The 231,083-nt window shown below is 49.5% G+C and overlaps 5 protein-coding genes and 1 non-coding gene across 9 annotated transcripts; 3 read left to right on the top strand and 3 right to left on the bottom strand.

Moving 5' to 3' along the window:
• Positions 1–15,265: 15,265 nt before the first annotated feature.
• On the top strand, positions 15,266–97,204 carry CMTM4 (CKLF like MARVEL transmembrane domain containing 4). The gene is made up of 4 exons (XM_029050754.2): positions 15,266–15,657; positions 78,748–78,924; positions 89,899–89,997; positions 90,610–97,204. Exons 1-4 carry the CDS (start codon positions 15,472–15,474, stop codon positions 90,772–90,774), a joined length of 627 nt encoding a protein of 208 aa, XP_028906587.1. The 5' UTR covers positions 15,266–15,471; the 3' UTR covers positions 90,775–97,204.
• A 1,657-nt stretch (positions 97,205–98,861) lies between these two features.
• On the bottom strand, positions 98,862–121,532 carry CMTM3 (CKLF like MARVEL transmembrane domain containing 3). Its single transcript, XM_029051158.1, has 5 exons — positions 121,407–121,532; positions 110,156–110,311; positions 103,386–103,481; positions 101,566–101,686; positions 98,862–100,124 (listed from the first exon to the last, which is right to left on the bottom strand). Exons 1-5 carry the CDS (start codon positions 121,530–121,532, stop codon positions 100,102–100,104), a joined length of 522 nt encoding a protein of 173 aa, XP_028906991.1. The 3' UTR covers positions 98,862–100,101.
• A 1,847-nt stretch (positions 121,533–123,379) lies between these two features.
• Positions 123,380–123,517, top strand: LOC114807119. The gene has a single exon (XR_003755172.1). It is a non-coding gene; the product is annotated as a small nucleolar RNA SNORA7 (small nucleolar RNA).
• Positions 123,518–142,033: 18,516 nt separating this feature from the next.
• CKLF (chemokine like factor) lies at positions 142,034–149,572 on the bottom strand. The gene is made up of 4 exons (XM_029049960.2): positions 149,260–149,572; positions 148,071–148,229; positions 146,660–146,746; positions 142,034–142,404 (listed from the first exon to the last, which is right to left on the bottom strand). The coding sequence occupies exons 1-4, from the start codon at positions 149,473–149,475 to the stop codon at positions 142,309–142,311; spliced, it is 558 nt and encodes a 185-aa protein (XP_028905793.1). The 5' UTR covers positions 149,476–149,572; the 3' UTR covers positions 142,034–142,308.
• A 15,125-nt stretch (positions 149,573–164,697) lies between these two features.
• TK2 (thymidine kinase 2) lies at positions 164,698–196,970 on the top strand. 4 transcript variants are annotated; one of them, XM_029051434.1, is made up of 10 exons: positions 164,698–164,980; positions 169,873–169,910; positions 172,004–172,078; positions 176,196–176,249; positions 180,928–181,017; positions 182,232–182,305; positions 189,818–189,906; positions 191,943–192,022; positions 195,040–195,120; positions 195,612–196,970. In XM_029051434.1, exons 1-10 carry the CDS (start codon positions 164,812–164,814, stop codon positions 195,696–195,698), a joined length of 837 nt encoding a protein of 278 aa, XP_028907267.1. In that variant the 5' UTR covers positions 164,698–164,811; the 3' UTR covers positions 195,699–196,970. The 4 variants fall into 4 exon arrangements, with proteins under 4 accessions (XP_028907267.1, XP_028907268.1, XP_028907269.1 ...); XM_029051435.1 differs by having other exon boundaries at positions 195,040–195,124; XM_029051436.1 differs by lacking the exon at positions 195,040–195,120.
• Positions 196,971–214,021: 17,051 nt separating this feature from the next.
• Positions 214,022–221,688, bottom strand: LOC114806319. The gene is made up of 2 exons (XM_029049796.2): positions 221,286–221,688; positions 214,022–216,180 (listed from the first exon to the last, which is right to left on the bottom strand). The coding sequence occupies exons 1-2, from the start codon at positions 221,646–221,648 to the stop codon at positions 214,813–214,815; spliced, it is 1,731 nt and encodes a 576-aa protein (XP_028905629.1). The 5' UTR covers positions 221,649–221,688; the 3' UTR covers positions 214,022–214,812.
• Positions 221,689–231,083: the final 9,395 nt, after the last annotated feature.

Genomic DNA, 231,083 nt, shown 5'->3' with positions numbered 1-231,083 from the left:
GATGGAGGAGAGAGAAGCAGTTAGTGTTACTCAAGCCTATGGAGGTCCATATTAAGTCTAGTAGGGATTGATGACAACTTTAAAAGAATGAGCAAGTTTCCAAACTAAACACACAGCCTTTTGGGGATTGCACCTTGAGTTTGGTGTATGAAGCATAAGATCTGGGATTCCCCTTAATGGGAAACTGCAACTTGTAAAGATCCAAATGCCTGGCACCTAGAAATAGAGTGTCTCTAGAAGGTGCTTGAATGTGATGTGTGTGGGCTGCAGTCCGCTGTTACTGTTGAGTTTAAGAGCCAAGTACCTGGCACCTAGAAATAGAGCGTCTCTAGGAGGTGCTTGAATGTAATGTGTGTGGGCTGCAGTCCACTGTTACTTTTGGGTTAAGATCCAAGTGCCTGGCACCTGGAAACAGAGTGTCTCTAGGCGGTGCTTGAATTTAATGTGTGGGCTACAGTCCACTTTTACTGTTACTGTTGGTTTTGTTTTTAAGTTAGTTGTTTTAGCTGTTCTTTCACTTACAGGTTTTTGCTCTGGTCTCTCTGGCCTGGGTTTTAGGTTTTTTTGTTGTTTCTAAATGCCAGTAGACTGGCCTTTTGGTAGAGTAGTAATTGATGTATATCCTCTTCCCAAAATCTATTGCACTACAGAACAGTTGAAAATGTTGTTAGATTTGCACTCATGCCACCAAGCAAAAATGGATCTCTACCTCATGGCTAACAGAAGCTTATTTCAAATATTTTCAACTCAAAAGGCTCTCGTTCCGACTATAGAGTCTGATCTGGAGCCATTTCAGGCCAAACACTGTGAATGTTTGCTATGGAGAATGGAATAGAAAGGTTTTTCCTTAAAACTGAGCATTTTAAAAGGGAAAGGTAAGTTTGTCACCTCTTGTACAACTCAGGTTAGTGTCCATAATGACTTCACACCTCCTACCGTTCTGGGCAAGACTCTGGCACTTCTGTATGTTATGAAACTTTCAATGCAAAACACTACCATTAATATTGTGAGGTAAGCATATTCTGTTGGTCAAACTGAAAGGGGGGAAAAACATCATTTAAATTTTACAGAGTTTTATAGAGTTTTTACTGCTTGTGACTGTTTGTTGTACTGCATCTGAGCATAACTTCCCCAGTATGTGTCAGTACATACACCAGATTTGACTGACCACTAAGCTCAGTGCCAGGCATAATTTCAAGTATTCTGTTACTTTAGGAGATGGTGTTTTTTCCTCTTGCTAACTAGAAAGTGATTACCTTTCTCTTGTTTCCTCTTTGATTAGTATTACCATAGGTGCATTTTCTTATTCCAGTTTTATTGTTGAAAATGCTCTATTCCATTTTTTACCCCTTTTGGGGGTTGAAATGACTATGTTTACAATGATAAGAATATAGTTTCAAAACTTAATGTGAGTTACATTTTTGGTGTTAATGTTATTTGAACTGATAAGCACTTTTTCCTCTATTGTTATAGCTCTACTTTTTCTTGTATTTTTGATCATTTTCATGTCAAGTTGACTAAAATACTAAGAAGCCAGTAATGTGCCATTGCCCATCCCTGGGGGGAAACCAAGCCCGCCAGCCTTCGGAGCCACTTGGTGGTCTTCCTGGTGCTTCCGCGTCATGGAGCTGAAAGCCAAACGACAACAACCTTTTCCTTTTAAAGTAGTTGAATTTTATCTGTATGGTTGGCTGTTGAGACTCTTCCATGCCTATCTGTGAGCCTTAGGAATAAATGCAGTTGCTGTTTGTGTTTCAAACGCAAATCAGCCTGTCCCCTTCGGCCTGAATGGGAGCCAAAGACCAAGGCCACCGAGTGGCTGCCGTCCATAAAGATGTTCTGGCTGCGCTGCTTGATTTCTCCAAGTTTGCACTTTTTAACTTGACATTTTGAAAAGCTAGGCTTCGACTGAATCCACAGCACCATCCTCTTTCATTTGAGTAGGCTGAAAGGGACTGCTTTTGTGTCTCACGAACTTAACGAAAGACACACCGGCTGTAAGTGCAAATGCACCATCCTGCGTTCTCATTTGCGGTTGTTTTTTAAACTCCCAGATAGGGGTGTAGATTATCTGACACCAAGCTTAGTCCATCTTGAATGTCTTTAACTTGGTTACAGACTCAGCCTGTCCCCTCAGCACTGCTCTCCAGCGCTCGTGAAGGAAAAGGTGGTGTTCCTCGTTTCAATAAATACGGATTCAGATTGCTTTCGGTGCTTTGTGAATTTGTTCATTAAGTGTTCCCAAACATCTGATTTAGGACAGAAGCTCCTTTGTGTCCCATGTCCCCTGGTTTAATTAACTTGTAGAGGACATGACCAAAAATTCATACTTTCATCTAATGAACAAATAAAAACTAGATTTATAAATTTAAACCTTCCGACTGTCTCTAAGTTAACTTGGAGAGTTGTAAAAATAATAAAAAAAAAACCACCAGCATTTCCTGCACAGAACCCTGAATGCTCAACAGTCCTGTGATCTTGGACTGGTGGTGGTGGACTGGTTGTGGCAGAGAGTATTGTTCTATTACCTTGGACTTTTACTGCTCCACTCCAGTCCTAAAGCAGCGTGGCTCAGTGGAAAGAGCACGGGCTTGGGAGTCAGAGGTCATGAGTTCGAATCGCGGCTCGGCCACTTGTCAGCTGTGTGACTGTGGGCAAGTCACTTCACTTCCCTGTGCCTCAGTTACCTCATCTGTAAAATGGGGATTAACTGTGAGCCTCATGTGGGACAACCTGATTACCCTGTATCTACCCCAGCGCTTAGAACAGTGCTCTGCACATAGTAAGCGCTTAACAACTATCAACATTATTATTTCCCTGTCTGCCACCTTTTGAGGCTAGCTTCAAAAAACATGGAAATGAGCTAGAATTTTACACCGCCCCTTGGGAGAGAGAAGTGTGAATAGAAATTTGAGTATTGTGGGGGTGGTGGGGTTGGCTTCTGGTGGAAACCACCAAATCCACTTTTTATTTTTTCACAACATCCCTCACCTTGCAATCCACAGTAATCAATGAGGCTTGAAAACCAAATATCTTTGTCAGGGGAGCAGGTTTTTGAATGACGTTAGATTCATTAGTCTTCCACCTGAACAAGTTAATTGTCCCATTCCTCATTGCCATGCTTTCGAAAGCAAATTTTCAGAGTGCTTTTGAAACTTTCAAAACCACTTTTGCTCTGTAGAAATTACTGAAAATGGCCCTAACCAGTTTGTCATCTTACTGCAACCCCGGGGTGGAGGGGATTGATGTCAAGCACCTTTGGGCCATACACTGACATTACTGCTGCTATAACTACCTGGGGTCTGACATTTTTGCTAGACTATTGGATCCGTTTTGAGCGACAGAACATTCCCCACAAATTTCTGGTTGCGGAAGTAGATTGTGGCAGTTACACGGCCTGAGGTAGGCACAATTGCAGGTATTACAGGTACAAAGACACATCCACCAGTGTTGGGGAGGGAGATTGGAGGGGCTGAGTGGGCCCTGGGAAGAGGATATTTGGGGGGGTCTTGGAGGAAAAGTGCTGTGGGTGCTCAGCGGGGAGGTGGAAATGGGGTCTGGGAGTCCTGGAGAGGGACTGGAGTCCTAAGTGCCCAGCAGAAGGGCTGGTGGTGCCCAATTCTGAGGGGAAGGGGATTGTGGTGCCCGGTGTGCAGGGAAGAGAGGAGGCAACCCAAATTGGTGAAGGGCTAAAGGGGAATGGGGGCAGGCTCTCCAAGAAGAGAGGGGGAAGACATGGAGATTTATCTCTGTGGCTCCTCCAGATGACCAAGATGATCATCAAAAGTGAAAGTGGGCCTTTGTGCCTGTAGTGACATAATGAACTTCAGTGCTGTGGGCTTTGCCCCAACCCCTCCCAAACAGCACCATTAGAGAGACATCTGGGCTATGCTCCTCAGCCTGTAACCTTTAAAATCAGTCAGAGCCAGGGACCGGTTTGGCGGGGGGAGAGAGGGTGCAAGAGCAACTGGGTGGCAGAAACCACACAGGAACAAGTGCCCTGGTGGTATCTACTTCCAGTTAGTGACAGGTCTGTTGTAGCATCTATGAATGGTCCTTCAGTCAGTCGTATTTACCGAGCGCTTACTGTGCACAGCACTCTACTAAGCGCTTGGGAGAGTGCAATACAACAGTAAACAGACACATTTCCTGCCCACAACGAGCTGAGAGCCCAGAGGGGGAGACAGACATTACTGTAAATTCATTCAATCGTATTTACTGAACACTTACTGTTTGCAGATCATGGTACTAAACGCTGGGGAAAGTAAAATATAACAGTAAACAGACACATTCCCTGTCCACAATGAGCTTACAGTCTAGAGGGGGAGACAGACATTAATATAAATAAATAAATAAATGACAGATATGTACATAAGTGCTGTGGGCCTGGGAGAGGGGATGAATGAAGAGCAATTCAGGGTGATGCACAAAAGGGACGGGGGGAGAAGAGGAAAGGAGGGCTTAGGGAAGAGATGGGGCCAACCAGTAGTGAGGGAACAGCCTAGCCCTGTGTACCCTCTCAGCAGTAGACTACTGTGTCCCCATTTGGCTTGTTTGGAGTAGAGGAGACCAGTGGGTACAGGCAGTACCTTCCTAATGCTGATCGTAAAACTTTCAAGCGACCTTCGGTTCCATGAAGAAAAGTTTGCCTGCAGAAAGAGTTAGAGTATAGTGGATAGAGCACAGGCCTGGAAATCAGAAGGACCTGGGTTCCAATCCCAGCTCTGTCACTTGTCTTCTGGGTAACCTTGGGCAAGTCATTTAACTTCTCTGTGCCTCAGTTATCTCACCTGTAAAATGGGGATTAAGGCTGTGAGCCCCATGTGGAACATGGACTGTATCCAACCTGATTAGCTTGGATCTACCTTAGTGCTTACTATAGTGCCTTGCACTTAGTAAGCACTTAACAAATACCATTAAAAAAGTTTTTTAAAAAAGTTCAGCTGTAAATTAAAATTAAAAACATTTTCATTTGGAGCTTTGGGAAACATTCAAAAATTTCAGACTGTTTTTCCGAGCAGTAGTTCATTTTCAAATACAAGTTACTTTTGTACGTCCGTCAGCAGTCTGTGGCATGATACATCTGTCCTTGATATTTGAAATATTTGGCATCATTTTACAGAAGGCTTCTCATTTTTTGACCAACTTTGAATCAACCAGACACCAGCGTGGAATCCAACTGTAGAATGATGGGCCCTTTCTTGTCTAATGCTGTCGAGTTGCCTCCGACCCATAGCGACGCCGTGGACGCATCTCTCCCAGAACACCCCATTCTCCATCTGCAATTGTTCTAGTAGTGGATCAGAGAGTTTTCTTGGTAAAAATGCCGCCTTCCGCACAGTAAACGCGAATCTCCGCCCTTGGCTCTCTCCCATGCCGCTGCTGCCCAACACAGGTGAGTTTGACTTGTAGCAGATTGCCTGCCACTCGCTAGCCACTGCTCAAGCTAGGAATGGAAATGCCTCTGCTTGACTCTCCCGCCCGTGGTCTAGACTGGAAGGGTAATGGAAACCCTGAGAGGGGAGATGGGCCCTTTACCTCAATTTAAATTTGGTGGTACAGAGAGGGTCTAGATGTTACATAATAATAGTAATAACACTAAATATCATTTGTAAAATGCTTACCTTGTGCCGAGCTTGGATAATTAGGTCACCCAAAGTCTAAATAAGAGGGAAAACAGGTATAGGATACCCATTGTAGAGGAGGAAACTGAGGCACAGAGAAGGTAAACGATTTGCCCAAAGTCACACAGCAGGCAAGTAGAGCCAGAATTAGAATCCAGGTTCTCTGACTCCCAGGCTGGTGCTCTTTCCACTGGGCCATGCTGCTTTCTCAGCATCAGGGACTGGCACTGATGTGAGTTTCTCTTCCTGGGGAAGGTTACCAGGATACTGAATCAGACTAACCATACTCACAGTCTAAAAAGGTGAGTGGGGTGGGGGCAGACTGAGAACGGGCACCCATCAATTAGGTAATAAGCTCCTTGAGGGTAGGGAATGTGTTCATGTTTCCCAGGTTGCCCCCACTGATTGCCCCATAAGTAATTACAGTATCAAGCTCGCCCACTGTGCTAAACACTGACACAGGTCCCTGCCCCCATTTGGTCCCACGGTCTGAGTCAGGGAGAACAGCTTTCTTATCTCCATTTTGTATATGAGGAAACTGAGGCCCCAAGAGACTCAACAACTTGCTCAAGGCCCTGCAACAGGCCAGGGGTAGAGTTGGCACTAGAATCTGGGTCGCCTGACTCTCCGTCTCTGCTCTTTCCGCTAGTCCACAGCTCCACTTCCAGCCCTCCAGCCTCCAAATATCCAGCCTGCCAGCCCTCTGACTCCCAATTCTCCAGCCTCCAGCCCTTCAACTCTCTAGTCCTCCAGCCCACTTCCAGTATGCCACCCTCCACCCTTCCAGCCCATCACCCCTCTACTCCTGCAGTTTCAAGCCCTCCCAACACCTAGTCTTCCAGCCTCCAATCTCCCGTCCTCAGCCCTCCTGACTTCCAGTCATCCAGGCTCTAAGTCTCCAGCTGGTCAGCCGTCTAGTCCTCCAGACTTTGCTCACAATGAGCTTACAGTCTAGAGGGGGAGACAGACATTAATATAAATAAATAATTTACACATATGTACACAGGTTATGTGGGGCTGAGGATGGGGTGAATACCAAATGCCCAAAGGGTAGAGCTCCAAAATGCATAGTCAGTTCAGAAGAGAGCGGGAGTTGGGAAAAGAGGGCTTCAACAGAGAAAGTCTCTTGGAGGAGATGAAATCTTAATAAGGCTTTGGAGGTGGGGAGAGTGGTGGTCTGGCATATGCCGAGGAAGAGGGAATTCCAAGTCGGAAGAAAGATATGGGAAAGGGGTCAGCGATGAGATTGGGTCACAGTGAGCAGGCTGGGCCAGAGCTAACACCAACCTACTCACTGTCCCCTTGAACTTATCACTGTCCCCTTGCCTCTTTCCTGGAACTCTTTCCCCCTTCATGTGCCCCTTATGTATTATAAATTATTTACATTACTGTCTATTTCCTTCTCTAGACTGTAAACTCATCATGGGCAGGGAACATGTCTGCCAACTCTGTTGTGTTGTACCCTCCCAGGCGCTGAGTACAGTCCTCTGCACATAGAGCTTAATAAATACCTTTGATGGTGATGATGCTATCTGGCAGACCTCCACTCTCCTCACCTTCAAAGCCTTATTCAATTGTATTTATTGAGAGCTTACTGTGTACAAAGCACTGTTCTAAGCACTTGCACAGTTAATAAAACCACATCTCCTCCAAGAGGCCTTCCCCGACCAAGGTCTTATTCCCTCTTCCCAACTTCCAGTCCACCAGCCTCCAACCTCTAGTCATTCAACTTTCTAGCCCTCCAGCCCTTCTGATGTCCGGTTCTCCAGCCTCCAGTTCTCTCATCCAATTCTCCAGTCTCCAACCCTTCCAACTTCTAGTCTTCCAGTCCTCTATCTAGTCTTCCAGCCTCAAGTCATCCACCTCTCTCTTTCTATAGTCCTCCAGTCCTCTATCTCTCTAGTCCTCCAGGCCTCCAACTCTGCAGCCCTCTACCTCATCAGCCCTCTAATCTTCTGGCCTCCAGGCCTCCATCTCTCCAGTCCTCCAGCCATCCATCTCTCTCTCTCTCTCTTTTGTCATCCACCATCCAGTTCTCTATCTCTCTAGTCCTCCAACCTCCAGTCATCCATCTCTCTCTAGTCCTCCAGCCCTCCTGACTCCTCCAGCCCTCCTGACTTCCAGTCCTTTAACTCTGCAGCCTTCTACCTCAACAGCCCCCTAATCCTCCAGCCTCCAATCCTCCAAATCTCCCATCCTCCAGCCCTCCCCGCTTCACACCTTCTACCCTCCAATCTTCAATCAGCGATATTTATTTAGTGTTTATCAGAGTGCTTGAGAAATGACAGTAGAGAAAGTAAACATGATCCTTGCCCTCAAGGAGCTCAGTCTAGTTGGGGAGATAGATATTAAAATAAATTACAGATAGGAGAGGCAATCAACCAAAAGGATAGGTATAAAATATTGTGTGTGATGGGGTTAAATACCTAAGTGCTTGGTGTGTTGAAGACTCAGGGGCATGGATGATGCAGAAGGGAGGAAAAATAGGATAGGAAGATGAGACATTAGTCAGAGAAGGCTTGTTAGAGGAGATATGATTTTAGTAGTTTTGAAGATGGAAAGAGTGGCGCTCTCCCAAAAGTGAAGGGGGAGAGAGTTCCATGCCAGAGGAAACTCAGTCAATCATATTTATTGAGCACTTACTGTGCGCAAAGCACTGTACTGACTGCTTCGGATAGTATAATGTAACAATAAACAGACACATTCCCTGCCCACAACTAGCTTACAGTCTACAGGGGGAGATGGATGTTAATATAAATAAATAAATCATTCATTCTATCATATTTGAGTGCTTACTGTGTCCAGAGCACTGTACTAAGCGCTTAGAAAGTACAATACAGCAAATAGAGACATTTCCTGCCCACAACGGGCTCACAGTCTAGAGACGGGGAGGCAGACATCAATATAAGTAAACGGGCTTCAATATAAATAGAATTATAGACATATAAATATATACATAAGTGCTGTGGGGTGGGAAGAGGTGGGGAAGAGCAAAGGGAGTGAGTCAGGGTGACGCAGAAAGGAGGGGGAGTTGATGGGGCTTAGTCTGGGAAGGTCTCCTGGAGGAGGTGTACCTTCAGTAGGGATCTGAAGGTGGGGAAAGTGATTGGCAGATTTGAAGAGGGAGGGCATTCCAGGCCAGAGGCAGGATGTGGGCCAGGGGTTGGCAGCGAAAAAGGCGAAATGGAGGCACAGTGAGAAGGTTAGCACCAAAGGAGTGGAGTGTGCAGGCTGGGAGGGAGGATGAATAAAGGGAGCAAGTCAAGGTGATGCTGAAGGGAGTGAGAGAAGAGGAAAGGGGGACTTAGGGAAGGCCTCTTAGACGAGAGGTGCCGTTAATAGGACTTTGAAAGAGGGGAGAATAATTGTCTGTTGGATTTGAGGAGGGAGGATGTTCCAGGCCAGAGGCAGGATGAGGGTGAGAGGTTGGCAGCGAGATAGATGAGATCAAGGTGCAGTGAGTAGGTTAGCATTAGAGGAGCAAAGTGTGCAGTCTGGGTTGTTGTAGTAAAGAGGTGAGGTAGGAGGGCAAGGTGATCGAGTGCTTTGAAGCCAAGGGTGAGGAGTTTCTGTTTGATATGGAGGTGGAGGTCTCTGGCCCTCTTGCCCTTCAGTCCTCCGGCTCTCTGTCCCTCTCTCTCCAGTCCTCCAACTCTCTGCCTCTCCTCCTCTTCAGTCCTCCAGCCCTCCAGATCTCTGCCCTTCTTGAACCTCAGTCCTCCAACTCCCTGCCCCTCTTGCCCTTCAGTCTTCCAGCCCTCCAGCTCTCTGCCCTTCCTGAACTTCAGTCCCCCAACTCCCTGCCTCTCTTGCCCTTCAGTCCTCCAACTCCCTGCCCCTCTCTCTCCAGTCCTCCAACTCCCTGCCCCTCTTGCCCAGCTCTCCATCTCTCCTGCCCTTCAGTCCTCCAGCTCTCGGTCCATTCCGTCCTTCAGGTCTCCCTCTCTCCATCCTTCTTAATAATGTTGGTATTTGTATTTGTTAAGCGCTTACTATGTGCAGAGCACTGTTCTAAGCACTGGGGGAGATACGAGGTGATCAGGTTGTCTCACGTGAGGCTCACAGTCTTCATCCCCGTTTTACAGATGAGGTAACTGAGGCACAGAGAAGTGAAGTGACTTGCCCACAGTCACACAGCTGACAAGCGGCAGAGCTGGGATTCGAACCCATGACCTCTGACTCCCAAGCCCAGGCTCTTGCTTCTCTTACTCTTCAGTCCTCCAGTTCTCCATCCCCCCTGCCCTTTCAGTCCTCTAGCTGTCTGTCCCTACTGCCTTTCAGTCTTCCAGCTCTCTGCTCCTCTGTCCTTCAGTCCTCCATCCCTTCTCCTCTCCAGATCTCCAGATTGCTGTCCATCCTGCCCTTCAATCATTCATTCCTTCAATCATATTTATTGAGCACTTATTGTGTGCAGAGCACTGTACTAAGTGCTTGGGAAGTACAATTCAGCAACAAATAGAGACAATCCCTGCCCACAACAGGCTCACAGTCTAGAAGGGGGGCAACAGACATCAAAACAAGTAATCAGACATCAGTAGCATTATTATAAATAAAAATAAGTATAGATATATACACATCATTAATAAACATAAGTAGAATTATAATTATAAATATGTACAAATGTACACAAGTGCTGTGGGGCAGGGAAGAGGGTAGAGCAAAGAAGAGAATTGGGGCAATGGGGAGGGGAGGGGAAGCAGAGTAAAAGTAATAGTAATGATGGCATTTGTTAAGTGCTTACTATGTGCAAGGCACTGTTCTAAGTGCTGGGGGAGATACAGAGTGATCAGGTTGTCCCACTTGAGGCTCGCAGTCTCAATCCCCATTTTACAGATGAGGGAACTGAGGCCTGGGGAAGCGAAGTGACTTGCCCAAAGTCACACAGCTGACAAGCGGCAGAGCTGGGATAAGAATCCAGGGACCTCTGACTCCCAAGCCCGGGCTCTTTCCACTGAGCCAAAATAACAGACACATTCCCTGCCCACAACAAGCTTACAGTCTAGAAGGGAGACAGGCATAAATATAGAAAATAAATTACAGATATGTACATAAGTGGTGTGGGGGTGGGGGTGGAGTGATGAGTAAAGGGAAGAAGTCAGGGTGATGCAGAAGGGAATGGAAGAAATTCATTCATTCAATAGTATTTATTGACGCTTACTATGTGCAGAGCACTGTACTAAGTGCTTGGAATGTACAAGTCGGCAACAGATAGAGACAGTCCCTGCCCTTTGACGGGCTTACAGTCTAATCAGGGGAGACAGGCAGACAAGAACAATGGCAATAAATAGAGTCAAGGGGAAGAACATCTCATAAAAACAATGGCAAATAAATAGAATCAGGGTAATGTACATCTCATTAAACAAAATAAACAAAATAAATAGGGTGATGAAGATATATACAGTTGAGCGGACGAGTACAGTGCTGAGGGGGTGGGACGGGAGAGGGGGAGGAGGAGAGGGAAAGGGGGGAGAAGAGGGTTTAGCTGCGGAGAGGTGAAGGGGGGTAGAGGGAGCAGAGGGAAAAAGGGGGGAGCTCAGTCTGGGAAGGCCTCTTGGAGGAGGTGAGCTTTAAGAAGGGATTTGAAGAAAAATCAAAAAGAGGTCTCATTTAGGGAAGACTTCATGAAGGAGATGTGCCTTCAGTGAGGCTTTGGAGCAGGGGAGAGTAATTATCTGTTGGATATGAAGAGGGAAGGGATTCCAGGCCAGAGTCAGGATGTGGGCGAGAGGTTAGTGGCAAGATAGACGAGGTTGAGGTATAGTGAGAAGCTTAGCCTCGGAGGAGTGAGTGGGTTGGGTTGTAGTAGAACAGTGAGATAGGAGGGGGCAAGGTGATCGACTGCTTTAAAGCTGATAGTGAGAAGTTTCCGTTTGATGTGGAGGTGGATGGACAACCACTGGAGTATCTTGAGGTGTGGGGAAATGTGAACTGAACGTTTTTGTAGAAAAATGATCCAGGCAGTAGAGTGAAGTATGGGCTGGAGTGGGGACAGACAGGAGGCAGCAAGGAGGCTGATACAATAATCAAGGTGGGGTAGGATAAGTGTTTGGATTAACGTGGTAACAATTTAGATGGAGAGGAAAGGGAAGATTTTAACAATGTTCTGAAGGTTGAACTGACAGGATTTAGCGATAGATTGACTCTGTGGGTTGAATGAGAGAGAGGAGTCAAGGATAATGCCAACCTTATGAGCATGTGAAAGGTGGTAGTGCTATCTAGAGTGAGGGGAGAGTCAGGGGAATGACAGTGTTTGGCTAGAAAGATAAGTAATTCTTTTAAGTTCGAGGTGGGGGGCAGGACATCCAAGAAGAGATATCTTGAAGGCAGGAAGAAATGCAAAACTGCAGAGAGGGAGAGAGATCAGGGCTGGAGATGTAGATTTAGGAGTCATCCACATAGGGTGGTAGTTGAAGCCAGGTGAGCTAATGAGTTTTCCAAGGGAGTAGGTGTAGATGGAGAATAGGAGACAAAGAACTGAATCTTGAGGGACCCCCACAGTTAGGAGGTGGGAGGCAGAGGAGGATCCCGCAAATGAGTCTGAGAATGAGCAGCCAGAGAGATCGGAGGAGAACCAGGAGAGGACAGTGTCAGTGAAGCTGAGGTTGGATAATGTTTCATTCATTCATTCATTCAGTCGTATTTATTGAGTGCTTACTGTGTGCACAGCACTGTACTGAGCACTTGGGAGAGTACAATGCAACAATAAACAGACACATTCCCGGTCCACAATGAGTTTACGGTCTAGAGCGGGGAGACAGACATTAATATAAATAAATAAATTACACATAGGTACATTAATGCTGTGGAGCTGGGAGGGGGGAAGAGCAAAGAGAGCAAGTCAGAGTGATGCAGAAGGGAGTGAGAGAAGAGGAAAGGGCCGCTTAATCAGGGAAGGCCTCCTGGAGGAGATGTGAGGCTTTGAAGTAGGAGAGAGTAATTGTCTGCCAGAGTTGAGGAGGGAGGGCGTTCCAGACCAGACGCAGGATGTGGGCGAGGGGTCGGCAGTGAGATAGGCAGAAGGGGATGGCCGACAGTGTTGAAAGCAGCTGAGAGGTCGAGGAGGATTAGGATGGAGTAGAGGCTGTTGGATTTGGCAAGAAGGAGATCATTGGTGACCTCTGAGAGGGCGGTTTCTGTGGAGTGAAAGGGACAGAAGCCAGATTGAAGGGAGTCAACAAGATAATTGGAGGAGAAGAACTTGAGGCAGCAGATGTAGACAACTCGCTCAAGGAGTTTGAGAAGGAATGGTAGGAGGGAGATGGGGCGATAACTGCAGGAAGCTGTGGGGTCCAGGGAGGAGTTTTTTAGGACAGGGGAGACATGGGCATGTTTGAAAGCAGTAGGGGAGAACCCATCCCCTACTGCTTTCAGTAGGGGAATTGGAGAAGCAGCGTGGCTCAGTGGAAAGAGCACGGGCTTTGGAGTCAGGGCTCATGAGTTCGAATCCCAGCTCTGCCACTTGTCGGCTGTGTGACTGTGGGCAAGTCACTTAACTTCTCCGTGCCTCAGTTCCCTCATCTGTAAAATGGGGATTAAGACTGTGAGCCCCACGTGGGACAACCTGATTCCCCTATGTCTACCCCAGCGCTTAGAACAGTGCTCGGCACATAGTAAGCGCTTAACAAATACCAACATTATTATTATTATCCGAGAGCAAACAGTTCAAGATGGCAGCTAGGGAAGGAAGAAGGGAGGGGCAAGTACTTTGGTAAGGTGCGAAGGGATGGGATAAAATGTGCAGGTGGAAGGGGTGGATTTTGAGAGAAGGCTGGAGATATTCTCTAGAGATACTGCTGGGAAAGATGGGAGAGTCGAAGAAGGTTCAGGAGGAGGGAGGGACTGGGGAGGGCCCTGGGAGATTTTAGGGAGATCATGCCCAATAGTGTCAATTTTCTCCATACATTAAGCAACCAGATCATTAGGGACAAGAGATGGGGGAGGGTGGGGGGTAGGGAGTTTGCGGAGGGTGTTAAACCTCTGGAACAACTAGTGAGGGCAGTGGGCGTGGGTGTCAATAAGGATGGAGAAATAAATTTGCCAGGTAGGGCAGAGTTTAAGCACACAAGAAATAAAGTCAGAGATGAGGTCAGCCTGCCATCTAGATTTCAGTCTGCAGAGCTCTTCTTCCCTCCTGCCCTTCAGTCCTCCAGTTCTAGAAGGATTTAGGCCGGGGTGCCTTAGGGAAGCAGCAGTTTCCCATTTACGGTAGCCCAATGTCTGAAGCCAGCCAGGAGATGGAGTTTCTGCGCCGGAGATCCCTTTGCCCCCGGGGGAGCAGAAGCCAAATGGGTCAGGGCCCGAAACCTTGATAGTTGGCTTTGGGTGAGGATGGTGGGGCACAGTGCCCAGCTCCCTCGCTGCCTTTAATAATGTTGGTATTTGTTAAGTGCTTACTATGTGCAGAGCACTGTTCTAAGCGCTGGGGTAGATACAGGGTAATCAGGGTGTCCCATGTGAGGTTCACAGTTTTCATCCCCATTTTCCAGATGAGGTCACCGAGGCACAGAGAAGTGAAGTGACTTGCCCTTAGTCACACAGCTAAGTGGCAGAGCTAGGATTCGAACCCATGACCTCTGACTCCCAAGCCCGTGCTCTTTCCACTGAGCCATGCTGCTTTAATAATGATAATAATAATAATAATGTTGGTATTTGTTAGGCACTTACTATGTGCAGAGCACTGTTCTAAGCGTTGGGTACAGGGTAATCAGGGTGTCCCACGTGAGGCTCACAGTCTTCATCCCCTTTTGCCAGATGAGGTAACTGAGGCCCAGAGAAGTGAAGTGACTTGCCCACAGTCACACAGCTGACAAGTGGCAGAGGGGGGAATGTCCCAGCTTCGTTCATTCATTCCATCGCATTTCTTGAGTGCTAGCTGTGTACAGAGCACTGTGCTAAGCGGTTGGAAAGGGGGGGGACTGCAGGCGCCCAGCCCCCAAGTTCTCAGGGGGAGGAATGGGGGGAAGAGGCTGGCGCCAAACTAACTCTCTTCCCCTCTTCAAAGCCCTACTGAGAGCTCACCTCCTCCAAGAGGCCTTCCCAGACTGAGCTTCCCCTTTTCCCTCTGCTCCCTCTGCCCCCGCTTCCCCTCCCCTCAGCTAAGCCCCCTTTCCCTCTGCTCCTCCCCCTCCCCTCCGCACTGTGCTCATTTGTAGATATTTTTATTACCCTATTGATTTTGTTAATGAGGTGCCCATCCCCTTGATCCTATTTATGGTGATGAAGCTGTCTTGTTTTTGTCCGTCTCTCCCCATTAGACTGTGAGCCCGTCAGTGGGCAGGGACGGTCTCTATCTGTTGCCGAATTGTCCATTCCAAGCGCTTAGTACAGTGCTCTGCACCTAGTAAGCGCTCAATAAATACTACTGAATGAATGAAATGGAGAGGGTAAAATCATTAACCCTAATCCTCCCGGCTGTCGGGCCTGCCTTTCCCGCCCCGGGGAGCATTTTGCTGGGGCCCCTCGGGAGCGGACGGGGCCGCCGCGGGGAGTGAGGGAGGGGAAGGTGGGAGGGGAGGGAGGCTGTCGCTCTGCAGCCGGCGGCGGCTCGGAGCGCAGTGTGGCCCGCCCTCGGCCCGCCCCCCGCTCCGCCCCTCTCCCGGCCCTCCGCCCCCCGGCCCTCGCTCCTCCCCCTCCCTTTCCGCAGCCCAGAGCGCGGTGAGCCGGCTACAGCCCCAGCGGGCCGAGCCCCAGAGCCGACCGATCTCCCCGGCGCCCCGTCCGGCGCCGGGCCCCCCCCCGCGATGCCCCGGGCCTGGGCCAGCTGAGCGCTGTCGGGGCCAGGAGCCGGAGGAGGAGGAGGAGTTGGGGGGGGCGGACCGGCCGCGGGGCTTGCGGCGGCAACGACAACATGCGGGCGGGCGAGGAGCTGGACGGCTTCGAGGGCGAGGCCTCGAGCACCTCCATGATCTCCGGGGCCAGCAGCCCTTACCAGCCCACCACCGAGCCCGTCTCCCAGCTCCGCGGGCTGGCCGGCCTCCGCTGCGACCTGGACTACCTGCGCGGCGCGTTCGGCCGCCTCAAGGTCGCCCAAGTGGTAGGTGTTGCCCGGGTTGGAGTGTGTGTTTGCGGGGGGGAGGTTCCCGCCAGGAAGCGACACCTCCCCCCTTCCCCAGCCAGGGCCCCCCGGACCCTCCCACCCAAACGCGTGGTCCACACTTGGGCCCGGAGGTGCCAGGCCGCCCCTCTTCGCAGGCACCCAGCCTGGGGAGGAGGGGACCTGGATGTGTGTGTCCCCCTCCCACCCCTCTCCCCCTCCCCTTCAGGGGGCGAAGACTTGCCCCCCCACCAAGCAAGCCCCGGTGGGGAGAATGTGTTTGCAGGAGCTCGGCTGGGCCCCGGACCTGGACACTTGCTGTCATCACATTTTTCGCAACCCTAGGGCTCCAGCCCCCTGCCAGAGGATCAGAATATTAGTAGCAGTAATAATAATAATACTCCGAATCCTAACAATAATACTTGCGGTACTCGTTAAAGGCTTACTGTGTATCGGGCCCTGGGGTAGAGGGTCAGTCGGTCAGTCGCATTTGTTGAGTGCTTACTGAATGCAGATCGCCCTACCGAGCGCTTGGAAGAGGACCATGTGATAGCCCCATTCTCTGCCCACAACGAGCTTACATTCTAGATTCAGGATCATCAGGGAGGGCTCACAGTCTTGAGGGAGGGAGAACAGGTCTTGAATCCCCATTCTTCCAGACGAGGTCACGGAGGCGCAGAGAAGTAAATCGATCGATGGTATTGAGTGCTGACTGTGTCCCGAGCACTGTACTAAGCTCTTAGGAGAGTACAGTACGACAGAGTCGGTGGATGTGTTCCCTGCCCACCGGGAATTTACAGTCTAGAAGAGGAGATGTAGACTTCAGAGCTCCTAATTAATAATAATGGTATTTGTTCATTCAATCATATTTATTGAGCACTTTCTGTGCGCAGAGTACTGTACTGAGTGCTTGGAATGTACAATTTGGCAACAGATAGAGACAATCCCTGCCCGACAACGGGCTCAATTTGTTAAGCGCTTACTGTGCACCAAGCACTGTTCTAGGTGCAGGAGGGGATACCAGGTAATCAGGTTGTCCCATGTGGGGCTCACAGTCTTAATCCCCATTTTACAGATGAGGCAACTGAGGCCCAGAGAAGTTAAGTGACTTGCCCAAAGTCACACAGCTGACAAGTGGAGGTTCCGGGATTAGAACCCAGAAACTCTGACTCCTAAACCCGTGCTCTTTCCACTGAGCCATGCTGCTTCTCTAAAAGAATGATTGCCCCTTTCACTGCTCCTGGGGAGACTGCAGCCTTCTCCTTCTGCTTGATTGTGGGATTTTCTTGGTCTTCCCCTTTCTCCTTCCACTAATGCTTCTCTAGGTGGCTTCGATCATCTGTTTTTCTTCTCACTCATCAACACGGTCCAGAGCAGGCCAGTTTTGTTCAGTCTGTCCAGCAAGTGTTCAATGCGAGAAGCCCGTTTTCCAGGGAGCCTCCTAGGCAGGTTTAGTTTTTCAGAGTTGACTTATTCTATCTTATCTGCTGATTCCAAGCCCTACCTACCTTCTCTGTGGCCAACAGTCTAACAATTTCACAACCGGAGTTTATTCGTTCAGTGGTACTGGCCAGAACAGATCTTTTGTTTGAGATAAACATGGCCACAGATATTTCTCAGAGAAGTAATGTGGCCTAGTTCATTCATTCATTCAATAGTATTTATTGAGCGCTTACTATGTGCAGAGCACTGTACTAAACACTTGGAATGAACAAGTCGGCAACAGATACAGTCCCTGCCGTTTGATGGGCTTACGGTCTAATCGGGGGAGACAGACAAGAACAATGGCAATAAATAGAGTCAGGGGAAGAACATCTCGTAAAAACAATGGTGACTAAATAGAATCAAAGCGATGTACATTTCATTAACAAAATAAATAGGGTAATGAAAATATATACAGTTGAGCAGACGAGTACAGTGCTGAGGGGATGGGAAGGGGGCGGGGAAGAGGGTTAAGCTGCGGAGAGGTGAAGGGGGGGTGGTAGAGGGAGTAGAGGGAGAAGGGGAGCTCAGTCTGGGAAGACCTCTTGGAGGAGGTGACTTTTAAGTAGGGTTTTGAAGAGGGGAAGAGAATTAGTTTGTTGGAGGTGAGGAGGGAGGGCGTTCCGGGACCGCGGGAGGACGTGGCCCAGGGGTCGACGGCGGGACAGGCGAAACCGAGGGACGGCGAGGAGGTGGGCGGCGGAGGAGCGGAGCGTGCGGGGTGGACGGTAGAAAGAGAGAAGGGAGGAGAGGTAGGAAGGGGTGAGGTGATGGAGAGACTTGAAGCCTAGAGTGAGGAGTTTTTGTTTGGAGCGGAGGTCGATAGGCAACCACTGGAGGTGTTTAAGAAGGGGAGTGACATGCCCAGATCGTTTCTGCGGGAAGATGAGCCGGGCAGCGGAGTCAAGAATAGACCGGAGTGGGGCGAGAGAGGAGGAAGGGAGATCAGAGAGAAGGCTGACACAGTAATCTAGCCGGGATATAACGAGAGCCCATAGCAGTACGATAGCCGTTTGGGTGGAGAGGAAAGGGCGGATCTTGGCGATATTGTAAAGGTGAAACCGTCAGGTCTCGGTAACGGATAGGATGTGTGGGGTGAACGAGAGAGATGAGTCAAAGATGACACCGAGATCGCGGGCCTGAGAGACGGGAAGGATGGTCGTGCCATCCACGGTAATAGGGAAGTCTGAGAGAGGACTGGGCTTGGGAGGGAAGATGAGGAGCTCAGTAGAGCCCAGGACTGGGAGTCAGAGGACCCGCGTTCTAATACCAGCTCCGCTACTTGCCGCCTATGTGATCCTGAGCAAGTCACTTAACTTCTCTGTGCCACCGTTTCCTCATCTGTAAAATGGGGATTCGATACCTGTTTTCTCTCATACTTAAAATATGAACCGTGGTTGGGGTAAGGACCGTGTCTGACCTGAATATCTTGTATTCACCTCAGCGCTTAACAAATACCACAATTATTATTAGTATTATTATCATTAGCCATATCAAAAAGGTTTCACTCTTTCAAATTTGCTGTGGTGGTACTTAAAAGAGTACTCTGAGCTTGTATTGCTTTTTCCTCTGTGGTAACAGGACTCGGTCACCTGTGTGCGTTCAGTCCCCTCAATAAACTTAGAAGATGATAGGGGTATTGTCTTCCAGTTGAGAAGTATTGGAAAAATGATACTCTGAAGCAGAGTTGCCAGCTCAAGGAGGGCAAGAGGGACGTTGGTCCCCCACGGCTGGGTAAGCTGGACTCTCAGCTGCGTTCTTCCCAGCTCACCCGACTACAGCTGGGAGTTTTTGGTCAGTCAAGAGCACCTACTCTGGACAGAGCCCTGTATTGAGGACAGTAGAGTTAGTAGACAGGATCCCTGCCCTCAAGGAGCTGACAATCTAGTAGGAGAGACTGGCAGTAAAATAGTTTACAGACAGGAGGAAGAAGGGAAAGGGGATGAGTTCGTGAGTTAATCAGTGGTATTGACTGAGCACTTACTGCATGCAGAGAGCACTCTACTAAACAGTTGGGAGAATACAACAGAGTCGGTAGACATGTTCCCTGCCCACATGGAGCTTACAGTCTATGATGTGTTTGTGTGGGGGCAGACATTAAAGTAAAGTTCAACACAGAGTGTTTGGAGGATGAGAGTGTGGTGAATGGCCAGTGCCGAAAGGGTTCAGATCCAAGTGCAAAGGCAAGTTAGTGCTTAAGTAATATAATATGTAAAATATGTGCCTAAGTGCTAGAGGAGATTGTGAGTACTTAAATATTTAGGAGGCACAGAAGTGCTGAAGGGGCATTTGGTGGAGGGAGGATATAAGCAGGGGAGAATTAGAAAATAATCTGCCTGATAAGACTCAAAATGGTGGCTCCCTGGCCTGTTCGCTTGTTGAAGCCTGACCCCCTTTTGCCCCAGCAGGCCGACCAAAAGTGGACACGTCTCTGAAAGGTTGTGACTTGACCAGTGTCCCAGAGTAAGGCAAAAACCACAGTTTCAATTTCAGGTTCAGTGCTCCAACCAGATCATCCTATGTCAGAGGAGAATCCCCACAGCTCAACTTGTATTGCCAAGTTGTACAGTGTTCTAGACGTGATTCAAGACCCGACCTTTCTTTTGTGGGTAATAAAATCGCAGCTTGAAAAAAACAGTAATTTTATTTTAAGTGGTATTTTTTAAGTGCTTACTATGTGCCAGACACTGTACTCAGCGCTGGGGTAGATACAAGGTAATCGGGTTGGACTAATCCCCATTTGACAGATGACGTAACTGAGGCACCGAGAAGCGAAGTGATTTGCCCAAGGTGTCACCACAGAGACGTGGCGGAGCCAGGATTAGAATCCACGTCCTTCTGACATCCAGGCCTGTGCTCTATCCACTAGGCCACATTACTTCTCGTCATGGGCCCCTGGGCCAAAATAAAATATCTAGAGGGTAATCTAGACTTCTGGAATAGGAATGCAACTTTGGCAGCGCCCGGCGAAGCATGTAGTGGAACCCAGGGTTCTTAGAGAACACAATAAAGTACACGATGTGTTGACACGTTTAAGAAGTGGAAGAGCTGATGAGTCAGTCAGTTGTATTTATTGAATGCTTATTGTGGGCAGAGCACTGTACTCAGCGCTTGGGAGAGAGTACAATACAACAATATAACAGACACATTCCCTTCCCACAGTGAGCTTTTTCACCTTCCCTTTGTGAGAGACCATCTTGTAGAAACGCTGAAAGGCTTAAGGAACAAAATGAGATCAGCTGTACTTCATTTTGTGAGAAGGAGCCTTATCTGGTTAAGACAGGGAAGTGTTTGCTAATGTACTAGGTTGGTGGTTGGAAGATACTGTCTACTAGCTTCCCAGTGGGCGTGGAAGGCGTGATTTGGAGCAGTGGAGCCAGTATTTGTAAGACATGCTGTGAGTCTGGAGTTATCATCAAAAAATGCCAAGCTGGACCATTTAGGCAGCGCTGGGCTACATGGCCGCAGTTGAACAGCTTGTGTTATTTACCCTGTGGATTTTGGAAAGTAAACAATCTGCAACTGGGAGACTTGAAATAACCATCTGATGAAAGTACTGAAATAGCTTGCTCACCGTGGCATTCATCAACACCACCTCCTTATTTCCGAGTGCCTTGGCAGACACATGATTGGCCGACTAGCTAATCACTTCAGGCCTAAAGCTAGGAATTGTCTCAAAGAATAATATTTATTACCTCCGTCCCCTAAGAAACCCTCCCCCCAAAACACACACACACACTCTCTCTCTCTCTCTCTCTCTCTTTCTATGCCTAGAGGGCATCTGATGCTGTCATGCCTTAGACTTTTTTGGCCTGGTCAGTGAGAATATTATCCTTCCCACACGTCGCTCCGAATTTAGGTTGTTTGAGGTCAAAAGAATCGGGAATTGTGACAGAGGGAAGATGTGGGTGGAAAGCAGAGAAACCTAGCCTGACAAGAATAGGAACTCTGTCTCGAGAGAGAGAGAGTTTGGGAAATCTTAGCCTGTAGAGGATATTATTGAAGTCCAATGTTTGCATTCTGTTCTATCACCAGCATCTAGGGCCTAGAGTTGACATATGCCCGAGGGTCCCAGCGTCAGAGCATGGGTCACTTCTCATGCTGCTGCTTCCGAGTCCCTGCACCTGTCTCTCCTTCTCTTCCCTTCCCCCCTCTTGGGCATGCCTGTGACTCCAAGAATCAGCTGGGCTGGCCCCAGGTTAGTGGCCTGGTCATCTCAGAAAGGTGACCACAGAGCCTTACTGGTGCCGACCCCAAATTGGGCTCGAGATGGCCTCCCTTCTGGCTACTGGGTCGTTAGAGTGTCGGGATCAGACATTTTGACCCTGGGGCAAATGCCGAATTCTCATAGTCGGGTGGACTTGGGATTGGGCTACTAAAGCAGAGTCTCAAAATGGCTTCTCTTCATTCTTAATGAAGGCAGGAGGAGGATTAAAGAAGCTAAGATGCTTCATTTAGCTAGGAGATGCACACACATAAAGAGCTGTTCTTCTTGAAATAATAATTGTGGTATTTGTTAAGCACTTACTATGTGCCAGGCTGTACTAAGAGCTGGGGTAAATTCAAGATAATTGGTTTGGACACAGTTCCTGTCCCACATGGGGCTCACAGTCTTAATCCACATTTTACAGTTGAGGGAACTGAGGGATAGGGAAGTTGTGACTTGCCCAAGGTCACACAGCAGACAAGTGGCAGAGTCGGGATTAGAACCCAGATCCTCTGACTCCCGGGCCCATGCTCTTTCCACTAGACCACGCTGCTTCTCATGAAAGTGGGCTGTGGGTCTAACTTCAATATGAATACAGGAGGAATTTGCAGAAGAAGCCAAGGAGAAATCAGGCTATTGAAGTCTAAAACTTTGAAGTGGTCCCCATTTCAATCAATCAGTCACTACTATTTTTTGAGTACTTACTGTGTGCAGAGCACTGTACTAAGTGCTTGGGAGAGTGCAGTATAATGGAGTTGATAGACATGATTTCTGCCCTCAAGTAGCTTACAGTCTAGTGGGGGAGGCAGACAGTGAAATAAATTACCGGTCATCAGTCAATCAATCGGTGGCATTCAAAACTGTCCCCCCTTCCCTCCTCCCCTCCTTAACTTCCATCTTTAACCACTCACTCTCCAACGGCTTCTTCCTCTCTGCCTTCAAACGTGCCCATGTCTCCCCCATCCTAAAAAAAACCCCTCCTCTCTTGACCCCACTTCCCCTTCCTGTTATTGTCCTATCTCCCTCCTACCCTTCCTTTTCAAACTCCTAGAACAAGTCATCTACACTCGCTGCCCTGAATTCCTCAACTCCAACTATCTCCTGGCCCCCCTCCAATCTGGCTTCGGTCCCCTCCACTCCACCGAAACAGCCCTCTCACAGGTCACCAATGACCTCCTTCTTTCCAAATCCAATGGCTCCTACTCTATCCTAATCCTCCTCAACCTCTCAGCTGCCTTTGACACTGTCGACCATCCCCTTGTCCTCAACACTTTATCCAACCTTGGCTTCATGGACTCCGTCCTCTTCTGATTCTCCTCTTATCTCTCTGGCCATTCATTCTCGGTCTCCTTCGTGGGCTCCTCCTCCCTCTCCAATCCCCTAACTGTAGGGGTTCCTCAAGGGTCAGTTCTTGGTCTCCTTCTGTTCTCCATCTATACTCACTCCCTTGGTGAACTCATTCGCTTTGGCTTCAACTATCATCTCTACGCAGATGTCACCCAAATCTACATCTCCTCCCCTGTTCTCTCCCCCCGCCATCTCCAGGCTCGTATCTCTTCCTGCCTTCAGGACATCTCCACCTGGATGTCCACCCGCCACCTAAAACTCAACATGTCCAAGATGGAGCTCCTTATCTTCCCTCCCAAACCCTGTCCTCTCCTTGCCTTTCCCATCACTGTGGATGGCACTACCATCCTTTCCATCTCACAAGCCCGCAACCTTGGTGTCATCCTTGACTCTGCTCTCTCATTCACCCCTCACATCCAATCCATCACCAAAACCTGCCAGTCTCACCTTCACAACATCGCCAAGGTCCGCCCTTTCTTCTCCATCCAAACCGCTACCTTGTTGGTACAATCTCTCATCATATCCCGACTGGAGCTTAATGACATAACCTGGGAGTCATGTGACCAGAGCTTAGCCCAAGAAGGTAGCAGTCTGGGTGGAGAGGAAGGGATGGATGTGGGAGATGTTGTGACAGAAGGATTTAGCCGTAGATTGAATATGAAAGTTGGAAGACAGGCGTTGCTGATGACACCAACGTTGTGGGCTTTGGGGTGGGGAGGCTGGTGATGTCGTCAACTAAAATGGGAAAGTTAGGAGAAGGGGTGTGTTTCGGAGGGAAGATGGGAAGTTCATTTTGAGTTTGAAGTGCTCATAGGACATCCCAAGTGGAGAAGTCCTGGAGGCAAGAAGATTTTGGGGATGGTAAATTGGAAGAGGTCGGGACTAGAGAGGTAGATTTGGGAGTCAGTCATCCACATGGAGGTGGTAGCTGAAGCCACATGAGCTGCTGAGCTCCCTAAGAGAGGGGTGTAGAGCAAGAAGAGGATGGGACCCAGAACTGAGCCTTTGGACGACACCCTCAGTTAGAGGTTGCAAGGAGGAGGGGGAGCCAACAAATTAGTTTGAGAAGGAGCTGTCAGGTAGTAATAGTAGTAGTAGAAATAGGTAGGTAGGGAAAGAACCAGATTAATACAATGTCCACAAAATTCAGGCCTGATTATGTCTGAAGGAGGACAGAGCGGTCAGGGGTGTCAAAAGTGGCTGAGAGGTCAAGGAGGATTAGGATAGAATGGAGCTCTTTGGACTCAGCTGAAAGAACTTTCCCATCACTGTAGATGGCACCATCATCCTTCCTGTCTCACAAGCCCATAACCTTGGCATTATCCTTGACTCCTCTGTCTCATTCAACCCACATATTCAATCCATCACTAAATCCTGTTGTTCCCACCTTCACAGCACTGCTAAAATACATCCTTTCCTCTCCATCCAGAATGTTACCACATTAATACAATCACTCATACTATCTCGCCTGGATTATTGCATCAGCCTCCTTGCTGACCTTGCAGCCTCCTGTCTTTCACCATTCTAGTCCAATCTTCACTCTGCTGCCAGGATCATTTTTCTACAGAAACGCTCAGGACGTGTCTCTCCACTCCTCAAAGAACTCCAGCGGTTGCTATCCACCTGGGATCAAACAAAAACTCCTCACCATTGGTTTTGAAGCACTCAATCACCTTGCCCCCTCCTACCTCACCTCGCTACTCTGCTACTACAACCCAGCCCACGTACTTCGCTCCTCTAATGCTAAACTTCTCACTGTGCCTAGATCTTGTCTATCTTGCCGCCGACCCCTAGCCCACATCCTGCTTCTGTCCTGGAATGCCCACTCTAAAATCTGACAGGCAATTGCTCTCCCCACCTTCAAAGCCGAATTGAAGGCACATCTCATCCAAGAGGCCTTCCCTGACTAAGCCCCCCTTTCCTCTTTTCTCACTCCCAACTGTGTCACCCTGACTTGCTCCTTTTGTTCTTCCCCCCTCCCAGCCCCACAGCACTTATGTACATATCGGTAATTTATTTATTTATAGTAATATCTGTCTCTCCCCGCCCCCCTCAGACTGTGAGCTTCTTGTGGGCAGGGAATGTGTTTATTGTTGTACTCTCCCAAGCCCTTAGTACAGCGCTCTGCACACAGTAAGCTCTCAGTAAATACAATTGAATGAAAGGCACTGGTGATTTAGAGAGTGCAATCTTTGGCATGAAGGGGTTGTGAACCAGGTTGTAGTGGGCTGAGAAAGTTGTTGGAGAAATGGAGGCAATGAGGGCAGAACCACCCATTCCAACAGTTTGGACAGGAGGAAGAGCAGGGAGGTGGGGAGAGAGCTGGTGTGGAAGGGCGAGAGAAGGGTTTTTTTAGAATGGGGGAGACATGAGCGGGTTTGAAGGGAGAAGGGAGGGCTCCAGCGGAGACTGTGAAGTGAAAGATCCCTATGAGGAGGGGAGGAGAGTTGGGAGCAAGGGCTTTTAGGAGGTGAGAGAGGAGAGTCGGAGGCACAGGCGGAGAGGAGTGGATGGAGAGAGCAGGCAGGGGACCTCCTTGAGAAGCAGCGGGGAAGCAGGAGAAAGGCAAGGAAAGGGGTAATGGACTAGGAAGAACTTTGTAGAGTTCACTCCTGATGATTTTAAATTTGCCAAAAAAGGAGTTTGACAAGGTCATCAAGGGTCAGGGAGAGAGATGGTGAGGGAGCTGGGTGGCAGGAGGTGCTTTAGGTGGAATTTCAAAGCTTGGAGAAGCTGGTGGGGTGCTGGGCGCGGGAGTCGATGAAGGAGGAATTGATGAGTGGTCTAATGGAAGAGAGAGCTGAGTCATAGCAGAGTGGAGGGAATTTGAAGTGGCAGAAGTTGGCTCAGTGCCTGGATTTTGGCCACTTGCGTTGCGCTTTGCGGGGCCAGGGGCAGAGGGACCGGACCGTGGTCTTTGTAGTAGGGTTGTCTGTCAATTCGAAGGCGACGCTGCTGATGGTGAGATGGCGTCTGTGGGCATCGCTGAGCGACTGTCCCTTGCATATCCCAATCTTGTGTCCGTCTACTGAGATTCAGCTGGGCACCTTTTCTGGCCCCAGATTATTCAGGTGAGTGTTGCTTGGGCACCGATGGAGAAAAGGGGGAAGTCATACCCTACCTCCTGGACGGGATGGGGTCTTCTCCGGCGTGGTATTTACAGCAGCAGCAGTGATGGGAATGGTTTGTTTCCACTGCTCTGTGATTGACTGATCTGTCAACTGCCCGGGAGCCGCTGGGTTCTGCCAAGCTGTGGCATCGCCGAACCAGGCTTGCCTGGGCCCAAATTGGGGACCAAGATGGCAGGCTACCCGGTGCTTTCTCCAACTTTTATAAAATGGAAAGATGGGGTTCCCAAGACAGCCCCTACTGCAGCTTGATCAGCCCACCCCCACCCCGAGGTCCCGGTGAAGGAGCCCATGGTGAGGTTGGAGCCATTTGATGATGATGATATTTGTTAAGCACGTACTATGTGTCAAGCACTGTTCTGAGCGCCAGGGTAGATAGAGGCTAATCAGGTTGGCCACCTTCCCTGTCCCACATGGGACTCAGTTTTCATCCCCATTTTGCAGATGAGGTAACTGAGGCCCAGACAAATGAAGTGACTTGCCCAAGGTCACACAGCAGACAAGTGGCAGAGCTGGAATTAAAACTCAGTTCTCTCTGACTCCCAGGCCCGTGCTCTATCCACTAGGCCACGCTGCTTCCTTTCTAGGCCATGCTGCTTTTCTGGACAGAGCTGCTGGGCCCAGACCACAAGAGAAACCAACTGTGATTTACAGTTATCGCAATGCTCTTTCCCTCCTCCCAACATCGCCCCACGCCCGGGGCTCGAGGGTTGGGCATCTGGAGATCCTCAGCCTGGACAGGGGAGCCCCAGGGAACGAGGCGGGCGAGCTGAGGGCTCCAGGTGGCTCCGCCTCTCAGCGCCCATCTTCCTTCCCCAGGCAGGTTTACTGTGTCTCTCAGCAACCGTGGGGATCAGCGAAGTACTGTTGGTAAGAGGCTTATGGTCCGTTTCACAGTGTTTGCTGCTGGGGGTTGGCTTCCTGCTGTCACTGGGATTCCCTGGATTCCTTGCCGGCGACTTCTGGTCATTTTATTCCCTGGTGTTCGCTAATCTCCAGGGCAGAGATCCTGGCTTCTACTGTATTATCATACTCTCCCTAGTAATAGTAATTGTGGTATTTGTTAAATACTATATGTCAAGCACTGTACTGTACCCCTGGAGTAGAGACAGTGCAATCCGATCTGACACAGTCCCCACCCCACAAAGGGCTCACAGTCTATGTAGGAGGAAGAACGGGTATTAAATCCCCATTTTACTGGGTGCTGGGGTAGATGCCAGGTAATCAGGTTGGACATAGACCCTGTCCCACCTGGAGCTCCCAGTCTGTTGGAAGGAGGAGACCTTAATGCCTGTTTTACAGATGAGGAAATGGAGGCCCAGAGAAGTCAAGGGACTTGCCCAGGGTCACACAGCAGGCCAATGGCAGAGCAGGATTAGAACCCAGATCTTTGGTCTCCCAAACCCAGGCTCCTTCCACTAGGCTATTTACAGCACTCTGCATCCCGAAGAAACTCGGTGAATCAATCATTGATAAGTAGTGATCACTTAGAGTGTGCAGAGCACTATGCTCAGCTCTTGGGCATAGAATAGAGTTGGTAGACATGTTCCCTGCCCTCAAGGGCAAGGGAGCAACATGGCCTAGTGGAAAGGGCATGGACCTGGGACTCAGAAGGACGTGAGTCTGCTGGGTGACCTTGAACAAGTCACTTTGCTTCTCTGTGCCTCAGTTTCCTCATCTGTAAAATAGGGATTAAAGTCTCCTCCCTCCAGTTTAGACTGTGAGCCCCATGTGGGACAGGGATTATGTCCAATCTGATTATCTTGGGTCTACCCCGGCACTCAGTAGAGTGCCTGGCACATAGTTAAGTGCTAAGCAGTGTGGCTTAGTGGAAAGAACCCGGGCTTGGGAGTCGGAGGTCGTGGGTTCTAATCCCGGCTCTGCCACTTGTCAGCTGTGTGACCTTGGGCAAGTCACTTAACTTCTGTGCCTCAGTTACCTCATCTGTAAAATGGGGATGAAGTCTGTGAGCCCCACATGGGACAACCTGATTACCTTGTATCTACCCCAGTGCTTAGATTAGTGCTCGCACATAGTAAGCGCTTAACAAATACCAGCATTATTACTATTGAAAAGTACCATAAAAAAAGGGGTTTACAGTCTTGAGATGGACTACTTGACTGATTGCAGATTGTAATTCAGTTAGGGTAGTGATTCTTTGGGTAGCACACAGGAGTGACAAAACGAAGAGGCTAGAAAGGAAGGGGGAGTGAGACAGAAATGCTCCTCAATGCCTTTGACTCTTCCAAAGTCCTCCCAACCTAATAAAAGATTCCTGTTCCCCAAAGATGTCAGGTTTTAGTGTCAAAACTCTTTGTTTGACTCATGGGTGCGAGAGTCTGATCAGTCACTCAATCAATGATATTTATTGAGTGCTTGTATTCTCCCAAGCACCTAGGACAGTGGTCTGCACCAATAAGTACGTTATCAATAAGTCAGTCAGTGGTGTTTATTGGAGCACGGTTCTGTACGGAGCACTGTACTGAGCATTTGGGAGAGTATACTGTAACAGAGTTGGTAGATGTGCTCCCTGACTAACTGAAACACAGAACTCTGGGGAGATGGCTTCCCAACTCTACGAAGATGGCAGTGTGCTAAATCTTTTATTTTAGGAGGACTTCGTGTAAACACCTCAGCAGTTGCCAGAACCCTGCCCTCCAAATCACTGAATGATCCCTCTAAAATGGTGGACAGATAGAATTAAAGGGTTCCTTCAATTGTGCGATGTTGCCTATTGCCTATGTTACTATGCTGAGAGCCGCACTATAATGCAACCTTAATATGACTGATTGATTTATTCGTTGCTTACTGCCTGCAGAGCACTGTATTAAGCGCTTGGGAGATTACTATACGCTAAAACTGGTAGACACGAGCCCTGCCTTCCAGGAGTTTAGTCTAGTGACTGAATGGGTCATCAGCAGCAGTGCCAGGGAAGGATCCGGTTTGGCTCGTTAAAATTGGGTTCTTCACAGATGCTCCCCCGAGTTCAGCGGGAACCCTTCTTCTTGCCTAGTGAGAAACTCAGCAGCTGCAAGGCTTACATTTCTGACAAAGAAAATTCTGCTTTGGGCAGCAAAGTGAGATTCTTTCTGCTTCTCCACGCCAGCTCCAGTGAGAAGCGGGAGGGTGGAAGGTGGGGAGGGGCGGGGGGGAACATGAAATAATGGTTTCCTCTCACACCTTCCCACTGCTGGCTGAAAGAAGGTGTGGGATCTCAGTGCATCATTAGTAAACTCCTACCAACTCGGGACTTGATCACAATGAAGAGCTTTAATGGTATTTACCGTTTCTCCGGTTTGATGACTGCGGCACTGGAAGGCCTTTCATTTCTGTGGTTTCTCCTTTATTCCAACTGAGCCATGAAAAGCATTTTCGAGCTAGGAGGTTTTGTTCCAGAAAAAGAAAAAAAAAAAAAGTCCAAACCGTGAATCTTCGAACTTCAGTGGCTTCTGCCACTTGTTTAGCTTCTCATCAACCACTTTCACGCTAAAACTCACAAATGCAGTTAATCTGGCATTTAGAGTGTCTTTTAATACATTTAACTTTGTAGGGATAAAGTTGAAATGTAATTTTGGAGCTCCTGACTAGATTCCAGGAAAAATTTCAACACCTCCCCTTAGTTGAGTTCTATTGTTTGACTTGGGGTAGATATGCTTCAGACGTATTCCTTTATAAGCGAAGATATTAATCTTCTTTGTGTGGCTGGCGGGGACCAAGATGAGTGTCTGGGCCTGAGACAGCCACACTCTCTACTGTGCAACACATGCCTTGACTGTAGAGGAACTGGGACCGTCACGTGTGTGTTTCTGGGATGTGTTCTAGGGCTGCCAGATTTATACTTTGCTTTGCGTCACATGAAGCTGTTGACCTAGCCAGGTGCCCTAGGAGTCAAGGGGCAAAAGTGAAACCAGAGCCAGACACTGCAAACATCAAACTTGACAGCACAACCAGGGACGGCCCGTGTCTGTTTGGGAGTGCGCAGTGCAGCTGGGACCGTGGGTCCTGCGTTGGCCTTTTCGGTCCCACCCGGGTCCACGAGTAAATTTTACCACCAGTGGCATCTTCTTCAAGTACAAATGCCAGCTAGATACATATATAATTGTGGTATTTGTTAAGCACTTACTGTGCGCCAGGCACTGAACTTAGTGCTGGGGGGAATACGAGCGAATTGGGTTGGCCACAGTCCCTGTCCCACATCGGGCTCACAGTCTTAATCTCCATTTTGCAGATGAGGTAACTGAGACTCAGAGAAGTGAAGTGATTTGCCCAAGGCCACACAGCAGACAAGTGGCAGAACAGGATTAGAACCCATGGCCTTCTCACTCCCAGGCCCAGGCTCTATCCACTACGCCATGCTGCATGCGTGCGTGCATTTACATAATAGTAGTAATAATAACAAGAGCGACATATATTAGAGAAGCAGTGTGACCTAGTGGACAGACCATGGGTCTGGGAGTCAGAAGGACTTGGGTTCTAATCCCAACTCTGCCACTTGTCTGCTGTGTAACCTTAAGCAAGTCACTTAGCTTCTCTGCCTCAGAGAATGGGGAAAATGGGGATGAGGCCTGGGAGCCCTCTGTAGGACAGGAACTGTGTCCAACCCACTTATGTTGTTACTACTTCAGTGTTTATTTCAGTGCCTAGCACATAGTAAGTGACTGACCCAGTCAGGCAGCAGGCCAGTGACAGAGCTGGAATTAGACACCAGGTCCTCTGACTCTAAAGCCCAGGCTCTTTCCACTAAGCCGCCATGCTGTTTCATGCTTCCTTTCTCCCCCGCGCCCCCCCACCCCGCCGAATGATGGGTTGATGCTGTTAACCAGAGTGACTGACATCAATCAGCAAGATCTATCACTTGGCCCCTGTGCCCAGTGGCTGAGCAGGAAGGGATGCCAGAGGAGAGATGTTGGATGTCCTGGCAGGGGAGGCACAGAGGACCCCAAATCCATAGCTCACCAAACAAGGCCGTGCGGCTGCTGGAGTGAAAAAACAGAGACCTTGAGTCTGAGGGATGAGGCAGGGGAGGTGCTAGACAAGGGGCTGTTTGCTTGAGTTGACCTGAAGTAGCCCAGGGCTGGCTAGACTAGATGGGGAGGGGTCAGTTGGAAAGCGGTGCAAGGAGGATGAAGTAATAATAATAATGTTGGTATTTGTTAAGCGCTTACTATGTGCCGAGCACTGTTCTAAGCGCTGGGGTAGACACGGGAATGAGGTTGTCCCACGTGGGGCTCACAGTCTTCACCCCCATTTTACAGATGAGGGAACTGAGGCACCGAGAAGTGAAGTGACTCGCCCAAAGTCACACAGCTGACAAGTGGCCGAGCTGGGATTCGAACCCATGACCTCTGACTCCAAAGCCCGTGCTCCTTCCACTGAGCCACGCTGCTTCTCTATTTAATGCACGTCATCATCGTCGGTATTTGCCGAGCACTTGCTACATGCCGAGGACCGTACTAAGCGCTCGGGATAGTGCAATACAAAAGAGTTGGTAATAATAAATTCGTAATTATGGTATTCGTTAAGCGCTTACTATGTGCCAGGCACTGTACTAGCCCATGAGCTAGGGCAGTGCAAGTGAGTTGGAAATAATAAACAATTATGATGTTTGTTAAGGGCTTACTATGTGCCAGGCACTGTGCTGGCCCATGCTGAGCTAATGCAATGCAACCAAGTTGGTAATAATAATTAATAATTATGGTATCTGTGTGAAATGCAACAGAGTTAGTAATAACAATGAATAATTATGGTATTTAAGTGCTTACGACGTGCCGGGTGCTGTACTAGCCCACAATCAGCGTGACTCAGTGGAAAGAGCACGGGCTTTGGAGTCAGAGGTCATGAGTTCGAATCCCAGCTCTGCCACTTGTCAGCTGTGTGACTGTGGGCAAGTCACTTAACTTCTCTGGGCCTCAGTTACCTCATCTGTAAAATGGGGATTAAGACTGTGAGCCCCATGTGGGACAACCTGATTCCCCTATGTCTACCCCAGCGCTTAGAACAGTGCTCTGCACATAGTAAGCGCTTAACAAATACCAACATTATTATTATTATTAGTGCAGTGCAACAGGGTTGGTAATGATAATTAATGACTTTGGTATTTGCTAAGCCCTATGTGCCAAGTACTGTTCTAAGCGCTGAGGTAGATACAAGGTCATCAGGTTGTCCCGGGTGGGGCTCTCAGTCTTAACCCCCATTTTACAGATGATTTAACTGAGGCGCAGAGGAAGTGAAACGACTTCCCCAAGGTTGCACAGCAGACAACAACGGTTGTCTACAATCGATGCTTAGAATTCCTTAACTCCCATTCTCTCCTAGACCCCCTCCAATCTGGCTTCCGTCCCCTTTACTCTACCGAGACTGCTCTCTCTAAGGTAACCCATGACCTCCTTCTTGCCAGATCCAATGGCTCCTACTCCATTCTGATCCTCCTTGCCCTCTCTGCTGCCTTTGACACTGTCGACCATCCCCTCCTCCTCCATACCTTATCTCACCTTGGCTTCACGGACTCCTTCCTCTCCTGGTTCTCCTCTTATCTCTCTGGCCGGTCATTCTCGGTCTCCTTCGCTGGCGCCTCCTCCCCCTCCCATCCTTTAACTGTTGGAGTTCCTCAAGGGTCAGTTCTCGGCCCTCTTCTGTTCTCCATTTACACTCACTCCCTCGGTGAACTCATTCGCTCTCACGGCTTTGACTACCATCTCTACGCAGATGACACGCAGATCTACATCTCCGCCCCTGTCCTCTCCCCCTTCCATCGGGCTCGCATCTCCTCCTGCCTCCGGGATGTCTCCACCTGGATGTCGGCCCGCCACCTAAAACTCAACATGAGCAAGACTGAGCTCCTCATCTTCCCTCCCAAACCCGGTCCTCTCCCAGACTTCTCTATCACCGTGGATGGCACGACTGTCCTTCCCGTCTCTCAGGCCCGCAATCTCGGTGTCGTCCTTGACTCGTCTCTCTTGTTCACCCCACACATCCTATCCGATACCGAGACCTGCCGGTTTCACCTTTACAATATCGCCAAGATCCGCCCTTTCCGCTCCACCCAAACGGCTACCTTACTGCTATGGGCTCTCGTTATATCCCGGCTAGACTACTGTGTCAGCCTTCTCTCTGACCTCCCTTCCTCCTCTCTCGCCCCGCTCCAGTCTATTCTTCACTCTGTTGCCTGGCTCATCTTCCTGCAGAAACGATCTGGGCATGTCACTCCCCTTCTTAAACACCTCCAGTGGTTGCCTATCAACCTCCGCTCCAAACAAAAACTCCTCACTCTAGGCTTCGAGGCTCTCCATCACCTTGCCCCTTCCTACCTCTCCTCCCTTCTCTCTTTCTACCGCCCACCCCGCACGCTCCGCTCCTCTGCCGCCCACCTCCTCGCCGTCCCTCGGTCTCGCCTATCCCGCCGTCGACCCCTGGGTCACGTCCTCCCGCGGTCCTGGAACGCCCTCCCTCCTCACCTCCGCCAAACTGATTCTCTTTCCCTCTTCAAAACCTTACTTAAAAATCACCTCCTCCAAGAGGCGTTCCCAGACTGAGCTCCTCTTCCCCCTCTACTCCCTCTGCCATCCCCCCTTCACCTCTCCGCAGCTAAATCCTCTTTTCCCCCTTTCCCTCTGCTCCTCCCCCTCTCCCTTCCCATCCCCTCAGCACTGTACTCGTCCGCTCAACTGTATATATTTCCATTGCCCTATTCATTTTGTTAATGAAATGTACATCGCCTCCATTCTATTTAGTTGCCATTGTTTTTACAAGATGTTCTTCCCCTCGACTCTATTTATTGCCATTGTTCTCGTCTGTCCATCTCCCCCGATTAGACCGTAAGCCCGTCAAACGGCAGGGACCGTCTCTATCTGTTGCCGACTTGTTCATTCCAAGCGCTTAGTACAGTGCTCTGCACATAGTAAGCGCTCAATAAATACTATTGAATGAATGAATGAATGAATGACAAGTGAATAACTTGTCTACATCTCCGCCCCTGTCCTCTCCCCCTCCCTTCAGGCTCGCATCTCCTCCTGCCTCCGGGACGTCTCCACCTGGATGTCGGCCCGCCACCTAAAACTCAACATGAGCAAGACTGAGCTCCTTATCTTCCCTCCCAAGCCCGGTCCGCTCCCAGACTTCTCCGTCACCGTGGATGGCACGACCATCCTTCCCGTCCCGCAGGCCTGCGATCTCGGTGTCATCCTTGACTCGTCCCTCTCGTTCACCCCACACATCCTATCCGTTACCAAGACCTGCCGGTTTCACCTCTACAATATCGCCAAGATCCGCCCTTTCCTCTCCACCCAAACGGCTACCTTACTATTACGGGCTCTCGTTATATCCCGGCTAGACTACTGTGTCAGCCTTCTCTCTGACCTCCCTTCCTCCTCTCTCGCCCCGCTCCGGTCTATTCTTCACTCCGCTGCCCGGCTCATCTTCCTGCAGAAACGATCTGGGCATGTCACTCCCCTTCTTAAACAACTCCAGTGGTTGCCTATCGACCTCCGCTCCAAACAAAAACTCCTCACTCTAGGCTTCAAGGCTCTCCATCACCTTGCCCCTTCCTACCTCTCCTCCCTTCTCTCTTTCTACCGCCCACCCCGCACGCTCCGCTCCTCTGCCGCCCACCTCCTCGCCGTCCCTCGGTCTCGCCTATCCCGCCGTCGACCCCTGGGTCACGTCCTCCCGCGGTCCTGGAACGCCCTCCCTCCTCACCTCCGCCAAACTGATTCTCTTTCCCTCTTCAAAACCTTACTTAAAAATCACCTCCTCCGAGAGGCCTTCCCAGACTGAGCTCCTCTTCCCCCTCTACTCCCTCTGCCATCCCCCCTTTACCTCTCCGCAGCTAAAGCCTCATTTTCCCCTTTTCCCTCTGCTCCTCCACCTCTCCCTTCCCATCCCCACAGCACCATACTCGTCCGCTCAACTGTATATATTTTCGTTACCCTATTTATTTTGTTAATGAATTGTACATCGCCTCGATTCTATTTAGTTGCCATCGGTTTTTACGAGATGTTCTTCCCCTTGACGCTGTTTAGTGCCATTGTTCTTGTCTGTCCGTATCCCCCGATTAGACTGTAAGCCCGTCAAACGGCAGGGACTGCCTCTATCTGTTGCCGACTTGTTCATCCCAAGCGCTTAGTACAGTGCTCTGCACATAGTAAGCGCTCAATAAATACTATTGAATGAATGAATGAAAGTGCCGAGGTGGGGGTAAGAACTCACGTCCTCTGACTCCCAAGCCCGGGCTTCTGACACTAGGTCCTGCAGTTTATGCGTTCCTCACTCTTTCCTTCAAAGCTGTCCATCCCCTTGCCCCCTCCTACCTCACCTCCCTTCTCTCCTTCTCCAGCCCAGCCCGCAGGCTCCGCTCCTCTGCCGCCCACCTCCTCACTGTCCCCTGTTCTCCCCATCCCGCCATCGACGCCTGGCCCACGTCCTCCGGCTGTCCTACGTCCTCCCGCTGTCCCGGAATGCCCTCCCTCCTCACTTCCGCCAAACTCTCTTCCCCTCTTCAAAGCCCTCCTGAGAGCTCACCTCCTTCAGGAGGCCTTCCCAGACTGAGCCCCCCCCCCCCCCACCGCTTTTTCCTCTGCCTCTCTTCCCCTTCCCATTCCCCCTACTCGCTCCTTCTGCTTCACCCTCTGCAGCCCTTGTGTGTGTATATGCACATATTAATTGCTCTATTTTGCTAATGAAGTGCATTTATCTATGGTTCAGCGGGGCTCAGTGGAAGGAGCCCAGGCTTGGGAGTCGGAGATCATGGGTTCCAATCCCCGCTCCGCCGCTTATCAGCTGTGTGACCCTGGGCAAGCCGCTTCCTTTCTCTATGCCTCTGTTACATCATCTGCAAAATGGGGATCAAGACTGTGAGCCCCATGTGGGACAACCTGATGATGCTGTATCAACTCCAGCGCTTAGAACAGTGCTTTCCACATAGTAAGCACTTAAATACCATTATTATTATTATTATTATTAAAAGGGGATCACGACTGTGAGTCCCACGTGGAACAACCCGATGATGCTGTATCAACCCCAGCGCCTAGAACAGTGCTTGGCACATGGTAAGCGCTTAACAAATACCATCATTATGATGATTTTGATGGTATTGAGGCCTGCTTGCTCTGCTGTCTCTCTCCTCTTCTAGACTGTTAGCCCGTTGTTGGGTGGGGATGATCTCTGTTGCCAAACTGTCCTTTCCAAGCGCTTAGTACAGTGCGCTGCACCCCGTAAGTGCTCAATCAATACTTATTCATTCAATAGTAATAATAATAATGATGGCATTTGTTAAGCGCTTCCTATGTGCAAAGCACTGCTCTAAGCGCTGGGGTGATACAAGGGGATCAGGTTGTCCCACGTGGGACTCACAGTCTTCAGCATTCTACAGATGAGGTCACTGAGGCCCAGAGAAGTGACATGTCACACAGCTGACAAGTGGTGGGGCTGGGATGCGAACCCATGACCTCTAACTCCCAAGCCCGGGCTCTTTCCACTGAGCCACGCTGCTTCTCTGAGAGCTATAATAATGTTGGTATTTGTTAAGCGCTTACTATGTGCAGAGCACTGTTGTAAGCGCTGGGGTAGATACAGGGTAATCAGGTTGTCCCACGTGAGGCTCCCAGTTAATCCCCATTTTCCAGATGAGGTAACTGAGGCACAGAGAAGTGAAGTGACTAGCTATGTGCAGAGCACTGTGCTAAGCGCTGGGAATGGACAATTTGACACTAATATGACTGAATGAATGAGTCAATGAACATGTGCACTGGGCTGGTGATAGCAATGGATAAGTGGACGATGTTGGTATTTGTTAAGCGCTTACTATGTGCAGAACACTGTTGTAAGTTCTGGGGTAGACCCAGGGGAATGAGGTTGTCCCACGTGGGGCTCACAGTCTCCATCCCCATTTTCCAGATGAGGTAACTGAGGCCCAGTGAAGTGACTTGCCCACAGTCACAGAGCTGCCAAGTGGCAGAGCCGGGATCCGAACCCATGACCTCTGACTCCAAAGCCCGGGCTCTTTCCACTGAGCCACGCTGCTTACTACGGGCCGGGCACTGTAGTAGCCGCCCAGGAAGGAGGCTGCCGTCTGGAGGCCCCACTGGGCGGGGTTCGGAAGAGAACCGAGAGGGGGCGCTGGCGAGCCCCGGCGCGGCCACGTGCGCGGTCACGTGCTAGAGGAGGCAGGACAATGAGGGGAGTCATAGGAAGCCACAGGGAGGGACTTGGGGGACTGTGTGTCAACATGGGTGCTTGGAGAAGGTTTAGGGTCGGGGTCCACTCACGGAGCCTGGTTAAGCATGCAGGCCCTCCCGCCGAACTCCGATCGGATGTGTGTCTCCTCCAGCCACCGTGGCCGCCCCAGGGGGATTGGTAAAGCCTTGGTTCTGAGAGCTCTGTAGCCCCTGGATCAACGTTGGAGGTGGGGAGATCACTATGCTTAAGCGCTTGGAAGAGGTCAGTAGAGTTAGTAGACACGATCCCTGCCCTCAAGTAGCTTACAGTCTACTCTGTGCAGAGCACTATACTAAGCACTTCAGCGAGTACAGTAAAGTCACTATTGGCTTCAAAACTCTCCATCCCCTTGCCCCTTCTTACCTCACCTCCCTTCTCTCCTACATCCCAGCCCACACACACTGCTCCTCTGGTGCTAACCTTTTCACTGTGCCTTGATCTCACCTGTCCTGCTTTGACCCCTGGCCCACTGCCTACCTCTGACTTGGAACACCCATCTTCCTCAAATCTGCCAAACAATTACTCTTCCCCCCCTTCAAAGCCCTACTGAAGGCTCACCTCCTCCAGGAGGCCATCCCAGACTAAGCCCCCCCTTTTCCTCAGCTCCCCCTCCCTTCCATGTCACCTCGACTCTCTCCCTTTGCTCTCCCCACCTCCAAGCACTTATGTATATATGTATATATCTATAATTCTATTTATTTACATTAGTGCCTGTTTACTTGTTTTGTTGATATATATATATCAATAATTCTATTTATATCGATGCCTGTTTACTTGTTTTGATGTGTAGATATCTATAATTCTATTTATACTGATGCCTGATTATTTGTTTTGATGTCTGTCTTCCCCCTTCTAGACTGTAAGCCCGGTGTGGGCAGGGATTGTCTCTATTTATTGCTGAATTGTACTTTCCAAGTGTTCTGCACAAAGTAAGCGCTTGATAAATGCGATTGAATGAATGAATGAATGAATGAGTTAGTAGACACGATCCCTTCCCTCAAGGAGCTTACAGTCTAACGTAGCATTCATTAAAGTGAACAGACCGTAAAACTGGCTACTGGCCCCAAATTCACATAGTTAATAATAATAATAATAATCATGGTATTTTTTAAGCGCTTACATGGAAGTGTGAATCATGCTATGCGTTGTCACCTGCAGCATCTGGATTTTCTCAGATTGTGGGGTTGTTCCAGTGAGAGTGTACACCTGGAACTGCTACATGTTGGGCTCTCCCAGGCGACTTTAAGCTTGGTCCTGCCCATCCCCCTATCAAATTGGAGGCACACGTAAGGAATCTGACAATCTGCATTGAACTTGCCTTGCCATGTTGTGGTTAGGCTGTGGACATGTTTTTGTAATGTTCTGTGTCTGTAATCTTAGACTGTGGAGATTTTAGTCCATATTGAACTAGATTGATCTCAAACCAAGATCGCTAACCATGTTTTCTTGATTTTTTCTTTTGTTGTTTAAGGTTATTTGTAAGGAATGTAGTGATTCCTTTCTAAAGGGTCTGAATACTTTGTAAAGCACCCTTTCTTCCCAACTCCTCCCTGATGAATAATAATAAGAATAATGATAATTGTGGTACTTGAGGAGATTTGTCAGGGATTCTCACTTCGCAGAAGGTTACAATAAGTGGCTGATGGCCCCAGATGATGGAAATGAAAACTTCTAGTTTAAACTTTTTGACAATCTTCTCCAGTGCTTAAAACAGTGCTTGGCACATAGTAAGCGCTTAACAAATGCCATCATTATTATTATTATGTGATCTTCATCAAAAAATTTACCTGGAATCCAGGGAGAGCAAGCAGGCAGTTGTATGGGGAATACATGGTCATTCTTCTTTCTGTAAAGTCTCTTTTTAAAATCGTGGTATTTGTTAATCAATCAGTGGTATTTTATTGAGCACATACTAAGCACGTGGGAGAGTACAATTCAACAGAATTAGCAGGCATGTTCCCTGTTATGTGCTTACTATGTTGTAAGTGCTGGGGTTGGTGCAAGATAATCAGGTCAGACACAGTCCCCATCTCACAGAAGGCTCACGGTATAGGAGGTAGGTAGAACCGGTATTTAAATTTAAATGTTGTTTTTACAGATGGGAAAACTGAGGCCCAGAGAAGTGAGGTGACTTGCCCAAGGTCACACAGCAAGCAAATGGTGGAGTTTGGATTAGACCCCAGGATCTCTCACTCCCAGATCAGGGTTCTTTCCACGAGGCCATACTGCTTTTCATGTTTCTTCACCTTTTCATCCAGCTCTCTGAACATGAGAGGGCTCCGTTTGGGAAGACTCACATCTTAGTTCACGCCGTATGCGACGCCCTATGCGTGCGCACAGACCGTTTCCTCCGACCCTGCGGAGGCTGGATACTGGCAGGCGCGCAAGATCGGATGAACATTCCCGAGTGCCCGGCAGTGTTCCAGCCTCAACAAGGAAAGTAAAGTCTCGTTACGGAAAAACTGAGTGTGCTCTTATTTTTTCTGGGATTTTCCCCAAAATTCAAAGAGCAAACCTACTTTATGGGGAAAATGGATTGTCAATGGCCCGACTCCCAAGAATGGCAAGTTGTCTCAAGCTAGCACAAAGGCCAAACCAAATGATGGCTTTAGTTTCTGCTCCCAGAGGTCTGGCTGAGCAGAGCTGGAGAGACTGAACAGTGGCTTTACCAGGAGAGACGAACAGCAGCCCGTTCCCTTCCCAGCTTCCACCAGGCGAGAACTTTGGCCTTTTCTCAGGGCATCAGGAGGAAGTAAAGAAGCTGGCCTGGCTTAGCCATTGGGAAAACGATCGATCTGGTCCATTCGGGGTTCCCTTAGGGCAATCCCAGCCCTATTCTCCCTGCCCGTTTGCAGAGCCAAGTCTTTGTCATGTGACTTGTCAGTCACGCAGTAAGAACAGCATTGCATCATTTCATGCCCCACTTCCTTCCCCCAAAGTTGGCACTGAGTTCCTTGGGCAGAGTGGGCTGCCCTCACCTACATGTCTTGCCCTTTGGAGCCGGGAAAGGAGCCAAAGATGGAGCTGAGGTGTTGGCTCTCCTTGTCTTACTCCCACCAGTGGGCCCCAGTTCAGCCCTGGCACCTGGGAGCTTCCTCTCACTCCTGGCTCTCTGACAGCCTCGGGGGGTGAGCGGACCAAAGGGGATCAGGATCCTGGAGCCATGGCACTCTCCTCCCATCCCCATTTCTCTTCTCCCCAAGTGCCTCACCCCATGTTTGCCCCAGGCTCTGGAGGAGAAATTGAGATCTCTGGAGGTCAAGCCCACCCTAAACCAAATCCTAGAATTTTTGTGTCATGGTTTTTCCTCTGCCTCTTCCATGCCTTTCCTTTCCATTCACAGGCTCTTCCTTTTCTCATTTATTTTCCAGGCTTCTAGCCACTCAGCCTGCCCTTTCCTATTCAATCAATCAATGAATGGTATTTATTGAGCACTTACTGTGTGCAGAGTAATAATTGTGGTATTTTTTAAGTGCTTGCAATGTGCCAGGCACTCTATTAAGCATTCATTTATTCATTCAGTCATTTATTGAGTGCTTACTGTGTGCAGAGCACTGTACACAGAGCTTGGAAAGTACAATTCAGCAACAAATAAAGACAATCCCTGCCCACAATGGGCTCACAGTCTAGAACTGGGGAGACAAACATCAGAACAAGTAAACAGGCATCAGTAGCATAATTATAAATAAATAGAATTATAGATAGATAAACAACAAAATAAGTAAACATGCATTAATATAAATAAATAGAATAAAATATATGTACATATATACACAAGTGCTGTGGGGCAGGGGATAGAGCAAAGGGAGAAAGTTGGGGTGATGGAGAGGGGAGGGGGAGATGAGGAAAAGGGGGGCTTAGTCTGGGAGGGCCTCCTGGAGGAGGTGAGCCTTCAGTAGGGCTTTGAGGGGGAGAAGTGTGATTGTTTCACAGATTTGAGGAGGGAAGGCATTCCAGGCCAGAGGTAGGACGTGTGCCTGGGGTCTATGGCAGGACAGGCAAGAATGAGGCACAGTGAGAAGGTTAGCATCTGAAGAGCGGAATGTGTGGGCTGGGCCATAGAAGGAGAGAAGGGAGGTAAGGTAGGAGGCGGCAAGATGATGGAGAGCTTTGAAGCCAATAGTGAGGAGTTTTTGCTTGATTTGAAGGTTGATAGGCAACCACTGGAGATTTTTGAGGAGGGGCGTGACATGCCCAGAGCGTTTCTATAGAAAGATAATCCAGGCAGCAGAGTGAAGTATAGACTGAAGTGGGTTTACTGAAGCACTGAGGTGGATATAGGCAAATTGGGTTGGACATGGTCCCTGTTGATTCATTCATTCAATAGTATTTATTGAGTGCTTACTATGTGCAGAGCACTGTACTAAGTGCTTGGAATGTACAATTTGGCAACAGATAGAGACCATCCCTGCCCAGTGATGGGCTCACAGTCTAATCGGGAAAGATGGACAAAAACAAGACAACATAATCACGATAAATAGAATTGAGGGGATGGACACCTCATTAACAAAATTAATAGGGTAATAAAAATATATACAAATGAGCAGAGTGCTGAGGGGAGGAGAAGGGAGGGGGGAGGAGCAGAGGGAAAGGGGGTTTAGCTGAGGGGAGGTGAAGGGGAAGGGAGCAGAGGGAAAAGGGGAAGCTCAGTCTGGGAAGGCTTCTTGGAGGAGGTGAGCTCTGTCCCATATGAGACACCCAGTCTTAATCCCCATTTTACAGATGAAGTAACTGAGGCACAGAGAAGTTAAGTGGCTTGCCCTTGATCATACAGCAGACTAATAATAATAATAATGTTGGTATTTGTTAAGCACTTACTATGTGCAGAGCACTGTTCTAAGCGCTGGGGTAGATACAGGGTAATCAGGCTGTCCCACATGAGGCTCACAATCTTAATCCCCATTTTCCAGATGAGGTAACTGAGGCACAGAGAAATTAAGTGACTTGCCCAGAGTCACACAGCTGACAAGTGGCAGAGCGGGGATTTGAACCCATGACCTCCGACTCCCAAGCCCGGGCTCTTTCCACTGAGCCATGCTGCTTCTCATTAGTGGTGGAGCCGGGATTAGAACCCAGGTCCTTCAGACTCCTAGGTTCATGATCTATCCACTAGGTCACACTGCTTCTCTAAGTGTTCTGGAGAGTGTAGTATAACAGAGTTGGTAAAAGAGAAGCAGCGTGGCTCACTGCTGAAGGTGGTAGTTTAATCTGTGGGAGCAAATGAGTTCCCTGAGGGAGTGGGTGTAGCTGGAGAAAAAAGGGGACCCAGAATTGAGCCCTGAGGGACTCTCACAAAGAGTGGAAGGCAGAGGAGGAGCCTGTGAAAGAGAATAAACAGCCAGAGAGATTGGAGGAGAACCAGGAGAGGACAGTGTCAGTGAAGAAATCAGTGTTAGATAATGTTTCATTCATTCAGTCAGTCATATTTATTGAGCGCTTACTGTGTGCAGAGCACTGTACTAAACGCTTGGAATGTACAATTCGGCAACAGATAGAGATAATCCCTGCCCAACAATGGACTCACAGTCTAAACAGTCTAGTTTCCTAATGGCCTTGACCATGACCTCCTGGCTGCCCAGCTGCCTATGACCATCTTTGGACCACTAGCTATCTGACTTTCCCTCTAACTTGGTGGTACCGAATACTTGATTCGAAGGGGTACAAGGATCGGCGGGGTGTGCTTCTTATATTTTTCTCTTTCCCTGGGCGTGCCTGAGTCCCTGCTGGTACAAATCAATCCATCGGTGGTATTTACTGAGTGCTTATTGTGTGCAGAGCACTGTACTAAGTACAGTAGAGGTGGAAGACATGATCCCCGCCCTCAGAGGTCAGTGTATGTTTGAATATCTTTTTACGTTTCCCAGCATATGGATTTCTGGGTCATTGTGTATGTGTGTTTCCATGGGGATGCTAAGTGTTTGCGTCGTGTGCCTGTGTATGTGAGTTGGGAAGGAGGAGGAGACTGCAACAGCTCAAAGCAGGGGCTGCAGTGGAGGAGAAGAACCCCTCTACTGAGCAACACCATGACTTAGTGGAAGGAGCATGGGCTTGGGAGTCAGAGGATGTGGGTTCTAATCCTGGCTCTGCCACTTGTCTGCAGTGAGACCTTGGGCAAGCCACTTCACTTCTCTATGCCTCCGTTACCTCATCTGTAAAATGAGGATTAAGACTGTAAGCCCCATGTGGGACAACCTGATTACCTTGTATCTACCGCAGAGCTTAGAACAGGCACGTAATAAATGCATAACAAATAGCGTTATTATTATTATTATTGTTAACAACCCCATGCCAGGCAGTAACTATGAGCCCTTGCTGACTGGAGGGAAATTCTCCCAACCTCTGCTACCTCCCAGCACCCAGCCAAAACCGTCAAGTGACTAAACATTGACCTATCATCACACTAGGCGTGGAGACAGTTGCTGGGAATTGAAAGTGGCTTTGTGTCATGTTGAGTTGAAGAGGAAAGCTTGGGTTCACTGAAACCTAGAGTTTAGAGTCAAACCTTTATTGCTTTGTTGAGCTTTTAATAATAGGAGAATAGGGCTTGGGGGAATCCAAAGTAGTGGCAAGAGGCTCTCTCACATTTTGAGGTCTCGCCTTTAAAGTGCTATGGAGCTGGGAATCCTCCCTCATTCCAGGCCAGGCTGCCAGTGTTCTGACCGAAACACGCCCTGGAAGCATTAGGATTCATGGAGGATGTTTCTTGATGACCGGCTCTTAATGAGTATCTGTGAAAAACTCTTTCCTTCCCATGATGAAGCAAACCTCCAGCGGAGGAGTTGTTTTGGAAAGCAACGGCAGTGTGAATGGAAAGTCCAAATTGAAGAAAAGACTCCCAAGCACAGGCCTGGGAGTCAGAAGGCCCTGGATTCTAATCCTGGCTCTGCCGCTTGTCTGCTGTTTAAACTTGGGCAAGTCACTTAACTTTTTGGTGCCTTAGTTCCCCCATCTGTAAAATGGGGATTAAGACTGAACTCTATGTGGGACAGGGACTGTGTTCAATCTGATTTGTTTGTATTCACCCCAGTGCTTAATACAGTGCCTGGCTCATAGTAAGGGCTTAACAAATGCTACATTTATTATTATTATTATTATCACCAAGGGTGACTTTGGGTGATGCCTGCTTGTGACGGGCTCCTGGTCTCTGAGCCCTTCCAACATGTCTGGCGGGATTGCTGAGAGCTGGCAGACTTGGGTCGCAAACCCTGTGAACATCTTGTATGGCACTGCTGTATCCTGGCCCCTTGAGACAGTGTGGCTTAGTGGATAGAGCAAGAGCCTGAGGGTCAGAAGGACCTGAGTTCTCATCCCAGCTCTGCCACTTGTCTGCTGTGTGATCTTGGGTAAATCACTTCACTTCTCAGTGCCTCAGTTACCTCTTCTGTAAAATGGGGATGAAGATGGTGAGCCCTATGTGGGACAGGGGCTGTGTCCAACCTGATTAGCTTGTATCTACCCCAGCACTTAATACGGTGTCCGGCAGGCACATAGTAAGCCCATAACTACGATAAAAAAAAAATATGGAGAGGCCAAGCTGTGTTGGCATCTGGCTCAGACTTGAGGGGACTGCCTAGTGGGCCTTCTTCTGCCTCAAGTTAGTCTGCAGCTCCTCTTTCTTCCAGAAAAAGGGTGGCCACGGCAGAAAGCTGTCCCTGCACTTGTGCCTTTTTCATGATGATATGCAGCGGGTCAGAGTGGTGAAGGCTTCCGGCTTGCCCTATGCCTCCAGCATTTAGTGACTCATTTTAATTGGGATGTGTTTCTAAGGCAGCTGCACCTCGCTCCCTGGGCGCCTGGGAGGTATAGTGATAGAAGACCCCTGGGAGTGCAGCCTCTGAGCAACCAGCTCGGGTGCTAGGGCAAACAGGATTCTGGCCTTTCTTAAGCAAGTGCCCACGGGTCTGGGCCAGGATCCCCACTTTCCTCTGGTTGCTCGATGAGCCCCTCTGAGTTCTGGAGATAGTAAATTGGTGTGAAGTCAATGAAGATTGGTGACAGGGTAGGACAGTAAAAAGAAATTCACTGTAAACTCTGGGGTCATCTCTATTTTAAGCAAGGATAATGGGCATGTGTGTGTGTGAGTGAGCACATTTGATCATTCTCCTTCTGTAGGTGATCAGTGCTTGTTCCCTTCTTCCTGTGTCTAGTTGGCTCTGGGTTACCAGGTCCACAGGACACCACTTCCCCTGGACAGGTGTTAGGGCTTAGCCCAAGCAGAGTAAAGCCCTCTTTTTAGCCAAGTCAGAATGCTGGGAGTTATTCCCATGAAAGCTGCTGCTAAAGGAGGCAATCCTGTTGACTTCTTAAATGACCTTGAAACGAAGAAACCACACACCACACATGCATAGAAAGTAGGGCCAGCTATTAGCCTTTTTATCTGTAATCTGTTTATGTTAATGCCTGCATCCCCCTCTAGACTGTAAATTCCTTGTTGGTTGGAAATGTGTCTACCAACTCTCTTACATTGTACTCTCCCAAGTGCTTAGTACAGTGCTCTGCACACAGTAAACCCTCAATGAACAGGATGGATTAATGGAGCCTTTGGTAGTGATCTAGCATTTGACTGACCTTGTCGATGTAATAGGAATGATAATGACTGTGGTCTTTGTTAAGGACTTACTATGTGCCATGCACTGTGTTAAGTGCAGGGTTGATAAAGTGCAATCAGATTGAACACAGTTTCTGCCCCCTTAGGGCTCGCAGTCAAAGTGAGAGGGTTTTAGACTGTGTGCTGCTGTGGAATTGGACTAAATTTGTCTCTCTCTAATTGAAATGGAAATTGGTAGCCTCCAGGAGGCTGGAGAGCAGAGCTGGTGAAATCAGATGTCAGCATTGGTCTCGAGTTTCGGATGAGAAAACTTAAAGGTAAAAACTTTCATTCATTCGTTGTCATATTTATTGAGCGCTTACTGTGTGCAGAGAAATGTACTAAGTGCTTGGAAAGTACAATTCAGCAACAAAGAGAGACAATCCCTGCCCACACAGGGCTCACAGTCTAGAAGGGGGGAGACAGACATAAAAACAAGTAAAGAGGCATCAGTAGCATCAATATAAATAAATAGAATTATAGATACATACACATCAAAACAGGTAAAGAGGCATCAGTAGCAGCAATATAAATAAATAGAATTATAGATACACATCAAAACAAGTAAAGGCATTAATATAAATAAATAGAATTATAGATAGGTATATATATATATATACAAGTGTTGTGGGATGGGGAGGGGGGTAGAGCAAAGGGAGCGAGTCAGGGCAATGGGGAGGGGAGGGGGATCTGAGGAAAAAGGGGCTTAATCTGGGAAGGCCTCTTAGAGGAGGTGAGCCTTCAGTAGGGCTTTGAAGGGGAGAAGTGTGATTGTTTGGTGGATTTGAGGAGGGAGGGCATTCCAGGCCAGAGGTAGGATGTGGGCCAGGGGTCCACAGCGGGACAGGTGAGAACGAGGCACAATGAGAAGGTTAGCACCAGAGGAGTGGAGTGTGCGGGCTTGAATGAACTATTAGCAGTGAGGCCTAGTGGGAAGAGCATGGTTCTGGAAGTCAGAGGACCTGGATTTTAATCCCGGCTCCACCACTTGTCTGCTGTGTGACCTTGGCTTGGGCAAGTCCGTACTTCTCTTGGCCTCAGTTTGCTCAACTGTAAAATGGGGATTCAATACCTGTTCTCCCTTCTCCTTAGACTGTGGGACCCGTGTGGGACCTAATTATCTTGTATTCACCTCGTGTTTAGGAGCATGGCTTAGTGGATAGAGCACAGGTCTAGGAGTCAGAAGGACCTGGGTTCTAATTTTGGCTATGCCACCTGTCTGTGTGACCTTGGGTAAGTCACTTAACTTAATAATAATAATAATTATGTTGGTATTTGTTAAGCGCTTACTATGTACCGAGCACTGTTCTAAGCGCTGGAGTAGACACAGGGGAATCAGGTTGTCCCATGTGGGGCTCACAGTCTTAATCCCCATTTTACAGATGAGGTAACTGAGGCACAGAGAAGTGAAGTGACTTGCCCAGTCACACAGCTGACAAGTGGCCGAGCAGGGATTCGAACCCATGACCTCTGACTCCAAAGCCCGTGCTCTTTCCACTGAGCCACGCTGCTTCAACTTCAACTTCTCTGTGCCTCAGTGACCCCATCTCTAAAATGGAGATTAAGAATGTGATACCCATGTGGGACAGGGACTGTGTCCAACCTGATTAACTTGCATCTACCCCAGCGCTTAGAGCAGTGCTTGGCACCTAGCGCTTAACAAGTACCATAATTATTATTATTACTACATGCTTGGCCCATAGCGTGTAACAGATACCATAATTATTCATTGAGAACCCTCTTGAATTGTAGATGTTGATTCCAAGTTCTCTGAACCTCTGGTCAGACATCTGACTCTTCCCGGCCAAGGAAGCTCTGGCTCACGGAGCAGCTGCTGAGTCTCCTTTGGCCCCAGAATTGTGTGGGTGGCTTTTTTCAAGCGAAAGAGTTGATGCTGAATATTTTTTGGGGGGCGGGGGAGGGCGGGGGGTGGTGGGAAAGGCAGGGCAGGGAGCTGGAATGCATGGCCACAAGTTAGGAAGCTCGTTGGCTATTAACTCTGCTAACTGTGTTGAAAAGAGATGGGGGCCCTGACTGGTTTCTTAGGTGGCCTCTTAATGTGCCAGCTCTGAGGAAAATCGTTTGAACTGAGGCCATTTGTTCACCAAAAATGGAAGTTAAAACAGCTTCATGAGGAAAAGTGGAATGGATGCTGTCTGACCACAACAACAAGCTCCTTTTACAGTTTGGGCCATTTTGCGATGGGTGGAATGATTTTCTCGAGTCAGTGTAAGTTCTTGGTGACTGTAGCAGGCGGGTTTATGCTTTCATTCCTGCTTTGCAGTGTAGAGGCTTAGAGGGTTGTGCCACACTCTTTGGAAAAAATTTGGTCTTCCCATCTCCTTTGCTGATGGAAAGCATGTGGGAATCTTCTCTTAGACTTGGAAAGCTCCAGCAGATTAAATTAGTAACTGAGGAAGTTAAAGCTGGTCTTTTGTGGTGCGTTGGAAAATAGCAGGTTTAGGTCACTTTTATATTTGGAGTTCATGCCTAATCTCGATGACTAGAAAATTTGTACTGTATGTCATTTTTGGTAGGGTGGCTCAAAAGTCAACTCTGGCCACTTGAAAATGTAGCTGTACAGTGTCTCTAACTGACCCACGTGCAGATGTGAGAGGACAGGAATGAGTTTTATTTTGAGGGCCCTGAAGAGAAAGCTAAAGTAGTCTGATTGACCCAACTCGTAGGTGAAACATCTCAATTTATGTCATCAGTGGTATGTATTGAGCGCTTACTATGTGAAAAGCACTGTACTAAGTGTTTAGGAGAGTACAATGCAACAGAGTTGGCAGACCTGTTCCCTGCCCACAGTGAGCTTACAGTCTAGAGGGGGAGATGGACATTAATATAAATAAATGATTTATAATATATAATTTATAGATATGTACGTAAGTGCCTAAGCGGGTGGGGCAAATATCAAATGCCCAAAGGTGCATAAGTACATAGACAACTCAAGAGGGAGATGGAGCCGGGGAAAAAAGGCCTTAATCGGGGAAGACCTCTTCAAGGAGATGTAACCTTAATAAGGCTCTGAAGGTCGGGAGAGTGTTGGTCTGGTGCATATGGATGGAAAGGGAGCTGAAGGCCAGAGGGAAAGGAGTTGGCAGCAATATAAACAAGATCAGGGCACAGTAAGTAAGCTGGCCCTAGAGGAACGAAGTGTGTGGGCTGGGCTGTAGTAGATCAGTGAGGTGAGGTAGGAGGGGACAAGGTGATTGAGTGCTTTAAAGCTAATCATAAGGAGTTTTTGTTTGTCTGCAGGATGGGCAGCCATTGGAGGTTCTTGAGGAGTGGGGAGACATGGACTGCATGGTTTTTGGGTTGTTTTTTTTTTTTTTTGAAGAAAAATGGCTTGTGCAGCCCAGTGAAGTACGAACAGGAGTTGGGAGAGACAAGAGGCGTGACACAGTAGAGTGCCTGGCATGTAGATAGCGCTTAACAAATACCATAATTACTATTAAGAGGCAGGGAGGTCAGCGAGGAGGCAGATGCAGTAGTCAAGGCAGGATAGGATAAGTGCTTGGATCAGCCTGGTAGCAGTTTGGATGGAGAAAAGGGTGGATTTTAGAAGTGTTGTGAAGGTAGAACTGACAGGATTTGGTGACATTAAATGAGTTGAATGAGAGTGATGAGTCGAGGAGAATGCCATGGTTATGGTCTTATGAGATAGGAAGGATAGTGTTATTGTCTATAGTGGAGGGAAAAACACGGGGAGGACAGGGTTTGGGTGGGAAGATAAGGAGTTCTGTTGTGGACATGTTAAGTTTTAAGTGTCTGCGGGACATCCAGGTAGAGATGTCCTGAAATTAGGAGGAAATGTGAGACTGGAGAGAAGTCAGGGCTGGAGATGTAGATTTGGAATCATCCACACAGATGGTAACAGAAGCCATGGGAACGAATGATTTCTTCAAGGAAGTGGGTGTCGTGGGAGAATAGAGGAGGACCAGAACTGATTTTTGAGGGACCTCCACTGTCAGAGGGTGGGAGTCTGAGGAGGAACCTGCAAAAGAAACTGAAAAGTAGCAGTTAGAGAGATAAGAAAGAGAACCAACAGAGGACAGAGTCAGTCAAGCCAAGGTTGGATAAAGTTTCAAAGAGAAGGGGGTGATCTACAGGGTTGAAGGCAGCTGAGAGGTCTAGGAGGATTAAAATAAAGTTGAGGCTGTCAGATTTGGTGAAAAGAAGGTCTTTGGTTACCTAAGAGGGTAGTTTCTCAGGTCTGAGTTCTTTCCATTCTTTCCACTAAGGCATGGTTGGAAAGAGAAGCAGCATGGCCTAGTGGATAGAGCATGGACCTGGGGGTCAGAAGGACCTGGATTCTAATCTCAGCTCTGCCACTTGTCTGCTATGTGGCCTGGAACAATTCACTTCATTTCTCTGTGCCTCAGTTACCTCATCTCTAAAATGGGGATACTGTGAGGGCCATGTAATAATGTCGGTATTTGTTAAGTGCTTACTATGTGCCGAGCACTGTTCTAAGTGCTGGGGAAGACACGGGGGAATCAGGTTGTCCCACGTGGGGCTCACAGTCTTAATCCCCATTTTACAGATGAGGTAACTGAGGCACCGAGAAGTTAAGTGACTTGCCCAAAGTCACACAGCTGACAAGTGGCCGAGCTGCGATTTGAACCCATGACCTCTGACTCCAAAGCCCTTGCTCTTACCACTGAGCCACGCTGAGCCACTGAGCCACGCTGCTTCTCTGGTACATGGTCTGTGTCCAACCTGATTAGCTTGTACCCACTCCAGCACTAATTATGATGCCTGGCACATGGTAAACCCTTAACAAATGCTATAAAAAGAGATGGCAGTCAAGGAGGGAAGAAGGGAGGGGACAAGTGTGTCAGTAAAGGGATGGGGTCAGAAGCAGGTGGAGGGGATAGATTTTGAAGGAATGGAATAGATTTTTTTACGTGGTCAAGTAGCCAGGGTTAGGTTGGACACCACCACCAATATCAACAGCATTTATTGAGCATTTATTGCTCATGAGCAGAACACTGTAGTAGGTACTTGGGAACATTCAGACTCAGAGTTTACAGGTTAACATCCATTAGGTAAGAGAGTACAGTTACCCAGGCTAAACACAAAAGTGAGCAATGAGATAGTAGTTGCAGCATTTATTGAGCACCCATTTGATGTGTGAACTTTATTAGGTGCTTGAGCACTACAGAATAACCAAGTGACACGTTACCTGCCAAAAGAAGCTTACACTAAGGGAGAAGAACATAAAAATATTTGCAATGCTGTCAAAATAAATAGAGTAACCGTATATAGATGAGTGCTAAGGAGGGTGTACATAAGTTTGTACGTGCTGTAGTTGGTTGAAGGGATGACGTGGCTTAGGGTGCTGCAAAATTAATTGGGGAAAGCTTGTTGGAGGAGGAGGAGGTGGGATTTAAGAAGGGATTTGGATAAGGGGAAAGCTGTGGTCTGTCTGATGTGGCAGAGGAAGGAATTCCAAGCTGGGAGAACAGCTTGAGCGAGGGGGTGGGGGTGGGAGAGTTGTGAGCGAAGTTCAGGTAGTAGGTTGGCTGGAGAGGAATGAGGAGAACAAGGTGGAGAACAGTCGGTAGAGAGAGCAGGTAGGTCAGGCGGGGCCAGGTGGTGGAGAGCCTGGAAGCCGGCTGTGCGGGCCTCTATGCCTGATGGGGAGAGATGCAGGGACCCAGGGGAGGGTTTGGAGGACAGGAGAGATAATAATAATATTTAAGTACTTACTATGTGCCAAGCACTGTTCTAAGTGCTGGGGTAGATACAAGCAAGTCGGGTTGGACACAGTGCCAGTCCCATGTGGGGCTCCCTGTCTGAATCCCCATTTTCCAGATGAAGTCACTGAGGCCCAGAGAAATGAAGTGACTTACCCAAGGTCACACAGCAGACAAGTGGCAGAGAGATGTGGGCCGAGCCATGATGCTCCAGGAAGATGATCTGTACAGCAGTTTGTAGTAGGAGGAATAGTATTTATTAAGTGCTTACTGTGTGCAGAACACTGTACTAAGTGCTGAGAAAGAATGCACAAGTGGGAATTAGGCACAATCCCTGACCTGGTAATTGCTCAGTAATGATGATGATGATGGTGATGGCTTTGTTTTCCCACTCCATCCCTGACTATTTGTTTGATCCTGGATGCTGTACTGAGCATCCCTTGCCTGCCTCCTCTCAGTCTGGAGGTTCCCAGGGTGGAGAGTCCAAAGGAGGTGACAGGATTTTTCTGCTCCAGTCTGGGTGGGTCCTGAGCATCCTTACAGGCACTGTGATGTTCACATCATCAGCCAAAGCCACTGAGGGCTTCTAATCCCCTGTCGCTATTCTGGTGTCACTTTTCTCCTCTGTGGTCTTCCTGATGCTCTGTCTTGAGATGAGATTCCTTTCTGTTTGTCACAGTCCAGATTGGTGTGCCTGCCACCACCCACCATTCCCCAGCTGGGCTACATTATAGAGTCAAGAATGGGGCTCCTCGTGGGGCCCTATGGGTTTGAATGAGCCCCGAATCTGCAGGCCTTTGGGGGTTCCTGTCCCCAAGGGTCATGGATGGATTTCTGACTCACCAATAATATGCCCAGAACCCCGGATCTCCCAATTTGGGGCTCTGAGCCTGCACTTTGGGGCCCGCCCACCCCACTCTCCCCTTTTATGCTGCTGTCCTCCCATCACTCCCTCCCCGGTGGTCACAAGGCCAACAGGGAATCTGCTGCACCCCTGCTGTCGGAGCTGGCCTCTCCTGGTTTCTCCCAGCCACCGCATCAATTCACCCGTTGGAGTCCCCACTGTGGTACCCCACTGCCGAGCCCTTGACGAGCCCCGCTGGCCAACCCCATCAAGCACCACCGCGGCCAACTTGGCTGGGGGCTGGCAGATCGGCAAGGTTCCCAGGCTTCATTGTTGGCGATCTGTCTCGCCACTTAGTGCTCAGTGTGATGAATGGGATGTCTGTGGCCGTTCCAAGCTTCCCGGCCTGGAAGAGAAAGCTCGGCCGGACCGACTCCGTAAATCTGTAGCTGGGTCTGGAGCTTGATGTTCTCTTGGCCGCCCCTCTGTGTCTGCCAGCTTCCCAGAGGCCGCGTTGGGCTTCGTGATTTGGATTTTTATCTGCAGGCAATTGGGGGACTGAGAGAGAAGTCAGCAGAACCCTTTGAGCAACTGGGAAGGGGGCCTAGATAAGTGGGGGCACAGGAGAGGGGACCTTCAGAAAGCTTTTTCAGAAAATGAGCTGAGATTCCAGTTAGGGGAGGCTGGCCAAACGGAAAGGATTCTTAGCAGAGAGGCATTCATTCATTCAATTGTATTGAGCGCTTACTATGCGCAGAGCACTGTATGCTTGGCCTAGTGGGAAGAGCACAAGCTTGGGAGTCAGAGGATGTGGGTTATAATCCCGCTTCCACCACTCATTTGCTGCGTGACCTTGGGCAAGTCATTTAACCTTTTTGTGTCTCAGTTACCTCATCGGTAAAATGGGGATTAAGACTGTGAGCCCTATGTGGGACAGGGACTGTGTCCAATCTGATTACTTTGTAACTACCCCAAAGCTTCGCACGGTGCCTGGCAAGTACCATAACAACAACATAAAAGAATTTGCCTTGGAAACAAAACCTCTAAGTGCTATTTGACAAAAAAATCATTTTCAATATAATTGTCAGCCCTCACCAAGGATCTCGAAGCCCCATCAAGTTTCTCAGTGGAAGCAGCGTGGCTCAGTGGAAAGAGCACGGGCTTTGGAGTCAGCGGTCATGGGTTCGAATCCCTGCTCGGCCACATGTCAGCTGGGTGACTTTGGGCAAGTCACTTAACTTCTCGGTGCCTCAGTTACCTCATCTGTAAAATGGGGATGAAGACTGTGAGCCCCACGTGGGACAACCTGATTCCCCTGTGTCTACCCCAGCGCTTAGAACAGTGCTTGGCACATAGTAAGCGCTTAACAAATACCAACATCATCATCATCATCGATTCCCAAGTGAGGAGTTACAGTGGGTGGGGCCGGTGAAGCCAGGGTCCTTGTGGTGAGCCCACTGAGAAGTATTTGCTCCTGATGTTCTTCGTTTGTGTGCTTGCTTGTGTTGAAACCAAAGACATCCAGTCTCTACTGGATTGGAACAGTGTTGCCCAGTGAAAGAACTTGGGGGTCAGAGGACCTGGGGTCTCATTCTGGCTCTGCCAGTTGCCTGCTTTGTGACCTTGGGCAAGTCACTTCAATTCTCTGTGTCTCAGTTTCCTCATCTGTAAAATGGCGTTTCAGTACCTGTTCTCCCTCCTACTTAGACTGTGAGCCCCATGAAGGATGAGGACTGTGAACCCGTCATTGGGCAGGGATTGTCTCTATCTGTTGCCGAATTGTACATTCCAAGTGCTTAGTACAGGGCTCTGCACTGCACATAGTAAGGGCTCAATAAATACTATTGAATGAATGAATGACTGTGTCTGACCTAACTATTCTGTTTCCACCCCAGCACTTAGAAACGGTGCTTTGCGCATAGTAAGTGCTTAACAAATACCATAATGATAATTATTACTGTTCATTCATTCATTCAATAGTATTTATTGAGCGCTTACTATGTGCAGAGCACTGTACTAAGCGCTTGGGATGAACAAGTCGGCAACAGATAGAGACAGTCCCTGCCGTTTGACGGGCTTACGGTCTAATCGGGGGAGACGGACAGACAAGAACAATGGCACTAAACAGCGTCAAGGGGAAGAACATCTCGTAAAAACAATGGCAACTAAATAGAATCGAGGCGATGTACAATTCATTAACAAAATAAATAGGGTAACGAAAATATATACAGTTGAGCGGATGAGTACGGTGCTGTGGGGATGGGAAGGGAGAGGTGGAGGAGCAGAGGGAAAAGGGGAAAATGAGGCTTTAGCTGCGGAGAGGTGAAGGGGGGGTGGTAGAGGGAGTAGAGGGGGAAGAGGAGCTCAGTCTGGGAACGCCTCTTGGAGGAGGTGATTTTTAAGTAAGGTTTTGAAGAGGGAAAGAGAATCAGTTTGGCGGAGGTGAGGAGGGAGGGCGTTCCAGGACCGCGGGAGGACGTGACCCAGGGGTCGACGGCGGGATAGGCGAGACCGAGGGACGGCGAGGAGGTGGGCGGCAGAGGAGCGGAGCGTGCGGGGTGGGCGGTAGAAAGAGAGAAGGGAGGAGAGGTAGGAAGGGGCAAGGTGACGGAGAGCCTCGAAGCCTAGAGTGAGGAGTTTTTGTTTGGAGCGGAGGTTGATAGGCAACCACTGGAGTTGTTTAAGAAGGGGAGTGACATGCCCAGATCGTTTCTGCAGGAAGATGAGCCGGGCAGCGGAGTGAAGAATAGACCGGAGCGGGGCGAGAGAGGAGGAAGGGAGGTCAGAGAGAAGGCCGACACAGTAGTCTAGCCGGGATATAACGAGAGCCCGTAACAGTAAGGTAGCCGTTTGGGTGGAGAGGAAAGGGCGGATCTTGGCGATATTGTAGAGGTGAAACCGGCAGGTCTTGGTAACGGATAGGATGTGTGGGGTGAACGAGAGGGACGAGTCAAGGATGACACCGAGATTGCGGGCCTGCGGGACGGGAAGGATGGTCGTGCCATCCACGGTGATGGAGAAGTCTGGGAGCGGACCGGGCTTGGGAGGGAAGATGAGGAGCTCAGTCTTGCTCATGTTGAGTTTTAGGTGGCGGGCCGACATCCAGGTGGAGACGTCCCGGAGGCAGGAGGAGATGCGAGCCCGAAGGGAGGGGGAGAGGACAGGGGCGGAGATGTAGATCTGCGTGTCATCTGCGTAGAGATGGTAGTCAAAGCCGTGAGAGCGGATGAGTTCACCGAGGGAGTGAGTGTAAATGGAGAACAGAAGAGGGCCAAGAACTGACCCTTGAGGAACTCCAACAGTTAAAGGATGGGAGGGGGAGGAGGCTCCGGCGTAGGAGACCGAGAATGATCGGCCAGAGAGGTAAGAGGAGAACCGGGAGAGGACAGAGTCCGTGAAGCCAAGGTGAGATAAGGTATGGAGGAGGAGGGGATGGTCGACAGTGTCAAAGGCAGCAGAGAGGTCAAGGAGGATCAGAATGGAGTAGGAGCCATTGGATTTGGCAAGAAGGAGGTCACGGGTGACCTTAGAGAGAGCAGTCTCGGTAGAGTGGAGGGGACGGAAGCCAGATTGGAGGGGGTCTAGGAGAGAATGGGAGTTAAGGAATTCTAGGCATCGATTGTAGACGACTCGTTCTAAGATTTTGGAAAGGAAGGGTAGTAGGGAGATAGGACGATAACTGGAGGGGGAAGTGGGGTCTATTGGCTGGCTGGGGGTGGGGTGGGGGATCTTGGTTTAGTGGAAAGAACACGGGTTTGGGAGTCAGAGGGTGTGGGTTCTAATCCCAGCTCCACCACTTGTCTGCTCTGTGACCTTGGGCAAGCCACTTAACTTCTCTGTGCCTCAGTAACCTCATCTGTAAAATGGGGATTGAGACTGTGAACCCCATGTGGGACAACCTGATTACCTTGCATCTACCCCAGCACTTAGAACGGTGTTCAGCACATAGTAAGCACTTAACAAATAGTACAGTGCTCTGCACAGAGTAAGCACTCAATAAATACGATTGAATGAATGAATGAACAAATACCATAATTATTATGATTATTTTTACCATCCAGGAGATTGGGTAGAGGGTAAGATTAAAGCTTGTCCAGCTCAGGCTAGAGTGGCCCCAAGCCCCCTTGGTGTTAAACCTGCTTTGCTCTCTTTTGGTGGGTCCAGGATGGAGAGGACCCAGAGATGGGAGTTGGTGATAATGATGATGGTATTTGTTAAGCGCTTCCTATGTGCCAAACACTGTTCTAAGCATTGGGTAGATACAAGGTAATCAGGTTGTCCCACATGGGGCTCACAGTCTTAATCCTCATTTTACAGATGAGGTAACTGAGGAACAGAGAAGTTGAGTGGCTTGCCTAAGGTCACACAGCAGACAAGTGAAGGAGCCGGGATTAGAACCCACATCCTCTGACTCCCAAGCCCGTGCTCTTCCCACTAAACCATGCCTCTCCACAGCAGACAGGGACATCCGTGCAAGCAGGGGGCAGGATGAGAGGTGATTGCTTTTCCCTGGCCACTTTCATTCATTCATTCATTCATTCATTCATTCATTCAATCGTATCTATTAAGCATTTACTGTGTGCAGAGCACTATACTAAGCACTTGGAAAGTACAATTCAACAATAGAGACAATCCCTGCCCATACTGGGCTTACAGTCTAGAAGTGGGGAGACAGACATCAAAACAAGTGAACAAGCATCAATATAAATAAAAAGAATTATAGACATATACATATATACATAAGTGCTGTGGGGCAGGGACGTGGGGGTTAGAGCAAAGGGAGAGAGTCGAGGTGACATGGAAGTCAGGGGAGCTGAGGAGAAGGGGCACTTAGTCTGGGAAGGCCTCTTGGAGGAAGTGAGCCGTCAGTAGGGCTTTGAAGGAAGGAAGAGTGATTGGCAGATTTGAAGAGGGAGGGCATTCCAGGCCAGAGGTAGGATATGGGCCAGGGGTCAACAGTGGGACGGGTGAGAACAAGGCCCAGTGAGAAGGTTAGCACCAGAGGACTGGTGTGTGGGCTGGAATGTAGAAGAAGAGAAGGGAGGTGAGGTAAGAAGGGGCAAGGTGTTGGAGAGCTTTGAAGCCAGTAGTAAGGAGTTTTGTTTGATACCGAGGTTGATAGGCAACCACTGGAGATTTTTGAGGAGGGTGGTGGCATGCCCTGAGCGTTTCTGTAGAAAGATAATCCGGGCAGTTTAGTGAAGTATGGACTGAAGTGGGGAGACGCAGGATGTTGGGAGGTCAGAAAGGAGGCTGATGCAGTCATCCAGTCGGGATATGATGAAAGATTGTACTAACGTGGTAGTGGTTTGGATGGAGAGGAAAGGGCGGGTGTTGGTGATGTTGTGAAGGTGAAACTGGCAGGATTTGGTGAGGTATTGGATATGTGGGGTGAATGAGGGAGCGGAGTCAAGGATAACACCAGGATTGTGGGCTTGTGAGACAGGAAGGATAGTCATACCGTCCATAGTGACGGGAAAGTTCGGGAGAGGACAGGGTTTGGGAGGGAAGATAAGGAGCTCTGTCTTGGACATGTTGAGCTTTAGGTGGTGGAAGGACATAATAAATAATAATAATGATGGCATTTGTTAAGCACTTACTATGTGCAAAGCACTGTTCTAAGTGCTGGGGAGGATACAGGGTGATCAGGTTGTCCCACGTGGGGCTCTCAGTCTTAATCCCCAATTTCCAGATAAGGTAACTGAGGCTCAGAAAAGTTAAGCAACTTGCCCAAAGTCACACAGCTGACAAGTGACGGAGCCGGGATTAGAACCCATGACCTCCAACTTCCAAACCCGGGCTCTTTCCACTGAGCCACGCTGCTTCTATGCCCTGAAGGCAGGAGGAGATGTGAGCCTGGAGGGCACTTCTCCCCGCCGCATAGCCCCCACTGGTCAGGCCCTGCCTGGCCAAAAACAAAATAGGGAGCTGGCTGGGTTCAGGGTTCAGGGTTTGGGTGCCGTGCTTCCACCTCAGCCTGGGCCCCAATCCCCCAATTCCAGCCTGTACAGGCCTCAAGCTCTCGTGGACTCCAAGCAGACCAGGGCAGCAGTTTCTTGCCTTTCTAAGCTATCATAGAAGCAGTCAGAGGCCCTTGAGAAAGTGTCTTTTTTTAATGGATTTTTTTTAAGCGCTTTCTATGTGCCAGGCACTGTATTAAGTGCTGCTTGGTATAGTGAATAGAAAGGGTGGGTCTGGGAGTCAGAAGGTCCTGGGTTCTAGACCAGATTTGCCATTTGTCTGCTGTGTGACCTTGGACAAGTTATTTGACTTCTCTGTGCCTCAGTTATCTCATCTTTAAAATGGGGATTAAGACTGGGAGCCCCATGTGGGACATGGACTGTGTCAAAACTGATTAGCATGCATCTACCCCAGTGCTTAGAGCTTAGAACAGTGCCTGGCACATAGTAAGCACTTAAGAAATACCACAACTATTATTAATATTATTGTTATTCAAGCTAATCAGGTTGGACACAAGTCCTGTCCCACATGGGGCTCACTCACTCTCACTCTCTCTCTCTCTCTCTCTCTCTCTCTCTCTCCCTTTCCCTCTCCCTTTCCCTCTCCTTCTCCTTCTCCCTCTCTCTCTCTCTGGCATTTATTAAACACTTACCATGTGGTAGATATAAATGATCAGATTAAACCCACTCCCTGTTCCATATGGGGCCCACAATCTAAGGGAAGCAGAGCAGATACCTTATCTGCACTTTCCAGAGGCAGAAACTGAAGCCCTGTGAGATTACCCAAGGTCACACAGCAGACCAGGGACGGAGCTGGGATTAGAACCCAAGTTGCCTGATTCCCAGACTTGAGCTTTTTCTAACAGGCCATTCGGCTTCCTCTGATGCACTCAAAGCCACCCACAGCACTTCTTGAACCTGTTGCTTTACACACTGCACTTCTTTAGCTCTCATTTTTTCACCTACCCGTCATTCCGTTCTCTTTTTCCTTCTGTAGTGTGTTTGGCATCTGTGTCTCCCATTTGACTGTAAGCTCCCTGAGGGCAGGGACCTTGTCTTTTACCCCTGTTATGTTTTCCCAAGTGCTTAATATAATGCTCTGCACACATGTATGTGTGGACACACCCACAGACCAAGCCAAGTATCCAAGAATACAGAGACCTTCCTCTTTTTTTTTTTTTAATAGAGACGAGTTCGAGGTACAACGAGTAGGTTGGCATTAGTGTAGTGAAGTGTGCGGGCTGCATTGTAGGAGGAGAGTAGTGAGGTGAGAGAGGAGGGGGCAAGGTGATTGAGTGCTTTAAAGCCAATGGTGAAGAGTTTTAGTTTGATATGGCATTCGATGGGCAACCACTTGAGGTTCTTGAGGAGTGGGGAAACATGGACTGAATGTTTCTGTAGAAAAGTGATCCAGGCAGCAGAGTGAAGTTTGGACTGGAGTGGGGAGAGACAGGAGGCAGGGAGCAAGGAGACTGATAGAGTAATCAAGGCAGGAAAGGATAAATGCTTGGATTCTTGCCCATAAGATGTTATGGGCTGTCTAGCAGGGGAAAGGGACACTAAGATAAATTAAAGATAGGAGGAAGAAGGAAAAGGGAATCATCATACCAGGAGAATTTAAGTGATTAATATGTGCCAAGAACCATATTAAGCACTGTGGTGGAAATCAACAGGTGATACACAGTACCTGGCCCTCACTGGACTCACACTGAGAGGGAGGACAGACACTGAATCCCCCTTTTACAGATGGTGAGGAAACTGAGGCACAGAGAAGTCAAGTGACTTGCCTAAGGTCATACAGCAGGTAAATGGCGGACCCAGGGTGAGTACCCAGGTCTCTTGGCTCTCAGTTCTCTTTGTCACGCTGTTTCTCCTTGCAGGGACATAACCATGGGGGAAATCCCCAAGAGCCTCAAAACGGAACCAGGTTTGGAGAGTGGGAGAATGGGGTGATTCTATCTAACTTTTTGGGACTCCATTTACACTGGAAACTGACTCTCTCCCCACTAACCAAGGGCCTTTCCCTCCTCTCTGCAGACGAGGGATCCCCTGGTTGATATTTTCAAGAGCAAGTGGGTGCCCAGTCCCTGCTTTGGTAAAAATCTGGTAGCAGCATTTAGAACAGTGTTTGACACAAAGTAAGAATTTAACAAAAACCATTAAAAGAAAAGTCTGGGAGACTTCACTAACTTGGTTTCTGAGTTCTTCAGGCTCAGTGATGAAGCTCAGGGATGGTCTTTGTGATTAAAACAGCAAGTGAGTTTTCTGCTAGGGAAACAGTGGAGCAACTCTACCATCTGAGCCTTTTCTAACTCTCCTTTTATGTGGGAAACTACTGTGCTTCTCAAGGAATGCAAAGTACCAGGTGAGAGAGCGTCACCCACTGAGCTGAGATTGGCCAACTGACCGACCGAGTGAAACGAAAAAGGCATTGGCAGCAGCTTCAGCTGCCTGCCGCTCCAAAGCAGTTTCCTGCCTGGATATTGTACCTGGATATTATTTGTTCTGAAATTCAAAATTCAGCCCAAATCTGCAAATCCAAGCATTTTGGTAGGATGCCCTAGGAACAATACTGACTATTTTGGGATTTACTACAGTTATGTTGTGGTGGCTCCCTGTGGTGCCTCTGAAGAGAAACAGGTAAACAATTTCCATTAATTAACTGAATAACTTCTGGACTCAAGCTGCTTGATATTCCACAGTAAATCTGATTGAGAAGCAGCATGGCTCAGTGGGAAGAGCACGGGCCTGGGAGTCAGAGGTCGTGGGTTCTAATCCCATCTCTGGCACTTATCAGCTGTGTGAATTTGGGCAAGCCACTTAATTTCTCCATGTCTCAGTTACCTCATCCGGAAAATGGGGATTAAGACTGTGAGCCCCATGTGGGACAACCTGATCATCTTGCATCCCTCCCACCCCGTGCACTTAGAACAGTACTTTACACATAGTAAGTGCTTAACAAATACCATTATTATTATTATTATTATTATTAAGTGGCAGAGCTGGGATTAGAACCCAGATCCTTCTGAATTTCAGGCCCGTGCGCTATTCTCTATGACATGCTGCTTCTTGTCATCTCATCATCTCTCCTCCAAGAGGCCTTACCCAGCTAAGCAGCATGGCGCAGTGGAAAGAGCACGGGCTTTGGAGTCAGGGCTCATGAGTTTGAATCCCAGCTCTGCCACTTGTCAGCTGTGTGACTGTGGGCAAGTCACTTAACTTCCCTGTGCCTCAGTTCCCTCATCTGTAAAATGGGGATTAAGACTGTGAGCCCCACGTGGGACAACCTGATTCCCCTGTCTTTACCCCAGCGCTTAGAACAGTGCTCTACACATAGTAAGCGCTTAACAAATACCAACATTATTATTATTATTATTATTATTATTAAGCCCTCATTTCTTCTACTCTCTCTCTTTTCTGCATCACCCTTGCTCTTTCATTTATTGTCATATTTATTGAGCACTTACTGTGTGGAGAGCACTGTACTAAGCGCTTGGGAGAGTACAGTACAACAGTAAATGATCACATTCCCTGCCCACACAAGCTTACAGTCTAGAGGGAGGGAGACAAACATCAATACAAATATATAAAATTACATATATGTACATAAGAGCTGTAGGGCTGGGAAGGGGGAATAGCAAAGGGAGGAAGCCAGGGTGATGGAGAAGTGGGTGGGAGATGAGGAAAAGTGGGGCTTAGTCTGAGAAGGTCTCTTGGATGAGATGTGCCTTCAATAAGGCTTTGAAGGAGTGGATAGTAATTGTCTGTCGGATTTGAGGAGGGAGGGCATTCCAGGCCAGAGGCAGGAGGTGGGCCAGAGGTTGGCGACAAGATAGGCAAGATCAAGACACAGTGAGAAGGTTAGCACAAGAGCAGTGGAGTGGGCAGGCCGGTTTGTAGAAAGAGGGAAGTGAGGTGAGGTATTCATTCCTTCCTTCCTTCATTAATTAATTCAATCATATTTATTGAATGAATGAATTAATTTATTGAACACTTACTGATTTGTTTTGTTGTCCATCTCCCCCGTTTAGACTGTGAGCCCGTTGTTGGGCAGGGATTGTCTCTATCTGTTGCCGAATTGTACATTCCGAGGGCTTAGTACAGTGCTCTGCACATAGTAAGCGCTCAAATCGGATTGAATGAATGAATGAATGAGCACTGTACTAAGTGCTTGGAGAGTACAGTGCGGCAAAAGATAGAGACAATCCCTACCCAACAACGGGCTCACAGTCTAGAAGGGGGAGACAGACAACAAAACAAAAAGACAGGCATCAATATCATCAAAATAGATAAATAGAATTACAGATATATACACATCATCAATACAATAAATAGAATAATAAATATGTACAAATATACACAAGTGCTGTGGGGCGGGAGAGGAGTAAAGCAGAGGGAGTCAGGGCGATGGGGAGGGGAGGAGGAGCAGAGAAAAAGGGGGGCTCAGTCATGCCTCCAGGACATCTCTACCTGGATGTTCTCCCGCCACCTAAAACTCAACATGTCCAAGACTGAGCTCCTTATCTTCCCTCCCAAACCCTGTCCTCTCTCTGACTTTCCCATCACTGTGGACGGCACAACCGTCCTTCCCGTCTCACAAGCCCGCAACCTTGGTATCATCCTTGACTCCTCTCTCTCATTCACCCCACACATCCAATCCGTCACCAAAACCTGCCGGTCTCACCTTCACTGCATCGCCAAGATCTGCCCTTTCCTCTCCATCCAAACCGCTATGTTGTTGGTACAATCTCTCATCGTATTCCGAGTGGATGACTGCATCAGCCTCCTTTCTGATCTCCCATCTTACTGTCTCTCCCTGCTTCAGTCTATACTTCACTCTGCTGCCTGGATTATCTTTCTACAGAAATGCTCTGGGCATGTTACCCCCTTCCTCAAAAATCTCCAGTAGTTGCCTATCAACCTTCACATGAAGCAAAAACTCCTCACTCTTGGCTTCAGAGCTCTCCATCCCCTTACCCCTCCTACCTCACCTCCCTTCTCTCCTTCTACAGCCCACCCTGTACACTCCGCTCCTCTGCTGCTAACCTCCTCACTGTGCCTCGTTCTCGCCTGTCCCGCCGTCGACCCCTGGCCCACGTCCTACCTCAGGCCTGCAATGCCCTCCCTCCTCACATCCACCAAACTAGTTCTCTTACCCCCTTCAAAGCCCTACTGACAGGAGACCTTCCCAGACTGAGCCCCCCTTTTTCCTCTACTCCTCCTCCCCTCCCCATCACCCCTACTCCCTCCCTCTGCTCTACCACTTTCCCTGCCCCACAGCACTTGTGTATATTTGTAATAGTTATTATTCTACTTTATTAATGATGTGTATATATCTATAATTCTATTTATCTATTTTGATGGCATTGATGCCTGTCTACTTGTTTTGTTTTGTTGTCTTTCTCCCTCTTCTAGACTGTGAGCCCGCTGTTGAGTAGGGATCGTCTCTATCTGTTGCCGAATTGTACATTTCAAGTGCCTAGTACAGTGCTCTGCAAACAGTAAGCGCTCAATAATTACGATTGAATGAATGAATGACATTCAATTTTAGGCCCATCTTTTTGCTCTGTTCCTTAACTTTTAAGGAAAACTCTATGGATACACATACCAGAACGGCTCAATAAATGAGATTGATTAATTGGTCAGAGTTGGAAATGTCACCAAGAGGTCACTGTAATAATAATCGGGAAGCAGTGTGGCCTAATGGAAAGAACATAGGCGTGGAAGTTAGAGGACCTGGGTTCCAGGCCTGTTTCCACCATTTATCTGCTGTATTACCTTGGACAAGTCACTTAACTTCTTTGTGCCTCACTTACCTTATCTGTAAAATAATAATAATAATAATAATGTTGGTATTTGTTAAGCGCTTACTATGTGCCGAGCACTGTTCTAAGCGCTGGGGTAGACATAGGGGAATCAGGTTGTCCCACGTGGGGCTCACAGTCTTAATCCCCATTTTACAGATGAGGGAACTGAGGCACAGAGAAGTTAAGTGACTTGCCCACAGTCACACAGCCGACAAGTGGCAGAGCTGGGATTCGAACTCATGAGCCCTGACTCCAAAGCCCGTGCTCTTTCCACTGAGCCACGCTGCTTCTCTATGGGGATTAAGCCTTCCTCCTCTGACTTAGATTGTGAGCCCTCTTTGGGACAGGGTCGTGTCCAACCTAATTGTCTTGTATCTACCCCAGCTGGAAGGTGCTTGACACATAGTGTTTAACAAATGCCATAAAATATGCAAGTCATTTATGTATCTTGGCTCTTGGCTTCACTTATTGGGCAATTGAGGAGACTTGGGATAGAGTATTTATTGAACCCTTACTGTATGCAGAGCACTGTACTAAGTCCTTGGGAGAGTACAATACAAAAGAGTTGGTAGAAACTTTTACCTGCCCATAAGGAATGTACAGGTCAGAGGGGGAGACAGACATTAAAATAAATTATGGATTTGCAACCAAGTGCTGTGGGTCTGAGGCTGGGTGAATATCAAGTGCTTAAAGGATACAGATCCAAGTGGAGGACAACACAGAGGAGAGGGAGGGAAGGGGAAATGAGGGCTTAGAAAAGACCTCTTAGTGGAGATATGATTTTATTAGGATTTTGAAGATGGAGAGAGCAGTGGATTGTCGACTATAAAGGGGGAGGGAGTTTCAGGCCAGAGGGAGAATGTGGGCAAGGGGTCAGCGACGAGATTGACAAGATCAAAGTACAGTGAGTAGGTGGGTGTTAGAGGGACAGAGTGCACAGGTTGGGTTTTAGTAGATCAGCAAATTCAGGGAGGAGTGAGGGAGCTGATTGAGAGCATTAAAGCAAATGGGAAGGAGTTCTGCTTGATGCAGAGGTCGATGGGAAACCGTTGGACATTATTGAGTGGGAAGATATGGACTGAAAAGTTTTTCCGAAAAATGATCCAGGCACCAGAATGAATTATGGACTGGTGAGGGTAGAGATAGGATGCAGGGAGGTCACCTAGGAGGCTGATGTAGAAGTCAAGGTGGGATATTTAAGTGCTTGGATCTGCATAGGAGCAGTTTGGATGGAGAGGAAAGAGTGGATTGTAGAGAGGTTGTGAAAGCAGAACCGACAGGATTTTTTTTAACACCGATTGTGTGGACTGAATGATGATGATAGCATTTGTTAAGTGCTTACTATGTGCGAAGTATCTACCCCTGAGGGGGGATACAAGGTGATCAGGTTGTCCCACGTGGGATTCACAGTCTTAATCCCCATTTAACAGATGAGGTAACTGAGGCACAGAGAAGTGAAATGACTTGCCCAAAGTCACACAGCTGACAAGTGAAGCAGCGTGGCTCAGTGGAAAGAGCACGGGTTTGGGAGTCAGCGGTCATGGGTTCGAATCCCGGCTCTGCCACTTGTCAGCTATGTGACTGTGGGCAAGTCACTTAACTCCTCTGTGCCTCAGTTACCTCATCTGTAAAATGGGGATTAAAAAACTGTGAGCCCTACGGGGGACAACCTGATCACCCTGTATCTACCCCAGCGCTTAGAACAGTGCTCTGCACATAGTAAGCGCTTAACAAATACCAACATTATTAAGTGGCGGAGCTGGGATTAGGACACATGACCTCTGACTCCCAAGCCCAGGCTCTTTACACTGAGCCACACTGCTTCTCCATAATGAATTAGAGAGATGAGTCAGGGATAATGCCAAGGTTACAGGCTTGTGCGAGGGGAGGATGGTGATATTGTCTGTGGTGATAGCAAAGTTGGAGGAGGACAAGGTTTGGGTTGAAAGATGAGGCGTTCTCTTTTGGACATGGTACATTTGAGACGTCCACAGGACATCCAAGTTAAGATGTCCTGAAGGCAGGAGGAAATATCAGACTGCGGAGGAGGGAGATCAGGGCTGGAGATGTAGATTTGGGAATCATCCGCATAGAGGTGATAGTTGAAGCCATGGGAGCTAATGAGTTCTCCAAAGGAGTGGGTGCAGATAGAGAATAAGAAGGGGATGTAGAATTGAGCCTTGAGGTACCTCCACTGTCAGGGAGTGGGAGGCAGAGGAGGAGCCTGTGGAAGACTGAGCAGGATCACTCGGAGAGATAGGAGAACCAGGAGAGGACAGTGTCAGTGAAGCCAAGGTTAGAAATGTGGTCCACAGAGTCAAAGGCAGCAGGAAAGTCATGAATAGGCCTTGAATGGGCCTTGAGCAGGCTGTGAACGGGTCAGGAACAGGTCATCAGCAGGTCTTGAGCTGGTTATCAGCAGGTCATCAGGTGGTAATTAATAATGTTAATAATAATTATCATATTTGTTAAGTGCTTACTATATGCCAAGCACTGTTCTAAGTGCTGGTGATTAAGACGAGCCCCTGTGGGACAACCTCATTGCCTGGGGTAGATACAAGGAAAGTAGGTTGTCCCACATGGGGCTCATAGTCTTAATCACCATTTTACAGATGAGGTAACCGAGGTACAGAGATGTTAAGTGGCTTGCCCAAGGTCACACAGCGGACAAGTAGCAGAGTTGGGATTAGAACCCACGTCTTCTGACTCCCAAGCCCATGCTCTTTCCTCTAAGCCACGCTGCTTCTCTTGTTTACCAGGAGGTGAGCAGGGTGTCAGTGGGTCATTAATAGGTCATGAGCTGGTGGTCACCTGGTAGTGAGAGCAGATTGTGAGCTGGCATTCAGCAGCTCCTGAGCAGGGAGTGACCTGGTCAATCAGTCAATCAATTGGATTTATTGAGTGCTTACTGTGTGCAGGGCTTTATGCTAACTGCTTGGGAAAATACAATTTAATAGAGGTGGTAGATGAGGTCTCTGCCCACAAGGAGCTTACAGTCTATAGGGAGAGTCAGGCATTTAAATAAATGGTAGATAGGGGAAATAGTAGATAGAGTATACAGATATGTACATAAGTGCTGTGGGGCTGGGGTAAGTGCTTTAGGGGGGTACACAGCCAAGTATATTGGTGATGGGGAGGGGAGAGCAGATAGGGGAAATGAGGGTTTAATAATAATAATAATGATAATTATGGTATTTGTTAAGCATTTATTATGTGCAGAGCACTGTTCTAAGCGCTGGGGTAGATACAGACAGGATAATCAGATTGTCCCATGTGGGGCTCACATTTTTTTTTAAACCCCATTTTTACAGATGAGGTAACTGAGGCACAGAGAAGTGAAGTGACTTGCCCAAGGTCATACAGCTGACAAGTGGCAGATCCTGGAGTAGAACCCATGATCTCTGACTCCCAAGCCCAGGCTCTTGCCACTGAGCCATGCTGCTTGACTAAGTCAGCAAAGTTTAGTCAGCAAAGGCCTCTTGGAGATGTGATTTTAGGAGGGCTTTGAAGGTGGAGAGAGTGATGGACTGTTGGATGTGAAAGAGGACGGACTTCCGGGCCAGAGACTGGATGTGGGCGAGAGGTTGGCAGCAAGACAGATGAGATTAAGGCACAGTGAATAGTTTGCTGTTAGAGGAGCTATGGGTGTGGGCTGGGCTATAGTAGGAGAGAAGTTAGATTAGATAGGAGGAGCTGAACTGATTAATGCTTTTAATGCTAATGGAAAGGAGTATGGATGGGCCACCAATAATAATAATGTTGGTATTTGTTAAGCACTTACTATGTGTAGAGCACTGTTGTAAGCACTGGGGTAGATACAGGGTCATCAGGTTGTCCCACATGAGGCTCACAGTTAATCCCCATTTTACAGATGAGGTAACTGAGGCACAGGGAAGTTAAGTGACTTGCCTACAGCCACACAGCTGACAAATGGCAGAGCTGGGATTCGAATCCATGACCTCAGACTCCCAAGCCCGGGCTCTTTCCACTAAGCCACGCTGCTTCTCCTAATGGGGCACTCCAACAGAAATGTGTGTGCCGGTGAAGCAGTGGACTCAGCCTCAGGTCTGCCCAGACACTTCTCGGGTCCAGATTCATTCATTCATTCAATCGTATTTCTTGAGCGCTTACTGGGTGAGCGCAGGGCTCCTTAGGGCAAGGGGGACCAGGCCCGCTGAGAATGCATTGCTTGGCCTTGGAGCCCTCTGGCAAGGGCAGTTACATGGATGACCACACCTCCCCATTCCATGCTCATCCTTGGGCTTGTTTTGGGGGTGGTCTTGGTCTTCTTCCATGCAAAGTGCAAAATCTCTTCAGCTTCAGCACCATTACTGCATTTATCATTATTAGTAGTATTATTATTAATAACAAAAGTGGCATTTTAAGCACTTACTGTGTTCCATGCACTGTCCTAAGCATTTATTTAATTGTATTTAATGAGCGCTTACTGTGTGCTGAGCACTGTCCTAAGCACTGGGGTAGATACAAGATAATCAGATTGGCCACAGTCCCTGTACCACGTGGCACTGCCAGTATGAAAAGGAGGGAGACCAGGTATTGAATTGCCATTAGTTGAGTCTCTGTTGACTCTAACTCAGCCTGCCCTCTCTCCCTCTGCCCCATCTTCTTTCGTTTCTCCCTCCATTTCTCCCTCCATCTTTCCCTCCGCCTTCCCTGTCATATTCTCCAGCTCTGCCACTTGTCAGCTGTGTGACTGTGGGCAAGTCACTTAACTTCTCTGTGCCTCAGTGACCTAATCTGTAAAATGGGGATTAAGACTGTGAGCCCCACGTGGGACAACCTGATTCCCCTGTGTCTACCCCAGCGCTTAAAACAGTGCTCTGCACATAGTAAGCGCTTAACAAATACCAACATTTTTGTTATTATTATTATTCCTCCCACCACCCCTCCTCCTTTCGTTTCCCCTGACGGTCCATCCCTCCCTCCGTCTCCTTCTATTCTTACCTCCCTCCCCCCGTCATTTCTTCTCTCCCTTCGCTCCTCCATTCCTTCCTCTTTCCACGCCTCCCTCCATTTCTCCCTCCCCAATTATCCTTCCATCCTTTCTTCTCTCTCCTGTCTGTCTCTGCATCCAATCAATTACTTTTCCTCCTCCTACCTCACCTCACTACTCTCCTACTACAACCCAGCCTGTATACTTCACTTCTTTACTGCCAAACCTACTCACTGTACCTCATTCTCATCTATCTCGCCGCTGGCCTCTTGCCCCTATCCTGCCTGTGGCCTGGAATGCCCTCCCTCCTCAAATCTGACAATTATCCCACAGGCACTTTTCCTCCAAAAAGACTTCCCTGATTAAGCCCTCCTTTCCTCTTCTCCCACTCCCTTCTGCATCACCCTGACTTGCTCCCTTTATTCATTCCCCCTCCCAACCCCACAGCACTTATGTACATATCTCTAAATGTATTTATTCATAGCATTGTCTGTCTCCCCCTCTAGACTTTAAGCTTGTTGTGGGCAGGGGATGTTTCTGTTATATTGTTATACCATATTCTCCCAAGCACTTAGTACAGTGCTCTGCACACGGTAAGTGCTCAATAAACATGATTGATTGATTGTTTACCCCCACCTCCCTTGATTCGTGTGCCTCCTCTTCGTCCATTTCTTCCTCAGCCCCTCTGTCCATCCCTCTTCTTTCTTGGGCTCCATTTTCATTCTAACTCCCTTCCTTGCGCAGACTGTGATAATATAAAATCATTTTCTATTCCAATTCTCTGGGCCCTGCACTCAGATTTATAGCTCTTTAGCCCAACTGACTCTTAGCATGGAAAAAACACAGAAAGAAAACACTGAGCTAAGAAAGCAAGGAAGAAAAGTAGTGACTATGTGGCCACGCTGAGAAGCAATGTGGTCTAGTGGACAGAGCACAGGCCTGGGAGTCAGAAGGACCTGGGCTCTAATCCCGGCTCCACCGTGTGTCTGCTTTGTGACCTTGGGCAAGTCACTTCACTGCTCTATGCCTCAGTTACCTCATCTGTAAAATAGGGATTAGTTCTGTGAGCCCCATGTGGGACATGGACTGTGCCCAACCTGATTAGCTTATATCTACCCCAGTGCTTAGTACAGTGCCTAGCACATAGTAAGAGCTTAATAAATACCATAAAAAGTCCTTCTTGGGCTCTTCTTATTAAGCTCAGGAATGACAAGATTGAATTTGTCAATATTTAGGGCACCCAGGTGGCCTGGAAAATGGCTGCCCCAGTGAAAGCTGGGCCCTCCCACCAAAGGCACAATCCTAGACCTCTTTCCTTGGGCTGGGCTTGACCACTTCCAGAAAACCTCCCTCTCCTACCAGTCCCAGCTGGAAACAACCATAGTTTGGCATCATGAGGCACTGCAGGTTCATTCAATCAATCATATTTATTGAGTGCTTACTGTGTGCAGAGCACTGTACTAAGCACGTGGGAGAGTATGATACAACAATTCTCCCCTGATTAAACTGTTCTCCGATTAGACTGTGAGCCCATCATTGGGCAGGGATTGTCTCTATCTGTTGCTGAATTATACATTCCAAGCACTTAGTACAGTGCTCTGCACATAGTAAGCACTCAATAAATACTATTGAATGAATGAATGAACAATAAACAGGCACATTCACTGCCTACAACAAGCTTGCAGTCTAGAAAGTTTTTAGTCTGGGGGCTGTTCAGATAGAATACAGTACCTGAGCTCTGAGCCTTTCGGCATACGCACCACAGTAATAATCGGGGTGTTTTCCATCAAATGATTTTTTGAAGGGTTGGATTCAGTGTTATCACCCTTATGTTAGTCTAGGGAGGAAACCATGGTGCATGGGTGATATGCCAAGAAAGGCACAACCTGTGGTTCTTGGTTAGTGCTGACTGAGCCACAAAATGGCCAGGTGCTTCACGCATCACTGGATCCAACTCTTGAAGTTGAATCAATTGATCAATAGCATTTTTTGAGCTCTGACTGCACAGAGCATTGTCCTAAGCATCCCCTCTTCAGTCCCCTACTGAGAGCTCACCTCCTCCAGAAAGCCTTCCCAGACTGAGCCCTCCCTTCCCCTCTTCCCCTCCTCCCCTCCCCATCGCCCCAACTCCCTCCCTCTGCTCTACCCCCTTCCCCTCCCCACAGAACTTGTGTATATTTGTATATATTATTTATTACTCTATTTTATTAATGATGTGTATATATTTATGATTCTGTTTATCTATTTTGATGGCACTGATGCCTGACTACTTGGTTTTTTTGCTGTCTCCCCCTTTTATTCATTCATTTTTTAGTATTTATTGAGCGCTTACTATGTGCAGAGCACTGTACTAAGCACCTGGAATGTTCAATTCAGCAACAGATAGAGACAATCCCTGCCCAATGAAGGGCTCACAATCTAATCGGGGGAGACAGACAGCAGAGCAAAACGGAATGAAACAAAAACAAGACAACATTATCACGATAAGTAGAATCAAGGGGATGCACACCTCATTAACAAAATAAATAGGGTAATAAATAATATATACAAATGAGCACAGTGCTGAGGGGAAGGGAAGGGGGGAAGGGGAGGAGCAGAGGGTGGGGTGGGGAGGGGAAGGGAAAGGGGAGCAGAGGGAAAGGGGATGGAGGGGAAGGGGACTGTGACTTTTAGACTGAGCCCATTGTTGGGTAGGGATTGTCTCTATCTGTTGCCGAATTGTACATTCCAATCACTTAGTACAGTGCTCTGCACACAGTAAGTGCTCAATAAATACGATTGAATGAATGAATCCATGAATACAGTAGGGTTAGGAGTTCAGTCTCTCAGGGGAGACACACCAACATCGTATAGTGTTCTCAAGAAGTGGGTGGCTCTTTCTGAGCAAAAGCTTCATGAGGAATGAGAGACAAGGTGTAAAAAAAGTAAACAGCCCCAGGAGAACACAAGAAAGTACAGCTTTTTTTTTTTTGGTTGGCACTGTGGGTCGCACGTTGGCCTTTCCAGCTGCACAAACACATACAGGTGAATTCCATCATCATTGGTGTCTTCGTCAAATGTGGACAACTGTAAATGCAGAAGTAATGTGGCTTAGTGGAAAGAGCAGGGGCCTGGGAGTCAGAAGAACCTGGGTTTTAATCCCAACTCTGCCACTTGTCTGCTGTGTGACCTTGGACAAGTCACTTCACTTCTCTGTACTTCAGTTCCCTCATCTACAAAATGGGAATTCAATACCAGTTCTCCCTCCTACTTAGACTGTGAGTGCCAGGTGGGACCTGATTATCTTGTATCTACCCCAGTGCTTGACACACAGGAAGTGCTTAATAGATACCATAATATATGATTATATGCTTTGCACACAGCAAGTGCTCAATAAATATGATTGAATAAATGAATGAATATATGATGTATTCTGTTTTATATAATCTAGTAATATATATACTGTATGTTGATTATATAACCACTATAGGACACACATATATATAATAATGATTATAATGATGGTATTAGTTAAGTGCTTACTATGTACCAAGCACTGGTCTAAGCGCTGGGGTAGATACAGGGTAATCAGATTGTCCCACGTGGGTTTACAGTCTTAATCCCCATTTTACAGATGAGGTAACTGGGGCCCAATGAAGTTAAGTGATTTGCCCCAAGTCACACCGCTGACAAGTGGCAGAGCTGGGATTAAAACCCACGACCTCTGACTCCAAAGCCCGTGCTCTTTTCCACTAAGCCCGCTGTTTGATTATGTATAAAACCAAAAGGCCAAGACTTCTGTTAAGTGTTTAAATTTTGCCTTGTCAGTACCTTTGCTAGGCAGTAGTTCTAACAAGAGCACCTGGCATCATTTTTTTGTCCCTCCAGATACTGCTGGGCTGTGAGGCCTGTGGAGGCCTTGTCTCCTGGGTCTGAGTCTTGGCCTTGAGTGGGACCTCATACTTGTTTTTAGGGGTGGGCAGGTGTCGTGTCTACCAACTCTATTGTGTTATCCTCTGCCAAGCATTAAGTACCATGCTCTACACACAGTAAGTGCTCAGTAAATAACATTGATTGATTGGTGGTTCGTTAAATTGGCAGATTGCTGGGAGATGAGGGACTCCTCCCAGACAGAGTAAAGGACAGGAGCTAGCTTGCGCAGTGTGAGTTTTCCGCAAAAGGCTTTGATTTCATCCTGAAATATTCATGAGTTGTTTCAAAGTGGAAAAAGCATCAGTTCTTAACTGTTGCTGTTAATTAGTTTGGAGAAATCCAGGAAGATGGAAAAGCATTTTGAATGGTGGCTATAGTTTTGTATATCAGTGAGTCACCAGCAAGCCACTTCACTTCTCTGTGCCTCAGTTACCTCATCTGTAAAATGGGAATTAAGACTGTGAGCTCCACTAAGGACAAGCTGATTACCTTGTGTCTACCCCAGCGCTTAGAACAGTGCTTGGCACATAATAAGCGCTTAACAAATACCATTATTATTGTTATTATTATTATTATCATCAGTATATTGCCATTTTTGCTTAATCGTCGATATTTCCCTGGGCAAGAAGTAGAGAAGAGCAAAGGTTGTTTGGTCCTTAAAGATAAAAGTACTCCCTCCACACTTCCAATTCTGCCCTTCTTCCTTGGCTAATAAAAGGTCAGTATCAAGCACCTGGCAGAGATATAACGGCTACCTTACTGCTACAGGCTCTTGTTATATCCCGGCTAGACTACTGTGTCAGCCTTCTCTCTGATCTCCCTTCCTCCTCTCTGGCCCCGCTCTGGTCTATTCTTCACTCTGCTGCCCAGCTCATCGTGCTGCAGAAACGATCTGGGCATGTCACTCCCCTTCTTAAATGCCTCCAGTGGTTGCCTATCAACCTCCGCTCCAAACAAAAACTCCTCACTCTAGGCTTCAAGGCTCTACATCACCTTGCCCCTTCCTACCTCTCCTCCCTTCTCTCTTTCTACCGCTCACCCTGCACCCTCCGCTCCTCTGCCGCCTGCCTCCTCACCGTCCCTCGGTTTCGCCTGTCCCGCCGTCGACCCCTGGGCCCCGTCCTCCCGCGGTCCCGGAATGCCCTCCCTTGCCCTCCCTCCTCACCTCCGACAATCTAATTCTCTTCCCCTCTTCGAATCCCAACTTAAAACTCACCTCCTCCAAGAGGCCTTCCCAGACTGAGCTCCCCCCTTTTTCCCTCTGCTCCCTCTACCCCCCCTTCACCTTTCCGCAGCTAAACCCTCTTCTCCCCCCTTTCCCTCTCCTCCTCCCCCTCTCCCATCCCACCCCCTCGGCACTGTACTCATCCGCTCGACTGTATATATCTTTATCACCCTATTTGTTTTGTTTATTTTGTTTAATGAGATGTACATCACCCTGATTCTATTTAGTTGCCATTGTTTTTATGAGATGTTCTTCCCCTTGACTCTATTTATTGCCATTGTTCTTGTCTGCCTGTCTTCCCCAATTAGACTGTAAACCCGTCAAACGGCAGGGACTGTCTCTATCTGTTGCCTACTTGTTCATTCCAAGCGCTTAGTACAGTGCTCTGCACATAGTAAGCGCTCAATAAATACTATTGAATGAATGAATGAATATATTCAACTCACTTTTTGAAGTGAACATAACCAAACGTATTAGGAGTAATTTTGGCTGTGACCCACATCTTCAGGTAGAGTAATGCACAAATGATTAGAAAAGTGTTTTCAGGTCTTGTGTACCCACGAATGAAGTGAATGGACTTTGCCTTCTATTGTAATGAGAGCCAAATTTTGCAGTGTGCTTTCTTGGGACATATGGGGCCAGGAGGGACAGGTGTTTGTAGCTGAGGGCTCTGAACCTCTTTGGTGACTTGAAAACTGACACCTAGGACTGAACCAGTCATTGAACCTTCCTGCCTCAGTAGACCCGGGCAGTGAAAATGGAGATGAGGAGGGATACGCAATTCCAAAGCAGTGTGGGTCCGAAGCAGTGTGGGGAAGCCTATTCAAATTGTTTGCAAAGTGCTTTGGAGATCCTTATGCAAAATGGTTCGTGTAAGCCAAGGCCAAAAATTCAGTTAAGGCTCCCTGCTCAATCCACCCAGATGACTCTGTCAGTGAATTCAGTAAGACCCAGATTGGCATTGCTTCATTCATAAGTAATTCAGTAATTTCCATGCAGTGCAGTGACTTTCTATTTTAGTTTCAATTCATCAATGGGGTTTATGCAGGCTGACTTTATGCAGGCTGACTGTGTGCAGAGCACTGTATTACTTGGGAAAGTACAATACAACAGAGTTGGTAGACACGATCTCCACCCTTAAGAAGTTTACAGTTCATCCATCTCAGTTTGAGGCTGGAAGCTCCCAGTGTCACATTGTCCTGAGGTAACTGATGGTCCAAGCTGGGCTAGGTCTCACACATATTAGAGAGACAGGACCAAGCCTTTTTCAAAAGCTTCAGATCTGGAATTGACCCTTTCCTTGGGTGGGAAACCTCTCCTATGGGATAGCAGTCACTCACCTGGTGACATCAGCTGGGGCCTGGCCAATTCCAGGGGAAAATTTGGGCAAGGAGGCGGGGGGTGGGAAAGAGAAAGGAAACCCCAGAGCCACCAGTCAGTTAGCCAGTCAGTCGAATCAACCAGTGGTATGTATTGAGTACCTACCTTGTGCCCAGAACTGTGCTAAGTGCTGGGAAGAGTACCACAGAGGTTGATATTAGGGACTTGTGGGCCAGAAGGGGTGCAAACTCCCCATTAGGGTTTGCAGGGAGGCGGTGCGTGGGACTGGTGTTAGCCCGCAAGGCTAGGGTGCACTCCAGAGTAGGACTGGTGGATGGCAGGCCCACTCTGGAGTGGCCCAGGGCAGCAGAACCCTGGGTTCTGAGAGCCAGGGGCCCCTTGGAGTTAAGCTAGGTACCAGTTCCAGAGCGGGGAGGGGCAGTTTCTCCTGGCTCTAGTGGAAGATTATCTTGAACAACTGCTGTTGTGGTGGGAGCCTTTAACCAAGCCAATGCTGGATCTTTGGCCATAACCCACAACTGTGCCTGAATGAGCTGTGTGGGGAACCTGCACTATTGGAAACTCACTATCACAGGGGCTCGGTTAGGAAAAGGTGGGGGGAGGTGGTAGAGGAGGGTTGGCAGCCCCCAAGCCTCAGTAATCACAGCAGCAACACGTCCTTCGAGTGCAGGACTGGCTAGCTGAACTCCGAAGACTTCCTGCACCGTGCCGGAGTTGGGGGGGACCAGATAGAAGAGTCTGGGGTTGGCGGTGGCCTGTGGCCGAGGCCTCCAGGCGTGTTTGCCCAGAGCCCCAAGGAGGTTCCCAGCTACAAAGTGCTTAGGATGCTCCAAACAGTGACTGGAAACAATGCAGATTGTCTTAGGCAAACATCCTCTGGCAGCTGGGCTGTTGTACAAGGTAAGAATTGCTGTCTGCTCGTAAATCTGTCTGGATGAGAAGGTAACTGACATGTGACCAAGCAGCAGCCATAGGCCTCTTGGGGAAAAGAAGGTTAGCTGGAGCAGAAGAAAAAGACTCCATTTGCTGTAGAATAATTGCAAGGTATAAAGAGCAGTCTGTCAAGGTATTCAGTTCCTCTTGGATCACTCTGGTAGATGAAAATAAGTTTGTAGGAGTTTCAGTCGATCGGTGGTATTTTTTGAGCATTTACTGTGTGCAGAGCACGATATTAAGCACTTGTACTAAGAGTTTGGGGAAGTGGAGAAAGGCAGATATAATTATTCCCATCTTACAGAGGAAGAAAATGAGGCCCAGAGAGGGGCAATGCCTTGTCTAAGGTCACACAGCAGGCCAGGCCAGTGATTCCCAGTCCTGTGCACTTTCCACTAGCCAATTGGGCTTCCATTATGCAGAGGAGATCAGGGTTGGCTGGGTTGTTTTGTATTGTGCCGTACTTTCCAAGCGCTGAGAACAGTGCTCTGTGCACAGTAAGTGCTCAATAAATGCAATTGAATGAATGATAAAATTCACCTGTTGTAGTGTTTTGGCATACTATCTTAGGTACTTGGGGACTGCAAATGGATAATCGGTCAGTCTGGTTGAGGTGCCTGAATGAAGTGGAACCATTTTTTAAGACATTGAGCTCAGGTTAATGAACAAATCAGCCACGCTTCTGGCCACCCTCCTTCCCTCCCATCAGGGTACAGGGAGTCAAGCGTTCCTGCCGACCCCTCATTCAGGGAAACTCATGCAAAAAGGGCGTGCCACCACCTTACATCTGCATTCAAGCCACTTCCTACCAACTCTGTAAGATTGTACTCTCCCAAGCACTTAGTAGAGTGTTCTGCATGCAGTAAGCTCTCCATAAATACCATTGACTCATTGATTTGATCGATTCCTCCCAACATAGCTGCATGCGTGCACACAGTCACCGCCTCTGACACCGTCGTGCACCTTTGCACGGTCACTGTGGTTGACACTCCGACGCTGCTGCATCCTGGATCTGGACAGACAAGCAGGATTGGATGAACGTGCCCAGATTGTGCCATTGGGTTCTAGCCAGAGGGTGGAATGAAGCAGCGTGAAAACCCATGCGTTGAGGGAGTGTTTTGCCTTAGCCGCGGGTCCCGCGGGTCCTGAGCTTGTGAGCCAGGTTAGAGCAGGCCGAGACCTATCAATCAGCCAGTCGGTGGTATTTATTGAGTGCTTACTGTGTGCAGAGCACTGTACTAAGCGCTTGGGAAAGAACAGTACAATAGAGTTGGTAGACATGATCCCTGCCCACCAGGAGTTTACAAGAAGCAGTATTGCCTAGTGGAAAGATCACAGGCCTGAAGGTCAGAGGACTTGGATTCTAATCCCGGCCCCACCACTTGTCTGCCATGTGACCTTGAGCAATTCACTTCACTGTGCCTCAGTTCCCTCATCTGCAGAATGGGGATTATGACTGTAATCCCCCCACATCTAGACTGTAAACTTGTTGTGGACAGGAAATATCTGTTTATTGTGTTGTATTCTCCTAAGCGTTTAGTACAGTGCTCCGCACACAGTAAGTGCTCAATAAATACAATTGAATGAATGAATGACTGTGAACCCCGTGTGGGACAGGGACTCTGTCCAACCTGATTATCTTGTATCTATCCCAGCACTTAGTACGGCGTCTGGCACATAGTAAGCTCTTAAATACTGCAGTTGTTATTACGGTCTAGAGGGGACCTGGTGGGATTAGGGCTAGGCTCAGACACCCCTTCCTTAGGTTCTCCCCTCCCCTCCCTCGTTTAGGACACTGGCAGCTAGAGCTTGGTAGCCGGGACCCCCTGGGTGTGCCCAAATGTGCTCCCTGAAGAGCAGCATTTCCTCTGGAAGAGCAGGCTGGCCTGCAGCTGGCCCAGACTCAGCTCCAGGCCAGGCTTCGGTTAGTTGGTGGGGGCTGGGCCGAAGAATGTCAGCCTGCCCAGGCTCCTTCTAAGCATGACATTGACACTTTTTGAGTAAGATGGGACCGTAAATAGAGTAGTGCCTTTTGGGGTTCTCACTTGTCTAAAATGGGTCATGAAATTAATTGTTTGCTATGGTTCCCCCTTTATTTTCTTCTGCCTCTTCTCTTCCCCCTATTATGCCCACCTCCCCAGCCCCTCACCACCACCCACCTCCTGGACGGAGTATTGACTCCCACAGTGATTATTATCCCGAAGGCATGGTTTTCATCTCTGCACTATGAGGTGAAGGTAACCTAGAAAGCTATTGTTTGAGGTGGTTGTTGTGTTGGGTAGTTTGCAGAAATCGGGGACTGGAATGGGGAGTGTCACCTGGGGTCCAGTGACCCCAGCAATCAGTGTTAATTGCCTTTGGATTGGGCGGTTGCAGAAACATCTCTAGATATTGTGGAAATGTGGCCCTCTACCTAGATCTGTGCTTCCCTTTGTTTCTCTTCTCAGGTTTTGGCACTGATGGCATTTGTCTGCATAGAGACCATCATGGCGTGTTCCCCTTGCGAAGGCCTCTATTTCTTTGAGTTTGTGAGCTGCAGTGCGTTTGTAGTTACTGGACTTTTGCTCCTCATGTTCAGTCTCAATCTGCACACAAGGATACCCCAGATCAACTGGAACCTGACAGTGAGTACAAGAACGTGGCTTGCATGTTGCCACGGCGTCGCCTGCCTCCTACGGAAACTGTTAAGAGGCCAGTTTGATGTGATTTCTGACGTATATCCGGGTGACTCTTTTTTTAATAACTGATCATTTCAAGTAGAATTGATGAACCGTTGCCTAATTACACCAGGCGTTTTAATCTTTTCTAAGAAACCTGTCCTCCTGTAGTCACAAGGTTTCATCTGAAGTACGCCCCTCCTCCCCACCTTTAAGAAAATCCCCCAGCGCCGAGGGAATGGAACAGCTGAGCCGGTGCCGAAGCACTGTCGCCGCCGGCTTCCCAGAGAGCGTGTCTGCTGTTCAGCTTGTCACAGCCACCCTGGCCCCAGGGAGCCGGTGGCGGCAGCAGTAGGACTCGTGTCTGTTTGCAATAAGGTGTAACTTTGCTTATGTCATGTGAGCAACTCTACTCAGCAGAGCGGCTGATAATTTAAAGTTTTCTGGGGAGGGATAGACAACAGAATCAGTGTCTCTGCTTCCTATCTGAGTGGCTCATGCCAACGGCATTTACAACAAGGGGGTTGTGGGACCCGGGCACTCCGGGGCCACCGGGCAGAGGGACTTTGCGGTCGTGGTCGTCGCGGCATATGTATTAACTGGAACAATTCTGAGTGGAATAATTTCTCCTACTTCTTCCTACCCCAAGTGGTCTTTATTGGTTTTTGGTTCGGTTTTTCATTTCCCGGAACGATGTGGGATAGACTCTGCCTCTCCTTGCTGGTCCCATTTCCTGGCTCGACACGGCTCCTCTCTGCTCCTTTGGTAGGCGCTTGCCCATGTCTCGCTGTCTGGGGCCTCTGAAGTAAATGCTTGCCATCTTCCTGCCGAGTCTTGCGGTTTCACCAGGCTCCCTGGAACTCGGCCGGGAGTCCAGGTGGAAAACCTCGTTGCCCATCTCGCTTAGGGGAAATTCTGTGATATTTCCAAGGCCCCAGCAATCAAGGTGAAGCAGAAGCAGCAGCCGCAGCAGTAGCCACAGCAGCAAAAGGGACTCAACTGCTCGACAGATGTATCATGCTTGATGCTAGGCCCCACTCCTGCCTTTGCCCCAAACTCTGCCCTTGTTCCCAAGCTTAATTTCCCCCCAACTTGGTCCTGTGATCCTTCCCTCCTGCCTCTGGACCTTTCCTGAGCTTTTCTGCCTCCAGGGGAGTCTGTTGTTTCACATCCCATTCCGGAGATCATGGGGCAAATCCTATCTTTTCAGAACAGTTTTCCCTAAATCCACCCACTCTCCAAGCCACAGCATAAGCTGTGCCCCCATCCCCCAACTGTGCTATTTATGCAAATTTGGATGCTCTTTCTGGTAAAGACTGGTTAAGGATTATTATTATTACATTCATTGAATACTTACCCTGTGCCAAACACTTTGCTCAGTGCTGGAGGAGATTATCAAATCAGACACAGTCCCCATCCCACACAGAGCTAAGAGGGAGGGAGAGCAGGGATTTTATCTATATTATACAGATGGGGAAACTGAAGCCCAGAGAGGTTCAGTGATTTGCCCAAGGTCACACTGTAAGCCAGGGACGGAGCTGGGACTAGAACACAGGTCTCCACTGGGCCACACTGCTTCCCCAGCGTAGACTTCAGGGCTCTCTTAAAGTGAGGCTTTCAGGGGCCACTTTCCTGGAGACCTGCCTCTGGGCTCCTTTCACTGAACTTAGATGCAACTCCCTCTCTTCTTGCCACCTTCCACCTCTCTAGCAGAGCTGAGAGGGGGTTGCCTGGGGCTGGGCCCCAATTTTCACCACTACCTCTTTCCCAAGAAAGCCCCACTCATGTAATAATAATAATCATAGTATTTGTTCAGCGCTTACCATACTAAACACGGGGTAGATTAAAGATGATCAGGTTGGACACAGTCCCTGTCCCACATGGGGCTCATAGTCACAGGGATTGAATCGCCATTTTCTAGATGTGGAAACTGAGGCACCAAGAAGTGATTTGCCCAAGATCCCCCACAGCAGGTAAGTGGCAGAGCCAGAATTAGAACCCAGGTCAGTCAGTCGATCGTATTTATTGAGCACTTACTGTGTACAGAACACTGTACTAAGCGCTTAGGTAAGTACAATATAACAATAAACTGGACACATTCCTTGCCCACAAAGAACTTACAGTCTAGAGGGGGAGACAGACATTAATATAAATAAATTGCAGATATGTACATAACTGCTTTGGAGGGAGGGAGGATGAGTAAAGGGAGCAAGTCCGGGTGATGCAGAAGGGAGTTAAAGAAAAGGAAAAGAGGACTTAGGGAAGGCCTCTTGGAGGAGATGTGCCTTCAGTAAGGCTTTGAAGTGGGATATAAAGAGGGAGGGCATTCCAGGGCAGAGGCAGAACGTGGGCGAGGGGTCAGTGGCAAGATATACCAAATTGAGGTACAGTGAGAAGGTTAGCTATAGAGGAGCTAAGTGTGCGGGCTGAGTTGTAGGAGAGTAGCAAGATGAGGTAGGAAGGGGCAAGGTGATTGGTTCTTTAAAGCCAATGGTATGGAATTTCTGTTTGTTGAGGAGGTGGGTGGGCAACCAATCACTGGAGGTTCTTGAGGAATAGAGAAACATGTCCTGAGCATCTTTGTAGGAAAATAATCTGGGCAGCAGTGAAGTCTGGATTGGAGTGGGGAGAGACAGGAGGTTGGAAGGTCATTGAGGAGGCTGATACAGTAATCAAGGTGGGATAGGAGAAGAGATTGATGTTCTAAGTGCTGGAGAGGATACAAGGTGATCAGGTTGTCCCACATGGGGCTCACAGTCTTAATCCCCATTTTACAGATGAGGTAACTGAGGCACAGAGAAGTGAAGTGACTTGCCCAAAGTCACACAGCTGACAAGCGGCTCAGTTGGGATTTGAATCCATGACCTCTGACTCCCAAGCCCGGGCTCTTTCCACTGAGCCACGGGACATGGTAGCAGTTTGGATGGCGAGGAAGGGGTAGATTTTAGTGATGTCGTGAAGATCGAACCTACAGTGTTTAGGGATGGATTGAGTTTGTGGGTTGAATGAGAGAGAGGTCCTCCAACTCCCAGGCCTGGGTTCTTTCCACTAGGTTGCCACACTGCTGGGGGATGTGGTCAGGAAGGGATTGGGAAAAGCAACAAGGAGCACGTGGACCCCTCCACCGCGTGCCCCCTCCTCTTTCCACAGACCCAGTCACTCTCCATCACAGCCATCCCTTCCTTCATATCAGTTCTCCCTTTCCCCTTCCACCGAGGCTGAAGGAGGAAGGAGAAGGTGGCAGTGATGGTTGGGTCCATCTCCCTAGGCCACCCTGCAGTCCTCTCCCCTCCTCTACCCGCCTACCTGCTGAGGCCAGCCCCACTGTAGGGGCCGGGGGAGCGGCTCCAGCTCCTCCTTGGGCCCCATCATCAGGAGGCAGAAAGAATAGTAATGATGCTATTTGTTAAGCTCTTACTATGTGCCAACCTCTGTTCTAAGCGTTGTTCTATAGTGATGCTCTCCATATCCTGGACCAGGTCAGGTTTGAGATCTTGTCTGGGCACGGCTCTAATATTTATGCATTCAAGGAACATGTATCCACCAGCAGCTGGGCTGCCAGTTTTTCATTTTGAGCGTAAAGGTGGGTCTTTGAGCAGGGAGGAAGAGGAAGGGGAAATCGGGAGGGAAGGAAGAGGAAGACAGAGGTTCAGGTGCTGTGCTATTCCTTCTTTTCCTGCACTGCTGCTTTCAGGTCTTTGGGTGCAGGCAGCTTGGGAGAGAAGCCGGGGAAGGCAATGCTTGGGGACTGTCCCATGCAGAAGGGCCTGAAGAGCCGGTTCCCCTTACCCTAGCCCTGAATTCTTGCTGAGATGGGTCATCCACCTGCTTTGCCCCATCCTGAGAAGCCAAGGATGCTACCTCATGAGTGCTGTGTGTGGTTTGCAGTCATTAGGCCACAGCCATTGTAGACATAGGTCCTTGCTCAGATGGGTGATCCGGCCTCCTGGGACTCTGGACGGGCCAGGGCAGGGGAAGCTGCCTGCTCTCGGCCCCAGTGAAAACCCAAGACATGGCGGCGGCATCCCTCTCCTCCCATCCCCCTCTCCTCACCATCCTCAATCAATCCATCAATCAGTGGTATTTATTTAGTGCTTACCATATGCAGAGGACTTAAAAAAAATGGTATTTGTTAAGCACTTACTGTGTTTCAAGCTCTTTTCTAAGCACCGGGGTAGATACAAGTTAATCAAGCCAGACACATTCCCTGTGCCATATGGGACTCACAATCTAAGTGGGACAGAGGAGAGGAATTGAATCCCCATTTTACAGTTGAGGATCCTTGCTCACAAGGAGCTTAGAGTTTATAGAGGAAGACAGATATTGAAATAAATTATAGCTAGGGCAAGTGGCAGAGTGTGAGGATATATAAGCTCATTTTGGGCAGGGAACGTTTTTAACTACTCTGTTATATTGTATTCTCCCATGTGCTTAGTAAAGTGCTCTGTACTCAGTAAATGCTCAATTAAATATGATTGATTGACTGATGCGTACATAAGTGCTGTAAGGCTGGGATAAGTATCAAAATCTACCCTTACGGTACACAGCCAAGTACCTAGGTGACACAGGGTAAGGCAGGTGGGGGAAGTGACAGGGAAGGCCTATTGGAGAAGGTGTGATTTTAGGAAGGTTTTGAAGGTGAGGAGAGTGGTGGACTGTCAGATGTGAAGCAGGAGGGAGTTGGCGGCCCAAGGAAGAATATGAACAATAGAGCACAGACCTGGGAGTCAGAAGGTTCTGGGTAATCCTGGCTCCGCCACTTGTCTGCTGTGTGACCTTGAGTTAGTTAATGTACTTCCCTGTACCTTAGTTACCTCATCTATAAAATGGGGATTAAGACGGTGAGCCCCATTGGGACAGGGACCGTGTCCAACCCGATTTGCTTGTATTCACCACAACGTTTAGTACAGTGCCTGACACATAGTAGGCACTTAAATACCATAGTTATTATTAATTATTAAGATTGAGGCACAGAGGGTAGGTTGATGCCGGAGGAGCTGGGTTGTAGTAGGAGATCAGTGAGGTGAGGTAGGAGGGTGAGAGCTGATTGAGTGCCTTAAAACTGTTGGTAAGGAGTTTCTGTTTGATGTGGAGGTGGGAGGGCAACCATTAGAGGTTTCTGAGGAATAGGAAGATATGGACTGAGCGGTTTTTCAGAAAAATGATCTGGGCAGCAAAGTGAAGTTTATACTGGAGCGGAGAGAGACAGGAGGTCGGGAGGTAGCAAAGTGAAGTTTATACTGGAGTGGAGAGAGACAGGAGGTCGGGAGGTCAGCCAGGAAGTTGATGCAGTAGTCAAGGTAGGATATAAGAGTAATGTTGGTATTTGTTAAGCGCTTACTATGTGCCGAGTACAGTTCTAAGCACTGGGGTAGATACAGGGTAATCAGGTTGTCCTGTGTGAGGCTCACAGTCTGAATCCCCATTTTACAGATGTAACTGAGGCACCGAGAAATTAAATGACTTGCCCAAGGTCACACAGCTGACAGGTGGCGCAGCCGGGATTAGAACCCATGACGTCTGACTCCTAAGCCTGGGCTCTTTCCACTGAGCCAATGTTATGGTGTGGAATATGGTAGCAATTTGGATGGAGAAGAAAGGGGGGATTTTAGTGATCCTGTGAAGGTAGAACTGAAAGGATTTTGTGGCAGGTTGAATGAAGGAAATGAGTTGAGGATAATGCCAAGGTTAGGGGTTTGTGAGACAGGGAAGATGGTGGTGCTGTCTACACTGTTGGGAACGTCACGGGGAGGACAGCTTTTCGCTGAGAATATGAGGAATTCTGTTTTGGACATATTCATTTGAAGGTGTTGGCTGGACATCCAAGTAGAGCTGTCTTGAGGCAAGAGAAAATGTGAGACTGAAGAGAAGGGGAGAGAGCAAGGCTGGAAGGGAAGATTTGGGAATCATCCACTTTTTTAGGAGGTAGTTGAAACTTGACTCTATTGCCATTGTTCCTGTCTGCCTGTCTCCCCCAGTTAGACTGTAAGCCCGTCAAAGGGCAGGGACTGTCTCTATCTGTTACCGATTTGTACATTCCAAGTGCTTAGTCCAGTGCTCTGCACATAGTAAGCGCTCAATAAATACTATTGAATGAATGAATGAATGAACTGTGGAAGCAAATGATTTCTCCAAGGTAGCAGGCGTAGATGGCAGTACTTATTTAAATATTCTTTCACTCTACAATTTCCCCTATCTGTAATCTACGTATTGCCTGTCTCCCCCTGTAGAGAGTGGGCAGGGAGGAATCCTGTCAACTACCTCAGTTGAATTATACTTTCCCAAGCACATAATACAGTGCTCAGCACACAGTAAGTGTTCAATAAATACCATTGATTGATAAAGTTCATGTGTTTTACTTGTATTGCATGTTTCCCTATTGTACAGCCCAGTGCTCTGCATCCCATAGGTACTCAATAAATGATGTGAATATGTTTGTTGAATCTTCCTCCTTCTAGTTTTCTCCTTTCTTTGCCCTTTTTTTAATCAACTCACATTTGATTTTTGCCCAATTGTCTTTTCTCTCCATCCTGTGTTTCTTGTTCTTATTCTTTACTCCCTTCACCTTCCCTTATCTTGAGTTTTTCCTTTCCCGTCCCCATACCTGATGAAATTGTACTCTGCTGTCAAGTGAGAAACTGGCACCAGTCTTGGGATCTCCCATTCCCGAGGGGGCGGGGGTTATGGAGGGGGCTTGGGGAAAGGACAGCAGCTGCCCTTTTTTGAACTCCGTTGTCCTGCCCCTGGGGTTTTGGCAGGGGGAGAATTCAGGACTTGAACACCTTGCTTGGAGGTGATTTTTCCCATGAGAATGATAAATTGAGAAGCAGTGTGCAGGACAGGGAGTCAGGAGACCTGGATACTAATCCTCACTCCTCCACTCACCTGTGGTGTGACCTCGGGCAAATCGCTTCACTTCTCTGGGCCTCAGTTTCCTCTTCTTAAAATGGGGATGAAATCAAGCACTCAGTACAGTGCTCTGCACACAGTAAGCGCTCAATAAGTATAATTGAATGAATGAATCCCTGTTCTCCCTCCCGCTTTGACTGTGAGCCCCATGTGGGACAGGGACTGTATCTGATAGATTATCCTGGATCTACCCTAGGATTTCATTCATTCAATCATATTTATTGAGCGCTTACTGTGTGCAGAGCACTGTACTAAGCACTTGGAATGTACAATTCGGCAACAGATAGAGACGATCCCTGCCCAACAACGGGCTCACAGTCTGAAAGGGGGAGACAGCAAAACAAAACAACTTGTCAAGCATCAATGCCATCAAAAAGATAAATAGAATCATAGACATATACACATCATTAACACAGTGTTGGGCACATAATAAGTGTTGAACAAATACCACCATTATTATTCTTGTTAATAACTATTTACTGTCCTTAGATTGCAAACACCTCCAGGGCAGGTCTGTGTCTTTTTCTTGCATGTCTTCTAGGAGCTGGTATAGCACTCTGCACCCAGTAGCCACTCAGTTGCTGCTGTGGCGACGACTACTGCTGCTGCTGCTGTTGATCATGGCGATACAGGAGGCAGGACAAGATGTACTCTCTTTGAAGAGCCAATTTCGATTCTACTTTTCTGTAATTTGGGTCTTGTTGCATGTGGGCCATGGCTGAGTGACCATGAACCACATTCCCTGGGTCTTGCCTGATGGAAAGATATTTTTAAAGCAGATTAGTCACTCGGCACGTCAGTTGCCAGTGGGGTCAGGCAAGCTGCAAATGGAAAATTTGCCACCTCTGTCATCGTCGTTGCGTACACAGGCAGTAGCCCATCTGTGTGTGAATTTTAAGCCCTGCCTTGTCTGTCCGTCTGCACTTTTGAGAGAGCTTGGGCCCCTGAGGGGCTTGTGTGGCGAGGTGTGCCTGGCGCCTCATGGCCCTTAGCTTAGGGATTGTGGAGGGGGAGTGGGTCCGGACGATCGCCATGCAGTTGTGCCACACACCTCTGCTCCAGGTGCAGCCATGCATCGTTCCCGGTCTGCATCCCGCTTCAGTTTTCAGGGTGAACATTTCAGTGTCTCTCATTTTTATTTCCTCCCGTTCCCCAGCAATCGGTGCCTGTCGCTCTAATTAGAGGCAGGGGAGGGACTGCGATTGATGGGGGGCCTGTGGAGGAAAGGGAAAAGAAGATTGCATCAGCAAAGAGATGAGAAGCATTCCATTTGTTTGCCCCAGAGACCCTCTGGGAGGAAAGGAAAGTTCCCCTGGCCTTTTGTCAGGTCGGTGTTGCAGAGTGGCAGGTGGGGCGAGGGCCCTGGGGAAAGTGTACCAGAGGAATGACCCTTCCCTCTGACCGGGCCGGCAAGGGATGAGTCCGACTGGGAATGCTCGGAGAGCTGGGCTTGAGACCTTGGGATGCGCAACCTGACAGGCGTCTGTCTGACTGAGAGACTCTTCTAGGAAGTGACATCACCCCCAGACTCCTGGGACCTTCTACTGTTTGGCTGGGCCAGAGTGATCAGATCTGCTCTGGGCAAACCGAGCGGAAATTTGAAAAGATGGCCCAGCCCCGGAGTTTTAACCGCAGGCATGAGAGCCATAGGGGACTTGCTTTATCAGTCCATCAGTCGGTCAGCAGTGCCTCCGAAGCGCAAAGTACTTGGGAGATTACATCGTTCAGCTAGTGGTATTGGATTGAGCACTTCTTGTGTGCAGAGCACTGGACTAAGTACTTGGGAGAGGACAATAAAATAGAAACAAAACACATGTTGCTTGCTCTCAAGGAGCTCAAAATTGAATGTGGAGGCAAACCCATAATCAGTTATGGGAAAGCAGAGTGGTCTAGTGGATAGAGCACGGGCCTGAGAGTCAGAAGGACCTGGGTTCTGATCCTGGCAGCTCCACCACTCGTGGACTCTGTGACCTCGAGCAAGTCACTTGACTTCTCTGTGCCTCAGTGACCTCATCTGGAAAATGGAGATTAAGACTGTGAGCCCCATGTGGGATAGGGACTGTGTCCAACCTGATTACTCTGTATCTGTCCCAGCACTTAGAACAGTGCCTGCCACATAGTAAGCAAATTCCATAAAAATACCAAATGCCATAAAAAAACCCCAAAATTGGACTGAAGTAGTAGTAGAGTATGTTCAATGAACAGAAGTGGTGAGTTGGCAGATGGGAGGCTGGAACCTGGCAGAGGAGGGATTTCAGGAGGGTGCTGGAGTTGGGGAGAGCGGTGCTCTAGCAGATGCCAGTGGAGAGGGGAGAACAAGGCACAGTGAGGGCTTGGAAACGAGGAGAGTATGAGCTGGGGCGGAGTGGAAGATGAGTGAGGTAAGATAGGAGGGGGAGAGGAGCTGATTGAGAGCTTTAAAGCTGACGGTCAGGTGTTTCCGCTTGATTCAGAGAGAAAGGGGCAACAAACCAGGGCATTTGTTGAACTCTTTGTGGTGACTTCCTGGCTCTGCGTACCAGGAATGAGAAGGAATTTTCCAGGAGAAAAGGGTCTCCCACCACTGCTGGGGAGAAACCCTGTCGAGGGGGGCAGGATCCCCGGAAGCAATGGTCAGAACGTGGGGGCCGGCTGTCACTGTTCTGCCCGGGGCCAGTCCCGGTGGCGCAGGGAGGAGCCCGAGGACTGTTCCTCCGACGGGGCTAGATGCTGATTTGGTCGTGACTGAATTGTAGTTTTGCTGTACTCTCCCCCACCTACCCTCTTTTAGACTGGGAGCCCCAATGTCTGGCTCGGTGTCCTTGTATCATCCCCCAGCATTTAGTACACAACCTGGCACAGAGTCAGGGTGTAGCAGCTATGAGAAATACTACTAATTAAGGCTTAAGTCTGCATGGGACCAGTGAGCCTAATGTTAGCCACTTATTGTGCCATTCTGGGGACAGTCTCTGCCCCAGCTCCATCTCAGAGTCACTTCTCTTGCTTCAGTTCTCTCATCTGCAAAATGGGGGTTTTCTCCCTCCTACTTAATCTCTGAGCCCCATGTGGGACCTGATTATCCTCTATCTATCCCAGAACTTATTCCAATGCTCATCACCTAGTAAGCACTTAAGAAATACCACAGTTATATCTGGCTGGGGGCAGGTGGGAACTGGTGGAAGCGGGGTAAATGTACTCCTTTCCTCCCTTCCCAGCTTGGCTTCAGATCCTCCTTTCACATCCTCTACCCTCCTGAGCTCTTATCACTTGCCATGATCAATGCTTTGCATTTTGAATTGTGTTCAGAGTTGCACTGCAGAAGGCTCAAAAGGTTCTCCTCTCTCTGATCATACCTGCCTTTCATCCCCATTTACTGCCCATCCCTGTCGCAGGCTATGAACCCTTGGGTTTGGTGAGCAGAATGAGACCTTTCCCCAGGGGAGCCTCCTGCCCGCAGCGTCCCCACCCACCTCTAGCTCGGCCAGTCTCTGAGCTGTTAACCCCAGCTTCTTAACCATGTATAGGCTCTTTATACCCTCCACCCCCGGCCCAACTGCTGCCAAGGGCAGGGGCTGGGTCTCTCTGACTGACTCAAAGTAGTGGATAACTTTGTCAGCTGGTGAACTGCTGACACTTTTTAAAACAGTCGCATGTTCATTGTCCATCCGTTGGCCCTTGGGCCGAAGCAGCAAGCCTCGGAAGAGCGGCCGAGCGCGCTGATGGGGCTCAGTTGGGAGTCCCGGCTGGTGGGCCTCCGTTTCTCTGAGGCCCGCCACTGCCAGCAGCAGTCCTCCCTTGCTCTGCCGCTCCAGGACCGGTTACATTAAATCCTGGTGAAACCCATTGCCAGTTGAGTTCACCTGGCACCACAAGCTGCTGCTGATGCTGCTGCGGTGGCCTTCTCTGGGGCAACAGTCGCCACCGTGGCAGAAAGGCGAAGATAGGTCATAGGCGAATTGGATACTGTGTGTGGTTCTTGTTCGGAGTGTTCTCCGTTGGAGAGCAGAAGCGGGATGGCTCTTTCAAGTTCCTCCCATTTTTATTTTTCCATAGGATTTGGTCAACACTGGACTCAGCACCTTCTTCTTCTTCATTGCTTCTATAGTGCTGGCTGCTTTAAACCATAAAGCCGGAGCAGAGATTGCTGCTGTGGTAAGGATGTTTCCGGACCCGAGAGAGCAGAATGCCAAGGGGGCTGTTCCGGCCCCCTCCGCCCCTGCCCCCCGCCCGCTCCCCGCCCCATCCCCCTCCACCTCGGCTCATTTCTCCTTCCTCTTTGGAAGGCAAGGGACACCTTTGCTGACGGTTTCCCCATCGGGACCTCCTGCAGTCCACTCCGGGCTATAGCCACCACCGCTATGTCGAGCTGAGGGCCAGGGGACAGAGTAGTCAATCAGCTCTTCTGGGAGGCTGAGTCTTCGGTCAGGGGCGAGGGGGGACCAACAGCGGCTGCTGAGAATTGGCTCTGGTCGACGAAATGCTTATTCGGAAGACCATCTCCTTCCCTTGGGATTTTTAATCCTGACACATCCGAGCCCCTAAGTGAGAGGGAGACAAGACCCCTGTGCTGTAAGGTGTGTGGAGATGATTGAATGAGGAGCCCGTCACCCTGCATTGGACAGATGCCCCCACATTTCTACAGTTGTGGGGAACCCAGCTTTAGCCACCGAGGCTGCTGGGAGGGGTTGGGCTAGCCCTGCCCAGACACTGGTAGGAGGAAGGGTGTGATATGCCTGGGGAACTGACTCTGAATGTTTTCTTTAGATATTTGGCTTCTTGGCGACAGCAGTGTATGCCGTGAATACATTCTTAGCTGTGCAAAAGTGGAGAATGAGCATCCGTCAGCAGAACACCAATGATTACATTCGTGCGCGAACAGAGTCAAGAGACGTGGACCCCCGTCCCGAGATACAGCGTTTGGATGCGTGAGAGGGAGCGTTCAAACAGGGCGGCCACAAAGGAGAGAAGTCCTCTTCCTCCTCCCCTCCACCACCTCCTCCTCCTCCTCCTTTTCTTCCTCTGTCTCGCCTCCTCATCCTCCTCCTCTCCTCGTCCTCCCCTTCCTCTCCCTCCTCTCCCTCCTCCTCCTCCTCTTTCTTCCCCCTTTGCCTTCTGCCGTCTCCTGATGTCATTGCTCCCATTCTTTCATCAAGCCAGATCCATATCACCGAGTAAAGTGTCATCCTCTGGAAAAGAGCAACTCTCCATGCCATGGGCTGTTCAAAAAAACCCGGGCCCTGTCGCCCGAGGCCCCAGGCTGTGGAAGCCGCTGCTCTGGAGCAGTCCCATGTGGTTCTGGGGCATTTGGTCAGTTGCCCGCTGGCAGGCCATTCACTGCTGCTTTGGGGGTTTTCCCGCCCTGCTCTCGACAGCAAATGGCTTTCCCCTGAAACTACCTGGTGCTTCAGTGTTCACTGGGAAGGTGGGTGGAGAACTGCATTCTGTTGGTCGATGGGTTGGTTGGGGTAGGAAGCAAGGAGCTAAGTGGTACCGAGGGCAGCCCGTTGGGACCCATTCCCCAGTGTTCCCCAGGCCAACCTGCAGCCCCTCCCCAGACTGCACATGTCTTTCAACCCTGGGCATTGTGGCAGAAGCCAGAGGCTGAAATTGAGGGTCTTGGCAACCTGAGCTGAAGTGTCAGCCAAGACTTGAGGTGGGTAGTGGAGGGGGGCCTCTGCAGAGCTGAAGGCCTGATGCTTTCTAGAGAAGAAGCACAGTGTGAATCTGTTGTCCTTCCCAGGCCTTTAGTTCAGCGCAGCGTGTTCAGGAGGCGCTCAATAGGCAGCCCTGCTACTGCTGCCATGGGCTGGTCAAAGCAGTAAACTGAGAGGCAAGAGGGCTGTTCTCATCCCTGGCTCCAGCAGGAAATCACCAAGTCACCTTGAGCAAATGACTTCTCGTTCTTGGTCCCAGGGCCTCCCCTTGGTATAATGAGATTGAACGATCATTTTCACATTCCTACCTCTCCTGGGTATTGTGAGGATATATGGGAAAGCATCTGGAAAGCAACCTCCTCTCTTTAGGCAAGAGGAATTCCTAAAGTCCAAAACACAAATGAGCGTTGCTAAGCTATGACCCCCGCTGACAACGGAGTAGCATTTTGTGTGTGTGGTGTGTGCACGTGTGTGCATGCACACGCCTGCACATGAGCCTTTAAATGCCCAAAAAGTCCAATGCCCAAATTCACAGAATTTGGTTGAAGTTTGAGAAGATTTGAGAATTGGCATAGCCCCCGAAGTTGATCCTTGTGTGCTTTCCAAGGAGATGTTTTAGATTCCAGAAGTACATGAGAGGACGCGCATGGTATGTGTGGACGGATGTATGTTTGGGGGGGGTGGGGGGCGTTTTTCCTTCTGCTTCATGCCAGTTGATGGGAAACCAAATCTAGTCATTTGGTGACTGACAACCGGACGGTCATATACCACACTACTCTCTTCCCCTGTACTGAAGATGGAGGGGGAAGGACATGCAATTTGTCTTCTTAGGTTTTGCTTTTTGCAGTGTTTTAATGTTTACAAACAGCTATTTAGTTAGAAAATTCTGAGATAGCCCGCATCGAGGGAACAGCCCTGCCGGGCGGAGGGGAACTTGAATTTTGCAATAACCTGCGCAGAGCCCCTGGGATCATGGTAGTACGTGTATGTATGTGTATATATATATATATATATATATATGTATATATATATATATATGTGTGTGTGTGCATGTGTGCGTGTGTGTGTGTATTCCAACATACATGTATCTAAAATGTGGCATTTAGTTTTTTGCAGATTTTATTGAATGTGTAGTAGTTCACACCATGGGGTTCCCAAATACCACCATCAGTGTGCTGGATTTTAAATGAAATGTGTGGCTATACTGTATTTGAAAATGAAATCTGAGCTATGCTGTGCTGCCTTCAGAGTTATAGAAGACAGTCTTGTTCCAGTGTCTATTAGAGCTGTGAGTTGTTCTGATCGAATGAGTAAGGACCAAGTAGCCGCCCAAATGGGGTGGTGGAATCTGCGAGACCCAGTTTCTCTTTCTACTGGAGGGGCACGAATTCCTTGCAAGAGGAGGTGGGGCCTTAGTGGACAACAGCCAGGACTGGTAACCAGAGCAGCCCCGGTTCCCAATCCTGGCCCGGGATGTGGGTGATGCTGAAAGAGGAGTTGGCCATTGAGAGTCGGTGGTCGGGGGAATGGGAGGGAGGAGGTAGAAGACCTTAGACCTGTAGCCTTGGTCACAGCGCGTTCGGTTTCAAACGGGATGCTTCAGCGTTTGCTGTGTGAATTCTGAGACTGTGGCAAGGGAAGGTGGGGGTGGGTGGAGGGGGCAGGTCTTTGATCCATGGCTTTGGGCACGGAATGAGCTGCCTCAAATGGGACTGCTAGGTGGGGGAGTTTGTGGTCAATAGAGCTGAGGTTAATGCCCCCCCACCCCCACCCCCCTTCATACCCGGACTTTGCATCTCAGAGCATATATTGCATCCTGGCCAGGTCTTGAGCAGAAAACATGGCTGGGGATGAGGGGAGAAGGGAGGAGGGGAAATAGAGTCAGGCAAGTGAGTCAAAATGTGTGTCATGTGGTCGAGATATTGGATTGGTAAAAGGAAGGCCTGTAAGCCTTGATGGACCATTGCCTCCAGGCTGGCCCAGGCTCATTCAGCTCATTGCAAATTCGAGGCCATAAAAGGCCAAATAATCGGCCATTTTGAGGGGTCATAGAGTAACCAGGGAGATACATTAGCTTGTACCCACCTGACATTCCCTAGTGGGTTCAGTTTGGCTTTGTAATTGGCTGGTTAAGAGGCAGAAAGGCTAGTGTGGCCATCTCCCCTTGGGATCCAGCCTGGTACTTTGGTGTAGAGTGGCCTGCACTTGTGCACGACCCACAGAAGTTCTTCACGAGAGAGGTGACCACCTTCTGTGCCCAGGATTGGTGCTGGGGCTGGGGCTTCACTTGGATTGGAAAATCATCTGAAGTTCAGAGCAGCATATGAGCATCGTGCATGCTGAAACTCATTTTCCGAAAAAAGCGATATAGCTTAAAATAACGTGTCTCCCTTTTGTAATGTTTCCATGTCATTTCTGGACCAAAGATCATTTAAATTTTTTTATATGATCAAGAGGCCTTTGAATTGCTTTTTTTTTTGTGACCACCCCCGCAGTCCCTTGAAGGGGTAGATTTGGCTTTAGGGTGCTGGAATTTCAGAATCAATGTGGACCGTGGTCAGCTGGCCACTGCATTTTGAAGAAAGAGCTCGCACTCCCCCTCTTGGATATTTTCAAAACAAAGTGGCCCCGGAGGATAATTTTCCTTCCCCTTATCCCTATCCATTTCCTGCCTCAATAGCCATTCTTTCTTCATCTTCAGTCACGCTTCCTCATGGAGGATACGGGAAGCAGAAACAGGCAGGACTCGGTTTTTTTAATGGTATTTGTTAAGCGCTTACTATGTGTCAAGCAGTGTTCTAAGCGCTGAGGGAGATTCTAGTTAATCAGGTTGGACACAATCCCTGTCCCACATGGGGCTTGCAGTTTGAGGAGGAGAAAGGTGCAAGAGGACACTGATGCAAACCCCTTCAGTGGGACTGGTTTGAAAGTGAATCCGGTGTCCAGGGACGCTGAGGGAATGAGCCCCCCTGCTGGGCACTCAGCCACTCACTCACGCGTCCTCCCCGCCCCTGGCCCCCCCACCGCCCACTTTGGCGCGGCCAAGGCGTCCAGCTCTCTGCCCATCACATCAGCTGGACTAGAAACCCACCCAGGTGTACCGTGCCCTTCCCAAATGCTTTCCTGAGGCGAGAGCACAGCTGGCCGCAACTGAGAAACAAAGAAAGCAGAAACGTGAGGGCCATGCCATTTGCAGTCAACCAGCCACCTGCTGGGATTGGAAACTCCCTCAAAGTCACCAGCTCCTTCACTGCCTCGAGCCTGGGCTCTTATGCCATCTGACAGTTGGCCCCCATCTTTTCTAGGATACTAGAGGGGGTCCCGCCTTTACTCCTTAGCCCAGCCACAGCTGGCGGCTGTAGGGACTGCCTGAGAAGAAATGGGAGGCCTGGGGAGAAACGCCCTGAGAGGAGGTATAAACCCCTTGTGAGCCCATCTCAGACTGTTTGGTGTCTGGGCCCCCTTTGCGATCTTACGTAAGACTAGCGAGCGGGAACTTCACTCAACCTCCCTCCACTGAACCTTCGAGGTGGCTGTGATGGATGAATGAGTGGATGGATGAATGGAAAGAATTTCAGCTTTATAGCTTCTCTTCTTCCTCCTCCTTCACATCTTCCTTTTCCTCTCCTTTTTAGAAACAGACCTGCTGAAATGTTCCATTGTCTTTTTTGCCTGATTTACAGCTGGTCGGTCCAAGTCTGTCCTCCCAATAGCCAAGCCTGTTAGAGGGGAGCGGGGAGGAGAGAGATAGTTGCCTCTCACAGATTGAAGACATAACTCTTTTGCAGGAAGGTCAGAACTTGAGCATTTGAGAGGGTGAGGCCCCTGTTTCGATCCATCTGTTGGTGAGAAAACCCCCTCGGATTGCAAGGCAGCTCAGGAGGGTGTGGCTCACGGCAGGCTTGGACTCTGGCTGGACCGCGAACCCTGTCTGACCTCCCATTTTCCATCCCCTTTCTCACAGCCCTTCCCGGGGCCCCTGGGCTTCTCTGGGGAGATGATGCAGGCGAATGATCGGGGCTGAGACTGTTCACTGGCCGGGACCACCCATGGTGGGGATGGGACGGGGGCAGGCCTAGGCCAGGGGCCGAGGTGGCGTCCTGCCGATCCAACTCGCTCGGCTCAGATCAGCCAAAGTTCAGCCCTGTGACTGCTGCTTCCCTGTGGGATGCTTCTTGCCTTGGGTCACTCAGGATGACCGTTCCAGGCCAGAGGAATGAGGCTGCGGTCCCACTCTGCAGTAGCACCGTGAGCCATTCGGCAACTCTTCCGTGTTGGACTCTGGGGAGGGCGAGGGAGGCCCAGTCTGGCCACCGGTCTCCGGGGTCGAAACTGTACCTGTTCAAGGGCACCCCCAGGAGAAGCAGTGAAACTATTTATTAGTCCGTGTATTGCTCTGTGTGTGTGTGTGTGTATGTATCTGTTTTGAATCATTGGTGATTCATCTGTATTTTGAGCAAATATCAAGTAACTACTTCACCTTTGGTGCCTTCCATGTGTCTTAGAAGCACTTGTCACTCGTGCAGATTGAAAAAAAGTGACAACATATTGTTCCAGTGACACTATTTTTGTAGCGTGGTGGTTGTAGCTTGCCTACTGCTTTCAGTGATGCCTGCTTAAACATTCAGTGCTTTCTGGTCTGAGCACGAAGGAGTGTGTGTGAGGAGTTGATGAGGAAGGCCCACCTCACTCTCTCCGGTTCAGCAGTCGGACTGCTTGAGGAGGTTCCTGGGCAAACGGCTCGGGCCGTTAGAGTCCATCGGACATTTGGGGGCATTTGAGGACCCACCCGGGCAAGTCCCTCCAGCTAAGAATGGGGCTACCCTTTAGGGGTCAGATGTCTTGTTCTTCTGTCAGCTTTTTCACTCTCGTTATTTCCCCCTTCCCCACTGACACCCCCACCACTTGAAATTCCATGTTCACCATTCTTCCGACTTCTCCTTTCCCAGCTCTTTCCAGGTTTCTGGACCAGACGAAACAGAGCTTGACTTTACTTGGACAGCACCGTAGGTTCCGCTTTTATTTTTCCTTCCTGCAATGGAGCTGGGCTGTTTTGCCAAGGAATAACCTTGCTTCCTGTAGGCAGGAATGTATCTTGTGTGTGTGTGGTCCTGTCCCGAGCACTTAGTCTAGTGTGCAGGTCCCCCAGTGGGCACTCAATAAATACCTTCATTTCTACTGCTAGTGACTAACATGTTAAATGCAGAGGTGGAAGGAAGGCAGAATGGTCTGGAATAGCCTGGAACTTTCCAGACAGGGTGCCGTAAAACAGAAAGTGCCCATGACCCTGTTCCACCTGGAACTGTTTTTACAGCAAATGTGGTATTTTTGGTGAGAGTGAGGGGGCGGGGGTTTCGGGGCTGAACTGAACTGCCTGGACCGGGCACTCCACGATGACCTAGGGGCAAGTCTGCCCCTCACTGGCGTGAGTCAAGAAGCATACACGGGCCTGGTGTGGCACCGGCCCGAGTCTGGAGCCCGGCTGCAAGGTCCCAGGCGGCCAGTTGACAGCCAGCGGCCTGTCTGTGCCCATGGTGACCTGCACAGGGCGGGGCTGGAAGTGCCACTCCTGGATGGGGGTGGGGGTGGTCAGGAAGGCCAGCCTAAACTCTTGCTGCTCCCGTCCTGCCCGAAGGACGGGGTCTCTGTCATTCATTCGTTCAATAGTATTTATTGAGCGCTTACTATGTGCAGAGCACTGTACTAAGCGCTTGGAATGTACAATTCAGCAACAGATAGCGACAATCCCTGCCCAGTGACAGGCTCACAGTCTAATCGGAGGTATAATAATAATAATAATAATAATGGCATTTGTTGAGCGCTTACTATGTGCAAATCACTGTTCTAAGTGCTGGGGGGGAATACAAGGTGATCAGGTTGTCCCACGTGGGGCTCACAGTCTTAATCCCCATTTTAGGATGAGGTAACTGAGGCACAGAGAAGTTAAGTGACTTGCCCAAAGTCACATGGCCCCAGGACCCGTGGGTTCCCCCAACCCACCCTCACCGAGCTGCAGCTCCCTGTTGTAAAGATGTTTTGGGAAAGTTTTATATTTGTTTAAAATTTTGCATTCAAACCTGGATTCTTTTTATCAATCCAAGTCTTGTTGAGAAGGAAGTGGAAGTGCGGGGAGAGAGGACGTGGTTAAGGCAGGAAAGAGACAATAGATGAAATTCCAAGGAAGGGACCAATGAAAAGCATTGAAGCCCTAGCCCTGCTCCATCTCCGGTCACCCTTTTAGAAGTGCAGAGGACCAGGTTCAGTTCAGATGGGAACAAACTGAGCCTTCCGTTCCTTTGAAATGAAATCTTTCTTTTGATGCTTCGACCATGATAGAGACACAATCACTTCTTAAACTTAATTTTCTAAATACAATTAATGTTCTTTCACACATATGGATCATATGGATCCTTCAAGCCGAGGATGAAGGATGCTAACTTGGGGGTGATGCTAATTTTCTTTTTCTTTTTGCCTGCCTTAAAAGGTATTTCTAAAGTAAGGCTTTTAACTTGTTTTGCATGTCAAATATTTTGTATTTGGGCACGATGAAGGGTGTTTTTGGTAATTTCTCGATTTTTTTTTTTAAATGAAGTATTCTGTCCTCTTTAATGTTTTTCCTCTTGATATACCAAAATACTGTGCCCTGCAAGGTTCTGTGTACATGATTGTCTTCATGGTGGGAAAATCTGTATTTTTGTAAGTAAGGAAAATCATTTTCTGGACACTAATCTCTGACCAATGTTGTCTGACTTGATTGTGAAAGATTTCTTTAATAAATGGTCATGTTTAAAGTGTTGCCACTTTCAGCTCGTGTTGTTCCTTTGCACTTTACTGAAGCCCAGTGGTTGTCAACAGCCAAAGCAGACCCAGTAGCTGCGGGTGCCACGCGGGGCCTTCCTGGCACTGTCCTGGCTAGCCAGCAGGCAGCTCTGCAAACAGTGAGTTGGAGCAGTCATGGTTGCCAGCACTGCTGATCTGGCTAACTGCTGGGGAACATGGGAGGGGGGCCTTTGACCAGAAGGGAGTGTTGGTAGGGGGGCCCAAGAAGGGAGCAGACACGCTTCATCCACGAAGTCTACAATTTCGGGGAGGACGTGGAACAGTTACATGGCGTTTCCTTTCCTGGGCTACTTATCTAAGAAGGTAGGAGTGTGGGGAAATGGGGTGAGTCTGGGCCCTCATCATTCAAGGGAGGGGCTTGGTCTGGGAACTGCTCAAGAACAGTGTCCTGGAGGGGGACAGCACTGGTTAACCCACAAACCGTCACTAGTCCCAGATGCCAAATACCTGGAATCTGACTTATGTCTGGGGAACGGGGTGTGGTGGGAGGGGGGAAGGTGATAAATGACACAGACACAGAGGCAGTGGCCAGTCAGATTTTTATCCAGTAGAGAGGTGGCATGCAGTACATAAAGGGGTCTATAAAGTGATAGAACAAGGCACTTAACCTGGACATTCACACGTCTACTACTGTCACAGTAAAGGCTCTCTGCCTAAAGGTAAAGGACTAGTTTAGGATTTACGCCTGCCTTCCCCTTTAAAAACAAAACAAAAAAATTCCCTCTTGAGCCCCAGAAAGTGGTCCCTGGACATTGTATGTGGTCTTTCTCCGGCCTGCCTGGGTGCTGCTATTCATTCATTGAATCGTATTTACTGAGCGCCTGCTGTGTGCAGAGCACTGTACTAAGCACTTGGAATGTACAATTCGGCAACAGACAATCCCTGCCCAACAAGGGGCTAGCCTGCTAACAGACACATGGCAGAAACAGCTGGCTCTGCTTGTACCACCTGGCACTCAGACTTGAGCCCTACTGGCAAGTGATTCGCCATGAGAGCCACCAACTTGTCACCTGACTGGATTTCTTGGCAACAGATACGAAGTTGTCACCTTACTCTCTGTGAATGAGCAAGGCTTTAGCGGGGCCTCCGATTCTCTCCTCACCTGACCGACTGTCAAAATTCTCTTCAAGCACCAAGGAAGCAGAGGGAAGAGACAGTTGCATAATGGACTCCCAGAAGATTGCTATCCTCTGAAAAAAGGACAGTGAAGCCCGGAGAGTGCTCTTCCTCTGGGTCCCGTGGTCAGTTTCCAATGGGTAGGCAGGGAGGAGGTTACTTACATGTGCGCACAAACACAGACATGCAACAGTGAGAGAAATGTCTCCCATCTCTAGCCTATGATGTACATTGCCCTGGATAATAGAGGTAGTGTGACTTTCTCTGGATACTAAGATCCGAGGCTAAGGCTGTAATTTGTTTCTTTCATCTCTGGCCAAGGAGAAAGATTTTAGGTGAAATGGCTGAAGGCACTTCTGAGCGAGAAACAATTTCTGGCTAAAATTCAACAAGATCTTATTTGCAGAGTGAATTATGCTAGGAAATTTTTTTTTGTTTTGCATCAGTTAAGGCACTAAGAAATCTAAACTGCACAAAGCAGCTTTTCCCTATCTTGTCCTTAGAAAATGTTAATGGAGAGGAGGAGGAGGAGGGAGGAAAAAGACCAGTATAAAGTTAGAAAAATCTTATTTCAGCTGGTACTATTCAGAGCAGGAGGAAGGAAAGTGAGGAATTTGCCGCCGGGCTGGGTGCTGGGCTGTCAGCTTCAGTCAGAGTCGGAGTCCTCGTCTGAAAACGGAAGAGGCGATCAGACCCAGCGAGTGGGCAGTGTTCCATCTGGCTCACAACTGGATGGGAATGATCCCTTTGATGACCCCACCAGCCCCTGGTCTTCCTGAATTGGCTCTTTGCTGCCCTAGTTCCCTCTGTGTGGCTGTGCACGTGGCCATTTGCTGCCCCTCCCCCCACCTCTCTCTCTTCACCCCCCTCCCCTTCCCTTTCCCCTCCTCCGTGGCGAGGGCGATGAGCAGGAAGAGGTCAAAGGAGAAGCCGCAAGCAGGCCTGAGTGTCCAGTCAGTGGCCTGCATCACCAGTCACCAAATGGTTCCAGAAGCTGCGTGATCCATCCCGCTCCATTTGGCGGCTGGAGCGCTGGATATGAGGACGATTTGGTCCCCGGAGAATCAACTTGAACCAGTGCAGACTGAGCCCCCTGTGCAGGCCTCCAGACTGACCTGGGATTCGCCCACCTGACAGCTGTCCAGCATGCTGGAGGCGCTGCCTGGAGACTCCCCTCTCCCCACTCCCTTCCCCCTGGGGACAGCAAGCTGAGGACAGCGGGGCCTGAAGGCTCCAGTGCTCCCTGACACCTGCTGCATATGGGTGAGGGTGCTGACAGGCTGGATCCCTGCCAAAAAGGGGCCAGGCAACCCGGGGCAGGGCGGAAGGCTGGCCCCAAGGCCTGGTGGGGGATAGAGAAGTTTCTAACCCAGACATCAGGAGTATCCGGTGGTTGCAGGGGAGGGATGCAGGGTGTCACCTCCCTGACCCTGGAGCTGTTGGGGCTCGTGGGGCAGGGCCCATCAAAAGACGAAAGGAGCTTGCCGGTGCAGGGTCAGGCTGGGGGGCTGTGGCCTGCCAGCGGGGGGGCAACAAGCAGACTCCCCCCAGCCCCCGACCTCTGGCCTCTATCCTGCTCCAAAGGGCAGGTGAGGCAGTGAACTCCAGCACCCCGCCCTGCCCAAAGAGCCCTTCCGATGCCATGGGGACATCAGAGGAGCTGCCATCCCAGCTTGCCAACATCAGCTTGGGACCTGGCGCTAAGCTTGTCTCCCACAGACCCGGCCAGGCACCAGTTGAGAGTTGTCTGGATATGCCGTCTCTGAGTTCAGAGAGCAGGACAGAGAGCCCTGACCTGGCTTAAGGCCCAAGAAGGGGAACTCTCAGCTCAAGGGTGTCAGCCGCCAAACTCAGAGCAGCGTTCCAAAGACCGTCAGGCAGACTGACTGACTGACTTGTCTCTTCACCCTGTGGCTGCCATTTCTGGGTGACCCCAGATAGCAGGACCCCTGCGAGTGTTTTCCACTTTTTGAGCCAAAAGAGAGATTGCTACGAAAACTTCCAAAGTAGAGCTAGAGATCCTCTCTCTAAGCCAGCCAGCCCCCTCAGGCCCTCGTTTGAAGGCCGGGAGTTTGGACCCGAAGAAAAGGAGGGAGCGGCCGCCACCTACCTTCTGACTTGTGGACTTCTGGGTCATTGTTGGCGTCCCCTTGTTTGAGAAATTTGGCCAAGTCATTAAAAATAATGTAGAAATCCAAGGCGTACACGATTGTGGCCACGAAGCCAAACACCTAAACGGCATAACAAGGAGGGGTGGATTCAGGACTCCAGCCGGAGAGCCTCCAGGCCGCCAAGCTGCCCCGTTGAAGAAGCCCAGTTTGGGGGTGGAATGACGGCTGGAAAGGTAAGGGACATGGACCTTTCCAATGGCCAGAAGGATCGTGCTCAGATCTTACAATGAAGAACCATTTCCTGCAGCTTCTTGCGACTTCTTGATTGCAAGAGCTGCCTGGGCTCAAGGAACAGGAGAGACCCTGGGGACCCATGCTGTGTGGCCTAGGGCAAATCCCTGAGTCTCTCTGGGCCTCTTTTCCTTCCTCCCTAGGCAAAAGTACTCCCGGATGAGTGTGGCCTGTCAGCACCTTGAGGATAGGGATTGTGTCTAATAACTCTACTGTAGTCCCCCAAGTGCTTAGCACAGTGCTCTGCCCCGAGTAGACTGTGAGCTCCTTGAGGGCAGGGATAGTGTCTGCCAAATCTGTTTTGCTCTCCCAAGTGCTTAGCTCAGTGCTCTGCATACAGCAGATGCTCAGTCCATATTATTGTTTGACTGTGATGGATTCTGAGTTAGTTGGGCAAGCACTAAGTACTTAGTAGTGCTAGACAAGTATCAGGTTGTGTGCTGTGAACAAATCCTTAGGCATCTTGGAGGCAGAGCTAAGAGACAATGGGGAAGTAAGAACAGGAAGTAGGAAAATCCTCTCTAGGAAATGATGCCTCCCAGAAGGCAAAAGGCCCTGGACTTCCAGCACCCCCAGATGAAGCTGGGTGCTCTGCCTACTGCTCTTGTCCTCGACTTCGCAATCTGTCTCCTGGGGGCAGGATTTCTCTGGGCTGTGACTAAACCTTTTTAGAAGTTTGTTGAGCTGACCACCCTGTTGATTTTCCCAGAGAAATTGTTTCTAAGGTGCTTAGGCCACAGTCCGTATGCTCAGGGTTTTCCGTAGGTTCTCCCTTTTTCCTCTGGGATGAAATCCTAAGGTGCATTTCATCCCAAAGTAACGTGGCCTAGTGGAAAGAGCACATAGGCCTGGGAATCAGAGGGCCTGGGTTCTAATCTTGGCTCTGCCACTTGCCTGCTGTGGACAAGCAACTTCACTTTTCTATGCCTCAATCTCCGAATCTGTAAAATGGGGATTCAACCTCTGTTCTCCTATCCTATTTAGACTGTTAGCCCCATATGGGACTATGTTTGACCTGACTATCCTGTATCTACCTCAGGGCCTACTACAGTGGCACATCGTAAGCACTTAACAAATTTCACAATTATTTTGTCGGGGGCTCTGCTCTGGGCAAGGCTCCCAACAGAGTCTGGGATTGAGGGAGGGGAGGGAAAGGGAGGGGAGGTCAGGCTGCATGAGGAAGAGTCTCTGATCAGCAGCAGCCTGGCATTATTCCTGGACTCTAGAGATCTGCTCTCCTAGACCCTTGGGGAGGGAAGGCTCTTTCTGCAGGGGCCATCATGGCATGAAGAAGCACACTATCTAGCTACCCACGCCAGGAACCAGAGTAAGAAACTCTTTCAGGGAACCAGTCGGGGAGGCAGGTTGGATCTGAGCAAGAAATGATTGGACCAACCCGCTGAGAACTAGAAGTCTCCTGGCAGCTCTCTGCTGGCAGAGCAGAAGAGGGCGAGCCAGAATGGGTGGAGCAGGCGGCCCAAATGCCTGCGGCTGGGGAAGGGAAAGGGGTGCTGGGTTTGGTACTCACTCCAGCGGCTTTGGAGGCTCCGTCCGTGTACTTGGAGACCGCGGTGATCGAGATGGCAAAGTAGATGATGGCGGCAGTGACACAACGCAGAAAGTCCTGTAAGAGAGTACGCCACAGAGGTGTGTTTGCCAGGGGACATATCATACGGTGTACCCAACAGAATCACCTCCCCTCCCCACCCCTGAGCACCTTCAGAGCCTTACTGTAGGCACATCTCCTCCAAGAGGCCCTCCCTGACTAAGCCCTCATTTTCTCTTCTCCCACTCCCTTCTGCTGCATCACCCCCTTGCACTTGGATTTCCTCTCTTTATTTACACCTCCCTCAGCCCCACAGCACCTACGTACATGTCCGTAATCTATTTATATTAATGTCCGACTCCCCCTCTAGACTGTGAGCTCGTTGTGGGCAGGGAACATGTTTAGCAGCTCTATTATTCCCAAGCACAGAGTACAGTGTTGTTTACACAATAAGCACTCAATATACAAAATTGATTGATTGTTAGGGGAGGTAAGGGGCTGGTGGTGGCTAAACAGAGGGTGAGGCTGGAGGAAAGGCCCTCGTGGGAGTGTTAGGCCAGCCGTGATAAATGATCAGGCTGGGCCTGGGGCTGCAGCAGGGCCCCCAGGCAGCCTCTCTTGCTGAGGGGGACGCCACATGGCCAGAGTTCCTGGCGTCTCCCTTAAGCGATTAGTAAATACTATTGAATGAAATATGATTGAATGAAATACGATTGAATCGTGGCTCAGTGGAAAGAGCCCAGGTTTAGAAGTCAGAGGTCATGGGTTCTAATCCCGGATCCTCCACCTGTCAGCTGTGTGACTTTGGGCAAGTCACTACACTTCTCTGGGCCTCAGTTACTTCATCTGTAAAATGGGCATTAAGATGGTGAGCCTCAGGTGGGACAACCTGATTGTCCTGTATCTACCCCAGCGCTTAGAACAGTGCTCGGCACATAATAAGCGCTTAATAAATACTAACACTATTATTATTATTATGAATCTTCTCAGGCAGCCCTACTCTCAGCATGCACCCAGGGAAGTTGATGCGATTCAATAGCCAGAAACTTGGCTGCAGACTATTTACCCCAGCGATTAGTTCAGTGCTTGGCATGTAAGCTCGTTATGGGCAAGGAATATGTCTGTTTATTGTTGTGTTGTACTCTCCCAAGAGCTTAGGATAGTGCTCTGCACACAGTAAGTGCTCAATAAATGCAAGTGACTAAACATTATCACAATTATCATCATTATTGTTATTATTATGACAGATGGCATTCCCTCCTATGGACAGAACCAGGATCATGCCCAAGGGATCTTCCCTACCTCGGTCCACTGCAGGGAATATAACCTGGGTGTGTCGGCAAATGAAAGAGGGACCCCTTCAGCAGGGCCCTGAGTGACGCTGAAGCTAAATATAGGGGTTCCTCAAGGGTCAGTTCTTGGTCCCTTCTATTCTCCATCTATACTCACTCCCTTAGTGAACTCCTTCGCTCCCACAGCTTCAACTATCAGCTCTATATGGATGATACCCAAATCTATATCTCCTTCCCTGTTCTCTCTCCTTCCCTCCAGGCTTGCATCTCCTCCTGCCTTCAGGACATTTCCATCTGGATGTCCTCCCGCCACCTAAAACTCACCATGTCCAAGACTGAGCTCCTTATCTTCCCTCCCAAACCCTGTCCTTTCCCTGACTTTCCTGTCACTGTTTCCAGCAGCTCAAGAATTGGAAGACCAAAAGCTACTGCTGGGCATATGGAGTGGCTAATAATAATGTTGGTATTTGTTAAGCGCTTACTATGTGCCGAGCACTGTTCTAAGCGCTGGGGTAGACATAGGGGAATCAGGTTGTCCCACGTGGGGCTCACAGTCTTGATCCCCATTTTACAGATGAGGGAACTGAGGCACAGAGAAGTTAAGTGACTTGCCCACAGTCACACAGCCGACAAGTGGCAGAGCTGGGATTCGAACTCGTGAGCCCTGACTCCAAAGCCCATGCTCTTTCCACTGAGCCACGCTGCTTCTCCAGGCTAGGGGAATTGGGGTGAGGGGGAGGCCGAAGGCAGAATGGCCAGCCGGGGGGAGATCATTCAATTCATTCAAGAGTATTTATTGAGCGCTTACTATGTGCAGAGCACTGTACTAAGCGACTGGAATGTACAAATCGGTAACAGATAGAGACAGTCCCTGCCCTTTGATGGGCTTACACTCTAATCGGGGGAGACAGACAAAAACAGATCAACGCCCTGACTGTGCCACTTCTGGCTCTGGGGAACAGTGGGTATCCAGGAAGCATTAATCCTGCAGGAGGTGATCAGGAGAGCTTCAACAATGTCATCATCGTCATCTCTGGGCCCATCTTGCCTCCCTTACCCGGGCCTTGAAGCCCCCAAGGCAACCACATTGCTGGGATTCCTGGGGCTGCTTCAATGGAGATATGCATCCCCTTGATTCTATTTATCGTGATTAAGTTGTCTTGTTTTTGTCCGCCTGTCTCCCCCGATTAGACTGTAAGCCCGTCAGTGGGCAGGGATTGTCTCTATCTGTTGCCGAATTGTCCATTCCAAGCGCTTAGTACAGTGCTCTGCACCTAGTAAGCGCTCAATAAATACTTTTGAATGAATGAATGAATGGTCCCTCGAGAGTCCGCGGCGACCACGACTCCTAGTGGCCACAGGTGGTACGACCCAAACTGCCCTGGAAATTCCGAGTTATACACAATACACGTTATTAAAAATGTAAAAAATTAAATAATGATGGCATTTGTTAAGCGCTTCCTATGTGCCAAGCACTGTTCTAAGCTCTGGGGGGATACAAGGTGATCAGGTTGTCCCGCGTGGGGCTCACGGTCTTAATCCCCATTTTAAGGATGAGGGAACTGAGGCCCAGAGAAGTCAAGTGATTTGCCCAAAGTCACACAGCTGACAAGTGGCAGAGGTGGGATTAGAACCCATGGCCTCTGACTCCCAAGTCCGTGCTCTTTCCACTGAGCCACGCTGCTTCTCCACATTCTCCATTATACACACCGGAGCCTTTTTAATTATTTTTTTATGGAATTTGTTGAGCTCTTATTATATACCAAGCACTGTACTAAATTCTGGGGTAAATATAAGTTAATCAGGGTGGACACAGTCCATCGTTTAGACTGTGAGCCCGTTATTGGACAGGGATTGTCTCTATCTGTTGCTAAATTGTACATTCCAAGCGCTTAGTACAGTGCTCTGCACATAGTAAGTGCTCAATAAATACTATTGAATTGAATAAATACTATTAAACAAATACTAGGGAAGCAGCGTGGCTCAGTGGAAAGAGCACGGGCTTGGGAGTCAGAGGTCATGGGTTCGATTCCCGGATCTGCCACTTGTCAGCTGTGTGACTGTGGGAGAGTTACTTCACTTCTCTGTGCCTCAGTGACCTCATCTGTAAAATGGGGATGAAGACTGTGAGCCTCACGTGGGACAACCTGATTACCCTGTATCTACCCCAGTGCTTAGAACAGTGCTCTGCACATAGTAAGCGCCTTAACAAATACCAACATTATTATTATTAAGATTGAATGAATGAATGTCCCGTACGGGGCTCACAGCCTTAATCCTTTGCATTTGGATTTGCACCCTTTACTCACCTTTCCCTCACTCCCACAGCAATTATGTGCATATCCATAATTTATTTATTTTAATGTCTGTTGCCCCCCCCGCCCAAGTCTCTAAGCTTGTTGTGGGCAAGGAACGTGTCTATCAACTCTGTTATACTGTACTCTCCCAAGCATTCACCCATTCATTCAATCGTATTGATTGAGCACTGACTGTGTGCAGAGCACTGTACTAAGTGCTTGGGCATGTACAATACAATATTAAACAGTGACATCCCCTGACCACAACGAGCTTACGGTCCAGCACTTAGTAAAGTGCTCTGGACACAGTAAGAGCTCAATAAATTTGATTAATTGATTAATCCCCTTTTTACAGACAAGGTAACAGTCACAAAGAAGTTAAGTGACTTGGCCAAGGTCCCACAGAAGACAACTGGAAGGGTCGGGAGTAGAACCCAGGTCTTTCTGACTCCCAGGCCTGTGCTCTATCTAGTCAGTCAAACAATCATATTTATTGAGCACTTGCTGTGTGCAGAGCACCATACTGAAGACTTGGTAGAGTATGATATAACATTATAACAGACACATTCCCTGCCCACGAGTCCACACTGCTTCTCTTGCCCGGGCCGGGCCCTTAGAAGTCTGAACGGCTCAGCCAGGGGTCTCAGTGGGGAAGTGTTCATTCATTCATTCATTCATTCATTCATTCAATAGTATTTATTGAGCGCTTACTATGTGCAGAGCACTGTACTAAGCGCTTGGGATGAACAAGTCGGCAACAGATAGAGACAGTCCCTGCCGTTTGACGGGCTTACAGTCTAATCGGGGGAGACGGACAGACAAGAACAATGGCAATAAATAGAGTCAAGGGGAAGAACATCTCGTAAAAACAATGGCAACTAAATAGAATCAAGGCGATGTACAATTCATTAACAAAATAAATAGGGTAACGAAAATATATACAGTTGAGCGGACGAGTACAGTGCTGTGGGGATGGGAAGGGAGAGGTGGAGAAGCAGAGGGAAAAGGGGAAAAAGAGGCTTTAGCTGCGGAGAGGTAAAGGGGGGATGGCAGAGGGAGTAGAGGGGGAAGAGGAGCTCAGTCTGGGAACGCCTCTTGGAGGAGGTGAGTTTTAAGTAGGGTTTTGAAGAGGGAAAGAGAATCAGTTTGGCGGAGGTGAGGAGGGAGGGCGTTCCGGGACCGCGGGAGGACGTGACCCAGGGGTCGACGGCGGGATAGGCGAGACCGAGGGACGGTGAGGAGGTGGGCGGCAGAGGAGCGGAGCGTGCGGGGTGGGCGGTAGAAAGAGAGAAGGGAGGAGAGGTAGGAAGGGGCAAGGTGATGGAGAGCCTCGAAGCCTAGAGTGAGGAGTTTTTGTTTGGAGCGGAGGTTGATAGGCAACCACTGGAGTTGTTTAAGAAGGGGAGTGACATGCCCAGATCGTTTCTGCGGGAAGATGAGCCGGGCAGCGGAGTGAAGAATAGACCGGAGCGGGGCGAGAGAGGAGGAAGGGAGGTCAGAGAGAAGGCTGACACAGTAGTCTAGCCGGGATATAATGAGAGCCCGTAACAGTAAGGTAGCCGTCTGGGTGGAGAGGAAAGGGTGGATCTTGGCGATATTGTAGAGGTGAAACCGGCAGGTCTTGGTAACGGATAGGATGTGTGGGGTGAACAAGAGAGACGAGTCAAGGACGACACCGAGATTGCGGGCCTGAGAGACGGGAAGGATGGTCGTGCCATCCACGGTGATAGGGAAGTCTGGGAGAGGACCGGGTTCAGGAGGGAAGATGAGGAGCTCAGTCTCGCTCATGTTGAGTTTTAGGTGGCGGGCCGACATCCAGGTGGAGACGTCCCGGAGGCAGGAGGAGATGCGAGCCTGAAGGGAGGGGGAGAGGACAGGGGCGGAGATGTAGATCTGCGTGTCATCTGCGTAGAGATGGTAGTCAAAGCCGTGAGAGCGAATGAGTTCACCGAGGGAGTGAGTGTAAATGGAGAACAGAAGAGGGCCAAGAACTGACCCTTGAGGAACTCCAACAGTTAAAGGATGGGAGGGGGAGGAGGCTCGGGCGAAGGAGACCGAGAATGACCAGCCAGAGAGGTAAGAGGAGAACCGGGAGAGGACAGAGTCCGTGAAGCCAAGGTGAGATAAGGTATGGAGGAGGAGGGGATGGTCGACAGTGTCAAAGGCAGCAGAGAGGTCAAGGAGGATTAGAATGGAGTAGGAGCCATTGGATTTGGCAAGAAGGAGGTCACGGGTGACCTTAGAGAGAGCAGTCTCGGTAGAGTGGAGGGGACGGAAGCCAGATTGGAGGGGGTCTAGGAGAGAATGGGAGTTAAGGAATTCTAAGCATCGATTGTAGACGACTCATTCTAGGATTTGGGAAAGGAAGGGTAGTAGGGAGATAGGGCGATAACTGGAGGGGGAAGTGGGGTCAAGAGCGGGTTTTTTTAGGATGGGGGAGACGTGGGCATGTTTGAAGGCAGAGGGGAAGGAGCCCTTGGAGATTGAGTGGTTAAAAATAGAAGTTAAGGAAGGTAGGAGGGCAGGGGCGATGGTTTTAATAAGGTGAGAGGGAATGGGGTCCGAGGCGCAGGTGGAGGGGGTGGCACTTGCGAGGAGGGAGGAGATCTCCTCTGAGGATACAGCAGGGAAGGATGGGAAAGTAGGGGAGGGGGTCGGTGGGGGGGAGGGGAGAGGCGGAGGGGTGACTTTGGGGAGCTCAGACCTGATCGTGTTGATTTTCGTGAGGAAATAGGTGGCCAGATCATTGGGGGTGAGAGATGGGGGAGGGGGAGGAACAGGGGGCCTAAGGAGAGAGTTAAAGGTCCGGAACAGTCGGCGGGGGTGACGGGCATGGGTGTCGATGAGGGAGGAGAAGAAGCTTTGCCCGGCGGAGGAGAGGGCAGAGTTAAGGCAGGAAAGGATAAATTTGAAGTGTGTGAGGTCGGCTTGGTGCTTGGACTTTCGCCAGCAGCGCTCAGCAGCTCGAGCATAGGAGCGTAGGAGGCGGACGGAGGAGGTGATCCAGGGCTGTGGGTTAGTGGAGCGAGAGCGGCGGAGGGAGCAAGTGGAGCAAGGAAGATGCCAATCCATGCCAGCATCCAGGTTCTGGCCTGGAAACCAAGGTCTCTCTCCCGTCCTCCTGCCCTCCCCCCACCCCTGCACCAGGTCCCTGCCCACTCACCATCAGAGGCCAGTAGATTCCCCTGAACTTCTCATTGAGCTTTGTGGAATAGGCAAAGAAGTAGCAGAGGGCCAGCAGGAAGGCCAGGAGTGGGGCGGTCATGAATGCGGCTGCGTTGGAGGCGATGTAGCAAATAAAGATGATGAATGACAGCCCCTGTGGACGGAGAGAGAGAGAGAGGGATGCTTCAGTTCAGCCATCTGAGGGCCTGGCCTGAACCTACAGTGGCTGTCTGGAGGAGAGGGGACCTGGGCTAGTGGCCATTCCCTGCCCAAGAAGACAAATCATTCATTCATTCATTCATTCATTCATTCAATAGTATTTATTGAGCGCTTACTATGTGCAGAGCACTGTACTAAGCGCTTGGGATGAACAAGTCGGCAACAGATAGAGACAGTCCCTGCCGTTTGACGGGCTTACAGTCTAATCGGGGGAGACGGACAGACAAGAACAATGGCACTAAACAGCGTCAACTAAATAGAATCAAGGCGATGTACAATTCATTAACAAAATAAATAGGGTAACGAAAATATATACAGTTGAGCGGACGAGTACAGTGCTGTGGGGATGGGAAGGGAGAGGTGGAGGAGCAGAGGGAAAAGGGGAAAATGAGGCTTTAGCTGCGGAGAGGTAAAGGGGGGATGGCAGAGGGAGTAGAGGGGGAAGAGGAGCTCAGTCTGGGAACGCCTCTTGGAGGAGGTGATTTTTAAGTAAGGTTTTGAAGAGGGAAAGAGAATCAGTTTGGCGGAGGTGAGGAGGGAGGAGGGAGGGCGTTCCAGGACCGCGGGAGGACGTGACCCGGGGGTCGACGGCGGGATAGGCGAGACCGAGGGACGGCGAGGAGGTGGGCGGCGGAGGAGCGGAGCGTGCGGGGTGGGCGGTAGAAAGAGAGAAGGGAGGAGAGGTAGGAAGGGGCGAGGTGATGGAGAGCCTTGAAGCCTAGAGTGAGGAGTTTTTGTTTGGAGCGGAGGTCGATAGGCAACCACTGGAGTTGTTTAAGAAGGGGAGTGACATGCCCAGATCGTTTCTGCAGGAAGATGAGCCGGGCAGCGGAGTGAAGAATAGACCGGAGCGGGGCGAGAGAGGAGGAAGGGAGGTCAGAGAGAAGGCTGACACAGTAGTCTAGCCGGGATATAACGAGAGCCCGTAATAGTAAGGTAGCCGTTTGGGTGGAGAGGAAAGGGCGGATCTTGGCGATATTGTAGAGGTGAAACCGGCAGGTCTCGGTAACGGATAGGATGTGTGGGGTGAACGAGAGGGACGAGTCAAGGATGACACCGAGATTGCGGGCCTGCGGGACGGGAAGGATGGTCGTGCCATCCACGGTGATGGAGAAGTCTGGGAGCGGACCGGGCTTGGGAGGGAAGATGAGGAGCTCAGTCTTGCTCATGTTGAGTTTTAGGTGGCGGGCCGACATCCAGGTGGAGACGTCCCGGAGGCAGGAGGAGATGCGAGCCTGAAGGGAGGGGGAGAGGACAGGGGCGGAGATGTAGATCTGCGTGTCATCTGCGTAGAGATGGTAGTCAAAGCCGTGAGAGCGGATGAGTTCACCGAGGGAGTGAGTGTAAATGGAGAACAGAAGAGGGCCAAGAACTGACCCTTGAGGAACTCCAACAGTTAAAGGATGGGAGGGGGAGGAGGCTCCGGCGTAGGAGACCGAGAATGATCGGCCAGAGAGGTAAGAGGAGAACCAGGAGAGGACAGAGTCCATGAAGCCAAGGTGAGATAAGGTATGGAGGAGGAGGGGATGGTCGACAGTGTCAAAGGCAGCAGAGAGGTCAAGGAGGATCAGAATGGAGTAGGAGCCATTGGATTTGGCAAGAAGGAGGTCATGGGTGACCTTAGAGAGAGCAGTCTCGGTAGAGTGGAGGGGACGGAAGCCAGATTGGAGGGGGTCTAGGAGAGAATGGGAATGGGAGAATGGGAGCAAGACTCCATCCTCTCCTGGTTCTCCTCCTCTCTCTGGCCATTCATTCTCGGTCTCCTTCGCGGGCTCCTCCTCCCCCTCCCATCCCCTAAATATTGGGATTCCTCAAGGGTCAGTTCTCGATCCCTTCTATTCTCCATGTATACTCACCTCCTTAGTGAACTCCTTCGCTCCCACAGCTTCCACTATCATCTCTATGAGGATGATACCCAAATCTATATCTCCTCCCCCGTTCTCTCTCCTTCCCTCCAGGCTCGCATCTCCTCCTGTCTTCAGGAGGCCTCCACCTGGATGTCCTCCTCCTGCCACCTAAAACTCAACATGTCCAAGACTGAGCTCCTTATCTTCCCTCCCAAACCCTGTCCTCTCCCTGACCTTCCCGTCACTATGGACGGCAGGACCATCCTTCCCGTCTCACAAGCCCACAACGTTGGTGTCATCCTTGACTCGGCTCTCATTCACTCCACACATCCAATCCGTCACCAAATCCTGCCTCTCTCACCTTCACAACAGCGCCAAGATCCACCCTTTCCTCTCCATCCAAAACGCTACCACATTAGTACAATCACTTGTCCTATCCTGACTGGATTACTGCATCAGCATCTTTTCTGATCTCCCAATCTCCTGTTTTTCCCCGCTTCAGTCTTTACTTCACTCTGCTGCCCGGATTATCTTTCTACAGAAATGTTCTGGGCATGTCACCCCATCCTCAAAAATCCCCAGGGGTTGCCTATCAACCTCTGTATCAAGCAAAAACTCCTCACTATTGGCTTCAAAGCTCTCCATTCCCTTACCCCCTCCAACCTCACCTCTCTTCTCTCCTTCTGCAGCCCAGTCCGCACACTCCGCTCCTCTGGTGCCAACATTCTCACTGTGCCTCATTCTTGCCTGTCCCACCGTCGGCCCCTGTCCCACGTCCTACCTCTGGCCTAGAATGCCCTCCCTCCTCAAATCTGCCAAACAACCACACTTCCCCCCCTTCAAAGCCTTACTGAAGGCTCACCTCCTCCAGGAGGCCTTCCCAGACTAAGCCCCCCTTTTCCTCAGCTCCCCCTCCCCATCACCCTGACTCGATCCCTTTGCTCTAACCCCCTCCCCGCCCCACAGCACTTGTGTATATATGTACATATCTTTAATTCTATTTATATTAATGCCTGGTTTTCTTTTGATGTGTATATATCTATAATTCTCTTTATTTATATCGATGCTATTGATGCCTCTTTACTTGTGTTGATGTCTGTCTCCCCTCTTCTAGACTGCAAGCCGGTTATGGGCAGGGATTGTCTCTCTTTGTTGTTGAATTGTACTTTCTGAGCGCTTAATGCAGTGCTCTGCACAAAGTAAGTGCTCAATAACTATGATTGAATGAATGCATTAATTAATTAATGATCTCTGGGGCAGGAAGGGAAGCCGGAGGAGAAAGGACTGAGAGTCCAAGCCAGTTGGATGTAACGGGCTGGGCTGCAGCAAGAAAGTGCCCAGGGAATCTAGTTTGTGGTGCGAGTTTGAAACCCACAGTCAGCAGGAGTATTTGATTCAGGAAATTTGATCTCTACAGCTATTTTAAAACCATAGCAGATGCCATTACTGGGTCAAACGGGGTCCACCTTACCCAGAACTGTCTCTGACAGGGGCACTGGAAAGCTTGGAGGAGCGTGTGCTTGTGACTGCCCTCCTGGACACCCACTCAACACTGTTGACTCTCCCCCATTGACCCAGCACAGATTATTCAACTCCCCTGACTCTCCCCTCTCCGACCCTGACTCTCCCCAGTGACCCAGTGTGGACCATCCAACACTGCTGTCTCCTCTCTCCATCCCAGCCTCTTCCCACTTTAGTGACACAGCACAGACCATCCAACACCTCAACTCTTTTCTCCATCCCTGACTCTTCTGTCCTCCACCGGTCCCTCCGAGTGACCCAGCATGATCCGCGGGCAGGGGCTGAGGTGGGGTCTGAAACGAGGGAGGGGGCTGCTCCGTTTTCCCTTCTTCGGGCAACTGACCTCCCCAGAAGGAAATGGTGGTAGCGGGAGGAGTGGAGGAGGGTCTCTCCTCAGCGACCTCTGCCCCCTGCAGTCTTTGTTTCTCCCCCTGCTCCTCCCTGGGCCCCATCCCAGCTCTCTTGGCAGGATCCCAGCCATGAGCATCAGCTCCAGATGTGGGCAGGAGTGAGCTTGGCGGAAGTGGCTGCAGCTCCAGGGGGAGACACCCCTCCCCCCGACTCTTCACCGCTACCCCATCCTTCCTGAGACCCAGGCCCAAACTCCGTGTGGCGCTCCACCTGGCCGCCCCCAATGCGACCACCTCGCTCACGTGTTGCCAAAGGCTCCAGCTGGAGCCTGACTGGAAGGAGCCTAGGCTCTCACTTCCGGGCCTGGGCCCTGCTCAGCCAACTGCGATCTCATCCCCTCGGAGGGGAAGAGAAACTGCTGTCGTCTGGAGTGGGCGGGGGCGGGGGCGGGGGCGGCGAAGCTTTTTCTGGCCTGGCCGGTCCCGACCCCAGCCCCTCCCTCAGCTGGCTGCTGAACTCAGAAACGCAGAGGCCAAGCTGGGCGAGAAGCCCTGACCCCCACCCACCTCAGTCCCCCTGCTGCGGCACATCTGGCAGCGAGAACACCAGTGTCCACCCACAGCCCACACGAGGCCCGCAACGGCAGCGGCAACCAGCCAGAGGAGGGCCGCAAACAGAACTGAGGGTTTGGAGAGAGGGGAGGGAGGCAGAAGAAGGTCAGAGGGAAGGGCTTTTTCAACTGAACCAGAACCTCCTTATTCTGGTCAGAAAACCCAGGGCTTTGGCTGCTGGAACAGCAGTGACATAATGGAGGGGAGGCCTCAACAGATATGGATGCTGTAATGTTACACCCGCATTCTGCTGGCTCCTCGCCCCCTCCTTCTCATCTCCCTCCCCCCCAACTCCTCCTCTCCCCTCCCCCCTTCCTCCCTCCTTCCCTCTCTTCCTCCCCCTTTTCCTTTCCCCTGCTTCCAGCTTCTGTTTTTTTTCCTTCCCTGCTTCTCCACCCCTCTTCCTCCTTCCTCTCTTCTTCCCCTTCTGCCCCTCACACCCTAGACCTCTGGAAATCCTGGACTCCACATCAGCCCTACGTTCATTCTGTGGATGGGGGAATACCCGGGGCGAAAAAAAAATCTCCAGGAGAACCTGTTTGGGTTGCCCTGGGGAAGAGAGCCTTCATGGGGGATAATAATAATAATAATTATGGTATTTGTTAGTGCTTACTATGTGGCAAGCACTGTTTTAAGCACTAGGGTAGATACAGGGTAATCAGGTTGTCCCACGTGGGGCTCATACTTTTAATCTCCATTTTACAGATGAGGTAACTGAGGCACAGAGAAGTTAAGTGACTTGCCCAAGGTCACACAGCAGACACGTGGCAGATGAGGGATTAGAACCCACGTCCTCTGACTCCCAAGCCCATGCTCTTTCCACTAAGCCACGCTGCGTCACCAGCCTTGGCCCCCTCGGACCCGCTGTGGACCCCGGCGTAGACGTTCCCTAGACAACCCAGTTAGATTGTAAGATCGATGAAGGCAGGGATCACGTCCATTTCTGTAGGCTTCCGAATCGCTTTGTACAGCGCTGGGCACAGACTAATCACTCAGTTAATGTTACTGAGTGTATGAGCCTCTTTCAGAGAAGCAGCGTGGCTCAGTTGAAAGAGCCCGGGCTTGGGAGTCCGAGGTCATGGGTTCAAATCCCGGCTCTGCCACTTGGCAGCTGTGTGACTGTGGGCAAGTCACATCACTTCTCTGTGCCTCAGTTACCTCATCTGTAAAATGGGGATTAACTCTGAGCCTCACATGGAACAACCTGATGACCCTGTATCTAACCCAGCCCTTAGAACAGTGCTCTGCACATAGTAAGCGCTTAACAAATACCAACATTATTATTATTATTAGCCAAGCAATACCTTGAGGAAGGCCAGACTGGAGCTGGGTCAGTGGGTTAGTGGGGCCAGGAGACAGCGCCTCTCTCCAGCCCCTGTTCCTGTGGTCCTGACTTCAGAGGAGGAGAAGATGCCCTCAGCCTCTACCAGAACCCCAGTAATAATTATGTTTGTGGTATTAAGGTGCTTATGGAATGCCAGGCACTGTACTCAGCGCTGGGGTGGATACAAGCAAATTGGGTTGGACACACACACAGTCTAAGCTCCTCTAAGGTCCTTGGCCCTTCAGCCTCTTCCTTCCCAGCCCCCATTTCAGGAACAGAGGCAGCCATTTTCCATCACATCCCCCAGGAAGTAGGGAGCAAAGGATGTGAAGGGAAGACAGGGGACGTGGCAGGAGGGGGGAAGGCAAGATGGGAGTGGAGGGGCCAGGCTTCCTCTCCCTGTCTTACTGAAATAAACCTCAGCCCCTACTTCTGTCATCTTCCCATCTGGTGCCACAGCTCATGCTACCCCAGGATTTCCATTTAATAATAATGATGGCATTTGTTAAGTGCTTACTATGTGCCAAGCACTGTTCTAAGCACTGGAGTAGACACAAGGTAATCAGGTTGTCCCATGTGGGGCTCACAGTCTTCGTCCCCATTTTCCAGATGAGGTAACTGAGGCCCAGAGGAGTGAAGTGACTTGCCCAAAGTCACACAGCTGACAAGTGGTGGAGCGGGGATGAGAACCCACGCCCTCTGACTCCCAAGCCCGGGCTCTATCCACTAAGCCACGCTGCTTCTCTAATTTAGCCAACCCAAACCATATGTGCCAAGAAAGAGGAATCTGACTAAATCCAAAACCCAAGGAAAGGGGTAGGAGGGGAGAGGTGGCAACCCCTGATGTCATCTAAGAAATACCTTCAGCAATTCAGCAAACTTACAAAACTGAAGGAGAAAGCACTGGGTGGGCAAGAGTGTGAAGCCAGAGACCTAGAGAGGCAGAGAATTCTCCTCTCAGCCCAAACAGATACCACCATGAGCTGTAAATATCCCTCCCCCTCATCCACTCTCTCATCTTTCCCACTCATCTCTCAAGAAATCTCCCCTTTTTTTCAATCTATCCCTTCTAACTGTGCCTCTGACCCCATACTCTCTCACTTTCAATAAACACTTGCACCCACTCTCCTTCCCTCCCTGACCGCAGTCTCCAACTGCTCCCTCTCAGATGCTTCCTTTTCTACACCTCCCCTATCCTCAAAAACAAAGGAAAACAAAAACAAAAACCTTCTCTGGACCCCACTGCCCCATCCCACTTTCTACCCATCCCACTCTCGCCCCAACCAGCCTCCTCCCCTTCGGGCCAAACTCCTAGAATGGACTGTCTACACACACTGTTTCCTCCAACTCCCTCCTTGATCCTCTACAGTCTGGTTTCCGCCCCCTTCACTCCACAAAAGTAGCCGCTCTTTCCAATGTCACCAGTGACCTCATCCACAAAAGTAGCCGCTCTTTCCAATGTCACCAGTGACCTCATCCTTGTCGAATGTATCCGTCATTATCCCAATCCTCGACCTCTCCGCTGCCTTCAACACCCTGGACCACACCCTCCTCTTGGACACAACATCTAATCCTGGTTTCACCGATAGTTCTGTCCTGGTTCTCCTCCCGCTGCAATCAGTCAATCGATCAATGGTATTTATTTGAACTCTTAGCATGTGCAGGATGCTTAATATGTACTAAGTACTTGGGAGAGTACAGTACAAAAGATGACCCTGCTGGCTCCTCTTCTGCCCCTCACTCCCTAAATGTAGGAGTCCCTCAAGTCTTGTTCCGGATCCCTTTCTCATAATAATAATAATAATTATGATGTTGGTATTTGTTAAGTGCTTACTATGTGCAGAGCACTGTTCTAAGCGCTGGGGTAGGTACAGGGTAATCAGGTTGACCCACATGAGGCTCACAGTCTTAATCCCCATTTTACAGTTGAGGTAACTGAGGTACAGAGAAGTTCAGTGACTTGCCCACAGTCACACAGCTGACAAGTTGCAGAGCCGGGATTTGAACCCATGACCTCTGACTCCCAAGCCCGGGCTCTTTCCACTGAGCCACGCTCCTTCTTATCTCATCTGCTCTCATGACTTATGCTACCACCTCAATCAATGGTATTTATTGAGCACTTACTGTGTGCAGAGCACTGTACTAAGTGCTTGGGAGAGTACAATACAACAGAGTTGGTAGAAACGTTCCTTGCCCACAGCAAGCTTATACTCCAGATTGGGAGAAAGACATTAATTTATTTATATTAATGTCTGTCTCCCCCCATCTAGACTGCAAGCTCGTTGTGGGTGGGGAACATGCTTGTTTACTGTAATATTGTACTCTCCCTAGCATTTAGTGCAGTGTTCTGCACACAGTAAGTGCTCAATAAATATGATTGAATGAATGAATAAATAAACAAATTATGGATATGTACGTGTACGTAAATGATGGTGGGGGGGGGGGTGAATAAAGGGTGCAAATTCAAGTGCAAGGATGACCCAGAAAGGAGTGGGAGAAGAGGAAATGAGGGCTTAGTCTATGCAGATGATTTTCCTCCCTTCTGCATCACCTTTCACTTAGATCTGTACCTTTGAAGCCCTTGATCTTCACTCTACCCTCAGCCCCACAGCATTTATGTACATGTCTGAAATTTATTTTAATGTCTGTCTCCCCCTCTAGACTTTAAATAATGTTGGTATTTGTTAAGCGCTTACTATGTGCCGAGCACTGTTCTAAGCGCTGCGGTAGACACAGGGGAATCAGGTTGTCCCACGTGGGGCTCACAGTCTTAATCCCCATTTTACAGATGAGGTAACTGAGGCACTGAGAAGTTAAGTGACTTGCCCAAAGTCACACAGCTGACAAGTGGTAGAGCCGGGGTTCGAACCCATGACCTCTGACTCCAAAGCCCGTGCTCTTTCCAGTGAACCACACTGCTTCCCAGTGGGCAAACTCCTTGTGGGCAGGGAACACCTCTACTAACTGTGATATTGTACTCCCCACGAGCTTAGTATCAATCAGTAGCATTTATTGAGCACTTACTCTGTGTAGAGCACCGTTCTAAGCGCTTAGGAGAGTACACTGCTCTGCACACAGTAAGGGCTCAACAAAGCACTTATAAATCAGTGATTTTTCAGGGTAGTCCCTCTTTCTCTCCCTGCCTTGCAAGCTCACATTTCCTCTTGCCTCTGGGACATCTCTATGTGGATGACCCATGGACATCGATCAATGATATTTACTGAGCACTTACTGTGTAAAGAGCACAGTACTATGTACTTGGGATAGTACAATACAACAGAGTCGGTAGACATATTTCCAGTCCACCTCAAACTCAATATGTCCAAAACTCATCTGGGTGGGATGGGCAGGACCAAGACACACTCGGCTTTCCTGAACTGTATGCGTTATTGTGGTAATAATGGTGTTTATTGAGTACCCCCTTGGTGTGCTGCACTGTACTGACACGAGATAGGTTGGACACAGTTCATGTCCCACATGGGGCTCACAGTCTAAATCCCCATTTTCCAGATGAGGTAACTGAGGCACAGAGAAGTTAAGCAAATTGCCCACGGTCACACAGCAAAAAAGAGGTAGAGAAGCAGAGTGGCTCAGTGGAAAGAGCCCGGGCTTGGGAGTCAGAGGTCGTGGGTTCGAATATCGGCTCTGCCACTTGTCAGCTGTGTGACTGTGGGCGAGTCACTTAACTTCTCTGTGCCTCAGTTCCCTCATCTGTAAAATGGGGATTAACTGTGAGCCTCACATGGGACAACCTGATTACCCTGTATCTACCCCAGCGCTTAGTACAGTGTTCTAGTAAGCGCTTAACAAATACCAACATTAAAAGAGGTAGAGTCGGGATTAGAATCCAGGTCCTCTGACTCCCAGGCCCAGGCTCTTTCCGTTAGGCCACACTGCTTCTCTTTCCACTAGGCCATGCTGTCTCCATACTAAGTGCTTGGGAAAATAAGAGAAGCCCAAGGCACATTCCCTGCCAACAGGGAGTTTACACTCTAATGGGAGAAACAGACAATAAAATATCAGTGTAAATAATATTTACATCTATACAGAAACAAAGAGTTATATCGTTATATTGTACTCTCCCAAATGCTCAATACAGTGCTCATTAAATACGACTAAGAAAAAACAACAGCACCTAAGTGCTAGATGGAGCTGGCAGGCTGGTCTGGACTGGACTAAACTGGGCTGGATTGAGCTGAACTGGGCTGGAGGAACTGAGTTGGGCTGGCTGGACTGGGCTAGCCAGCCACAGCCTCCTGTCTGGTCCAGATGAACTCCTATGGTTCTCCTCATCCCTGAGGAACGTCTACATCTCCTTCTCCTGGCTGCTTTGTTCCCAAGTGAAGACAGGCCCCGGGGACCCGATCCGTTCTCCCAATTTTTACCAGGGCAGCTGGGGAGCTGAAGCGGCCCACCTCAGGAGACACCCTGGAACCGGCTCATGCCCCCAGCCCCCCAGGCCTGTCTCCGCTCTTGGTATTGATGTCTGTCTCCCCACCTCTAGACTGTGAGCCCATTGTGGGCAGGGTCTGTCTCTCTTTATTGTTGTATTGTGCTTTCCAAGCGCTTAGTACAGTGGTCTGTACACAGTAAACGCTCAATAAATACGACTGAATGAATGAATGAATGGTGGACAGTCAGCCCTCCCGCCCCTGGCTCTACCCGGCTCCTGACCACACGCCCCAAGCCCTGTCCCACTTGTACAGTGGGCACACACTGGGCACTCCAGCATGAGCCAGGAAGCTTCCAGGGGAGGGCAGGTGAGCAGGTGAGTGGGCGAGCAGGAAAGAGTCCGGGCAAGGGGAGTCCAGAATGGGATTCCACAGGAGGGGCCAGCTCTTCTTTGTTGCTCTCGGCTGGGCTACAAAGGCCGGCAGGTCCAAACGCCCGCTAAGAGCGGCGCTCCTGCTCCCGGTGTTGGGGCAGCGGGCCACCATCTCCTGCTCCTGGGATCGGGGGCATCAGGGCACCGTCTCCCGCTGCCGGGGCGGAGGCATCGGGGCACCATCCCCTGCTCCTTGGAAGTGGGCACTGTTCCCTGCCTTTGGGGGGCCACCGGTGCAGGGTCTCCTGCTCTCAGTGTGGGAACGCTGCAGCACCGTCCCCTGATCCCAGTGTGGGGGCACCGTCCCCTGGTCCCGGGGTGGAGGCGTCGTTCCCAGATCCCTGCTCCTTGGAAGAGAACGCCGTCTCCTGCTCCCGGGGGGCGGGAAGGGGGGGTGTAACCGGGGCACCGTCTCCTGCTCCGGGTGTGGGGACGCTGAAACGCCGTGTCCTCCTCCCGGGGTCGGGGGGCCCCTGGGCGCGAGGTGGCGGCGGGGGAGGGGGGTCGATGGCGGGGGGGCGGGCAGAACCGAGGAGGGGGCCCACGCTTACCGACTCGCCCAGGAGGAGCCGCCCTTTGCGGGAACAGACAAAGTCCCGGGAGGCGAGGAGGGAGCGGAGGCCCGGCGGCGGGGCGGCGGGCGGCGGGCTCTGCTCGGAATCCCCCGGGGACCACATGGCGGGCGGCGGCGGGCGGCGGCGGGGGGCGGCGGCGGGCGGCGGCGGCGGCGGGGCCGGGGCTCGGACCGCGCTGCAGCGCGCCTGATCGCGTCCAGTTTCTCTCTCGCTCTCTCGGAGGGAAGCGGAAACCGTAATCGTACGGAAATGCCCGCAAGGCAAAAAGAAAAGGAGAGAGAAGTTGAGCTTTGGCGAGGAGAGGGGGTCGGTGCGGGAGGATCGGCCGGCCCTCCTTGTCACCGCCCCCCGGCCCCCCGCCCCGCGCCTTGGGGCTACCTGAGCTGGAGGAAGGACATCGGATGGCTCCCCCCTCCCCCTGCACCCCGCCCCCGGCGGAGTTATATAGCAGTCTGGCCCGGGAGGGAGGGTCTCTCAAATCTCATCCCAACCCCGAACCGAGAGGAGGGGCAGCCAGACAGGGGAAGGCAGGAAATCGGCTGATGGCAGGACGTTCTCCTGCTGCCATTTCACTTAGATCATCGCCCCCTTGCTCCTCCTCGCCCCCTCGTCTCCCCTTTCTTCCTCCTCCGTATTCATTGAGTCCCTTATCGCTTGCACAGTCTGAGCTCCTTACTGCGTGCAGAGGTCCTCGAACATCGACATCAAGCCAACTTTTGCCTTTCTCCTCCACGGGTCGGTTTTGTTGTTGTTGTCGTTTGTTTTGGCTAACCTGCCTCGCCCGAGGACACCTTCGTAACAGTCAGACGGGACCACCGTCCCAGGCCGACTCCCCACCTGATGCCGTCCTTGGAGCAGGCTGCCCAAACTGCTGCTGAACGGAGAGCCGAAATTCAGTCATTCGGTGGTATCTGTGGAGGGCTTCCTTTGTGCGGAGCACTGTACTAAACGCTTGGAAGGTACAATAGAGCAATAAAGAGGGACAATCCCTGCCCACGGCGGGCTCACAGTTTAGAGGCGGGGGGGGGGGGGGGGGGGGAGACGGACATCAATTAAGAAACCGAAAGCAAAGGGGGGGCCGGGGAGATGTTTTAACTACAAGATAAAATTAAGTCTCAGACATTGCTGCGCCCCACCTAGAAACTGGGAATTAAATGACTTCGGTTAGACTGGCACTGGGTATGATAACCAGGCTCTTTAAGTAGAGGCTTCTGTTTAAATCATGTCCCATTTGGACTCCTTACCCAGCCTCACCTCTCTTGATGCACCAGTTCAGGCCTTCGACTCCACCTTCTCCACTGAACTCACCCCTTCTTCTTCTGACCCATCCTCTTACCTCGAACCACCAACCCTCAGCGCTAGATCACCTCCACGGTCCACTCCCTCTGCTCTTGGGCTTGAGTCGCAGAGTGCTACTGGAGAGATACAGACAGCAGGCCGACCTGGTCCAATTGTGAACTCATCCTCACCTGATTTGCCCTCTCTTCTACCCACCAACAATATTTCTCCACCCTTCCTGAAAACTCCTTGTGGGGAGATTACGTGTCTACCACCTTTTTAGTATTGTACTCTTACAGGGGATTCGTACAGAGCTCTACATGCAGTAAGCGCTCAATAAATGCCATCACTCAGTTGATTGACTTCCATGCCCACTGTCTGCCACGGACTTTTCCAGACCTTCAATCAACTCTCTCGACCTGTCTGCGCCCTCCAGTTCTTGTCCGATCTCCTTCCTACCATTCCTGTCCAGACTCCTCGCTGTCTCCACTTCCTCCTCTCCAATTCCTTCCTCAACCCTCTTCGATCTATCTTCTTCCCCCTCCATTCCACTGAAGCTTCTGTTTCCAATACCACCAAATGACCGCCTCCTTGCTGAATCTAACAGAGTCTACTCCATTTTAATCCTTCTTAACCCCTCAGCTGTCTTTGCCAGTGGATAACCCCCTTCTCCCCTGTCAGGATTGCACCTAGAGAGTTTTCAGTACTCTTCCAGTGTCGGCTATGGGAGGGAAAGTCAAGCAGAAGCCTACCCATTCCATTCCTAGCTTGGGCAGTGGCTAGTGAGTAGAAGGCAATCTGCTACAAGTCAAAACTCACTTGTGCTGCGCAACGGGGGAATGGGAGAGTCGGGGGCGGAGATTCAAGTTTACCGTGTGGAAGAAGGCAATGGTAAACCGCTTCTGTATTTTTAGCAAGAAAACTCTATGGATACACTACCAGAACGATTGCAGATGGAGGTGGGGCATTCTGGGAGAGAGGCGTCCATGGAGTCGCTATGGAGTGGAAATGACTCAACGGCATAAGACAAGACAACCCCTTTCTACTGAAAATACTATCTATCTTTGGTTTCTCTAACATTGTCCTCTCCCGGTTCTCTTCCTCTCTCTCTCTGGCCTCTCTTGCCCAGTCTCTTTCCCCAGCTCCTCCTCGGTCTCCCACCCCCTAGCTATGGGGATTCTTCAGGTCTTTGTTCTGGATTCCCTTCTATGCTCTACACCCACATCACTCATCCGCTCCCACAGCTTCAACTACCATCTCTATGTGGATGATTCGCAAATCTACATCTCCAGCCCTGACTTCTCTCCTTATCTGTATTCTCACATTTCCTCCTGCCTCCAGGACATCTCTACCTGGATGGCACCTTAAGCTCAACATATCCAAAACTGAACTCCTCATCTCCCCTATTAAATCCTCTCTGCTGCCTAAATTTATTATTGTTATTATTTTTATTAGTAGTAGTACTAGTAATAATAATAATAATAACATCTATGTTAAGTGCTTACTATGTTTCAAGCACTCTGCTAAGTCCTGGGGTAGATACAGTAAAATCAGATCAGACACAGTCCCCAGTTCGACATGGGACTCGCAGTTTAAGGGGGAGTGAGAATAGGTGTTAAACCCCCATTTAACAGATGAGGAAACAGGCCCAGAGAAATTAAGTGACTTGGCCAAGGTTATACAGCAGGCAAGAGGCACGGTGCAGTGGATAGGGCACTGGCCTGGGAATCAGAAAGTCATGGGTTCTAATAATGACTCCCCCACTTATCTTCACTTCTCGGTGCCTCAGTTCCCTCATCTGGAAAAGGGGGATTAAGGCTCTGAGCCCCATGTGGGTCAGGGACTCTGTCCAACCCAATTTGCTTGTATTCACTCCAGCGCTTAGTACAGTGCCTGGCATACAGTAAGCGCTTAACAAATACCACAATTATTATCATTACTATTAGAGCCAGAATTAGAACCTAGGCTTCCTGACTTCCGGTCTTGCAATCTTTCCATGCCGTTGATAACACTAGCACCCTCCCCATCTCTCCGGTCCACAATCTTGTCAATATCCTTGACTCCCCTCTCTTTCACCTGCCTTATTCGGTCACCAAATTCTATCTGTTCTTTCTTCACATTTCCAGAATCCACCCCTTCTCTCCATCCAAACTGTTACACGCTGGTCCAAGCCCTTGCCATATACCATCTCAACTACTCCATCAGCCTCCTCATTGACCTCCCTGCCTCTAGTCTCTCTCCTCTCCGATCCATACTTCACTCTGCTGCCTGGATCATTTTTCTAAAACATTCTACGCACATCTCCCACTCCTCAAAATCCTCCAATGGTGGCCCATTCCTCTCTCCACTCAAGGTGAAACTCTTGACCATTAGCTTTGGGTCCTTCGATCGGCGCTCTCCCCTGTACTTATTCTCACTCCTCTCCCACTGTAACCCAGCTCACATGTTTTGTTCCTCTAATGCCAATCTACTCATTGTGCCTCACTCGCGACTCTCTCACTGTCAACCTCTTGCTTATGTTTTCCATCCTGCCTGGAAGTCTCTCCCGGTCATATCCAGCAGATCATTGCCCTCCCCATCTTCAAGGCCCTTCTGAAACCACATATCCAGAAGGCCTTCTCTGATTAATCTCTCATCTCCCCATCCTCTTCCTCCCCCTAATGCCACTTTAGTGGAAGCAGCATGGCTCAGTGGAAAGAGCCTGGGCTTCAGAGTCAGAGGTCATGAGTTCGACTCCCAGCTCTGCCACTTGTCAGCTGTGTGACTGTGGGCAAGTCACTTAACTTCTCTGTGCCTCAGTTACCTCATCTGTAAAATGGGGATTAAGACTGTGAGCCCCACATGGGACATCCTGATTCCCCTGTGTCTACCCCAGCGCTTAGAACAGTGCTCGGCACATAGTAAGCGCTTAACAAATACCAACATTATTACTTTAGCACTTCCCTGTCACCTAAGCCCGTGGGTACTCACCCCTCCTCACCCCACCCACTTACCTTCATACATTGCTTCCCTCTACCTGTGATTTATTTTAGTGTTTGCCCCTCCCATCTAGATTGCGAAATCCTTGAGGGCAGAGATTGGGTCTACTAACTCTATTCTGCTCCCTCAAGTGCTTAGCACAGTGCTTTACAGAGAATGGGCACTTGATAAGTGTTTTTGATGGACTGATTGATTTGTAAGGAGTGAGAGACAAGAAGGCAAAAATGAAAACAAGCACCAAGCATGACAGTAAATTAAGGGACAGAGTGTGTGTGTGTGTGTGTGTGTGTAGTCCCACACTGACCTTTTTAGTCCCACACGCGACCATGGGTGAATTTTACTGCTATTGGTGTCTTCTTTGAGTATGATGGATATTTTATGTACCGAACTTCTTCTTTTGTGCAGAGCACTGTCCTGGGCACTTAGGACATACAATAGAAATAAAAGCTTTGGTCCCTGTCCTTGAGATGTTTACAGTGTATTGGGGTGACAACAGACACAAGACTGCCTACATATGGCTATGGACTCCAGGAAACCAAGATGGACAGAATCCCAAACTGGGCACAGTGGGTTTTCTGGAATGATTCAGCAAAGAGAACCTCAGGCCCTACTGCTTAGTTTATGGCAATTTGACGCCTCCATTTCGAGATTCCCTAGAACCCCATATCTCTTAATTCATTCATTCAATTGTATTTATTGAGCGCTTACTATGTGCAGAGCACTGTACTAAGGGCTTGGAATGTACAATTCGGCAACTGATAGAGACAATCCCTGCCCAATAACGGGCTCACAGTCTAAACACGCAGGCCCACTCTACCCTTTCCATTAAGGTGTTCATTCAGTTCATTCAATAGTATTTATTGAGCGCTTACTATGTGCAGAGCATTGTACTAAGCTCTTGGAATGAACAAGTCGGCAACACATAGAGACGGTCCCTGCCATTTGACGGGCTTACAGTCTAATCGGGGGAGACGGACAGACGAGAACAATGGCGATAAATAGAGTCAAGGGGAAGAACATCTCGTAAAAACAATGGCAACTAAATAGAATCAAGGCGATGTACATTTCATTAACAAAATAAATAGGGTAATGAAAATATATACAGTTGAGCAGACGAGTACAGTGCTGAGGGGATGGGAAGGGAGAGGGGGAGGAGCAGAGGGAGATGGGGGGAAAAGAGGGTTAAGCTGCGGAGAGGTGAAGGGGGGGTGGTAGAGGGAGTAGAGGGAGAAGAGGAGCTCAGTCTGGGAACGCCCCTTGGAGGAGGTGAGTTTTAAGTAGAGTTTTGAAGAAGGAAAGAGAATCAGTTTGGCGGAGGTGAGGAGGGAGGGTGTTTCAGGACCGCGGGAGGACGTAGCCCGGGGGTCGACGGCGGGATAGGTGAGACCGAGGGACGGTGAGGAGGTGGGCGGCAGAGGAGCGGAGCGTGCGGGGTGGGCGGTAGAAAGAAGGGAGGAGAGGTAGGAAGGGGCAAGGCGACGTAGAACCTTGAAGCCTAGAGTGAGGAGTTTTTGTTTGGAGCGGAGGTTGATAGGCAACCACTGGAGTTGTTTAAGAAGGGGAGTGACATGCCCATATCGTTTCTGCAGGAAGATGAGCCGGGCAGCGGAGTGAAGAATAGACTGGAGCAGGGCAAGAGAGGAGAAAGGGAGATCGGAGAGAAGGCTGACACAGTAGTCTAGCCGGGATATAACGAGAGCCCGTAATAGTAAGGTAGCCGTTTGGGTGGAGAGGAAAGGGCGGATCTTGGCGATATCGTAAAGGTGAAACCGGCAGGTCTTGGTAACAGATAGGATGTGTGGGGTGAACGAGAGAGACGAGTCAAGGATGACACCGAGATTGCGGGCCTGAGAGACGGGAAGGATGGTCGTGCCATCCACGGTGATAGGGAAGTCTGGGAGAGGACCGGGTTTGGGAGGGAAGAGGAGGAGCTCAGTCTTGCTCAGGTTGAGTTTTAGGTGGCGGGCCGACATCCAGGTGGAGACATCCTGGAGGCAGGAAGAGATGCGAGCCCGAAGGGAGGGGGAGAGGACAGGGGCGGAGATGTAGATCTGCATGTCATCTGCGTAGAGATGGTAGTCAAAGCCGTGAGAGCGAATGAGTTCACCAAGGGAGTGAGTGTAAATGGAGAACAGAAGAGGGCCAAGAACTGACCCTCGAGGAACTCCAACAGTTAAAGGATGGGAGGGGGAGGAGGCTCCGGTGAAGGAGACCGAGAATGACCGGCCAGAGAGGTAAGAGGAGAACCAGGAGAGGACAGAGTCCATGAAGCCAAGGTGAGATAAGGTATGGAGGAGGAGGGGATGGTCGACAGTGTCAAAGGCAGCAGAGAGGTCAAGGAGGATCAGAATTGAGTAGGAGCCATTGGATTTGGCAAGAAGGAGGCCACGGGTGACCTTAGAGAGAGCAGTCTCGGTAGAGTGGAGGGGATGGAAGCCACATCAGAGGGGGTCCAGGAGAGAATGGGAGTTAAGGAATTCTAAGCATTGCTTGTAGACGACTCGTTCTAGGATTTTGGAAAGGAAGGGTAGGAGGGAGATAGGGCGATAACTGGAGGGGGAAGTGGGGTCGAGAGCGGGTTTTTTTAGGATGGGGGAGACGTGGGCATGTTTGAAGGCAGAGGGGAAGGAGCCAATGGAGATTGAGTGGTTAAAAATAGAAGTTAAGGAAGGGAGGAGGGCAGGGGCGATGGTTTTAATAAGGCGAGAGGGAATGGGGTCCGAGGTGCAGGTGGAGGGGGTGGCACTTGTGAGGAGGGAGGAGATCTCCTCTGAGGATACTGCAGGGAAGGATGGGAAAGTAGGGGAGAGTGTTGGTGGGGGGGAGGGGAGAGGCGGAGGGGTGACTTTGGGGAGCTCAGACCTGATTGTGTTGATTTTCATGAGGAAATAGGCGGCCAGATCATTGGGGGTGAGAGATGGGGGAGGGGGAGGAACAGGGGGTCTAAGGAGAGAGTTAAAGGTCCGGAACAATCGGCGAGGGTGACGGGCATGGGTGTCGATGAGGGAGGAGAAGAAGCTTTGCCTGGCAGAGGAGAGGGCAGAGTTAAGGCAGGAAAGGATAAATTTGAAGTGTGTGAGGTTGGCTTGGTGCTTGGACTTTTGCCAGCGGCGCTCGGCAGCTCGAGCATAGGAGCGTAGGAGGCGGACGGAGGAGGTGATCCAGGGCTGTGGGTTAGTGGAGTGAGAGCGGCGGATGGAAAGGGGGGCGAGAGAGTTGAGATGGATAGAGAGGGTGGAGTTGAGAGCGGAGACCTGATCGTCGAGAGTGGGAAGTGAGGATAGGGCGGCAAGGTGAGGAGAGATGCTTTTGGAAAGACGCATGGGATCGAGAGAGCGGAGGTCTCTGTGGGGCAGTAGCGAAGATTTGCAGGAGGAGGGAGTATGAGAGATGAGGCAGGTGAGAAGGTTATGGTTAGAGAGAGGGATTTCAGAGTCGGTGAGGGAGGAGATAGTGCAGCGGTAGGAGATGACGAGATCGAGGGTGTGACCGAGTCGGTGAGTGGGCACGGTATGGTGGAGGAGGAGGCCGGCAGAGTCGAGGAGGGATAGCAGGCGGGCAGCAGAGGAGTCGTCGGGTACATCCGTATGGATGTTGAAGTCTCCGAGGATCAGAGTGGGTAGAGAGAAGGAGAGAAGGAAGGTGAGAAAGGGGTCAAGGTGGTTGAAGAAGTCGGAGGTGGGACCGGGAGGGTGGTAGATGACAGCGACAAGTATCTAGAGGGGGTGGTAGAGGCGAATGATATGGGCTTCGAAGGAGAGGGAGGGGGGAGGAGGGATAGTGCGGAAGCGGCAACGGGGTGAGAGGAGGAAGCCGACGCCTCCTCCCTTACCTGTGAGTCTGGGGCGTGGGAGAAGGAGAGGCCTCCGCTGGCGAGAGCAGTGGCGGAGACCGTGTCTTCAGGAGTGAGCCACATTTCCGAAAGGGCGAGGAGGAGGAGAGAGCGGGAGAGGAAAAGGTCATGGACGAAAGGTAGTTTACCTGTAATAGAGTGGGGGTTCCAGAGGCCACACTTGAAAGTAGCTGTGGGTGCAAGGGGGAGAGGGGGGAAGGGCGGGGGGAGGGGAGAGTTTGGATGGGAAGGAGGTGGCGGGGCCCTGGACGGGGAGAGGGGGATGAGGGGTAGCGGTGGGACGGGAGGACTGGGATGGGGTGTGGGTGGGGAAGAGAGAAGGGGGGAGGGGGTGAGGAGGGGGTTTGGTGGGGGGGAGAGTAGGGGGAGGGGGAAGAGGGGTAGCGCTGGTAAAGTGGGGTTCTAGGGCGGGGGAGGGGGGGGGAGGAGGCAGAGGAGAGAGCGAGAAAGAGCTGAGCGAGAGGGGGGAAGGGGAAGGGGAGGATAGGAAGGGACGGGAGGGAGGAGGGGGGGAGGAGGGACATGGCGAGGGCAGAGAGGTGGGTGGCAGCACTGACAACAATTCATTCATTCATTCAATAGTATTTATTGAGCGCTTACTATGTGCAGAGCACTGTACTAAGCGCTTGGGATGAACAAGTCGGCAACAGATAGAGACAGTCCCTGCCGTTTGACGGGCTTACAGTCTAATCGGGGGAGACGGACAGACAAGAACGATGGCACTAAACAGCGTCAAGGGGAAGAACGTCTCGTAAAAACCGATGGCGACTAAATAGAATCGAGGCGATGTACAATTCATTAACAAAATAAATAGGGTAACGAAAATATATACAGTTGAGCGGACGAGTACGGTGCTGTGGGGATGGGAAGGGAGAGGTGGAGGAGCAGAGGGAAAAGGGGAAAATGAGGCTTTAGCTGCGGAGAGGTAAAGGGGGGATGGCAGAGGGAGTAGAGGGGGAAGAGGAGCTCGGTCTGGGAACGCCTCTTGGAAGAGGTGATTTTTAAGTAAGGTTTTGAAGAGGGAAAGAGAATCAGTTTGGCGGAGGTGAGGAGGGAGGGTGTTCCGGGACCGCGGGAGGACGTGACCCAGGGGTCGACGGCGGGATAGGCGAGACCGAGGGACGGCGAGGAGGTGGGCGGCGGAGGAGCGGAGCGTGCGGGGTGGGCGGTAGAAAGAGAGAAGGGAGGAGAGGTAGGAAGGGGCGAGGTGACGGAGAGCCTCGAAGCCTAGAGTGAGGAGTTTTTGTTTGGAGCGGAGGTCAATAGGCAACCACTGGAGTTGTTTAAGAAGGGGAGTGACATGCCCAGATCGTTTCTGCAGGAAGATGAGCCGGGCAGCGGAGTGAAGAATAGACCGGAGCGGGGCGAGAGAGGAGGAAGGGAGGTCAGAGAGAAGGCTGACACAGTAGTCTAGCCGGGATATAACGAGAGCCCGTAATAGTCAGGTAGCCGTTTGGGTGGAGAGGAAAGGGCGGATTTTGGCGATATTGTAGAGGTGAAACCGGCAGGTCTCGGTAACGGATAGGATGTGTGGGGTGAACGAGAGGGACGAGTCAAGGATGACACCGAGATTGCGGGCCTGCGGGACGGGAAGGATGGTCGTGCCATCCACGGTGATGGAGAAGTCTGGGAGCGGACCGGGCTTGGGAGGGAAGATGAGGAGTTCAGTCTTGCTCATGTTGAGTTTTAGGTGGCGGGCCGACATCCAGGTGGAGACGTCCCGGAGGCAGGAGGAGATGCGAGCCTGAAGGGAGGGGGAGAGGACAGGGGCAATAAACAGTAACAATAAACAGTAACAAACGAAATCGGTAATATAGCAACATGATACAGTATGATACAATACAGTAGTGTTAATATAGCAACATGATACAGTATGATACAATACAGTAGTGTTAATAAGCGGGCGATGACCAGGGTCGGGGGTAGGCTCGATTAAGGGGCGACCTGATCAAACTCAAAGTCAGGCGGCTGGTGAGGCCCGAGAGGTGGATGGCAGCACTGACGACAATAAACGATAACAAGCGAAATCGCTAATATAGCAACATGGTACAGTAAGACACAATACAATAGTGTTAATAAGCAGGCGATGACCAGGGTCGGGGACGACCCGACCCTACCTGATCAGACTCAAAGTCCAGCGGCCGAGAGAGTCCCAGAGCTCATGACCAAATGTCCCTGTGGCGGCAGGGGGGGCCCTGAGGTTGTCCGGGGTGGGTTGCGGCCGTAGGCGGTGGCTAAGGTAAGGTAACACGGTGAGAACAAGGACATCGTCGCCCGGGGAGGGGACGGGGGAGATGAATCACCTGCTACCTATAGTTGCAATATTCCAATTTACATAGCAGTTCATTTCTCTAAAAAAAAACACACGTGGTTGGCTTTATATATTCCCCTTTTCCCTCTGCTCCTCCACCTCTCCCTTCCCATCCCCACAGCACTGTACTCATCCGCTCAACTGTATATATTTCTGTTACCCTATTTATTTTGTTAATGAATTGTACATCGCCTTGATTCTATTTAGTTGCCATTGTTTTTACGAGATGTTCTTCCCCTTGACTCTATTTATTGCCATTGTTCTTGTCTGTCCGTCTCCCCCGATTAGACCGTAAGCCCGTCAAACGGCAGGGACTGTCTCTATCTGTTGCCGACTTGTTCATCCCAAGCGCTTAGTACAGTGCTCTGCACATAGTAAGCGCTCAATAAATACTATTGAATGAATGAATGAAAGGGGGAAGAGGGAGTGAGGGCTTCCCAAAATGGCCGCCTCAGGTGGAGTGGGGGCTTCCCAAAATGGCCGCCTTGGGCGGAGTCGGGGAGCGGTTGGGGAGCACAATGTCCCCGGGCCCGAGCAGGGGGACACAATGTCCCCAGAGGCCACAATGTCCCTAGGGCTGAGCAGGGGAGCACAATGTCCCCAGGGTCGAGAAGGGGAGCGCAATGTCCCCGGGCCCGAGCAGGGGGCATGGAATGGGAGCTGGTGGCTGGGGGTCTGTAGGGGCGAAGATCCTTAGTGTCAGAGTTCCCGAGCGGGGGTGCGGAGATCCAGGTTGGGAAAGGATGAGGCGGGCGCGGGGCTGGGCGGTCCGAGGCTCAGCTCCCCGGGGGAGGCGGAGGAGGCGCAGATGAGTCGGCGAGCGGCAGGCGAAGGGGGGGCTTGTCGGGAATCGGGGCCGGGCGGGCCGAAGCTGCGCCTCAGGGGAGCAGAGATCCCGAGCCCATGCGGTAATGGCTCCAAGGCTCCGGGCGATGACAAGGCTCAGCTTCCCGGGAGAGAGGGGCGGTCTCGGCGTGGATGAGTCGGCGGTCGGCGGCCAAAAAGCTGCTAAAGTCGGCGGTCAGTGGCCAAAACTAAAGTCGGCAGTCGGTGGCCAAAAGGCTGCTAAAGAGGTGTGTGTACTGCATTCAGATCCAGGCACCTCAAAACACAAAACTCCCTCTCGGCATGCACAATAAAATTCCTTTTAATTCTACCCCTGCTATACCCCTCCATTTCCGAGACTATCTCTCTGGGCCCTGGGAGAATCAGAATGGTCTAATGGAAGGAGCATTCATTCAATCGTATTTATTGAGCGCTTACTGGGCACAGAGCACTGTACTAAGCACTTGGAAAGTACAATTCGGCAACAGAGACAATCCCTTCCCAACAATGGGCTCACAGTCTAGAAGTGGGGAGACAGACAACAAAACAAAACAAGTAGAGCCCGGGCCTGAGATATAGAGTCCCTGGATTCTAATCCCAGACCTGTCACTTGCCTGCTCTGAGTGACAATGGGCAACTCACAACATCTCTGTGCCTCAGTTTCTTCATCTGTAAAATGGAGGTTTAATACCTGTACTACCTGATTAGCTCATAGCTAACCCAACACTTGGCATGGTACTTGGCAAATAGTACACATTTAACAGATACTACGATTATTCCTATCCCATATAAAGATGTGGATCAATCAATCAACCAATTAGTGATATTTATTGAGTGTTTATTGTATGCAGTCCACTGTACTAAGCTCTTGGGTGACTACAATAGAGTTGATAGATATGAATGCTGCCCTCGAGGAGCTTACAGTATAGCAGGGGAGACAGACATTAAAATAAATTACAGGTTGGGGAAGCAACAGAATATAAAGATCTGTGCATGAATGTTGGGGAATTTTTGGTGGGGTGAGTATCAAAGTGCTTACAGGGTAAGGACCCAAGTGGCTAGGTGGTGCACAAGAGAGGGCGAATAGGATGGGGGAATGAGGGCTTAGTCGGGGATGTGATTTTAATAAGGCTTTGAAGGTGGGGAGAGTGCTGGTTTGCCAGATGTGGAGGGGGAGGGAGTTCCGGGCCAGAGGTAGGGTGTGGGTGAGGGGTCGGCCGCAAGACAGATGAGATTGAGGTACGGCGAGAAGGTTGGTGTTAGAAGTGTGTGGGCTGGGTTGGTGGGGAAAGGGGCAGGGAAACATCAGAGCTCATGAGTTCGAATCCCAACTCTGCCACTTGTCGGCTGTGTGACTGTGGGCAAGTCACTTCTCTGTGCCTCAGTTCCCTCATCTGTAAAATGGGGATTAAGACTGAGAGCCCCACGTGGGACAACCTGATTCCCCTATGTCTACCCCAGCGCTTAGAACAGTGCTCGGCACATAGTAAGCGCTTAACAAATACCAACATTATTATCAGAGGGGTAGAGCTGAATGTATGCCTTAAAGTCAATGGTGAGAACTTTCTGCTTGATGTGGAGAAGGATTTGCAAGCATTGGAGGGTTTTGAGGAGTGGGGCTATAGGCACAATAGACGTTGGGTCCAGCAAGGTCACTGGGTTCCTGCTCTATCGAGGAACTCCAGTACCCTAACGCTCATGTTGCGCTATGGACACATCAGTTCGCTTTCTAGCAAAAAGTATTCTAATCTGAACTGCCCCTCACTGTTGCAGTACCTATGTTGTTCAGAACTCTTTGGTGACTTTCAAGCTGTAGTGTTGTTTTAAGCCTCTGGTTTTACCCCGTCATCAATTATTTTCCAGCACAGACCATGGGACCAAGGGAAAAAGCAGAGATTTATCTGATAAAAACAAAAATTATCCAATGAATGTCAACCAACTTCCACCTGACTGCTGACTAGGGGGAGTCCTCAAGATTCTAAACTCACTGTGGGCCGGGAATGTGTCTACCAACTCTATAAGGGAGCAGTGTGGCTTAGTGGATAGAGCACAGGCCTGGGAGTCAAAAGGACCTGGATTCTAATCCTGGCTCCACCACGTGTCTGCTCTGTGACCTTAGGTAAGTCACTTAGCTACTCTGGGCCTCAGTTACCTCATCTGTAAAATGGAGATTAAGAGTGTGAGGCCTATGTGAGACAGGGACTCTGTCCAATGTGATTTGCTTGTCTACCCCAGCGCTTAGTATAGTGTCTGGCACATAGTAAATGCTTAACAAGTACCGTAATTATTAATTATAATTATTATTGTATAGCACTCTCCCCAAGTGCTTAATACAGTGCTCTATACACAGTAAGCACTTAAGAAATGCCACTGATTGAAATACCACTGATTGAGATCACCTTCTAACTGTGCCTCGCTCTCAACTTTCCTGCCTCCCAACCATCGCTCCTACTGCTCCCTCAAGCCCGGAACTGAATCCCGTCCCCCTCATCTCTTAAAACTGCCAGGCCACAGCTCTTCCTGCCTTCAGAGAGCTCCTAAAATCCCACCTCCTTCAGGAAGTCTTCCCTAACAAATTCACAACACCCCAGTCACAGCAACACAGCAGCCACTCGATCAATCAATCAATGGTACTACTGAGCATTTACTGTGTGCAGAGCACTGTATTAAGTACTTGGGAGAGTACGATGCAATAAAGTTGGGAGACACCTCCCCTGCCTACAAGGAGTGTATAGTCTCGAGGGGGAAACAGGCATTAAAATAAATTACAGATATGTATATGAGTGCCGTGGGGCTGAGGGTGGGGTGAATATCAAGTGCTTCAAGGGTACAGATCCAAGTTCACAGGCAACCCAGAAAGGAGACTGAGTCGGGGAAATAAGGGATTAGTCAGGGAAGGCCTCTTGTAGGAGATGTGTACATCGCCTTGATTCTATTTAGTTGCCATTGTTTTTATGAGATGTTCTTCCCCTTGATGCTGTTTAGTGCCATTGTTCTTGTCTGTCCGTCTCCCCCGATTAGACTGTAAGCCCGTCAAACGGCAGGGACTGTCTCTATCTGTTGCCGACTTGTTCATCCCAAGCGCTTAGTACAGTGCTCTGCACATAGTAAGCGCTCAATAAATACTATTGAATGAATGAATGAATGTGATTTTAATAGGGCTTTGAAGGTGGGGAGAGTGGTGGTCTGTTATATATATGAAGGGGAAGGCCAGAGGGAGGATGTGGGCAAGGGGTCGGTGATGAGATAGGTGAGATCGAGGTACAGTGAGTAAGCTGGCAGTAGAGGAGCGAAGTTTGCGGGCTGGGATGTAGTAGGAGATCAGTGAGGTGAAGTGGGGGGGGGGGGGGCAAGCTGATTGACTGCTTTAAAGCTGATGCTAAGAAGTTTCTGTTTGATGCGGAGTAAAAGTCATAGGCTTGTGAGATGAGGACAGTGGTGGTGGTGTCTACAGTGATAAGAAATCAATCAATGGTATTTATTTAGAGCTCACTGAGTGTGGTGGACTGTACTAAGCATGGTTTAGTGGAAAGAGCATGGGCTTGGAAGACAGGGGTCGGGGGTGCTGACCCCAGCTCCGCCACTTGTCAGCTGTGTGACTTTGGGCAAGTCACTTCACTTCTCTGTGCCTCAGTTACCTTATCTGTAAAATGGGGATTAAGACTCTGAAGACCACCTGGGACAACCTGATAACTTCGTATCTATCCCAGCGCTTAGAACAGTGCTTGACACATAGTAAGCGCTTAACAAATACCATCATTACTAAGTACTTGGAAGAGTACTTTCCAACAGAGTTGGCAGACACATTCCCCGCCCACAGTGCACTTACAGTCTAGAGGGGGAGAGGGATATTAATACAAATAAATATGGATATGAAAAGTCAAGGAAAGTCAAGGGGAGAACAGAGTTTGGGCGGGAGGCGATGAGCTCTGTGTTGGACATGTTAAGTTTGAGATGTCGGTGGGACATCCAAGTAGAGATGTCCGGAAGGCAGGAGGAAATGTGAGACTGCTGAGAAGACAAGAGGTCAGGGTGGGAGAGGTAGATTGGGGAATCCTTTATGTAGAGATGGTAGTTGAAGCTGTGGGAGCTAGTGAGTTCTCCAAGGGAGTGAGTGCAGATGGAGACGAGGACCCCCAACTGAGCCTTGAGGGGAGCCCCGCCCCATCCAGTTAGGGGATGGGAGGCAGCTGGCAAAAGAAACTGAGGAGAGGCCAGAGAGATAGAAGGAGAACCAAGAGAGTACAGTGTCATCTCTAGCACTTGTGTACTTTATTGCTATCCTTCAGCATGTATGTACATATGGATATTTTTATTTCTGTATATGTATTAATCTATTTGTGCCTTCAATTATTGATTCAGCTATTTCATCATGGTACATTCGTACCACCTCTTGCTATATCCTTGTTTTTCCTCCTGCTCCCTATCTTTGTAGAAGTGGTAGCTGAAGCCAGGTGACTGTGTGAGTGCCCCAAAAGAATGATTATTAGAGCAAGAAGGGCAGGAGACCCAGCACAGAGGAGGAATGGTCAGAGCAGTACTAGAAGAACCGGGAGAGAACTGTGTCTGTGGAACCATGGCCGTGGCAAGTGTCTATAAGACTGTGGTGGTTCATAGTGTAGAAGGTGGCCGAGAGGTCGAGGAGGATCAGCACAGAGGCTTAATCAGGTTCAGTAGACTTGGCCGAAAGGAGGCCACGGGAGACCTTGCAGAGCTCAGTCTCAGTGGAGTGGAGGGGGTAAGCGAAGGGCTGAGGAGAGAGTCGGCGAAGAGAAAGTGAAGACCGCAGGCGTATACAAGCTGCTTGAAGACTTTGGACAGGTGGGGCAGTAGCTGGAGGGAGCAGAGGGGTCAAGAGAAAGGTTTTTTAGGGTGGGAAAGCAGGTCACCTTCTAGAAGCAAACCATTTTACACTTGTTTGTTTTTTTTTTGAAGGAGGATATTTATTAAGCACTTTCTGGGCGCTAAGTGCCGGAGTAGATATAAGATGATCAGATCAAACACAGTCCCCGTCCCATGCGGGGCTCACAGTCTATGAGGGAGGGAGGGCAGGGATCTTATCTTCATTTTATGGAGGAGGAAATTCACCCGGAGAATTTAAGTGAGCTGACCAAAGTCACGTCAGTCAGTGGCAGAGCCAGGACTAGAACCCGGGTCTCCTGACTCCCAGCCCTGCGCCTTTTCCACTAGGCCATGTTTGTTGAAAGGGGGAGGTCTACTATTTCTTTGGAATTGATTTCAAATGGTAAATATACTGAAACGTTAAATCAACTCTGAATGAGTGACCTGTTTATGTTACCCTCAGCAAAATGAGAAAGATTTGAATAAAAAGCTTCAAAAAAGCATGCATGATTACTGTGTGGCTAATGAGGCTTAGATCAGTCAAGATTCTAAAGAATTTCAAGTCCAGATCTTTTTGTTCTGTACTTAGGGTGGTTCTCAGAGGAGAAAACCCCAATCAAAAGATCTGCAGGGGGTCAGTGATTTCATCCAAATCCTAGATGTGACTCAATTGTACAGAAAGGACTTGCTAATAGAGTCAATTTCAGCTAAGAGAAGAAAGCCATCATTTTTGTCCTCCAATTTAATGACATTCTGAGAACTGTGACTGACTGAACCATGCCATTACCAACGACAAAAGGAGAGTTCAGAGAAAAGAGAGGCAGAGAAGCTCCAGTCTAATCCTGGCTCCGCCACTCGCCCTTGAGCAAGTCACCTCACTTCTCTGAGACTTGGTTTCCTCCTCTGTAAAATGGTGATGGAACACTGGTTGTCTCACAATCACTATTATCACTGAGGACAGACGGAAAGGATTTAGACTTCATTCTGAAAAGGGAGAGTTCAAGAGGGGACACAGTTGAAGTGTTCAAACCATAAAGGGCATGAACAGGGTAAACAGAGAAGCAGCATGGCTCAGTGGAAAGAGCCTGGGCTTCGGAGTCAGAGGTCATGGGTTCGACTCCCAGCTCTGCCACTTGTCAGCTGTGTGACTGTGGGCGAGTCACTTAACTTCTCTGTTCCTCAGTTCCCTCATCTGTAAAATGGGGATTAACTGTGAGCCTCACGTGGGGCAACCTGATGACCCTGTATCTAACCCAGCAGCATGGCTCAGTGGAAAGAGCACGGGCTTTGGAGTCAGAGGTCACTGGTTCGAATCCCAGCTCGGCCACTTGTCAGCTGTGTGACTTTGAGCAAGTCACTTCACTTCTCGGTGCCTCAGTTCCTTCATCTGTAAAATGGGGATGAAGACTGTGAGCCCCACGTGGGACAACCTCATTCCCCTGTGTCTACCCCAGCGCTTAGAACAGTGCTCGGTACTTAGTAAGCGCTTAACAAATACCACCATAGATAGAACAGTGCTCGGCACATAGTAAACGCTTAACAAATACCAACATTGTTAAACGTGGAATTCTAGTTCACCCAAGCCCATAACAAACTGGGAAGAGCTTTCATAGCCCAGAGCGCTTTTCTCCAGACCAACCAGGCCAACCACGGATGGGTGATTCCGGCCCAAAAGAGCTCTGTACCATTGTTTCAAGTTGATGTAACCAAACTCTCATCTGGGAGTTCAGCCGGGTTTTTAGGGCTTTGAGGTTGAAGTAACACAGACACTGCGACCACACACCGTGTCACAGCACTCATCTGTGAGAAACGGAGCTCTGTAAAAGAGGTGGTTCACTTCCTTCCTCTCCTCCTACAAGAAAAATGTTATATCCGCCACCATTACGGGCAACCCAGAAAACCAGGAAAAAGCTTGTGGTCAGTGATCCAAAATGTCACCTAAAATTCCCACCTACAAAGGAGGGAAGAGTAAGTACTTAGTTTTTCTTTTGGTCTATTTGGTTTTTGGGTTTTTTTTAAAATGAAACTGTACTAAGCACTGGGGGAGATTCAAGTTAATCAGGTTGTACATGGTCCAGGTCCCACAGCCTTAACCCCCATTTTACAAATAAGGTAACTGAGGCACAGAGAAGTGAAGACATTTGCCCAAGGTCAAATAGCAGACAAATGGGAGAGCTGGGACTAGAATTACTCTGCACACAGTAAGCGCTCAATAAATACGATTGAATGAATGAACCCGGGACCTCTGACTCCCAGGCCATGCAGGCTTTATCCACTAGACGAAGCTGCTTCCCAAGTATTTGATCCCCCAACTGGGGATTCTGTATCCATGTGAAATCATTCGACTATGAGCCCCTCATTGGGCAGGGATTGTCTCTATCTGTTGCCGAATTGTAATAATAATAATAATTATAATGTTGGTGTTTGTTAAGCGCTTACTATGTGCTATGTACTATGTGTTCTAAGAACTAGGGTAGATACAGGGTAATCAGATTGTCCCACATGAGGCTCACAGTCTTAATCCCCATTTTACAGATGAGGGAACTGAGGCACAGAGAAGTTAAGTGATTTGCCCTCGGTCACACAGCTGACAAGTGGCATAGCGGGATTCGAACCCATGACCTCTGACCCCCAAGCCCGGGCTCTTTCTACTGAGTCACACTGCTTCCCATGCTGTACTAAGCGCTTGGGAATTGCACATATCAAGAGCTTAGTACAGTGCTCTGCACATAGTAAGCGCTCAATAAATACTATTGAATGAATTAATTCTTGATCTGGATGCTTTGGGATCAATAATAATAATGATAATATTTGTCAAGCACTGTTCTAAGCGCTGGGATAGATCTGTTAGGTCAGATACAGTCCCTGTCCCACGTGGTGCTCACAGTCTAAGTAGGAGGGAGAACAGGCATTGAATCCCCATTTTACAGATGAGGAAACTGAGGCCCAGAGAAGTGAAGTGATTTGCCCAAGGTCACCCAGCAGGCCATTGACAGAGCTGGGATGAGAACCCAGGCCCTCTGACTCCCAGGCTGGTGCTCTTTCCACTAGGCCAAATTGCTTCTCTGCCATTTTCCTTTCTCTCTGATTCTTCTCCACTCACTGTAACTCTGCCGGTACAGTAAAAATATTCATAATCCCTTATTTGACTTTTTCATTTCTGTGTTCTGTCAATGCTATCCAGCAGTTAGTAGTAACTAGCAGTATTTGGTGTTCAAGTTCGGAGTTTCCTTAGCTCTCTTAAATTCCCACTACCCTCAGGAAGCCTTCCCCAGTTCATGTCCAACAAGCAGTCAAGTCTTACCAACTCCCCCCCAACCCCCCGCCCCGCACCACCCTTAGCACTTTGGTATTTTATTCCTGTCCTCAGTGCTTATGTGCATGGATATATTTTTGATTTTTTTTATTAGTGATCTATTTGGCAATTTCATCCTGCTCTACTGGTAATAACGTTGATAACAGTAATAATAAGAAGAACAGTAATAGTATTACCATGTATCAAGCACTGTTCTAAGCCTGGGGTAGATACAAGTTAATCAGATTGGATGCAGTCCCTGTCCTACAATGGGCTCACGATCTAAGGGGGAGGGAGAACAGACATTGGATCCCCATTTCTCCCCTTTTCCCTCTGCTCCTCCCCCACTCCCCTTCTCCCCCTCCCGCCCTCTGCCTTTCCTCCTTCCCCTCCCCTCAACACTGTGCTTATCTGTATATATTATTTATTACCCTATTTATTTTGTTAATGAGGTGCATATCTCCATGATTCTCTTTATCTTGATGATGTTGTCTTGTTTTGTTCTGTTTTGCTTTGCTGTCTGTCTCCCCCGTTTAGACTGTGAGCACGTCACTGGGCAGGGATTGTCTCTGTTGCCGAACTGTACATTCCAAGCGCTTAGTACAGTGCTCTGCACATAGTAAGCACTCAATAAATACTATTGAATGAATGAATGAATTTTAACAGATGAGGAATTTGAGGCACGGAAAAGTTCAGTGACTTGTGCAAGATCACACAGCAGATAAGAAGCAGAGCCAGGACTAGAACCCAGGTCCTCTGAGACCCAGGCCCATGTTTTTCCCACTAGACCACGCCGCTTCCGCAAACACAATTCCTTTCCCCTCTTATTAGTGTCTGAACAATGTTCATCGCAAGTAGCAAAGGGTCAGAAAAGATCCCTGATTAGTCCCATGGGCCCAAGTGCCCGAGAGATTTTCAGTGACACGCCTCCACGGATACCATCTCACCACTGAAATCATCATCCTTGAACTGGAGGGCACTGTGTCAGTGCTAACCCTGTGAGATCCTTGTTCTTCCTCCTACCCCTACACATTTTTCTCCGCCTGTCTCCCCCTCATAGACAGGAAGCTCACTGAGAGTAGGGAACGTGTGTCTTGCTTCTGCTGCACTCCCTCCACTGCTTAGTACGTGATGCCTTGCACTCTGTCGATGCTTAATAAATAACATGATTGATTGAGTGGCCCCCTGCTCTCTAAGAAATAAAGCTCATTAATCCAAAATCTGTTCAGCACAAATCAAAACCAGTTTTTTATTAAATTCTATCAAAACCAGTTTTTTTATTAAATTCTTCTAAAGTAACATTGGAATCCATTTTAGTTTTAAGACTTAAATTTGAATAGTTTAATTGAAAAGCTTTTCACAAATATAAACACATCTGGTGTTTAGATGAAAAGCTGAACTTCTTAGAAGAACATTTAGAAAATAGAAATGTGCTAGGGCCCATGCCCTGAACTTCAGGAACCCCAGATGAACCAAACTGTGGTAAAATGATCACTTATTTTTCAGGAGGTCTACTTGGATTAAGGCTAAGATTCCTGATCATAATTACACCGTCTGCAGTGCAAACAAGTGTTGCCAGAAGACAAAAGACCTGTGGGAAAAAAAAGAGCAAAAGAAGAGATTTTTGTGTTATTTTTGCCATTCACAGTAAGGTGATATGTTCACCGTCAAACTTCATGCCATGTAGGCCGAGTCTCTATGGAAAGGGAAATCTGGACTATCTGCACAGGGCAAACCAATGTAACTGCTAAATTATCATTATAGCCAGGATTGCGCTGCACAGGAAGATCCCTTAGACTGTCAACAAGGAGTTACCCAACACCTCCAGGAAGTAGCTGTCTAGAGGGTGGCCTCCCAAGCCAGTCAAGTTGTCCACAGCAAAGTTTTCCCGTCTCCAGCTTAACTAATTTTCCACTCCCCCATGCCAAACTGAGATAAAACTGTCATGACTCAATCCTCCTAAACTAAACTAGCTAACAGACCAGATCTCATCAGCACCATGAAGACATATGGATTCTCTAAAACTGGTTTTCAACTTTGCTGTTAAATTGGCCCATTTGAACTTAGGTTCAAAGACACAGAAAGGCACAATGGTTGATTTTTTTATCTCTGGGAAGAAGATACCCATACTGGGCATGTATCACTCTTCATTTGAGAGTGATCACTGAGGCAGAGAGAAAATTAATGATTTGCCTATGATCACAGAGCAACACAAGCCAGAGTTTAAACACTTATTTAAATTGGGGTCCTTTTCATATTTTGCATTACAACTTCAGCTGCCTTCCTCTGAAAATGCGAAGGCAACAGTGCCATATTTCCCATGTGAATTCTTGGAAACCTTGTTGAAGTAGGTAATGGCGGGTCAGAAAAGGTTTGTGGCATGCACCTGGGCATTAAGAGTTCCCATAGTACCTGAATTGGAAGGTGGTTTATCACTAGTACTTTCTGTCAAAATTCAGCACAGAGGGCCTGACAAACCGAAAAGTTGGGGGGCGATGCGCACGCAGGGCAGTTTTGGCGGGGGAAATGCATCATCCCGCCTACCTCTTAACTGACCTGGGAGTTCCCCTGACTGGGGGTTTCTGGCCAAGAGTGTTGACTCTCTTGGGCTACCCTTCTTAGATTGTGAGCCCCCCAAGGGACAGGGACCGTGTCTAATTTCCCACCTGGGGATTCTCCCCCAGAGCTTAGAACAGTGCTCTGCACACAGTAAGCACTTTAAAATATTATTACTACATCACTACTTCTATTACTGTTACCCTCTGCCTGCATCCAGAGGACCCCTTGGAGGCCCAGCCCAGGGCCACAGAGGGATCGAAAAAGGCAAGATCATTCATTATTGTCCCACCCTTCTGCATGGCCTCGGCACTTAAATCCGTACCGCCTAAGCACGTTGCTATGCACCCCGCCCCCCTCCCCACAGCACTTAACTAAGCCTGGCTTAGTGGAAAGAGCCCGTGCTTGGGAGTCAGAGGCCGTGGGTTCTAATCCCTGATCCGCCACTTGTCTGCTGTGTGACCTTGGGCAAGCCGCTTAACTTCTCTCTGCCTCAGTTACCTCATCTGTAAAATGGGGATTAAGACTGTGAGCCTCACGTGGGACAACCTGATTACCTTGTATCTACCTCAGCGCTTAGAACAGTGCTTGACACATAGTAAGCACTTAACAAATACCATAATTATTATTATTATTATGTATAGTTCCTTATAGTCTGTTGCTTCCCCCCAACTGCAATTTACTATGACGTCTGTCTCCCCGTTAGATTGTAAGGTCTCTGAGGGCAGAGATTATTTATCCATTCATTCGATCATATTTATCGAGCACTTACTGTGTGCAAGACCACTGTACTAAGCGCTTGGGAGAGTATAATACAACAATGATCAGACACATCCCCCCGCAAGCGCTTAGTACAGTGCACCAAGTAAGTGCACAATAAATGTGATTGATTTATTGAAATGTCTCTAGGACAGGAGGCTAAATAATTTCCTATGATGTGGGGTTATTGTCAGAGTTGCCAATAGGATGAAGGATCTACATTCTTGTTCTCCGTATAAAAAGCCAAAGGTCATTTAAGATGGCTTCAGAGCAGTGTTCTCAAAGAATATTTTGCTGAAACCATACATTTTTTTTTGGCCTCAACATTTTAGATTTGGCTGATAATAATAATTGGGGTATCTGTTAGTGCCGAGCCTGTACAAAGTGCTGGGGTAGATATCATTGTTCTCGTCTGCCTGTCTCCCCCGATTAGACTGTAAGCCCGTCAAACGGCAGGGACTGTCTCTATCTGTTGCCGACTTGTTTATTCCAAGCGCTTAGTACAGTGCTCTGCACATAGCGCTCAATAAATACTATTGAATGAATGAATATCAGATAATCAGGTCCCTCATGGGACTCAGTCTAAGCAGTAGGGAGAACAGGTGTTAAATCCTTATTTTGCAGATAAGGGAACTGAGGCACAGAGAAGTGATTTGCTCAAGGTCACACAGCAGGTAAGTGGCAGAACCACGATTAATAACAATAATAATAATAATGATGGTAAATGTTAAGTGCTTACTATGTGCCAGGCACTCCACTAAGTGCTGGGATGGACACAAGCAAATAGATGATGCAAGTTTCATATTGAAGGCACCGAGGCCAAAAGAACTTTGATGGCTTTTCATTGAGAACATTTAATATTACCATTTTGTTTGTGGCTTTACTCGAGTAGCATGGCCTTGGAATATATGAATACAATTATAATTTCATAGTCTATTTTTAGATTCACCAGGAATCCTGAAAAAAGCTGGCAAATGTGGACAGTGAAGAACGCACTGGCTACCACAGTCGCTATCCCCTGAGACCATCAGCTTGTCTACGGTGCTGCAGGCACTGTGGTCACCTTGGGCTTTTTAAGTAAAATTCTGCGCACACTTTCAGTGTGCTTTCCTCCTCTCCAGCACTTGCATCCCTCCAGATTCTTTTACTTCTAGATCATTCAGGGCTCTATTATTTACCCTATTTCCATCCCGTTGGTACACAAGGCATCTCCCTTACTGCCCTTGCCCCTCACTGATCACCCTAGTCCAGTGGTTACATCCTGAGAAGCAATGGCCTAGTGGATAGAGCACAGGCCTAGGAGGCAGAGGACCTGGGTTCTCGTGGCTCAGTGGAAAGAGCACGGGCTTTGGAGTCAGGGCTCATGAGTTCGAATCCCAGCTCTGCCACTTGTCGGCTGTGTGACTGTGGGCAAGTCACTTAACTTCTCTGTGCCTCAGTTCCCTCATCTGTAAAATGGGGATTAAGACTGTGAGCCCCACGTGGGACAACCTGATTCCCCTATGTCTACCCCAGCGCTTAGAACAGTGCTCGGCACATAGTAAGTGCTTAACAAATACCAACATTATTATTATTATTAATCCCGGTTTTGCCATTTGTCAGCTGTGTGAACGGTTAACTTCTCTGGACCTTAGTTACCTTATCTGTAAAATGGGAAGAACAGCTGTGTGCCCCCTGTGGGACATGGATTATGTCCAATCTGATGATCTTGTATCTACCCTTGTACACGAGAAGCAACCGTGGTTCAGTGGAAAGAGCACGGGCTTTGGAGTCAGAGGTCATGAGTTCAAATACCAGCTCTGCCACTTGTCAGCTGTGTGACTCTGGGCAAGTCACTTAACTTCTCTGTGCCTCAGTTACCTCATCTGTAAAATGGGGATTAAGACTGTGAGCCCCACGTGGGACAACCTGATTCCCCTGTGTCTACCCCAGCGCTTAGAACAGTGCTCTGCACATAGTAAGCGCTTAACAAACACCAACATTATTATTATTATTACCCTAGTGCTTAGTACAGTGCCTGGCACATAGTAAGTGCTTAACTAGTGCTTGTGAGAAGCAGCGTGCCTCAGTGCGAAGCAGCGTGGCTCAAGGGAAAGAGCCCGGGCTTGGGAGTCAGAGGTCAAGGGTTTGAATCCCAGATCTGCCACTTGTCAGCTGTGTGACTGTGGGCAAGTCACTTAACTTCTCTGTGCCTGAGTTCCCTCATCTGTAAAATGGGGATTAAGACTGTGAGCCTCACGTGGGACAACCTGATTACCCAGCTCTTGGAACAGTGCTCTGCACATAGTAAGTGCTTAACAAATACCAACATTATTATTATTATTATTATTATTAAGTACCATTAAAAAAAAAAAGGCAGTGAACCAGGAATCCCCAACCATGCCCTCCCACCCCCTTACCTCAGTTCTCACTGGAAGCTGCAGCAGCAGCAGCAGCAGCAGCAGCAGCAGCAGCAGCAGCAGCAGCAGGAGAGGCAGCATGGTCAGAGGTGATCTAACAGGCAGATAAAACTAACAAAGCCCTGTACTTACCCCCGCTGGTATGGTTTCAAGTTTGAGCATTGCCAACACGGACACAATCAAAAGGAACAGGGCAGTAACGACAGAATTGATAGCATCCTGAAAACCCAAAAGAGAAGTCACTTTTAAATGCAATCAGATGTAAATGCGAAACACTGGAACACCGGCTGCCTAAAGATATTTCATTTGACCAATTTAAGCTACGTGAGCTGAATTTTTATTGCCGTCACACATGATATGATTAACTTGTCTTGTTTTTGTCCGTCTGTCTCCCCCGATTAGACTGTAAACCCGTTAATGGGCAGGGATTGTCTCTATCTATTGCCGATTGGTACAATCCAAGCGCTTAGTACAGTGCTCTGCACATAGTAAGCGCTCAATAAATACTATCGAATGAATGAATGAATAGTAAGCGCTCAATAAATACGATTGAATGAATGAATGATATATTGGAGCCAATATTTGAGTCACAGTGACCCCTAGTGGTTTATTTCTGTCTGTGTTCTTGATATACCGAATTTGGTCCACTTTGTCGCTCACCACTTGAGGGAGACCGCATTCATTCAACCGTATTCACTGAGCGCTGACTGCGTGTAGAGCACTGCGCTAAGCGCTTGGGCGAGTACAATATAACAGAGTTGGTAGACAAGATCTCCGCCCACAACGATCTTACAGTCTAGAACGGGAGACAGACGTTGATAGAAATAAATAAGTAAATGATGAATACTGATTGAGAAGAAAAGGATTACAGTGTTTTATGAGTAATAACAATAATAATGGCATCTGTTAAGCGCTTACTATGCGCCAAGCGCTGTTTTAAGCGCTGCAGCGTGGCTCAGTGGAAAGAGCCTGGGCTTGGGAGTCTGAGGTCGTGGGTTCGAATCCAGGCTTGGCCGCTTGCCAGCCATGTGACTTTGGGCAAGTCACTTCACTTCCCTGTGCCTCAGTTACCTCATCTGTAAAATGGGTAACTTACAGAGCCCCACGTGGGACAACCTGATCACCTTGTATCCCCCAGCGCTTAGAACAGTGCTTTGCACATAGCAAGCGCTTAACAAATACCACCATTTATTTTTATCCAAGGTAATCAGGCTGTCCCACGTGGGGCTCACAGTCTAAATCCCCATTTTATAGATGAAGCAACTGGGGCACAGAGAAGTGAAGTGACTTGCCCAGAGTCACACAGCTGACAAGTGGCAGAGCTGGAATTAGAACCCATGACCTCTGACTCCCAATCCGTGCTCTTTCCACTGAGCCACGCTGCTTCTAGTGGTTCAGCCTATTCTCCACACATAAATCAACTCGGGCTACTTATCAAATTTGATTTATTTCCTATAGGAAAGCTATATTCAGAGCTTGGAGGCGAAGAGTTTACTGTCTGGAAAAAGTTTGGGGGGGGGGGCAAAAAAACCAAACCACTTACAAGTAAAGGCCAATATAAAGATGTTATCTGCTTGTCAAGTCCTAACACATATGCTATAATGAGAAAAAGAACGATGATCAGCTCCAAAGCTACGACTGCTATGAACGACTCGTGGGCTCTTGAAGTGATAAAAAAGACTAATGCTATCAAGATCAAAACCTGAAAGAAAGACACAACATTGATTGCAGTAACATTTTGGCTATCGAAATGTTTCTATGATAACACTTGGTTCATTCATCCATTCATCCAATCCTACTTAATGAGCGCTCACTGTGTGCAGAGAACTGTCCTAAGCGCTCGGAACGGACAATTGGGCGACAGATAGAGACGACCCCTGTCCAACGACGGGCTCACGGGCTAAACGACAAAGGGCTTGATGACTGAAGGGCTTTAACTCGAGTACCCAGGTTCCATTAAGGGCCATTATTCTCTTCGGGGTGGGGAGGGGTGGCAAGTTCCTCTGCTCTGCGCCTGTCCCGTCGTCGACCTCTGGGCCACGTCCTCCCGCTGTCCCGGAATGCCCTCCCTCCTCACCTCCTCCAAACTAATTCTCTTCCCCTCTTCAAAGCCCTACCGAGAGCTCACTTCCTCCAAAAGGCCTTCCCACACCGAGCTTCCCCTTTTCCCTCTGCTCCCTCCCCCTTCCCCCCTTTCACCTCCCCTCAGCTAAGCTCCCTGCCCCCCCCCCCCCCTTTCCCTCTGCTCCTCCTCCTCTTCCGCTCCCCTCCGCACTGTGCTCATTTGTATATATTTTTATGACCCTCTTTATTTTGTTCATGAAGTCTACATCCCCTCGATTCTATTTATCGTGTTTACGTTGTCTTGTTTTTGTCCGTCTGTCTCCCCCGAGTAGACTGTGAGCCCGTCACTGGGCAGGGACTGTATCTGTTGCCGAATTGTCCATTCCAAGCGCTTAGAACAGTGCTCTGCACCTAGTAAGCCCTCAATAAGTACGATTGAGTGAATGAATGAATGAATGATTATTGCCCCCTCCTCCCCCATCCCAGCGCGTCTCAGCCCCTCCCCCAGCCTCCCAGCCCCTTCTCTGTCCTCCCCTTCTCTCTCCCTTCCTACTCCTCCCCGCTGCTCCTCCCTGCCCCTTTCTCCCCTCCCCTTCGCCCGCCCCCCACCAGCCCCTCTCTCCCCTCCCGCCCCCCCAAGGCCCTGCGCCCGGGTCCCGCCCTCTCACCAGACTCGCGCATTTCAGGAGGCCGCGGACTGAGGTGAAAAACTCTTTGCCGTTGTCCCGGATCTTCGCCAACTCCTGCTCGAGGCGCCCCGCGGGCCGTTGACCTTCCTCGCCGCCCCCCTCTTGCGGGTTGCCTCCAAAGATTTTTCTCCAGTTCCATCGCCCCGTCTCCGAGGCGCCCGGGTGGGGCGAGGGCGGGTTGGAGACGGGGTTCATGGTGCCGGCGGGTTGCCCTTCAGGGACTGAGGCGGCGACTAATCCTTAGTTCCGCGCGACGCCCCAACCGCCTTCTCCTCAGTTGGGCGCCCTCGCGTGCCGCCCTCTGCTCCCCCGCGCCACGCGCTTTCCCGTTTTCGCAACCAACGGTCCTCTGCTTCCCCCCACCCAGTGTCCTCGCGCCCCCGTCCCGGGTCCCGCCCTCTCACCAGCCTCGAGCATTTCAGGAGGCCTCAGGGTGACAAATTCTCGGCCGCGGTGCCCCCCCTCCGACCTACATTAAGATCGTGGCTCAGTGGAAAGCGCCCGGGCTTGGGAGTCCGAGGTCATGGGTTCGACTCCCGGCTCTGCCGCTTGTCAGCTGGGTGACTGTGGGCGGGTCACTTCACTTCTCTGGGCCTCAGTTACCTCATCTGGAAAATGGGGATTAACTGTGAGCCTCACGTGGGACGACCCGATTACCCTGTATCTACTCCAGCGCTTAGAACAGTGCTCTGCACATAGTAAGCACTTAACAAATACCAACATTATTATTATTATTATCTAGCCGAAAGTGCACCTGCCTGGGAGTCAGGAGGGCAACGTTCATTCATTCACTCAATAGTAGTACTTATTGAGCGCTTACTAGGTGCAGAGCACGGTACTAAGCGCTTGGAAGGGACAATTTGGCAACAGATAGGGACCATCCCTGCCCAGTGAAGGGCTCACAGTCCAATCGGGGGAGAGAGACGGACAAAAACAAGACAACATAATCACCATATATAGGATCAAGGGGATGGACACCTCATTAACAAAATAAATAGGGAAATAAATATATATACAAATAAGCACGGTGCTGAGGAGAGGGGGAGGAGCAGAGGGAAAGGGGGCTTAGCTGAGGGGAGGTGAAGAGGGGGCAGAGAGGGAGCAGAGGGAAAAGGGGAAGCTCAGTGTGAGAAGGCCTCCTGGAGGAGGTGAGCTCTCAGTAGGGCTGGGGAGTCAGAGGTCATGGGTTCGAATCCCAGCTCTGCCACTAGTCAGCTGTGTGACTGTGGGTGAGTCACTTCACTTCTCTGGGCCTCAGTTACCTCATCTGGAAAATGGGGATTAACTGTGAGCCTCACGTGGGACCACCTGATGACCCTGTATCTCCCCCAGCGCTTAGAACAGTGCTCTGCACATAGTAAACGCTTAACAAATACCAACATTATATTAGTTTGGCGGAGGTGAGGAGGGAGGGCATTCCAGGACCACGGGAGGACGTGGGCCAGGGGTCGACGGCGGGATAGGCGAGAACGGGGGACGGTGAGGAGGTGGGCGGCAAGAGGAGCGGAGCATGCGTGGTGGGCAGGAGAAAGAGAGAAGGGAGGAGAGGTAGGAGGGGGCGAGGGGATGGACAGCCTCGAAGCCTAGAGTGAGAAGTTTTTGTTTCGTGCGGAGGTCAATAGGCAATCACTGGAAGTTTTTAAGAAGGGGAGTGACAAGCCCAGAGCGTTTCTGCAGGAAGATGAGCCGGGCAGCGGAGTGAAGAATAGACTGGAGCGGGGAGAGACAGGAGGAAGGGAGATCAGAAAGAAGGTTGACACAATAATCCAGCAGGGATATTATGAGAGTTGTAAAGCGTTCCCATCCTGACTTTGCCTCGGTCTGCCGAGTGCCCTTGAGCAAGTCACTGTCCCTCTCTGGGCCCCGCTCTCCTCATCCTGTAGAGAAGCTGTGTGGCTCTGTGGAAAGAGCCGGGCTTGTAAGGCAGAGGTCATAGGTTTGAATCCCTGCCCTGCCACTTGTCAGCTGGGGGACTGTGGGCAAGTCACTTCACTTTTCTGGGCCTCAGTGGCCTCATCTGGAAAATGGGGATTAAAACTGTGAGCCCCGTGTGGGACAACCTGATGACCCTGTATCTACCCCAGCGCTTAGAACAGTGCTCTGCACCTAGTAAGCGCTTATCAAATAGCAACATTATTATTATTATTGTCTGTGAAAGCAATTGGTCAATCGAGGGCGTTTCTTGAGCACGTATCGGCCCAGCACTTCGAACAGTGCTTGGCACATAGTAAGCACTATACTCAAATAAACAAATACCATAATTATTATACATTCATTCATTCATTCGATCGTATTTATTGAGCGCTTACTATGTGCAGAGCACTGTACTAAGCTCTTGGAATGGACAATTCGGCAACAGATAGAGACAATCTCTGCCAGACAACGGGCTCACGGTCTAAACGGGGGAGACAGAAAACAGAACAAAACAGAACAAAACAATACGTTCCCTGCACACAACGACCTCACGGTCTAACCGGGGGAGACAGAAAACAGAACAAAACAGAACAAAACAATACATTCCCTGCACACAACGACCTCACAGTCTCTAGAGGGGGAGTCAGACATCAATATAAATAAATAAATGACGGATATGTACACGAGAAGCAGCGTGACTTAGTGGATAGAGCACTGCTCTGGGAGTTTGAAGGACTTGGGTTCTAATCCCGGCTCCCACAGGTCTGGTGTGTGAACCGTGTGACCTCACTTCAACTCTCTTATCCTCAGTTCCCTCATCTGTAAAAAATGGGGCTAAGAGTGTGAGCCCCGGGTGGGCCAGGGGACTGTGTCCAACCTGATTAACTTGTATCTACCACAGCGCTTAGAACAGTGCTTGTCCACAGAGTAAATGCTTAATAGGTACCATAATTATTAGTATTATTACTGTTCCAATCCAAGTGCAGGGGCGACGCAGAAGGGAGTGGGAGAAGAGGAAATGAGGGCTTAGTCAGGGTAAGCTCCCCTTCTAGACTGTAAGATTCCCCTTCTAGACCGTACGCCCGTTGTTACATTGTACTCTCCCAAGTGCTTAGTACAGTGCTCTGCACACAGTAAGTGCTAAGTAAATTAAGAATGACAGAAATGGGGATAGTATAAATCACGAACCCCACATGGGACAGGATCTGGGTCTGATCTGATAACCTCTATCTACCCCAGCGCTTAGTACACAGTAAGTGCTGAACACGTTCTGTTATTATTAATAAATCTGCTATGGTGTAGAACCCTTCAAGCGCTTCATACAGTGTTCTGCACACAGTAAGCACTCAATAAATACGATTGAATGAATCGAATGAACCCTTTCTTCTTATTCTGACCCCCGTGAAGAAGGAAAAGAGCGGATCTCCACTCACAGGATGCGATTGACGTCTCAGTGTGGTGACTTGGGTGCATCTGTCTCCTTGTGGGCAGAGAAGCAGCGTGGCTCAGTGGAAAGAGCCCAGGCTTGGGAGCCAGAGGTTATGGGTTCTAATCCTGGCTCCGCCACTTGTCTGCTGTGTATCTTTGGGCAAGTCACTTCACTTCTCTGGGCCTCAGTTCTCTCCCCTGTAAAATGGGGATGAAGACTGTGAGCCTCACGCGGAACAACCTGATCACCTTGTATCCCCACCCCCCCAGTGCTTAGAACAGTCCTTGGCACATAGTAAGCGCTTAACAAATACCAGCATTATTATTATTGTCACTGTTTACTGTTGTATTGTTCTTTTTCAAGTGCTTAGTGCAGTGCTCTGCACAAAGTAAGCACTTAATAAATACAAATTGAATGAATGAATGAATCTGTCTGGGTCTTTATCCACACTTGTGGGTCAATCCTCACCAATCCATCCACCAGTGGTATTTACTGAGCATCTACGCAGTGCAGAGCACTATACTGAGCACTTGGAGGAGTACAAATGAGTAAGAGACATGGTCCCTTATCTCGAGGAGCTTAGAATCTCAACTCTGCTTTAGCCATCTCTCTTTGGCAGGAGCCAACTTCAGTGGCTCTAGTGGGGTTATCAAGATGTTTGGGCATCTGCTTCATCCATCCAGTCATTGCCTCAAAGGGAGAAACACTGGGTGCTCTGACTGAAATCCCCTCAGAGCCAGGAGCATTATTGGGACTCTGATGGCCTATTCCTGACACTCCAAAATGTATTTCCTTGGCATGGTTTTGAGGGTGCAGTTGGTCCACTCTACCTGACTCATGGACTGTTAGACGATAGGCAAGGTGGAATTTTGGGTATATGTCAATCAATCAATCAAACATATTTATTGAGCACTTACTAAGTGCTTGATAGTGCTTGATAGTCACACGGCAGGCAAGAGGCGTGGCGTAGTGGTTAGGGCCCAGGCCTGGGAGTCAGAAGGTCATGGATTCTAATCCCGGCTCCCGCACTTGTCTGCTGTGTGGTCTTGGGCAAGTCACTTCACTTCTCTGTGCCTCAGTTCTCTCATCTGCAAAGTGGGGATTAAGATCCTGAGCCCTATGTGGGTCAGGGACTGTGTCCAACCCAATTTGTTTGTATTCACTCCAGCGCTTAGTACAGTGCCTGGCACATAGTAAGCACTTAACAAATACCACAATTATTATTATTATTAGAGCCAGAATTAGAATCTAGGCTTCCTGACTCCCAGTCCTGCAATCTTTCCATGCCGCTGATGATGATGATGATGATGATGGTATTTGTTAAGCGCTTACTATGTGTCAAGCACTGTTTTAAGCGCTGGGGTAGGTACAGGGGAATCAGGTTGTCCCACGTGGGGCTCACAGTTTTAATCCCCATTTTACAGATGAGGTAACTGTGGCCCAGAGAAGTTAAGTGGCTTGCCCAAAGTCACACAGCTGACAAGTGGTGGAGCTGGGATTAGAACCCACGACCTCTGACTCCCAAGCCCATGCTCTTTCCAACACTAGCACATTCCGCGTCTCTCCAGTCCACAACCTTGTCATTATCCTTGACTCCGCTCTCTTTCAACCACCATATTCGGTCACCAAATTCTGTCTGTTCTTTCTTCACAGTTCCAGAATCCATCCCTTTCTCCCCATCCAAGCTGCTACACGCTGGTCCAAGCACTTGCCATATACCATCTCAACTACTCCATCAGTCTCCTCGCTGACCTCCCTGCCTCTAGTCTCTCCCCTCTTACACCAACAATGTAACAGGGTTGGTAGACCCGTTCCTTGCCCATGAGGGGGAAACAGACATTAATATGAATAAATGAATTATGGATGTGTTTGTAAGTGCTGTGGGCCTGAAGGAGGGGTGAATAAAGGGTGCAAGTTCTAATCCAAGTGCAAGGGTGACACAGAAGGGAGTGTGGAAAGAGCACAGGCCTGAGAGTCAGAAGACTTGGGTTCTAATCCCGGATCTGCCAAATGCTTGCTGTGTGACCTTGGGCAAGTCACTTTTTGTGCCTCAGTTCTCCTGTTCTCTCCTGTTCTCCCTCCAACTTGGACTGTGAGCCGCATACAGGTCTGGGACTATGTCTAAACGAATTAATAATAATGTTGGTATTTGTTAAGCGCTTACTATGTGCCGAGCACTGTTCTAAGCGCTGGGGTAGACATAGGGGAATCAGGTTGTCCCACGTGGGGCTCACAGTCTTAATCCCCATTTTACAGATGAGGGAACTGAGGCACAGAGAAGTTAAGTGACTTGCCCACAGTCACACAGCCGACAAGTGGCAGAGCTGGGATTCGAACTCATGAGCCCTGACTCCAAAGCCCGTGCTCTTTCCACTGAGCCACGCTGCTTGTCATGTATCACGCTGCTTCTCATGTATTAACTTGTATCTACCCCAGCACTTAGAACAATATTTGACACATAGTAAGTGCTTAACGAATACTAAAAAAAAAATAGAAGAAGAATTGAGGGCTTAGTCAGGGAAGACCTCATGAAGAAGATGTGCTCTTAATAAAGCTTTGAATGTGGAGAGAGTGATTGTCGGATATGAAGAGGGAGGGTGTTCCAAGGCCAGAGGCAGGATGTGGGCGAGAGGCTGGCAGCGAGATAAGCTTGACGACTTGCCTGACTTGACTGGATGCCTTGACTACTGCACCTGCCTCCTCGCTGTCCGCCCTGCCTCTTGTCTCTCCCCATTCCAGTTGATACTTCATTCTGCTGCACGGATCATTTTTCTGAAAAAAGTTTCGGTCCATGTCTCCCCACTCCTCAAGAACCTCCAGTGACGGCCCATCCACCTCTGCATCCAAGAGAAACTCTTCACCATGGGCTTTAAAGCACTCAATCAGCTCATCCCATCCTACCTCACCTCACTAATTGATCTCCTAATACGGCCCTGCCCACCGGCACACACTTGGCTCCTCTAATACCATCTTACTCACTTTGCCTTCCCGGACTAGGCCCTCATTGCCTCTTCTCCCAGTCCCTTCTGTGTCACCCTTGCTCTTGGATTTTCACCCTTTATTCACCCTTCCTCAGCCCCACAATACTATGTACATGCCCATTATTTATATTAATGCCTGTCTCCTCCTCTGGATTCCCTGTGGCAGGGAATGTATCTTCCAACTCTGTTGTATTGTAGTCTCCCAAGCACTTAGTAATAATAATAGAGAAGCAGCGTGGCTCAGTGGAAAAAGCATGGGCTTTGGAGTCAGAGGTCATGAGTTCGAATCCCAACTCTGCCACTTGTCAGCTGTGTGACTGTGGGCAAGTCACTTAACTTCTCTGTGCCTCAGTTCCCTCATCTGTAAAATGGGGATGAAGACTGTGAGCCCCACGTGGGACAACCTGATTTCCCTGTGTCTACCCCAGCGCTTAGAACAGTGCTTTGCACATAGTAAGCGCTTAACAAATACCAACATTATTATTATTAATAATAATAATGGCATTTGCTAAGTAATTACTATATGCCAAGCACTGTTCTAAGCGCTGGGGTAGATACAAGGTTATCAAGTTGTCCCACGTAGGGCTCACAGTCTTCATCCCCATTTTACAGATGAGGTCACTGAGGCACAGAGAAGTTAAGTGACTTGCCCAAAGTCACTCAGCTGACAAGCGGCGAAGCCGGGATTAAAACCCACGAGCTCTGACTCCCAAGTCCGTGCTCTTTCCACTAAGCCACCCTGCTTCTCACGGTGTTCTGCACACAGTACGTGCTCATTAAATAGGATTGATTGATTGGTTGTGCCCTATCTCTTCCATCTTGCTGCCGACCCCTTTCCTGCGACCTCCCCCTTGCCTAGAACTCCTTCCCTCTCCATATGCTCCAGATCACCACTCTTCCCACCTTCAAAGCATTATTCAGGTCACATCCCCTTCAAGAGGACTTCCCCCATAAAGCCCTCTGTTCCCCGGCTCCCTCTACCTTCTGTTTCACATATGCTGTTGGATTTGTGACCTTTGGGCATTTTAAATTCATCCCACTCTCAACCCCACAGCACTTATGTACCCATCTTCTAATTACATATTATAAATTACTATATACATTAATGTCTATCTCTCCTTCCAGACTGTAAACTCGATGTGGGCAGGGAGCATCTCTGCTAACTCTGTTGCACTCCCCCAGATCCTGCCTCTTTCTGCACATGGTAAGCACTCAGTAAATACAATTGATTGGTTGATTGAGATAGATGAGATGGAGGTACAGTGAGCAAGTTGGCTGTGCAGGCTGCGTTGTAGTAAGAAATCAGGGAGAGTTTCCAGTCCTCTACCAGTCTCGACTATGGGAGGGAGAGTCAAGCAGAGGCCTATCCATTCCGTTCCTAGCTTGGACAGTGGCTAGTGAGTGGAAGGCCATCGGCTACAAGTCAAAACCCACCTGTGCTGGGCAGCAGAGGCACAGGAGAGAGTCGAGGGTGGAGACTCAGGTTTACTGCACGGAAGGAGGCAGCGGTAAACCACTTCCTTATTTTTATGGAGAAGACTCTATGGTTACACTACAATTACAGATGGTGGTGGAGCGTTCCGGGAGAGATGTGTCCATGGAGTTGCTATGGGTCGGACATGACTCAGCAGCACAAGACAACAAAAACAAAGGTAGGAGGGGCAAGATGATTGAGGGCTTTAAAGCTAATGCGGCGAATGGACATCTCCTGGAAGTTCTTGAGGAGTGGGGAAACATGGTCTAAAAGGTTTTGTAGAAAAATAATCTGGGCAGCAGAATGAAGTATGGACTGGAGTGGGATGAGACAGGAGGCAGGAAGGTCAGCAAGGAGACAGATGCAGTAGTCAAGGCGGGTGAGTGCTTGGATTAATGGGGTAGTTTGGATAATAATAATAATGTTGGAATTTGTTAAGCGCTTACTATGTGCAGAGCGCTTAACAAATTCGAATTTGTTTCGGGATTCGAACCCATGAACTCTGACTCCCAAGCCTGTGCTCTTTCCACTGAGCCACGCTGCTTGGATGAAGAGGCAAGGGTGGATTTTATTGATGTGAAGGTTGAACTGACAGGATTTGGTGACAGATTGAATAGATGGGTTGAAAGAGAGAGATGAGTTGAAGATAATGCTAAGGTTACAGGCTTGTGAGACAGGGAGGATCAATCAATCGTACTCACTGAGCACACAATAATAATAATGGTGATATTTGTTAAGCACTTACTATGAGCCAGGCACTGTACTAAATAATAATGTTGGTATTTGTTAAGCGCTTACTATGTGCAGAGCACTGTTCTAAGCGCTGGGGTAGATACAGGGTAATCAGGTTGCCCCATGTGAGGCTCACAGTTAATCCCCATTTTACAGATGAGGTAACTGAGGCACAGAGAAGTTATGTGACTTGCCCACAGTCACACAGCTGACAAGTGGCAGAACCGGGATTCGAACCCATGAGCTCTGGCTCCCAAGCCCAAATACAGAGTAGATACAAGCTAATCAGGTTGGACACAGTCCCTGTCCCACATAGGGCTCACAATCTTAATTCCCCATTTAACAGATGAGGTAACTGAGGCCCAGAGAAGTAAAATGACTTGTCCAAGGTCACACAGCAGACAAGTGGTGGAGCTGGGATTAGAACCCAGGTTCTTTGGACTCCCAGGCCTGTGCTCTATCCACTAGGCGATGCTGCCTCTCATCAATGCCATTAATGGATAAAATGATGACCACATAGTTGCCGCTCCTGTACCAGAGCGCCACACACCCAGAAGGCAGTTGCTAGGGTAGTCTTCACCATCCACATTTGCCAGGTATTTTCAGGATTCTGTCCATCAGCAATATTTATTGAGTGCCATCTGTGCATAGAGTCCTGTCTAGGCACTTGAGAGAGTGCAATAGACTTAGGGGGCATGCTCCCTGTCCGGTCATGCTTTCGAATCCCGGTTCTGCCACTTGTCAGCTATGTGGCTGTGGGCAAGTCACTTAACTTCTCTGTGCCTCAGTGACCTCATCTGTAAAATGGGGATGAAGACTGTGAGCCTCATGTCGGACAACCTGATGACCCTGTATCTCCCCCAGCGCTTAGAATGGTGCTCTGCACCTAGTAAGCGCTTAACAAATACCAACATTATTATTATTATTATTGTTATTATTAAAAGAACTTACAATCTAGCAGGGGAAACAGACACTAAAATAAATTACAGATAAGGAGAAGTAATAGAGTCTAAAGATATCCAAATAAGTATCACGTGGCGGAGTGAGTACCGAAGTGCTTAGGTAGTGCAGAAATGCTGAAATGACAGTTGGCAGATGTAAAATGTGGAGATGAGAGAAGAATCAGGGAAGGCCTCCTGGGGGAGAGGTAATGTCAGAAGGGCTTTGAAAATAGGGAAAGCAGTGATCTGCAGGATTTGAAGAGGGAGGGATTTCCAGACCTGGGGAGGGTATGAGCAAGAGGATTCCTGCTAGGCCCATCCACCTCAAACAATGGCCCGGAGGGTTCTTTCAGTCAAAAACCTTCACCTCCTGATAGCCCAGCCCTAGCAGGTATTCTCCTAATTGGGGCTGTTTCACCTTCTCACCCCCAACCATAGTGAGGTGTAGGTCCAATTTTGCAGTGAGAAGCAATGTCTTCTGTCACTACAAGTCCCTGAAATGCTCCTTCAAACTTGCTGCATCTATTTATCCTAACTGTAATCTTTCTTTCTTTTTTCAATGGTTTTTCTTTTTTTTTAGCACTTACTATGTGCCCAGTTAAGTGTGGGGTAGATACAAGATAATCAGGTTGGTCACAGTCCGCGTCCCTCACTGGGCTCGCAGTCTTAATTCCCATTTTGCAGATGAGGCAAAGAGAATAATAGTAATAAAAGTAATAATCATGGTACCTGTTAAGCACTCGCTATGTGCCGAGCACCGTTCTAAGCCCCGGGGTGGATGCAAATTAATCAAATTGGACACAGTCCCTGGCCCACATGGGCCTTACACTCTTTTACAGATGAGGTGACTGAGGCCCAGAGAAGTGAAGTGGCATGCCCAAGGTCACACAGCTGACATGGGATGGAGATGGGATTAGAACCTAGGTCCTCTGACTTCCAAGCCCGTGCTCTTTCCACTAATAATAATAATGTTGGCATTTGTTAAGCGCTTACTATGTGCAGAGCACTGTTCCAAGTGCTGGGGTAGATACAGGATAATCAGGTCATCCCACGTGAGGCTCACAGTTAATCCCCATTTTACAGATGAGGGAACTGAGGCACAGAGAAGTTAAGTGACTTGCCCACAGCCACACAGCTGACATGGGATGGAGATGGGATTAGAACCTAGGTCCTCTGACTTCCAAGCCCGTGCTCTTTCCACTAATAATAATAATGTTGGTATTTGTTAAGCGCTTACTATGTGCAGAGCACTGTTCTAAGTGCTGGGGTAGATACAGGATAATCAGGTCATCCCACGTGAGGCTCACAGTTAATCCCCATTTTACAGATGAGGGAACTGAGGCACAGAGAAGTTAAGTGACTTGCCCACAGCCACACAGCTGACATGGGATGGAGATGGGATTAGAACCTAGGTCCTCTGACTTCCAAGCCTGTGCTCTTTCCACTAGACCACACTGCTTCTCTAGCTGTACTCCGATCAGTGGGTTTTCCAGATCATTCTTGGTTTGGTGTTTAGTAGCATTTTTGAGCGGGAGCAGCATGGCCTGGTGGAAAGAGCATAGGCCTGGGAGTTAGAGGACATGGGTTCTAATAATGGCTCTGCCTGCTGTGTGACCTTGGGCATGCCACTTCACTTCTCTGGGCCTCACTTTCTTCAACTGTAAAATGGAGTATCGATACCAGGTCTCTCTTCTATTTAGACTGTGAGCCCCATGGGGGACAGGAGCTGTGCCTGAACTGTGCCCGCCCCGGTGTATAGAACAGTGCTTGACACACAGTCCAGCATGTCACCAATACCAGTACCATTATCACTGTGAGGTTTTTGTTATTTTATGGGTGTTTGGGGATGGAACATTTTCCAAGATTACATACATTTGTCTGTGGGCTGCAGTCATGTGAGATGGGGGATTTTTCCTTTATGGCACTGGAATCCATTTAAATATCTCTCTGGGTTTTCCATGGTAAGCGTTATGTCTAGTTGTGTTGGTTTGTGCACCAGTACTCAAGCCCCTTGGCCTCTCCTACTGCACCTCACTACTCTCCTCCTCCAGCCTAGCCCACACACTTAGCTCCTCTAATGCCCACCAGAGAAGTAGCGTGGTTTAGTGGAAAGAATCCAGGTTTAGGAGGCAGAGGTTGTGGGTTCTAATCCCAGCTCTGCTACTTAACAGCTGTGTGACTTTGGGCAAGTCACTTAACTTCTCTGGGCCTCAGTTATCTCATCTGTAAAATGGAAGTTAATAATAAAAATAATAATAATAATGGTATTTGTTAAGCGATGTTAGCACTGTTCTAAGCACTGGGGTAGATACAAGGTAATCAGGTTGTCCCACGTGGGGCTCACAGTCTTAATCCCTATTTTACAGATGAGGGAACTGAGGCACAGAGAAGTTAAGTGACATCCCCAAAGTGACGCAGCTGACAAGTGGCCGAGCCAGGATTGGAACCCATGACCTCTGACTCCCCAGCCCCTGCTCCTTCCACTAAGCCACGCTGTTTCTCATTAAGAAGAGAAGCTGCTTCTCTGATTAAGACTATGAACCCCACGTGGGACAACCTGATTACCTTGTATCTACCCCAGCGCTTTGAACAGTGCTTGGTACACAGTAAGCGCTTAAGAAATACCATCATCATCATAACCTCTCCCCGACAGCTTGCCTCTGATCTGGAACACCCTCCCTCCTCATATTCATTCATTCAATCGTATCTATTGAGCGCTTACCATGTGCAGAGCACTGTACTAAGCGCTTGGGAAGTACAATTCGGCAACAGAGACAATCCCTACCCAACAACGGGCTCACAGTCTAGAAGGGGGAGACAGATAACAAAACGAAACAAGTAGACTATGAATAAGTTGTTTATAACAAGCCATTCAAAGACATGTACATAAGTGCTATGGGGATTGGGGCGAATATCAAATGTGTTATCACATCACTTCCTCATGACCGCTTTCTCCTCAGCTACACAATAAAGCTGCTGGGCAAATCTAAAGTTGACGAGCAACGTCACCCCTGCAACTGACCATTTTTCTTTCTGAACTGATTTTATCTTGTTATAGTTCTGTCACACCTCCTATTTATTCTTGTTATGCACTCTCCCCAGTGCTTAGTACAGGGTTCTGTGCACACAAAGCGCTAAATAAATGTGCTGGACTGACTGATGTATCGATTAGACTGTGAGCCCATCACTGGGCAGGGATTGTCTCTATCTGTTGCCGAATTGTACATTCTAAGCGCTTAGTACAGTGCTCTGCACATAGTAAGCGCTCAATAAATACTAATGAATGAATTAAGCATCCTCAGAGAGCCTCACTCTAGGCCAAAACAGGCATTTATGGCTCTCAAAGATGTAACAGCCTGAACTAGACAAAAGCACAGAAAGAAAACAACAGAAGTGAGGGGAAAAAAAAACAGAAAATGACAACACAAGATTCAAGAGAGGTAGATGGGCAAAAGACAAGGAGGACTTGAGTAAGGAGAGCTCACCCCTCCCAAGAGTACTAATAAACTCCTAAATAGACCTCAAAGGGTTTTTTAGAAGCAATTGCTTGCTAATATAAAGAGTTTCTCCCCCTCTGGACTCAAAACTCCTTTAGGGTAGGGATCGGGTTGAGCAACTCTTATTATATTGTACAAAAGATATAAAAGGTTGCAGCTGATTACATTCTTGACAAACCCTGCTTTAAGGAAAACTCATCTCATGGCACGGAAAGCGCGGCCATTTCTTTCAACACAGCATCACAACCAATCCAGAGAGATGTGCGCTGTCAGAAGACCCGTTACCTAATTCTGTATCAGCATTCTAGCGGTAATGTGCATCACACAAGAACTGAATATTTCGGTGTATTTCGACAGACAATGACTCTCCCCCGCCCCAAAGCCTTATTGAAGGGCCACCTCCTCCAAGAGGCCTTCCCAGACTAAGCCCTCCTTTCCTCTCCTCCCACTCCCTTCTATGCCTCTTTGACTTTCTCCCTTCATTGATCCTCCCCCCTCCCGACCTCACAGGTCTCATATGTCCATATCTGGCAGCGGGGTAGAAGCAGCGTGGCTCAGTAGAAAGAGCCCGGGCTTGGGAGTCAGAGGTCACGGGTTCTAATCCCAGCTCCGCCGCTTGTCAGCTGTGTGACCTGGGGCAAGTCACTTCACTTCTCTGTGCCTCAGCTACCTCCTCTGTAAAATGAGGTTGAAGCTGTGAGCCTTAAGTGGGACAACCCGATGACCTTGTATCTACCCCAGCGCTTAGCATATAATAATAATAATAATGTTGATATTTGTTCAGTGCTTACTATGTGCAGAGCACTGTTCTAAGCGTGGGGGGAAGACAGAGGGTAATCAGGTTGTCCCACGTGAGGCTCACAGTCTTAATCCCCATTTTACAGATGAGGTAACTGAGGCACAGAGAAGTTGTGACTTGCCCACAGTCACACAGCTAAGTGACAGAGCCTGGATTCGAACCCATGACCTCTGCCTCCCAAGCCCGGGCTCTTCCACTGAGCCACGCTGCTTCTCATAATAATGGTGGTATTTGTGAAGCACCCACTATGTGCCAAGCACTGTTCTAAGCGCTGGGGTAGATACAAGGGAATCAGGTTGTCCCACGTGAGGCTCTCAGTCTTTATCCCCATTTTGCAGATGAGGGCACAGAGGCCCAGAGAAGTGAAGTTACTTGCCCACAGTCCCACAGTTGACAAGTGGCAGAATCGGGACTCGAACCCACACCCTCTGCCTCCCAAGCACGGGCTCTTTCCACTGAGCCACACTGCTTCTCTAGTAAGAAGCGCTTAATGGTAGTAAGCACTTAAGAAATACCGCCATCATTATTATTATTATTATTTATTTATAATAATGTCTGTCTCCCCGACTAGCCTGTAAACTGGTCGTGGGCAGGGAATGCATCCTGTTGCGCTGTCCTCTCCCGAGCGCTCAGGACGGTGCTCTGCCCACAGCGAGCACTCAGTAAGTACGATTGACTGACTGGGCGGCGGTCGTGGAGGGTGGTTAAAAATGGTGGGATTTGTTAAGCACTTACTATGTGCAAAACACTGTTCTAAGCGCTGGGGGATACAAGGTGATCAGGTTGTCCCACGTGAGGCCCCCAGTCTTCATCCCCATTTTCCAGATGAGGCCACAGAGGCACAGCGAAGTGAAGTGACTCGTCCACAGTCCCACAACAGAGCCGGGATTCGAACCCACGCCCTCTGCCTCCCAAGCCCGGCCTCTTTCCACTGAGCCACGCTGCTTCTCTCGTAAGAAGCGCTTAACGGTAGAGTCACTTAACTTCTCTGTGCCTCAGTGACCTCATCTGGAAAATGGGGATGAAGACTGTGAGCCCCACGTGGGACAACCTGATCACCTGTATCTCCTCCAGCGCTTAGAACAGTGCTCTGCACCTAGTAAGCGCTTAACCAATACCAACATCATTAAGCGCAGTGTTAAGCTCTCATAATAACAATAATAATAATAATAATAATAATGTTGGTATTGGTTAAGCACTTACTAGGTGCAGAGCACTGTTCTAAGCGCTGGGGGAGATACGGGGTCAGCAGGTCGTCCCACGTGAGGCTCACAGTTAATCCCCATTTTCCAGATGAGGTCACTGAGGCCCAGAGAAGTGAAGTGACTTGCCCACAGTCACCCAGCTGCCGAGGGGAAGAGGCGGGAGTCGAACCCATGACCTCTGACTCCGAAGCCCGGGCTCTTTCCACTGAGCCACGCTGCTTCCCCTGAGCAAATAGCACCATTATTATTATTATTTATTTATACTAATGTCTGAGCCACGCTGCTTCTCTTGATGCCGCTCTCCGATCCTGGCCGCGCTGCTCTGGCCAAGAGGCCGGGCTCCCTCGGGGGCAGTCGGGAGGGTGGCGAAACGAGGCGGGGCCCCTTTAAGAGCCCCGGCTGGGCGCCCACCGGCGCGGCTACTGGCTGGGCGGGAGGGCGGGCGGGCGGCTGGCCGGCCGGTCCGCCGGTCCGTCCACCTCGGCCCGGAATTCACCCAGGAAGCAAAACGCAGGTCGCTGGTGCGGAAGTGTGTGCGGGGCCCCGGGGGACCTGGCTCATGCTGCCCTCGCTGCTGCTGCTGCTGAGGCGGCTGAGGCCGAGGAGGCGGCCGCCCCCGCCCGGCCCGGGTCCCCGCTTCTGCTCTTGGGCGAGCGGCGCTGACGGAGCGGCCCTCCGGGCCCGAGGCCCGGCCCCCCCGGAACCCCACCGCCGGCCGGGGCCTTTGGGTAACCGAGCCCCCCTCTGCTTTGGGGGGGCGGGGACCCGCCGAGCCTCCCGGCCCCCGGCCCCCGGTCCCTGGGGGGATCGGGCCGGACCGGAGACGAGGCCGCGGGCGGGGATCGGGGCGGGGGCAGAGACGAGGAAGAGACAAGAGAGGGATCGGGGGCAGAGATGAGGCAGGGCCCGGGGGCAGAGACGAGGCAGGGGCCGGGGGCAGAGGCGAGGCAGGGCTCGGGGGCAGAGACATTGCAGGACCCAGAGGCAGAGACAAGGGAGGGATCAGGGGCGGAGACAACAAGGCAGGGCCCTGGTCCAGAGGCAAGGGAGGGATCAGGGGCAGAGACGAGGCAGGTCCCGGGGCAGAGACGAGGCAGGTCCCAGGGGCAGAGACAAAGCAGGGTCGGGGCAGAGATAGGATCAGAGACAAGGCAGGCTCCATGGGCAGAGATGGGCCAGAGGTAGGGGCAGAGACAAGGCCGGCACCAGGGAAGGGGGAGGAGCTTGGGCCGGGAGCATATGTGATCCACTCTTTGAGGGCTCAAGAGTGTCGAGGCTGGAGGAGGAACTGTGTTTTTCGGATGGGAAAGCTGTCAGGTTGTCGCCAAAGAATGACTCAGTGGTCAAAAACGCCAGGGCATTTCGAACCTGTAGCTGAGGTCTTGTCCCTCTGTGGAAACTATTGAGAGATTGAGGTGGTGGTATTTATTGAGCGCTTACTGAGCACAGAGCACTGTTCCGAACGCTTGGGAGAGGACAATAGAGTATATAGATGGGATAAGACGCATAGAAAAGTGGTGTGCCTTAGTGGAAAGAGCACGGGCTTCAGAGTCAGAGGTTGTGGGTTCTAATCCCGGTTCCGCCACCTGTCACCTCTGTGACTTTGGGCAAGTCACTTCACTTCTCGGGGCCTCATTTATAGGCCCGTCTGTAAAAATGGGGATTAAGACTGTGAGCCCCACATGGGACAACCTGATTACCTTGTAGCTATCCCAGTGCTTAGCACATAGTAAGCACTTAAGTACCATCATTATTATTGTTATTATTATTCTAAGATCCCCACCCTCAAGGAGGTGACAAGCCAGTGGAACTAAAATCCCATTTTCTTCGATCAGGTATTCAGGTCTAGGTGATAGAGGGTCGGCATTCGGGGAAAGGGCTGATGGTCTCAGGGAGGACTCCCCCTAAGTTGGAATGAAAGTGAGGTTTTTCACTTACCGGACTTGATGATGATCTTGTATCAACCCCAGCTCTCAACGTAGAGCTCAGTGTATGTATATGATGGTCTTCATGCTCCAAGAAGACGCTGCCGATGGTGAAATTCCCCTCTGGATGCGCGTGTAGCCGAAAGGGTCGACGTAGGACCCACGCTCCCCACGACACTGTGTGCACCCACAGGTCATCCCTCTCTGTGCTGCCGTGTTTGTTGTTCGCAGTGCTTGGGGCTATTTTTGCTTCTGCTGTCTTGTCTCACGAGCCGTCCAAAGCCTCCTCTGGAAAAGAGCTACTCTTTTCTGGATTGCGCCTTTGCCGTGCAGCATTTGATTCGCAGTTTACAGCCAAGCCACAGCACTGACCGGGGCTTTGGCTTACTCTAATCCTTCCAGCGGTTCCTCTGTCCTCCTTGTTTTCCGTGTCTCCAATTTCTAATCACCGTAGCAGACCCTTAGGTATCTTGCTGCAGTCCGTTCTCTTCAGGCGGCCCACCCAGGGCAGCTGGGCAGAGCTCTGGTCCGAGGAGACTGACATTGTTCCAGATCTTGTTTGGGATCCCTTCCTGCCATTTAATGTGGCATCTGGTCCGTCAAGTGACACTGATGGTCAGGCGTTTGGCTTCCATGGTGCAGACTGAAGAATCACCTCGATTTTCTTTAGGGTTATCGTCAGCTGTCTGCTTCAGCAAAGCGGTGTACGATCATTTGTGGGTCTCTCGTGGGATGTGCTTCTAAGGCATAGTCCCCTGCGTTGGACAATTCTTGAAGGACCGCTTTTAGGACGTGGGATGATGCTCAGAATCTGTTGCGTTGGAAGGGCTTCCCGGAAGAGCAGAGCGGCGTTCTGACACCTTCATCCAGGTCTCTCGTTGCATCCTTCAGCCTGGCTGTGTAGAATAAGTTGAACAAGCCCGGATTCACTCCATATTCCTGCTTTCCTCCATTGGCAACCGGGAATGGTTCAGATATAATAATAATGTTGGTATTTGTTAAGCGCTTACTATGTGCCGAGCACTGTTCTAAGCGCTGGGGTAGACACAGGGGAATCAGGTTGTCCCACGTGGGGCTCACAGTCTTAATCCCCATTTTACAGATGAGGTAACTGAGGCACAGAGAAGTGAAGTGACTTGCCCACAGTCACACAGCTGACAAGTGGCCGAGCCGGGATTCGAACCCATGAACTCTGACTCCAAAGCCCGTGCTCTTTCCACTGAGCCACGCTGCTCTGACCCAGTCAGCCGGCCCGTTGTTCAATCATCTCGGGATCTTGGTGAACTGTTCAGGGGAACTTCCAAAGCCCAGACCCACTGAGGGTGTCACCTTCTTTCAGAAGCTCAGTGAGAGCCTTGTAGGAGTCTTGGGCTGTTCCATGCGCTTCTCTCGTATCTGACAGGTTGCATAATAATAATAATTATGGTATTTGTTAAAGCGCTTACTATGTGCCAGGCACTGTTCTAAGCATTGAGGTAGATACAAGATAGGTTGTCCCACGTAGTGCTCACAGTCTTAATCCCCATTTTACAGATGAGGTGACTGAGGCCCAGAGAAGTGAAGTGATTTGCCCAAGGTCACACAGCAGACAAGTGGCAGAGCTGGGATTAGAACCCATGACCTTCTGACTCCCAGGCCCAGGCTCCATTCATTCAATAGTATTTATTGAGCACTTACTACGTGCAGAGCACTGTACTAAGCGCTTGGAATGTACAAATCGGTAACAGATAGAGACAGTCCCTGCCCTTTGACGGGCTTACAGTCTAATCGGGGGAGACGGACAGACAAGAACAATAGCAATAAATAGGCTCTATCCACTACACCATGCTGCTTCTCTTATGAGAAACAGATCACATCCACTGTGCCACGCTGGGCTCTGAAGTCATTTTGTGATTCTGGGAGTTTTGTGTCAATGATCATCTTCAGTAGCCCATCCAGGAGTCCTCTAACTAGGATGTTGCGGGCTAGGGAGGGTAAAGTGGGGTATCGATATTGCCGGGATCTCGTCTTGCTTCTTGAAGATGGTGATGGTGGTGCATCTTGGAGATCCTGTGGCATCTTCTCAGAGGTCCAGGTGTTGAGGAGGAGCTTGTGTAGGGGTTTAAGCACGATGCCCCCTCCCCACTGGGAGATCTCGGCAGGTTTGCGTTCACGTCCCGGGGCTGTTTCGTTTTCCCCCGGCTCCGACAGCTGCGGTGACAGCCTAGGGAGTTGGGTCGAGATCTGGCACGTGACCCATCAGAAGGATTCCTGGGCTCGGAAGGGCTTCGTTTCCCACGGCCGGAGGCGTCGGGGAGGGGAGTGTGAAATGGCGCGGGCATCCGTCCCTTGGGGATACCTTCCCTCGTGGCCCGGGATGGGCCTGGAGCCGCCTCCTCCATCCAGGGGTCCCGTGGCGGCAGAATTCCTGGGCTCAGAAGCGGGAGGCATGGAGGAGAAGCTCTCTGGGCCTCTCCTGCTCTGGCATCTGCCACCCGCCACATTCGCCCCTTAACTCGATTTGCATCACAACACAGGTTCATTCATTCATTCATTCAATAGTATATATTGAGCCCTTACTATGTGCAGAGCACTGTACTAAGCGCTTGGAATGTACAATTCAGCAACAGGTGTCTAGAAGGCTCACTCCTGTCTGAGTCCTGGGGTGCTGCAGACTGTTGTTGATGCAGAATTGTTTAGCTGTACTTACAGAGTCATCTAATTTATTAATTTATTAATCTAACTTACTAGTCACCGATACAATAAAAGATTAAGAATGGGTCATCCTTGGGGCCGAGCAGCGTTTTGTTTGGGGAGCCATTTTAGATCGTATGGATGGCAGGCTGTGGCATGAACGTTCTCTTAACTGAGTGTTTTATCTGCCCGATGCAGGTACCGAATGTTTTCTTTTGTATGCTATGAATCAGAATTCGGCACTCAAGTTAGCCAAACTCTGAACTTCAGTTTCATCTCTGGCTGGAGATGGGGAATTTGTTGAATTTTCCGATCGTCTGCTGCGTTCCCTGAATTGATGATTTGAATTCCCGGTCCCCAAACTGTTCCGATTTATCACGGGACCTTCCCACCAGTGGGAGGAAAGAAAGGGGGTCTGGAGACCTAGAAATTGAACTTAAAAATGTTCCCTGCCTTAAGGTATAGTGGGACTGGCATAGAGAGGCAGTGCGACCAAGTGGAATGAGCCCAGGCTTGGGTGTCAGAGGCCCTGCGTTCTAATCTCGGCTCCTTCACTTACCTTCTGTGTGACCTTGGGCAAGTCACTTCTCTCTTCCTCAGTTTCCTCATCTGTAAAATGGGGATTAAGACTGTGAGCCCCATGTGGGACATGGACTTATATCTACCCCAGTGCTTAGTACAGTACCTGACACATAGTAAGCACTTAAGAAAAAGAAGGCGGCAAAGCCTTAATCGTTTAACCAGGTGATCGTTTTCAAATCCCTTACGGAATTCAAAATGCTGCTTCTGGTACTATCCAGACCCAAGTTCTACCCCCTCCTCCATGGGTCAGAGCCCAGGCCCCTCCCCGCCACCCCCCACCACTTCCAGCCCTAATCCAGCCCATGTCTCAGTTGCTGTATCTAGAAAGGAAACTCTCTCTGGAATTTTTGGCCAGGTAGAGTAACCCGAACAGAGCTACAGGCATGCTTGGGCTCTCTGAAACTAGAGTTTTCAATTTTGTCCTTTCCATCCTTTTGCAGACAAACATCAGGGAGATGAAAGGAAGAGGAAGACGGTCGTAAGTACCTCCTTTCTGCACAAGCACGTTGTAATGCCGGACAGATGTTAACATTTAGTCGGGTGGGGTATGAAGGGTCCCGAAAGAATTTCTGAAGCCAAGAGTTTTAGCCAGAACTTAGTAGAGCTAGTTGGTTTCTTCACTTCATAGTGCAAGCACTTTGCAGTCTTTCTTTTTTTTCATTTTGCACACGTTCATCCTAACTGAGTCATTTGCTGCCGTGTTGAGAGGAGAGGGAAGGGCTGTTCTCCAGCCTTTTGTTGTTTTGGTGGACCAAGACCTTGCTTGGACTGTGGATCTGGGGAGACGGAGCGATGTTTTTCCCCCCGTCGACCGAGATGCCGTGACATGTTTCACACTGCTTCCCCTGCTCTCCCACGAGACCTGTTACTGCCTCAGGGTCTGGCTTCGTACCACCGGACAGACAGGAAAGCTTAGTGCGTTAGCTCACCCAGAATCCCAGCCTGGGACTACCAGGGACTACCAGGAGACCCAGTTTAGGTCACACAGTTTAGCTTCGGACAGGGATGGCAAGACCAGCCCACTCCCCCGCACCTCCACGACCCCAGTGTGCATCGATGCTCGGTCGCGGGGGCACGCTCGACCGGCAGGTGTTCTGACATCCCGACTGATGGCATTCTGGGGTCGAAAATCTCATCCTCTGCCTCGTTGTCTCGTTGACTTACTTTGGGATCAGAGGCAGGGGAGTGAGTTTCTCTGAGTGTCAGTTTCCTTGACTGTCAAAGCAGGAGCCAAACAGCCATGCTTCTTGGCAGGGATATTGTAAGGAATTGGGAGACGGTCTCTGTAAATGATCTGAAAACAGACCAAACCCAAATTGTGCTTGTTTTAGTATTATTATTGTCGTTACGGTATTTGTTAAGCGCTTACTGTGTGTCAAGTATTGCTTTTAGCTCTGGGGTAGATACGAGTTAGGTTGGACACATTCCCTGTCTCACATGGGGCTCACAGTCCGAGTAAGAGGGAGAACAGACACTGAATCCCCGTTTTACAAATGAAGAAACTGAGGCACAGAGAAATTAAGTGACTCACCCAAGGTCACACAGCAGGTAAGTGGCAGAGCCAGGATTAGAACCCAGGTCCTCTAACTCCCTGGTCCGTGCTCCTCCCACTAGGCCACGCTGCTCTTCGCTGTTTACCGTTAACCAGTTACCTGGATTCTAATCCCGGCTCGCCACTTGTCCACCGTGTAGTTTCTCGGCATCTTAATTACCTCTTCTATAAAATGGGGATTAAGACTATGAGCCCCATGTGGGACATGGACTGTGTCCAACCTGATTAACTTGTATCTACGCCAGTGCCTAGTACAGTGCCTGGCACAAAGTAAGAATTTAACAAATAGCATAAAAAACTAATCTCACAGTGAGGTTTTTAACAGGTTTGGAGGCTCTGGAGTTTCGGGGGGATTAGTTATTGCAGTGACCATTGTTATTGACGTACATGTAGCCAGTTCTTATAAGTGGTCCCATTGATCCCAGCTCTGCCACTTGTCAGCTATGTGACTGTTGGCTTAACTTTTCTGTGCCTCAGTTACCTCATCTGTAAAATGGGAATTAAGACTGTGAGCCTCACATGGGACATCCTGATTACCCTCTATCTACCCCAGCGCTTAGAACAGTGCTCTGCACATAGTAAGCGCTTAACAAATACCAACATTATTATTTTTATTGATGTTTTCTGCAAACTCTCTGTTTTCAGGTCTCATCAATCAATCAATGGTATTTATTGAGCTAGGAGCTAGCTAAAGCCATGTTGAGCGCTTGGGGGAGTACAGTATAATAAGAGTTGGTAGGAACATTCCCTGCCCACAACAAGCATACAGTCTAGTGGGGGATACCCACGTTAATAAAAACAAATCGTTTATGGAGATTTACCTAAGCACTGTGGGGCCGAGGGTGGGGTGAATACCAAATGCCCAAAGGTCACAGAGCCAAGTGCATAGACAATGCAGGAGGGAGAGGGAGCTGGGGAAAAGAGGGCTTAATCGGGAAGGCCGCTGGTAGGAGATGTGCCCTTAATATAAGACTTTGAAGGTGGGGTGAGTGCTGGTCTTAACAGTTTGTCTTCCCTAGATCTGCATCGAAGGTAATATTGCGAGCGGGAAAACGACGTGCCTGGACTACTTCTCTGGAACAACTGACGTTGAGGTACACGAGCCAGTAATTGCCGAGCTTTCTGAGTTCCAACTGTTGAAAAGCTCTAAAGTTTTCCACAGACTGGGCAGGAACAGACTCTAATGGCAGAAGTTGGGCTGTAGGCATTATTAAGCTTCATCGAGCTTGTGGGTCCTTTGCAAAATAATATGTATTGCTGTAGTGACTCGGTACTGCCTGCTGATGGGTGATAGGGAGGAAGATTAGCGCAGGTCTGGGTGTCAAAAGGACCTAGGTTTTAATCCCAGCTCTGCCATATGTCTGCTGTGTGACCTTGGGCAAATCACTTCACTTCTCTGTGCCTCAGTTACCTCATCTGTAAAATGGGGATTAAGGCTGTGAGCCCCATGTGGTACGTGGACTAGCTGGTATCTGTCCCAGTGCTTAGTACAGTGCCTGGCACGTAGTAAAGTGCTTAACAAATGGCTTCTCTAGGATGCTTTAAAAAAAAAAAAGAAAATTGGTAATAAAATGAGTTTCCCTGATGCTTCTCTGGTCGTGCTCCTTTTCACTTTCCAGCCAACTATTTTAGTTAATAATTTTAACTGTGGTATTTGTTAAGTGCTAACCATATGCCAAGCACTATACTAGGCGCCGGGGAAGATACAGTACAATCAGGTTGGACACGGTCCCTGTCCCATGGCAGGGGGCTCACAGTCTAAGTAGGAGGGAGAGCAGGTATTGAATTCCCATTTTACTGATGTGGAAACTGAAGCCTAGAGAAGTGAAGTGACTTGCTCAAGGTCACACAGCAGGCAAGTGGTGGAGCTGGGATTAGATCGCAGGTCCCCTGACTTCCAGGCCCGAGTTCTTCTTGCTAGATCACGCTGCCTCCTTGCTGACCTCCCTGCCATCTGTCTCTCCCCACTCCTATCCATATTTCACTCTGCTGCCTGGATCATTTTTCTAAAAAAAAAAGTTGAAAAAGTTTGAAAAACGTTCAATCCATGTCTCCCCACTCCTCAAGAATCTCCAGTGGTTGCCTCTCCACCTCTGCATCAAACTGAGTCTCCTTACCTTTGATTTTAAAGCACTCAATCACCTCACCCCATCCTACCTCCCCTCACTAATCTCCTACTACAGCCCAGCCCTCACACTTCACTCCTCTAGCGCCAGCTTACTCACTGTGCCTTGATCTCACCTATCTTGCCACCGACCCCTTTCCCCCATCCTTCCTCTGGCCTGTAAGTCCCTGCCCCTCCGTATCCGCCAGACCACCACTCTCCCCACCTTCGAAGCATTGTTAAGGTCACTTCTACTCCAAGAGGTCTTCCCCCATTGAGCTCTCTTTTCCCTGACTCCCTTTCCCTTCTGCATCCCCTATGTCTTTTGATCTGTACCCTATGGGCACTTAGTATTCACCCCTCCCTCAGCCCCACAGCACTTATGTGCATATCCATAATTTATTTACATTAGTGCCTGCCTTCCCCTGTAGACTGTGAGTTTGTTGTGGGCAGGGAACATGTCTACCGACTCTGTTGTACTGTACTCTCCCGGGCACTTAGTACGCTGCTCTCTGTGCACAGTAAGCACTCAGTAAATGCCATCAGCTGATTGATTGCTGGATCTTAGCTTGGATTTACCTGGATCCAAGCCCATCTTTTTACCCCACACCCATCCCTTCATTCTACCTGCAGCGAGGCCTGGTGGAAAGAGCTTGGGTCTGGGAATCAGAGGACCTGGGTTCTAATCTCAGCTCCAAGGTCTGCTGTGTGACCTTGGGAGAGTTACTTAACTTCTGTGGGCTTCAGTTCCCTCATCTGCAAAAGGGAGATTCAGTACCTGTTCTCCCTCCTCCTCGGGCCGTGAGCCCCACGTGGGACCTGATTACCTTGTATCTTATACTAAGCACTGCTTAGTACAGCGTGTGGTTTATAGTAAGTACTTAACAAATACCATTATAATAGTTATTATCTGACACATGGCTGTTACATTGCAGTCTTTCTAATGTCTCTCCTCAAAACTCTGCTTGGGCTGTGGGTGCTTTCCAAGGAAACATCCCACCCGTGGGAGAATATACCAGGTGATCCCCATTAGCATGCACAGCTCAGGTGTCTGAGGTTTTCAAAGATGTTGGGGGGTGGGGGGTGCCCTAACGGTCACTCAGTGTCTTGGTCTGCTGGGGGCCACTGAAAATACTCCAGGTGACCGCAGTAGCACCCACTCTGCCCTTGGGCTTCCACATGCTGGATTTTTAGGAGAGATGAGAGAGGATGTTACCCCAACCAAAAACCTCCCTTCTCCCCCTTTCCTTGATTATGGTGAAAGTGAGTTCATCATCATCATCAGTGGTATTTACTGAGCACTTGCTATGTGCATAGCATTCATTCATTCATTAGTATTTATTGAGTACTTATTATGTGCAGAGCACTGTACAAAGCGCTTGGAATGTACAATTCGGCAACAGATAGAGACAATCCCTGCCCAATGACGGGCTCACGGTCTAAACGGGGGAGATAGACAGCAAAGCAAAACAGAACAAAACAAAAACAAGACAACATCATCAAGATAAATAGAATCAAAGACTTGGGAGAGTACAATACATCAGAATTAGCAGTCCCGTTGTCTGCCCATTATGAACTTACAGTCTAGAGGGGGAGACTGACATGAATATAAATAATTTCTAATATTGAATGTAAAGATCTGTCAATGTAAGTGACGGGGGGTTGGAGGTGGGGCACATAGCAAAGGCCCAAAGTTCACAGATCCAAACGCAAAGACGTCGCTTAGGGGAGAGCGAGCGGGTGAGTTGTTAACTCTCAGCCTAAGTGCTTTGAGCGCTTTGGTTCATGGCTGTTACAATATACATGATTGCCCCAAAGTTCAATTCAGACAGAACACAACTGCACACTCATTGTTAGGTGGCAGGCTCTCTCCTGAGACCGCAATTTGTTGAACAGCCTGAGGCTATTCACAGCTTCACAGTCTCGCCAGTTGGTCCGCTGAGAGTGCTCACTGTTTTCCAAGAAGTGAACCCTGATGGGATGGTTATTCCAGAATGTTTCTGAATTCAGTACCCCACACTGTTAGAAACATGTAACTGATTTTCCCAACCTTAGGTCCCCTCTTAGCCAGCTCTTTTCTTACCGACTTGATGACATTGGACTCTGAAGAAGTCTGAAGGTAAATGAAACAGAAATGATAAACTCAAAGCATCTGGTGGAACTTTTAGACTCCCGAGGTGGCCCAAAATGCTTAGTACAGTGCTCTGTACCCAGTAAGCGCTCCTTCAGTAGCACTGATTGATTGTGGGCCTCCAAACCTCTTCACTTTTAAAGGCAGCCACCCTCAGTCCTCCACTTGGTCCTTTTCATTTCCTTTGGGACTTAACGCCCTCCCCGCTGGAATCAGACTGATCGGGAGGGTTTTTTGCCTGGCCTTTCGGACAGTTGAGGAAGGGGACACCTGGCTGCCCCAGCCCCTGCTGCAGTGGCTCAGCCTGGGCCCTCCAGGCAGTTGGTGCCACCCTGCCTGCTTTAGTAATAGTAATGATGGTATTTGTTAATCGCTTACTATGTGCCAAGCACTCTTCTAAGCGCTGGGGTAGATACAAGGTAATCAGGTTGTCCCACGAGGGGCTCCCAGACTTAATCCCCATATTACAGATGAGGGAACTGAGGCACAGGAAAGTTAAGTGACTTGCCCAAAGTCACACAGCTGACGTGGCGGAGCCGGGATTAGAACCACGACCCCCAAGCCCGTGCTCTTTCCACTAAGCCACGCTGCTTGGCCCACTCCAAGCTCATTGTGGGCACAGGAAGCCTCTGGAGTGGCGGTTTGGCAATTCCCTCCCCCTTGCCCCAACCCGGGGCAGGGTGGGGGGTTGGGGGTGTCATACCCACGACAAGCCTCGGACCACAGAACTCACCCCGGGGCCGCTACGGTGGGAAGGCACGCCGCCATCCCCTCTGACCTGACACAGTGTTCACCCCCAAAGCGCAGGGAGGAATGGAGGGACCAAGTGAACTGGCTGTCTCTGGGGCCTGGCAGGTGTTGGGGTAGGTGCCTTGGGTGGCCAGTCCGGGGCCCGGGCAGGAGGGAGGAAGCGGGGACGGTGAGCTACTGCCTCGTTTCTCAGCCCAGTGTTTAAAGCTGCTGCTTGCCTCTCCAGGTTTTGACCGAGCCAGTGGCCAAGTGGAGAAACGTCCGGGGCCACAACCCCCTGGTGAGTGATGCAACTTCCTCCCTTTCTGCTGGCCAGTTCTCTCGCCCCTGAACCTCCCTCCGGGTGGCAGATGCCTGGGCTTCTATCAGGAGGTGGCCCTCCTCAGGCCCACCTCCACCCCCTTTGGCTCCCTCTCCCGCTCCTCTGTGTTCTCCTCTACTTCCTCCCTCTGCCAGCCAGGCAGCTCTGCAGGGTTCAGTCCCCAGGTGAGCTTTCTGGAACCTAGGACATTTGGCCTGGGAACGACACAGTAGATCCCTGGGCAATGAGGAGTTCTTTCCTGGTGCAGGAGTGGGGAGGCTGGCAGCATTGGAGACGAGACCCTAGATAGGGAAAGGGTAGGTTGGCCCGTTCTGGGTCCGTATGTTTGATTTAGGGGACCTCCCTGGAAGAGAGGGGAAAGTTCAGTTGTTACTCTCAAAAAAGATGGTCTGATTACTTATTAACATGGTGGTGGCGGGATGGGGAGGTGGTGTGGCCTAGTGTTGCATGGTGCTGGGTGTCAGGCGATCCAGGTCACAGTCCTAGGCCACCACTGGCCTGCTCTATGTGACCCTGGACAAGTCACTTCTCCTCTCTGGGCCTTAGGCCTCAGTTCCTCCTCTGTACATTGGGGGGGTAAAGATCGCTGCTATGCTCTTCTCCTCCCCTCTTCCTTCCTGTTATTCATTCATTCAGTCAATCATTTAATCGCATTTATTAAGCACTTACTCTGTGCAGAGCACTGTACTCAGCACTTGAGAAAGTACTGTACAGCAATAAACAGTGACATTGCCTGCCCACAATGAGCTCACAGTCTAGAATGGTGGAGACAGACGTCAATAGAAAAAAATAAACTTACAGATATATACATAAGTGCTGTGGGGCTGGGAGGCAGGGAAGAGCAAAGGGAGCAAGTCAGGACAATGCAGAAGGGAGTGGGAGATGAGGAAAAGTGGGGTTTAGTTTGGGAAGGCCTCCTGGAGGAGATGTGCCCTCAACAAGGCTCTGAAGTGGGGGAGAGCCACTGTCCGTCGGATTTGGGAAGGGAGAGCGTTCCAGGCCAAAGGCAGGATGTGGGTCAGGGATCAGCAGCGAGATAGGTGAGATCGAGACACGGTGAGAAGGTTAGCACTAGAGGGGCCAAGTATGTGGGCTGGGTTGTAGAAGGAGAGAAGTGAGGTGAGGTAGGAGGGGGTAAGGTGATGGAGTGATTCAAAGCTAATGGTAAGGAGTTTTTGTTTGATATGGAGGTGGCTGGCAACCACTGGAGATTTTTGAGGAGGCGGGAGGGCGGGGGGTGACACGTCCTGAACGTTTCTGTAGAGAGATGATCCAGGTAGCGGAGTGAAATATGGACTGGAGTGGGGAGAGACAGGAGGTTGGGAAATCAGCAAGGAGGCTGATGCAGTAATTTAGGCGGGATAGGGTGAGTGATTGTATTAACATGGTACCAGTTTGGATGGAGGGGATTGTGAGCCCTGGGTGAAATAGAGAGTGTGTCAGATTGGATTATGTTGTGTCTACCCCAGTGCTTAGCTTAGTGCTGGGCTCCTAGTAAGCACTCTTGTCTTATGCCGTCGAGTCATTTCCGACCCATAGTGAGACCACGGACACATCTCTCCTGGAACGCCCCGCTCTCCATCTGCAGTCATTCTGGTAGTGTATCCATAGAGTTATTTTGGTAAAAATATGGAAGTGGTTTACCACTGCCACCTTCTGCGCAGTAAATTCGAGTCTCCGCCTCTGACTCCCACGCCGCTGCTCCCCAGCATGGGTGAGTTTTGACTTGTAGCAGATTGCCTTCCACTCGCTAGCCACTGCCCAAGCTAGGAATGGAATGGTTAGGCCTCTGCTCACAGGTGTTTGTCTCATCTTTATCTCTATCAGCAGCTCCCACTGTACCCTTAGCATGGCTACACGGTGTTAAATTTCACGCTCCACTGATATCCAGATATGCTGAAAATAAAGCTGACCCGATTGATACTTGTCAGTTTCTCCCCTCAGCTCTTCCCTTGGGAAATCATATTTATATATGGTCACTGGTTTTCAGAGCAAAAATTGCTTCCACTTTCACATTTGAATTTTAACCCACAGCTTTTGTGCTCGAAACAGGGAGTTCATTTCTCACCCTAGACCGAAAATGCAAGCCTAGTTGGAAGAGAAACCTTCCTTTCTAGACTAACGCATATGGTCCTATCCCAGTACGAAGCCAACTCCATTTCAAGATTCATGCATATGCATAAATAATTAGGGTGAAAGGCAAAAGTGGTGAGAATTGTCAAAAATTCAAGCCTCCAGAATTTTTGGTGCTATTTTGCTCTGGGAATACATTTAGGGATCACAACACATTTAGGGAACATCACAACATAAAGAAAAGAGAAGAATGTGAAGAAACATTTTCACGGTGTACATACCGATCTAAGTTAATTGCTTACTTGAAATGAATGCACAAGTTACACAGTAACCATCAATTCTAATGACTAATGCAGCCAGCACATGAAAAGGATGTGTACAATCAGTAAAAAATTTGTATTTTAAAATACTTATGTTAAACAAATGAATCGGGAATTAAATATCATATATTTGATTACTGAAGGGCATAGAGTATTGTCAGTAAGCACTCAGTCCATGCCATAATTCCGATGTTATTATGGGCGTGGGTTGAAGCCAACTGAGCTTTTCTCACAATGCTCCTCTCCTTGTCGTGGGGCCTCCCCCGAGCGGTTATTGGATGGCATCAACCTGGTTTGGATCTAGATTGATGGAAGTACAACCAAAGCAGTGGGGGAGGGGGAGGGCGGGGGACTGAGAATCATTGAGAATCATAGAGAAGCAGCGTGGGTCAGTGGGAAGAGCCCAGGCTTGGGAGTCGGAGGCCATGTGTTCGAATCCTGGCTCTGTCACTTGTCAGCTGTGTGACTGTGGGCAAGTCACTTAACTTCTCTGTGCCTCAGTTACCTCATCTGTAAAATGGGGATGAAGACTGTGAGCCTCACGTGGGTCAACCTGATGACCCTCTATCTACCCCAGCGCTTAGAACAGTGCTCTGCACATAGTAAGAGCTTAACAAATACCAACATTATTATTATTATTGTTGAGATTTACTGCTTCGGGACTATTCGGATCCGGCCCAGGCAAAGCACAGGGTTTCTGTAGTGCCACGGTGCCGAAGTCCCTCCCTTTATAATCACAAACCATCCAGGGGTGGTAGAATGAGATTTGGATAAACTGGAGAGAGAGAATGAATCTCTGCAGCAGGCATTTGTGGATTTCAGGATCATCAAAGGCTAAAGAGGGCTTTACCATCGGCTTTAAAGGCCGCTCTCAGGGTCGGCACCTGGAGAGTTTCCAGTCCTCTACCAGTCTCGACTACGGTAGGGAGAGTCAAGCAGTGGCCTATCCATTCCATTCGTAGCTTGGGCAGTGGCTAGCGAGTGGAAAGCCATCTGCTTCAAGTCCAAACTCCCCCGTGCTGGGCAACAGCGGCATGGGGGAGAGTCAAGGGCGGAGACTCAGGTTTACTCTGCAGAAGGAGGCTGTGGTAAACCACTTCTCTATTTTTACCAAGAAAACTCTGTGGCTACAGTACTAGAACTATTGCAGAAGGAGGTGGGGGGTTCTGGGAGAGATGTGTCAGTGGCGTCCCTACGGGTCGGAGACCACTGGGCAGCGTAAGACGAGACTAGATCAGCTTTAAAGGACTCACTCCGTTCTCCCCCTCCCCTCCCTCACTTTACTGCTGATCTACAACCCAGCCTGCGCACTTTGTTCCTCTCACACCAGCTTGCTGACTGTGCTCCGATCTTGTTTGTCTCACTGCCGACCTCTTTCTCAAGTCCTCCCTGTAGCCTGGAACTCCCTTAGCCCTCCAGATATGTCTGACCACCACTCTCCCCACCTTCAAAGCATTATTAAGCATCTCTTCCCAGAGCTCTTACCCAATTAAGCCCTCTTTTTCCCGGCTCCCTCTTCCATCTGCCTTGTCTATGCACTTGGATCTGTGACCTTTAGGCCTTTGGTATTCACCCTGCCCTTAACCCCCCAGCACTTATGTACAAACCTATAAATGATCTATTATATTATGTATTTATATTAGCTTCCGTCTCCCCCTCTAGATTGTAAGCTCATTGTGGGTAGGGAACGTATCTACCAACTCTGTTATATTTTTAGGAGAGTGCTCTGCGTGCAGTAAGCACTCCAATACCATTGATCGCCCAAAGAAAATCAGAGTCTGGATTCTAATCTCTCCAGGGTCTCTCCTGTGCACTGGGAGACCTCTCTCAAAGGCACTGTCGATGTCGCCCAATTGGTTACTGTAGTTTTTCGGGGGTGAACTTGGTGTGCCCCAGAGGTCAGACCAAGTAATCCAGATCTGAGTCTTCTTCTGCCTTTGGTAAATCACCCATTCACCATCATTATCATCATCGTCGTCATCATCAATGGTATTTACTGAGGGTTCATCTCTCTGAGTGTATTTGTGGATGCATCTGAGGCTCTTGATAGGTAAACTGAATGGGGCAGCATTGCTTTGAATTTACAGGGAACTTGGAGAAGGCTTGTGTTTGTGTGTGTGTGCGTGAAAGTGGTAGTAAAATGGTGCTTATTAAGCCATCGGGAACAGAAATGGAGATCTGTGCTTTTTTGATTTTTGTTACCGGAATGAACCGGCTGCTGTCACTGTCCTTTCCCCCTTCAGAGTTTGATGTATCAAGATGCATCCCGGTGGGGGATGACGCTGCAGACCTATGTGCAGCTGACTATGTTGGAGCAGCACACTCGCCCACAGGTGCGTTTCATCTGGGGCGGGGCACACGGTGGGAGGGGAGCGCATCAGGGCTTTGTGCAAATAGAAATCCAGATTCCCGTGAACACTCACCCCCTTCACCCCGCACCCCTCCAGCAGGCACAGAATGAGAATTGAATTGCCCCCTCGCCACCCATCTATCTAGCCACTAGGTCACAGGCCCCCAGGAAGTTTGACTGTGGGTCTCGGTCCCAAAGTCTTCGTGACCGAACCAGGCTGCTCTGCTGTTCATCATGGGAGGCGCCGTCACTTTCCATTTCTTTCTACTCCGCCTTGCCCACAGCCTGGTTTCTTTGAATCCAGCTCATTTGTGTGGGTGTGTTCATAGCCCGTTGGCCAAAAAACATCTGGGCTCCGAACATCGGGCCTCTTAACGTTTATCTAGGACTGGGGTCTTCTTTAAATTGGTCTGGGACTGGATCTGAGGGGGGCATCTAGAATGTATCTAGAGCCCCAGGGATCAGCCAGTAGAAGATGTGTGTTACACGCTGGGCCAGATCCAAGGTAATCAGGTCAGACCCGATTCTTGTCTGGAGAAGGGAGAAGCAGGTATCTTAGCTCTGTTTTACAGATAAGGAAACTGAGGCCCCGAGAAGTTGTGACCTGCCCAAGGTCACGCAGCAGGCTCGTGGCTGAGCTGGGCCTAGAACTTGGGTCTCCTGACTCCCAGCCCTAGGTTGGTTTACCGACGCCCCATCCTAGACCTTCAAGGGCTCCTGCATCACTCCCAGGGTCACTTTGGTGCAGGTGCCAGAGCCCACGCGGGTCACTTTTGGCTTGGGGACCTACTGGTGTACAGCAGCGTGGAGTGGAGCATCCAAGATCCGCAGCTTGGGGGTTGAGGGGGCTGTGAAGGGCATCCATTATTTCTGCCCCTTCCTCCACCCGTGACCGGCCGGGGACGTGCCCTCTGCATGCAGGACACACCCAACAAAATACCTTTAACGGATTGGTGACGGGTGAGGTGCCGGGACATTGGAACGTGGAGAGGGCCAGGGCCAAGAGATGGGTTCAGCGTCGAGCAGCATAATGCCTGTCACCCAATTCTGACCAAAAGGAATTTCACAGCCCAGGATCAGGGCTCTCCCTCAGTTCCTGCCATTCTCCTGGGTGCTGCCTGGCAGCCTGGCTTAGCAAGGGCCCTAGTGAGGTAGAGCGGGGCTCGAATAACTAACTAACGTCTCTTTTCTCCTCAGACGTCTCCTATCCGAATGATGGAAAGGTCAATCCACAGCGCAAAATACATTTTTGTAGAAAACCTATACAGGAGGTACGGTATGTGTGTTCCTGTGGAGGGTTGGTAAATGGAGCTTTCTAAGGGACATGAAGTCACCCCGCATGACCCTCTTCGCGGTGTTTCTCTTTGCTTATCCTGGCACCTGTAGCCTTAATTCTTGATAGGAAGCAGTGGGTGAGGGGCCAGAGGGCAGGGTCAGGGCGGGTGCTGTTAGAACCGACAGTGATGTCCCTAGGCCTTTTCCTGTTCAAGTCACAGAGGTGATGGTGATGTTGGTTGGCAGGATCGAAGAGGGGGCGAGAGCCGAGGTGGGTTTCCGACGCGGCGGACAGAAGGGCAGACAATCCCTTGGCGCTTCAGCTTTCTAAGGTCCCCAGTTTGCTCTCTGTCCTGTGTGACTTCATTCCTCACGGTGCCGTTCCTTGTCTACAGTGCCGCGGAAGGTAACCACCAACGAGAGGGTAGGTGGGGGTTGAGCAAGAAGCAGTTAGCTTTGTGGAGAGTCTCCATTCCTAAGTGGCATTTACGTTGCCCTGTACCTGGAAGGTCAGAGTTGATGATGTGTGAACCATCGTCGGGTTCTTGGAGCACCGTATTCAGATCTTCCCAACCCCACGAGCTCTGCTCGTCAGAATCCACGAGATGGCAGCCACATCACACGGGCTTCCCAGGGTGCCCGTTGTCCTTTCTCTTTCTCTGCTGCCCAGAGTGTCTAGGAGAAAGCATGCAGTGGAGCAATGTTAATCAAGTTTCAAGTGGCGAGTGAAATACCTAACTTTGTGTGCCTATGTCCGTCTGTGCTCAGCTTTGTTCTTTCCTACCGTTTCGGAAGTCCAGGGTGAAGACACACCCACTCCTACAAATGACAGCTTTTTTGAAAGGTTGGGGTGGTGTTTCCGTCTCCTTAAAAGCCCCCTTTTAGATGCTGAAAGTAATGGTTTGATCTTGCAGCTTCCCTTTAAAATGGGAGCAAGAAGGAACAGGAAGTGGGTATTGACGAGTGAGAGGGGGGGAGAGAAATTGGGACAGTGATGAAGGGAGTCTTAAAAAGCCTTACGTCTTTCAAGGGCCGGCACTGGGAATGATCTCAGCAGCGTGGCTCAGTGGAAAGAGCCTAGGCTTGGGAGTCAGAGGTCATGGGTTTGAATTCCGGCCCTTCCACTTGTCAGCTGTGTGACTGTGGACAAGTCCCTTAACTTCTCTATGCCTCAGTTCCCTCATCTGTAAAATGGCGATTAAGACTGTGAACCTCACGTGGGACAACCTGATTACCCTGTCTCTACCCCAGTGCTTAGAACAGTGCTCTGCACATAGTAAGCACTTAACAAATACCAACATTATTGTTATTATTATCTCTAAGAAGCGGGCAGATTTGCAAATTCCGATGAGGTGTATTGGCTTAATTCCCCATCGGGTTGTCTGTGTTCTCTAAAGACCCAAGGCACAACATGCCATGTAAGCTGACGGTGGACCAGCCTGTCGCTGCTGACCATCGTCCAGTGTGCTCATCAGGAGACAAAGAGCCAGCATTTTCCCCAGAAGGTCAGACAGAGTGGGTGGAAGACATAAGGACTTAAAGTTCACTCTGTTCTCATTTTGGAGAAGCCTCAGTCCTATGATGTGTTCCAGGGACAAGTACATCCTCTGAAGCTTTTGGTAGGAAATGTGCTGTGGGGAGAGCCTAAGGGTAAACACCGACTTTTAAAGTTAGTGGGAAGTGGTCCGTGCTGACTGGATCCGAGCTTTGGGAACCCGTCCTCGGGAACTCTGGCGGCCACCTGTTTCTCACCCTGGGCCTCCAGGCGTCAGGTCCCATGGTGGCAAGGCCGGTGCCAACCCAAACGGGGTCTGCACAAGCCCAAATGCTATTTTTCAGCCTCGCCCTACTGGATTGGGAACACACATATCGTAGCAAAGCCCCCTTGAGTTTTTTTCTAAATTTTATTTATTTTAAATGCTATCTGTTAAGCATTTACTATGTGCCAGGCACTGTAATAATAATAATGTTGGCATTTGTTAAGCACTTACTATGTGCAGAGCACCGTTCTAAGTGCTGGGGTAGATACAGGGTAATCAGATTGTCCCTCGTGAGGCTCACAGTCTTAATCCCCATTTTACAGATGAGGTAATTGAGGCACAGAGAAGTTAAGTGACTTGCCCACAGTCACACAGCTGATGAGTGGCGGAGCCGGGATTGGAACCCAAGACCTCTGACTCCCAAGCCTGCACTCTTTGCACTGAGCCACGCTGCTTCTCTGTACTAAGCACTGGGGTAGATTCACGGTTGGACACAGTCCCTCTCCCACAAAGGGCTCACAGTCTTAATCCCCAGTTTACAGATGAGATAATGGAGGCACAGAGAAGTGAAGCAACTTGCTCAAGGTCACACAGCAGACAAGTGGTAGAGCTGGATTTAGAATACAGGTCCTCTGACTCCCAGACCCGTGCTCTATCCAGTAGGCCATGCGGTTTCTCTTTCCTTTGACCACTAGTTTGATTTGACTCTGCAGACCACCCCTTTCTCCTGGACCCGCTATGCAGCCTTGATATTTCTGACACTGCTTCTCCACAGTGTAATTTCCTTCTAGAGGAACGCCGGGCCACTTATTATCATCATCATTATCGAGGCTCATAGCACTTTGAGTAGGTAGAACACTTTGATTTTTCCGAGGTGCTTTCACTCACTCATCTCATTGTGTTTTCACAACAATCCTGTGAGGTGGAGAGAGGCAGGTATTATTATCCCCACTTTATAGATGAGGATGATTAGGCCCAGAGAAGTTAAGGAACGTGACCAAGGTCACACAGCAGGACAGAGGTACAGATGGTACTAGAATCCTGCCTCGTAATCCCCTCCTCTTTCTGCTAGGCCACGCTCAAAAAGTGCTGATGATGCTGATGATGAAATCATAGTTCAACAGTGCACCCTCCAATTATTGGGTAGTAAATCGGCCACAAAACATAACTCCTTAACAAAGAACGTTAGGCCTCTTTTTAAGTAAGGAGGATTGCTTGCTTGTCAGTGACTGAACTTTTTGACATTACTGTTTTGATGAAATGAACCTGTTGATACTTGATCTTTAATCAATCAATAGTATTTTCCGAGTGCCTTCTTGGGGCAGAACACTGCATTGAGCACTTGGGAGAGCACAATAGAGTTAGTAGACCTGATCCCCCCCGGCTCAGTGAGCTTACAGTCTAGTGGCAAATTAAATGACAAATTAGTCATTTGATTTTTTACGGTTCTTGAAAACCTTTTACTAAGTCTCCTCAACTTCCTCTGTGTTCCCATTGGTATAACCCTCTATTTGCACTTATTTGTATATAGACTGTAAGCCCCTCCTGGGCAGGGAATGTGCCTACCAACTCATATTGTACTCCCCCAAGTGCTTAGTACATTGTTCTGTACACAGTAGGTACTCAAGTATTATTGATTGATATTACTTTTTGTACATATTTTATACTTTTTTACTTTCTCCTGTCTGTAATGGATTTTAGTGTCTGTCTCCCCCACTAGCACCTTGAAGGCAGGGATCATCAATATTTGTTGAGCACTTACTGTGTGCAGAGCACTGTACTAAGCGCTTGGGATAGTACAATTTATCGATATAACTGACATAATCCCTGGCCACAGTGAGCTCACAGTCTAGTGGGGGAGACAGACATTAATATAAATGAATAAATTACAGATATGTACATAAGTGCTGTGGGGCTGGGGAGGGGGGAATGAATAAAGGGAGCAAGTCAGGACGACGACACAGAAGCGAATGGAAGTAAAGGAAAAGAAGGCTTAGTCTTGGAGATGTGACTTCAATATGGCTTTGAAGTTGGGGAGAATAATTGTTGCATATGAAGAGGGAGGGCATTCCAGGCCAGAGGCAGGACGTGGGCAAGAGATTGGCGGCAGGATGGATGAGATCAAGTTACAGTGAATGGGTTGGCATTAGAGGATTGAAGTGTGCAGGCTGGGTTTTAGTAGGAGAATAGCAAGGTGAGGTAGGAGGGGGCAAGGTGAGTGAGTGCTTTAAAGCCAATGGTGAGGAGTTTCTGTTTGATGTGGAGGTGTATGGGCAACCACTGGAGGTTCTCAAGGAGTGGGGAAACATGGCCTAAATGTTTTTGTAGAAAAATGATCCAGGCAGAAAAGGGAGAGACAGGAGGCAGGGGGAGGTCAGCAAGGAGGCTGGTACAGTAATCAAGGCAGGATGTGATAAGTGCTTGGGTTAACGTGATAGTTTGGATGGAAAGGAAGGGACAGATTTTATCGATGTCGTGGAGGTTGAACCAAAAGGATTTAGTGATAGATTGAATATGTGGGTTGAATGAGAGAGAGAGGAGTCAAGGATAATGCCATGGGTTGAATGAGAGAGAGAGGAGTCAAGGATAATGCCACGGGTATGGGCTTGTGAAACAGGAAGAATGCCATCTACAGTGATGGGAAAGTCAGGGGAAGGACAGGGTTTGGGTGGGAAGATAAGGAGTTCTGTTTTTGACATATTAAGCTTGAGGTGATGGCTCAGTGGAAAGAGCCTGGGCTTGGGAGTCATAGCCCATGGGTTTGAATCCCGGCTCCAACGCTTGTCAGCTGTGTGACCTTGGGCAAGTGACTTAACTTCTCTGTGCCTCAGTTACCTCATCTGTAAAATGGGGATTAAGATTGTGATCCTCATGTGGGACAACCTGATGACCCTGTATCTCCCCCAGCGCTTAGAACAGTGCTCTGCACATAGTAAGCGCTTAACAAATACCAACAATATAGCAGAACATCCAAGTAGAAATCTCTTGAAGGCGGAAGGAAATGCAAGACTGCGGAGAGGGAGTTAAACGTTCAGAACAACTTGTTGAGGGCAGTGGTCGTGGGTGTCAATAAGGATGGAGAAATGATGTCTGCTAACTCTATTTTCCTCTCCCAAGCGTTCGGTACAGTGCTCTGCACACAGCAGATGGTAAACTCATTCATTCATTTAATCGTATTTATTGAGCGCTTACTATGTGCAGAGCACTGTACTTAGTGCTTTGAAAATACAGTTCAGCAACAAATAGAGACAATCCCTACCCACAACGGGCTCACAGTCTAGAAGGGGGGAGACAGGCATCAAAACAAGTAAACAGTTATCAGTAGCCTCAATATCAATAAATAGAATTATAGATATATACATATCATTAATATAAATAAGTAGAATTATAAATATGTGCATGTATATACAAGTGCTTTTGTGGGGGTAGAGCAAAGGGAGCGAGTCGGGCTATGAGGAGGGGAGGGGGAGCTGAGGAAAAGGTGGGCTTAGTCTGGGAAGGCCTCCTGGAGGAGGTGAGCCTTCAGTAGGGCTTATCGTGTCTGCTAACCTGATTGGATTCTCCCAGCACTCAATACCTGGCTCTGCCCACAGTAGATGATAAGCTCCTAGAAGACAGGGATCGCATCTACTAACTTGATTTTCCTCTTCCTAACGCTCTATACGTGCTGTTTGAGAGCAAGGATTGTGTATGTTAACTCAATTGGACTCCCCCAAGTGCTTGACACAGACTTAAACACTCAAAAGATCCTATTGGTTGATTATTATTAGAAAAAAATGTTAAAGAATTGTTTCATCAGAGACCGTGTTCTACGAATTACTGGGGTAAAAACAGTGGGAAGTTCTAGGATTTCTCTCCTGTGAATCAGTCTGTAAATTTAAGCAATCAAGCCACCCATGAGTTTAACCTTCTGCCCTTATGGGCACCTCGAGACTGTTGGGTAGCTGTTTCCATTTCTCCCAGGGCTGTTTCTCTCTCTTATCTCTAGATTATAAGCTCATTACAGGCAGGGAACATGTCTGCTAATTCTGTTGGATTGTACTCTCCCAAGCACTTAGTGCTCTGTACATACTAAGCACTCAATCAATACTATTAATTGATAATCTTGTGTCTCCAAGAGCTTGGACTGGGCCACTTCTTCTCTCTTTCCCTTTTGCATAGTGAAAATGCCAATTCCTCCCTCCATTTCCTGTGGTGGCAAGGAGACCACTGCCAAAGAGGCAGCAGAGAGATCTGCAAGGAGCTGGTCCAGCCAACCCCCATCCCAAGTTAGCAAAATTTGTAACAACTTACACAGATTGGAAGACCTGGAGCGTGCACTAGGAGTGGTCTTTTTTAGCAGAGGGCGGTTAAGGCACCCAAGAGTCTCAGAGAGGACAGAGAGAGTTTCTACTGTCTTCTTGTCTGTGTCCCCGGGCACTACTTCTTGATTGTTGATCTGTTCCATTCGCAAATGAGGGAGGTCAACTCATTTCCATGCTCCTGACAACATTTCCCAGTTTACATTAGAGGAAGGAGATGAGGAAATGTTCATTTTTTTTAAATGGTATTTGTTAAGCACTTATTTTGTATTAGGCACTAGTCTAAGCTCTGGGGTAGATGCCAGCTCATTAGGTTGGACACAGTTCAGGTCCCACATGGGGCTCACAGTCTTAATCCCCATTTTACGGATGAGGTAATAATAATTAATAATTATGGTATTTAAGTGCTTACTACGTGCCAAGCAGGGTAACTGAGGCATTTCTTTTGGTAGTTTTGACAAACATCAAAATAAATAAATGTCTCCCCCGATTAGACTGTAAGCCCGTCAAACGGCAGGGACCGTCTCTATCTGTTGCCGACTTGTTCATTCCAAGCGCTTAGTACAGTGCTCTGCACATAGTAAGCGCTCAATAAATACTATTGAATGAATGAATGAATGAAATTACAGGTAAGGGGAAGCAACAGAGTTCAAAACCATGGACCTAAGGGGAGGTGACAATAATCAATCGATTGATCGATTATATTTATAAATACATGGAGTGGGGAGGGGGATGAGAACCCAAATGCTGAGGTAACGCAGATGTGCTGGACAGGCAGTAGGAGATAGTCGGAGTTAACATCAGGGAAATCGGAGATGTGATTTCAGAAGGTCCTTGAAGATGGGGAGAGCAGTGGTCTGCTGGTTGTGAAGGAGGATGGGGTTCCAGGCAAATAGGAAGGTTTGAGTAAGGGGGTGGTGGAGAGAGAGATGAGGAGGCCCCGTTAGTAGGTTGTCACTTGGGCTGCTGTTTTGGACGATTCTGAGTCCTGGCTTATCTGACACAACAAAGAGACTGAGAAACAGATCATCTTAGCTCACCAAAGGTTTTCTTCTCTGCTGGGTGCTACAATTTGGTGCTACTGGCCCTGGCGATGGGGTCACCCGTCGGGAACCACCGATGACCCTCGGTCAAGCCTCTTCCTGTACACAGTGAGGTGTGCGTGGAGGCTGAGGCACCAGACCGACCTCAGACCATGCAGACGAGGGTCAGCCTTGGCCCAGCGGTGCTTAAGGTGTGTTCGCAGGGGAGGGGGCGCAGCCTTTCACACCGCAGGGTTTTCCCAACCTCTTCTTCAGGCAGGATTGTGCGGTTGCTTCTGCAGAGGGAAATGCCGACAGCAGAGGCTGAAATGGGGTCAAACGGCTGAGTGCATTTGTGCGAACTGACCCTCCCCCCCATCTCTCCCTCTTTCTCTCTCTCTTTCTCTCCCCCCAACCCCTTTCAGTGGAAAGATGCCAGAGGTAGATTACGTGGTGCTAACGGAATGGTTTGACTGGATTATGAAGAATATCGCTGTCCCGGTTGATTTGATAGGTAAGGGCAACTTCCCTTCCTGATGACTGACTGCCGAGGTTCAGGATGCCTTCAGAGTCTTCCTATCGGGGTGAGGGGGTAGGGAGAAGGTGGAAGAAATGTAGAGGACCCAGATGAGAATGTTTTTGTTTCTTTTGGGGTTTTTTTCTTCATTTTCCTGTTCATTTCTAAGGCCCCTTAACTTCCATGGTGGAAGCAACTGTATTTCTGAACTCAGTTCAACCTCCTCCCCACCTTCCCATGAGGTGCAGGGGGTGGGTTTTCCCTCCGCCCAGTCTGTAGCCATCTATCAATCAGTCAATGATTCTATTGAGTGCTTACCACGTGCAGAGCACTGTACTAAGTGCTTGGGAGAGTACAATACCACAGAGTTTATAGAAATGTTCCTTGCCCATCAGGAGCTCTTGGTTTTAGAGGGGAAGGCAGACAGTAAAATAAATTACGCATATGTACGTACATAAGTGCTGTGGGATGTATAAGATGGGCTTCAAGGGTGCAGATCCAAGTGTGAGGTTGGTGCAGAAGGGAGAGGGAGTAGAGAGTGCTCCAGCACTTAGAACAGTGCTCCAACGCTTAGAACAGTGTTCGGCATATAGTAAGTGCTTTACAAATACCATAATTATTATAGAGGAAATGAGAGTTTAGTCACAGAAGATCTCTTGAAGGAGATGGGATTTTTCTAAGGCTTTTAAGGTGGGGAGAGCAGTGGTCTGGCAAATAGGAAGGGGAAAGGAGTTACAGGTCAGAGGGGGGATGTGGGTAAGGGGTTGGCAGTGGTTTAGACAAGATTGAAGTACAGTGAGTAGGTTTGGGTTGGAGGAGCCAAGTTTGCGGCCGGGTTGTAGTAGGAAATCAGCAAGGTAAGATAGGAGGGGGCGAGCTGATAAAGTGCTTTAAAACCGAGGGTAGATTTTCTGTTTGTGGAGGTGGGTGGGCAACCACTAGAGGTTTTTGAGGAGTGGGGAGACATGAACTGAACTTTTTTTTTTTAGGAAAATGATCCATCAAGCAGAGTTAAATATGGACTAGAGTGGGGAGAGACAGAAGGCAGGGAGATCAGCAAGGAGGCTGATGCAGTAACCAAGGTGGGGTAGGATAAGTGCCCGGATCATCATAGTAGCACTGTGAGAGCAAATGGTGGATTTCAGTGGTGGCGTGAAGGTAGAACCTGCAGGATTTGGTGACAGATTGAATATGTGGGTTGAATGAGAGAGATGAGAGAAAAATAATGCCAAGGTTCCAGGCTTATGAAGCAGGGAGGATGGTGGTGCTGTCTACAGTGATGGGAAAGTCAGGGGGAGGACAGGGTTTGGGTGGGAAGAAGAGGAATTCTACTTTGGATATGTTTAGTCTGAGATGTCACCGATACATCCAAGTAGAGATGTCCTGAAGGCAGTAGGAAGTGCGAGCCCGTAGAGAAGAAGAGAGGTCAGGGCTGGAGAGGACGATTTGAGAATCGTCTAGGAAGAGATGGTAGTTGAAACCGTGGGAGAGATTAAGTTCTCCAAGGGAGAAGTCACTCCCATTCCTCTGGCTCTCCTGAGCCACAAGCAACAAACCTCTGGCCTGACTGATATGATTAAGCTCTTTGGCCACCCTTGTGGCCCTGCCAACCCTGGCCCCACTGCTTCCCTGCTCCTACTATTGCTGGGGCAGATCACACCCTTTTTTAAATGGAATTTGTAAAGCGCTTACTATGTGCCAGGCACCACACTAAGCACTGGGGTAGATAAAGTTTATAGGGTGGACACAGTCCATGTCCCACCTGAGGTTCCCAATCTTCATCCCCATTTTACAGATGAGGGAACCAAGGCATAAAGAAGTGAAGTGACTTGTCCAAGGACACACAGCAGACAAGTGGCGGAGCCAGGATTAGAACCCAGGTCCTTCTGACTCCCAGGCCCGTGCTCAATCCGCTTGGCCACGCTGCTTCTCTGTTCCTCCACCCAGTCTCTTACCTCTTTTTCTTCCTTGGTTTCTGCATCCAAGTCACAACTAGAGGAACTTGCAAAATATATACTGTTTTTTCATGGCAGTTTATCTCCAGACCTCTCCCGAAACTTGTTACAAGAGACTGAAAATGAGATGCCGAGAGGAGGAGAAGGTCATTCCAATGGTAAGGAAACCCTACAATCCTGTCTCCAGGCAGAGGGAAATTCCTCCCTCAATTGCTCCCCGGTTTGTCACTTATTTAACACAGGAACTTGATGTAGAAAAGCCCTGTCCGTTCCCCTCCGCCCCCTCCCCCCCCAACACACACCCAGCATGGCTCGGTGGCAAGAGCACGGTCTTGGGAGCCAGAGGTCATGGGTTCTAATCCCGGATCTGCCACTCATCAGCTGTGTGACTGTGGGCAAGTTACTTCACTTCTCGGTGCCTCAGTTCCCTCATCTGCAAAATGGGGATTAAATGAGCCTCACGTGGGACAAGCTGATTACCCTGTATCTACCCCAGTGCTTAGAACAGTGCTCTGCACATAGTAAGCGCTTAACAAATATCAACATTATTATTATTACCCCACCAGAGTCTCCCATGGCTCTAGAGCCCCTGGATTGTAGGGCACTATGAAGAATTACCCATTGGAGGAGTAGATTGGTAAACTGCCTGGTAAGCGCCACACAGCTAGCCCTGCCCCTCTGAGGGAACAGTGGGGCAGGGCTCCTTCCCTAATGAATATTCAAAAGCTGAGACATAACCAGCTGTCACTTGGAGAGAAAGCGACTTTGCCAGATAATAATGATGGTACTTGTTAAGCGCTTACTATGTGCCAAGCACTGCTCTAAGCGCTGGGATAGATACGAGGTTATCAGGTTGTCCCACGGGGGGCTCACAGTATTAATCCCCATTTTACAGATGAGGGAACTGAGCCACAGAGAAAGGAAGTGACTTGCCTAAAGTCACACAGTTGCCCAGTGGTGGAGCCAGGATTAATAATAATAATAATAATAATAATGTTAGTATTTGTTAAGTGCTTACTATGTGCAGAGCACTGTTCTAAGCGCTGGGGTAGATAAAGGGTAATCAGATTGTTCTATGCGAGGCTCACAGTCTTCATCCCCATTTTACAGATGAAGTAACTGAGGCACAGAGAAGTTAAGTGACTTGCCCACAGTCACACAGCTGACAAGCGGCAGAGCTGGGATTCGAACCCACGACCCCTGACTCCCAAGCCCGAGTTCTTTCCACTAAGCCACGCTGCTTCTCGTATGAGAGCATCCTTAGAGCCGAGGGCTGCTGGTTGTGTTCCGGAGGGATGGCCTTGATTCTTCAGTTAATCGTTGATCAATGGTATTTACTGAACACTTACTCTGGGCAGAGCACTGTACTAAGCACGTGGGAGAGTGTAATAGAGTCAGTCCTCGAGGAGCTTGCAATCCGGTGAGTGCTCAGTAAATACCATTACTACAGTGACTACTCAGCTCCCTGCAGGCTAAACACATCACTTCCACAACCAGGTCGATGTAAAGATCGGAGGGTGAATCCCATTTCCAAGTAGGATGGGACACAAGAATGTGAGAGAACAAGCCAGAGATGCAGCCCACTAACCAGTAGTGAAATGCAGCCCAGGACCCCATTTCACTACACGATCTTGAGGGTGGTTCATTCCTCTTCCATCCTGTCAGGCTAGGGCCTAAGAAGTGAAGTCTTGGGTTCGGGGAAGTCACTGTGGGCCATGGGCACTGTTAACCGAGTACTGGTGGGTTGATGTAGACGTTTAGAAGAAAGGTGAAGCCAACGGTCCCGAAGCACTGGGGACTTCTCCTTCTGGGGTTCAGTTCCAGTGATTTTTATCCCCGCCCCCCGAAACACACGCACACCATCTTTGAAGTGCACCCTGCCCTGTACCTGGATTACACCTGGTTCTCCAAGGATGTAGAGGTGCCTTCCTGCAGACGCTGCTTCAGGAAGCTCACGCTGTAGCACTCAGCATGCTTGACACACCACGCATGCTCACAACCACTTCCTCTGCGCACACCATCGCTTCCCCTGACACCTCCACATGCACGTACACAACCACTTCCTCCGCCGCACACATGCACACCACCGCTTCCCCTGACATCTCCATGTGTATGCACACAACCATGTTCTCCACCGCATGCGTACGCACCACCGCTGCTTCTGGCATGCACACCACCGCTTCCCCTGACACTGCCAAGCGCCTGCACCTGGTCGCTTTCTCCAGCCCCGCGGGGTGCTGGATCTGGATCGATGCCTGAGGTCAGTGAACATGCTCAGATTCTGCCAGAGCGTGGAGTGAAGACTGAGCACATACCTTTCTTATACCCCAGCAGGATTGGGACCAGGTAGGAGTGAGAGAGAAAAAGCCATCATGAATGCAAAGGTTAAGTACTCTTGAAGAAATTAGATTTAAATGGGATGAAGTCGACGCTGCCAAGTAGAGTGCTGCTCCACAAAGCGGTTGGAGGAAAAGAAAATTAATTAGGAATTAACAACAAATGCTTGGGCATCAGCTGCCTGGTCAGATTGGGGCAGAGGGGCAGCATAGACAGTGGCTCCTAAAGTGGTTCTTCATTTCAATCTTCCCTTTGGAGGCTGCTGCTTTTCAATTGATATTTGTCAGCAGTGTGGCACTTTGCTCCAGTCAGCCTGGAAGCGTCCCAACAGGAAAGAGCTGGGAGGTCTGACCTGGAGCCGGAGAAGGGCAGATCGTTGTCCCTTGGGGGCCAGACAGCTTTCGGCAGTTGCCCAGTGCCCAGGCTGGCCACCCCGAAGCAGCAGCACTCAGGAGGCAGGCATTTGGCTTCCAGAGCCCGGTCAAGACAGCAGTGGGGTGGCGAGCGCTCGGGTTCGACTTGGAGTCAGGTGGATGCCCCTGCCGTTCCGTCCCCGTGGTAAGGGTGCCATGCTGAAGGCCAGCCCAAATCCTTCTGGCAGGCAACCGGGGGAAGGTTGCGTGCCCAGTTTGTAGAGTTTGTCCAAGCCGAGCACTGTTCACTGTTGGGGCGGGCCTTTCTCCCACGTGGTCTGTTTGTTTGCTCGGTCGTCGGCCTGGTGGGGACTGGTCGACTGCTCCCCCGCCCCCAACCTTAATTGTGGAATGAAAACAGAGAGGGCGGCGGGTGCCTCGGCCTGCTCCAGCTCCTCGCCGTCTGTGCTTGGCTTTCCTTGCAGGAATATCTGGAAGCGATCCATCACCTCTACGAGGAGTGGCTCATTAAGCAAAGCCTCTTTAAAGTGTCCTCTCCTGTTCTTGTAAGTGAGTGTTTACTTTTCACCTCCAGCAAGTGCCAACAGTCTTAGCAGAATTTTCCCTTGAGGCCCAGCTAGGCCTCTGGAGAAATCAGCTCTCCATTAGTGAACATTAATGCAAGGCAGGTTTCAATAAGGATAAAAAAAATCCACACGCACGGCAAGCTGTGGAGAAGGAAAGCGGGTAGATTCCCCTGGGGGGATCGGGGCCGGAGGCCTCTCGGAGGAGCCTACTCCGACCGCCTGCCCACATGAGCCAGGTCCTGGGGAATTTGCTGCCCCCAGGAGAGCAGATGGCACGGTGGGTAGAGTGTGGCCTCGTGAGCGGAGAACAACCCCACTATAGGCGCAGCCTCTGACTGAGACTCTGAGTCTTCCTCAGGTGGAGGCTGAGGTTAGTACACAGGGGCCAAGCCGCCCTCTCTCCCACTGACAATCCTGGGCGATCAGACAGGGCCCTTTCCTCAATCGGTTGCCATTTGTTTGTTTTCCAGGTGATGGAGGCAAACCACGACATGCCAGAAATGTTAGAGCAATTTGAACAGAACTGGGACCGAATACTAGCCCCCAAGACCATGTAGCACGGTTCGTAGGGCTGGGGAAATCTGTCTGTCCGAGCGGCCCAGGGAGACGTCTTGTCCAGATGACTGTCGGTTTGGCTGGGGGATGGAGTTTGGCTCCATTATCTCATGAATGATTTTCCTGTCAAGTTCTGGTTTGTTTGTAAGTTGGCAGTGACATCGCCCCACTTCTTTTGTCCAAACACCAGAGGTGTGGTCCCCACCCCCGAAGCCAATGGGCCCTCCCAAATATCTCCTCATATCTTGACCAGGCCCAGGCTCACACAGTGGGCCTCAGACTACTTGGGCAGTGGTCGGGCAGGTCTGGTAAAACCAGTCATGTTGCCAGGTCACCATTGGGTGGCTGCTCTGTGCCACAAACGGCCCCCACCGATCTCTGATCTCCGGTTGAATTAACGCTCGGGGAGGGGGTTCACGGAGGGGGGCCCGAGAGTTCTGTCTATGGCAGGTGCTGCTGTCAGAAGGTGCCTGATGGAGGCTACTTCACCCTGCTTCCCTACTGCCATCAAGGGACACCCTATTGGTAGCTCACTCTCCGCCGATGGCCCGGTCTTTCTGAGGTCTGAAGAAACCAGTCAATGGTCCAGGGCCCCATCTGTAATTTCAAGAATACTCTTGAAGTGTTTTGGGGAAACACCAGGGTTCCAGATTTGTCGCCAAGTTGGCTCACCCCCAGGCTTTAACTGAATTGTTAGCATGAGGCTCATCCAAGAATTATGCTCACAGCTTTTCTGTAATTGGAAGGTCTTTAAAGCACTTCATTTTCCACATCGCACTCGTTCTTTCCATCTCGACGGTAAATGTTGAGGCAGGCAGTCTGTGACTACTGCCCAACCCTCAAGAGCACTACGGCTTCAAAATGCTCTCAGGCCTGATTGCTGGGTTTCGATTCAAAGGCACTCATTTGGCTCTGTGAATGAGGTCCCACAATATTCATTAGCGCAGTACTCATAACCCTTAGGTGATCCCTTTTTTAACCATTTTCAAATACAGATGTCATTGACATAAGTGGAGCGCTTTGTCATAATGGCTAAGCAAGCTTTTTCAGCTGAGGTCATCTGTACCAGTCAGCTACTTTTAGCATTTCAAGCCGGAAGCAAGTGGCATCAGCCAAGCCAGGTACCAAGGTGGAGTACAATCCTTCAGTGGTGCGATGTCTAGCGTTCTCCAGTTCAGATCCGGAGCCACATGTCGTGGTTTCATGGGTTCGGGTATCCTTGTGTGTCTCTTTGCTGTTCTGATTAAAACTACCACTCTGGCAACTATCTAAAATGGAGACTGTTTGTTCTGAACGCAAACCAAATGATCAGAAGGGAAATGGTCTAACATTTTGGGGAAAATTCTGGCCCAAATAGAGCTGTGCCAACAGGGGAAAGATTTACAGCTGCTGTCACCATCATCATCGCCATTGTCATCGTCACAGGCGACAGCACGGCGCCTGGCAGAGAGCATGGGAGTCAGGAGATTCAGGTTCTAGTGTTGTGGGTCAGGGACTGTTTAGAATTCTCTTGCATGTAATTTTTCCCAGTGCTTAGTATAGTGCTTTGCACACAGTAGGCACTTACTAGCTACTTATACTACAATTTTGACTCTGCTCCTAGCCTGCTCTGTGTCCCTGGTCCAGTCATGTATTCTCTTGGCCTCAGTTTCCTCATCTGTAAAATGAAGATCAGATCCCTGCTTTCCCCATCTCTTAGACTGGGGGCCTGTTTGGGACAGGGATTGGGTCCAATCTGATTTCCTTGAAATACTCCTGTGTTTAGCACATTTGTTTGGGCACCGGGTAACGCGCTTGAAAATACCATCCTTGACTAAAGTAACACTCCTGGACTTTTCCCCAAGCCCTCAGCTCAATATTTCAGACAACGAAATTAATAATAAAAGTTATTTTTCACAAACGGAATAAGTGGGGTAGATAGACCTACCCAGGAGTTAAAGGGTGGAAGATTGGATGATGTGACCAGGGAGGTGGGGGTTATTCTGGAATACAGGAGGGGGCTTTTGAGGGGGGATTTGGTGAGGAGGGATGTGAACAAGGGGTTGGAGACAGGATAGGTGAGAGTGGAACACAGCTAGGAGAGTTGTCTTGGAAAGAGTGAAGCGTGTGAGCAGGAGAATAGAGACTGAAGAGAGGGGTTATGTAGGAGGGTGAGGAAAGATGGTGGACAGCCTTGAAGCCAATGGTCAGGAATTTCTGCTTGATGCAGAGGGAGATGGACTGTTACTGGAAGTGTTTGAACACTGTTGGTTAAGATGATTCTGACCTAAATTTGAACATTCTGTTTGCTTTGCTGAAAGCAAGTACATCTGAGGCATCCAAGACCCCATTGTTCTGGGAACTAGTCAACCGCTACTGCTTTTTTGTTGTTTCTGCTTCGGATCTGCAAGGGGAGCCATAATTTAGCCACATAATTTCAGTTGTGGTGAGGGTTCTTTCCTATTGGCCAAGAAATTCACCCACACACCTGCTCTCTTTTGGTGTTTTTGGTTTTGTTTTTTATGGTACCTGCTAAGCACTTACTATGTGCCAGACACTGTACTAAACACTGGGGTAGATATAAGATAATCAGGTCGGATGCACACCGTGTTCCACATGGGGCGCACGGTCTTAAACCCTATTTCACAGATGAGGTTGCTGAGGCACAGAGCGGTTGTCTTGCCCAAGGTCACGCAGCAGACAAGTGGCAGAGGCAGGATGAGAACCCAGGACCTCTGAGGCCCAGCCCGAGCTCTTCCCACCTAACCATGCTGCTTCTCCGGTGTTAGGATTCTCCTAGGCCCTAAGACTACATCCTGATAATGATTAGGCTTTTTTTTCTCTCTAACGATTAAGGGGTGCTAAGAGTCCCGCTGCCTGTTGTGCAACCTTGACTCTCAATCAATCTCTCACCTTCTGTTGCTATATCCTTTTCCTCTACATTTCCATCAAACGTTACCCGGGACAGAGAGCTGACAAAGGACACTAAGATCTCTCTACAACAGCCCGCGCCAGTGGTTTCAAATATATAACTCCCTCCTCAAGCCTCCTCTCCCACCACCTCCCTCATCTCTTGCCCCTAATGACCTGGCCGCATATTTCTTGAGAAAATTGAAACCATCAGGTGCGCACTCCCTAAATTCTTCCCTCGCCCCCGTCCCTCCCTCTTCCTGCCCCTTCTTCAACTCTCCCATCCTTCCCAGCAGTATTCGAGTGGAGATCTCCTGCCTTCTCTCAAAATCCACACCCTCCACCTGCACATCCAACCCCGTCCCTTCACACCTTATCAAAGCACTTGCACTCACCCTTTTTCCCACCCTGAGTGCCATCTTCAATTGCTTACTCTCCAATGGCTTCTTCCCCACTGCTTTCAAACAAGCTCATGTCTCCCCTATCCTAAACAAAAGCAACCCCTTGGCTCAGTGGCTCCCCCCAGTTATCATCCCATCTCCCTCCTACCCTTCCTCTCCAAACTCTGTGAGCGAGTGGTCTACACCCACTGTCTCACGTTCCCCTCCTCCATTTCTTTGACCCTCCAATCTGGCTTCCACCCCTCATCCCCTCATGCCACAGAAATTGCCCTCTCAAAGGTCTCCAGTGATCCTTCTTGCCAAATATGGTGGCTGCTATTCCATCCTAATCCCCCTCAACCTCTCAGGTGCCTTCGACGCTGTGGACCACCCCCTTCTTCTGGAAACATTATCCAATCTCGGCCTTCCTGATACTATCCTTTCGTGGTTCTCCTATCTCTCTGGCTGTTCTTTTTCACTCTCTCACAGGCTCCTTTTCTGCTGCCTAACTCCTAAATGTGGGAGCCCTTCAAGGCTCAGTTCTGGGTCCCCTTCTATTCTCCATGTACACCAACTCCCTTGGAGAACTCATTCGCCCCCATCGCTTCAATTACCATCTCTAGGAGGACGATTCCCAAATCTACATCTCCAGACCTGCTCTCTTTCCCTCTCTGCAGTCTCACATTTCCTCCTGCCTTCAAGACATCTCTATCTGGGTGTCCCACTGACCCCCTCAAATTTGACAAATCCAAAACGGAACTCCTTATCTTCCCACCCAAACCCTGTCTTCCCAATGACTCCCATCACTTTATTCAGCATCACCGTCCTTCCTATCTCACAAGCCCATAATCCTGGTGTTATCTTTGACTCATCTCTCTCATTCAACCCACATATTCATTCCACATATTCATATTCAGGGTTACGATCAGTAGAACAGTACTTGACCCATAATAAGCACTTAAATACAGTCATCATTATTATTATTGTTATTACTGTGTGTAGAGCCCTGTATGAAGTGCTTGGGAGAGTACGGTACACTAGAGTTGGTAGCCACATTCCCTAACTATAAGGAGCTCACAGTCTAGAGGGGGAGACCGACATTAAAATAAATTACATGTATGTCCGTAAGTGCTGTGGTGCTGAGGGCAGGGTGAATATCAAGTGCTTAAAGGGTACAGAGCCAAGTGCGTAGGTGACACAGAAGGGAGAGGGAGTAGGGGAAAAGAAGGCTTAATCGGGGAAGGCCTCTTGGAGGCAATATGATTTTTTTCATGGTGTTTATATTAATAATAATTATGGCATTTGTTAAGCCCTTACTATGTGCCCAGCACTGTACTAAGTACTGGGGTAGATACAAGGTAATCAGGTTGTCCCACGTGGGGGCTCACAGTCAATCCCCATTTTACAGATGAGGGAACTGAGGCAAGGAGAAGTTAAGTGATTTGCCCAAGGTCACACAGCAGACAAGTGGCAGAGCCGGGATTAGAACCCACGACCTCTGACTCCCAAGCCCATGCTCTTTCCAGTAAGCCACGCTGCTTCTCAGTAATAATGATGAAGGTATTTGTTAAGCACTTACTATGTGCCAAGCACTTTTCTAAGGGCTGGGGTAGATACAAGGTAATCAGGTTGTCCCATTTGGGGCTCACAGTCTTCATCCCCATTTTACAGATGATTCTGTGTATTAAGCACTTACTGTGTGCCAGGCTATGCGTTGGGGTAGATAGAAGCTAATAATAATAATACTGGTATTTGTTAAGCGCTTAATATGCACCAGGCACTGTACTTAGCGCTGGGGTGGATAAAAGTAACTCGGGATCCTGTGGGGCTCACAGTCTCAATCCCCATTTTACAGATGAGGTAACTCAGGCACAGAGAAGGGAAGTGACTTGCCTAAGGCCACACAGCAGACAAGTGGTGGAGTCGGGATTAGAAGCACATGGCCTGAGAAGCAGCGTGGCTCACTGGAAAGAGCACGGGCTTTGGAGTCAGAGGTCATGGGTTCGAACCCCGGCTCTACCACTTGTCAGCTGTGTGACTTTGGGCAAGTCACTTAACTTCTCGGTGCCTCAGTTACCTCATCTGTAAAATGGGGATTAAGACTGTGAGCCCCACGTGGGACAACCTGATTCCCCTGTGTCTACCCCAGCGCTTAGAACAGTGCTCGGCACATAGTAAGCGCTTAACAAATACCAACATTATTATTATTAGTGGCAAGGAGGCCTTCCCAGACTGAGCCCTCCCTTTCCCTCTGCCCCTTCTCCCCTCCCCATTCCCCCTACTCCCTCCCTCTGCTCTAACAATAATAATTAATAATAATCATGGTATTTTTTAAGCTCTTACTATGTGCAGAGCACTGTTCTAAGCCCTGGGGTAGATACAGGGTAATCAGATTGTCCCACATGGGGCTCACATTTTTTAATCCCCATTTTTACAGATGAGGTAACTGAGGCACAGAGAAGTTAAGTGACTTGCCCAAGGTCACACAGCAGACAAGTGCCGGAGCCGGGATTAGAACCCACGACCTCTGACTCCCAAGACCGGGCTCTTTCCACTGAGCCATGCTGCTCTACCTCCTTCCCCTCCCCACAGCACTTGTGTGTAAATTTGTATATAGTATTTCTCTACTTTATTAATGTATATATATCTATGATTGTATTTATTTTGATGGTATTGATGCCTGACTGCTTATTTTGTTTTGCTGTCTTCCCCTTTTAGACTGTGAGCCCGTTGTTGGGCAGGGATTGTCTCCATCTGTTGCCGAATTGTACATTCCAAGCGCTTAGTACAGTGCTCTGCACACAGTAAACGCTCAATAAATACAATTGAATGAATGAATGAAGAGCACGGGCTGGGGAGTGAGAGGACGTGGGTTCTAATCCCGGCTCGGCCACTTGTTTTCTGTATGGCCTTGGGCAAGTCACTTGACTTCTCTGTGCCTCAGTTCCCTCATGTGTAAAATGGGGATGAAGACTGTGAGCCTCACGTGGGACAACCTGATTACCCTGTATCTCCCCCAGCGCTTAGAACAGTGCATAGTAAGCGCTTAACAAATACCAACATTATTATTATTTTTATTAGTGATTGGCAGGGAGAGTGGGGTGCAGGATGAGTTGGATTGCTAGCAGGAAGAAGGGGGAGGGCAAAGGAGGAGGAAGGAAGAAAGAGAGAGCTCGGGAGGCAGTGGGAGCGCAACCTGAGAGATATAGGTGCCATTGGGACAGCTGAAGGAGAGTCCAGCTTCAGCAGACTGTACAGAGTCCAGTGACAGCCGAGGGCTGGCCATCTTCTAATCCTGGCCCAGCCACCTGTCTGCTGTGTAACCTCGGCCAAGCCGCTTCACTTCTCTGGGCCTCAGTCTCCTCATCTGTAAAACTGACGATCAAATCCGACCCCCTCCTACCTAAGCTGTGAGCCCCGTGGGGGACAGGGACTGTGTTCAAACTGACACATAATAAGTGCTTAAAAGATACCAGAAATTAGAGACGAATGAGGGGTTAAATGTGCTATCGTAGAGTACAGCGGATTGAGATGTACTAAAGTGCTACAGGTGCTGTACATACACGTGCCCTGAGGTGGTAGTTGGGAAGCAACCGCCTGGGGAGAAGAAAATGAATTTGGAAAAGCTTCCTGGAGGAGGTGGGATTTCCAGCAGGGAAATGGCTCTAGAGCACACGTTGGTTCCGAAGAAGAAGCCACGAGGCGGGAGATGGAGTAGAGCTGAGGACTTTCCCAGAACCCTCCCGTTAAGGGTGGACATGGGGGTGGGGATTAAAGACCTCAAAGACCTCACTTTATTGCTTGTATTACTCTCAGTAAATACTGTTGATGGGTTATTCCTTTCCTCAGCACTTATGTGCATCTATATTTTTTATGCATTTGTGCACTCAATTATTTACTCGGCTGTTTCATCCTGAGAGATCAGCAATAATTATTATTATTATGGTATTTGCTAAGCACTTACTGGGTGGCAGGCACTATACTAAGCGCTGGGGTGGGTACAAGCAAAATGGGTTGGACGCAGTCTCTGTCCCACATGGGGCTCCCAGTCTTAATCCCCATTTTTACAGATGAGGGAACTGAAGCACAGAGAGGTGAAGTGACTTGCCCAAGGTCACGCAGCAAATGGTGGAGCCGCCATTAGAACCCACCACTTTCTGACTCCCGGGCCCTTGTTCTATCCACTACACCAAATTCTATCCTGATTCTTCCTCCTGCTCCCTTCCTGTAAACTCCCAGGGGGGTGGGAAATGAGCTATCTTGTTTCTGCTCTACTCTCCCAAAACATAGGGCGATGCTTAGCACACAGAACCTGCTCCATAAATACCATAGTAGGACAATTGAAATCGACTTCAATTTCAAACAAGTCCCACCATAAGGCCAATATTTTATTGCTTAGAAAGTTTAAGGCCAAAGACGGCGAGAATGAAACAATAGCATCCTGCTAGAATGACTGCGTCAAGGTTGCAGGTCTTCAGTGAATTTTCCCATCCATTCGGGCGCCTTCTGTGACTGGGCAGTGATGGCCACCGTGTTAAAGTCTGCAAAATGAAGCCAAACCAACAGAGGAACTCCAGAACGTAAGTCTTACTCCCTCGACATTCCATCCCAAGGAGCCGCAGGGTTCCTGACTCGGTCCGGCGCCCCGTCCCACCACACCCCAACCCCGGGATCACCACGAGGCTCGTCTTTTAGGACTCCGGTGAGTTCTCGCCAGAAGGCCCGGGACTTTGAAACAGAATTGGAGGAGAGGGAGGTGGCGGGGGCAGTGGGTAGGGTGGGATGGGAGGTTGGGGAGGGGGCTTGGTGTTGGCCCGCGTGTTGTCGGCGGCGGTCTGGACTCGAAGGTCCCTTCCGAAGGAAAGGCCGGACTTCGGCTTTGTCCTCGCCCCAGCCGGGAGCGAGATGCAAAGGCGATTTCCCAGCCGAGCTCTCCGGATCTGCTCAAAAGCCCGATGGTTGACCCCCGGGTGGCCCTTGGCACTAGCCTCCCATTGGCTCCCTGTTGCACTGCCCGGGCCTTCTGATTCATCAGCCAGGCCCTTCTCATTTCTATCTTCCGTCCTCCTCTCCCTAGCAACAGCCCCATGCCCTGGCAACAGCCATTCTCTCCCCCCAGGTAACAATAATAATAATAATAATAATGGTATTTGTTAAACGCTTACTATGTGCCAAGCACTGTTCGAAGCACTGGGGAAGATACAAGGTAATCAGGTTGACCCACGTGGTGCTCTCAGTCTTAATCCCCATTTTCAAGTTGAAGTAACTGAGGCACAGAGAAGTTAAGTGGCTTGCCCAAGGTCACACAGATAAGTGGCGGAGCTGTGCTTGGTACATAGTAAGCACTTAACAAATGCTTAGAACACAGGTCCTCTGACTCCCAAGCCCCATGTTCTTTCCACTAAACACCACTGCTTCTCACGGTATTTGTTAAGCGCTTATTATGTGCCAAGCACTGTTCTAAGCGCTGGGGTAGATACAAGGTAATGAAGTTGTTCCACGTGGGGCGCTCAGTCTTAATGCCCATTTTCCAGATGAGGTAACTGAGGCACAGAGAAGTTAAGTGGCTTGCCCAAGGTCACACAGCAGACAATACTAATGTTGGTAATTTTTAAGCACTTACAATGTGCCAAGCACTATTCTAAGCCCTGGGGTAGATACAAGGTAATCAGGTTGTCCCACGTAGGGCTCACAGTCTTCATCCCCATTTTACAGATGAGGGAACTGAGGCATAGAGAAGTTAAGTGACTTCCCCAAGGTCACCCAGCTGACAAGCGGTGGAGCTGGGATTAGAAACCACGTCCTCTGACTCCCAAGCCCGTGCTCTTTTCACTAAGTCCCCGCTTCCCCACTCCTCCCTTCCCCGAGCCCCAGCCCTGATCCCGAGCCCCGGGGAAGGGCAGGGCGGCTCTGTGAATCTCTTCCTCTCACCACCACCCCCCAATCGTAGCAGCGTGTCTCAGTGGAAAGAGCCCGGGCTTGGGAGCCAGAGGTCATGGGTTCGAATCCCGACTCTGCCACCTGTCAGCTGTGTGACTGTGGGCAAGTCACTTTACTTCTCTGTGCCTCAGTTCCCTCATCTATAAAATGGGGATGAAGACTGTGAGCCCCAAGTGGGTCAACCTAATCACCCTGTATCTACCCCAGCGCTTAGAACAGTGTTCTGCACATAGTATGCGCTTAACAAATACCAACATTTTTATGACCCAACAGCTGTAGGCTCCAGACCATGCTTTCCTATCTCGAGGTCGAGATGTCATGAGGGGTGGAATAAAAACCCTCACAGATGCCAGATAGAGTTTATCTGTAAGGGATCCCCGCTGTAACCTCTACTCGCAGCGCCCTTTTTTGATGGCGCTATTCAGGCCGGCATTAGTGATGGTGCTTTCACATTGCGAGGTAGCGCTGCAAAATCTACCCTGGCCGAAGCACTTCCATTCCCCTCCCTTTGAAGTATTTTGATTCACTTTAATAGAGTAAGGCTCATTTCAGTTTAGCCTCGCACAGTCACATTACCTGATCTGATTACTTTGCATCTACCAGTGCATAGTACAGTACTTGGCACAGTGTAAGCACTTAATAAATGCCTTCTTCATCATGATGGTCATAAGGGCAGATTTATTTCATATAGAAAGTGGCAATTCTCTAGTTTGCTGTATTGGTATTTTCCCAAGAGCTTATTACAGAGTTTTGCACACAGACACTCAGTAAATGTCGTTGATTGATTGATGTTAACATGAAGTGCTTTTTTGCTGAATAGAGTGCTGCTGATATTGATTAAGCGCTTTCTCAGAGCCAAACGTTCAAATAAACATGGTTGAATGAATGATAGATTGGTTGATCTCGACCGTTGTGGTTCCTGCTTCATGAAAGCAAAGTTACTGCCCTGAGCCTTGATGATGGGTCAGAGGGCAAAGCTTCTCCCATACTTCTGAGGTAAGATGCTACTAGAATACAGCAGTTTAAGAAAGGGGAGCTGAATTGGCCGTCGGTTCGAAGATGCTGCCCGTGCCCCACGGTAAAATTGCATCCATGAGCTGGATCTGAGAATTTCTTGCCCACGTGGACTCTGCCTGTGCAGATGCAATCGGGCATCCATCCCTCTAGACTGTAAGCTCGTTGGGGGCAGAGAATATCTCTTATTGTTATATTGTACTCTCCCAAGCGCTTTTATCGTACTCTGCACACAGTAAGCGCTCAATAAATACGAATGGACGAATGAATGAACGAATGAAAATTCAATCAGGCCTCCATTCTGGCTCTTGGACAATCGGGTGAGCTTTGTTCAGAAACCGTTAGTGCTATTTCATTCATTCATTCATTCGATAATATTTATTGAGCACCTGCTAGATGCAGAGCACTGTACTAAGCGCTTGGAATGGGCAATTGGGCAACAGATGCTATTTAGGAAGGCTGCCCCCCTGCCGGTCACTTTGAAAACTGCTGTCCCATCGTCGCCTTAGCAACACACAAGAATAATAATAGTAATATTTGTTAAGCATTTACTGTGTGCCAGGCACTGTTCTAAGCGCTAGAGTAGATACAAGATAATCGGGTTGGACACAGTCCCTGTCCCACATAGGACTCACAGTCTTAATCCCCATTTCACAGATGAGGGGACCGAGGCCCAGAGAAGTGAAGTGACTTGACCAAGGTCACACAACAGAAAGTGGCAGAATGAGGATTAGAACTCATGACCTTCTGACTCCCAGGCCCGTTATCTATTCACCAGGTTATGCTGCTAAACTGCCTGATTGGAGGAAAGATTAATTTTGTGTAACCTAGGTGGGAACTGTAGCATTGGAACATTGCGCCAAATTGAAAGTGATCAGGATTGGTGGGAGGAGTCGGGAGAAATATGTTTGATCAGATAGACGTTAACCAATCAGTCGTATTTACAGAGTGCTTACTGTGAGCAGAGCTCTGTCCTAAGTGCTTGGGAAAGAAACTCCTTACCATCGGCCAACCTCCTACCTCACTTCACTGATCTACTGCAGCCCAGCCCACACACTCTGCTCCTCTAGAGCCAGCTTACTCACTGTGTCCCGCTCTCACCTATCTCACTGCCGACCCCTTTCCCACATCCTCCTGCTAGCCTGGAACTCCCTCGCCCTCTATATATGTCAGACCACCACTCTCTCCTCCTTCAAAGCATTATTAAGGTCACATCTTTATGAGGCCTTCCCTGATTAAACCCTCTTTTCCCCAGCCCACTCTCCCTTCTCTGTCTTCTATGCATTTGGATCTGTGACCTTTTGGACATTTGATATTCGCCCCACCCCCAACCCCACAGCACTTATGTACATATTTTTAAATTATTTATTATAAATTATTTATTCATATTAATGTTTGCCTCCCCCTCTAGGCCATAAACTCATTATGGGCAGGGAATGTATCTGCTAATTCTATTGTATTGTACCCTCCCTATTGTATTTGCTCAATAAATACCATTGATTGATTGATTGATACCACGGAGTTGATAGACATAGTCTCTGCCCACAAAAATCTTACAGACTAGAGGGGGCGACAGACATAAATAGAAAGAAAGAAATTATGGCTATGTACATAAGTGCTATGGGACTGAGGGAGGGGTGAATAAAGGGAGCAAATCAGGGTGACAAAGAAGGGAGTGGGAGAAGAGAAAATGAGGGCTTAGAGCAAGCCTCTTGGAGGAAAGGTGCCTTCAGTAAGGCTTTGAAGGTGGGAAGAGTGATGGTCTGTCGGATATGAAGAGGGAAGGCGTTCCAGGCCAGAGACAGGACATAGATGAGAAGTCGGGGACGAGATAGATGAGATCGAGGTCCAGTGAGTAGGTTGGCATTAGAGGAGTGAAGTGTGCAGGCTGGATTGTAGTAGGAGAGTAGCGAGGTGCGGTAGGAGAGGGCAAGGCGATTAAGTGCTTTAAAGCCGATGGTGAGGAGTGGAGTAATGGACTGGAGTGGTGGGAGACAGGAGGAATCGAATTTGTTATATTGGACTCTCCCAAGCTTTTAGTACAGTGCTCTGCACACAGTAAAGCTCAGTAAGTACAATTGGTTGATTGATAGGTATTTTCCACTCCCCTTTGGAAACAGAATTCCTCTGGCTGGCCTGGACTGCCCTGCTTTGGCTTCTTGGTCAATCCCGATGGAAGGGGTAAACCTACCTGTTCCGCTCCTAGGGGTGGAAGGAACATTCAAGGGGCTCTCCCATTTGGCCCCACACTGCACGGACTGTAGACACCTCCTCCAGGCTGACTTCCTGCATCCTGAGTTTAATGGTAAAATCCCAGCTCCACAAGGCCCTGTACCCCAGTAGCTTGCTGGAGAGAAACAGGAAATGAAATTGAGTCATTCAAGGTATTCACCAGTGATAATAATAATAATAAGCCAAGCACTGTTCTAGGCACTGGGGTAGATACAAGGTAATCAGGTTGGACACAATCCCTGTCCCACATGGGACTCACAGTCTCAATCCCCATTTTACAGATGAGGTAAAAGAGGCCTAAAGAAGTTAAGTGATTTGTCCAAGGTCACACAGCAAACAAGGGGCGGATCTAGAATTGGAATCCACGACCTCTGACTCCCAAGCCCGTGCTCTTGCCACTAGGACATGCCAAAGCCAGGATCCCCCCAGGTCCCAGGGCCACAGCTTGAGTAGCCCCGACAGAGGACGTGTGTGTCACTATGGGGGAGGGGGAAATTCCACCGGGCCAACCTGGGCGTGTGCGCACTGGGGAAGAGGTTGGTCTGGAAAGAACAGGCAACCAGGCAGGAAACCTCCGATGGAGCAGCAGGCTGTCGGCAGCAGCTGGAGGATAATTAAACTCAACAGCGAACCAGCGACGATGCACGCACTTAACCCAAACAAATCAACTCCAAAGAGACGTGCTGCAATCGGCGGGTCCGTCAGCCAAGTGTTCGGTGTCCCAGTCGACATTTTTCTCGATTTACTTGACTGGAGAGTTGCTGGGTGAAAGGTCATTTCTCCCCACTTCTAGACTGTGAATCCACTGTGGGTAGGGATTGTCTCTCTTTGTTGTTGAATTGTACTTCCTCAAGGGTAAGTTCTTGGTCCCCTTCTATTCTCAATCTACACTCACTCCCTTGGTGAACTCATTCGCTCCCACGGCTTCAAGTATCATCTCTAGGTGGATGACACCCAAATCTATATCTCTCTCCCCCGCGCCCCACCAGTTATCTCTCCCTCCCTGCAGGTTCACATCTCTTCCTGCCTTCAGGATATCTCCAACTGGATGTCCTCCCGCCCCCTAAAACTCCACATATCCAAGACTGAGCTCCTTATCTTCCCTCCCAAACCCTGTCCTCTCCCTGACTTTCCCGTCACTGTGGACGGCACTACTATTCTTCTCGTCTCACAAGCCCCCAATGTTGGTGTCATCCCTGACTCCACTCTCTCATTCACCCCACATATCCAATCTGTCACCAAATCTTGCCAGTCTCACCTTCACAACATGGCCAAGAGCCAGCCTTTCCTCTCCATCCAAACCGCTACCCCGTTAGTACTCGTCCTATCCCCACTGAATTACTACATCAGCATCTTTTCTGATCTCCCAATCTCCTGTTTCTCCCTACTTTAGTCTATACTTTACTCTGTTGCCTGGATTATCTTTCTACAGAAACGTCCTGGGCATATCACTCCTCTCCTCAAAAATCCCCAGTGGTTGCCTATCAACCTGTGTATCAAGCAAAAACTCCTCACTATTGGCTTCAAAGCTCTCCATCCCCTTGCCACCTCCTACCTCACCTCCCTTCTCTCCTTCTGCAGCCCAGCCTGCACACTCCGCTCCTCTGCTGCTAACCTTTTCACTGTGCCTCGTTCTCGCCTGTCCCGCCGTCAACCCCTGGTCCATGTCCTACCTCTGGCCTGGAATGCCCTCCCTCCTCACATCCGCCAAACAATCACCCTTTCCCCCTTCAAAGCCCTACAGAAGGCTCACCTCCTCCAGGAGGCCTTCCCAGACTAAGCCCTCCTTTTCCTCAGCTCCCCCTCCCTCCATCTCCCCGACTTGTTCCCTTTGCTGTACCCTTCTCGCTGCCCCACAACACTTGTGTATATATGTACATATTCATAATTCTGTTTCTATTAATGCCTATTTACTTATTTTGATGTGTATATATATATCTATAATTCTATTTATATTGATGCTATTGATGCCCATTTACTTGTTTTGATGTCTCTCTCTCCCCTTCTAGACTGTGAGCCCGTTGTGGGCAGGGATTGTCTCTCTTTGTTGCTGAATTGTACTTTCCAAGCGCTTAGTACAGTGCTCTGCACACAGTCAGCGCTCAATAAATCCAATTGAGTGAATGAAAAGCAGAGAGAGATAGGCTCCTACCAAATCAAACACAGCCAGTGAGAGATCTTTGGGATATATATTCTCTCACCCCTTGAACATGCGCCATGAATTTGTGCCATCTCTATCCTTCCTCAATGGCCCTCAGGGAACCTGTCAGGGTGGTGGTAATAATAACAATAATAATAACAACCATGATAATAATACTGATCGATCAATGGTGCAGAGCACTGTAGTAAACTCTTGGGAGAGTACAGTATAATGGAGTTGGTAGACATGCATAAATAAAATTGCAGATGTGTACATAAGTGCTGTGGGCCTGGGTTGGGGATGAATAAAGAGAGCAAGTTAGGGTCATGTAGTAGGGAGGGGAAGAAAAGGAAAAGAGGGCTTAGTCAGGGAAGACTTCTTGGAGGAGGTGTGGCTTCAAGAAAGAGAAGCAGCGTGGCTCAGTGGAAAGAGCCCGGGCTTGGGAGTCAGAGGTCATGGGTTCGAATCCTGGCTCTGCTGCTTGTCAGCTGTGTGACTGTGGGCAAGTCACTTAACTTCTTTGTGCCTCAGTTATCTCATCTGTAAAATGGGGATTAACTGTCAGCCTCACGTGGGACAAGCTGATTACCCTGTATCTACCCCAGCGCTTAGAACAGTGCTCTGCACATAGTAAGTGCTTAACAAATACCAAGATTATTATTATTATTATTAAGATGGCTTCGAAGAGGGGGGAATTGTCTGTCATATATGAAGAGGGAGGGCACCCCAGGCCAGAGGCAGAAAGTGGGCGAGAGATTGGCGATGAGGTAGATGAGACTGAGGTACAGTGGAAAGCTTAGCATTAGAGGAGTGTGGCTCAGTGGATAGAGCACGGGCCTGGGACTCAGAAGGACGTGGGTTCTAATCCTGGATCTGCAACATGTCTGCTGTGTGACCTTGGACAAGTCACTTAATTTCTCTGTGCCCCAGTTACCTCATCTGTAAGCTAGGGATAAGAGTGAAAGTCCCTTATCTACCCCATCGCTTATGACAGTGCTTGGCACAAAGTAAGTGCTATCACTCCCAGTCAGGTGTAGCGTAGAGAACACAAAGACCATAGCTCGCTCCAAGTCAGGCACCTCTAACCCCACTCCCTCCCAAGAGGGCTCAGCACCACGACTACCAGTCCAGGCACAGGATGGTCCGCAAACTGAGGAGCCCTTGGATGGAATGGTCTATGTACTGAGCGCGGGCGATTTGCACGGGTGGACTCGGTTTTAACACATCCTTTCCTTTGCATCAGGCCGCCCTTGGCTGACCCAGGCAGTGGCCCTTGGCCCTCCAGGAGATGCTCCCAGGGGGAGCGAACCATCATTAGCCCCCGCGCTGTCGGTGCTCATTGGCGGTTGAGCACGAAGTTGTCCTCCGATGGCCTCCGTTCATCGCTCTTAGTCCCTCATCCAAAGGTCCATTGTTCTACGCCTTGTGGTCCGACCCACCATCTTGGAACCATATGGCCTGGGTTGGGGGAGGAGGCACCCCCAAAACATCAAGGCGTTGGGGTGATCCCTCTTTGCTTTAGGGGGCCACCTTGGATCGTGGAGGGCAATGAGACAGCTTGACTCTCCCTCCCCTCCCCTCAGCAGAGCTCAACCCAGATGGCGGTTTGGAGCCAGGGAGGGAAAGGAAGAATGAGCAGCGTGGCTCAGTGGAAAGAGCCCGGGTTTGGGAGTCAGAGGTCATGGGTTCAAATCCCGGCTCTGCCACTTGTCAGCTGTGTGACTGTGGGCAAGTCATTTCACTTCTCAGTGCCTCAGTTACCTCATCTGTAAAATGGGAATTAACTGTGTGCCTCACATGGGACAACCTGATTACCCTGTATCTACCCCAGCGCTTAGAACAGTGCTCTACACATAGTAAGTGCTTAACAAATACCAACATTATTATTATGAAGAAGAACCTTTTGCCTTTGGGAGGGTTTCCACATTAGAAGCTGCCTGGAGATGCCCTGAGCCAGCAAAGGCTCTGTTAATGGACCTTTGGGTTAGAGACCAGGAAGGGCTCACCTCTCTATCCCAAAGCACAAGCCTGAGGAGGGGAAGGGTAACATTAAGTGCTTAACAAGTACTATTATTATTAAGAGCCAAGTGTGTGGCCTGGGATGATCTGAGATTACCTGATTGCCTTGTATCCACCTCAGTGCTTAGTACAGTGCCTGGCACATAGTAAGCGCTTAAGAAATACCACTTATTATTATTATTATTATTATTAGGAGAGTAGTGAGGTGAGGAAGGAGGGGGCAAGGTGATTGAGTGCTTTAAAGCTGATGGTAAAGAGTTTCTGTTTGATATGGAGGTGGCTGGGCAACCCCTGGAGTTTCCTGAGGAACGGGGAAACATGCACTGAACGTTTTTGTAGAAAAATGATCCGGCAGCAGAGTGAAGTATGGACTGGAGTAGGGACAGACAGGTCTCCACACTGGGGACTGGAGTGGAGGCAGGGAGGCCAGCAAGGAGGCTGGTACGGTAATCAAGGTGGGTTAGGATAAATGTTTGGATTAACGTGATACCATTTTGGATAATAATAATTACGGTATTTGTTAAGCACTTACTATGTGCCAAGCACTATTCTAAGCGCTGGGGTAGATACAAAGTAATCAGGTTGTCCCCTGTCCCCATTTTACAGATGAGGTAACTGAAGCACAGAGAAGTTAAGTGGCTTGCCCAAGGTCACTCAGCAGACAAATGGTGGAGCTCGGATTAGAACCCATGCCTTCTGACTCCCAAGCCCGTGCTCTTGCCACTAAACCATGCTGCTTCTCCCAAGAAGTAGGGATGGATGGAGAGGAAGGGGTGGGTAAACTCGTTGTGGAAAGGTAATGTCTGTTTATTGTTATATTGTACTCTCCCAGACGCTTAGTACAGTACTCTGCACAGAGTAAGTGCTCAATAAATATGATAAATGCGAAATTTTAGTGATGTTGTGAAAGTCGAAACGACAGGATTTAGTAATGGATCGAATAGGTTGGTTGAGAGAGAGAGGAATCGAGGATGACACCAAGGTTAAGGGCTTGTGAGATAGGGAGGATGATGGTGCTGTCTTCAGTGATGGAAAAGTCCGGGGAAGGACAGGTTTTGGTGAGAAGATAAGGAGTTCTGTTTTAGACATGTTTAGTTTGAGGTGGCAGCAGGACATCCACGTAGAGATATCTCGAAGGCAAGAAACGTGGAGCTAAAGAGAGGGAAAGAGATCAGGGCTGGAGATATAGATTTGGGAAGTGGTAGTAGTTGAAGCCATGGGAGCGAATGAGTTTTCCAAGGGAGTGGGTGGAGATGGAGAATAGAAGGGGACCCAGAAGTGAACCTTAAGGGACATCCAATGCGTAGAACAGTGTTTTGCACATAGTAAGCGCTTAACAAATGCCATCATTATTATCCAAAGTTAGGAGGAAGGAGGCAGAGGAGGAGCCTGCGAAAGAGACCAAGAAGGAGCAGCCAGAGAGGAAGGAGGAGAACCAGGAGAGGACAGTGTCTGGGAAGCTGAGGTTGGATAATGTTTGCAGAAGAAGGGGGTGGTTGACAGTGTCGAAGGTAGCTGAGGGATGGAGGAGGATTAGGTTGCAGTAGAGGCAAGAAGGAGATCATTGGTGACCTTTGAGAGGTTGGTTTCTTTGGAGTGCTGCTGGAAGAGATTCAAGATGATCGGATCAGACCCATGCCCGGTCGCACTTGAGGCTCACGGTCTAAGAAGGGGAAGAGTAGGATCTTCTCCCCATTTTACAGATGAGGAAACTGAGGCCCAGAGAGGTGAAGTGACTTGCCCAAGGTCCCACAGCAGGCCAGCTGGCAGAGCTGAGACTAGAGGCCGGGTCTCCGGATTTCCCTTCCCACGCTCATTCCACCAGGCTGGGCTGCAGCTCTGAAGTTGGCTGTTGCTCCAGGATCTTCTGCTCCGCTGGGTTGAGGCTCCGTTTTCTTTCCTTCCCCGTCTGGTAGAGCTGAATCCCAGCTGCCCAACCCCCGGGCCCTAACCTCCTTCCTCAGCTCTTCTGTTGCCCGAGGGCTCAGGCCGGCCTTGGTGGGTTGGACTGAGGTTTTCTTTCCTCTCTGAGCCCCAGAGCTCAGGGGACACTAACAGGTGGTTTACTGTTGCCCAGCATCTTGCTGGTCACTCGGCCGGCCCCAGTGCCGAGACCCATAGAAGGGGCTCCTGGGGGGAGAGCCCAGCTCTCAGGGTGCTCAGGTGACGCCGTAGCTGGGACTGGGGTGACGGAAGCAAAGCAAGCATTGCCACTCTCTCCTCTTCGACCTCTCTCAAGCTAAAACAACATCCTCTTACAAAGTCCAGGCCAGATTTCGTAAGGAAGCCCTCTTCCCGCCGCCCTCTGCTCTCCCCTCCACCGGGGCATCACTCACAGACCTTCCCTTCTACGCCAGATTCACAGTCCCTTCCTTACCCATCGGGGCTCTGTGGTCTGACTCGTTTCTGGACATAGCGAAATCCCGGGCTTCCCCCCAGGAATTCTGTTGTTCCCCCACCCCAGTCTTCTGTGGAGTCTTCTGTGGGCCAAAGGGCCCCCGCTCAGTCTCCCTCGTCTGCACCTCTACCTGCCCCCTCAATGGTTGCTGCTTTGAAGCGGGGCTCGCTGCAATGAGGCCGAGCTCCTGAGGGGGAGGTGGACGGTTGGGTGTTGCCGGCACACTGGGCTGCCAGGGCCCCGGGGGGCACGTAGGTGGCCCCGGGAGGCTCTCGAACGTGGCGAGAGACCAAAGTGGCTCGCTGGAGGTCAGAAGGCTCCTCGGGCCCCTGCCTGCTTTCCGAAGGGCCCTGGCTGCAGGGGTCGGCGGCTAGCTCGGAGGACTGTGGAGGTCCGGTGGCCGGAGGCTCTCCCTCGGCCGGGCAGGGGCTACCCCTTGGGGGCCGGTCTGGCCCCCGACTCCCCTCTCTGTTGGGCTCCGTGCCCAGCTGTGCAAGCCGGTCGTTGCTGGCTGTCCTGATGTCGAGCTGGCTGAGGGAAGAGGACACCTCCCCCAGCTCGTCCTCGCTGGAGGGATCCTGCTCCAGGGCGGCACTGCCCAAGGGGCTGCACAGAGCCCTAGGGGTGGGGGCCTCAGGCTGGTGGCCTGGTGGGGAGCTCAGCCGGGTGGAAGTGGCAACCTCCTTCTCCTCCTCCCCCTCCTGTTTTCCCTCCTCCTCCTCCTCAAAGGAATCTACGTTGCTGACTGCAGCCAGCCACTCGAGGGTTTTGTTTAGGCCTGGAGCCTGGGCCCGGCCAGAAGGAACATCAACAAACATGGCCAGGGCTTGGGGTCCACTGTCGCCCGGCAAGAGCAGCGGAGTGATGGGCCTGGCGGCTGCGGCCCCGCTGGACAGGATGAGTTGTTCACAGGCAGCAGCGGGGCCAGTGGCCAGAGGCCTCCTCTGGCGACCTGGAGAGCAGTCCTCCGGGAAGACAGGGGTCTGCCCGATGAAGATGTCACTGTACCTGCTGAGGAACTCCTCACTGTCTGAACCCCGGCCGGAGAGGTGTCCAGACACACAGGTGGTTGGGCCCGGGGCAGGGGCATTGTGGATCATGGCTGGGTTCTGGGATGACCCCTCCCCACTCTCTCCTCCAGGGATCCTGGGGCTGCCCCCAGGGCTCCTTTGAGGAGGGTCTGGCTTCTCTGGCATCAGCATGCTCTCCAGGTCATGCCGGCCACCCGTTTGGGCCCCTTCCCACAGCTCCATGGGACAGCACTCGCTGCTCTCTTCCAGAAAGATTTCACACTCCATTCTGGCAAGAAACATCTCAAACGCGATCTGCTTGGCCTCCTCCTCCTCGATCTTCCTGACCAACGAGAATTCCGTCGCCGTGACGGCAGCATAGCCCAGCTTCTCCAGGACCGTTTCCGCCAGGTTTCCGGGAAGGCCGGATCGAACGGAGTACACAAAGGTTCCCGTAAACGTCTGAAACAAAGGAGTCGGGCATTAGGAGCTGGGCGAACGGGAGGAACGTCTTTTCGAACATTGGGGTGGGTGGGATTGTTTTCTTTCTGCAAGTTTCCAAGCTTCAGGACGCTTCTTGGGTCCAGTTCCTGGGGAGAATTTGGCGTCGTGTAACGCTTTTGACTTTCTCACTTCCTAGCCCTTTCACTTCCCTGTTCCCCTGGACTGGAACACCCTCCCCGCAAAACCCGCCAGAACACAATTCACCTAAAAAAAACAAAATCCCACTTCCTCCAGGAGGCCTCCCCGATTAACTCCCAACACCCCAAGTTGCGCCAACCTGACACTGCCCTTAACGCTTATGTATTTTGCTCCTAACCTCAGCACTCATGTACATACGAATTCATTCATTCATTCAATTGTTTTTATTGAGCACTTACTGTGTGCAGAGCACTGTACTAAGTGCTAAAGTACAATAATAATAATAATAATAATAATGATACTTGTTAAGGGTTTACTAAGCGCTGAGGTAGATACAAGGTAATCAGGTTGTCTCACTTGGGGCTCACAGTCTTCATCCCCATTTTACAGATGAAGTCACTGAGGCACAGAGAAGTTAAGTGGCTTGCCCAAAGTCACAGAGCAGACGAGTGGCAGAGCCGGGATTAGGACCCACGATCTCTGGCTCCCAAGCCCGTGCTCTTTCCACTTAGCCATGCTGCTTCTCTGTACATGTAAGTATATATATATCTGTGTATGTACATTCACACATTCATTCGGCAATTTAATCCTGACATACCCTTGCCTGTTGAACTCTTGTTCTGCCTCCTGCTCTCACTACTCGCCCAGGGGAAGAAGTGGCTACACTTCCACTTTCTAAGCTACAGCTGCCCCCACATTCTCACAGATGACTAAAAGAACTTTGCCTGTCACCCTCTGCACACTTCAAAATTGTGTAAAGTATCCTCTGGCCAAAATTATTGCCCACCCCAGCCTACGGTATTCATTGAGCCCTACTGTGTGCAGAGTGCTGGGCGGGATCCCTGAGGTTTGCAGAGCATTGTACTGAAGCCTCTTCAATAGGAGTGAAAGACATGATCCCTGCCTTCTAATAGAGAAGCAGGGTGGCCTAGTGAATAGAGCACAGGCCTGGGAGTCAGAAGGGCCTGGGTTCTAATCCTGGCTCTGCCACTTGTCTGCTATGTGGCATTGGGCAAGTCATTTAACTTCTCTGCTCCTCAGTTACCTCATATGTAAAATGGAGATTAAGACTGTGAACCCATGTGGGACATGGACTCTGTCCAACCTGACTGGTTTATATCTATTCCAGTGCTTAGAACAGTGCCCTCTTTTCCCTGGCTAACTCTCCCTACTGTGTCATCTATGCAGTAAGACCTGTACCCTCTGGGCTCTTGGTATTCACCCCACCCTCGGCCCCACATCATTTATGTACCTATCCATAATTTATTTATGTTAATGTCTGTTCGCCTCCCCCCCTCCCCCGACTGTTAGCCCGCTGTGGGCAGGGAATGTGTCCACCAACTCTGTTGTACTCTCCCAAGTGCTTAGTACAGTGCTCTGCACACAGTAAATAATAAATACCATTGATTGATTGTCAAGGTGGGATATGAGAAATGCATGGATCAGTGTGGTAGTAGTTTAGATAATAATAATAATGTTAGTATTTGTTAAGCTCTTACTATGTGCCGAGCACTGTTCTAAGCGCTGGGGTAGATACCAGGTAATCAGGTTGTCCCATGTAGGGCTCACAGTCTTCATCCCCATTTTATAGATGAGGGAACTGAGGCACAGAGAAGTTAAGTGACTTGCCCAAGGTCACACAGCTAACAAGCGGTGGAGCCGGGATTAGAACCCATGACCTCTGACTCCCAAGCCCGGGCTCTTTCCACTGAGCCACGCTGCTTCTATGGAGAAGATGGAGAGGAAAGGGCAGATTCTAGAGATGTCGTGAAGGTAGAACTGACAGGATTTAGTGACAGACTGAATACGCAGATCGAATGACAGAAATGAGTCGAGGATAATGCCAAGGTTACATATCTGGGAGGCAGCAGGGATGGTGTTGTTTTCTACAGTGATGGGAAAGTCGGGGATAGGAATTTGGTCAAAATAAGTATTCATATAAGAGTGCTGAGGATGGGAATAAATAGGTTCATATGTGCTAGAGTTGGCTGAAGGAATGATCTGGCTCTGAGGGCTGGGAAATCAATCAGGGAAGCCTTGTTGGAGGAGGTGAGATTTTAGGAAGGATTTGAATGTGGGGAGAGTTGTGATCTGCCTGATGCAGGGAGGGAGTTCCAAGCTGGGGGAACCACATGATCTAGGAGACAGGCGGGAGAAGATGGGAGAAGCAAAGACCACGAGTGGTAGAATAGCGGGTGAAGACAGCAGCTAGGTAAAATGGGGCCGGATGATGGGAGAGCTGTAAAAAAATTGTGAGAGTTTTTGTTTGCAGAGAGAGTGAGTATTTAAGTAATAGGTAAGTAAGATAAGTATGAAAGTATCTCAGGAGTTGTGAGTACACAATTGTGTAGGTGGTGCAAGTGCTGAAATGGCAGTGGGAGGGATATCCGGTGGGGAGATTAGAAAGTAATAGGGGAAGACCTCCTCATTCATGCATTCATTCAATAGTATTTATTGAGCGCTTACTATGTACAGAGCACTGTACTAAGCGCTTGGAATGTACAATTCGGCAACAGATAGAGACAATCCCTGCACAATAACGGGCTCACAGTCTAAACGGGGGAGACAGACAGCAAAGCAAAACAGAACAAAACAAAACAAGTAGTCTGGTGTAGATATCATCAAGATAAATAGAATCATAGATATATACACATCATTAATGAGATACAGTAATGAATAATATATACAAATACACACAGTGCTGAGGGGAGGGGGAGGGGGAGGAGCAGAGGGCAGGAGAAGGGGGAATGGGGAGGGGAGGAGGAGCAGAGGGAAAGGGAGGGCTCAGTCTGGGAAGGCCTCTTGGAGGAGGTGAGCTCTCAGTAGGGATGGTGTGATCTCAGAAGGGTCTTGCCGAAGGGGAGAGCGGTGGTCTGCCAGATACAAAGTGGGGGGAGGGAGCATTAGGCAGGGGAAAGTCCGTGAGCAAGAGGTTGGTGGTGGGATGAGAACGAGGCATGGTGAGTAGGCCATTCAATTTGATTAACTGATAGTTATTGAACAGCTACAGGGGCCTGATGCTAGGGAGAAAGCAGACTGTGGAGCAGTGCAGCCTAGTGGAAAGAGCACAGGTTAGGGAGTCAGAGGACCTGGGCTGTAATTCCCAGCTTGGACACTTGCCTGCTGTGTGACCCTGGGCAAGTCACCTAACTTCTCTGTGACTGAGTTTCTTCATCTTTGAAATGGGGATTTAGTACCTGTTCTCCCTCCTAATTAGATGGTAAGTCCCACATGGGACAGGGACTGTGTCCAATCTGATTATCCTGTATCTACCCCAGCACTTATACAGTGCTTGGCATGTAGTAGGGACTTGAATGCCATAGTTGATATTAGAATAATAATAATTAATTATGGCATTTGTTAAGCGCCCATTATGTGCCAGGCACTGATGTTAGCATGTGTGTATTTGTGTGTGTGTGTGCACGCACATGCTAAAGTATAAATGCTTTTGGGGCAGGGATCGTGTCTATTAATTCTTTGGGATTCTCCCAAGCCCTTAGTCCAGTGCTCTGCACAGTGTAGATGTTCAATAAACACTATTGATTAATTAGCCTGTGGGGACAGTCCCATATACCATGCCTTCAGGGGCTTGGAGAGATTTAGGCTTGCTCACTGCTACCCCTGCCAGCTGGACGTCTAGCAGTGGAAGGGGTCATCCATGATCATCAATGGTATTTATTGAGCACTTACTATGCACACAGCAGTATGCTAAGCATTTGGGAGAGTACAATACAACAGGGTTGGCAGACACGTTCCCTGCCCCCAACAAGAGCTCTCTCCCCCACTACCGGAGTGGCTAGAGCACGGGCCTGGGAGTCAGAAGGTCATGGGTTCTAATCCCGGCTCTGCCACTTATCTGCTATGTGACCTCGGGCAAGTCACTTCACTTCTCTGGGCCTCAGTTACCTCATCTGTAAAATGAGGATTGAGACTGTGAGCCACATGTGGGACAGGGACTGTGTCCACCCCGATTTTCTTGTATTCACTCCACCGCTTAGTACAGTGCCTGGCACATAGTAAGGGCTTCACAAATACCATAATTATTATTATTATCCTCACCGATCGCCATAGGATCTGGACTAGTGAGGGCGAATGGATGGAGAGGAGGGGCTTTGCGGAGCCTGGTCCAGACCACCTCTGGAGAGACCCTAAGGGACAGGCGTGGCAAAGACCACTCATTCCCCACAGCCCCTTGTCCACGAGGCACACGGCCATACCTGCATGGTCGGTGCTCAAGAAAGACGTTTAACTGATTGATTTGCAGGCCCAGAAGCCCCCTCTAAGTGCCCAAGTTGGGAGCTTGCAAATCCCCTTGTCGCATCCGGGACAGTAACGGTCAGGAGTTCCAGACAGCGGGTCGATCTTCTCGGAGGGTGGGGCGCCCGGCCTCCCCTACTTCTCTCAGGGGCAGTCAGTCAGTCCATCAGGGGGATTTCCTGGGCGTCGCCTGCTGAGGGTGGAACACTGTACTAGGCGCCCAGGAGAGGACAGCGGAAGCGGGAGAGGGTCCCCGCTCGCCTAGAGGAGCAGCGTGGCTCAGTGGAAAGAGCATGGGCTTGGGAGTCAGAGGTCATGGGTTCGAATCCCGGCTCTGCCACTTGTCAGCTCTGTGACTTTGGGCAAATCACTTAACTTCTCTGTGCCTCCGTTACCTCATCTGTAAAATAGGGATTAAGACTGTGAGCCCCATGTGGGAAACTTGATTACCCTGTATCTACCCCAGCGCTTAGAACAGTGCTCCGCACATAGTAAGCGCTGAACAAATATCAACATTATTATTATTATTAGAGCTGGAGCAGCAGCTCCTGCAGTTTAGCAGAGTGCAGGCGGTGGTCTTTTCCTGGGCTTCACACCTCAGAGCGAACTGGGCAGCCCCTTGCGGGGGCTCGGCTGAGCGGAGGCTACCCTTTTCCCTCCCCGCCTACCTTGAGTGATTTGATTTCCCTTCTCCAAGGGGAAAGAAACAGGTTGACACAGATCAGCTCCAGGAACTCCAGCGCTTGGACCACCCTGCGGCAGGTTTGCCTTTCCCGGTCCGTTGCCCCGCCTAAGCAGCAACTTTCCACCAGACTGGAGAAGTGAAATGTTGGCAACCCTTCGGGCAGGTGGGAAGCGGAGGCCAGGAATTGTCTGGCTTTTTCTCTGAGCGCCGCTTGCCTGCAGACCCCGAGTTTACCCTCCAACCCCCTTTCTCGGTAGTAGCTGATGTAGTCAGCAAAAACTTGCTCCCTGCTCGGGGCTCCGGGCTGGGCTGTTTGCATGGTGGAAGCCCCGGAGCGCCCGGCCATCCGCGATGCCCAGCTGCCCAGTTCCCCCGGATGCCTCTCGACTGCAAGCCCCTTGCCACTAGTCCCCAAGGAGGAAATTAGGTTAGGTTAGGTTGGGTCCTGGCCCCTCCCTGCGCCGTCGGTGATTGGTCCGACGGACTCCCTGCTAAGAACCAGAGGCCCAAATAGATGCCATTCAAGGCTCAAGTTACAAGGAGTTTTGCAAACGAGGAAGTAGCCAGGAAAGCCGAAAGCCCAAGAGAATCGGTGTTAACGTCCGTTCTGATTGATCGCCCCGGAGCAGAGTCCTGCAAGGGGGTGGGGAGCTCCAGAGGAGCCCGTCTGGGCCAGCCCCCACGTGAAGCTGACACCGATGGGACAAGACTTTCTCTCTCCCAACACACACACACACACACACACACACACACACACACACACACACACACACACGTCTCCAGCTGGCCTGCCCCCAGCCCCCACCCCTTCCGACCCCCTCCAGGGTTGCGAAATGAGGTCGCTTCTCTCACCAACAACTTGCTGAATTATTTCAGCATCAATGTTCCCTTATGGCAACGAAATGTGTGAATTATTTCATTCGCGCCGCATTTGGGGTTTTTCTTCCCCTGTGAATGAGCCTAGAGAAGCTCTCGCTGTGCCGGGAAGCCGCCAGTGCTGGGCCTGTCGAGGCCCCAAGATATAGGGCAATGTACGAGGTCGATAGGCCCAGAGCAGAAGAGGGGTGGAGGTGGGAGAGGAGGGTGGTGGTGGTGGTTTGTGAGTAGGGTTGACCAGACGCTTCATTCGACAAATCGGATGAAGAATGAGGAACAGGAAATCAGAGACAGAGAGCTGAACTGCTCTATGAATAGGAATTAGGAAGACAGGGATTGAGATCCTGTGGGAAGGTTCCGGCGAACTAGAGCAGGAGAATGGCCGAATGCAGCCTTCCACACTAGGCTAAAGAAAGGAACTCCAAATTTAATCTGAACTAATTTGCCAGCTATGGTAGGGGAGGAGGGAGACACACTGGTCTAAAATCCCCAGGCTCGCCTCTGGACCCTTCCTTGCAGCTGAGAGTTACACCTCATTTCGCCAGCCAGCCCTCCTCTGCAGTGAACATCCGTAACGATAAGTCACAGTCCCCACGAAGTTCTGCAACTTCCCCTCTGAGTTCCCTCCAAACCCTTGGGAGGATGCAATCTGTTCTTGGTGATGTGCTTCCGTCTAGTTTATCAGTTTGGACTCATACATCCTGTGTGGTCACCACCATCTGGTCCAGTCCCTCTGACCTGTCTGTTCCAAATCACAATTGCGGTGTGGGACTCTCTTTACCCTCTCCCTCAGTAAAGGTCGAACTAGAAATTTCACGGGGCCTCTCAAGCTCTCTCTTTTCCCGATTATGCCCTCTTTCCCCCGACTCCCTCTTCCTTCTGCGTCATTTATGCACTTGGATCTGTGACCTTTGAGCACTTGGTATTCACCTCACCCTCAGCCCCACAGCAACTTACGTACATATCCGGAATTTTTTTATTTATATATCCGAATGTCTGTTTCCCTGTCTAGGCTATAAATTCGTGGTGCACAGGGAACGTGTCTACGAACTCTGATGTATCTTACTCTCCCAAGGTCTTAGTCCAGTGTCCTGCGCACAGCATGCGCTCATTTATTGAGAAGCAGCGTAGCCTAGTGGATAGAGCACGGGCCTGAGAATAAGAAGGGTCTTGGGTTCTAATCCAGACTCTGCCACATGTCCGCTGCGTGACCTTGGGCAAGTCATTTCTCTGTCCCTCAGTTCCCTCATCCGTAAAATGGGAATGAAAGCTGTGAGCCCCGTGTGGGTCATGGACTGTATCCAACCTGATGATCTTGTATCTACCCCAGCGTTTAGTACGGTGCCTGGCACATAGTAAGAGCTTAACAAATACCATCAACAACAACAGTTGGTAGATACGTTCCCTGCCCACAAAGAGCTAACAGTCTAGAGGGGGACATGGTGACCACTGTAGTCTCGATACCATTGACTGATTAGGAGAGGGCAGGTCGACTAGCTGGAAATCTGGGAAATAATAGAGGAAAGGAGGAGCCTGTGAAAGGAGGGTAGAGAAATATGTAATATGGGATTTACTGGGAGAAGAGAGTGGGTAAGTAGGAGGGGAAGAACTAATTTATTGATCTCTCCCTCAGCCCCCCAGCACTTATGTACATATCTTAATTTATTTATATTTACGTCTGTCTCCCCCTCTAGACCGTAAGCTCATTGTGGGCAGGGAATATGTCTATCAACTCTGTTAGAGTGTTATATTGTATTCTCTCAAGCGCTTAGTACAGTGCCCTGCACACAGTAAGCACTTAATAAAGACGATTGATTGAGTGCCTGAAAGCCGATGGGCACTCAATCAATCGTCTTTATTAAGAGTAAGGAGTTTCTGTTCGATGCGGAGATGGATGGGCAACCAGTGGAGGTTTTTGTGGAGTGGGGAGATGTGCGCATAACAATGTTTTAGAAAAATGACCTGGGCAGCAGAGTGAAGAATGGACTGGAATGGGGAGAGGCTGGAAGCAGGGAGAGTTATGAGGAGCTGGTCTATGACAAGCGCTTGGACCAACGGGGTGGCCGTTTGGATGAAGAGCAACGGGCGGTTCCCAGAAATGCCTTGGAGGAAAAGCGGTCTGATGAGGACCTCTTTTTCCCCTGCCAGTTTGTCATGCTGGGTTTCTGTTTGGTCTGGGCACATGGGGAGCAGCGTGGCTCAGTGGAAAGAGCCCGGGCTTGGGAGTCAGAGGCCATGGGTTTGACTCCCGGCTCTGCCACTTGTCAGCTGTGTGACTGTGAGCAAGTCACTTAACTTCTCTGTGCCTCAGTTCCCTCATCTGTAAAATGGGGGTGAAGATTGTGAGCCTCACGGGGGACAACCTGATTATCTTCTATCTACCCCAGCGCTTAGAACAGTGCTCTGCACACAGTAAGGGCTTAACAAATACCAACATTATTATTATTATTATTATTATGGTTCACCTGGGCCTCCCAGATGGTGTTTTTCGACTAGTAAGCCCCTGTAGCCCTCTTGAATTCCCAGCTTCTAATGTCTTCCTCATGCCCCAAGCGTCCCTTAGTAATCTTTAGAAAACTGGTCCCTTAGTAATCGGCTCCAAACTTGGTCCCTGCTCGAAGTCGCCCTAAAAGCGCGGCTGGAAATAGAGCTTGTTTCCCCTATAGCGGCGGGGTTCGGGAGATCCGGGTCAGCTCCGGTAAACCGGGAAGGGGAGGGAGCTCCCAGCCCAACAGGAGGAGAAGCGGGGATGGGAACCACTCCCTAGCCTGCCACTCCTTCCTAGCCCCCCAAACCCTGGATTGCAGGGAATCTGCAATTGATTTGCTTGTATCCACCCCAGCGCTTAGTACAGTGCCCGGCACATACATAAATAAAATGTTGGTACTTCTTAAACGCTTACTACGTGCAGAGCACTGTTCTAAGCACTGGGGGAGATACAGGGTATTCAATAGTATTTATTGAGCGCTTACTATGTGCAGAGCACTGTACTAAGCGCTTGGGATGAACAAGTCGGCAACAGATAGAGACAGTCCCTGCCGTTTGACGGGCTTACAGTCTAATCGGGGGAGACGGACAGACAAGAACAATGGCACTAAACAGCGTCAAGGGGAAGAACATCTCGTAAAAACAATGGCAAACCAGGGTAATCAGGTTGTCCCACGTAGGGCTCACAGTCTTAATCCCTATTTTCCAGATGAGGTCACTGAGGCACCGAGAAGTTAAGAGACTTGCCCAAAGTCACACAGCTGATAAGTGGCGGAGTCGGGATTAGAACCCATGACCTCTGACTCCTAAACCCGTGCTCTTTCCACTGAGCCACGCTGCTTCTAGCGCTTAACAAATACCATTATTATTATTATAATTATTATTCTCTGACCCGGGGGAATCGCACCAATTTGCAGCTGGAAAAGCCCCTGCTCTGGGCCGAAATGCTAATAGCCCCATTAGTGATCGCTAATAGCTCCATCAATTAAGGGGGCTTGTGAAAGCTAATGGAAGCGACGCCTGGGCGTGTTAATGATCAATCAATCATGCGATTCATTTCAGTGTCGGTCGCTCCCTCTAGGCTGTAAACACCTTGAAGACAGGGAACGTGTCTACCAACTGTATAGTATTGTACTCACCAGAGAAGCAGCGTGGCTTAGGGGGAAAGATCACGGGTTTGGGAGGCAGAAGACGCGGGTTCTAATACCCGCTCCGCCACTTGTCTGCTGTGTGACCTTGGGCAAGCCATTTAACTTCTCTGTGCCTCAGTTACCTCATCTGTAAAATGGGGATTGAGACTGTGAGCCCCATGTGGGACAGAGACTGTGTCCAGCCTGGTTACCTTGTATCTACTCCAGCACTTAGAACAGTGCTTGGCACGTAGCACTGTTCACTCCTCACTATTGGGTTCAAAGCTCTCCATCCCCTTGCCCCCTCCTACCTCACCTCCCTTCTCTCCTACAGCCCAGCTCGCACACTCCGCTCCTCTGCTGCGAACCTCCTCACTGTGCCTCACTCTCCCCTGTCCCGCCGTCGACCCCTGGCTTAGAATACCCTCCCTCCTCACATCTGCCAAACTAGCACACTTCCCCCCGGCTCGAAGCCCTACTGAAAACTCACCTCCTCCAGGAGGGCTTCCCAGGCTGAGCCCCCCTTTTCCTCTGCTCCTCCTCCCCTCCCCATCGCCCCGGCTCCCTCCCTCTGCTCTGTACACCTCCCTGCCCCACAGCTCTTGTGTATATATGTACGTATTTATTATTCTATTTATTTTATTAATGATGTGTATAGATCTATAATTCTATTTATTTACATTGATGCTATTGATGCCCGTCTACTTGTTTTGTTTTGTTGTCTGTCTCCCCACTTCTAGACTATGAGCCCGTTGTTGGGAAGGGATTGTCTCTATTTGTTGCCTAATTGTACTTTCCAAGTGCTTAGTACAGTGCTCTGCACATAGTAAGCGCTCAATAAATACGATTGAATGAATGAATAGTAAGCGCTTAACAAATACCATAATTATCATTACTCTCCCAAGCGTTTAGTACAGTGCTCTGCACGCAGCGCGCAATACATCCCATTCATGGATTGCGGAGCACCGTATTACGCCCTTGGGAGAGTACAATAGAGTTCTAAGATACGTCCCGTGTCCACAGGGACTTTACATTTTAGTGGCGGAGATTAACTGCTCAGAGCCCTTGTAGAAAGCACTGGAGTCATTTTTTTTTTTAAAGAATTCACCTTCCCGAGTCTATGTAGAAGCCTTAACCTTCCAATGCCTAGTTATGTAGCTTGGATTCTCTGCTCTCGTGAACAGCACACTTTCCTGGTTTTATTCTGAACTAATTGGTTAGTCACTTCTCAGTCAATTAAACCAGCACATTGACCTAGGTAAATAAATTGGAAGGAGTTACATTACATTCCTCGCAGATAATGGGGAAGACAATGACTGGAGAAGTCTCAACGGTAACCATGATAAACATCTGTTCCCTATGAAGTGGGCTGTAGACTGTAGAGTTTACCGCCTCTAGACTGTAAACTCCTTGAGGCCAGGGAACTTGTCTACCAACTCTGTTATACTGTACTCTCCCGAGCCCTTTGGTATAAGTGATCTGCACACAGTAAGCGTTCAATAAATCCGACTGAAGTAGGAACGTCCTGAATGTTTCTGGAAAATGCTGAATCTGCCTCTTAGAGTTCAACTAGCAGTGGTCCTACCGGGTTTAATTCTCCTGACTTTCGATCATTGGTTATAATAATAATAGTAATAATGTTTGTATTTGCTAAGCGCTTACTATGTGCCAAGCACTGTTCTAAGCGCTGGGGTAGATACAAGGTAATGAGGTTGTCCCACATAGGGTTCACAGTCTTCATCCCCATTTTACAGATGAGGTAACTGAGACATAGAGAAGTTAACAGGCACAGAGAAGTTAAGTGACTTGCACAAGGTCACACAGCTAACAAGCGGTGGAGCTGGGATTAGAACCCATGCTCTCTGACTCCCAAGCCCGGGCTCTTTCCACTGAGCCAGGCTGCTTCTCTAATAATAATGTTGGTATTTGTTAAGCACTTACTATGTGCAGAGCACTGTTCTAAGCGCTGGGGTAGATACAGGGTCATAGGGTTGTCCCACGTGAGGCTCACAGTCTTCATCCCCATTTTCCAGATGAGGTCACTGAGGCCCAGAGAAGTGAAGTGACTCGCCCACAGTCACACAGCTGACGAGTGGCAGAGCCGGGATTCGAACCCATGACCGCTGACTCCCAAGCCCGAGCTTTTTCCACCCAGCCACGCTGCTGGGAGGGGGGGATGAATAAAGGAAACAAGTCAGGGTGATGCAGGAGTGGAAGAAGAGGAAAGGAGGGCTTAGTCAGGGAAGGCCTCTTGGAGGAGATGGGCCTTCAGTAAGGCTTTGAAGAGGGGGAGCGTAATTGTCTGTCGGATATGAGGAGGAAGGGCTTTCCAGGCCGGAAGCAGGACATAAACGAGAAGTCGGCGATGCGATAGATGAGACCGAGGTAGAGTGGGAAGGTGAGCATTAGAGGAGCGAAGTGTGTGGGCTGGGTTGTAGTAGGAGAGCGGCGAAGTGAGGTAGGAGGGGGCAAGGTGATTTAAAGCCAATAGCGAGGAACTTCTGTTTGATGCGGAGGTGGATGGGCAACCACTGGAGATTCTTGAGGAGAGGGGAAACATGTCCTGAACGTTTTTGTAGAAAAAGTATCCTGGCAGCAGAGTGAAAAATTATCCTGGCACTGGAGTGGGGAGGGACAGGAAAAAGGAAGGTCAGCAAGGAGGCTGATGTAGTAATCAAGGAGGGATAGGATAAATGATTGGATTAACGTGGATGGATTTGGATGGAGAGGAAAGGGTGGATTTTATTCATTCATTCATTCAATAGTATTTATTGAGCACTTACTATGTGCAGAGCACTGCACTAAGCGCTTGGAATGTACAATTCGGCAACAGATAGAGACAATCCCTGCCCACTGACGGCCTTACAGTCAAATCGGGGGAGACAGACAGACAAAAGCAATAGCAATAAATAGAATCAAGGGGATGTACATCTCATTAAGGTGGAACCGACAGGATTTAGCGATGGATTAAATATGTGGGTTGAAGGAGAAAGAAGAGTCTCGGACAGTGCCAAGGTTAGGGCCTTGTGAGACAGGAGGGATGGTGGTGCCTTCTACACTGATGGGAAAATCAGGGGGAGAACAGGATTTGGGTGGGAAGATAAGAAGTTCCGTTTTAGACATGTTAGAGTTTTATAAAGGTGTGAAGGGGTGAGGTCAGAAGCACAGGTGGAGGGGGTAGATTTATAGAGGAGGCAATAGATCTCTCCTTGAGTTACTGTAGGGGATATAGTATGGTGTAGTGGGTAGAGTATGAGCCTGGGAGTCAACAGGTCCTGGCTCTGCCACTTGTTTGCTGTTTGACCTTCGGCAAGTCTCTTCACTTCTTTGGGCCTGTCACCTCATGCGTAAAATGGGGATTGAAACAATGAGCGCCAACATGGGATAGGGAATATGTCCAACCCGATTTGCTTGTATCCACCCCAGCGCTTAGTACAGTGCCTGCCTGGGACGAAGTAAACCCTTAACGAGTACCATGATAATTATTATTATATAGGGAGAGTCGAAGGGGGTGGAGGGGAGATTGGAGAGGAGCAGGGGATATTTTAGGTAGATTACGCCTGATGGTTTTGTTACCCTTCCCCTCCTCAGGCTTGTACTCTGCTATAGAAAGGTGAGCCCCGCTTGGTCTCTATCCCAGAACCCCATTAACAGAGCCTTTACTGGCTCGTGGCATCCCCAGGCGGCTTCTAACAGGGAACCCCGCCCAAAGGCAAAAGGTTCTTCCTCAATCTTCCTTCCCCTCCCTGGCTCCAAACCACCATCTGGGTTGAGTTCTGCTGAGGTGAAGGGAGGAGAGTCAAGTTGTTTTGCCCCTCCGCGCGATCTAGGATGGCCCCACAGCGCAGAGAGGGGGCTCCCCGATGCCTTGACGTTTTGGGGGTGCCCTCCCCCGCCCCCCGGAGGCCACATGGCTCTAAGATGGCTGCTCCGGCCACGAGGCGAAGGTCAACGGACCATTGGAGGCGGGACTAAGAGCGATGAAAGGAGACCATTGGAGAACAAGCGTTGCCAACTTTGTGCTCAATCGCCAGGGAGAAGCGGTGGCACCTGACGGACAGCGAGGGGACTAATGAGGGTTCGTTCCTGGGGGAGAATCTTTGGGAGGGCCAAGGGCGGCTGCTTGGGTCAACCAGGGGTGGTCTGATGGAAAGGAAAGAAAACCCCTTCCGTGTAATCCACCTGTGGTCAGGTTGTGGATATCTTCTGTTCGCGAACCGTTTTGTGTTTGGACCGGCGGTCGTGGTGCTTGAGCCCTCTCGGGAAGGAGTGGAATTAAAGGTGCCTGACTTGGAGCAAGCTATGGAGGAAGCTTGGAGCAAGGTATCACCGGGAGTGATTGCAGGTTTCAATTTTGTTGATGAAGTATGTGGCCAGGTCATTATTATGGTATTTGTTAAGCGTTTACTATGTGCTGAGCACTGTTCTCAGCGCTGAGGTAGATACAGGGTAATCAGAACGTCCCAGGTGGGGCTCACATTTTTTAATCCCCATTTTTACAGATGAGGTATCTGAGGCACAGAGAAGTTCAGTGACTTGCCCAAGGTCACACAGCAGACAGGTGGCGGAGCCGGGATGAAGGTCATTAGGACCTTCACGCCCTGCCCCACTGTTTGCTCACAGAAGGTGGAGGGGAAAGGGGCCGGACAGCCAGGTGGCCTGACCTTGACCTCGGTTTGGGAAAAGAGATCGGACATTATGTGGATTAGAATGCGGGGGGGGGGGGGGCAGGTGAGAGGAAGGAGCTAGTTTCAGAGAGCTGGGGCGTCTATAATAATGTTGGTATTAAGCGCTTACTATGTGCCAAGCACTGTTCTGAGCGCTGGAGTAGATACAGGGTAATCAGGTTGTCCCACTTGGGGCACAGTGTTAATCCCCATTTTACAGATGAGGGAACTGAGGCCCCGAGAAGTGAAGTGACTTGCCCACAGTCACACAGCTGACAGGTAGGTGGTGGAGCTGGGGTTAGACCCCACGACCTCTGACTCCTAAACCCGTGCTCTTTCCACTGTGCCACGCTGCTTCTCTACACCTCGGGTGGCTTGTCTGTCATTTCATTCATTCATTCAGTAGTATTTATTGAGCACTTACTATGTGCAGAGGACTGTACTAAGCGCTTGGAATGTACAATTCGGCAACAGATAGAGACAATCCCTGCCCAATGACGGGCTCAGAGTTTAATCATTTGAAGCGGCGGCCAGGTCGCAAGGAGGAAAGTCCGGTGTATTGAGCCGTTTTTGAACTGTACGGTTGGTATCATTCTGAGATGTGGTTGGGTGGTTTGGGAT

Source organism: Ornithorhynchus anatinus, chromosome X1 (genome assembly GCF_004115215.2).
Source record: "Ornithorhynchus anatinus isolate Pmale09 chromosome X1, mOrnAna1.pri.v4, whole genome shotgun sequence".
In the NCBI taxonomy this organism is placed as follows: domain Eukaryota; kingdom Metazoa; phylum Chordata; class Mammalia; order Monotremata; family Ornithorhynchidae; genus Ornithorhynchus; species Ornithorhynchus anatinus.
Note: the sequence above shows the minus strand (reverse complement) of the source record. Positions and strands in the feature narration are given on the sequence as shown.

Excerpts from the sequence above, each read along its gene's own strand:
- CMTM4 (XM_029050754.2), top strand. The coding sequence starts at position 15,472 with ATGCGGGCGGGCGAGGAGCTGGACGGCTTCGAGGGCGAGGCCTCGAGC. Across the intron at positions 15,658-78,747 it reads GCCTCAAGGTCGCCCAAGTG|GTTTTGGCACTGATGGCATT; the intron begins GTAGGTGTTGCC and ends TTCTCTTCTCAG. Across the intron at positions 89,998-90,609 it reads GAGCAGAGATTGCTGCTGTG|ATATTTGGCTTCTTGGCGAC; the intron begins GTAAGGATGTTT and ends TGTTTTCTTTAG.
- CMTM3 (XM_029051158.1), bottom strand. The coding sequence starts at position 121,532 with ATGTGGTCCCCGGGGGATTCCGAGCAGAGCCCGCCGCCCGCCGCCCCG. Across the intron at positions 110,312-121,406 it reads GGCTCCTCCTGGGCGAGTCG|GGGCTGTCATTCATCATCTT; the intron begins GTAAGCGTGGGC and ends CTCCGTCCACAG. Across the intron at positions 101,687-103,385 it reads GAGCCTCCAAAGCCGCTGGA|GTGTTTGGCTTCGTGGCCAC; the intron begins GTGAGTACCAAA and ends TATGCCGTTTAG.
- CKLF (XM_029049960.2), bottom strand. The coding sequence starts at position 149,475 with ATGAACCCCGTCTCCAACCCGCCCTCGCCCCACCCGGGCGCCTCGGAG. Across the intron at positions 148,230-149,259 it reads TCCTGAAATGCGCGAGTCTG|GTTTTGATCTTGATAGCATT; the intron begins GTGAGAGGGCGG and ends TCTTTCTTTCAG. Across the intron at positions 146,747-148,070 it reads CTTTATATTGGCCTTTACTT|GATGCTATCAATTCTGTCGT; the intron begins GTAAGTGGTTTG and ends TTGGGTTTTCAG.
- TK2 (XM_029051434.1), top strand. The coding sequence starts at position 164,812 with ATGCTGCCCTCGCTGCTGCTGCTGCTGAGGCGGCTGAGGCCGAGGAGG. Across the intron at positions 181,018-182,231 it reads AGCAGCACACTCGCCCACAG|ACGTCTCCTATCCGAATGAT; the intron begins GTGCGTTTCATC and ends TTTTCTCCTCAG. Across the intron at positions 192,023-195,039 it reads AGGAGAAGGTCATTCCAATG|GAATATCTGGAAGCGATCCA; the intron begins GTAAGGAAACCC and ends CTTTCCTTGCAG.
- LOC114806319 (XM_029049796.2), bottom strand. The coding sequence starts at position 221,648 with ATGGCCGGGCGCTCCGGGGCTTCCACCATGCAAACAGCCCAGCCCGGA. Across the intron at positions 216,181-221,285 it reads GGGAAATCAAATCACTCAAG|ACGTTTACGGGAACCTTTGT; the intron begins GTAGGCGGGGAG and ends CCTTTGTTTCAG.